Raw genomic sequence first — 281,023 nt, 5'->3', positions numbered from 1 at the left:
GTTTTTGGTTTGAGTTCTTTTAATCATGCATTTGTATTGTTTATTAAATGTAGTCAGGTCTCCTGTAAAAAAAATACCCCTACCTAAATATATAACGACCTGTTTTCATACACCTGTGTTTTTTCTACAATGTCGCTTCCTTCATACCATAAACAACCAAAGAAAGCAATCTAATGCTCAAATAATGAGATATAAATTGATGTATTAAATTTGTTATAATTTAATTCTGGTTGAAACGCGGCATTTGATTGCAATGGATAAAAAAAATTTAATAATTTGTATAACCTGGTTTGCACGTCAAGTAATCTACACAATACACTACAAGGCGCAGTTATATACTATACATGTATTTTTTTATTTTTATTACATAAATTAATCTGATTGACATTATTTTACATGACTATTGACTGAACACAGGTAGAAGAACAAATATGAAGTATGATGGGGAGGATTCAACACAGCAGAAAAACAGGACACAGGTAACAGTAAGTCATAAACAGAACACATGTAACAGTAAGTTATCAACAGAACACAGGTAACAGTAAGTTATCAACAGGACACAACTACAGGATCTATCAATCTAATAACAACATTAGCGAATTTCTTTTAAAAATATTCATAAATTTTACAGGGAGCATTTTATTAAAAATTTAAAGTAAGATATGTTAAATCTAGTACATCTTTACACTGGTCCTGGGGTTCAGTCGTTACAAAAAGATAGATGAAGTTTAAGAATGACAGAACAGTAATTCAGAAACCAAATACCAATGGTGGGTAAATTAACATATTAAAACAGACTCTCTCTCTCTCTCACTCTCTCTCTCTCTCTCTCTCATAATAATAATATACGCATACTTGCATTTGAGAGTAGGACAATAAATCTAGGATCACAAATTTACAATAATCACTGTAAAAAATTACATCTACCAGTACCTAATTATCATCTATTCAACATTCAACATTGCAATGATGTGATTTACATGACTGTGCAGCAATATATGAACCTTGTATGTAATTACACACTGTAACCATGGAAAGTACCGAATGATTTCAGTAACCAATACTTGAATAAATCCAACCTGTAAAATACATTAGCGTAATTTAAGGGTTTTTTTGTACATAGATAACTTATTTTGTAATATCTATAATGCAATGTCATTTTTATAGATAAAAATGGAATGGTATTAAATATAGATATATATATACATGTATATATATACAGCATATTCATCATATATACATAATTAGATATTTATACATAATAACTGATTCAGAATTTCCTTCAGTCACCACCAGAGGCATACTGAACCATCAAGTGTTTTGGTAAACAATCAAATCAATCAGACGAGACATAATTCTGACCTCACAGTTAAGAAGCCTGACAAAGGTGATGAGAGACAAAAGTTTTCATTGGACAATAGAATTAATTGTTTTAATTTGGCATTGCATGAGTAATTAATTTGGTCCATCAAAACATGACATGTTATATTTATCTGTGCACCAATGGAAATAAATGTAACATTTTTATAATTTCTATTATGTATGAAGTTGGCCAATAAGATGGTTGTAAGTAACAAATCATACAAATGTAATAACATGTAATAACATTGAATGCAACAAATGTATAACAAATAAAGGATTTCTTGTTTCTTATCCTACAAAGCCCATGTTTTCTTAAGCGAGTTGCACCTGTTTGCAGTTACTCCATTAGTTCATTTTCCAGCACTGTGACAATAAAAAATTCCTGCCCCTTTATTGCTTAACATATCTGCATGAGAGTCCTTTTTATGGCTTCGTTTTCATATACAGAAACTACTTTTAAAAAAGATTTTTTGATTTAAACAACAATTGAAATACATCCCAGAGCAAAAGGATGTTATTCCACAACTGGAAAATTGCAAAAAATTGAACTGCAGTGAAATTATGAGATAAATTTACATGAAGACAATAAATAAATTTTGGAAAATGTAATAAAATGCTTAATATTTCTTAATTATTATTTCCTATTCAAAGATAGGAAAATATTCAATATATAGTCTCACAGTCTTTTTACACAGCAAAAAGACTGTCTTAATATTCTACAATCACAAAATGACATGATATAATGCAATTAGACTCCTTGTGTGCTGTTCAAACAAATAACGGTAAGTGTAGCTCTGAAATACCAATGCTAGAATAAAAAGCTCCAAAGTAATCATGCAGTACTTTGAGACAATCAATATACAATCTTACAACTCCCTCTTCCCCTACTCAACCCCCCCCCCCCCAAGAAAAAATAAAAAAATAAATAAAAGACAATCAAACCCCCAAACAAAAACCCATAATGCTGATTCAAACACCATCTTACAATGTATCAAGATTTTAAGACAACCAGCCTCTGAAGCTTTAACTAATGCTCAATAGTCTCTCGTTTGCATTAATTAATTAATTAGTTGCATGTACTTACATAGGTCCAGAGATATACATGTAAATTGAATATATGAATTTTATATGTGACAAAATTCATCAGATTTACTGTTCAAACACATGCATGCCAATATCTCATGTTCATTTACCCCAGCGATTCATTCACTGTTAGATTATAACATAATTTTTTCAAAATAAAACTGTTTTCACAATAAATAATTAAACATCTATGCATAATATTTCGTTCTGAATTCCTATAATCATCGCTTCATTGCATAATTGTAAATTATGTTTAAAAACCATGCTGGACCAAATAATAATTATTTGCCGTTAAAAGTTGTTTTCGACTAAATCGGACTAGACTATTAAGGGAAAGGGGGTAAGGAGATATTCGCCCATTAAGTACTTACCCATATTTTTCTTGTCCATGTCTGTACGTTTCTGTTGCTATATTCAGATTAAAATTATAGTTCTATAATTAGAATCGAGTCATTCTAAATATCAAATTCATGTTTTTCCAGATTTAAACAAGTAGGAAACTAACATGCCGTATATCCGCTGAATCACGTGTTCAACAGAGCGAGCGATCGCTCGCCAAAATTTGTGTTGCGGGTATTGGGAATTTTGGCGAGCGCTTGCTCTGTTGAACTCGCCTCATGTAAATTTTAATTTTACAAATGTCGTTATCTGGTCATAACTCTAGAAATTATTGCATTCGACTTTATTAAACTAAGATTTAAAGAAATGTAATATAACTCTGTCTGAATCATCAGGAAATTTCATCTTAAGCCTTTAACCCATTATTGAAACTAAACTCCCCCCCCCCAACCATGCATGCAATTATTTTTGGAAGGGGGTGTTTATCCTAATTTTTTTTCTAAGTTCCTAAGTTTCTTTTAACTGTTTTATAATAATTTATTTTTGTTTTAATTCAAAATAAAATTATTACAACAAATTTATATAGATTCTATTCAACGGGGGCGAGAGAGTATGCACTCTATATAAGTGCATTATTATACAGTTCATGGTTTACGAAAGGATACAGTTGTTACCGTTTGGGAATAAGGTAGGAAAAAACCATCGTCGGATACCCACGGGTAAAAGACGCGATCACCCGTGGGTATCCGACGATGGAAAAAAACTGAACTTTATTTATTTTACAACGATTGATAAGCAAGTTCTACAACTTATATCAATATCTTTCGTTGGCACGGTTGTTAGCGAGAGGGGATTGAAAAATAAGTGCGTTATAACCAGTTTAACAAAAGCTTGGACTTTGGGTAGTTGTGTCAAACAGCAATAAAAAGTAGGCCTGTCTATTTCAATGTTGACAATGTTGGCCACTCAGCCTGACTCTTTGAAATCAAAAAGTTATGTCTGGCTTTTGAGCAAAGACCTCGCAATATGTGTATATTTCAATTGAAACCAGCGTCATTTTAACCTGTTTTGAAGCAAGAAATAGATAGTTACGTCCTATCGAAATTAAGTCAAAGGTATTGTTATTTTTTTGAAAGTGTAACCATAATAACAAGTGTTGATGTACCTACATAACACACTTTAAAAAAAAGAGAGAAATTCAAAGTGCGCTAAATTTGGATTCAATTCAAACAGTTCCTATGTTTATTTATGTGCGTTCAATATTTCTCAAAATTTTACACCTACGGGCTTTATTGGATTTGATCACGCCCCGACCGAAATTATCACCTCATAATACTAAACGAATGATTCCTTATTCCTTAAAGAAATTGTAATTTAAATCTATTTCTAAATTGACAAGCAAAAAATCTTGAGATCTGTTCGCGTATATATACTAGAGTATGGTGAACGGATTTTTAAAACTTCTAAAACTGCTGTTTATAAATCTAATTAACCGTCAGCTTTAATTCATATAGCTTTCAAAATAAATTAACATCGTTCATTGATGTCTTCTTTGTACTTGTGCTGTTGACTGTTGTGTGGATTATCCTTGATCGGTCAAAACTAAAGCTAAACACCACGGACTTGCACCAACTGATCAAATATTCCCACGTACATGTGGTTACCTTTGTATCCATCGTATTTTCTTTAGGAGTGTCCAGTATATATTGAATACCGTAAACAAATCTAAAAAAAAAACCCACCTCTAAGAGAAACCATCGATGTTCAAATTCTATTCCTATTCCTACAATTTTTCAATAATGAGAATATCACAGATGTGTTCAACCTTTATTAGAGTATAAAATTTGTATTTTGTTTATGAGTTTGGTTCATTTAATCATTTTCATTGTTTATGTATGTACTAGGGTCTCCAGTAAAAAAAACCCTCTACCTAAATACATAACTCCCACCCGTTCCACAAGCACCTGTGTTTTTTTTCTACAATGTCGCTACCTTCATTCCCGCATTAACAACCAAAGAAAACAATCTAGTGCGTGAATAATGATCTATCAATTTATGCCATTTGTTGAAATCAACACAATACACTCAAAAGTATACTATACATGTATTTTTTTATTTTATATAAATTAATCTGATTGACATTATTTTACATGACTTGACTGAACACAGGTAGAAGAACAAATATGAAGGATGATGGGGAGGAATCTACACAGCAAAAAACAGGACACGGGTAACAGTAAGTTATAAACAGGACACAGGTAACAGTAAGATAGAACCAGGACACAGGTAACAGTAAGTTAAAAACAGGACACAGGTAACAGTAAGTTCAAATGACAAAACTACAGGATCTATCAATCTAGGATCAAATAACAACATCAGAAAATTTCTTTTGAAAATATTCATAAATTTTTAAGGGTGCATTTTATTACAAATTTAAAGAAAGATATGATAAATATAATACATCTTTACACTGGTCCTGGGGTTCAGTCGTTAAAAAAGATAGATGAAGTTTAAGAATGACAGAACAGTAATTCAGAAACCAAATACCAATGGTGGGTAAATTAACAGATTAAAACAGACTCTCTCTCTCTCTCTTTTAATAATAATAATATATGCATACTTGCATTTGAGAGTAGAACAATAAATCTAGATTGATCACAAATTCACAATAATCACTGTAAAAAAATTATTTACTAGTAAAAAAATTACATCTACCAGTACCTAATTATCATCTAATCAACATTCAACACTGCAATGATGTGACTTATATGTGCAGCAATATATGAACCTTGTATGCAACTACACACTGTAACCATGGAAAGTACTGAATGATTTCAGTAACCAATACTTGAATAAATTCAATCTGTAAAATACATTAGCGTAATTTAAGGGTTGTTTTATACACAGATAACTTATTTTGTAATATCTATAATGCAATGTCATTTTTATAGATAAAAATGGAATGGTATTAAATATAGATATATATATATATATATACAGCATATTCATCATATATACATGTACATAATTAGATATTTATACATAACAATTGTTACAGATTTTCCTTCAGTCACCACCAGAGGTCAGCTAAATCTCAACACATGTACCGACATACTGAACCATCAAGTGTTTTGGTAAACAATCGAATCAATCAGACGAGACATAATTCTGACCTCACAGTTAAGAAGCCTGACAAAGGTGATGAGAGACAAAAATTTTCATTGGACGATAGAATTAATCGTTTTAATTTGGCATTGCATGAGTTATTAATTTGGTCCATCAAAACATGACATGTTACGTTTATCTGTGCACCAATGGAAATAAATGTAACATTTTTATAATTTCTATTATGGATGAAGTCGGCCAATAAGATGGTTGTAAGTAACAGATCTTACAAATGTAATAACATGTAATAACATTTAATGAAACAAATGTATAACAAATAAAGGATTTCTTGTTTCTCATCCTACAAAGCCCATATAAATATATGAAAATGACAAATAAATTTTGGAAAATGTACGGTACTAAAATGCTTAATATTTCTTAATTATTATTTTCTATTAAAAAGAGGAAAATATTCAATTTAAAGTCTCACAGTCTTTTTCACAGCAAAAAAACTGTCTTAGGATATTCTACAATCACAATATGACAAGATATAATGAAATTAGACTCCTGATGTACTGTTCAAACAAATAACGGTAAGTGTAGCTCTGAAATACCAAGGCTAGAATAAAAAGCTCCAAAGTCATCATGCAGTACTTTGAGACAATCAACATACAATGTTACACCTCCCTGCCCCCTAACTCCTCTCTGTCACCCCCCCCCCCCCCAAAAAAAAACCCACCAAAATAATAAAATTAAAAAAATAAACAGACAATCAAATCCCTAAAACAAAAACCAATAATGCTGATTCAAACACCGTCTTACAATGTATCAAGACTTTAAGACAATCAGCCTCTGCAGCTTTAACAAATGCTCAGTAGTCTTGTTTGCATTAATTAATTAATTAGTTGCATGTACTTACATAGGTCCAGAGATATACATGTAAATTGAATATATGAATTTTATATGTGACAAAACTCATCAGATTTACAGTTCAAACACATGCATGCCAGTATCTCATGTTCATTTACCCCAGCAATTCATTCACTGTTAGATTATAACATAATTTTTTTAAAATAAAACTGTTTTCACAATAAATAATTAAACATCTATGCATAATATATCGTTCTGAATTCCTATAATCATTGCTTCATTGTAAATCCAATATGTTGTGCTGATATCTCCAAATACAATGTACAAGCCATTTATATCATCCAAGCAGACTCATGAACAGATAAGTCCTTGAATACCATACACAGACATGTCCACACACAGACATGTCCATACACACTTGTGTCCTTAAACATGCACATGTCCACTTATGCCTCAGACATCATACACAGACATGTCCAAATCCACACACAGACATGTCCAAATCCACACACAGACATGTCCAAATCCATACACAAACATGTCCAAATCCACACACAGACATGTCCAAATCCATACACAAACATGTCCAAAGCCATACACAAACATGTCCAAACTCTAATCACAGACAGGCTTATTTCTCTTTTTTCTCGATGACTGTGTTGGCCCCTTGTATTGGTAAAGGATGGGCCTCAGTGTTAAAAACCCACTTATCTAGTGGAATAAGAGAGTCGTCGGAGAAAGTCAGGTACAGATACTTCAGGGCCTCGGCCAGGAAGAAGCTCTGCTGTACGTCGTCCTGGGAGGGACTGGATTGGTACACATCCCGAACACCAGTGTACCCCCCATCCACTCGACAGTGCTTCTCCAGAGCCTGCAATGTAAAAGTCACAAATGTTAGCTCTGGTGGAACCTCTGTCATCAAATCATTGGTTGTTTTGGAAAATCTTTGTCTTCAAGATCTAGAGCACTTTTTGTATTAAATCATTTTGACAAGATTTTGTTTCATTCAGTAAATACATAACTGACATAATATAGCACTATCATTATGTGTTGATGTACAGTAACTTAAGAGTCTGTAACATTAACTCCACAGTCTGTAACATTAACTCCACAGTCTGTAACATTATCTGTACACGGTTAATTACATGTACAGTAATTAAAGAGTCTGTAACATTAACTCCACAGTCTGTAACATTATCTGTACACGGTTAAATTACAGGTACAGTATGGTTGTTAATACTACCTTTACATTCTGTTTCATTATCCATGCATTCTTTGTATAGTCTGTGACATTATCTGTATAATCTATTATATTACCTATACCATATATGATATTACTAATATAGTGTGTAACATTACCTGAATAATATATTAAATTACCTGTGCACTATGTTACATTACTTTTACACTATATTACATCACATGTACAATATATTAATTACATATACACTACATTATATGTACACCATATTACATTACATGTACACACAACATTACATTACACATATAACATTACATGTACACCATATTACATTACATGTACACATATAACATTACATGTACACATATAACATTACATGTACACTACATATTACATTACCTGTACTGCCTCCCAGTTCCAGTCCCTGTACTTGTCTTCCTTGGTCAGTCTCCACATGTAGAAGTGGGTCTCCACCACCTCCGGACGCAGGATGTAGTACTTCTCATTCTGACGGATAGATTTGGCTTCTGTGTTGCCATCAAACCTAAATGCCTCCGGTCCTAACTTGGTTTCTGAAATTTGTTACAGTTATAAAAATGACACCTAATAGACTATTATTAACAAAGAAATTTACAAAATTTTCTCTTTGTAAAATCTTTAATATCAATAGGCATAGATGAGTGCAACCATTTAAATGCTTGAATGACTGATATTTCAGTTTTCATTGTGATATAATACAGAATGATAAAAATTATCACAGAAAAAAATGGTATGACCATATGAACTTTTTTACTTAAACCATTTAACCTTAGAAATTATTTTACCCTCAATCATCTTATATTTCAATAGTTTTGCAGAGAAATTAACAAAAAATATCTAGAAAACAGATTTTATTAGATACCTGATCTAACATATGACTCATGACATGTGTTGGAAATCCCAGCTCCTAGATTTAGATATTTCTCTTCATTATCAGAATATTTGGCTCCTAATGCAAACATTCCACCTTTAATATAAATAAATGGTATCCAGAAATTAAAACAGAAGGAAAATTCATGAAATCATATTGGCACAATAAGAAGTATGAAATGGTTAATAAACCCGTTTTTGATGTTGATTAATTAACATACCAGCAAAACAGCCTAGATGGTCCATCTTGTTTTCCAGACGGCCAGACTTGTACTCTGCGACGTACGTCAAGCCTCCCGGAGAAACTTTTACCAACTTATCCACTATGGCCTGGAAATTGACATATCAGTTGTTAAATATTGCAAACTTTATTTCTATCAAAGTGTCAGAGTTGACCATGACCCATTTTGTTGAATACTCTGTACTTTCCCTTATTTTATAATTATCCACGGGAGTTGACCACTGAGACATTTTGTTCATTTCCCCTAATTTATCTCAAAATGAGTTGACTATTTACACATTTTTTTCAACACCTCATACTTTATAAATATTAGAGAATGAGAAGATGATCTGTTATATTGTGTTCAAGAATATTCATGTTCAATATCCTGAACTTTATCAAAATGAGTTTGAAATGACAAATCCTGTCTAATACCATGTACTTTACCATTTTGAAAATGAACTGAAATAATTGTACATTATAAGATTCATAGAACAGCTTGGTCTCATATAACCATGGTTTTTAAATGTTTTGTCTTACCTGGACAGCCTCGTCGTACATTTTCTTGGCCAGGTCGTCTTTCTTGCCGGATTGCAGCCACGACTTGATCAAATATTCATAAAAACTGTCCCCCAAAGCTCCAATAGCCGTATGACCTATCAATAGGAAATTTCAATATTCAATAATCTAATTCTGGTTGTAACGCCCTTTCTGATTGGCTAATAAAATTCCGTAGTTTATATCGAAGATGTGATATATATATGAAGAATATTGCCTACGTCATAGTAAGACAAACATCAATCACGTTTCAATCTGCTTGACATTATGTTTGAAGTTTGGAAAATTTGATGTCATTTTAAAGGTCAACCGTCGTCAAATGATGGTTTTTATCAACAATTGATTGCAAAAAAAAATTGAATTATAAGCAATAAATTTATTCATTAGTTTTATACAACATAAAATGATTGGAACAATTAAAGCTTTTTTTTAAAACTGCAAAGCAGTTTATAAAGCGTAACCCACCCCAAACCAGTTTATATCATATAAAACAAATAAAGATAGAATTCATTCCTTTAACAAAAACCACTAATGAATTATTCAGATAAGCTTTCTTCTACGTGGAATTCCTAACATAAAGAGTTGTGTTGGTACTGTACATGGTTTATTAAAATTTGTGGATAACAATTTTCATGGATGTAGTGAAAAACAGTTTCAATGATTCATAAATATTTGGCCCATGAAATGTTATTAGAAATTGTACTTTAAAATAAATAATCAACTCCACAAAAAAAAAAAAAAAAAAATTGGTATTTAATGAATCCTGATATAACCACAGTATCTTGATCCAATGTGATGAATGTCAACACGTAATGATGAATGTCAACACGTAATGATGAATGTCAACACGTAATGATGAAGGGCACTGAAAGCCTCAACCACTGTTTCTCACTTGTTCTAATCTCTCCATCTTAAATTTTCATAAACCTTTAAAGTTTTTTTTCTCTCAGTCTAATCATTTTTAAACTATTTGAGACAATGAAAATTGACTTCTACTTATAAAACTAGGGATATATACATGGTTTTTATATTGTAGAGGGAACATAATTTGAGCTACATTACCACACTAGTAACTAAGTATCTGTTTCCTAACCAGGTAATATAGGATTTAGATAATATTTATGAACAATTAGCATATATAAATCACAAGTTGCAGGTTCATGTGACTCATGACCTACTCTGTTCCAAGCAGCCATTGCGGGAATGAGGGGTCGGGGGTCGTTAGATAACTAGAACAGATGACTCATCACTTACTTTGTCCCCAGCGGCCAGTGCGGGGATTCAGGTAATTAGGATATAAACCATTAGGTTTCTCTATGCTGTTCAACACTTCTCGAATTTTCATCACCTGAAAAATTAATGTTTCTAGTAATTTTTGTTATTAATTGATATAATCTCACAATGACCATTATGTTAACTTTCAAACACAATCATTAGACTTGATTCATCATGTTCATAGAAACATGATGAAAATTTCCTTCTCTTAATAATAGGTCTGGTGAAACTTTCATGTAAAAAAAACAAGATGAATGTTGCTAATAAATTATTCCTCTATTAAATTTTACAAAAAATTGAGAATTTACCAGCTAGTATTTATATCACCTTTATATTCAAGTAACCCATGGATTTGTCACACTGAGCATGCTGAGTTTCAATATATTGCATGTAATATTAATGATTTATAACAAATAAAATCAGTTTGCAATTCACAAAGTTAACATATATCAAATAAACATCATTATACATGTTAAGCATTTTTCATTCAACAGATGTTAAACTTTACTGACTTCTACCATTATTTATTATTTTCCCATCCACAGCACTAACTCTATCCTTAAACACACACTATTTGTATACATTCAACAGACTGATGTCAGATTTTACTGATTTCAAATATTGTTAATTATTTTTTAATTAGGATCACTAACCTTATCCTTATACACACTATTTCCACTGATCTCAGAGAGGTAAACAAACTCCAAATGGAACGATCCAAACTCAGCGAGAATGGAACATCCGCCCGAAGCCCAGCCCCAGTTCCTGGCACTGCCCCTGTGTCGCAAAATACAAAATAAAATCAATACAAATCACGTATACATATATCAAATAAAACAAAATTTTTTTAAAAAATGTGTTGTCATAAAAAAGAAATTTCTGCAGTACAGTTAAACTTTAATTTGGATATCAATCTTTTTAAAGTTATTATCTAAACTTCATAAAGGTTTTATTTGGTTTAAGTTTTAAAAAAATTAGAATTAGGGGCGAGTCAGCTAACCGAACACAATATTAACTATAAATTGATCATATACACAACTTATATTCAAACACTACCAACTGTTACAGTGCATTAAGAATTTAAAAATAGCAATTAATTAACTATTAAAACACAGCTGCTACATGTAGTAAAACTTAATGATTATTTTTAAATAAGGTATCTGAATATTGAGGTAATTTTTAATATATAGTATATAGACAGACTGAAGATTTCGTTGAACTTGCATTTTGTTCATGTAAAACATGAACTTACATTTTGGTGATGAACATAAACTTTCAATATGGTGTTGAATACAAACTTACATTTTGGAAATGAACATGAACTTACATTTTGGTGATGGACATGAACTTATGTTTTGGGTATGAACATGAAATTTTGATTTAGAGGTAATGAACATTACAAATTGGTGTAGAACAAGTACTTATGTTTTAGTGATGAACATGAATTTATGTTTTGGTGTTGGACCTGATCTTACATTTTGGTGATGCTCATAAACTTATACTTGGTGATGAACATGAACTTACGCTTTGATAATGAACATGAACTTATGTTATGGTGATGAACCTACACTTTGGTGATGAAATTAACTTATGTTTTGGTAATGAACAAAAACTTACATTTCAGTGATGAACATTAACTTATGCTTTGGTGATGAATATGAACTTATGTTTTGGTGATGAACATGAACCTATGTTTTTGTGATGAACTTACGCTTTGGTGATGAACATGAACTTCTATTTTGGTGATGAACATGAAATTATGTTTTGGTGATGAACCTATGCTTTGGGGATGAACATGAAATTATATTTTGGTGAGGAACATGAACTTACGCTTTGGTGATGAACTTATGCTTTGGTGATGAACATGAACTTCTGTTTTGGTGATGAACTTATGCTTTGGTGATGAACATGAACTTAAGCTTTGGTGATGAATATGAACTTATTTTTTGGTGATGAACATGAACTTATGTGTTGGTGAGGAACATGAACTTATGTTTTAGTAATGAACATGAACTTACGTTTTGGTGTTGACCATAGACTGAGGTATGCCTGAGGGAGTGTTAAAGGCAGGAAGTAACTTGTCAGCAACTGATATAGCTTTTCTTTTATACATCTACAAAGAAATACATAAATAATGCTAGAGGCAAGCAGCAATTTATCAATAGCCACTACAACTTTTTTTTTAAATCTAAAAAGAAATACATAATACAGTACTGTAAAAACAGAGATTTTCACTGAATTAAATTTGCTGCCGATTTGTGATTTGAAATAGTTTTTATCACGATTTTATTTCATTTCTCAAATACCACAATAAACATATTTAGAATTTATTTCCATTAATAAGTCATGTTATCACTGGGCCACACCAATTTGATTTTTTGGTCACCGGATCCGCGCACACGTCTATGGGCTTCCCCAAAAAATAATATTAAAAAATTAATCCTGCATCTAGAAATTTCCATTCTGTTTCCCGCTCCATTCTTGGATCTTTTGTTTTTTTATTCGTCATGATTGCACTTTTTTTTTTACATTGATCATACCAAAAATTTCCCCACAGATTGTCAGCAAGTTTACAATTAAATATTGCCTGTATGTGGGGATAGAATTAGCTATCAGGAGGGGTCTGAAACAATGGCAAATACAGTCACTAATTTTTAAGTTTTACTAGATGTATTTCAAAGTAAAAAACGACATTTTAAAATAAAATGAAATCACTCGCCTCTATTTTTTTTATGCCGCCCAAAATTTTCACATTTCAGATTTTAGTTCTAAAATTAATAAATCGCCTGCATCAATATTTTTTTTTTTTTACGTAGAATACGAAGACCAAGAAATCAATTTGGTGTAGCTCTGCAACAAAATTATACTGAAACATTTTTGCTTTATATTTACAATAGATAAGTTGAACTGAAGCATTTTTGTAGTCCAAAAAATTCATCTTTTCCAGGATTGTCTCTAAAAATTGAAATAGATGGAAGAAATTTAAAAGGAGAAGGGGGTCTGGGGGTTTAGCTTTTAGCTAGATTGTGTTTGAAATGCAAAAATAGCCGAATAATTATGTCACTTTAGGCGGAGGAATTCACCACCCCCCTGGTCTTAGAGACAACCCTGGTCAAACTTTCCTATATCTACTTACAGAATCTCCAGTGAGGGCATATAAAGACAGTAGACCGCCGACAAAGCGGATGTTGGTCTCAAAGGCCGACAGCTCATTCGCCTAAAATGAAAACATTTCTTATGATAACGTTTTTTATTATCTTTAATTGAAGCAGATATGATCACATTGATGAAATTCTATTTTACTTTCTTTCTAAAAAAGAAAAAATGGTGCCCTTAGACGCACAAAGGAAACCCCCCCCCCAAAAAAAAATAAAATTAAAAAAAAAATTGCATGATTATATCTCAAAATTTGAGAAAACATGTACAAATTCATAGTTTAGAAAACAATGGAATTTCATTTCTTTTTGTTCACAATCATTTTATTATCTAGATAATTATCAAATTTTTCTCCTAAAATACATATAAATTAAATTAGCTTTTCAGTGCAAAAACAAAATCCCAATGGAAGATTATGAGTCATGTATTCCCTTACTTCAAAAAAATCATTTCTCAGAAACAAACCTAGAATAAACAGTAGCATCCTTTACGATCAATTTTTCAAGCTATAGCATTCTCTGTATTTTCTGTTTAATTCATCACTTAACATATGCCAAGTGAAAACAAAATACTGGTAAAGTACACGGGTATATGATCAAATATCGTATATTGCCATGACTGCTTAAATACTGGCAAAAAAACTCAAGATATGACTTCAAAAATATCTCCGCATATCAACTTTGTATTTGAAAGCTTAATTTTCTAATCACTTAAATACAGTTAGTAACTGACAATTAAGGTATAAGGTGTACGTTAATGCGAATACACCTGTACCGTAATATATTCAGTGCACATTTTAACCAGCATTGTATTTTGAATATGCATGATCTTCATTAAGTCAACATTTAAGTACTGTATAACATGCATTGCAAAAGAAGTTATGATAAAAATATTAAATGCTTGCCTTATTTTTCATACTCAAACAAATGTTACACTTAAACTGCTATAAATTAAATTGTTATACTTCAAAATATTAGTACTAAATAATATCCTCTCTGCTTAACAATGCAGAATATTCAGGAGTCAACTTCAGTCAGACACTAGAAATGACTGATAAATATACCCCCCCCCCCCCCTTTAAACATAAGTAGGAAGACTTAAACAATGATGCAACTTCTGTTTACCCTAAACAAATGCCGATGAATGAAATCAATCTTAACAGGTGTTTGCCCTTGTTTTACTGCCTTTTTAACACTATACCAGACAATCCTATATATCAGAAACATGATGTACTTCTGGCTTTTACAAGATGGATAGGTGTTACATCAAATGTCAAAAAGGAGAGAAGCCTCCAACCAACATCAAATACAGCAGTTACAGTGCAAGAACTGTGTAAACTTGTGACAGATTATATCCATTTGGTCCTATGGGCTAGAAATTCAATACATTTTTGCATGAAGTTTCTAACTAAGCTGGTAATATTATCAATAAGCAAGATGCCAATATAAACCAATCTTCAAACAGGAAAAGCCCTCTTCTTTACGTAACTATATGAAACATGGGACACTCTGAATTGTTCATGTAAAATAAACCCTTAGACTCTTTGTACTTTAATTTGAGGAATCAACTGTATCAAATGAATGACTCCAACTTATCCACAATGATCAATGTGTGTAGAAAAATAAAATATTAATAATTAAGTACATGATATCTGAAATACCATTTTCCCTAGTCATTATCAATCAATATTTTACAGCAAAGCTAATTAAATCAAAGCAGAGATTGATATTTCAGCCAATCAGTGATTGTACAAAGTATATAGCAATCACCAGAAGTAAGAGATATTGATTTAGTAGAAACAAACTTTTGACGAATACACACAAATATTACTGCAAATGCTATGAATTAATTTATTATTAAGCAAGCATTGAAATCAACATGATAAAGCCAAAATCAAACTTCCCCATTCCCAACAAAAATCAAAATATGAACACACTGTGAACACAGATGTTAAATAACAAAGGCAACTATGATGAATCTGACTTCAAAGAAGCCCCACCCAAGTAAAAATAACCATGATGATCAAAATAAATGTAATTTACCTCTACTAGAAAATAATTTGATATAATTTCTAGAATAGATGAGATGTAGATGTTAAGCATATTCTATATAGAGTCTCCTGTAAAACATCTTCCACTATGTGAACTTACTTCAAGGCCTATTTTTTCTTTAATGACTGAGAAAATGCTATAGGGCTGAAATTAATACAACAAGAGGAAAGTTCTTAACACACTGAGTACAGTTATTAAAGCATATGAGGCAAATTTATGACTTAATAAAGAGAATTACATTTAGTTCAGAGCAAATGACAAAGGCTATTATTCATAACACTATACTACAGTGAAAGTTTTAACAGTACATGTACATTTCTATTCATTGAATGAATTCCATATACGGTAGATTCCTTATTTTACGCGAGTACCGGTACTTAATTCCGCAATTCAACTGTTTTGCAACAAATCACGAGAATATAAAATCGCGAACCCCAAATTTTTATCATTACCTTAATTAGTTTACATCTGTCCGAAAATAAAAGTAAGATTTTAAAATCCGCAAGATGTGCTTCTCGCCGTATTACACAGATATTAATTCCTTGCATTTAACAAGAGAGAGAGAGAGAGAGAGAGAGAGAGAAAGAGAGACAGAGAGAGAGACAGAGAGAGAGAGAGAGAGAGAGGGGTTTCAATGAAATAAAATCTGATGCAATTTGGTCGGCTTTTTTAAATCAAATCTCAGAGATATCGCTATTCAACACTTAGCAGGACATCATGTTACAAAGACTTGAACATGTTGAAGTTCAAGAAAAAAATGAAATGAGCAGGAAACCAATGAACTTAAAACTTTAGACTGAAGTGGTTGAGAGTATTTCCACTCATATTTCATCTTGAAGTTGTATTTTCTCTTCTTTTCTCATTTACAAAGTAAAAAGTCTTACATAATCATAAACACATTATGACAAAAAGGTATTTTTCTGATATATTCATGACAATAACATGACTAAAAAGTAAGGTTATCTCTGTACACCCCAATCCCACCCCTAATTTTTTTCTTCTGAATTTTGATTTTAATCAAGTGTAAATGTTTAAATTGATATGTCAGCAGTGCTCCAAGTCACAATTGCTATCAGGTCGCTAAATGGCGACCAACAATTTTTTAAGGTCGCCATTTCAGAATTTATGGTCGCCATCAAAAAATAATTCACTCACCATAATAACTGATAGTAATTTTATAAACAAGTTAAATATGAAACAAATAATAAAGACTCCTGTATATACAGTAACATATATCCTTTATTACACTTTAACAAATTGACAATTTAAAATATGCAGCCAGCAGGATTGGAGGCCTACTCTTGTAAGTTGGATGGCATTTGGCCATCCTGCATATTTAACAGTACGTTTCTGAGAAACCAAAATGACAGAAGCCCTGGCTTTTGTTTTTCCGCCATCGTGGCCACGTGATTGACAACATTAATCTACATTCCAGCGACGCCTGATTCAAGCTAACATTTATTCAAACATTACATTGGCCGAGAGTTAATTTTTTTGTTAATTTCGATCCTGATTACGATGAATTTCGATCCCGATCACAACAAATTTTGATCCCAAGACGATCGCATGTCCAAATTTCTCGGTCGCGAAAATGTCAGTTACTTTGAAATTTTGGTTGCAAAATTGAAATTTTAGTCGCAAATGCGACCCTTTTAGGCGCAACTTGGAGCACTGGTCAGTTGCATTTAGGTAGACAAAACTGTTCATATTTGCTCTGCATTGAGAATCTTTTAATTCACACCATTATACTGTGTTAATACTCATTATAAAACTTATGCAAAATTAAACATGTTAAATTGTGCCTAGTAATAAAAAAAATATGGCAAATAAAACAAACCAAAGGCACAGATAAAGCTGTCGTAAGGAAGGATAGCAAAGTATAACCAAAAAAAAATTTCATAACATTAAATTACATGTAAATAAAAATAATACAAATTGCAAAGCTCCTGTTGACACCTACCCCATCAAAGGTAAAACTGGTAGCGATCCAGTCGCGGGCCTTCTGGTACTCATCCATTAGTTCCATAATGTATAGGGTATCCGCCGCATCAATTATGGTGGCTCCAAGACTCAAACTGCCGAAAATGCTGGCACTGTGTCCTCGCTTGCTGATTGGCCTGAGCTCGTTAGCACCCCAGGCATACTTCTCATAATTGTCCCATGCATGTTTCATCATCTACATTATCAATAGATAAAAAAAAAATATTCAGCAGCTGAAATGTTAGATTCCTAAAAGTATGTTATACATGTACATATAATATATAAGAATGCTATGATAAAAGAAGCATGTAAGTGTTGATCATGTGTTGATATCTCTCAAAGAAAATTGTCAAATTAAACCAGAGGATTGTTCCGACTACAATTACAGGGAGTGATATTCTTTTGCAGGGTATATTGATCATGTTGATATAGTTTGGTGAAAGGTCATTAAATCATTTGCCAGCTTAAATATTTCCATTACATTATTTCGCCCACTATCCAAAATTAATGGTCAAGAATGTGTATTTCAGTTAATTTAAAACGGTTTATTCTAGTACTTTCTTTCGATGTTCCTTACCTCACGCACTTTATCCCGCTTTTTCTTCACCTCTGGGTCGCTAGGGGCCCCTCCCTGCCCCCCTTCGCCTCCTTCATGCTCTGTCTCCACCTTCCTGTCCTTCTCTTTCTCCTCCTCTGCTTTTCTTCTCGCCTCTTCTTTGCGAAGGTTCGCCATTTCCTCCTTCTCAGAATCAATAGATTTCTTTATATTTGCAGCATCGTGTTCAGAGATGTTCAATTTCTTGCCAATTTTGGCTATATCCACGTCCCTGTTCACTTGTTCTTTAAACTTTAATTTCTCGTCATTTAGATGAACATGTTCGTCATCGTGTTTTATCACCTGTCCCTTGTCTATACCCCGGCGGGGTATCATCATTTCATCTACACCCCTTATGTTATTGAGTCTTACCCGATCTCGTAGGTCTGGTAAAAAGAAAAACGCACCAAAACACACGAGCCCGAACGTTACAAACACCAGTAAAATTATGTATTTCTCTTTGAGTCGAAGAGTTTTGCGGCCTTGCGGGACAGGAACGCCGTTTATGAATTTTTGAGAAACGGGTAACACGTAGGCCGCCATGTTTGCTACGTTCTCAACCACCGGTGCAAATTAAGTTGTTCTGTGATTTGGTCGTATTTAACAAGTGCTGCTATCATACACCTTTCTTTTCCACCAAACTTTATAAAACTTTTATGTGTCGCAATATAAATAAAATAAAATTAAAATTAACACTTTGGGAGTGAGTTGATGTTAATCGGACGAATGGTGACGTGTTCGACTTGATGATCACCGGTGCAAGAGAACTGTCGACATGGCCGAAGAAAATGAAAGTAGAAAAAGTCATGATTACACTCTAAGGATTGAAGCGCAGGAAGCCCTGAAAGAAATTTCTTTTGCAGTTTCCCATGTTGAAATTTCCCCAGAGTTGCCTCAAGGGGCGGAAAAAGTTTATCTAAATGTGAAAACGCAAGAGGGCGATGCTTACTGTGTGGAACTTTCTGTGCAGGGGTTCAGAGTAAGTTAAAAGGAGTTTATAAGTTAAATCAGAGACACATGTTATTTATGTCTCTGATTAAATTTAAACGGTTTATTGACGAACCAGATTGTTGTCTTTTCGTTCAATGTTTGAAAAAAGGTTATCTTTAACTATATATATGTAAAAAACCAGATTAAACTTTTAAAAATTATTAAATGTTCTAATGATAAAAGTGTAGTTTACAATTGGACTAATAACATGAATGAAATATGTGATATTGTTTTATTAGATAGTTGGCAGAACATTTAATACAATAGATGACACACCACAGTCAAAATATTATGAAACCATCTATGCACTACTGGACCAAGTAAGCCCGAAATACAGGAACAGTTTCGGGGACACACTTTTGAGGAAACTTGAAAATTTACAGAAACAGTCGGAAGACAGTGCCCCTTCCTGACCCAGATTTGTCTTCAGTCCTCGTTGCTACCCTCCCAGTGGTAGTCAGCTGCTGTCTCTGTGCCTAACTGAGTCAAAATAACCTCAGTTTATTGATAGTTGCCAGTTTTTTAATCTGTAACCTGAGAAATTGGTGCCTAGCCGCCAGGATTTTTATTCAGATGTGCTTTATAGAACTTAAGAAAGAGCTTCCATTAACAACTAGATTTTGTTTATTTGTTGTGAATGCTAGTTTGATTTTAAGGTTTGCATTTGGTTATAGTTTTAGCTACGCCATTTAGACACACATTTTAGTTAGTGACACAAATAGGAAATGTGGTCTAGCATCTGTCGTTTTACATGAAGTTTCAATAGTACTTGAAGTTGCAAATAGATTTAATTTAGTAATGCATCAATTTGTTTATAAATTTCACTGATCCTATGCAAGTTTTGTATATTGCAGTGCAGGTACATTGTTTTTATTAACAACCTGAACCTTAAACTATTTCTGTCATTGGAGCGCATACTAGATTTTCTGCAGAGTTAAAAGCAAATAACTAAAATCCTACAATAGAGATTTATGCACGTTGATTTATGGTGTAAAAAAAGGACAAGCCCGTGATGTTGATTTCATTGAGTAGGAAACTTTGATATTTTAAAACCACACAAAAAAATTACTTCTATAATTGTTGTCAAATCTAATGCACCATTTACAAATAAAAAGATACAAAAGTTGTCATTAGATAAAATGGTCAATAATGAATCGTGAACATTTTAACAAGATTGATTTGATTTTGAGGTATATTTTTCAAATACCAGTATTGTACTGGTAGCATTTTTTCTGAAAAAAAAGCGATAAGTAAAAATTTTTTTAAAAATTAGATTAACCATGATGATGACATTTTGTATTTGGTGAACTTTAAGTTAAAATTATACATTTTAATATTTTACATAGTTATTTATTACCCCATCCTGGAATATGAAAGAGGAAAATTTTAGGGGGTAATTCTATTATACAGTATTAACAAAAATATAATGTGATTTTTGAAATCTGCATTGTAATATTCTTTTTTTTACCAAAGTGTAATTTTATTTTACATTGCTTTATTTGTCGTTATTGTTACCTTGTACAATGAAAAAAAAAATCAGAGCTTCCAGAAAACTATCGGTATGTTTGTTCTTTATATGAGGCAAGAGTTCATTTGATTTTATCATGAAACCTCAGTCAGTCAGCAACATATACCACCTTAAATCTACAGGTGAACGAATTGGACACCACAACAAAATTATATAAACCACAGCGATCACACAACCACAAATTTAATAACTACATTGTTATATAGACCAATATCAATATAAAAGTAAAGGCATCTACAAGTAAATGTACATTGTACAAACTGAGCAGGTCACAAACCACCATTGATGATCTGTTTCTGGGGCCAGCACACAACTACATGTACATACAATGAACAAAATGAAGGGTCCATGCATATACTCTGACAATTCAAATATTCAGCAGTTCTAGGATGTGATATTAACCTGATATGACAGATTTTGTAGTAGTGTACTAAGATCTTATGTGGTCTTTCAGACATTATGGTGAACTGTGGTGCCGTATTTTACATGTATAATTAGGGCTGGTTTGATGGACTAAATGGTGGATAATAGTTGTCAAATTTAGTGGGTGCATGTCACAAGAGAACTTGCTGCAACAAAGTTGTAAATACTTGCATTCCTAAGATGCTTCCCTCAGCATAAAATGCAATATACAAAACTGTTTAAGCACACCTCTTTTATGTCTTGTAATCATAGTTTACTTATATCAAGTTGAATCTATTCTTTTATGAAAATTGAGCAAAAATTATTACCAACGTGGTTGCAAGCTTTTAAGTTCTTTTGTAGAACAGACCCAAAACGTTAACAAGACTGAACAAACTTTAGATCTACTATCTTCCTCGTATGATTTGTCAAACTACTGCAAATGTCCACAAATATTTTTGTATTCCTAATACATGTACCAGTATTGAAAATAAAAGAGTTAAGCTTGTTGTAATTTTTTTTATGTTTGGCCATCAACTTCTAGAGTTACCTTCCAGGTCAAATATGTACATGTAAGTGTAACAGATGGTGAAAAGTACTGTCTCACTAGGGACTTGAACCCAGGGCCTTTGATATACTCTGCCCAGCATTTTCAGCCACTTAGCTATTAAGACCCTTATTCTCAAACAACATTCATTTGGTAGTACAAATGCAGTTACGGTCAACATTGTAAAAAAAAAAAACAACTTCTGTATACAGGGAAATATTCGCCCCCGGTTTATTTTTTGCCCTCATTGTGAGCAGGCAAATTTAAAACTGGGCGAATTTCAATGTCTTAAATTATCTCTCTTAAAACACAACTGTGTCTGGGCTAATACAAGACGAGGCGCAACTGTTTGCAAGTGTAAAAGGGCGAAAATTACGAGGGGCGAAAATAACCCTGCATACAGTATAATTTCTTTAGGGCAATCAAAGCCTTTCAGCAAGTGTCACGATTCAGTTCATACAATGTTTGTTTTTGATACTGAAATTGTTGACAACAGGTGAAAGACAGTACAACTTTAGTAAATTTTTAGAATAATTTTATTTCCATCGCGGGGTATGTGTAATTGCCTAAAATTTTTTCCTCAGGAAAATGAAAAATACCAGAAATTATTTTTTTTTTTTCAACATATAATGCACTGTCTGATTTTGATTAAAGAGTGTAAAATGTATGCAAAAACACAGACTTTGGCTTGGTATAAGTAGTTTAATGATCACAATTTTAAAAGTTTTAGGACAGACTGTTTATAGGCATTAAGAGTCTCTCTGCTGTCCCCCTCATCCTTCAAATTAGAGAAAGCAGATTTGTACGACTGAATATCATCTTCAGTATCCACCACTGAAACATTTGGATCACTCTTGCTCACTGAACTGGCCAGGTCTGTCTTTTCCCCACTATTGATCTGCAAATAATAAATTCATACAGCTTAGAAAAAGACAATTCTACAATTTTCCCTGTACCTGATTTTTCCCCATGAGTAACTCCCCTTTGATTTCTCAACAAATTCGATCACAAACTACAGTCGCCGTAGTTCAATTATAATGAGATCAAACTCTTTTATTTGGTTAAAACAGAACAGTGTTCAAACAGTGGAGAGACTCTAGTCACAGTAGGTGGCGGAGGCAAGCGTTTATATATCAGCATAACATGCTTTTTGTTAAATTTGGACTCATGCACATAGAATTTAATTTGTAACATCGTATTGTCTCTCCTTTTTAATGCACAATAAAACTATGAGTATCGATGAACATATTTCTTGTTATTTTAACCTGACATTGACCAATATGCGTTCGAGCACAGACATGCACACTGTAAGTTTTCATCTCTACAGATCAAACTTACCCACAATAGAGCAAACAAGGCAATAGTTTTATTTGAATTAAAGTGTGTGGGCATGAGATGTGATCTTCCTATTATTTTTCAGATTTTAAAACCCAATTTGTCCTAAACTAAAATCAAACCACAAAATACATGTATGACATTCGAAGCAAAATCTTAAAGTGGGATGAACATCGAATTGCATTCAATTCTTTATAAACTTTTGTATCAACTGCATGAAAATAAATCGCTCAATCCGTCCCTACCTGCAGAATTTTCTGCTTCAGCTTTAAGATCTTTTTCTTGGACTGTGTCTTGTCCCACTGATATTTCACCCAATCAGATTCCTCCATCTCATCCTCCCAATCTTCTTTTTCCTGAATTATCCAAGTATCGTAAAATATTGTAATATTTTATATAACATATACAAATATCCTATTAAATCCTTGTTCAAGTAAACAAAATGAAGGCATTTCATATTAATAGTGCAGCCTGAATCTATATTTATATTTGACTCACTGAATAAAATGAAGCTAAAATGATTATTCAATGTATATTTTAAGAGTACTTAGGCAATGCTCTCTGGGGAATCTCATACTCAAAGAAAACATAAGCTATATGTAACAAAACTAAAAAAATAAAAATAAACACCTCATGAACTTCCAATACATACATAATTCAGTGGTTGCAAAGCATTCCACTACCAGTACTATTTATACATCTGAAATATCAATCTTCATGGTATTCCCCCCCCCCCCCCCCCATTATAATAAAGTGGAGTGGGGTAAGGATTTTTATTTCAAAACTTAAATGCAAATCGATATAAATTATTAGAGTCTTGCAGAAACTTAATAACGTTTAATTATATAAACACTACAGGTATCATGACTTACCTGTCTACTTATACAGGTATCATGACTTACCTGTCTACTTATACAGGTATCATGACTTACCTGTCTACTTATACATGTATCATGACTTACCTGTCTACTTATACATGTATCATGACTTACCTGTCTACTTATACATGTATCATGACTTACCTGTCTACTTATACATTTACTCAAGACTTACCTGTGACTCATAGTATAAAGCTGTCAATGTGTAAACATTAAAATCAAAGTTCTGTTTCCGGACTGGGCACCTGCAAAAAGCATAATTAAACAGACATCATTTAAACAGACAATGTGCATCAACAGACATGCTAATTTGTTCAAAAATCAATATCCACCTAGTATCAAACACAACAAATATAATTCTTGACCAGTAGTCACTCCATTATCTGGGATCAAAGACAATGTATGCCATTCATATATTGATTTTTTATTTTGACCAATCAAGCACTTGCCTGTCTGATTTGAGTTGCAGAGTCATTGCTTTTTCGTCCATCTTGTCCCCCGCTAATTTCTTGATCTTTGTGACCGAATGCTCATCAAACTTCAGCACCGAGAGATCTACCTGTAACATTTATAACTAAATTTCTATCATTTCATACATTCTAGAAAGTGACCAAATGTAGTCAAATTACTGTAACACTTTGATATTCTTTCCACAAAGAGATAAAGCACACTTTATATACGATTGCTCCAAAAATATAGCACTTTTGCAAACATCAGACATTTTTAATATTATACAATATATAGTAAAAATATATTCAAAGAAAGACTAATTAAACAATTACCAGCGTCTGTTAATCATCTTACATGACATCACTAAAATATTCAGGTTTTGTTTGGGGTATATAGGAAAATGGTTACTATGCAATAAAAAGTTGGATATTTGACTATTTGAACCACTTTAAACCAAAGAAATCCGATTCAAATTATATTCTACAGGTATTGTAGTACATATGTAAATTGAATTAATGCTGGTTTGATGTGGTCTGTGTACTAAAAATGAGACAAATATTTCAATTAGTGACTTTTGTATGTATATAGCCATATATACTGAAAAGACATCCTATGAAATTGTTATATGCATGGCCTAGTGGTAACGCACGTACATAAATTGCAATGACAAACACAATGTTTACTTATTTATATATGGTAGGCCTGATTGTAAATCATATTTTAACCGTGTTATTTACAAATTTGCACTAGTTTTTCTAATTATTAATGCAATATTTTTAATAAGAAAAAGATGGTGTACAATATGTGTTTACCAAACAAACTTCACTATAAAGAATTCTTGAATATTTCAGGAGTAACATAGAAATCCCTTGGATTTATTTAAGAAATAAAGTACGAGTTTTCGTGAATGTTGCAGAATAACCTCCGAGGTCGAGAAATGTTGTTTTGAAATATAAAAGCCGAGGCGTTAGCCGAACCTTTTATATTTCAAACAACATTTCGAGACCGAGGAGGTTTTCCTGCAACATTCACGAAAACAAGAACTTTATTTCTATTCTACTAACAGCCCAGTATTTCTACAGATTGTTTCTCCTATAGAGAGAAGATCTAGGTCATTTTGACTGCTGTTCCGTGTAACCCCAACGGTTTTGTTAGTAATGTTTACATATGTATCGATTAAAGGAATCATATGCAGACGACAGACTTTTTCTTACGATTTTAATACTCTTCACTTATTTATAAAATATCTTTGAATCACATTCATAATATTTTAAGGGCAATTTAATACGATGATTACTACTACACGTTATATATTTTATGTAAAAACATGCTGTGAAAATGTGCTAGGGAGGTCCTAGGAACAGCCGCTTTGATCTCTTAAAAATAAAAATTTGAGGCATTACACATTGTTTTGACTGGGACTAACACATGAAATTGACACAGTTTTAAAACTTTTTTACGGTTTGAAGTTGTACTTCCATGATCAGTGCGAGACAAATAGGTATTTCTGATCTGATAATTTACTGAATCAGATAACGTTCGTGGTATATTGGAGAATAATGTCCGCTGCATCTCTTTGATCTCGGCAATAACTGTAGTAGAATCTTCACTAAAGAGCAGCTGAAGCTTACATTAACTGTGACCTCGCGTGACCTTGGATCTCTTAATGACGTCCCGCAGGTCACATAGTCTGAGGTTATAACCTCCAATGGGAAGTTCGCTTTTCTGATCTCTCGATTTTTTAATTCACTGGGGAACTCTGTACAGAATTCTGCAAATATAAATTTATAAATACAATGTAGTACCATAATAAATGAAAATGAAATAAACTACATGTAACATTAATTCAGTCGTTTTGTTTTTCATCATTTCACCTATTGGTTTAAGAAAGCATTTTTTATGAGAAAGCAATTTAAAGGGGGATAACTTCTCAATTATAATTGATAATTTTTTCATGAGTTTGAGAAATTGAGGGAAATGGCCCTATTGAGTGAAATCACATATACATTATGTACATGTAAAAATAAACTGATTAATTTAGTCAAATATCTTAATTGTTGCATTAATAAATATATTTATTTCTAAGACTTATGTATTATATAATATTAATAAATTTTTAGGGTAATTTTACATGCTTTAAATATTTATTAAAAGGGGACGATGTATATTTCGGTAGTCCTTTGGTGGTGTTCCTTAAACATATTATGAAGAATATAGTTACGTACTTTTAATTGCCTGACAGTGTGTCTTTATATGAGGAGGCGTGAGATGAAGGAAGTTTGGAATCTTCACCAATTCTGCGTTGCCATATTTCCCAGCACTTAGTTTGTATTCTTTCTGCAATGCCAACATGAATAAAACAGTATTCAAACTGCTCAGCTTTATAAATAAACTAATAGCAGAATTTAAACCGCTCAGCTATAATTATATACATATACCAATAACACTAGTTCAACTGCTCAGCTATATCATGTACATATATCTGACTTATACCAGCGGCCAGCCCCTACTCATTCAGTCTTATTTACTTCATTGTAGTGAAAAAGAAGCAGCTAACTTTAGTCAGACATCAGACGTACCAAATACAGAAATTGAAGTGCTCAGCTGTATACAACTGTATACATACATATATATATATATACCAATAACAGCTGTATACATATATACCAATAACAGATTGAGTTAAAACCATGCCCAGCTTACTGCTAAATATCATTATAGATACAAAACCAAAATAATCATTCCTGCCAATTCCAAGTTTTCATGGTTATAAAAACATAACTATTAAAGTAGGGCACAGATTTCCTCAAAATATATTGTCACAAATGTTTGTAAGAAGTGAAGAAATTATGGAGTAAATGACATGTGCATCCAAATCAAATAGCTTATTGTAGTTAAAAAAAAATTGCACAACATTTATTTAGCTGGCCTACTGGTAAGAGAGCATAAATGGTGTAATTCTACATAAGAATATTAATATGTACATGTACAAACATATTACACTTGGCTGTGTATTCTGTCTAGTATTATTTGGTGGAGAGCCACTTCTACTAAATCAAATACATTTCATGCATGTATGTTTATAAATAGTTATATTTAGATGTGTATGTTTGTTAAAAAAATTTTTTTTTTGTAGTATATCCTACCCATTAAGTAAGTTACATTAGCTTATAATTGACTGTTTTCCCTTGGGTTCCATAACTTAATAACGTTTACATTTACATTTATTTAGCACTACACTATAAAATTTAAAAATCTCTGATTATAATCGATAATTAGTTAGTTGCGGGAAACCGATCATCGATTATGAAAATCTCACCGATTCCCATCACTAGTATTGCTTCTCAGGCACCAGTCAGATTAATTTCTGTCATATTGAACAGGGGGAATAACTCTAATTTTAAGTAAAATATGAAAATTTAGTTATTCCTCTTTGAAATGTGGCAATAAAAAACACATATAATTACATTTTAAGAATTTTTCTTAAGATCTGTGATTATTAATCTTTCACTGACAAAGTCTTACTTTTCGGTACCCCTGCCTGATGGGGAGGGGCACTGACCCCCAGCGAAATGGCGCCTTGGTCGGCCAAACACTCGTCCAGTTCATATCTGTTTTCATGCAATCTGCTCTGGATAGAGTCCTAACATCAGGTGGTTTTTCCTAAAAATTTATTTTTAAAAAATATCTTGAATATTTTCCATTTTATCAATTTCAACTGTATTTGATTCACATGTATGTGTATTTTAATTAAAAATCATCAAAAGGTGATGGAAGCAATAACTTGGGACAGACAATAATATCATGTCCAATAAAGACATTTTTCATTCCTTAAACTTTGACTGCACTTGGTGCTGTAGACATTCTGCATTATGTATAATGTTTTAGAGGAAACGCTTGATTACTTGTTGATTAGAGATAGCTGCAGGTCTGTAGCTCCCAGTCTGAAAATATTCGAATCATATACCTGGGAGCTACAGTGCCTCCCATAGTAAAAAAACTGCAACTTACAGCACACAAAAAATTGTGTTAGTTTAGGAATGATTAACCTTATTTCCAAACACATTCTATACAGATATTTAATTCCCAAAAATTGCTCAGACATTTCACTACAGATATCAATACTTCACACTTGCCTCTGAAATTCTTTTAAACACCATAACCATGATCACCAGCCCCATAAAGTGAAGTGGTGCAGTTTGTTTAATGTATGTAAAAATGGCGACTCTTGATCTGGATGTGAATTTAACATGCCGGCACTTCAATATCCATTTTGTATTTAAGAGAAAGTTTGAGGCAAGTAAACTACAGATATCAATGGTAAATTGACGGAAGAATATTATGTTACTAATTTTTACTACTGAATTTGTGTGAAAATAAGGTTAATCAGTCAACAACTACTGCACTTTCTTTGCTCCGTAAATTGCATTTTTTTTTTTACTATGGGAGGAACTGTAACGTTAGCTCCCATGTCCATATTTTCTCAGTCCGAAAGCTTCAGATCTGCAGCTAGATTTAAGAATGCAATGCAAATAAATTACCCATTTGAATCTTTTTACATCTTTGTCTCGAAGAATGTTCAAAACCTTGAAGTTTTCATCTGAAATCAAAAAGTTTTTTTAAAAATGTATGAAAACAATATGAAGAAAGTATTGGCAAGTTTTTCAGATCAATAAAATGTTTTATCAAATTTTAATGTGATTAAATAACGTTCCGAGTTTCCTCGAAATTTCCATATCATCTGATAAAGTTTATTTGAATGTAAGATTTTAAATCGGTTGAAGGAATGCAAATAACCTTCCAAATCTTCTTTGATTCTACTGTGAACACAACATCGTTGCAAATGGTGAACTGTAGATCGCTTTATGTTCAAAACAATCCAATGTTCGTTTGAAAGTTGCACAAGCCTTCTGGAGGCCATTTTGGGCTGGACGTAAACTTTAGCGAGAAAACACGAGAGTTGTGTATTCAGTGGCGCAGCTGTCATGGCGGACGACTCGAAGCAGACAAGTGCCCTACTGAAAAGGCACGAACAATTAAAGCGATGGAATGAATCGGACACAAATAGGGCTGCAGATACACCAAGAGACAAACCAAGAAAAGTTAAATTTCAAGATGGATGTGTATTTTTAGCCGCATGTTCAAGTGGGGATACCGAGGAGGTAGCCAGGCTTCTAAGACGAGGCGCTGACATAAACACGGCGAATGTAGACGGTTTAACAGCCTTGCACCAGGTAGATACTGGCGTTCTATTGTAAACTAGTCTTATATGTATGTGTTCTTCTTAAATGATAAATATTAAAATGCTTAAACTTCCAGTGGTCGTGCATTTTTGTACAAGAGTTCTCTGCCCCTTGTTGACAAAATTGACATTTTGTGCAAACCTGATGTTCCTATACTTCATCACTTGGCCTTGTATTTCTACAGATGTCTGCAGTGTATGATTTGTAATATTCTTAGTGTAGAAGGAAATTTGCATATTTCGTGTATCTAACATTGTTGCTGCATTTTCACCAACCTGTTGTAGCACCTGGCCATGCTGTTTATATATGCTCATTGATTCAGTTGTGCTTTTCTTTTATTATTGTCCAGTCAATTACATTATACATTGTTAAAGTTTGTATTAAGCTGAATTCTGGTTTTGAGAGCTTAAATTATACAGCAACTTGATTAACTTTAAGTATATATTTCAAGTGCTGAATGAATAATTCTTGCAAGAGACATTTTGATGGATGTCATATTCACTGCTATTCTAGGTAAAGATACTCACATCTCTGTCAATGATAATTTAGTTCAACTGATTGTTGATCAAAAACTGGTTAATAAGATGCTGAAGAAGAAAAAGTTTAGAGAGAGAGAGAGGGAGAGAGAGAGAGAGAGAGAGAGAGAGAGAGAGAGAGAGAGAGAGAGAGAGAGAGATACCACAACCCAAATCCAAATACACACAAATGCATTTGTTACATAAACATTAAAAATGTGCCTTTTACATGTATTTCAGTAAGCATGCTAAGATATATCACTGCACTCTTACATCTGTTTGAGCTTTGTAGTGGTGTCAACCTGAACTAACCTGTGCACATGTATCTTAATACATGCATTAAAGTATACATTTGTCTGTGCACATGTGTATGAATGTGTACATGGGCATTTACCAGTCCGCATGTGTCATTTCACACATGTGAAATGAGGATGCATGGATTTATACAAGTCATATGAAATTTGTAAATGTGTATTGATCTTTGAACACACACCTGTGTACAATAAACACACACCTGTGTACAATAAACATGCACCTGTGCCTGTGTGCCATAACAGAACCCTGGGGGAAGGTTACCAACACTCTTCAATTTCTATTTAGTTTCTCAGGATTTTGATATCTTGCATTATAGCTCACATTGCAGAAATTTAAAATGGATAGAGATGATAGAACCCAGCAATCTTCAATTTTAATCAGCTGATCTTTGTTTGATGCATTATTTTTGTATATTCATAGTGATTAAGATCAAATCATGCAATTCTATGGTATTGATTTTTGTTATTACATTTATCTGTCCATTATACTTATATAAATATAGAAATCTACCTCATGTTCAATGTTTGATTTAAGGAACTTCATAAAGTGTTAAAGTCAACAATAGTTGGAGATGGACAATGTAAAAACTCTCATATTGTTTGTAAACTATACATAAAAATAGATTGCAAAATTTGATTAAACAATCTTATTAAAGTTAAAAGCATTTGGTTGAATGTCAGCCCTCAAGGATGTGACCTTTGAACCAGAAGGATACAAACAGTAAACTTTGTTTAGAATACACAAAGCTTAATTAAATAAGGAAAACTGGAAACTAGATGATACAACAACAGGTTTTATTTCTTTTGTACTTGAGTGTAGTGAGGAAATATACCTTAACTTACAGGTATTATAATATATTACAAGTTGCTGGCAAATCTTTTCTATCCAGTATTATGCCTATGTACATGTATGTAGCTTGCTGTATCCATTGTTTGATGTTAAGGAAATGTCTTTTTTCTTGGAGTGATTATTTAAGGTTGAAGATTACAGGGTTCCCACCTTTTCAAATCAATTAAGTCTAATGTCTTCATGAATTAAAGTCCACAAAAATCACTATTTTTGTACTGTACATGGTCCTTTATTGGGAACTGGGGAGGGGCTTAGTAATTTTTCTGTCCGTCCACATTTCCTCTGTTTAGTATAGCAATGCCGTGGACATGATTTGAGCTTGAGAGCCTTCTGTATAGTCTTTAGTCTTTTGCTAGTATTTTTGCAGATCAAAGCTACAATGTATGACCCTCTTTAAAAGAGCTATCGGCAGACTGGACACATTTTTTCATATTAAAATAAAGATGTGGTATCTCATGTACACTGTACATGTCTCAGAAAAAATAAATTCTATGCTGTTTAGTTTAGCCTCAGTTCATTGTAAACTATGATCTTTAATCCTGTCCATTAATGCTCTTATGCTATTTAGCTTTTTTTTTTCATTATAACCTCTGCCCTTTGACCCCATAGTTTTCTTTTACATTAGAGCTGCGTTAAAGATCGTTGCTGCTACCCTAGCTGCTAGGCTAAATATCTAGGTCTAATTGGACGTGCTGAATGTATTAATGCTTTTATTGCTAAACTAGCGTATCATTCAAGATTAATACAGCTACATAGAGTTACATAGCTGCTACGATCCAGAAAGCCACCCTGTGTATTATTACCTGTTAATAACCTTGCCCTTTAACTCTTTGTTATTCGTAACTTTTAAATCTTGCAATATAAACCCTTGTAACTAGTTCAACATCTGTTTCCAATTTTTTTGCTTTTCAATGCCTATGTTATTTATATCATCTCTGCATTTCAATTTCTGCACTATTTGACCTATGTTTATTTTTTTATTTTAAAGATATCTGGCTTTATTTTTAAGATATCTGGCTTTTTTGTATCCATATTTTGTTCTATAATATGCTGTACATTTCATCGCTCTAGTTCCAGTAACCTTTGCTTTTTCTGAACCTTTCTTCCTCAGATCTCTGAGATTTTAATATTTCAATTAAAACCTGTTACCTCCATATCTCATCTACACTGCCGAAACAATTAAAATGACTGCTTCTTAAATTGTTCTTTTTTCCCCTCTTAAATCTTCAAGATAATGTGAGTCTCTTGTATAAACTTAAGACCCTCTTCTTAATTCTCTTCTTAAAAGATTAAGCAACCCCTGTGAGTGAGTAGTTGGGGATGCAGGCACTGCTTATTGTTTATACATTCCTGTGTGATAACAGGCCAGTGTGGAACAGAATGGAATGCATGTGTGTACAGATGGGAGTCGGGCGAGCTCTGATTGTGATATAATGCTCCCCGAGGTGTGATACAAGAGGCCTGTTGTTGTTATCTGTGCAGTGTGATTAGCCCTCAATTGTCTGTACTCTTAATATATAAATTATACATCAGTAAGACATGCTTCACTGGGTAGAGTATAGGTCTCTTATTGGTGCAGTATGATAGGGTGGAGATCCAATGTTTAGTCTCTGATCGGGTGGGGATCTAAAGTCTAGTCTGATCGGGTGGGGATCTAATGTTTAATCTCTGATCAGGTGGGGATCTAATGTTTCATTTCTGATCGGGTGGGGATCCAATGTAGTGTCTCAGATGCAGAGGGGATATACCCTATTAAGAATTATGAATAAAACTTGCTTATATGAATTATTGATTTAACTTGCAAGTAAGCAATATTCATTTTTGAGGCTTGAAAAGTGCATTGTTGCTCATGAGTCTACCTGTAAACTTTAATTTGAGGCCTGTATTGTGCATTCATGATTGTATCACCTGAGTTTATTATAAGCCTGTAAACCTCTCTAGGCCTGTATTGTGCATTTATCTCCTGAGTTTAGTATAAGCCCATAAACTTTCTTTCTTTTCTAGGCCTGTATAGATGACAATCAGTCCATGGTGGAGTTTTTGGTGGAGAATGGAGCTGATGTGGATGTGTGTGACAATGAGGGCTGGACTCCACTCCACGCCACAGCCTCATGTGGATTCACGGAAATCGCCAGGTGATTACACATCAACAACTTTCATCTCATTGTGAAACCTCAGTGGAAACCCCCCCCAAAACCCACACTCCTTAACAACTTTTTTTACCCTGATGCGAACATAAGATGCATTTGTCAGAATTAAAGTATTCCTATAAATGTACTGTATATGAAACTCGGAAACCTCTTTTAATAGAAAATCTTAAAACTGGACATACGTATATCACACACATTATACATAAGGCAGTTTTAACAGAAGGTTCTGTGATACATGTACAGTGAAATTAGTCATATTAAGAGGAATGTAGCTGTTATAGGAGGGGTCGTGACAGGCAGCATTTGCTACTTTCAGACCTTTGGTAGAGTTTTGTGAAATCATACAGTAAAAGAAAAGTTCATAAGTAATTTAAGATAGGAGTCATTGCAGTGATACTTTAGTAAAATGATGCCCTGTCCTAATTGTTATAAAGCTGTGGGAGTATAAACTCAGTTCTTTAAATACACTATACTGTAATATTTGTAGATATTTACTGGAACAGAAAGCTAATGTGGCAGCTGTGAACAATGATGGGGACCTGGCCATTGATATCTGTGAGGACAAAGAAATGAGGAAAATCCTACAAGAGGAGATGGACAATCAGGGTAGGCATCCAGGAGGCAATGGTCAAAGCTTACAAATGGGGAGCAATCAGGGTAACAAAGTAACTAGAAAGCTAATGTCAAGACTGAAGGAGAATGTAATGCTTCATAGTAAACAATGTACCACAATTCAACATAACAAAATGGTTTACTAAGTGGAGAGACTGTAGCTTGGTGACTTGTGTTTTCATTGTCTCCATGTACCGGAAAAGTAAAACTCTGACTCTAGGTCTAGATCTAGACCTCGTATCAAGATGACCGACTTTTTTAGCTATCTGTGTTGACTTGTTGTGGTAAATCTCTCACTAGAGGGGGAATTTCCTGAGTTAGTACAAGGTAGTACATCCCGCGCTCTTCTTTATTCTTTTCCCGGGATCCTGCTCTTCCTATCACCCGATGCTACAAGTCATTAAAAAGGTCAGATTACAGTACTGTTAATTATTCATCATTTAGCTACAATGGAGGGTGGATATTTAACAATCCATTGCAGGCACAAAGTCCCAGGGTCCAAATTACACTGGAAACAATAGAACAGTATGGGGCATGGAAGATACTTAATCTGAAGTATACAATATATGCCATTAAAAACCAATACCTTAGGAGATGAGGGCTATAATGGGGGTTGGATTATTGGTGTCAGAAAAAAATGGGGAGAAAATTGGAATTCAAAATATTTTAGTTTTATGTGACTGTAATTCATTTTTTTGGGGGGGCATCATTAGATTTCAGTTTGAATAAGCTACAAAAATGTAGACATGATATTATTTGTAAGTGGCTGAAGTGGTATTAAACAAGTGAAGGATGGGTGATGTAGGGTTACAGAGAACAGATTAGTTGAGTTATACAAATGCATGTACATGGGCTGTATATTTTAGATTGATTGTGTGTAATTCATCAAACTATAGAATATGATCACACCATCACCTTTTTCCAAAATCAGTTTGACTTTAACAAAACAGCATTATGTATTATATTACAGTGTGAGGAAAGTAGGAATTACATGTAGGTTGAGGTCCAGATTCCTTTGAATAAAGAAAATTATCCAAGAAATTAGAAATACTCTAAGTATTATATATACACCCATTGAAAGTTTTATGTTAAACATTGTTTGAAGAATTGTTTTACATCTGTTGTAATTTAAGCTCACACTTTCATACATGTATATGACTGGTTTTAGTTTTGACAATCATTTGAAGCAAATAAATTCAAATTTATTGAAATAAAGAAATGACAGTGTAAAATGTGGCGTTATCTAAAACATTCCTTGTCTTTCAGGAGTGGACGCGGATGCTGCTCGCTCAGAGGAGGAGAATCAGATGTTACAGGACGCCAACAAATGGCTGAACAACAAGTCCGTCAAGGAGAAGAAACACCCCAAAACAGGGGCCACCGCACTCCATGTGGCTGCCGCAAAGGGATACACGAAGGTCATGAGGTGGGTGTGATCTTGATTTGTAATAGCTGAAGACTGATAAAAGTGGTGAGGTGGCATGGGTTGTTATATTACCTACTATTAGGCCGTTGCTCAATTTTCACAGATTTCTTGAGCACCCCTCACCCCCCTAATTATATTTCCAATGAATTTTGAAATACAGTCTTTATTCTATATATGTACAAGTAAACACCACAAAAAATCTTCACATATCTTAAAAGATTTTAATTCATGAAAACTGTCCTCTAAGAGGTTGAATGATTCAACAGAATGAGTTAAAGTGAGCAAATTAGTGAGAAATGAAATGAAATGATCAATATCTAGTAATTATCAATATCTAGTAATTATTTTTGAAATTCTTGATGATTGTTTAAAATGAACAGATATCTCAATATTTGCTCCTGTATACATGTGACTTATTGTAATGAATACGCATTAAATGCGACTCGTTGTTTCAGTATACTACTGAAAGCGGGGGCGGATGTGAACTCCCAGGACTATGACGGGTGGACCCCCCTCCACGCAGCTGCCCACTGGGGGCAGGAGGAGACCTGCAAACTACTGGTGGAGCACATGTGTGACATGCAGCTCAAGAATAATGCTGTACGTAAATATACACTCTCAGGAACTTGTGTACACTCCTTCTCTCACGCTCACTTTCTCCAGAACTTACATTGGTTCGGAAATCATTTCATTTGAAAAATGATTGTCAAGATTTTTTTTTTTTAAATTATATATATATATGTAAAATTATTGAATCACTTCATATTGAGGATTATTTACTTTTAAGCATTTCTTATGAGAAGTACTATTGACAGACACAAATTACTCCAAAATTATTCAGTTTTAATACTGATTTTGTACATAGATTTTGCATTTAATTTTACAATATTGATGTTTTATTTTTTTAAATCTATTAAATAAATTTTCTCCACTTTGGGATCTGTGCTTTGCAAATATTTAAATATTTAGGGAATCTGGAAACTGCATTTAACAAAAGAAGGAAGAAGTGGGATAATTAGTAAAATTTTATGTCTTGAATTCCCTTCACTCTGTCTTCTCTCAGGGTCAGACACCGTATGATGTGGCTGATTCAGAAGTCCTGAAGCTTTTAGAGGAATTGGAGAGGAAGCAAGCTTCGGTATGTAATTCTCAAAATAAATCACTTAATAAGCAAAAATTTATGTTAAATAATACTTACAACATAATGCTTCTCAGTGTTTCCTGGTGTGCCACATTTATTGGATTTGCCTACATGCAGTCAATCAGTTACATAAATTTACGTGTAATTATATGAAATAGCTTACACAAAGTTTTTATATTATAGAATTTTTTTTTCTTACAACAAACTTTTGGAGGAAGAGTGAACTTCAAAAGGAAGAATGGTGCAAATACAAGATCATTATTATTGGAAACTTGATAAACTTTTTGTTTAGGGCATTTAAGAAGTTCCCTAAATTCTATCTTGTGTTCTAGCCTTGCTCACCTGTAACTTCTCTTGTCCATGTTGTCAGAGGCAGTAAGATTAACTGCCATTATTTTTATTTTTCAGCAAAAAGATTTGAAAGATTCGCAGAATGAAATCATCCCAACCCGCGGTCAGCATCAAAAGAGAAGGTATGTACTGCATGTGTTTACCTGTCTGATATATTCAAAGGTGTATTCAGGTGTCTACAGGTGTATCTAGGTATTGGGTGGAAAATAGCTAGAACACCCTTGTATATTTCCCTCACTAGAATGAGTTAACAAAGTTTCCTGTGTAAATGTTGTACATTGTATTCAAAGAATAGATATTAAAATCTGGTTGAATAAAAGAGTTTTCTCCCCTTTGTTTTGGTACAGTTACTATTATGTTATTTTTTGTTTTCATGATTTGGTTTATTGATCGATATTAATTGATAAAGTCCTGTCATTTAGAATTTTTGCATGATTTTTCTCAAATTGCACGCCTTGATTAAGGAATTTTTCTACTAAAGCATTCACCACTAGGGAAGTCATTTTCAAACAAAGCACAGCATTTTGTAATATTTTTATATAAAATAAAACTAAATATACATTCCAATAAATATTTTTCATTGTTTTTATTTATTTTGAATTACTTTTTTTTAAAATTCAAATAGATATTAATTTTCATAACTTTTTTTCCCTGTAAATTCTTAGTATTGCAGTAGAAATAAATAATTATACTTCACAAATTCATTTACAATATGCTTGATTTTTATTTCTTTACAAGCCCTATAATATTTTACAGATATTTTTATTTATGGTACATAAATATATATCTAAGTATTTATTATAAATGCATTATATATTTGTTTCAATTATTACTAATTCATGGTATAAAAACTAAATTTTCTGATTATTTGAATTGCAGACAATTACATACCGTGTACGGATTCTATTATCAAAGATTTGATTTTACGAGTGTAAAAGTGTTGAGCACTAATATTTGTGACAGATTATGAGTTTTAATTGCAGCGACTTAACGATGTTGTTATTGATTGCGATCACTAAATCGCCGTGTATGTTATTTACAGCCGCAGTGACTCCACCAGGTGCATACTTTGTTTAGTGCTTTGTACAGTACAAGGGTGTTTTTATCGTAAGCCCAACTGAAAAAGTTACTTGATATTTATGTAAATTATTTTTAAAAATTTTACCTCCTGAAAAATAATATAATGTACCCAGTATTTGAGATCAAAACTCCCACCATTTTTAACACATTTAAAGAAACCACAAAGAAATGACCCAGTTTTTACAAACTTTAAGTAAAATCTATGTAATTAAAAAATTAGGTTAGTATCCATTCTTTGAAGGAGTATTTTTCAACCGTTATTTGAATGGGTGTAATTCAGTTTATGAAGGGCTTAGGATGAAAACACTGTACTATAAACAACCTGGCTTGGGAATTGGCTATTGTATTCATGTTAACGCTACTGCTGTGCTATTTATGGTAACGCTTCATACCGTATGGCTCTCATATTATACAAACATATAATCCAGATATATATACCTTTCAAGTCTGTCTTGATTTATTAATCATTTATTTTTAGAAATTTAGATGGAGAAAAAAAATATGTTAATTGATGATAAACGTGTATTTGCATTAATTTTGTGCTAGAAGGAAATCCCCCTATCCCCAATGGTATTGTGACCTCTTTCTCTTCTATGGAAATTAATATAGAAATGTTGCCAGGACATAATATATAATATATTATACTCATGTGTCAGATTCTAATTTATTATGAATTTGTAAAACAGTAGATAAGAATTGTTTTCATTGATATGGTACATGTACTAGGTAGCTTCTTTAGCTGACCTGAGTTAGCCGTACCTCTCTTTATTCAGATTGATAACTAACCTATATAGCATGATATAGGTATGCTGCATGGTCCTGCTTACCTGTCTTACCTGTTACATATAGGTAAACTATTTGAGCAAAATGAGGTGAGAAAAAAATCTCATCAATTTCTGAATCTTTTTGCTGAGTTACAGTTTTTAAAAAGTAATGTTACATGTAGATAGTAAAAATCACAGAGGTGAAATGTTGATGTCAAGATTTATTTGGAAAATATTAATTTTCAAGTATAGAATGATAAGTATTGTGTTATGCTAAGTGTTATAGCTCCTTACACTTGTTACAAAGTTGTAGATACGTTGCTGTCATGAAAATAAATATGATTCTTTCAATGCGAGGCAAATTAAGATAATAAACTTCTTTAAATGTTCAAAAGAGGGTGGGAAAAGCTTCTTCAGATCAATAATAGAGGTATGATGATTTGCAAAATTCCCCTCCTCAAGGATTAAATAACTGCATTCCTCAACCTAGAATTAAGGTCTTTTAAAAAATTAATTTCTCCTTTGCTCTCGGAGATAAAGACATCAGAAACGTGCAGTATTGTTGGAACAAATTATCCCTCGCATAATAAGTTTTTGTGTAAATAATGTCTAAAGGTATTGTGGAGCAAGGCCAGCCGAGGGAGTAACGTAATAGTGTGCATTTTTAAGAACCTTAATTTGAGAGAAATTTTTTTTTATCTGCACACTAAAGCTTTTCACCTGTGGATCCCAGCCCGAATAAGCCAGGTCTGGGTGATGTAATTTGGACGAGGAATTTAAGGTTACAAATGGCTCCACTAATGGCATGTTGACCTTATGGGTTCAAATTGACAGTGGAGTCACTCATGCATGGATGTGATGTTTCTGTGTATTAGGAATTTTGAATATTACATGATAGGGACGGGAGGATTTTAATGAATGTACTACTATGGGATGCGTAAGGTAAGGGAAAACAACTTGGGGGAGAGGGAGGGGCTAGAATGGTGTGAATAGAATTCTCTAGGGGGAATAAGGGGGATATTGTCAAGAATTTTTCAGATATTGAGTTTTTTTTACAGTTTTTATTTTTTATTTTTCATGAATTGTGTTGGGTTTTTTAAACTGAGTCATGCTTTTAAAACGTAAATACAGACAGAGAAGTCTTTTCTTTAAAAAATAAAACAGAAAACGATTTGAAAGTAGCATGTTTGGTTTGTTGTGCATGTGTGATTCACTTGAAAGGAATTTAAAACAATGTCCTCTCACATTCCTTATAAGGAGCATGACTTCACTCTGTCAGTGGTGTGGTAAAGTGTGGCCTATTGTGTTCACCCAGCAGCCAGCGCTGGGCTATAAGCTATGACTGGGACAGAACATGGGCAGGAAACCCCCCACCTCACTGCTGCTGCGTTAGACACAGAGCCTCTTTTTCACAATTCATTGGAATGGTTTTTGAGTTTCCAGAGAATCCCCTTATTGTTGCATGTATGGATTGGATGCACTATTGTAAAGTGACAATTAGGTCAGATGCAAACAAAAGAGAATTAGTTGTAGACTTCAGCTTATGGACGCAGTGTCAGCCTGGGAAATACAAGTTAATTCTATTATAATGAATAATTCCTCCATTGTGTCTTTCAAGATAAACTAATTTTTGTGAAATTGGTATTGATGTTAAGAGAGGATCTTTTTTTAGCCCGCCTATGATGTCATCTGATGATTATGCGCTGTTTTTCTTTGATATAGGGAACCCTTAGCAAACAATATTTCCGCTGATATAGAAAGGTACATATGAGATTACCCTCCATCATTGTCCCCTCCATGCTCTCATTAAAACTTGCATGGTGTGTCTATAACTGCCAAAAGGATAGGAGCACAACAGAAAGGACTTGTCTATAATGCCACTAAAATAAAGAGAAATGTAGGGGGATTCGACCCAAACATTCTTAAAATTTTTATAATTAATTCAATTACACATAGTCAGAACATACCTTTTAATGACAATTATGTATACAGCATTAGGATTATAATCAGTATTATAGCTGCCTTGTTGTTTGTCTGTCTTTGTGTGTCAGTGGTTTCTATTTCACAGTGTGTTAACCATATGTCTATCCCATCTCTTACACACAAAAAACATGGCTGATACATGGCCCTATGGGAAACATTTACCTAAGATTGACAAAAAAACATTCTCATAATCGGGTGAATTTTCCATCTCACCCACAGATTAACATTACTACTGAGGGGTAAGAGTGGGTGTGTCTTTTGATGCTGGGGGCGTGGACTAATGCTCTGTGATAACTGTCAATCATCTTGCTGACTCCCACTTGCTGCTCTTTGCAGTATTTCAAAATCATTTAATGTGTAAAGTTTATTTTTTACATAGATATAAATTGAAAAATTTTAAGATTGTGCTATGACCTTTTTAAGAAAAAAAATATTTATGCAAGCTTTTCTCTCTTCTGTGTTTTTTTTTTTAATAGTTTTTTATCGTTGTCGTTAGCAGTGTCTTGTGTTCTTGCATTGCTCTAAGAAAATAGAGAACAGAATTATATATATATTGATTGTAATTATTGTAACTGCTAAATGCTCTGAAAACACTGATTAAAAATGTGTCTTAATATATTAAGGATACATATATTGGATGTAATCTTTGATTTGAAGTAAACACTGACTATTTTAGGTAAATTACAACACATTTTTAAGTATGTGTAATAAGATCCACCTGACCTATTTCAGGAGTTCAGTGACGCGGATGAGCGTGGATCAGAAACACAACGTCAATGTGAAGACGGTGGAACAGGAGCGTGCAGCGCTAGAAGCAGCTCTTCAATCCCCGACAGAGGAGGAAGAAAAAGTACTCAAAAGCAGCTCCAGCTCGGCCAGTGAGGAGGAAAGCTCGGAGGATTCGGAGTCCAAGTCACAGCCAGAGGAAAACGCGGAGACAAGTCCCAAATCCACACCCACAACAAACATAGAGTCGGGCACAAAGTCCACAGAGAAAACGGAAACAGGTCGGTGCCTTACATCAATCTATTGGTTCAGAAAAATTGCTTAGTAAAGGGTTTGTGTAACTAAGTATGTCTGATTACTTGGTACATCCTAATTTCAACTTCATTTGCTGGAGATACTTTGAGATATTGGCAATGTGACCTGTATTTTCCTTTATGAAAACCTAAGGAGCAATATAGCTTTGTATAAAGTTATATAGATTAGTTACCTTGCAGTCATTTGATGAATTCAGATTGTCCATTGATTGGTGCTGAGTTTGACTGATTAGTCCATTGGAGTTATCTAACAAGACCAGGATTGATTGATTTCATGCAGAACTGTATTTTAATTTGGATGAATAAAAAAAGATACATTTTTATATCATATAAATCAAGAAAAGTGGCTATGTATTCTTCAGAGATAGGTCATGTACAAAGAGTAATTAACTGAAATATCAGAGGAAAAGAGCATGCGTAATAATTTGATCTTAGAATGCATGTATATATTAACAATGTAATCAATTTTCTTTTCTTTTTTTCAGAAAAACAAAATGAACTAAATAGACTTTCTTCTAATCAAGTGGTATGTATTTTCATTCTGTTCTTGACTTTATTAAAATAATCTGGTTTTTGATGCAGTATAAATACTATATCAGACAGTGTAATAGTAAAACTTGTATGAAAATGGATATAGCGAAATCTCAAATATAACAAAGTTTTATAGACTCCCCAGCAAAATCTTTCAATTAAACAAATCCTAGCACAGTTTTATGATTATAAAAAAATAATATATAACGCATTTACAGATAAAATAAAGTAGATCTATTTGTTCCTAGGACTTCTTCTTGATAACCTAGTTTTAACTGTAGTAAGCAAATGGTAAGCAGGCGCTTTACATAGTAATTAATGTGTGTTTTTCAGCCCAGAGAGAGGGATAAGCCGCCTATCACCGCTGTCGTAGAGACCAAAGATGTTCCGAAGGTCGACGAGAAAGGGGAGACAACTCACGTATCCATCAAGGATAAAATCAACGAGGACGCAGTCACTAAACCGAAGGAGGAAACGCCCACCATAGAGAAGATCGGCGACAGTTTGAGGGTACGTTGTTGTCATAAAAACCTGCATCACACACCTAGAATGGAAGTCGTCTCATATTTTAGTAAATGCTTTATTGGAGTGGGTCTATGAATTCAGGGAGTTACTTTTTTTTTCAATATTATGTGAAAAATAAAAGTTACACCCAGTATTCCACATATGATTAATGATTTAGTGAAAAATGATTCAGATTTATCAGTAGAGTAATATATTAGATCAAAAAAATCTCTGAAGAAAAGGCAATTATTATTACTATCAACATGTTACGTATGAATTTTGCAACAAGTTGGGAGGAGAAGAACTAGAAGGGAATGAATGGCGGTGAGTGTTGGCGTCCATTTTGTCAGACTGTTAGTTTCTGTGTCATGTTTTCAGGACACTCGCTCGAAGCTCAGACTGAGACTGAAGGTAACAACAAGGCATGCAATCAGTAAACGTCAGGGGCGGGCAACTCTGTCTGACACACAGAGGAACAGTTCAGTTTATGTCATGATGTTCCATTATACTTTGTACACACACAATACCACACCTACACTGCCTTTCTCTACTGCAAAAATAAAATATTATTTTGTATGTATGAAAATTGGCAGGGATTGATTTTTCAAATAGTTTGCACAGATTTTATTTAGCGCATCTCTGAATCTATTTTTTCATACATATGTATGTCATTTGGCTATGTAGTTGACCTAGCAGAAACTGAAAATGCAAAATAGAATATAGCTAATTTAAAGTTTACAGTACTATATGAATTATTAATAAGAAGAAAAAAATTCAAAATCTCTCTGGTCTATTGAAGTGTTAAGAAAAAGAAGAGGGGCATTTATTGTTTTCAGGGGAAGATAAGTTGAAGAAGGAGAGATCAAATCTCTGTAAAATAGACATAACCAGCTTTATGGCCTGCTCTCCTTCTGAAGTCCCTTAGAACTATGATACAGTAAAAGGCGTTTATAACAAAATGCCAGGGAAGGGCAATTTTGCTTCACTTTAAGCGTAATTCGTCATATCCTTCAAGTTTACAACATTGGAGAATGAAAATCACTTTGCTGTAAAAGCATCAATTCATAATAAGCGTGTTCGCTATATCTGTGTTAAACTGTAATATGTTTCAACTATTGTAAGACTACAGGCAGTGGAGGTGTGTTATTGGGACCGTTACATCCTGTACATCACCATCCTACACATATTCTATATATTGATATGAAGTCAGTAAGTTAGACAAACTTTGTTAATCAAAACTTGCCATCAACAATTATTTATATATCTTTTATTAGGTGGTCAACAGATTTAAGATGAATTTTGTTCGCTCAAATTTTACAAATGTTATTTGAAAAACAAGAGACAGATTTGTTTAACAGAGTTTGACAGCATTGTTGCAAATTGCATGTATCTAGACGACGACAAAGTGCATGAATCACACGACTTGTATAGAAATAAGGATTTTATTTACTGGTATACACAGGACGAGATCTGCATGGTTTAAGGGAAACAATCGAAGAAGCATCAAAATCATTTCTCATAGCTTTGGGAATCTTTATTTTGAAATGTTTAGCAAACATGGGGTATCTTTTGGATATTTTGGTAACAGTAAGATATTTTTTTCTGAGATTTGCTTGTTGTATGAGGTGGAATGACAAATGATGAAACTTGGTGGTTTTGTTCATAAGGAAATTGCAAAAGAAACGGAGGAGAAGGCGGTGTCAGACAGCAAGCCAGAAAAATCGGACTCGGCCGAGAAAGAGGAGAAGGCTCGAACAGGGGTGAGTGGACAGATGGGTCTGTCTCGCTCGCTCAGCATGCCTGCTCATTACCGCTCCGAGGTAACCGCACTCACCAGGGGGCTCGAACCGCCAGGGGGCAGCACTGGGTTCCTGTCAGTGTTACGTACTAATTTTTGTATTATTGCGAACATTTTGTCTCGCGTTTTTTAATAAGATGTGATCAATCCTTAGAAAACCTGTGTACAATTTCAATTTTGAATAAGGGAATAAATTATAATTTTTTTGGTATAAAGTAATTGAATTAAAAATTTTGTTGAAATGCATGTAAATTTTTTATATTTGTGGTACTGATTTCATTCTAAACACATTAATTTTTTAAATGAGTAATACACATTTATTCCATTGATGGTTGCATTATTATCATGAGGAAAATGTTATCCTTCAATACAGAATTCAGTATGCAGATGTGATATAATCTTTTATAAAGAAACTTCTTTACATAAACACTTACAAGAGCCTTACGAGCTGACTCTGCTGGTGGTTCCCTAGCCCCCTCCCTGTATGAAGTGGTGCGGGGTTTGCTTGGACGGTTGCCGCTGGGGCCCCATTCTAGCCCAGAGGGCTGATGGGTGATGCCCTTGTTTCTGCTTTGACTATTACATTAACAGTGCATTGTGGCTTGGGTTAGCTAACATCATTACTGACTGGTCGGTTCCGCATACTTCACTATTATGTACTGGACACTTCAATACATTGACTTACACTTGTTATGCTCAAAGCATCAGATTTCTCACTGTTGATAAAAAGATAGCCAATGGCATTATATTTACATTTAATTCTGATCATATGATAACAGAAGTATATTTTCTTTAGCTGTTGATTAGTTACTGAGATATATCAACCTTTTCAGGACAGCAAAACTAATTTCTCACTGTACTCTGCACAATTTCCCACATACATGTATTGTAAGGAAAAGTTAACATTGTCATAAATTATCTAATACAAAGTTCAAAATTAATTTATTATTTACTGAGTTTTATTAATATTCTTTCTAAATAAATGTTTTCTTAATGAACATCTGTAACTATAAATTTTTAATGAGAGAATTTATCATAGCCCAAGTGTCACGGTATAACAATCACAATACCATATGTCCAGGGATTTTTTTTTTAGGTCTTGTTTAATTAACTACCTGACTGTACTTTATTGATCATTTCAATTGAAAAAGTTATCTGTTTCACTTCATGGTGGAAAATTTTATTTGAAAATTGCAATAAATGGTTATTCAGATAAAAAAAAATATGAATAGAATTTTTTTTTTTTTTGGAAAATTGCTGAATGTGAAAAATCCCAGGATATATGGTATTATGCTGTTGTGGTTGTTTTTGCATTACTTTACTCCTCACTGTGTGCCATTTTTGCTGTTGTGTGTGAACTCTGGGTCTGTAATCCCCGCATGTCGTTTGTAGGTACCCATTATCTCCCTCCAGAAACCAGGAGAAGACAACCCCTCCACAGCCCCGCTACGGGAAACGCCCTCCTGGAGGGCGGGGCTACGCAAAACAGGAAGTACCAGCATGGTCAATGACAGCCTGAATGAGAACGACAAGAATAACCTGCCGCGCTCTGCCTCTAGTCCCCGCCTAGCCCTCAACAATAACAATCGGTTGGAGAATGTGAGTTATAGAAGCTACAAGCCTTCAGTCTCATGGTGACAAATGGAATACTGTTCAGATATCATTTTCAAAATACAATCATACTACTAGATCAGAAAGCCAATAGTGATAAGTTATTTCTAAATTACCGGTAGTTCATACTAGATTCATAATTAATTTCGAAATACATAGTTTATACACTTTAATTTTTGTCTATCGCGCCAGTGCTCCAAAATTCAACAAATAAGGATTTTATAAGTAAACTATACAGTCAAATGTTTAAATTTTCCTCTAATAAGAGTAGAGATGATAGAAATAATTTTGTTTCTGAAATAATATCTGATTGATGGGGTGATGTTGAATTACTGAGACAGGCTTGTGAAGATTAACTGGTTCTTGCACTGAGTTTGCTTGGTTCCCAGCTTCAGATGTTCAAACTTCCTGTTACATTCTTTCTAATTTTTGTTCTAGTTTTTGAAAATTGTTGAATTTGCTGCATGGCATGCATGAAGATTTACTAAGTGTTAGAATTTTTTTTTTTAATTTTCCCTCTCCTGATTAATATACTATATATACATATTCATTGTACTTCATTTAATGTACATTAAATTTCTCTCTATTTTAGAGAATTTGAATGATTCAAACTGTTTTTCTTATTTACAGGACAAGTCGAACCGACCATTCCTAAGCACTAGCACAATATCAGAAAACCAAGAGAACAAGGTCCCCGATAGGTAAGAGACATAATCCACCCCCACCCCCAGCTCTCAGGGGTCTCTTTGATAAGCGATGAATTTTGTTGACTTTTTCAATCATCGATCCATTGTTTTGTTATTTCATTACCTAGTAAAAAGAAGGAGTAAAGCAATTAAAATGCACTGTAAAAATAGACTTGAAATCATAAAATTTTTCAATGAAATGAAAACACAAGATATTATAGACTTAATCTAGATTAGAATACCTTTAAACTATGTCTACCTCTGAGATGTTTTTGGTTAGCTTTTGATGGACCTGTTGTGTGATCTTTTCAGATTGTCTAGCTTAGGACTTCAGTTTCTCTTTCTCACTGTCCTTTCTTTCTTCTGGTTTTCACTTCTATCAGAAATTATATGATATAGTGAATCGTGATTGTCATTATCTGTGTACATACTTGTTCATGTATTGCCATAGGTCTTCCTTTAAGTTTTCCTTTGTATATTTTGTTATAGTGGTTGTGATTGTTTAATCTTTTCATACATGCACAGTATAAATATATTCACTTGATAAAGCTGTTAATTTGAAGCCTGCCTTATCAAGAGTTGCCAAATCTAATCCTGAACTAAGCTATACCCTGTAAGATACACATTTGTGAAACTGAAATTAGGTAATCCGCATTGGGTAAAAAAATTCCTCTTTCATGTGAATTTTTCTTGATTCCTGTTCTGCATGAATTAGTCTGTCACTGAATGTTTGTTATATTACGTGTATGTGTAGTTTCCTCTGTTATACTGCTAACACTGAATAACAAATCTGTCTCAATTCTCCCCTCTCATGTGCCGGGCTTTCTGCTTCTAACCGTACTAAGTCTGCGTGCATGGTCAGTCACTAAGCTTGTCGGCGTTTTTTAGATTGGGCTCTTCCTCTGTCAGTACCACTTCCTCCACTTCCACGACCTTGACCTCCACAACGTCCTTGAGAGGGCCGAGTTCGTTCCGGGGCCTGTCTTCATACAAGCAGCGACTGGAGGAGTTCAAGGAGGACCACCGATCTTCCCTGCCTACCCGCCTCGCCTCCCAGCCAGCGACCACTGCCTCGTCAGCCTTGACTCCAAGTGCTACCGTCACGACGGTCGGCTTGACAACGGGAACCACGACTTCTATATCCTCGTCGATCATTTCCTCCCCTTATTCTAATTATCAATTCAAAAGGTTGGTGTTGCCCCTTTCATCACATTATTAACCCATTTTTTTCCTTTGTGTGAAACTTTGGACATCCGAATGCTGAATCATTTGAGTATGAATTTACAGACTAAAAATATTTTGTTCATGAGTTAATACTTTAGATAATTATCATTGGTATGTTGTTGACATTTGCACTGATGTTTGCCTTAAGAGATAGAGTACTGATTTTTAAAGTAACATTAATTTTAATGATAAAGGATAATAGCATGTTATTGTAATGTATGAGTTCATGTATAGACTGATCAGAATAGAGAACACACTAAGCCAGTTTTGATTTATATGTGTATTAGAATAATTCCTATGGTTATTATTAATAAGAAGTTATCATATTGCTACAAAGAATAGCATATTAATGAGTACTAAGATCTTATTGCATGTTGTTGACATTTAGAGGATATTTTAACTATTTCAGGCCTTATGGAATACCCAAACGTGATGAGGAGGCAGAAACTCAGAGGAAAGCTCGGGCCAAGAGAGCTCGGGAAACCAGGCGGTCAACACAGGTCAGTGGTTCAAGTCCAGTTACAATAACTAGGAACTCACTAGACATGGTCTGTGTAGACCTGTGGTTCTAATCTGGGACCAATTTCAATTTATTTTACAATCCGATTAAGGGCCCTTAAGGGGCAACAAAATGGCTGTACAATTATGTAAATAAACAATATACCATTACACATACACAGGAGTGGGAGAGTCACAGGACTAGTGATAGAATGTAAGCCATTGATTTACTTTCTGTCATGGAATTGACAGACAAGCTACTGTTAGTAATTTTGATTCTAGAACAAAATAATAAATAATCCTTTTTCCTTTTCCTTGCAGGGGGTTACCAGAGAAGATATTCAGAAAGCGGAAGAAGTCTTGAGTGGGACTGCTCGCACAGAGACGGACAAGAGATTAGCGGCGCCCGACAGTGGGGATAAACCATTGAACAAGGAGGCAGATACCAGCACCACCTCACTGAGTGAGAGAATTACCTCGGAGAACGACACCATCGCATTACGACGCAACAGGGAGGTAAGGCCAGGGTCCTTGTGTGTTGCTCCAACATATTAATTGTATGCTTGAAAGTTTAATTGGAGATGAGGGTTTCAATAATTTCAATTAGAAGGAGAAGTTTGAATATACACTTAAAATTGAAGACAAGATGGTTTGACCAATGGTTTAATGGAGAATTTAGTTTTTCTGACATAATATACTGGTTTTATGAGAAATTTTATCCTGACCAATGATTTTATGAATAATTTTTTTTAACTCTATGAAAGAGACAGGTTATTTGATTAATGGTACAAAGGAGTGTTTTGTTTACTTATTTGATCTGTTGCAGGATGAACCGCGGAGTAACAGCTTTCGGCGGTCTCGAGATTCCAAAGATAGTACAGACTCTTATACACGTAAGTCGTTTACTTTACATTTATATCAGCGATCTCCTGGAGTACTTGCTTTGCTCTGATGTGAGGCTCAATAGGTTGATATATTATGACAAGAGACATCTTTTATTTTGTTTGGATTTTATTTTTGATTTTATGCTGGCAACAAATAACAAGCAGCTTAGGAATAATATTAGTCAACAAAACATATTAAGCACAATCTGTACAGAGTCATTAGTCAACAAGACATAAGCATTAACTATACAGTGTTTAGTACAGCACAAAAGTAAGTCACATTTGAAGTTATCACAAAAGGAACAAAAGCACTTGTTTTATTTTCATTGAACTTGCCTTGGAATTTAGTCTCCCATTTAAATCTCCCACTTTATCACTTCAACCAGTTTCTCGGGTAAGAATTCATAGGCATTATTTAAACAGCTCAGAGAGACAAGTCACTGAAACAGTTGTGGGCAATCTGGCGTTTCTTCTTGGCGATCTCCGTCAGCGTGCGTGTGTTGTTGGAGCGATTCCTCTTGTTCCCGAACCACTTCTTGACCTGCTCCCCTGTGATCCCTCCCTGTATCGCAATCAGCTCCACGGTGATCGAGTCCGGATACGGATGACTGACGTTCTTCTCATACCAGTCCTCCATGATCAATATTGCTTTCTTGGGGAAGCTGGCTCGCTGTTTGCGGATTGGTCTGATGGGTCGGATCGACTGATTCCTGGCGTCCTCCAACAGGCGGATGCTCTGCTCCACTCGGTCCATCACCTGGTTTAGCTGTTGGTCGTAGTGCTGGTTCAGGGCAAGGGCGTGTTCTGGAAGGCATGGAGGCTTGGTCGTGTTGAGGCGCTCGGTTTCAATAGTGGCCATCTGGTACATGTAGAACTCGCTAAGTTGCTGTACATCTTGAGGATGGTCCATGCGGAGAGTCTGGAATCTTCTGCGAATATCCTGCTCCCGTTGGAAGAGGAGGGTGTTGATGTGTGGAGGGTTGGAATCTGTGACCGGGGAACACTGTGGGGATGGCTCGATGATGGGGCAGAAGGCAGCTGACACTGGGCAGGCTTCGTTGACAAGGTCACTCAAGGACACACTGAAGCGGCATGTAGACAAATCCTCTTCATAGTCCATAATGTTGACGGCACATGGAGGAAATGATAAACTGTCACTGTCTGCCTGGGCGAAACAACAATCACTGAAAACTCTTGGCTCCTCAGTCAAAGAATGGGACTCCTCAGTAGAAGGCTGTTGCTCCTCAAAGGATTGCTCCTCACTGTTTGCATCTAGGCAGGTGAGATCACTGAACTCCAGGGCACGAGATAACACATCTTTTGAATCAGGTGATGAAGAGATGTCACTAAAGTCCATGGCACAAGGCACGAGTTTCTGAGAGGAGTTGAAGACATCAGGGGAGCTGACTGTGGAGGATGTTTCCTGAGACTCGGGTGATGTGGTGAAGTTGCTGGAACACTGAGTTGTATCATCCAGAAGATCTGAGGGTCCATCACGCACAGGATTGAATACCTCGGTAAGGCTGTCCAGGTCATCCTCGATGTGTGGCAGGAGAATCTCCGAGAAGCTGTCGTCAAAACCAATGTCCAGGAAATCGCTCAATTTCAGGGAGTGGAGCTTGACGGAGGGAAGGTGGAGCACAGGTGGAGAAGTGGAACACTGGTGTCCATCCATGTGGATAAGCTGGGTGGTTGTCTCCATGTCTTTGTAATTGATGAGCTTGTTAATCAGATTAAGTTGTGATGTCTCATTAACTGTAATCCTGGGTATTTATACTGAGAGTGGGGCTTGAGTGTCCTCTGATTGGATTAATCTTTGAACTATTGATCAGCAATTATTATATCTGGCCTGTGATTGGCTGATTAATCAAAATGTTCACCATCCTGTGTTTTGATTGGCTGGGAGTTCTCTGATGGATGATGGTTTCTGGATTGAACTGTGATTGTCACTGATGATTTGATTTCACAGCTTGGGATAGTGGTCACCGAGATCATCAAATCTGTCAGGTCATGAACTCTTGGCTTGGGTTACAGGTCACTTACTCTGGGCTTGGGGTAGTGGTCACACAGAACTAACAGTATGACAGAAATGTCCTAATTGTTTAATTGTAATTAGTTTATCCATGGTCAGTACATTAACTTAGAAAGTTTACAACGTTCAGGTTTAAAAATAAATAAAAAAAAAATAAAAATATTATAATGCACATGTTTCCATCTTCTTTTTTTTATTTAATTTTTTTTTGTTTTCTGCTACACTTATGTTAATTCTATGAATTAATTTTAATCAATGTTTTTTGGTTTAAGTGATAGATAATATTCATTTGCTAAATGAAATTAAAATTAATTGATTTTGTTTATTCATAATACTGATGCAAATTAATTCATATTTGTTAAATATTAAAAAACATTTTAGCATTAGCAATATACATGTACATACAAAGTTAATTAATTAGTCAACACAGCTTGGGTTAATTATGTTCATAGCTACTGACAGCACTGATAATTATTAATTGCATAATTATAATAATTAGTGAAATTATATGCAGTGTTTTTGTAACTTGTTTAAAATTATCTAAAATATGTTCAGTATAATTTCTATGAAATTGAATCCCAAATATTACATCTTATATATTTAGTATTTGGAAAAGTAAAAAAAATCACCAATATTTGATGATACAATATATATTAAAATGTGTACTATATTGGTATAATAAAGAATTGCTTGATGTCTAGTGTTAGAAACTGATTAATTTTACTGTGATATCACTATCATGATGAAAAATGAAGAATTAATAGGAATGCTGTATTTATTAACAACTCTAGTTTTTGTTTTACAGCATATCTACGGAGGGACAGAATTGATAGGAATGCTATATCATTAAACGACCCCTCATCGTCTCTCGGATCAAGCTCGGGGATAACTCGGTCTCAGTCAATGCGGACTAGAATGCGGAATGGCGAGCTGGAAAGCAGGATAGAGGAGAAATCCAACGGTGCGTCACTAACTACTTTATTCAATTTCGTTTAGAGTTCTTTAATTTTGAGAGAGGGGTTGGGAGGGGGTGTTTTTAAAGTTGTTAGGCTCTTCTGTTCTATCTACAAAAATTCTAAGAGAATGGTGTGTCACTCACACTACTTCACATATTTTTGTGTACCCGGTACAGTTCTTCAGCTCGTGAGTCCCTTCTAAGAGTACTCTATCATAAAGAAATCTTAAAAAGGACCTACTTGGATTATGTGATCCCAACATATTTGAAAAGATCATTCTTGATTCTTGTATTAATGGGGATCCTTCTTTTGCGCATGAAGATTTTTGAAATTTTATCGAAGAATAAAAGAGAGGTATCAATTTTTATTTCCAGATTCTGATAGTAAAGGAGATAAAGATGGGAGGAGAGAGTCGTCTGCCCTTGCCAGGAGAAGGCAGAGAAAAGAGCGACGGTCGACAGGAATTGTCTCCTACGACAACAAAGATGTAAGTCTGACTCAGACGTCAGTTTTGAGATTTAGTTTTAGCTACAGAAAAATTTTGTAGATTGAACGCATTGACCAAGTTTGATGCTTTGTTTGATTTTTCAGGAAGAAGAAGAAAAAGATAAAGAAGAAGAACCTGCCGATGATAAGGTGAGTGATAGAAAGAGGTAGAGGATGAATAATGTGGAGATGAGTGATAGAAAGACAGTGGATATTGATTGAAATATGAAGGATAGAAAGACATAGTGGATATAGATTGAAATATGAAGGATAGAAAGACTTAGATTGTAAACATGAGTGATAGAAAGACTTAGTGGATATAGATTGAAAAATGAGGGATAGAAAGACTTAGTGGATATAGATTGAAAAATGAGGGATAGAAAGACTTAGTGGATATAGATTGTAAACATGAGTGATAGAAAGACTTAGTGGATATAGATTGTAAACATGAGTGATAGAAAGACTTAGTGGATATAGATTGTAAACATGAGTGATAGAAAGACTTAGTGGATATAGATTGAAAAATGAGGGATAGAAAGACATAGTGGATATAGATTGAAAAATGAGGGATAGAAAGACATAGTGGATATAGATTGAAAAATGAGGGATAGAAAGACTTAGTGGATATAGATTGTAAACATGAGTGATAGAAAGACTTAGTGGATATAGATTGTAAACATGAGTGATAGAAAGACTTAGTGGATATAGATTGTAAACATGAGTGATAGAAAGACTTAGTGGATATAGATTGAAAAATGAGGGATAGAAAGACTTAGTGGATATAGATTGAAAAATGAGGGATAGAAAGACTTAGTGGATATAGATTGTAAATATGAGGGGAAAAAAAAAAAACAAGGGGACTAGAAAGATGAATCTTGATTTTGTTTCCGAATTTTCACTCCATCGATATTGCTTTTGTTGTGATGTAACAATTTTAAAAACTGAATTCAGTGAATTTGATCTTGTGCAAATTCTAAATGATGGTATACAGGTGTAAACTACCACTCAGTCTGAGGTAATGACTTAATCAGACTGAGTATGCTGTATAATAAAGCATAGAATATCCTGGTTCCACAAAGTTGCCTTGCATCTCTTAGTGTATTTGTAAAAGACAGGACCCTGATATATGTAAAACATCCGATTATACAGTATAATTGGACTGATTTGGGACATTTCTAAGTGAAAGGCTATCACCATGACCAGCATCAAGGATTACTCCAAATGACTGGATGAAATAACCGTACTAACTTGTCCTATATTGTGTAGACAACTGACTACAGACTGCCTAATGCAGTTCATTCCCTTTACACATGTAATGACTTTTTTTTACATCAATTGTACAAATTTGAGTGAAATTCTTTTTCGGCTTACATTGAAATCTTTTACACTGTTAATTAAAAAGCATTTATTTCAGCAGGTTGTTTTTCCTTGACGTATTAAAAAATAAGGCTGACAGAGAGTTCGGTTTTGGTCCTGGATGAATTGTTGTAAATTTTTCAAGGTCACGACCAACTGTTTAAGTCATCATATTGTTTGGTACATACTACTTCCAGTCAATGTCAACCTATGATAAACTCTTAGCTGGAACTTTATCTCCTTGTTTTCTTGTAGAGAAAAAAGCCCCATTACTAAGATAAATCGTATCTTATCATCATGATTGGACTGAATATTACAACTAGCTGTGCTCTTGTATGTACCTTAATCTTGAGCTAAATTTTTTACCATGAAGAAATTGAGACATGTATCGCTTTCATATACGGACATATATACCTCCCTTTTTTTGGTAAAACAGAACAAGGCATGCGGTGAAGAACCCAGATATGTATAGGCTGGACTTTTTTCTGCTGAAAGTGAAACTAGGTTTTTCAAAGTTATAAAGGTTTGAAAGAAGTAAGACAGACAAGGGAGGGATTTGCATGGGATTTATGTGGGATATTTGTGTGTGTCATTGGGATTTATGTGGGATAATTGTGTGTGCCGACTGAATGCTCTATCAGAGTAGTCCGGGAATGGTAGGGTTTCCATATGTCAGTTGCAGAAATTAATCACTTGAACTATATATATACAGATATTGATTTTATTTCTCTTGAGGCGATTAGGGATACTACAAAATTATTGCTATACTGTTATCCCCCCTCTTCACCACCTCTCCCCCCCAACCACCTCTCTCCTTGCTCTATTGTTCATCTTAATTTCTCGCAACAAATTAAGCAAAATTCAGGGACTTATCAAGTTCATTAATGGAAGGGGGGGGGGGGGGCTATGATCTGAAAATTGAGACCGATTTTGTGATAGCAGACATAATAGTTGAATGACATAATGTTAAATCTTTCTCAGGATGTGTATGTAATCGGCCAGACGTGTGGTCAGATAAGTGATATTGTGTAACACGTGAAGTACTGCACATATTGTGTTTGTCCCAAAGGAATGAATTGATACAAGTTGAAGTACTGCATACACATGTATATGAATAAAACATGCAAGATCGTTGTATTCAGAGTAATTAATGAGGCTATGGTAATATAGAATTTTTTACCTCTTGATGAAAAAGAGTTTGGTGAATTCATGTATGATATGGAATTGAGTAAGTTATATCTTATTAGCATTTACAAGTGATTTTTACTGTAGCAAAGGTTTTCATTATTACAGTAAATTTAGCAAATAACAGAGAGAGAGAGAGAGAGAGAGAGAGAGAGAGAGAGAGAGAGAGAGAGAGAGAGAGAGAGAGTGAGTGAGTGAGAGAGAGAGAGAGAGAGAGGTGTTAACTAGACCCTTGTTGTTGATACAGCTATTGATCGTTGATTATGATAACCTGACTGACTTAAAGCTTAAGTCTTTGTGTGTTTATAACTTCCATTTTTAAATCCCGCCTCATTGTGACATGCGGTGAGGAATCAATTGATCGAGCTGTGTATTCGATGGTCCTCTTATTTGTGTGCAAAATTACCTCTCATTATTCTTTAGAGCCCACCGTGTTGACTTATCCCATTTTGTTTTTATAATGTTGTCTTCTTAATACCTGTACAAGTTTTAATGTTGTAAAATTGTTCACCTGTAGATAATGACTGTTTATTCTCCAAATAGAATGGTGGAGAGGTGCCACATTTATTTTTCTGATCTTGCTATATTTATCCCTGTGTGAACCACTGTTTGAAAAATATATTCTTTGGATTGTTAGGTTTTCTCAGTGTCATTTTAAAGGAGGACATAGTTATTGCATGTGAAAGGATATATATTTCTTCTCTCCTTATTCTGGGATGAAAGTGGATCATTTTCCTTAAAGTTTGTTTCATCCCTCAGCAGAATATCAACGAAGTGTGAAAGCATTCCAGCATATAAAACCTATCTGCATGTAACAGGAATAATCGTGCACTTTTCAGAACTCTCCAGATGTATTTGAAAGTTAAACTGGGTGGATTCTAGATCCCCCCCCTTGTTTCTGGCTAATTGAGTTGTGAGAAAGGAACAACAATCTGGATCCACCTCTTATTTTTTGCTTATTGAGAATACTTTGAGAATTGTCCACCTCTTGATTCCTGCTAATTGGGTTGATATTAGATCCACCTCTCAGTTCCTGCTAATCAAGTTAATAAATAGATCCACTCCACATTCTCTGCTGGATCTCTACAGATGTTTTGAGTGGTGAACTGATTGGCTTGGATTGGAATGTGCTGCTTCAGAAGCTGCTGTGTATAGTATATTCAGTACACACAGTGTACACCAGACAGCATTCTGCCTGTATGCAGCGAACTCTCATATCATTATGTTGATAGAATCTATATATATAAACAGGATACACTCAGGCTTCAGTTTGTACATGGGAACTTGAGTGAATGGCAGTTGTGCTGAAGAAGATTGAAATACTGAGGATTTAGCAGGATTATTTCTGCAAAGTTGTTCAACTTGTGTAACTCATCCCTTGTGTAAGGAAGTTTTCAGGGAGCCTGGTTCACGCCCATTGAATATTGTGTAAAACGACTAATAGTTTTCATTCAGTGAGATATCGTGAATGGATTAGCTCAGAAGGAATCCTAATTTCTGCTATTGAAGACTGACAATGTCCCACAATCATCGGTATGGAGTGGGATCAAGTTATCCCAACCTGAGTGGGTCCTACTCTGGATCCCTCTATGGCAGCCCCTCCTATGGGAGTTCCCTCGGGTCCAGCGCCTACAGCTCGGGGCTGGGATCAGGCTATAGCTCACGGGCTGGATCCACCAGTAGTCTGTCCAGCATAGGGAGTTCCTACGTCCCCTCTGTCCCCTCTTACAGGGTGGGCTATTAGTTAAGACGGCTCGATGGTCAATGCCTTTTTTATAAGATTGTTCTTCAGAAAAAGAAGAGCTCTGTAAAAAAATAAATATTGGAAAAAATATTAGAATTTGTTTGAGTTAAATAACGAACAGGTAAAGAAAAAATCATGTTTAAAGTTTGGGGTATAGGTATTGACCCCCGAGCCTCTTTGATAATTACTAAGATTGAAGTCTATGTGATCAGAGTATTGTACTGATATGACAATTGCTATATTGCTGATAGCCATGCAACACTCAATCAAAAATATGGAGTTTAATACAACTCTTCAAATAGTTCAAACCATTGCAAATATATCAGCATAGATAATGAAGGACCCTCTGCTCTGGAGTAGACATTAATTGTTCTTGTACTGAGTTTTCCTGTCACTTCACTGCACATCCAGCACATGTACTGGCTAGCTCTCTGGAGACTGATGGAGATTGAAGTGTGCACTCTTGGAGACTATAAAGATTTTTTATCCTGTTCAATACTTCAATGATTGGATTTAGCCACACAGACAGTATTAGCGAGATGTATTGGGTTCGAGGGGGGGGGGGGGGGTTGTTGAAGTAAAATATATCAGTTTTCGTTTATAGTTACCAGGAAAAATATTGAACTGATTTATTTATTCCTCCTGCTGTTGTTAAGCTAACTATGGAAAAGGAAAATGAATTGAAAATCTGTGTGTTACATTGAAAACTGATATAACTCCTCATTGTCTCTCATTTCCTTTGTGGTATAGACAGATGCACCTGTGGTGTAGAACCACCTCCATCATGAAGAAAAGAGTTTAAAGAATTTTAAGAAAGCCTTTGTACTTGCGTTGATTGAAGGTCACACAAATTGTTTTGAAGGGTGATAATAGTCCTCTGCAGGGAATCCTTAGTCTCAATTTTCCACATTTCATGTTGCGTTTGTTATGTGTAAGTAGACAGGTAAGGGATTCAGGTGTTGTACAATGGTAGCCCATGTTATGCTGTTAATGCACAGCACTCAGGTAATGCATTGTTTTCAGGTATTCTCTTTTTTCAATATAATTTCACCGTATGGAGGTACTCCATAGTAGAGTAGAAGTACAAGCTGGTTCAGTGGTGTGGAGTTTGTTGTATCGTGTTATAACAAGGAGTAATTGTTGGTCATTGTAACCATGTATGGATCTGTAGACAGAGTCTGTCAAAGAGGTGTGGCAAATCAATGACTGTGTGTGTGCTGTGATATGAAGGGTCTGATTTAAAAGTAGAAAAAATTACTTTCAATATGTATAGTGCAGGTAAAAAGAGTCTAATATGATATTTAAAGTGTTTTTGTCATACAGACTTGGGACTAGAGTATTCTTCATAAACTGTAGATAAGTTATCAAAAAATACTTCGACATGTTTGGAACAGTGGGATTGTGCTGGCACAGACTTCAATAGATACATGTACTATAAACATGTTAATTAGGTCCTCTTAGTATCTTGTGGACCCTAATTTTTCACCTTGAATTTTATTTTAATGAGACTTGTTGTTTTTGACAGACTTCTGGTCGGTATGGGAGATACCCCTCCACGTCGGACGTCTCCGATCGGTACCGCCCCAGCTCCTACACAGAGACCTCCAAGTCTACGTCAGCTATCGACACCTCTCTAGATTATAAAAAAGTAAGTATATCCACCAGTAACTGTCTGCCTGTCTGTCTGTCTTATTCTGTATTCTCTCTCTCTCTCTCTCTCTCTCTCTCTCTCTCTCTCTCTCTCTCTCTCACACACACACATACTTAAAGCTAATTTAGATTTGATAACTCTCTTAGCAAGCATGTTTTCAATTTTGTTGTCAAAGAGATATAAAATTATAATTCAATTCAGATTATTGGCATCACCATGTTGGCATACAGTCAAAATGAAATCAAATGACAAAGTATTATAAAGAGGTGTCTGTGATTGGGGGGAGGGGGGCTTTTTTGTCCTTGAAGAAGGTACTCATTTGTAAATCTTGAGATAATTGATAGCTAGGGTTAAGTTCTCCCTGCCTGTAGTCTGTAATGATGATATCCAATTTCACCTCAAGGTGAATTTGAATGCATTGCCTGTACATGTATACTGTTAATTTGGATATTGAGTTAATCACTGTATACCTTAATGGAATTATGGTGGATAAATTACATATCTACTTAGTATAATTATTGTTTTAATTTGAATTAATTATCTATATAAGATGCAAACATTGTTGATTAAACTGTATAGACATATTTTACAAAGAAATTAAGGTGGAATAACACATCATCACAAAATGGCTGATCGAAATGACATTTCGTTTTATTAAAAGGATTTTATCGACTGCAAAATGTAACGTACTCCATAGCCGAGTGGATAAAGTGTCGGACTTGTGATCTGTACATCACGAGTTCGAATCCCGCAAAGGCTTTTGTTGTTACTTACAGAAATAATTATTTTAGATATTCATTTTTTATCCCCAAACTGCAAATTTTTCGCTTATTTGACACATGTACAGTTTATTTATCATTATATCTTTCATTATCAAATAATGTTCTGTAAATTTGAGTGACTTTTTCCATGTGTGTTATTCCACCTTAATATATACCTTGCAGTAAATACATAGATTTGTACTCCTATAAAGCTTTGGAAAGTATGTAAACATTTTAGGGGTTTTAAATGGTACAGCCCTGTATATTTAATATAAGATAAGAATTATATTTCAACAAATTATTACATCTTCATAGTATTTATCTGTCAGTGAATGATTAATGGCATGGAATTAAATTATTATTTTTTAGTTATATGAAGATGAAAAATCTAATAGTGAGCGGTTAAAGCGTGAGTTATCGGACACAAAGAAGGAACTCCTAGAGGCCAAGGGAGAACTGGACAGACTGCTGAAACGCAGCGAACATTCGCGCCTCTCCGACACCAACGAAAAGAGGGTTAGTGTTGTGTCTCAATCCCCAACTTGTCTCCACGTAACCCAACTTCCCATCTCTACCCCCAACCTGGCCCCAACCAACTTCCCATCTCTACCCCCAACCTGGCCCCACCCAACCCAACTTTCTATCCCTATCCCCAACCTTGTCCCACCCAACCCAACTTTCTATCCCTATCCCCAACCTTGTCCCACCCAACCCAACTTTCTATCCCTATCCCCAACCTTGTCCCACCCAACCCAACTTTCTATCCCTATCCCCAACCTGGCGCCACCCAACCCAACTTTCTATCCCTATCCCCAACCTGGTCCCACCCAACCCAACTTTCTATCCCTATCCCCAACCTGGCCCCACCCAACCCAACTTTCTATCCCTACCCCCAACCTGGCCCCACCCAACCCAACTTTCTATCCCCATCCCCAACCTGGCCCCAACCAACTTCCCATCTCTATCCCCAACCTGGCGCCACCCAACCCAACTTTCTATCCCTATCCCCAACCTTGTCCCACCCAACCCAACTTTCTATCCCTACCCCCAACCTGGCCCCACCCAACCCAACTTTCTATCCCTACCCCCAACCTGGCCCCAACCAACTTCCCATCTCTATCCCCAACCTGGCGCCACCCAACCCAACTTTCTATCCCTATCCCCAACCTGGTCCCACCCAACCCAACTTTCTATCCCTATCCCCAACCTGGTCCCACCCAACCCAACTTTCTATCCCTATCCCCAACCTGGCCCCACCCAACCCAACTTTCTATCCCTATCCCCAACCTGGCGCCACCCAACCCAACTTTCTATCCCTATCCCCAACCTGGCGCCACCCAACCCAACTTTCTATCCCTATCCCCAACCTGGTCCCACCCAACCCAACTTTCTATCCCTATCCCCAACCTGGCCCCACCCAACCCAACTTCCCATCCCTACCTCCAACAACGAAACCCCTACTGTCGGTATCAGGTGCTACACCTCAGGCCCTGCACCCTGTTTCTGTAGCTAGTACCAGCTGTAGCGAGACATGGTTCCTTGATCCTTATGGGACATTTTGGAAAGTGTATAAAACACTAAGGATTCAGTATGTACAATTAGTAATTATGATAAAGAATCTTAAATCCAGAAAACCTGCTCGTTATCTGATAAAGCAGAGGCTTCACCTCAAACTTACCCATTCTGGGGTTGAAAGATTGCATTTGCAACCCTAATTCAGAGTATGCCAGTTTTAAATTAAAAGTTAGTAGACCTTCTGCAACCAAAAATATCTCCAAGCAGTCTGACAAAGAAAACATTTTTCTTAACAATCCAAGCATGATGAGAATGCTTTTATTTTGTAAAATCCAGTTGTTTTCTGATTTATTTTCTCCGTAATGTTCAGGCAACTTTGAAAGAAAAGAAATTGATTTCCCTACTTGCTAACCCAGAGTTTAAACATTGAGACGGGTAGACTTGTCAAACAAACAAATGTTTACAGGTGGCCTTAATAATCCTATGTACAATACTTAATGATATAACATATTAGAAAACAGATTCATCCATTATGGTATTTATTGCTTGTTCTTTTTTTTTTCAGGAAAAGAGGGCTTTAGAAAGGAAATTATCTGAATATGAAGAAGAATTAAAGGTAAGGGCAATGCAGTAGAGGATGTGTGGTCTGTGTCTCTCCCTGTGTGTTCATTATCCTTTTGTCTTCAACATGACACCATTTCCAATTTCAATTTGTAAATTCATAGAAGTCTTTTGACTGTCTCCTCTATTTTCTAACAATTTAAGCTTAAATTCACCTGTAGGTGCAAATTTTTCTTTACTTAGTTTCATAGGAGTTCACTCCCTTTAACCAAAGTCTTGAACAATTTGAATAAAATCATTAAATTTAATTGTCATATCAATAATTGCCTGCCATTTATTTAGCTAATGAATGAAAACTATATGATGTATTGTATAGGTCAAGCATTTACAAGTACTGGTCTAGTAGATTGATATTGGCTAGTTACTATCCAAGCTTCTGCAATACTCCCAGATACACTCAGTATTAACAGCTACGGCACGCTCCAAAAGTCAGCTCAGCTAAATGTTGTCTTGAATCTATTCTAAACAAAAATCAAATATATCAACTTACAAAAAAATTAAGGAATCGGTGTTTGTTTTATGATTGTACAATTTGTAATATTTTTGAAAAAAATTCGGAAATATGTTTTTAGTAGTTATGATTTACCTTTAAGTATAACAACAAAGTGTCAATGTTTCTTATGTATATCCATGACTTCTGGACCCAGACTGTAGAAATTTGCTTTGCTTGATCACAATATCACAATATATAAGCACACAGTGGTTGCCTTGGTTACTGGTGGCTTTGTACACTTTATTTCCAGCAAATGAACAAAATTAAGGCAGAAAACACAAAACTTAAGGAGGAGAACCGCGCCCTGACCAGGGTCATTTCCAAGCTCTCCCGATAGGTAAACGCTTCGTGTCTGCATTGTGGTCTCCATTCAGTTTAGTTTGTTTTCCTTTTTTTTTTTTTCAAAGAAACATATAATCAGTTAGGTTAGGTGGGGTACATGGTCCCTAGCACCCCCTCCCCCTTCCTTTCTTACCCCCCCCCCTTTCCTCTCTAGATAGGTGTACTGGGATTCCTTTCGAGATTTTAGTTGTATATGTCCTTAGTACAGACATGATATTATATTTTTGCTGGGGGTGTTAAATTATCAAAAATATTATGATTTCAATATTAAACATAAGCTAGAGGCCCTCTCCCCTTCAATCCTGGTAACCCACTAACCAGTAAACGTGGTAAAGATCTTGAGATCAGACCTCACAAATTCTCTATCTTTCTGGGAGAAAATTTAAAATGATTTCTGAAATGATTTTATTTTATAATCTGTTATCTGCACAAATTCATATCATTCCTATAGTTTGTTTTGAATGATATCTGAAATGATAATTTTATAATTATTATCTTTTAACTGCACATATTCATATGTTTTCTATGATATTATACACTTAGTTTATGTCATATCTTCCTACCCCCTCCCTCTGCCACTTAAGTATGTAGTAGTTTAGTGACATGAAAAAAAAAAACCCACCGTAGGTGTTATTTTATCATTGATTTATCATAGCAAAAGGAGCAAGGTAAAACTGACAAAGGGAGACTACTGCGTGGTATCTAGATATTCTGTGTAGGGTTAACACCAAGATGTTGTGTATACACAGCCTGTTCTAACATCACATTTGTCTAACTAATCTTAATTCAATTTTTGTGGTGGAAAATAGATTTCAATTGTTGGAACAGAAAAGGGGTCCTATATATACATTCAGGAGATGTAAGATTCTTAAACAAATTTACTTTGAATCAATAATGAAAAATGATTTCTTCCAATATGAAGGTCTGGTTACTCTATGATGGATGAGTGGTAAAGTCTCTGATTTCTGTGCTTGAAGCCCGAAGTTTGAATCTCATTTATGAAATAATATAATAGATTCCTTCCCACCTTTTGCTCAACAAGAGAGATGAATGCTTCGGGGCTTATAATTTGAGTCTCGGCTAAATCTAAGGATCCAATGTTGAGGTAGATGTAGGTGTATGATGTATAGCTCAAAGTTCAGTAGTCCACAATGTAGAACAAAGGTCAGTTGTTTGAACCCTTCACTTATGTCAATGACATCACAATGTGAGGTGAATAAGCTCATAGTTCAATCAATTCAGTGCATAATAAAATTTTCGGATGGGACGATAAATGTTGGCAAATGTAAACTAGACGCATAAAAAAAGTGCTTGATTTAGATATAAGCACATCTATTTTTATGGTTTCACGATATGCAACTATTGTACAGTGTATAGTCATATGAAATGGGAACATTTCAACTAATTGAAGTTTTTTGGGACGAATGACCCTACTAGAAATTGCCATTGGTTTTTGCTCAAGTATTATAATGTAGATTATTTTGGTATTTTGTTTCTCGTAGCTTATATGTATATGGCTGCATGAGATAAATATCTAATATATCAATATAATAATCCTATACAGGTACATATTATATACACGATTATTGCATTTTACAGTTAACAATATAGATCTTAGGACTTATCAACATAACAATATGATATTTTAAACTATACAGTGTATTTTTTAAATGTGTTAACTTTGGAACTTATAATGGACAAAATGCAAATGTATTACAGAGAGATTATCAACCTAGAGATACTGTATACAGGAAAATATTTGCCCCTGTTTTTATTTTCACCCCTGTTTTTATTTTCGCCCCTTTTGCCCTTGTCAGCTGGCGAATTTAAGACTTGGCAAATTCCAATGTCTGATATTATCTGTCTTTAAACACAACTTTGTCTGGGTGAATTCAAGATGGGGCGAAACCAAGTCCAGGACAAAAATAACATGGACAAAAATAACCCTCTATACAGTACGTAGTACGATAGATTTGAATTATACACTTCCCACGGTGTGTAAACATGGATGCCCATAAAACTATAGCTTTCTATGGATAGTTTATGTTTTTGCAAACATGAAGCCATCATAGAAACTATTACCTAATTATACAAATGTTTAATTCAGTAATGAAATATGCAATACCGCTGAAATTACTACAACAATGAAATCAACCAGCATATAAAGCAATTGCATTTTAATTAAACAGTAAATTAACATTGAGAATATATAGTAGAAAAAATTTATTAAACATAAATTTACTACCTGTCATGATATAAGTGAACTTAAGTTCCAGTGAGTAGACTTCCAAAATTCACAGGAAATGCAGTGCATGTATAAGCTTACATTTGTGTAGGAACCTGAAAACTCGAGCTGTTCATGGATGTCTGAACACTTGATGATTGATGTTCTGTTCTCTCACTGCCAATGTATCTGTTCATCATCAATGTGGCAGCAGTGTGCTATTGTGATCAAACAAATCACTGTTACAGAGATGTTTGAATCTAAAATTTTGACAGTCTCTTAACATGCATATTTGTAAATAATGGAAGAAATAAAGTCAATTTAATTAAGCATACAAATTTATCCAAAATTTCATTTAAGATTATTTATCTATCCACTCAGGCAGCTTTTTATTACAGAGTAATACCAGTTTTTCCTTAAATGCTGCATATTTTGACAGGTGTAATGCTATTAAGACAGACAATTAGATGCTTTGCTTTAGCTCAATGCTTTACAGTACAGTTCTGCATTAGTGTTATATCACAAATTATTGTAGCCATAGCAGCAGATCTCTGTCTTTTTCTGATTTTTCTGGAACTTTTTTTTCTTCAGAAAATGGAAGCTTTGAAAGAGGACAACAAAAGACTAAAAGAAGAAAATGGCGCTCTGATCCGGGTCATTAGCAAGCTGTCCAAATAAGACCAGTTTAAAGGAACCAGTCCATAACGCCTAGGCAATTCTCAGTGCAATGTCGATGACTAATTTTTGTTTTGTTTTTATCATATGTATATTTGCTATAAGTCTTCCATAGGGGTAATTCAGGAATCCTGTGCTGTGTTGTAGGCTATGTCTGAGCAAAGCTATTCCTTCCTTCCTTAGTCAATAACTAAGACAAAATTTGGAGTGACTGTATTGTCAACAATGCTGTCGTTTATACCTTGATCCACCCGATTCAGAGTGGATATTATATCATAAAATCCCTTCTTTAAATTTTGTTCATTGGAAAACCAGATGAAATGCAATTGAAAGCACATTTTTCATCATGATTTGAACATTCTGTTAAACATTTAAAGGAGCTACCTTCAAGAACATGCAATATAAAAAAACCATGGTCATTGCGTTGTGTAAAATGCTTTCTGCTTTTGTGGCCATTTGATCTCAAAAGTTTGGGTGATAAATCCACTGAGAGATGAATAATGATGAAAATAGAAACCAACCTCCAAGTCTTTCAGAGATGGGGAGAATGCCGCTGTTGCTACCAGCTAGATATTTCTGTACATAGCGAGGACTCTACCTGCTTCCGTGGTCCATAGAGTTAATATATTTATGAGTCTTTCTCATTATTTGTATTATGTCAGAGTTGGAGAGAGGAATTTATGTTTCTCTTTTTTATAATATAGTGCTTGATGCTGCCAGAATATTACGAGTAGGCTCTCTGGTTTCAATGGTTCAATGCAGTTTTTATCAAACTTAAAATGTCAAACGCCCCCTCCCTTTCCCCTAAAACACCTTCCTCCCCCTCCCAAACTTCCAGCATTTGACTACTACAGTGGAAACTGGAGAAGATCTTTCTGCATTTTACAAAAAAATTCTGAGTTATTAAGTGAGGACCATCTCATCCCACTTTAAAATATATATTATATATACCTACCGGTATATGTATCTTTTTTTAATGAAATAATGAATTTTGTTAAAGTTTCTCTGTAGTCTTTTCAACTGCATTTTCTGATTTCTATATTTATTTTGAGTTGGAACGAAAAGCCATAACAAGAATGTAATTTTTTAGCCTTTAGCATACCCTTGAGCAAATTATGTTTTTGATGTATCAAAATTTTCCTTTTTAAAATACTGATTTAATTTCAAATATTTTTGGTCTGCATACATTAGTGTGGATGGACGGAAGATCTGGTTTTGAGACATCTGTAGCCCTTGTATTTAAGGATAAACAAGTTTTTTTCATTGTGATAAATATATCCATATTATGTTGTCAAGATCTTTTTGATGCCTACAGTCTCTTTTTTTTTTTAAACATAATTTTGTCTTATTCCATTCTATTTTTTTTGATATGCATGTTAATTTGTATACTTTAAACTTGGTCTTTTTTTCAAATTTTTCTTTTCTTACCATGAATTCGGTCATTCGTGCTATGGATTAAAACTTTTCCCCTTTAGGATCTGGAATGTGATGAAGAATTTCCTTTTACCGGTATAAAAAAAGATGTGAGAATCAGTGAGATGAGTAAGACCTCGCTGTATTGTACACAGGCACACTGTGTACCCCACCCCCACCCCCCGCTGCCCCTGTAACTGGCATATGAACTAACATAGAGAGGTACCTAAACTCTGTATATTTATACAATGGCTGAAGTAGTACTAATTTATTCCGTGTATTAATCAGTGTTTATATCATGTGATGTACACTCCACAGACTTCAGGTCACCAAATGCGTCATTCTGGACTTCTTATCCTGGTATGAAGTAGATAGGATTCATTATATTTGGTGCTATATATACCACTGTTTCCATAGCAATGTGTCTTTTTTGTAAATAGTGTTTGTGTCTGCTTGTTATAAAGGTCCTGATGCAATTTGTCAAGTACTAGTTTTGTAGTATTTGAAATGGACCTAATTTTAGCAGTCTTGGGACTTTTGTGTTGATCTTTGTTTGTATCATTTTGGACTTTCACCATTGAGTTATTTAAGACAGTGCCTGTGCTGCACAACAAACCTTTTGCAGTTTTTTTTGTGTAATTAAAGTTTAACAGTTATATATTGTCTAGGAACAAAAATAGAAGGAAATTGATCAACTTTAATAAGAAATGTTAGCTCAGGAAAGGGAACTAGTCAACATACAGATAGCATTGTAGGAGACAGCCTCTAGAAAGAGGGTCAACCAATTAAAATAAGATTTATTCTGTGGCTTAATTTAAAATCATTACAAGAAGTTTTATTTTGTGGCATTTGTGGTTGGGTTGTATTGTTGTTTGTCCCATCTACCACATATTGAAGACTCTCTAGTGGAACAAACTGTTGTGTAGAAGTATCTCCTTAAGGTACATAGTCAATGAGATTATCCTTATTTTCCTTATACTTTAGTGTTTGTGAGTCATGCCATACATGAATATATGATCTTTGCAATAGTTATTGAAAAAAAAGTCAATCTGATTGATTGGATGATTATTCACTACCCTTACTTTTAGCCCATTTATTAAAGAGAGACCACTCAGAAAGACTATATTTAGTCATGGATTATCCCACAGACGGACAATATTTAGTCATGGATTATCCCACTGACGGACAATATTTAGTCATGGATTATCCCACTGACGGACAATATTTAGTCATGGATTATCCCACTGACGGGCTATATTTAGCCATGGATTATCCCACTGATTGGTTTTTCTTGTTAAGTGGTTGCTTGTCCGGGTGACATGTCGGACCCAGAACTAGTAGGGCAGTGACTACCATAAGCTTCTCTTGAACAGCGGAGATAACTTCCAATAAATATTTTGTATTCTGTTTTAAAGGCCTTATTTTCATCAAAGTTTAACTTGTTTGCTTAATATTTTCCTAAAACTTTGTAAGGAATCTAGTCAATATTTAACAGAAAGAATAAAATTATTTTCAGCAATCCAACAAGCACAAAAGCAAAAGGAGGAAATGCTTCAATGTATTTACATGATTTTTGTTTCGTGCATTTTGGGTTTTCTTTCAAACTATACTAATTTATTAAGAACTGATTTTTATGGGGATTTTTTTTTTCAGTCACACTTTAGAATTGTATTTAAACAAAACTAAAGATAGTCAAATCCAAATATTTAATCAAAACCAAGGTTTTTACTTAATATGCAAGTTAGTTGTTCAAAATGATTTTTTTCCCCGAAGAAACATACAAACTTGCCATTTCATTGTTATAATGGAAGAAAGCCAGATTAATAGTTGAATTTAAAAAAAAAAATTGAAATGATATCTCATTTTTCTACATTTGAGTGTTTTGGTTTTGATCACAGGGAGATAACTCAGACATTATTACCTGTGATGAAATTACATCTCTGATTTAGGTGACATGTTGGACCTAAAATCTGTAGAAAAATGATTATAGTGTAAATACCATTATGAATTTGAACTTTGAGATTAGAAACTTTTATATAAACTTCCAAATAATTATTCTAGAGTGTTATAGATACGAATACAAAGTAGATCTGATCATGTTTCATGTAGTTTTTCAAAGATTCATTCGAACTATAGTCTATAAGAACAACTTGAACCATAAAATTGTTGCCTATAGGAGTGCAGCTTTTTGTAGCTTATTCTTGCCTTCATTCAAGTTTAGAAAAACTTGGGTAGTACAGATTAAATTAAAAGATCATTCGTAAACATATGACAAGGTAACTACCTATCTCAAAGGTTAAGGTCAGACATTGGGTCAAGATTTGATATGAGAATGACCTCTGATCCTAATCTTACAGATTATATTACTTTTGTTGCTTGGGTGACATGTTGGACCCTAGCTATGTTTATGAATGACCTTGAATATCCTTGTACAGAGGTCAAATTAACATTGCCACGAGTAGGTGGTATGTTTATTTTTTGTTTGTTCCCCACACATAATATGTATAGTGTCATGTCTTTCAGAGGAATGTAGCTAGTTTTTTTTGTTTGATAATGCTCATATGTCAAGAATTGCTATGGAAACTTATTGTGCTTTTGTGTTTTCAATACAAGGATAAGAAGTAAACAAAATGGCGGCGTTGATTCTGTCGCTGTGGCAACGATCACGTGACTTATGGTTGATATTGTGTATGTATCACAATGGGTTTCTGATGTACGTCAGCATGTTGTGAGGAGTCTCTGTATTGTATGAACCTGACCGAGCGATTAGATACCATAGCTGTAAAACTACTTAATAAAACGATCTAAACCGAATGGGTGTTCATTTCTTTTTTACTTAGCCAATAAAGGATGGAAAGTTAGGCATTGCATAATTCTGTACTTACAGAGATGTATGCCGTACGATTTTTTTTTTATTTTTGACTGGATGTCTCTTCGTTTACAATCCTTGAATGTCAGATTACACTGTTTATTTTTCAATCAAATATTTCCAGATATTTTCCTCTCTTTCATATTGTTTGATGTTCAAAATACATTTACTACAACTCCACAAAATGTGTTAAAGTAAAGCACAAGTGTGCAAATAATTTTTGACTTATTTTTTCCACCAATGAGCATTTTCATCGGCTTTTTATCTTTTCGTTGCGCCGTGACGTCCGGAGATGTTCATGTTTGTAGTAAATTTTAAGGAGGACTGTATGTGTTTAGTAACTGATGTCTGTATAACAAATCTATATATCCCGTACTTATTCCGTACATATAATATCCTGACAATTATTTATTTCAGGTTTCATATTACTTGGTTTTCAGCCAAATTTTATGGAGATATTACTTTCATAATATGATTTATTGTTGATACAACACAAAGTTTGACCGTGCGCCATGACCCCATCTTTGCAGGATTAGATTCTAAATAATTCCAAAAATGGAGGAATTTATGAACTTTTTTGATCTCAAATTGTTTGAAACAATTGCTTAATTTTGTCTATGACATTTAGCAATTATATGACGTTAAATAATTTAGCAATGACAAAAGTCTTCGTATTTTTAGATTGTCTGGTAAAATTTGATCATTCCAGTTTATAGTCTGTCCCAAGATATTTATGCAGCATATTTGGACGATTTTTAATAAAAATACACATACCCATGAAAGAAGTGCATTTGAAATACATGTAGATGAAAGGGAAAATATCAGAAAAAGATAATTTTATTCGCACCTTTCATTTTTCACTTTAAAAAATCTACAAGAATGAAAACAGATTTCTTACGGAGGTTTATAATGGGAAATGTTTACATCTTTTCTCCATTCGGAAGTCATTCGAAATACCGCGCACAATTTTTCAACGTTATTATCTGGGTTTTATCACATTTTTTAGCTTGAATGAGTATAAGATATCGAGTAATTAAGTAAAAATGTGAATCGAGGTACCAAAGAGGAAGATTATATCATAATTACTGTATTTAAAAAGTTTAATAATTATGATAAAATGAAATACTATATAAATGTTATAAAATGTAGTAATATCTTGATGTAATATACATGTACGTAAGTTTTACAACACACGTTTTATTTCAACTTGGTGTTTTGTAGTGAATTAAGAAATTGTTATTATATTCATTTAACTTTAGACCTTGCTTTTTCTTTTGTTTCTCGCATGGCTCTGTTTCCACCACAAGTATATTGATGATCAAAATATACTTCATTCATTCACTAGAGGGAGAAAGGTGTTTTCTGTGTTTACTTATACTATTCAGGTTTCTTTATACAGCGAAACCAGAGTCAACGGAAATGTTGCATTGCAAACGACATGAAAAGTGTCGGGATAATAATGTTGGAAGTATTGTGCGAGGAGTCCCGATTAAAAGACGCCAGTTTTAACCATTTTAAACCCCCACAAGAGCGTTATTTCATTCTTTATTCACAAATCCTTAATCATTTGGATTTTGATAATTTTTTATTAATATGGTAAATATAATTAGATAGAAATGACTTAGGGTCGATCATTGTTTTCCTCGAACAATACAGTCGGAAAAACTGCTTGAAATTTTCTGGAATTCCTGAGCAACACAATGAAGATACTGACCAAGTCGTTCTAAACACTGTCAACAACTACATTTTGAAATCCACTAAAATTACCCTCGATCGATACTCGATTAGCAATTCACATCGTTTGGGACCTCCACAAGGTTCAAAGTCTCGACCTAGGGACATCATTGTGCGCTTCACAAGATATCGAGACCGTGACGCTGCTTTCAAGAATAAGAAGAACTTAAAGAGCTTCAACACAAACCCGACGAACAATTACAAAATATTCGTTAATGAGGCTCTAACAAGACGCAGGGCCCTGCTGTTTAAGAAGGCCCGTGCAGCTGTCAAAACAGGCCATGCATCTTCCTGCTGGACTAATGACGGGAAAATAATTGTTAAACTTAACAATGACAAGAAAATCACCATTCGTTCCGAAGAAGATGTAGATAAACTTTCGGCAACAGGTAAATCCCGCCATCCAAGCTATGCAGCCGCTGCAGCTTGCAACGCTGACTAGTGCGCGCTTTGTCTTCGGACAGTCTGTGTAAATATCAAACAATTATTATTATGTCTCCCTTGCTATGTCAACCAAACCAAGTTCAGAGCCAATCAGTTTGCTTGGTGTTTTTTTTTTTTATATATAAAAATTGTACAGCATTCAATCATGTTTTTCTTAGATGTTCCTACAATGCCAAACACGTGTGCTTTTGTATTTGTTGTGTATCACATGTGTGCTTACCTCTTTACTTTTTCATATAAGAGGTACATGTACGTGTTTATACAAAATACGTCTCTCTTGTACATACCTGTTTACTTGTATATGCTCAATATATTGCATGTGATCTCTATTATCTCTTGTTCATTTAATACTTTTTTCATTGCTTTTGGTACTGATGTCCTACTTTCACTTGTTTTGAGGACAAACAATACCTTTCACCCACTTTGCGACACTTGTAAAATATTTTTTTATCTGTTTTTGTGTTATTCCATACTCTCAATATTTTTCATTATTTTGCTCTTTTTTGCTTATTCTAGTTATATTCATAACGGCAACTGTCATCAGTTTTTGGTTTATTTGGAATTAGTTCAAGAATATTATGTACATGTTTTTCACAAATTTCCTTGTTGCGGCGATAAAGCCATTAATGAATCAAAGACACTAGATAATGGGTAACAGCATTGAGCAATATCGAGCCGCAATAGGTAATTTTTACTCTACGTGTAGGCAGCTTATTCGTTCAGAAATTTTCGTTATTTTCAAATTACAACATATTTTGTCGTTTATTAATATGTTGATGAAAATGTGTGATTTTAGTAGCTTTCATAGAGTTTATGGTATCGTTTCATACATTATTTTTTCCATGTACTTTTTTGCTTTAGTTCTAATACTATCAGGTGATATTGAAACCAATCCCGGCCCTTCTTATGAAAGTGTAGTTGAAATTATTCATTTAAACGTTCGAAGTATTAGAAACAAGATAGATTCCCTTAACGCCATAGTTAGTGATTTCGATATTGCGTGTTTTACTGAAACGCATCTGGACCACAAAATTTCAGATAATGACATACTACTAGACGGTTTTGATACCATTTTTCGTAAAGATCGAAATTCTTATGGGGGTGGGGTCATTATTTATACTAGTAACAATATTCGATCTCGAAGACGTATTGATCTCGAACCAGGTAATACTGAATGTATTTGGATAGAAATTGATAATCTCACCTCGCGACTACTCTTATGTTGTGTTTACCGTCCACCGCATGCCGATTCCGCTTTTTGGAGAAACTTCTCGTGGTCTTTAGACAAAGCCAGTGAAATTTCCGACAAACTCATAGTAGTTGGTGATATAAACGTCGACCTTCTTACTATTCCTAACACACATATTTTGTACGATGTAATATCCAACACTCACTTAGTCAACAAAATCCATGAACCTACAAGAATCACGAATTCCTCACGAACACTTATTGACCCAATTTTTACAAGTGAACACATTGACGTAACTGAATCCGGAACTTTAAACGTAGAGGCGCGGCTTAGCGATCACAAGGCAACCTATGTGTGCGTTACTATGAATTACAAAATTAATCGTTCATACAAACGTAATGTCTGGCGATACAAAGATGCGGATTTTGACAAACTTAACAAACTAATTAATGACTGCGACTGGCGCAACATAATAAGCAACGCAGAAAATGTCAATATTGCAACTGAACACTTTACTTCACAATATTTAAAGCTTGTACGTGAATGTATACCAGAAAAATCGGTCACTATCCGGCCCAAGGACAAACCATGGTTTGACTCAACGCTTAGAAAAACCATTAGAATACGCAACCGGCTTCGAAACAAAGCATTAAAAACAAAGAATGAATCTGATTGGATAAATTATCGTAAACACAGAAACAAAGTTAACAACATGAAAAAACATGCACTTTGTAATTATTATGATAGTATTGACTTACAATTGTCGGACGCGAGCTCGAATAATAATAACAAATTATACTGGAAGTTAATTAAAGACGCTTTTCATGCAAAACCAACGAAAGACATACCACCGATACAGTATACGTCTGATACGGGTGGATTTAATATTGCTTTTACCGATACAGAAAAAGTTGATGTATTAAACAAATATTTTTCATCTGGTTCAAACGTTGATGACTCTTTAAGCCAACTACCTCAATTGTATCACATATGTAATGACAAATTAAACAATGTAACTATTGAGGAGCAAGAAGTTATTGATATAATAAAAATACTCCCTGTTAACAAAGCCATTGGTCCCGATGCAATAAGTCACAAAATGTTAAAATCTACTTTACAATCTGTCGCCAAACCACTATGTTTGTTATTCAACAAATCTTTGACTGATAATGTGTATCCAAATGATTGGAAAATTGCTCATGTCTTACCATTGTTTAAAAAGGACGATCCTTCTGTAGCAACAAACTACAGACCTGTATCACTTTTGAGCTGTGTTAGCAAAATTATGGAAAGAATTATTCTCAAACATGTCTACAATTATTTTATTAAAAATAACCTATTTTATAAATATCAAGCTGGTTTTTTGCCTGGCCACTCAACTTTATATCAATTACTAGAAACATATCACAGTATTGTTAAAGCTATAGATGAAGGGAAATTTTGTTGCATGGTTTTTTTGGATTTGTCGAAAGCTTTTGACAGAGTGTGGCACAAAGGTCTACTTTTTAAATTACAAACATATGGTATATGTGGCAATATTCTTAATTGGTTTGAAAGCTACTTATGTAATCGTAAACAAAAAGTTATGTACAAGGACATATTATCCTCCTGTAGAGGTGTCATTGCTGGTGTACCACAGGGCTCAGTTCTTGGCCCTCTTCTATTTTTGATTTATGTTAACGATGTGTCAGAAAATATGCTTTCACTGTGTAGACTGTTCGCTGATGATAACTCTTTACAATCTTCTTCATACAATGTTGCCAATATTGAATATGTCCTGAATCATGATCTGAAAGTTCTAGAAAACTGGTCATCCACTTGGCTGTTAAAATTTAATCCATCCAAAACAAAAGCAATATTTTTTACACTCAAAACAAATATTTACTCTCCCAAACTCCAATTCCAAAATAGTCGATTAGAATATGTTTCATCACATAAACACTTAGGATTACTTTTTTGTCAGAACCTTTGCTGGTCAGAGTATATCGATAATATTGTTAAAAATGCATACCAAAGACTTGGCTTGTTGAAGAAGCTCAAATTTAGCATAGGAAGAAATACTTTATCAAAAATGTACATGACTTTTATTCGACCTTTAATTGAATACTGCTCTGTTGTTTGGGATGGTTGTTCGTTACAAGATGTCGAAAAATTAGAAAAAGTTCAACTCTGTGCAGCAAGAATCATCACTGGCTTACCCATATTATCTTCAAGAGAGTCCCTTTATTTAGAAACAGGTTGGACGCCTCTTTCCGAGAGACGAAAATTAACAAAATTGAGCACAATGTATAAAATTCATAATAATTTGGTACCGGATTATTTAAAAGAAATCTTCCCTTCTATCAGGACTTTAGAATCGAATTACAATACACGTAATAGAGAAGACTATACTATTCCAAAATGTAGACTAGAAATATTCAAGAAATCGTTTGTTCCTGACACGATCAATAAATGGAATAGTTTAAGTTTACTTATCAGAAACAATTCCTCCTTTACAAGTTTCAAAAGCAGTATTCAATTAAACCAAATTAAACCTCCGTCCTATTTTTGCTTCGGCAAGAGACGACTTAACATCATACACACAAAACTTAGACATAACTGTATCTTAAACTTCGACCTTTTCAGAAAAAATATTATTGAAAGCCCTAATTGCCAATGCGGATTATCAGAAGATTCTTATCATTTGTTTTTTGGTTGTAAAAATTATATCAATGCACGAAATGAATTGTTTTCAAACCTTTTGAACTTAAATCAAATTAATATTATTAATTGTCATTTACTTTTGTGGGGAGACGAATCTCTGAGTGTCAATTTAAACCAACATATTTTTTTAGCTGTTCAGAGATTTATAAGAGATTGTGGCAGATTCGTGTAACTTCAATTTTACTGCCTAAACCAAATTCAACAGAACTTTTTATACATGTACGTTTGTTCAATAACTTAACTATATTAGTAATATCCATTTATATGTACTTTCCATTGTAAACTACTATACAGTTGTAAATTGTTATACTTGGTAAGAACCTCGTAAGTTGTAAGAACTTGTGTTCGAACCATTTGTATATGTTTATACAATAAAATATGTTCAAACTATTGTTTTCCAGTGCCTCTTTAAGTGTCCCAATTTTGCTATTTTGTAGGATCCTGTATACAGGACAGTAATAGATTACCTTTAAAACTTGTGATTAAAAAAAAAAAATTTTGTATTAACTATTGAATAACACTTTAACACTGGTTTCGTTACGTTTATAAACGGGCCTTGAAATAAAATGAAAAAGTCGACATCGCAACGAATTTTTGAAAATTTCTATTCAAAGATAAGAAAATTTTGATTTGAAATTAAGATTTGATCTTATTATTCATAATACATTGAATCTCTTTTGTATTCAATTAGGACATCATGATAATAATCAGCTCAGAGCAATTGAAAAGATAACATAATACAAGTATAGCATAAACATTATAATTACACGAAAACACAGACATATTCAACTCTGCATGAAACATACACTATAACCTATCAATGGACATTTTTTCAGTGCCAGTACCAAATATTTCTCTCAATCAATTGCAATCCACGACACTCTCAATTTCCAAGTTCCTCGTATATGCCTCACCTAATCATGAATAAGGTATATCAAAACGTTAATTACATCTACATCTACAAAGAAGATGGGGGAATAAGATGGCGCAACTGCCCATTCTGTTTAGTAGTGAAATACAATTTTGAATTTATTTTCCCCCAATTAAATCTATGCAAATATATTATAATAAAACTTTGCAAAAGCAAAATTTCTAACTATAGTCAGTTTTTAATATATTTAACAAAAAATAAGAAAAAAAATATTGTCGGAAATTTTGGTGGTATCGAACCCGTAACACAAAAACCTTAGATATATATGGTTAGCTTATGCCAGGTGCTCTAACCACTGAGCCATTTCAGGCACAACAAAGTGGGCTTTTTAAATATTATGTGTGACTTTGGCCACGAACTACCGGACTTGTATTATTTTTTCAAAACGTTCAATTGTTGGGATACAAAATGATATTTGTAATGTATAGTGGGTCATCTCTCCATGTTTTTGTTGATTAAAATCGGTTTGTTTTCCAATAGACCTTAATTAGACTAAGAGAAAAATATGGAGCACGGACCCACTCTATAAAAGAAAATGCCCTGAAGTTCTAAAAAATGACAGTATTTGCAGGTTTTGATCGTACACGCCTGTTTGAGTCAACATATTCCAAGTATTGAACATGCCTATAGGTTAAAAATCAATGATTCGTTAAATATATATTGTTTTCAATGATTTAAAAAAAAAACCCATCAGATTTATTGATACTTTAATTTTTTAGTAGCCTGTCCGACCGCGTATGGGCATTTTACACGCCTTATCCACCCATCTTCTTTAAAACAACGATTTAAAAATTATGATGACCAAAACGGAAATATTTCATAAGATACAAATTTTATATTTTTATCTAATTTGGTTAAAAGGGGCATATGGTCACGATATTGGTCAAAAATTATTTATCCGATTTTAAAAGGGACATGGTCATGATTTTGGTCGAATTTTATTTTTCTGTTTTTATTATTTACAATGCTTTAGGAATGTATTTTTAATGATCAAATGAAATTTGGGTGCCTGTCGATGAGTTTTAAGCAAGATACAGGGCTCACAATTCTTCATCATGTAAACAAGGCTCGTGCCCTGTTTTTGTTTACATAGGTTCAATATACCAGTAAAATCTTTTTCAAGCTGATTTGTCTATCTTTTTGTTCATTTTAAGCATAAATAAACAGTTCCTAACTATAAACTATAAATTTGAAGTCTAAAACTGGAATTTTTACTTCAACTTTCAAAATATAAACAAAAGCTTTGTTTGCATAGCGAAGAAGTTCAAGCTCGCTTATAACTCAACAAATGACACTCGAACTTTGGTTGCCTGTTTAAAATGTCTTACTGAAGCATTGAAAACATTAAAATCGAAAAAATAATTTTTTACCAAAATTGTTAATGTTCACAATGTTTTAGTAAGGCATTTTTAACAGGCAACAAAAATTTGAGTGACATTTGTTGAGTTATTAGCGAGTTAGATAGTTTACAATTCTTTGCTATGTTAACAAAGCTTATGTTTATATTCTGAACGTTGAAGTGAAATTTCCAGACTGTTCAGCTCATCCGAACGTTGGTATGTTTTAGCATTTCACAATGATATAGGGGTGAAAGGTGTGCCATTATTTCTTTTATATTTGAAGTGTGCATCAAACGAATACTATATCATTGTGAAATGCTACAAAATGTCGTAGGTGCCCTCTAACGCTTATTATAAATACCTCTTGAAGTCCTCTACCTATTTCTAGTGTTTTGAAGTTCTTGTAAACTCACTCAAGTCATTCACTGTGTGACCAATCCGCTTGGCATCTAGAGCTGTGGCGGACTCCCTGATCTTTTGCACAGCGTCCATATCTCCCGATCTTATCGCTTTTGTAAACTGATATGCATGTTCAGAAGATTGGTGAACTTCTCCAAAGGCTTTGATTTCACAAGGGTAAAAGTTATATAAGGATTGTCTTTCCCCTGGAAAGCAACGACCGTTTCTGATGGCTATACAAGATGTTTGCAATCAGGTGACCCTGGTTCGCGGCCTTTTTTCTGACACACTCTAAACGTTTTTGCCCTTTTGCAGCTGGTTTTTCTATGACCCATTCCCCAACAGTTAAAGAACTGGACTTGGGATGAAGTGGTTTCTAGTCCATAATGGTATAAGCGGCACTTTATACCGGCGCAGTATACAATTCTCGGAAGCGAGTATTTATTCGGAAGCGGCTGGACATATAAAAATCTGTTCCCGTTAAGGACGCTTGTCGTACGGGACGGGGTGCATAATTTTCTAATATTTCATTTCACTTTTCAAAGAAACATTGAGTTTTTCAAAAGCGTCAATGACAGCATTATCATCCACCGACAGTGGTAGACCACAAATGGTAATCTTTAAGACGTCGTCATTTGGATCTTAACCAACGGTGGAATACGGGTTCGAATTGTACACCTGGACTGAAATGTTCTGTAATTCGAATCCGTTCAAGATAATCTCCGAACGGCTCTCCATACCTTTAAGGATCTCTGTCTAATTGTATACATAGGATGAAATCTCCTTTTTTCCCTTTGATAGCTTCATATAATTCAAAATCAGTAATGTAATTGTAAGAGTCGTTTTCCATTTCTCGGTTTTAATACAAACCGGCTTAATTATTCATGGAGAATTCACCTTGGCCCTGCATTGTTTACATTCGAGTAGTATTCACGATTCAGGTGCTAACAAAAGTAAATTCAATGGATAACCGTCGATAAATCCAACATATATACACAAAATACATCCTAATATTCACACAGGCAATGTCTCGCCTTTTCACAATATATACTGAAAATCTTTTTGATGATAACGATTAATAAATTCACCATTTTAAAGTCAGATCGACGGAGCAGACAAAAAGCGTCCATTTACCTGTCCATCACGTGACACTTCTTCCTGTGGAGAAGATGATGAGTGGAGGGAAACTGTCATGGAAGAGGTAATTATGCACAAAGACGACCAGGTGAAAGACTTTCGCGCGAAGTTGGAGTTAGCCGATCCAAAGTCTGTTTTCGCGGATGCAACGTTTGACACCTTTTGGGGAACGGGGCTAGATGTTACAAGCACTAAAGGCGCCACCTCGTCGAGGTGGTCTTGGTATAACAAGTTAGGACTGAAAGGAGGCGGCTGCTAAGTGTGGTAGAAGGCTTCAGAGTGTGTCAGTGCCAAGGAAAGGAAACCCGAACGAAGAAAACCAAACTAACCTGAATGAGTTTATCAGGGAAGCAAGGAAAGATGCGAGCAAGAAAGACGCTAAAACATAGCTTAGTAAGTGATCCAATCAACAACAACCAATATAGACGCTAATGAACACTAAACCTTTAACTTTATTTTCTTTAAATGCTAGAGGCTTGAACACTTATCAAAAGGGAATAACTTTATTTGATTGGTTAAAAGATGCACAGTTCGACATAATAATTTCACTGGAAATTCACTTTTTCAAGGAAAATTAACATATCTATAATTCACGGTGGTTCGGTGAAAAATATTTCGCTCTCTCTGATTCTGTCTTCAGAAGAGGTGTGTCAATTTTATTTAGAAAGAATTTGAATGTAGATCATATATCATTTACTATCATCAATCCGTAAATGGTAGAAAGCTTTTGATTAATGTTAAAATTAACGAAAAAGTGTTTAGTCTTGTAAATGTGTATGCACCTAATTCTGGAGAAAGGATAGAATTTGTTTTAAAGCTTACCAGCCTGGATTGACAAATATACTTTGAATACAGATGGATTAATATTAAGTGGTCACTTTAACTGTCAGGTAGAAAATTGTAATGATAAGAATGTTAATCTATTAAGAAAACTCTTGAATCATTTTGCTTTGAATGACGCATGACTAAAATATGGAAAAGCTAGTAATGATGGTTCAACCTAGTGTAATGGAGAAAATATACCAAAAACTATAATTGACTTTGTTTTTACAGCAGATAATCTATATTATCCGTTAAATAGTATTTATCTACGTGAATCACCCAAATAAGACAATATACGTTTTAGTGATCATTTATGAATTATCTTTGAACTAAATACATTTGAAAATACCAGAGTAATGGAAAGTTAATACTTTGTTACTGACCGTTGATAATTTTTGCACACTATTAAAGTCTTGCATAAAAGACGAACTTCAAAATATGAATGATATGCATGACCCAAAAATGGGAGTATCTTAAAATGTTGGTGAAAGATTTCATTTTATATTATTCAAAAAGGATTGCTATACTTAAAAAAAACTGTGTAAATTTTAATGAAGCACACATTAAGTTAATTGAGTTAAAACCCTCCAATGAAATAAATATGAATTATAAACGTCTTCCAGAGAGAGAAATTGATATGTACTATACAGAAAAATGCAAAGGGGCATATATTAGGTCAAGGGCTACATGAATAGAAAAAGGCGAAAAAAGCACATCGTACTTCTATAATCTAGAAAAGAATCATCAGTCTATTAATGATATTAATCAGATTCGTGATGAGAATGACACAGTTCATAGAGATAATGATAATATAAGGAAATGCCTAAATACTTTTTACAATTCGTTATATGCTAATAAACATAATCAGATAATGATATTGATACCTATCTGTCGGATATTCAATGTCAAACATTAACAATCGAAAAACAGGAAAATTGTGATAAGGAAAACTCCGTATATGGAAGAATGTCAAAAAGCTCTATATAAAAGAAAAGAAAATAAATCTCCTGGACAAGATGGTCTACCAGTAGAATTTTATAAATATTTTTGGGAAGAAATAAAACATACATACTATGCCTCTCTAATAAACATATTGAGGAAGGCACAAACAGGGTTATCCGCCGTGAACAAAGTGCATATCGAAACGGAAGATATATTGGCGAAAATGCGCGCTTTATATTAGACTTTTGAGTATTACAAAATCTTGTGATATGAAAAGAGGAATAAGACAATGTTGTCCTGTGTCTGCTCTATTGTTTATTTTCGTAGTGGAAATTCTAGCAATTCAAATAATGAAAAATCATGAGATACATGGACTTAAATTCAATGAAAATATTGATAGAGAATACAAAATAGTACAACATGCGGATGATTGCACAAATATGGTAAAAGAACCAAATTCTTTAAAAAATGCACTAGAGACTATACAACAATTCATTAAAGTAGCTGGTCGGAATTTAAATATTGAAAAAACTGAGTGTATATTAACCGGCAAATTTATTAAGACATATGAAAACGAAACTGATATTGATATTAAGAGTATCAAATCCCTTGGAATCTATCTTAGTCATGATCAGGAAGAATGTTATAACAAAAATTGGACGAGTAAACTAGAAAATTTGTCTAGAATCTTAAGTGCGTGGAAAAAACGAAATTTAACAATCTTCAGAAAATGTACAATTTTATAATTAATACATTAGCAATTTCAAAATTGGTAAATAATGCATTTATTCTTCAAAACACAAAGTCAGAATATTTCAAAAATGTTTCAAAGATGATATTTAACTTTATTTGGAAAAAAAGAGATAGAATAAAAAGAAATTCACTGATTGAAAAAGGAGGGATCAATATTGTGGATATCGAAAGTAAAATTTTAGCTGCTAAAGCAAATAAATGTAGTGTAACACATGATAGCTTGAATGACATGTTACACAAAATGAAAATATCCGTATTTGAAATTATCAAAATGATAGATACCAAAATTTGTAAAATACTACGTTTGCCTGTTTTTTTATTGTGAAGTCTTCTCTACTTTTTATTTATGTAAAAAAGAGATGAAATATTGTAATTTAATAAGAGATAAAATTCTGACAGAATGTATATGGTGTAATTCATTGTTTAAATATAAAGGACAGATTTTTTGTTTTATAAATTGGATAAAAGATGGTATTCTTTATGTTAAAAACATTTTTGATACAAAATTTCTGTATTCATCGCATGAATCAATATGTGAAAAGCTTTTTGATCTTGAAACAATAGATTTTAACTAGGAAAAAATTTATAATGCTAAAATTAAACAAATGTTTGAAAACAATATTGCAGAATTAAACTATAAGTTACTACATTGTATTGTAAACAATAATTTGGCAGTAAGCAAGTGGAATGAGAATGTATTTCCACTATGTGGTGTATGCAAATCAGTCGAAGATACACAGCATTTGTTATTTAGTTGTAAAATGGTAAACAAAATATGGAAACGAGTAGGGACTTTTTTGCGTCTCACAAATTTGCGTCTCCTAGGTTTTTATAAAGATAATAATATTCATAAAGTTATGTTAAACAATCTGATATCTTTTGTATGGTTTACAATTTACAAATATAAAATGAAATGTAGATTTGATAATGAAATTATGTCAGAAAGAAACCTTATACAAAAATTAAAATATAATCTTTGTTTACAAAATGATATTTTAAAATATGTGAAGAAATTTAGATCTAATAATAGTATGTTTACTAACTTAGGAAATTATTGTGAATGACTATATTTAATATATGATGTACATGTTTCTTTAATATAATATTTGTTTTTATAAAAGAGGGAAAAATACGACTCACTCAAGTCAAGCCCTAAAAATGAGCCCGAACCCCTAGGAGCTACTTGTTGTTACCCCTAGGGCCCAAATTTGAGACTGGAAAATAATAGCCCAATAGGTCCGTTACACTGCCCTGGCATTCGTCTATTATGAATACCTTTTGAAGTTTTCTACCTGTTTCCAAGTTCTCGTGATCACACTCAAAATCAGATGTAAAGTCCTTAAATGAGCCTGAACCCCTGGGAGCCGCTTGGTGTTACCCTTAGAGCCCAAATTTGAGACCGGGAAATAATAGCTCCATATAAGGTACTCTACACTGCAGTGATATTCGTTTGATGCACACTTCAAAGTTGAAAGAAATAATGGCCCACCTTTTGACTCTTGACCCTATATAATTATGAAATACAAAAAATATGACAAAGTTCGGGTGAGCTAAATGGACCCTTGTAGGGGTCATAGGAGGCTTCTAATGCTAAAAATGAATACCTCTTAAGGTTCTCTAGTTAATCTTCATACACTGCCCTGGTATTCGTTGGATGCACACTTCAAAGATAAAAGAAACAATGACCTACCTTTCATTCCTATATCATTGTGAAATGCTAAAAAATGAAGTTTCACGTCAAAACATGTCTGAGACAAAAAATCCCTATTTCACTTGAGGATTTTTGCCGATTTTGACTGCGATAAATGCTAATTTTTTATGAGAATAAAATTACAATGTTGGGTATGTTATTGTTTCATTTTTGTAATAATACAATGGTTTTTTTTAAATTCGCGATTGATGTTGTTTCCGGCAAGTAAAAAGACCCGTGGATATATATTTTTAAACATGCACATGTTCAACTTCGATGTAAACAAAGTATCTTGCCACACTGGATTAGCTTGGGTTTTTTGTATGTGTCTTCTGTTGTGTTTGTTAGATAATGTGTTTGTTTAATTTTAATGGGGATGGGGCTCATTAAATGTAAAGTAATTATTGAATTTTTATCAAAAGATTTCATTTCAAACGTTCGCTTTTAATTGACAAAGTTTATGTGTGTTTTGGTTAGAATATTGCTGCGTGCCTTTGAATTTACTTTTATTTATCATGTATTATATATCATAATACGCTTGCATATCAATTTATATGATGCCTTTAGTTTTTACATTCTTATATATGAGACCACACTTAGCATTACATTATTTTCATTATTTTATGACCCGTATAGACACATGCCAATATTGATTTCATTTCTATTTAGCAAAGACGCATTTATAGCTTTTATCCAAGCGGGTTTATTGCCTCCGAAGTCGTCAATGCTCGTACAAATTACTGAGCATTAATCATTTTGATATTGATTAAAATATGTCGATAATAAAGTAAACTATAATTTTCTCTTCAAGTACTCTCTGTACTTTGATAATTTTCCTTATTGGCTGCAAGCTTCCACAGGCTTAGTGGCTACTGTTACTGGCTGCTAGCCACTAGCAGCCTGATACAAAATTATATCAGAGTCAGTACTTTTGTCTTTCTCAAATGTGGTACAGGTTCAAATACCATCTATGTTCTTTCAAGTCATAGATCTCCATCACCGAAGTTACTTTCTCTGACTATTGTCGTATTCAATGAGACGATAAGAATTGTTTTCAAGTACATTAAGTACATTCAAATCATCGAAATCATAAAAAAGTAACACAATATTTGTATTTATTACTTATAACAGCAATTTTCAATAAAAAGGCAATCAAAAATTCATAAAACCCAATTAGTAATCAAACAGTAAAATAACACAAAGCCTGAACAACAAATATTAGAATATTTTTAAAGTAAGAAAGTGTAGAAAAATGAATGATTGTATATATATACTTTTTATATTCTCATTAAATCAACACATTGCTTTTTTCATTAAATATAATTACTTATAACCTAAAAAAACAGTAATATAAACTTAGCATGTAAAACAGAAATTCCACACTAAAAAGTGAGCCTTACTTGGTATATTAATATTACTCACAACAATTTTTACATTAACTTGAATTAATCAACATTTTTTTTATTTTTCTAAACATAATTTCATCAATATCGATTAAAGTGATTTATGATTTTATTATAATAAATATTATACATGTATACATATAATACATAAACTTATTATTTTCATTCAAGAGTTGTCTACCTTTCATTAAACCTTACTCAAGCGATCTGTGTTTATGTACGCTCTTTCCAGTTCAATGAAATCTTGGTTAGACCTTTCCAGGGTAGTGTACTCTTATTACATATAAATTCATTTTATTTTCTTAAAAAATAACCATTAATTTACAAATTTTATACTTGTATCACTTTCCAGATGCTAAATTTTACAATACACATCATCATTGAATAAATCATTATTTTGCATGCACAATTTATGCATGAATTTCTTATCTAATTCATCAACCTTTTCTCAAATTATATACATGAACATAAAAGGTACTTCTTGAAAATTTGATTTAAGTATTCATAATTATAACTTATCTTCCTATTTATTATGATTATGATTAATAAATAACATTAAATATTTATATAATTTTGCTTTGAATTCTCAAAAAGGAAGTTTACAGGTACTCTAGTAAAATGTTTGATTTTATTAAATTTAGGAAAAATCCACATCCTCCACTCGTATATTTAAAATTACTCCTAATCCTATTTCATCTATGTCATCTAAGCTTTGAGTGTTATCATTATTGTAATAATTTTCAGTATTTTCATTAATCAAATGATCTGATTCGGGATCATCTGGAATGATAGTCCGAGACAAATGAATGGGTCCTGCTCTTGTATTTTCGGTATTTATGAAGTTATTGGATTGATCATGAATACTATTTGTAGCAATATTTCGCCCATTAGTTTCAATAATTAATGTTGGTATTGTATTACTTAAAAAATGACCAAAATTTAAATGTGTATTAATAATTTGCCAAATGGCATCAGTTTGAACAGCTAATGTTCCTATTGTGATATTTATCATATGATCATTCATTTGATTATCACCTAAAAAATTATTAGATTGAATACTATTTATAACAATGCTTTGTCCATTATTTTGGCCTGCAAATGTTGCTATTGCTATATTCATAACTAGATAATTCGAATGATTGCGTCTTGAATTATTAGATTGAATCTGATATGCAGCAATGCTTTGCCCATTATTTTGACTTCCAAAATATAAATAATGATTGAAATAATAATCATAATAATGTAATAATATGACTATTAAAATAATATTATTATTAATGACGATAATATCATTAATAATAGTAATTGCAACTGTAATTTGAGTAAAAAGACAATTTGAATGATTATCACTTGTAAAATTATCAAATTGAATTCTAATTAAATAAATCCGTTCTCCATTATATTGACCAGCCAATGTTGATGTAGTAACTGTGCCAGGCCTTGATGAATCTGCAAAAAAGAGTTAAAGTTTCTTAACGCCACATAATGTTAGTCTGTCACTGCAATGTTGCTGGAGGATCCGGACCTGTTTGACACAGACAAATAGAATCAACACACATAAAGATGTTGAATGCTATCTGTAGTAATAACTTGCCAAATGGCATCATTTTGAACAGCTAATGTTGCTATTGTGATATTTATCACAAGATCATTTATTTGATTATCACTTATAATATTATAAGATTGAATACTACTTATTACAATACTTTGTCCATTATTTTGACCATCTCTGCCCAATATTATGACCAGCCAATGTAGCTGCAGTAATATTATTTACAACACAATCATTATGATTATAACTTGTACAATTACAGGTATAAGGTAAATTACTGTTTGTACCAGTGGTTTGGTCATCGTTTCTGAATGTAGTATTATGGTCAGGTTGGTTTCTTAGTGCAATTATGCCAGGCTCTGACGAATCTGCAAAAAAGAATCAAAGTTTATTTACGTCACAGGATGATAGTCTGTCACTGAAATGTGGCTTGAGGACCGGGGCCTGTTTGAGACAGACAAGTAGAATCAACACAAATTAAGATGTTGTATACTATCTGTATTAATGATTTGCCAAATGGTATCAAATTGAACAGCTAATGTTGCTATTGTGATATTTATCACAAGATCATTCATGTAATTATCACTTGTAAAATTATTAGATTGAATACTATTTATAACAATGCTTTGTCCATTATTTGAATGCTTGCTTCTTGAAGAATTATTAGAATGAATCCGATTTGTAGCAAAGTTTTGTGATTTTGACTTGCAAAATGATAAAAAGGGTTTTAATAATAATATAATAAAATGATTATAAAAATTATATTTTCATTCATGATGGTAATGTCATTAATAATAGTAACTGCAATCGTAAATTTAGTGAAATAATAATTTGAATGATTATCACTTGTAAAATTATCAAAATGAATACAATTTGTATCAATGCTTTGCCCATTATACAATACCGATCAGACCCAACCTAACAGAAAGTAAACCCCGACTAAATCCTAGGTTTACTCTGGGTTTACTTCGAGTTTACTAGAGTGGACCCAGAGTAAACCTAAAGTAAACCCAGAGTGGACACAGAGAGTCAACCCAGTCAGAAGTATACCCCTGAAAACAGACGCTATGTATTCGGATTATACAAAGGGTAGGAATTACCGGCAGTAGGATGGTAAGATAAAATACTAGTGTGCTTCACACTCCAGTGTGTAAAGTTGACCTCAAAAGCAATTTCAAAGTAAACCCAAAGTAAACCCCGAGTGGACCCAAATTTTAAAAAGTAAACCCAGAGTAAACCCAAAAATTAAACCGGTTGTTTAGCTAGCGTTTACTCTGGTGTTAGGTTGGGTCTGGTCGCTACTATATTGACCAGCCAATGCCGTTGTAGTAACATTTATAACAAAAGAGTATTATTGATTGCTTTCTGTAGAATTATAATATTGAATACTATTTGTAACCATATTTTGCTCATTATTTGATCGAGTAGCCAATATTGCTGAACATAAAATATAAATTGCAAGTTAATTGGTCTACTAAATACATGTAAAAGTATCAGATAAATTACTATTTGTTTCAATGCTCTGTGCATTGACCAGCCAATGTAGCTGTAGTCATATTTTTTACAACACAATCAGTATGATTATAACTCGTACAATTACAAGTATAAGATAACATACTATTTGTAGTATTGGTTTGGTCATCCTTTCTGGATGGAGTGTCATTGTCAGGTTGGTCTCTTGATGCAACTGTGCCAGACTCTGGTAAATCTGCAATAAAGAATTAATTTCTTAACGCCAAATAATGTTAGTCTGTCACTGCAATGTAGGTGGGGTTTTGTGACCTGTTTGAGACGGGAAAAAATAGAATCAACACAATTGAGGATGAATAAAGTAAACAATCTTACACACATCCTCTCAGAATTTATAAAGAGTGTACTAAATAACGTTTTTGTCGTTTGTTAAACCAAAGGAGCATTTCTTAACGTTACCAAGCTATCGAGAGATAGTACGGCAATACTTATCCAAAAAACAATTACATACTGACACGACTAACATTTACGTTGTAAGTATTGAAATTGGACTTGGTAGTTTGAAACAGAAACGCCTCGAATAGACTTAATGCTGTTTCGTGAGTGTTACACTTGATCCAAGCTACTATAAATAATATATAATAGAATCTACAAGTGTCCTCGTATTACAGAAGTCTTTATTTATTTCTAACTGCGCAGTAGTTTAAAAACTTAAATGTTTAACAACTTTATTTACATAAGGTGATAGTTTGAAAGTCTATATCACCTTGACTTATTACAAGTCATTTCAAATAAAGGTTGCTCTTTAATTACACATTTATATTTATTTTACTAATTTTAATGCAAATAAACTAAAACCAAACTAACATCCTTACCGTCCATTTGTTTTGTTATTAATGACGTTTTTGACGTCTGCACAAACTAATTTTTCATTGGCTTATTTTTTATTATGTCATTATCTAAATATAGTTAGTACACGTGAAAGTATCTCATTGAAAATCTGTTTTTGGCTGATTACCAAGAAAATAGAAAAAAAAAGTTTGAGAGATATAATATATTAAAGATGACTTGATCAAACAATTGTGGTGCATATTCAGTCAATAATTCATTAATTTTGACTAAATTTTTTTCACCGCGACAGGAAATTCTGATAATAAGAACTGAATAATCGATTAGTTGAAAATAAAGCTTTACGATAGTTAATATAAATTAGTTTGTACGATAAAAAGGTGCATATGATTGTACAGTATTTAGCAAACGTTTTAAACAACGAATGACCCCCCCCCCCCCCACCTTCTTCAATAAAAAATATCATAATCAACAACATAAACAAAACAAAAAAATACTAAATAGAAAACAATACTAGAATGGACTTTCATGGAAAACTGTTGACCTAATTTTTAAAAAGGAATTCACACGGTTTTCTAAAAATGGTAAAGAATACACGAGGTTAAAAAACCTCGCTTACGGTATTTAAACTGTGATTTCGGCTGTCTGTAAAAAATATCAGAAGAGATGGAGTTGAATGATCCGCCACAAAACTCCTTATAGAAATTAAACGTACCCTATCTTGCATGTATATATTCAAATATATATTGTTTTTAGAATATAAATATTTTATATCTTATTATTACAGACTTTTCAATCAGAATAATAAGCCCATATATCTACTCAGAAGCAGAGTGACGACCTTTAAAAGGCTCGGCTTATGATATGTTTTAGAATTTGTTCTAAAACACCATAGTAAGCATGCCTAAAGATGTCTTTATTATATCAAAACATGTAGTATGTGTATTTTCTGAGGCCCCGGTATTGGTTTTTTGGTTTATGGTTGGCTTTAACAATTTATGATTTACACTATTTGAGGATCCTTACATAGTAATCTCACAAACTGTAGCATTGTAGTTCTCGAGAATAAGAAGATTTTAAATCATTTTTCATGTATATATTTCCCTTAAACTTTGGACCCCTATTGGGGCCTCAGTATTAATCCGATACTTACAGCTTTATTGATTTAGAATCTACAATATTAAAGGATGCTTGCAAAGTAATCTCTCAAATTGAAGCATCGTAGTTCTCTAGAAGATTTTTAAACATTTCCCCTCTATATTTCTATGTAAAACTGTGAACTTCCTCTGGGGCCCCAGTATTAGATGAAGAGTTAAATTATGGCTTTTATAATTTAGAATTCACACTATTTGAGGATGCTTACGCAGTTGTCTGACAAATTCAAGCAGTGTAGTTCAAGAAGATTTTTAAACATTTGTCATAGATACTTATACGATAAAACTTTGAACTCGTCCACAGAATTTAGTCCAGGGGTCACTTTTTGCTGAGTAATCGCACAAAGGATCTATTGCAAGTAAAATTTGATTTTACCTATAAGGGAGATGGATTTCCCGAAAAATAAATCACTTTTGAAAATCAATTTTTGTTTTGTTATTCTCTATTGTACGTATTTTTAAGTTTTTCGAATTTGCATTTTGAAACTGTCATATTGATCTTGCAATTTCATTATTAATCTTCAAAGTTGGCGAACAAAGCTTATTCTCAGTAAAATGGTATGATTCTGCATGGTTTTTGGCCTAGATATCCTTTAGAACCGGCCTGCTTCTAACCGGGCTTCCCTAAAAAATCAAAGATATTTGATAGGTTATGTTCAAAGGAACACATTTAGATATATTTTTTGGGATACCCTGGCCCCTGGGTCGAATTTTGCAGGAAAGTTGAGCTAAAATGCTATATTTATCTTTGCATAAACTTAGAAGGCACACCTTTTAATATGTATTTTTATAAGTTTACATCAAGGCATTGGTAAAAATCATTGACCGTTATTGATATAATATTATTTTAATTAAATTAGGCGTAATGTATGGTATTGCTTTATAATTGGACTTCAACCGCTGTTGAAAAAACTCCGTGTGGAAAAAGCACCAATGCAATATCACACATTAAACTTAAATAATGAGACAAAGACGAAACCGATCGAAAAATCTATTTGAGACTCATTTTCACCATAATATTTATAGGTAGATGGATATGAAAAAAATGTGTATTCGTTTCATTAGTGGTCGAGGTCCAACCAATAATACGAAACGAAAGTTTATCAGTAATGGTCAATGTGGTACACATTTTATTTTCATAGAATCTATCTTATTCTCTTTTTCAACATACAAATAGTCAATGGTTCATGTAGAGACGCATCTGTTGAAACAATACAATCCATACATAATTTTGTTATTAACCAAAGTTCATTTACTCAATTGAAAGATATGTAGACATGTATTATTATTGATCAACAGTTTTTATTCTATATCTTTTGTGGATGTTAATTTTGACCATCACTGATAATTTTGAAGTTGTATCATAAGCGGAGAGGTAGGAAATTCAATTTTTTGATCAGGATTCTGACCACTTATGCAATTTAATAACGTAAGTAGGTCAATAACGTAAGAACTTGTTACACAGTATATTATATTGTACATGTTATATGGTTAGTATGGAGAAATTTTGATTTTAATTTAAAAACTGTACATTTTGGTAAATTTTAAATTGGTAGACCTATCATTTCCTTGCAGACTTATCATCAGATAGTTTATGTGCATGCATAGTTTGGGGTATATCATTGATAATTTGACCAACATACGACACTCCTTTAACGTTCAAGGCTGATTCATATATTAGTATTTTTAGAATGTTATACTCTAAATAATAGGCCTTAATTCTATGACTTTCGAAATTCAGTCAAGTGAGCTTGTACACAAAATTGTACAGTTTTTGATAAATGGGACTACCAGGCAACCACCCAACAATATGTTACCACAATGTTTTTTGCAAAATTCATTAAACACTTTCATATGCGACTTTCGAAATGTCATATCATATCGAAGTAAATTTTAGTTATACTAATGGGAGCTAAAATTAATCACAAATAGGCAATATTTCTTCAAGAAAGATCACAGAAAAGCAAAAACAAACCCTCGCCCCAACAACAAAAAGCTAGTATCACAAATTATATAATGACTCAATATCTGTATGGGATCCACGTATAAAAAAGATATTAAAAAGAATGTGTTGAATCAAAGTTTAATAAAAGAATCTAACCAAAAATTATCAGAACTTGATTTCTGGGATGATATTTTTCAGAATGTTCAATACTGTGGAATCATCATTGTTCGTGGGGGGCAATGTTCGTGGCTTTCGTGGTTAACCCTTGCACACGAATTTACATCCCCACGAACGTACACACAAGTATTTGTTAAAATTTTATGAAAATTATCTCGAACTTGCTACCAACGAAATAATGTCCCCACGAGCCAGGAACATTTTGGCAACCCGAAACATTGACCCCCGCATAAAAATGGTTCAAAAGTATTTTTTTTTTGTTAGGTACTATTTTTGTATTTTTAAAAATCATAGTGCCATTTACAAGATTTAGAATACCATAATATAAAATTTACCCCCGAAATAAGTTATATAGGTCCATATACTTGGAGAGTCAAAGATTAACTCGACAAGTACTTTAATATCAAGAGTAAACGCTCTTCTAAGTACCAGTGCCCTCAGCGTGATTATAATGCGTATATTTGAGGGCAGTTGATGAGATACGAAAACATAATTTATGAATAACTACATTATAGACAAACAAGTATAAATAACCATAAAAACCGAGAACTTATACTCTAAAAACATTGCTAGGTAAAACGATAACATTAACCATATCTTTTGATATTACAATTTTCCTATGCCTTCCTTTTATCTTATTTCGTGCCGAAATGAATGAATAGATAATGTACAGACCACATTAATGATCTGAACACCTTTGAAAACCAACTTGGTGAGGTTTGATTATAAATAATGTATGACAATCCTTATAAAAATTACTACGTTAAGGTATAAAGAAAAAAACCTGTCCATTCTGTGAAAGACAGATCTAATTAAGGGTTGTGAGGCCGCTAATATTATTTTTTTTTCTCCCACAGAATGGACAGTTTGAGGCTTACATCTAATTTTAAGCATAACAGTATTTGTTTTTAGAAATAGATGGTATCGAGTAAAGCTGTTGACAATATTAATACTGATCTAGTCTTGGATAGAACTGTTTCTTTTGAATTATACATATAATCCGAACATTTTGTAACCAATATCAGAAACGCCACATATCTTTGCATAGTCATAGCTTTCGTATGAATGACATTTAAGGCAAAACTTTAAATATGCCACATTCATTTACAGATTTACATAAAGGGCCATGAGATGAAATAAGAGAATTGACGCTTCTTTATTGGCATGGCTTAAGTATAAACTATCCGAGTCCTTAAATATTAATGCATTCGGCACACATTGTTTGAATTGATTTTCTCGTCTTACCCCTTATGTATCATGAAAAGCAAGGCGTCTTTGGGTTTGCTTTAATAAATATGTTTGAGTTCTATACTATTTTGACCTATATTCAACACAAGAATGTGTTTCCTGCTTGTTTTTGTTTTGATCGGTGCTCAGTGGCTTAAAGTGGAGTCAGCTAGGTAAGATTGTATAATTGATATCCTAAAGCCCTTTAAATAGGTTATCGTTTAATGCCTGTGAGAAACAGAGAGAGAGAGAGAGAGAGAGAGAGAGAGAGAGAGAGAGAGAGAGAGAGCTTTATGGTTATTTTTTTGGTTTGTTTACCAAAATTTGCGAGCTTTTCAAATGCCTTGCTGGTAGATAATTTATTGTAGGACCTGTCAGCAGAGAATGGCGACACCCAAACATTGCATCTGATCCTGCCTTTTATGTTTATATAAAGTGCATGTTTGATCTGTTCCTGTTTTGCATTTTCCTTTGGACATTTGATTTAGAACACGTTATTTCCAATGTTTGATGTTTATGTCTTTTTGTCTTTATTTTATACAATGTACAATTCTTTGGAATTTCACTCTATTTCAACTGCAAAGACGGATTCATTTCACTGATTTTGGATTTTCCTGTCTCAAATAATATAGATGGATATATAGGTCCGCCATAAGGCGGTCCGTTAATTGATATACATTTAGATATTGTAACTGCGTTTCTGCGGGATCGTTTGAGAGATATAAATATATCAAAGATTTCATAACCTGGAAACATCAATATATATTTTTTAACCGGCATGATAGGCGTAGATATTCTAATTAAATGGGAGCTTGGATGCCTTAAATCTCTTCGTGTATCGGTATCAATTTCACGGACTAGCCTGATCAATTTGTCTAGCAGATGTTACAAATTTATTATTCATTATACGTGTTGATCTTAATGTTATGTCACATATGCGAAATACTTACTCTTTTAAATCAGATCTAAACATGTTAATGCTTAAAGATGATTGTTTCTGAAGATAATATATTGTATCGAGTAAGAAGTGAGGATAGTAGTCACACGTTAGCGACGTCATTTCTAGATTTTTGCATTCTGTTCAAACTTCATAATTTAGCTTTTACATAAATATTGGCCATTACAAATGTGTATTAGAGTTTCAGAGCGTATGTCTTCTTATTTTTTAATTTATTAAGTTGTATGGCATAAGCTTTTATAAAACACTGAAACTACAAATAAGATACTCTGCAAAAATCAATGTGACATAAACAATTCATTTACAAGTGATGACCAATGCACGACTATAAATAGAATGCAATTTAACAGTGTCACTTTTCAATTCAAAACGATTCATGCACAACATGTTAGCATTCGTAAAAAGAAGTCACAAAATCTTAGAGTAAAATGAAGGTAAAAATTGCTGGGACAGAAATAATAAAAAGACAACTTTTGTTGAAGTTGATACCAGAAAGACTGTAAAAGTCATTCATTAGGAAATCTGAGAGAAGAAATCATCAATAAATACACCAGAGTTATGGTTAGAAGACAGCATTAGGAGGAAACGGTTTCAACTGCGTTAAAGAGCTATGGTGCATTTAACTAAATGTTTGAATTCATTTATGTATTTTTTCCATGTATCAAACAATTAAAAAAATGATATATTGCCGATCCAATCCATCTTGTCCGTTGTCCACTTTGGACAAGAAAGGTGTTATAAGAATATGTAGATGGGAGAGGATTAGGGACAAAAGGGAAGTTGTTGCCTCTCGATTGTGAAAACCCTCCAGTTTAAGATTACGGTCTACAGTATCGGAAAAAGAGAGGAATCACACAGGATACAATCTGTTGAAGTAAAAAAATACACTCTGAATTGGTTATCTGAGTCAACAGGTTGTATCCTATGTGAGATTCCGGTCTTTTTCCGATTGCTTTTAAAAGTTGGTTTTCTTTCACATAAAGATAAAGGATTGTTTTCGATTAAAGACTTTCGGTATCATATTTCATATTAAAAGGAAAATACTAGCAACATATAATTTGTTTAAAATGATTTTCAAAGTATAGTCATTAAATTAACAACGTCACACGGTACACGTGATTTTGCCCCTAATGCAGATTTGTCCGCTCATTAAACCAGGTATAATTAATAACGCAGATTTGCTTAAAATGGTTTGGCAATTGAAAAGTAAACCTGTGTAAATTTGTGTTCAAAGCGATCTGAAAATTGTTGGTTTACAATCGATGCATAATATGCAGGCTGAATAACTCCGAATATGGGGAACGAAACAAAATAGCTCCATTTTGTTAACACGCTCATGACATATGCGCTATTTACTTGTTGTAATAGCATACAAAAATTAATCTTGTCTACTTTGGACATTTCTATCTGAGACAAAAAAAAATCTATTATGCTTGTACAAACAGTCACAGTCTATACATTATAAATATGTAATGTATAAACATGATATAAACTAAATCATACACTTACCTCATTATCCCGCCGTGTTCCTTGCAAATGGATTATATTAATTCAATAAACATTCTGCATTCCATAACATTTTCATTGGCTTATTATAAAGATATCTAAATATCGTTTTTATATCATTATATCATTGGACAGTGGCTGAAATCCATTGAAAAGTAAATTAAAGGTTGCTAGTGTCGGTAAGTAAATGATCTAGAAAGACTTGACTAAAAGTGAAAGATTTTGGTTGGAAGCAACCACATCAAATGTTCGATATTACTGTACATAGTTCACTGCAGTAAGAAGGTTTTTAAAACACACGTGACAAAAAAAAACTAATGAGAAAACGAAACCAGAGAGAAATTCTATTGAAAACAGTTGACCCCGTTTTGTTAAAGGTTTTTTTCCTGCGGCTTTCTGAAAATGGGTGGAAAAAACCACAGAGTTATAAATAAACTTGCAAAGGGTATTTTAACTGTGTAAAATGAATAGGTTTTTTAAATATTTATCATGATCAGTTAATTACTTTTGAAATATACAGACATATGTTTTTAATTGGAGACAACACAATATTCATATTCTTCTCGACAAGATTCTGTTATAAATTTAAAATTCTCACTGAGTTCCTCATTATTGATTTTTTTCTGCAGACTATTTTGTTTAAAATATGCATACCCCTTTAGACGAAGGAAGGGCAATTTGTGTTGCTGTTTGTCTGTCGATCGGTCGGTCAGTCTCTCTGTCGATCGGTCGGACAGCCCTTCAACATATTCGGTTCATTTTCTTTGCATATGTTGCACATACAGAATAGAAATTATGTATACTTAATTATCATCAGAATATCTTTGACAAAATATGTGTTGGATATGATCTTGCAATGTTTGACAGAGTTATGCTCCTTGGAATTGCATAAATTCAAATTATTTGCTTTCCGTTCATAATCTTTGCAAGGGTTTAACAAATTAATTAATAATATATGAACAACATGTTTTTGTCAAACATGTGATATAGAAGACTGTTGCTTGAATGCTCTTTAATTAAGGTTCCTGGGATACAAGTCCATTATACGTTTACTAAGACACGTCCTACTTGATAGATTGATGCATCTCAGATACAGTATTACTGGCATAAGTATGTCAATAACCTGAAGTTTGCAGAATGGTAAACATTGTCATTTGTATATGTGCCACCTTCGTATTCACGTTTTAAATTAAGGACAGCGTTAATATCCTTCCATTTTTTAAATAGTACTAATGTAACGTTTAAAATATTTTAATTCTTCTCCTTTTTGAAAATTTCTAATCCAACTCAAGAGAAACAAATGCAATTCAAAATTTAAAACTTTTACTTTCAAATTGTTTATTCAACCGCCGATTAAATAACGTATAATAATCATAGAACTGATATAGTGGTATCATGTCATATCAAGTGGGAAACCATATAAATTAACAGAAAAGAAATATTTATCAAATAGTCAACAATTACAGAGTAACGGTGTGATAAAAAAATCTCTCTCTCTCTCTCTCTCTCTCTCTCTCTCTCTCTCTCTCTCTCTCTCTCTCTCTATATATATATATATATTGACATTATTCTGAATAGCATAAGTAAAATCAAAACGATAATGATGGCATGAATTAATACGTCTATGAATGTCCGATCAAAACAAATACATTTAAACAATGGTAAGATAAAAAAGATATATTTTGATCTTCTTTTTTCAATTTTTGAATACATACATTATCGTCAGTTAAAATGATAATGGGTTGCTTTTTATTATTCAAGTTATTAAGCAATAAGAAGAAATATATAAAATGACATCATAATAGAAAACCAGGTATAAATAACCATAAAAACCGAAAATTAAAATTAGATTATATTCTAAACAAAGATTTTTAGTACATCGATTATATAAGCCATTAAGCCATTTCTTTTAATGTTACTATTTTAATTTACTATGCTTTCCTTTTATACTATTTTTGATGGTTATGAATAAACGTTTATACTTTAAACACCACAATTTAATATTTTAGTTATTATTTTTATTTTATCAACCTTTGAAAACCAACAAAAGCTAGCTCTGATGGATATTATCCTTGAAATTTCAAGATATTTACTGACCAGTATATTTGTATTCGATGTAAATATTGCTGCAAAATAATGCGTAATTGGAATTGACGATTGCCGATCTGCCCCGGCTTTTATTTTGCCCCGGCCCGGGTTTGCTTACCCATTTCACCAAGACTCGTATTCCATAATTCTAAAACTAGGTTCTTTGTTTTAAGCAGCCATGATACTATATGATAAACGGGTCGATCTGACAATGATGAATTTGGTTGTTGTGCAACAGTTCGTGTACGAAGGGAATCTTTGAAACATGCAAAATACATTGGTGCCGATTTTGTGAAGTAAATTGAGGCTTAATATTTCAATGCGTTGAGAGTTTTCACATATGACGGTGTGTTAGCTTGTTGTGATGTTCGTTTCGTTTTCATTTATGCTTTGCGTTAACCTGGGAACTGTCGCTTGTATTTCCTGATTTTTACGTATCAAATCAAACAGAAACTTCGGTAAATCAAACAGTTTACTGTTTACCTACGCTAATTAAGCAACATCTGATGTATTAAGAAAGAACTAAAATGCAATTCATTCAGGCTATCGGTAATTCGGTATCATCTTTTGCGTAATGGTAGAATAATGCAATATGTTTTGTTGAGATGTTCGGCATTTTCTCGAGTTTATTCAGCTTAAATAGAGTTTAATATCGCTGACGGAAATATGTAGGTATATACATGTATATGATTCATTTTGTAAAATAAATTGTGTTCTTTATTTGTTATAGTGCATGTTTCTTGTGTTTAATTGTTTACAATTTCTAGTTTCTTACCATATTTGAGTGTTAAGCTTCGAATTATAAGCAAGATACAGAGATTTGCTCACAATTCTACATGTATGTTTGTACACAGATCTGAGGCCATTCATTTTTTTCCATTTTAAATGCCGAATAGGAAATACCAAGTTAAAAATCTTAAGCTGAATGTAATAAACTCATGTGAACAAAATATGACTCAAATCTAACAAAATTTTGAGCTCATCTTGCTTATAATTCTACGATTGACGCTGAAATTTTGGTTGATCATTAGAAATTCTATATGAATTAGAGTATGTTAAAAACTTGTACACAAAAAATTAAAGAATGATATGCTGTATATAACTACTCTCTGGGGCTCCCTCTTTATACAATGAATAATGTGAAATGTGAGTAAATAAAAATGACATTGTTAAAACAGTTTCCATAGTTCTGACACATTTCTGTTGAGGGGATAAAAGAATTATCGCTATTCCTAAGAAAATATAACAGCGGGTAAATTATCCTGGTTTGTAGCCATTTGTTATTTTTGAATAAAAATGAAAATAATGGGTGCATAGGCCATAGTAAATTAGAGTGATGTGCCTGTCAATACGGTTACATTGATTTTTATAGCTCTTTAACATGTCACGTGACAACATTTTTCATTCCAGTGCATTCATCAATCACGTGTGAGTAAAGTTATAAAAGTCACAAGTTTACGCGAGGTAAACAACAGTCATTTAATTATAAGGAGAAGACAAATTAAATTGTTGAATATTTTTAATTTGAGAAATTGAGAGCATTGATGTGCAATTTTCTTCTTCACATATATACATGTACATGTAGGAGTTTTTTGATAAAATACAATAACTATCATATTTTTAAAAAAATACAATAACTAGTAAGTAGTTGAGGAAGAAAATGTACCTATATGCTCTCATACATTTTGATCGCTTTATTAAGTGGGGGAGGGGGGCAGAATGAAAATACAGGGAATTACAAGTTATATAACAGTGTACCCCTACCAAATATTTAGTGCTATATCTTGCGTAGGATTTTCTTATTCTGTGTAAAAACAGTATTTCATGTAGGTACAATGTCAAAGATTACGTGTATGTAAACAAAAGTGTAAAATTCGAATACTTTACAATATTTTTTTTGGTTATTCTACCGAGGGCCATATGGCACAATATCTTTTGAACGCCCATTGTTGCTCAGGTGAGGGATGTGGCCCCATGGGCCTCTTGTTTCTCTCTTAAAATTGTGATGATCTGAGGCTTATATCCGACCTGCTTCTTAGGGATGGAAGTGTTGACGAAATTGTTTGCATCTCTGTCAAAGTGACAGTGTTTAATCACGAACGTAAACAACCTATCGATATATAAAACCAGAACGATATATATTTGGAATTCACCGTTTGTTATACTTGCAAATAATGATTAAAACCTATGCATGTAGGTTTTGTGTAATTTTCAATACAAAAAAAACAAAAAACAAAACAAACAAAACCGCAAATTTTATTGAAGACATCTTGATTCAAACATGTGAATTCATCTTCTGAGTCGTTGTGATTGAAATGCATTCATGGCACATGGACTGCATTGCTTTCCTCGTCTTACCTCGGTTGTAGTATTGAAAGCAGGCCGTCTTTGTGTTTTTATTTAACAAAAATAGCTCAGAGACCTACCCTGATTTGACCTACATTCATCAAAAGAATGTGTATTCTACATGTTTTTGTTTCGATTGGAGTTTAGTTGGTCTATAAGTGAAACCAACTGTTTTAGTATAATTTATTTTTAATGCGATCGTCTTGCGGCTTGGATTTAAAACATGAAAAGATAGTTTGGGATACTGATACATGCACCTCTAACTTGTGATGTCTTCTAATAGCTTTATTTATTTTTACCTTCCATCCCAAAAATTTTGTCAAACATATCCTTTAGTCAAGTTTTGTTAAATTTGAAAATTATAAAATGATAATAATGTAGGAGAGTGTCACATTCTCAGAATTATTCAAATAAGCAATATGAACTGCATTTTTCATGTTGAATTTTCTTTTTATTAAAATGTTCTTTTCTAATAAAATGACAAAAATATCTTGATTTTTAAATTTCTGTGATATTTTTGTGGAAAAGGTCGTTGAGATACCTTATTTGGAGCAGAATTTAATTATTTCCGTCCCGTACAAAAATTGATTTGCTATATATTCCTTAGAGGGAAATATTTCCTTAAACAAGAATAAATGATTTTTTCAAATCTTATTTATCATAAATGTTTTAGTTATATGCATAGTTATCATTCTAGCAGGTTTTCCAGCAAAATAAAATTCTAAAAAGTACAGCTCATACTGCTCTAACAAGCATGGCTTGGTTATCTCCCTGTAAACTAAAATGTTAAAAGTCAAGGTGGCATATACAAGGTTCTGCTTTGCATATATACATAGAATAGCAATTCAATATATAATGTCAACATAAAATGACATGTCAAAAGAGTAATAAAATCCATATTATGTGGATAGGGGATGGTTGATTGAACAAGTAATCAAAAAAGCCAGATTACACAAATATGTTTATTTAAATACTAGGTGAAGAGCAAAAGTGGTCTCATCTTGACAATAATATAAATGAGTTTCAATTGATGACTCTGGGTACAAGCCGTCATTATATGAATAACTTTACATTAGACAATCAAGTACTAATAACAATTAAAACCGAAAACTGATTTTAATTTATATTTTTGAGAAAAAAAATTGATATAAAATGACATTAAACTGAACTATTATATTTCATGACCTTAATTTATCTTGCAAATAATGAATATTGTCAGATATTGGATCTATTACTATAAATATTTTTATTTTCGTCAACTTTGCATATCATTATGATGAATAATATCACGGATATTAAACAAACCTAATCATAATATTTACACAATTAACAACAAATAACCTACTACATCACTAATTTGAATTTTGAAATACACAATAATATTTCGAACTGCATATATATTAAAAATAACATAAAACATATAATTTGTTAATATCTTCGATCCTCAGTCTCAAAGAATTTTTTTTATGATAAGAATGTTATTTGTCCTTTAAACCTATCAAACAGAATAATATTAAAAGAAATTCAAATTTATTGATGGTATATTTTACAAAGTTTTTGCATTTTTAAACACAATAGATATAAAGGAACAATTTAGGAAGTGGAGATTAATTTATTGTTTAAAAGGATGTACCGGTGTATTGGTAGCTCGAACCCGTTAACACTGTACCAGTTTGTAGTTTATATCCGTTGAACCACCTATAAAACATTGATCATAAAGTTAACACTAGATGACTAAAAAAATTATAAATTTGTCTACATAAAAGGCTAATTTATAGTAAGAACTAAAGAGAATTCTGATAAATTAGAATTATTGAACAATACTGAGGATTAAAGGTCAACAAACCCGAATCAGAAGATCGGGGATCACCATTTTATATAGTTCCAAATTAACTAAAAACAAACAACAATAACAACAAAAGCAGAGGGATCTTGTAACTTGACATAAAAATGGATACGTAGGCAAAGTTCTGTGATAAATCCAAAGACATACTTGAAAAAAATATCCTAATACATGTAACACTTCCAAGTATACAGTTGTAAACTTTAAATTAATATTAATCTTCAATAGAAATTATAATGTTTCATAACGTCGAAGCAATAATTGTAAGATGTGAGTAATATTAAGCATGCGTAATGGAAATAAGATGACATGTTTGCACTGATCTTTATCTATGACGTAGTCCTTTAAAAAGTCATTAAAATAAATTGAGCATCACATTTTGTCCAAATTTTTGTCTGTAGTTGCTAGTTGTAAAGTTCAAAATATTTTGAAAACATATTGAAGAAACTGCAGCTGGACATCTTGGGAGGAAACTTTGGAATTTAACTGTCACTTGCTCATGGTTAACAATCAAGAGAGATCCTGATATAGAATCACATTCAAGGCATTATACCAAGGAAGTTTCATCACGCTATCAATAAAATGTATATCACATTTAGGGAGGTTTAGATTATGGCATACTGTTTTATCACTGGTGCTACATGTAGCTCTGCCTAACTGTCCATCAGATGGCAGAGCAAACATTCAATGATACTCACTGAAGAATAGGCTGTTTGAGGAATTTCGACATTTTGACATAACATTTTGGCCGAAAAATGGTCTTAAAGAAATTAATTGTAAATCGATTGTTACATACTTCATTTGAAAATGTATAAATGTAAATTAATGTATTACACCGTTCCCCAGCAGTTTAAGAAACCAAACCAGAGTTTAGTTTCTGCTGATTCATTACTCACAGGTGTTCTAATACATCAAATACATACTAGCATTACAAATAAGCTTAAAAAAAATAAAGTAAAAAAAAACATTTTTATAGATATTGTATATAAAATAAATTGTTTAATATTTGATGTGGCTGTTTATATCATCAATCACTATTTATACATTACATCCGTGTTGTTGGATTGCCCATTGATTCCAATTCAACCAAGTCATTGTCGATATGATCAACTAGAACAACAGATCTGGACAACTGAATAGAAATATGTGCCTCATCAAAAATACGATAAACATCCAATTGATCTAAATAATAAGAATAGTTGTGTACATCTTCATATATGGTTATGTTTCTATTTCTATGAATATCATTGAATTCATTTTCATTTGAAATGACAGGAAAACTAGAGACTAGTCTACCTACATCTCTGGTTGTGTTTCTATCTATATTTCTATCATTGGTCTCAGTAAAATTCGTGTATGAACCTCGGTCTAATTCACATATACCATTAGTTATATTTGTATTATTTCTACTACAAAATGTGACTGATAAACTGGAATTCAACTGATTTACTCCTATTGATGTATCGGTATTTTTGTTATCATTAGAGTCGTCATAAAAAGGGTTTTTGACCACATTTGAAACATTTTCTGAGTTATATACAATGAAGCCTGATCTATCAGGGAGTGATTGAATCAATTTCCCATCGTAGGTGAACAGGTAGGTTTGGGTTGTATCTATCAAAGGTGTAATTCCATATGTCTCCATTCTTGAAATTTTAACATATCTGAAATGTAAAAAAAATTTGAGTTAGTCACCGTGCATCCAAGATAGTGAGTACGAAGTTTTGATTTCTTTTTTTTTGTCTGAGGGGTAGGGGGTTGGTGGGTTAAATTCTACTTGCAAAAATCTTAAATAGACAAATATATATCACACCAAACAGAACCTGATAAGACTGACTTAAAATGTTACATGTACTTATAAATATAAACATATCCAAGAATAGATATCTTGATCATGATGTATATGCATGCTAAACACAAGATTGTCTTTGGTAACTTATTGTCTGACATAAACATTATAATTTGACCAGTCATGCTTACATTTAGTTAGGTTATGTCCGAAAAGATGAAAACACCTCCTAAATATGATGTCCACAAAAATGTCGTGCAAAAAATTGCAATGGCTTCGTTTAAATTGCGCAGTTGTTTACAGTTATGATTGGCTATCGATAAGTACGTAATGATCTAAAAATACATTTTTTTAACTTAACAAATATGCACATTTTCTTATATGGCTTTATTCGAGATCATAGGGACATAGTAAAGCTGCGACCAGAGTTCGATCCCCAGGATCGACAGTGGTTGTATGTGGTAGGATAAAGGCAGGCGCTCGCTTGGACAAGTGGGTTCTCTCCGGGTAGTCCGGCTTTCCAAACATCAATGTTCCCCCTCGCGCTAGCATCCATGCCAACGATATATTGTAGAACTTGTTAATCAAGGGTTATAAGATAAACAAATTTCAGTTTTTAACGCATTTTGATATTTGTCACAAACAGATGAGAACTTACAGCCAATTATTTTAGAATATTTTTGTCTTAAAGAGATAAGCATGAAAGGCATTTTGAATACGATACTTAATACAAACAATTTATATTACGATTTCTCTACTTTGCAGCTAGGTTTATTCGTCAAACCTTTATTTTACAAATGAAAACAATCACAACAACCTTAACGCTGCCCAATGCAGATTTCTTAAAACTGCAACTGCACTTCTATCAATTTATCTTGGACAATAAAAAAATTGTCATCGCTTTTTGTGTTGTTAAATGCGTACGTTTTAATGACTTAAAATGGAAAAAGGAGAAGCATTCGATGTACAAATTAAAGTATTAAAATCTGTCATGCAGTCAAGAGATGACTGCAAAATGAGTAAAAAGCATAGCTATACAGTCATTTGACTAATTGGCAAAGCTTCATCATGCGATTTTTTTGTTTAGATAGATGAATTTAGTTTTTGTGACCAGGTGTGAAAGCATTGCTAGATTTGTGTTCAATGTAGGCGATAAAATGACATTTCTGATTTTTTTTAAAATTACAAAAAAGTATTTTTGAAAAACAAAGGAAAGACGTCGTACATCTCTTGTTTTTAGCAAAACATTACCCCCCCCCCCCCTCCCCCTAAAAAAATCAGCTGCATCTTACAAATACTCTTTCATACGCTGGAGCGTTTCAAGAATTGCTGGAGCATTAATGTTGAACACTCTATTCATGACCCAAAAACTAAACAAATGTGACCTAAACAGAACACCTTTTATCGGCAATTCTGTTTTCAATAAATTGTAGTATTCTAGTGTTCAATGAATAAAAGCTGTATTCATTGTCTGCAAGTAAACATTTTACCACCGATGTTGTCATTTTTTTATATACAAAAATAAAGCAATCGAATTTATTAATTTAAATGCAAGTAACACATGGTAATTACTCTGACAACCCGTTTTAAAAGATAATATTATATTTAGTTGAATTATAAAAACAAATATGGTATATAGTGTGATAATGTCAATGCCGTTTAGTCTAGTATAATCTAGTGTTGATACATTTAAATTTAAAGAAAAGGGAAAACAAATTACAGAAACATGTGATAAGATTCTCGTGGTTAATGACAGAACAAGCAGAAACACTAAAAAGAATTTCAAAACACGGAATTCCGATTTTTTTCTTCAAATAATTTTGCATTAAAAACGATAGCATTAGATAAAATCATATCATATATAAGAAGTGTACGATTAAAATATGAAAAAGGACATGAAAATGTGTATTTCCTTTCTTTTTTGTAAGTGTTACCCGGACGATTTGATTTTGTCCATGTTGTCCCGACCTTTGACCGTTGACCTCTTAAGAACAGATTTGCTAATATCCGTATTTGGCCCCCATGCACATACTTTTTCTAGCAAGTATAGAATCATTTTATGACCTTTTTACAATAAAGTTCATTATTACTCTGGATGAACATTTTGAAACGGTTAACCAGTTAGTCAGTCGGAACGATTCTAACCGGTCACAGAATCAATAACTGGTAAGTCTAATATTGAAGAAAGGTTATTCGTTTCAATGTAATTTTTCATTACAATTTTTAAAACGTTCGAATCATGTATATTTGATCAAGTTATATCGGAGACAGGTAATGCTCCAAAGCTGCGATCGTTGAGATATATCAGTATATATGATGACCTATTAAATCTGTTTTATCGGTGAGAACGCCTTGAGGTTAACCGATTAGTAATTTTGAAATGGATCGATATCCCTCATTGTTACTCCGTTATAAGAATGAAACGTCCTGAAAGATATTACAACTCTTATATATATATATCAGGCTTGGGGCGAATTACATTGTAAAGTAATGCGTTACATTACCATTACTTCATGAATTTGGGCATTAAATTACCATTACCATTACTTGATTTTCTTGAAGTAATGCATTACATTACCATTGCATGAGTAAAGTAATGCATTACCATTACCATTACTTTTTTTTTTAAAAAGTAAAGCTAATAAAGAGTTTTTGCAAATGTTTCAAATATACAACACTCTTTAACATATCTACAGCTTCATGCTCAGTATTAGGTTCAAATTCAATGAATAAACAAGAGTCATTCTTTATTTGCTCAATATATAATCATATTGTGGCAATATGAACACCATATTACATAATTAAAATGATATTTATAGACATTTGGCATGATACAATATCAGATATGAAATAGAGACACAGGATAACATGCGTAACAAAAAACAATTTATGAAATTATGTTGCGGTTTTAAAAGCTAAATATAGATATATCCCCAGATTACACAAATCTTTATAATTTTGGACACTTAATTTTATTAATTTATAAACATGATTTTTCCCAGTTATATTTCTTAATATATTTTAATCGTATTTCTTTTTACGGAGGACACTTTAAGACAAAAGATTGCTGTTGCACTTATGATCGAAGTTTCAAAGGGTTCATCTTTTAAATGCATCCATCTTCCGGGCTATACTAAATAAATGTTTGTAGGAGCAGTCAAAGCTTGGGCTGGAAAATACTGTTTGACGATCTTTATCTTAGGATATATTAAGTGCAATAATAGATTAAATACATAAATCTTGTCTTTTCTATCAGTCCAAACTAATGTACAGTGTAATTAATATACAAGAAAGAGAGAGAGAGAGAAAGAGAGAGAAAATAAGTAAGATTATTTCCAAATGGGTTATAATATTGGAAGTGATATTGATTTTCATCATGGATGGACAGTGCATTCATTTTGCTTTTAAAGGTGCATGTCTGTCTCCTATTTTATTGTGACATAGTGAAGGGAAGGGAATTGGGGTGTTAAGCACTTCTTATAACAATAGATTGTTTTGATACTTATATTATCCTGGGGGCATAGTGTGTTGTTGACACATTTCTTACTGAAGTGCACAAACTAATTGGAGTAAATTGTTTAAATGATTAAAAACTCTTAATAACAACACTCTAAAAATTTGTTATGAAATTGTGCTGTTATCTTTAGTAATATAAACAATTCAAAAATGAATTAAAAAAAACCTTTTTTAATAAAACATTCACAATTAAAACATTTTTTTCTTAATAAGAATCATTTCTTTCTTCTTTAAAAAAAAATAAAATCAAATTCAATTTCAACTATTCATTTATTCATCACATTTTTTAATGTGAACATGCATCAATATGCATAGTAATGCAAAGTAATGCCATGTAATGCCAGCATTACACTAGATTTTGGAAAGTAATGCATTACATTAGCATTTTTTTATTTTTAGATTTACGAAATATTTTTCAAATTATTTGGGTAGGAGGAGGGAAAAAAAATAAAAATAAAATTGAAAAATTTGTCCGTCGAGAAAAAAAATAAAAATAAAACAATTTTTCAACAATATTTTTTTTATTTTTAAAATAAGAACACATGTCCAGGAGCTGCCATTTTTTAAATATATAAGTAATTTTGGTTGTTGATGATGTTCTTATCATAACATATTTTATCCATGGGCACTGAAAATTTGTGTTAATATATTGTATATGCATGTATAAAAACGAAGGTTTTTTTTATATATATATACAAGTACATATGGTACATATACATTAAAACCAAAAAAAATAAGGGAGTTTTCACTTCTTCCTTGCAGAAAAATAGGAAGAAGTTTGAGAAATCATTTATTTGATTAAGTTAACAATGCTATTCACAAATATTGTTACTGAAAATAAATTGGATTAGAAGCATGTCCATAAATGTCAGTAAAAAATCAAACAAGTTTTTTTATTTAAAAAAGACGAACTAATTTTTAAAATTTTATTTATTTATGTAATCATACCTTTAATAAAGGAAATGTTTCGTTATTTTGTTAGCTTAATGACAAATAAAATCATTCTCTTTCCTTCAGTCATAAGACTCCTGTGTTCAGTGTGTTTAGGGTAATTAGTCCAACCCTATGACCCACTTACAACCGTTATGTAGAGGATCTATTTCCAAACGGTTAAATTATGATTATTTTAGAATGTATTTTGCAAAAATGTTTTTTAAATAAGTATCTTATCATTTTCTTGCCAAGGAGATTTTTTATTTTTAATTTACGGAATTGTGATAGAAAAAGACTTAAACTTCTCTATCTTGAGGAAATTCTGGCTAAGTTGCCGATCACAAAACTTAAAAGGGTCGTAAATTGTAGGGTTGGACGAAAGCAAACAGGAGTAGGCCCAATGGTGTTTTTTTTGTGTGACTTCTAGTGCCTGTGACTTGATCGGAAAGAACTTGGTCTTTTTAATCAATGCATGAACAACAATAATTCAGACTACACATAGGCTACGTGATTGCATCAACATTATTTTTATTTTTACCAGAAAGGAAATTTCGGGTCGGAGGAAAAAATAAAATTAATAGCTAGTTTAGGTCCTTTTATTTTTATTTGAACTTTTAAAAAAATAGGGTCGGCGGGTTTGTAAATCGAAATTTCAAAAAATGCTGGCCTAATTTTGAGGCATTACACATTACTAGCATTACTTTGAAAACATGTAATGCATTGCAATGCATTACCATTACATTTAGCATTACCCCAAGCCTGATATATATATATATATATATATATATATATATATATATATATATATATATATATATATATATATATATATATATATATATATACTTAAATAAATAAAACAGAATGCGACAGTCCAAATTAAATAAATTGTTTACTGTTAGCGCTAACAGTAAAACATTTATTTAATTTGGACTGTCGCATTCTGTTTTATTTATTTAAGTATTTTTTGCTGTACCAAGGCTTTATTTATATATATATATATATATATATATATATATATATATATATATATATATATATATATATATATATATATATATATATATATATATATATATATATATATATATATATATAACGTTATTATATGTTTACCTAGCTAATTACTTCAAACCACATTTCGACTACACCTAAAATATCCAATTCAAGCTAAAACCTTGGCAAAACTTTCGCGAGAATAGTCCTGCCACCTGATTGTTAATACCTGCCTATTATTGAAAAGAAAGCACAAAAAAAATCATTGAGTCCGGGGGAAAAATACCATTTTGGAAAGAAGAAAATGTTGTTGCTTAATTGATCGTGCATTTATAAAAGTAGATGCTTTTATGTTCAAAAACAACCTGTGACAATAGTTAATCGGTATACATTTTCCAACAAACATGAATTTGTTTTGTTCTTGAACTTAAATCAGTATTGATAACGTTTTCAAATTGCAATATATATTCATTAGGATGTTATGTAAAATTTTATCATTAGAAAAAAACATAAATTTTTAGATGAAAAGCAATTTCTGGTATCCAGGTGGTATATTGTATGTACGGTATTTCATTAACAACTGCAATACAAAAACTCTACCGTCATAGAACATTCAAAGATAACTTCATGAACAAAACATTTTAAACAAACTCGCTTTACCAATTTACAAACTAAAAGTATTTTCAATGATTTTATTTTCAAAAAATGTGAAATTTTATATCTGCATATGTAATTCTACTGCATCATTAACACTACCATAAAAGAAATAAGTTAATGTGACCAATTACGATTAAAAGCAAGACAACCTCAAATACAATAAAAATATTTACAATACAACGGAGTGAAGATTTTGTATGCAATATTTAAAGAGTGGTTTGTTATTATTATTTTTTAATAAAACAGATCTCATCTATCACAATGACTTTTCCTCGTTTTTTTAAGTCCTATAATTTTATGCAAATTTTTTTAATTAGGTTATAGAGCACGACCTTTTCAGCACATCAACGATGTGTGATTTTAAGTAGTTTTTTTGTCATAAGAGAATTTCATAACTATACATTTTTGTTGTAAAACTCATTAGGATATAGTAGGAGAAGAAGAAAACGCTTAATCAGAGACACAATAGAACAAAGAAATTTTGGTATCAGTCGACCATAACTTATTTTATGATATAAAAATTGAATATGTAAAAAGAGAGATAACAAGGCTACAATATATGTAAGTATTACATATCTGCATATGAAAAAAAACTAATTGAATGAAATATTAATTTTAAGATAGGCGAAATTAAGTCATCACAATAATTTTATCGTGTTACAACAAATGACTGCATATATATCTGCAACAAAAATTATAAACATGTAATGCAATTTAGGAGGATAAACAAATCCGGGTATGCATTATCAAAACATTGAATGTTCTTATAAACTCTTTTGATCTTCTGTATAGTTACATGCCTTTATTTTCCCAACACTCGTCGGAGTGTTTTATTAAGTCACTGATCGTAACACAAGCATTTCTTAAGATTCTGTTTAATGTTTCAACGTCGTCCACTGCATTGTGAGCATTGTATGACCCTGCACCAAAATGGTCTGCCAGATATGCTTGAGTGTGTTTTTTAAGCTGAGGGTATTTATATCGAAAAATATCGAGCGAATCACAGAATCCCGTGAGCGAAGAGTTAAATATATCTGATAGCCTACAATTATGAACAGCTGTAGACAAGACTTGGAAATCAAAGCGCCGGCCATTGTGTGCAACTATCGTGACATCATGAAATTTCTGCAACCAGGTCGTAAAATCGTTGAGTGCGGTCTTTATCCCCACACATTCAACAGGTTTACCTCTGTATAGGAGTGTTTCGCCATTCCAACTTATACCTGTCAGCATCTCTGCATGAGGTGAAATCGAAAGTTCTGGACAAATATATTTTGAAAACCGTTTCTTCGAACTGTATTCCATGGCCGCAATTTGTGTTATATGAGGAATTATTCCTCCACAAACTGAAAAATACATGTCAATTATGTAAAATAGTAATTGTTTTCAAATTCTAGTTATTTCTCTTCTGATGTCAATAACTTACTCAAGCCTGTAGTCTCCAGATCCAAAATAACGATGCTAGGTTCTGTACTTCTCTTCACATGATACCCTCTCTCTGAAACAGTTATCATCATACAATTATAGAAACATTAATATTTTGGTGGCTCGTGTATTGTAGAACACTGTTTACAAACTCCACGAATTATAAGTGATGTAAAGTTATCATACGTGAATCTGCAAAATAACTTTCCAATGAACCTGTAGAAAAAGGATATTTCACAAATTTTGATAATTTCTCAGTACACAACACAATTTTCCGAGGTGGCATGAATATTTATTAAAATATATAACTCTCTACATGTCTATTCACTTAGGATTAGATGTCAGTTGGAATTCTTTCTGTGTAAAATATTGCAGCTTATAAATTATTTTGCATTACTTAATTTTCATAACCCGTTTTAATCTCCAGTATAATGCTATTAATGAAACGGTGCCATGACATTTTTAAAAGCGCAAAACTGTTATGTTTTCGTACCACCTGATTCACTAAATGAACGCCGAACCTTTTATGTGTGATATAAGGGTCGCCTATAATGTGTGATATTAGGGTCGCCTTTTATGTGGGATATTAGGATCGCCTTTTATGTGGGATATTAGGATTGCCTTTTATGTGGGATATTAGGATCGCCTTTTATGTGTGAAATTAGGAATAATCGAGCACATAAGGGACAAGATGCTTTGAGAGGAAATTATACCATATTCAGAATGGCTATTTAACAGTTTTAGACGTTTAAACATTGGTGGACATATGATAAAAAGTTAAAACAGAACAAGAAAATTGCTGCATTATTTTATAGAAACGATTAACTTAATTTATATTTATACTCTATACACAGAGTTGTTCAATCAAAAACTACAAATTTACCCAGTTGATGGGAACAGCCTGGTTTTTCTTCATCAGTTACTTCAAATGATGTCTTTTTTTCTTTCTTTTGTCTTTTCTTTTCTGGTAATTTGACATCTTCAGTGTCTTCATTTATTATTTCGTAAGAAATTTCTTTAACTTTTGATTTTCTTTTAACATGTCTCTTTTCTTTTTTCTCCATTGAAGACAGTTTTTCTCTTTTTGTCAAGTAGTTTTTGACCTTTCAAACTTTTATCATTTCTTTCCAATGATGTTCTTTCGTCTTCTTTTTTTTTCTTTTTTGGTCTTTAACTTTTGTATCCTTAATTCTCTTTTTTAATATTTGCACCAACTCTTTAACACTAAAAAATATTCAATATACGTTTACAACTGCTTTACAGATAAATGCAAGAAAAATGTTTTATATTTTAATTCAAACGAATAAAAATCTGTCTATAAAAAATCAGGGGGGTTTAATTTTACATGCAATTATAGTATTTTTATTTTTTTTTTTTGGGGGGGGGGGTGTATACATTGTTAACAATGCGTAACATGTAAAAGCAAACTATTTTTCAGTTAGTTTAAAATTGGTAATTTCTAGGTAATTTATAGGACATTTTATGTTTAATGCCTGTAAGTTAGCACGTTAGTGTATTCATCTATTACCTCTAAGTAAAATTAAGACTCACCCTGCAAAAAAAAAAAACAAAAACAAAACTCATGTCAATTCAAGTGTACCTTTATTGGTGGAAAATTTGTTTTCATTCAAATGTACATACGTTGTATTAATTGTTGAAGGTTCGTGTTTAGAAGAGCAAGTATTTTCACTTTTTCCAAATTATCTCTTCTTTTAAGAGGACATTGACCATTGTTTGAACAAACTTTAAAGCCATTTCCTAAAGAATGCTTTGTGCCAAATTAATTTGAAATCGACACAATCGATAAAATCGATGAAATCGTATTGAATTTTGTTTAAAATAACACTTAATTGTATGGAAGTTCTGTGTACAGTTTCTATAAACGTTATGAAAAATGCAAAATATTTATTTTAAAATACCAATGAAATTAATAAAATAAATCAAGTCCATCAAAAAAGCGGATCATGCAAGGACAAAATCATTCAAATAAAAGGATTAATAAAATCTTTGTAATTGTTTTAATTAAACATTTTATCTGTGAAACTGTATTTAAAGTTGGTATTTTTTGCTTTGGGGTATTTTTTGCTATTACTGATTAATCACATTTTGTGAACAAATTGTTGCAAAGTAAGAGAATATTCTAAAATTTAGAAATGAATAAATAAATGTTAGTTTTATACCTACATGTTAAATGAATATGAAAATTAATCATGCTTCAGTGCTTATAATGATATAAGATAATTGGGATCATTCTGTTAAATTTAGAATTATTGTATAAACTCACCTTTACGTACTCCTTACTAAGTTGTGGAACATTTGTCTTTTTTTTTTTTTTTTTTTCAATTTTTGGAAATATTTATGATAGTTTAATACTTTTTGTATTCTCTCGATCGTTGCATTAAGTAACTAATAATGTAAAATATGAGTAGGAATAAAATTCTCCCCAAAAATAACTATAAGGGTATGGTATTCTGATAAAAAGACTAAAAATTTCACCAATCACCTGATCAATTCAAGTATATTAAATTGTGATTATTCTGAAATACCAACATTCATGTGTAATGAATTCTCCGCTGATACTTTGGACGTGTTGTGTTTTTTTTTAGTGCTAAGCTAGGAAAGGTGGAAAACTCATTTACACAGTTTTGATAACTAGACACGATCTCTATGCGAGCTCCGATTTTCATAGGATGAGATAAGACCTTAAGACAACAAAACATGATTTAGAATCTGGACAGAATCTTCATTTAAAGGCTTAGATGTTTTATTAAGGGAAAGAGCTATCGAATAAAGCCTTCAGATCCCCTTCTTGTCCCATACTTTGTAGGGCAAAGACTTTTTCTTAATGTCAAATTGTAGATTTTGTAATTTCAAACCTAAACAAGTATTTCATAACCGTTCTTGAGATATCTAGAACGTTTTTAAAAAAATATTTTCTTATCTAAACATATTTTGTTTAATATGTTATAATAAATACCTCAATGAAAAGGATATTATTACGGGCCGCCAGGAGGCGGTCCTTTATTTGATACACATATAAATATTGTAACTGCGTTTCTGCGGGATAGTTTTTTTTTTTATTGAATTAATATTATGCTAATTTTTATGAATTAAAAGTAAATTTGCATGTAGAAACATATGTTTTATGCCTTTTAAAACATTACATATTTTTTGTTTTTCTCGTAAATGAAAATTTGCTCATAGACTGTCGTTTTAGACGCGTTTTTATCGAGACGTTAATATATTCGGAAAGTTTCGGAGTTTTTCAATCTTTTCAAAACATGTATCGGGATCAATCACAACTTTTCGGCCTTTCCGACAGGCTTGGAAAAACACCTCGAATGCATTAACACTACCGGATGTTAGAATTTTATACAAAATAGAGTCGCTTCACATTAAAATAAGGTTCGGCTAAAAAGCCTTATAAGTCGCTTCTGTTTTATATTTTAGGGTATATCATTTACTTTAATGAAGTCTAGCGTACATCTCAACAGATCATAAAATGTGTTATATTTATATCAAGTTTCATAAAAAGGGGGGGGGTGTCATGGTGTGTATATTTATTATATTTCCAATTTTGAGCTAACATGATTTATTTTTAATTATTTCCATGTGGTATGCGGTAGAAAAAATGAAATCATTAAATGACATCCATATCAATTATTTACGCAAAAATATGAAAGACCTGAAATTTGAATTAAACCGAAAATTTGAGCTAACCTGATTTATTTTTAATTCTTTTGAAATAACTATGATTATCTTTACAAACTGAAGTGTGGATAAGATTTATAATTCCATTTAGGAAAAAAATTATCCGGCTTAATTTTTACCCTTTAAATTGTGCAGATTCTACCGGATAAGTATGATCTTACATGTACCTTTAATATAATCCATTTCAATTTTATTATATGGTCCCATGAAATCATATCAACTAATGCATTAAGTTTTAATGCAATATATAATGCAACAAAAAATCGAAACGGTTTGAAATACATAATCTCCAAAAGAATAATGATGAATTGAACTTTGTATTCGAATAATTTACAAATCAATGTGTTCTCCATTACTTCGTACGAAAGCAATGATCATACTATTACCGTTAGAAATGCTTATAGTAACGAACTCTATTCTTAATGATAACAGTAAAATGTTAAAACTCGAACCGTGTTGCTGAAAATATAGTAATTAGAATTTAACATTAAAATTATGACAACGTTAACCAACTCGTATTTTCTTCTTTGTGGTGTGTTTTTTTTATGTTAACAACCAATGATGATTCATACAACGTACAATATTTTTTGCGGACCATTTGACGCTTGCGTCAATCTGATTTTTTGTTTAAAATAAGTTAAAAGATTTCTGATGTTTTCGTTATCAACTTTCGTGTCCCAGCGAGTTCCAGTAGTTTTTTAGTGTTTTTTTAATTTAATTTTTTTAATTAATTTTTATATGATATATTTTTCGCACTCTGTATTACATGGACAAACAAATTCAGAAAACTGTCAATAAATCAGAACTGGAAGTGACGTTATCAATTGTTCTAAAACCGTAAAGACTCAATATTTTTTATTATTTGTTTAAAAAAGATAAAAAAAATATTTGAGGAGTCAACAGGACAAATTTATATGGAAATATAAGAGAAAAAACCAGTATCAAAACAATAAGGTTCTCTGATGAAAGGAGAAAATCTTCGTCAAAAACCTGTTGCATATAGAACTTACTCAATTTGAACGGTTGTCTTTACTTCACTGATAAAAGACCTTTAAAGGAAACAGAATGTTAAGAATCATATCTTTCCTTAATTCAATAAAATTTGATGTTCAATTATTCTTTAGTTTGATTCTACGGATGAAACACTTAATCACCACAATGTGAAAACAACTTCTTTGTTCTTTGTGATTGTGCTTAAAATCAAATAGCTAATTCAAGCAAAACATACAGAATGCATGCATGCGTACCCCTACTGTCAAACAACAATTCTATCATATTTGATAGAATTTTTGTTTTCTATGTTTTCGATCAAAAACGCAGTTCAATGTTAAAGAGAACAAGGATAAATTCATTCTAGTCCTTACCTTTTTCTGTGCCCATTAACACGTTTTCTTGCCAGCAAAGCTTTAAATAGAGGTGTTAGAGATAACGTTCAATACCATTGGCTTATTTGCATTATTTAAATGTAGTATATGCGCATTAGTATTCCACAGTTTTTGAAAACGGAATAAAATTCGTTATTTCCAAGAATCTTGAAAACCAAGCAAATAGAAAAAGAAATTATTCTACTTATAATATAATTTTCAGTGAATCGGTACTTGAATATTAATCACAACTGAGCATTCTGAATGCGTTTATAAAAATTTAAAATAGTATAAAGACTTTATCTTAATCTTTATCTTTGTGCGCGGTCATTAGTTCATACTTAAAAAGTAACCAGCTGTCAAAATAAGCACTCTTCATTTCAGTTATCAATTACATGTACAATCAGTTTCAACCTTAAAAACATTTTCAAACTATTCTATAGAAGTAGTCTGGTTGATAAAAAAATCAATTCCCCCTTCTTCTGAATAATAAATATTCTCTCTTACTGGTCTGAACAAATGCAAGGTTTACAAATAAAAACCCACCATCCTCATTTCTCTAGATAATAAATATCCTCTATTATTGACCTGAACTAATGCAAGGTTGACAAAAAACACTTCCTCTTTCTTAAGATAACATATATTCTCTATCAATTGTTTCTATAAATGTATGATTAATTAAAAAAGCACCTTTCATCTTTCTATATAATAAAGAGTTTGATATTGGTAAAACAAGTAATGGATCTATGTCGATTCGTTTTCCTTAACGAAGAAATGAATAACTAACAAATATCATGATGGGTTATACTGACAGGATAAAATAGCTTATGATAATCTGAACTGAGAGTTGATCAAAATGGTATGAACTACTGACACATTTGACAATTATGTATCGGATGTCTGTCTAACTTTATTTTCATTTTGGTGAAAAAATGGGGTTTTAATTACTTTTTCAAAAATCATTTTAAAAAACCACCTCTTGGGAAAACACACCGCCGATAGATATCCCTTTAAAACGAAACCGAAAATTGATAATTTATAATCACCATGGTTTTCTGAATATTTTCAGAAAATTGGAACAGTTTAGTTGAAAAAGTGTATAAAAAAAAAAAAAAAAAAAAAAAAAAAATTCTAAAACATATATTTTAATCTATTGACTACGTTTATTTCGGTTTTTATAAATCTCAATCAATAAATTGTTGGTTTTGGGAATTTATTTTGTAATGGATATGTAAAGACATGCCTTGGCCAATGACTCTGACATATCGGCTTCAAATACCTTTACAAACACATTCTTTACATACCTTGTCATAAAAAAACAAGACAAATTGAACTAAATGGACCATCCAAAAGTAAAACTATTATATTTGTATTATAACAAAAAACCCTCGTCATGACAGTTTCTCATCGTTTGTTCACTTTTTTCTTTCTTTTAAATGTTAAAAGTTATGAATCATAGTGGTTTGGAAATATAATTATTTACCTTTTAAAAAGATATGATATCTTTAAATCTATTATACATTTTAATGTGTTTACATTAAATCCCTAGACATGAGCTTTATTCAATTTTCAAATTGTGGATTAACTGGCATTGAGATTGACTGATCTGAAACAACATTACTTAGATTAAGACAATCATCTCATCGTAATAATCAATAAGGATAAGTTATTATCCAATACTGGACATTTATAATAATGTAATAACTGTTAAGAAACGCAGAGCTTGAGATTACCATATTTCTGTTAAATCTTTTGGGAACAGATATATATTCTGTGTTCTAAATAGTGAATATTTTAAAATATAACATTTCCAAAAAAAATTAAGAGAGATCCGTAGCCTGATTTTCTAAAAATCCTGACGAAAAAAAAATTATGATAGTTTTACACCCCTATGGCAAATACAGTAGCCTATTTACTTTTGCTTTAAAATGCATTGTAAATATTTTTGGGGACAAATAGTTACTGTTTGCATTCTAAATATAAGGAAATTTTAAAAATCTTGTTACCTTTTAACTAAAGAGCTCGAGAGACCTCATAGCATGATTTTCTGAAAATCCTGACATAAACGGGTTATATGATCTAAACAGTTTTACTACCTTACGACAATTGGCCCATATGCCACAAGGGACAGGGCTGACTCAGAATCAGATTACATTTATTTTCATCAGCATGCGCTTGTATCCTAAATGTCCGCTTGAAGCATAAAAAACTGATAAGATTTTCTTCTGTACGTGTTTGTTTACACCCTACAATTTTTGAAAAGAAAGAAAAAGATAATTGAATTGTTGAATTCTAAAACCACGGCGCTACCATATGGAGCTCATGATATATTCATTGTATTATTGAAAATTTTCACGTAGAATGTATTCTTCGCGAAAACAATGCACTGGATATTTCTTGTCGAATAAACAATTAAGGAGTCACTTTCGGTAAAGCTGTCTACAATCCGTCTGGGTGCTTTGTCCTTTTGGTAACTTAGTTGAAGATTAATTACATTCAGAGTGGTTATTTTGAACTGCCTGAGTATGTTCAATACGATATTTTATTCAAACTTTTTATTGTCAAATGCCTACAAATAAGTCCTACAGGCTGAATTCTATCATATCGAGGTTCAGACCGTCTTCTGTCTTTCAAGTACACTTGTCTATTTTTCTGATGCTGGGAATTGCTTTGATTACTAGTAACTGGGCCTCGTACATCTTTATTAAATATGTTAGTAGACACGTTTCTTGCGTGTATAAAGGACATCGGTGGATACTCATTGATCATCGATATCGTTATAATTTCTTTCAGAAATATTTTATGTCATCTTGTTTGGCTACTTCTTCACACTTGATGACTATGTGTCTTTTTGCAACTACACTGCAATCTTTTGCGTTCTTACGTAACCCATGGCGGACATCCATAATTGTAGTGGTTTTATCCTCGTGACAGCCTTCACAGAGTCTGGTCGATACTTTCCTTGTTTTCCCCTTTTCTTTAATGTAATTACACTGCATACATTTATCTATATTCCATTGTTGTATAAGGTCAATTTTGACTCCTTTCACAAATCTGGTGTATTGAACAGGTAACATGCCACTGCAAGCAAATCCACGAATCATCGTCCGGGTCACCAGATTAAGAAGGTAAGGTGAAGAGGACCACAGCAAAATGTCAGTTTTGTTGGAACTGCAGTTGAATGTCATTGCCGCAACGTCCTTTTTCGCTTACTATTGGACAGGAAATACTCTCATCACAAACTTTGGCGTGATTTTGAACAATCTTTACCAAACGATTACGAGATGTAAAGGCTGTCACAAATATATTTTGTTTAGTCTCCTTTTCTTGAAGTTGAATGTAGGTTTCTTGCGTACCATTTTTCAGACTTCTTCTTTAAAGAGTTTCAAGGTTTTTTTTAAAATTATATCCTCATTATTTATAGGAAAAGCTAACTGTCTGACTTATACCTCTCGATCATCACTAAGACGTCCTATTATCTGAGCTTTCTTCATATCATGGAATGGATATTTTAAATACAGGAAATCTTTTTTGTAGTAGTTCCATGTATAGCGCTTTACCGTAATACATGCAACTTAATTCACATTTTATATATATATATATATATATATATATATATATATATATATATATATATATATATATATATATATATATATATATATATATATATAAACTAAGTTTGTTGTTAGATATTAGCGGAATAATTGTTTTGATTTTAAAGACCAAAAATAAATTCTTAAATATAAATTGCACGTCTCTCTTCAAAAAGATATTGAATTGGAAATATACTACGGTGTTTTATTGAAGAGTGGTTTTTAAATGAATTTAATATTTCCATATTGTTTGATAGGAAATCAGTTTTATTTGGTAAATTTCTAAATCCAAGCATTTGTTCAGTCTGTAATTTAGTATCAATAATTGTTTAATATTATATTTTTGCAACAAAATATAACAACAACTCATACTGGAGTTTTGATCTAATAAAACAAATAATTAAAAACAGGTTTCTGCTTGAAAAATATCTGTTATTGAAAAACTGTTGATACTTACATTTTAGATTATGAAAACCACTGGCAAACAATTCGTGGGAAGTTCTAACAAATTTTATGACATCCACGATGGTTTAAACATTTATTTCTGATGTAAATAAGTGACTTTATAAATTATTATATGTATCTTTTTTCTTTTTCTCTCACTTCCTTTCGACCTTTTTTCTCTCTGTTGTTATCATTTTGCAAGAATATCACTTATTCTAAGCCATGTAGATAATTTATATTATTTAATAATTGATATATTTTCTATAAATTGTTGATTATTTAAATAACTAATTATTAACATAATTTCTATACAATACATGTACAATATCTATTAGAACCATTGTAACAAGAGCTTGGACATTGGGTAGTTGTGTCAAACAGCAATTGACGTAGGCTTGTCTATTTTATTGCTGACCACTCAGTCATGGCTCTTTGAAATCAACAAGATTTGTCTGGCTTTTGAGCTAATAGTATGCAATCGGTGCAAATTTCGCTTGAAACGCGTCATTTTAAACTTGTTTTGACGCAAGAAATAGACAGCTACCGTCCAATTAAAAGTCCAAGGTCTTGTTAAAATGGTTCTACATCGTCTTCTCATTGTCAAAATGTGAAGTAATGGGGGTCATAAAAGGACTTATTTCCGTAATGAGTAATTTTTGGACAGAAAGCAATGCTATCTTTACAGCCATACACCCTATTTATATATATTTATCAATTTCATATTTGTTTTTATGAACAAAGTAAAATGAAATTGAAATTCGGTGACCTTGAATACCATTTGTTCCACATGATCACATACTTTTCAATAGAAATCCCATATTTTTTTTTGGCTATACAAAGAGGAAAATCCCCACAAAATGATTAGGTTCATCTTGTTATATTTACATCCACTAAGTATGATTCCCTCTTACGGAATTTGATTGTAATTCACAGCTCTATAAAACTGACAGGACTGACATCTACAAGATCCAGTTTTAACCAGTTTATCGATCCGGAATCTTTAAAAAAAAACGGCTGCACATTGTGATGATGTCAGACTATTACCTTATAAGACGACTTGGCAATTTCTTTTATCTAACATACTGATGTAAATTAACAAAAATTAAGTTACTATTTACGATTAATTTGTTAAATATAAAGAAGTGAATAAAAACATTAAAAGGCTTCCTTTGATGATTCATGCGGGCTATGATGGTAGCGATCTTTGCAGAAGAAAAATAGCATAACACGCTAAGTTAAACGCGAGTTTTGTATTTTTTTCTGTATTATATCGCTACCTTAACATTCGGCATGAATCACCAAAGAAAGCATTGATTGTTTAAATAATAAATAAGAAGAAAAATTATTTAGATGTATTGGAAATCTGCTAGCATTATTCCTTAATACTTGCAATTTTTTCAATACCACAGATATTTTTAGAGTAAATGAATACAATAGAATGCATCATAGAGAAAATAAATTGAAACTTATGTACTATTTTAAAAAAAACTGAAGTTTAAATCAGTACTATTTTTATATATGATATAGACCATGTTATATCAAATCAACTTGGATACAAAATAGTTTAAAATAATTGAATTATAATGATTATATATTTTTAATGTTTATTAAGCAGACAATTAAAATTTACAAAATGTACGAAACACAGTGTTAAAATAAAAAACAAAAGATCCACACATTAACAAATCATCACATGGCGTGTCTCTTCTGTTTTGTCTTAACTGCATGCTTTGCAACCTAAAATGAAAAAGTTATAAAAAGTTAGATTTTTTGCTTCCAGACTACCTTTCTTGAAATTTGGGAAATAAAAATACCCCGGAAGAATGCGAAGGAATCGCACAGAGAAAATAACCGAAATTTGTAAGAAATAGAAGATTTCTAGGAATTTTAGCTAATTTTTAAAAGATGGACTTCTTTATTAATTTCCTTTTTCCCTCTATATATAATACTGGGAAATGAACAAATTAACATCTGTATTCCTAGTGTTTGTCTAAGATAGGAAATACTTGGATCAATATAGACAGATGATTCACTTACCTTACCTCTCCTAGCATCCTTAGTTCTATTAGTTATCTTTCTACCAACAAATGCTAGCAAAGTGGGTAGAACAACCATTCTTTCAGTCCTTCATTGTAAGTTATTCTCGAAAATCAGGAGGAATCGGAAAGACAAGTCTGGAATCATTAGCAATGCAAAGTTATAATGGCACTATTTAGAAAATGACTGCTTGTTGAAAAAGACCATCAATCTCATGATTAAAACAAGAGGCCCAGGGGCCACATCGCTCACCTGAGCAACAATTGCCTTAATTCTGATCAAATTAGCATTACAGTTTCAAAATATCTTGACAACTAAGTACAGTAGATCTTGCTAAAAAAATTGAAAATCTGCCAATTTTTATCCACCTCTTTCTTTTGGTAAATACCAAGCACCTTTTGTTGTTGTACCTCTAAGAAGATTTTTCTCTATTCCTATATACCCCCCCCCCCCCATTTTGTGGCCCCACTTTTCTCTAGGGTATCATGGTTTCATCAAACTTATATCTGCATAACCTGTGCTTTCACACTAAGTACTGAGTTTTGGACCAAAAAACTTTCCCAGAATATTTTTAAAGATTTTCTCTATATATTCCTATGTAAAAATTCAAACTGCCATCACGGACCCGCCCTACCACTAGGGACTGTGATTTTAAATTTACAATACCAGAGGATGCCTCTACACAAGTTAAAGCTTTTCTGGCCAAATGGTCTTTAAAAAAAGATTTTTAAAGATTTTCTCTATATATTCCTATGTAAAAATTAATCCCCCACTGTGGCCTCACCATACCACTGGACTATTATTTTAAAAAACTGGAATCTATACAATTTTGAAATGCTTCCACTCAGATTTGGGCTTTCCTGGCCTAATAGTTTTGAGAAGAAGATTGATTAGAGATTTTCTCTATGTATAAAAATGTATCCCCCATTGTGGCCCCGCCCTACCCCCAGGGACCATAATTTGAACAAACTTGAATCTACATTATCTGAGGATGGTTTCCCGCCAATTTGAGCTTTCTTGGTCAAATAGTTTTTGAGAAGATTTTTAAAGATTTTCTCTATATATTCCTATGTAAAACTTGATCCCCCAATTGTGGCCCCACCCTATCCCCGGGGACCATGATTTGAACAAAATTGAATCTACACTATCTGAGGGTGCTTCCTGGCCTAATTGAGCTTTTCTGGCCTAATAGTTTTTGAGAAGAAAATTTTTAAAGATTTTCTCTCTATATAAAAATGTATCCCCCATTGTGGCCCTGTCCTACCAACAGGGACCATGATTTGAACAAACTTGAATCTACATTATCTGAGGATGGTTACCTGCCAATTTGAGCTTTCTTGGTCAAATAGTTTTTGAGAAGAAAATTTTTAAAGATTTTCTCTATATATTCCTATGTAAAACTTGATCCCCCAATTGTCGCCCCACCCTACCCCCAGGGACCATGATTTGAACAAACTTGAATCTACACTACCTGAAGATGCTTCCATTCAAATTTGAGCTTTCCTGGCCTAATAGTTTTTGATAAGAAGATTTTCTCTATATATATATTCCTATGTAAAACTTGATCCCCCAATTGTTGCCCCACCCTACCCCGGGGACCATGATTTGAACGAACTTGAATCTACACTACCTGAAGATGATTCCATTATAATTTGAGCTTGACCTTTTTGAGAAGAAGATTTTTTAAGATTTTCCCTATATATTCTTATGTAAATATTCATCCCCCTATTGTGGCCCCACCCTACCTCTGGGGACCATGATTTGATCAAACTTGAATCTATACTATCTGAGGATGCTTCCACTCAAATTTGAGATCTCCTGGTCTAATAGTTTTTTAAGAAGAAGATTTTTAAAGATTTTCTCTATATATTCCTATGTAAAACTTGATCCCCCTATTGTGGCCCCATCCTACCCCCGGGGACCATGATTTAAACAAACTTAAATCTACACTACCTGTGGATACTCCCATTTTAATTTGAGCTTTTCTGGCCCAATAGTTTTTGAGAAGAAGATTTTTAAAGATTTTCTCTATATATTCCTATGTAAAACTTGATCCCCTTCTTGTGGCCCCTCCCTTCCCCCGGGACCATGATTTGAACAATTTTAAATCTACACTACCTGAGGATGCCTCCACACAAGTTTTAGCTTTTCAGGCAGAATAGTTTTTGAGAAGATTTTTGAAAAATACCAACAAATTTTTAATAATTCTCAATTATCTCCCCTTTAAAGAGGGCCTGGCCCTTCATTTGAACAAACTTGAATCCCCTTCACCTAGTGGTGCTTTGTGCCAAATTTGGATGAAATCTGCCCAGTGGTTCTTGAGAAGAAGATGAAAATGTGAAAAGTTAACAACGACGACAATGACAGACAACGGACAAATTGTGATCAGAAAAGCTCACTTGAGCCTTTGGCTCAGGTGAGCTAAAAATAATGTATAAAATACATTTTTCATTTTCTTTGCTGATAATGAATATAAACAGTCTGCATATTGAGAAATACAATGAAGTCCTCCACTAATATTGTTAATTTCATGCACCCTGATGTGTTCTGAGTAGAAGATTTTTACAGATTAACTCTATATATATTCCTTTGTAAAACTTCAATCCCCCATTGTGGCCTCACATATCTGAGGATATATTTAACATGTTTCAGCATTTCTGGCCAAATGGTTTTTAAGAAGAAGATTTGAAAAGATTAACTCTATATATTCCTGTATAAAAATTCAATCCCATCTCACCACAGAGGACCATGATTTAAACAAACTTGATTCTACACTATCTGAGGATGTATCTACACGTTTCAGCTTTTTTGGCCAAAAAGATTTTGAGAAGATTTTTGAAAAATATCAATTTTTTTTTCAATAAATCCCTATTATCCCCCTTAAAAAAGATTTGGCCCTTCATTTTAACAAACTTGAAACTCCTTCACCCAATGATGCCTTGTGCCCTTTGGTTGAGATTGGCCCATTGGTTCTGGAGAAGAAGTCAAAAATGTAAAAAAGTTCACAGACAGACAGACAGGAAGGCAGATGGACAGACAGATGGATAGACAAACAGACACCGAACAAAACGTGATTAGGTAAGCTCTCTTGAGCTTTCAGCTCATGTGAGCTAACAACCATACATTACAAAATTTTGTGAATAATTAAAATGTTTTCCTTTGAAAAATTGGATTCCCCATGTGGCCACACCCAAATTTCAATATTTTGATTTTAACAAATTTGAATCTATATTATCTGAGGTTGCTATCACTTGAACAACAGCTTTTCTGGGCAAATGGTTTTTTAAGAAGATTTTTAAAGATTTCTCTCTATATATTCCTATGTAAACATTCAAACCCTCATTAGGCCACATAAAATTAATTCTCTGGTTCTCAGGCCAAATTTTCCAAAATTAGATGAGGGAGGGAGGCTTTTTTTTTTCTTTTTTATTGGTAAAAAAACAGATGAGGGAGGCTTTTTTTTATTTGGGAAAGAAATTAACTACCTAAAATTTAAAAAACAAGATTTTCTTTATTCAATCTGCTGTTTTATTATTTAATAAGGATATCTATTCTAATATATCTAATATTTTAACAGACAAAAACACCCCAATGTATGTTTGAAAATACAGTCCAACTTTCAAAGAACAACAATGATATCTAATATTGAAGTCAAACAAAAAAACATCTATTCTTTTATAAGTGAACTGTTTGATTTCATTTTTTTCTGCTTCTTTGCCTTGGAGGTTTGAACATTCTTCCGTTTAAACGGGGGGCTGTCATTGTGAAACAACACAATCATGACACATCGGGTACTGTCCTTCTTCTGTATTTGTGTCGTGTGTCCAACAGTGATAGCATACTGGGGGAAATACACCACAGCTGTACGTGTAGTAGGGGGTCTCATTTGGAGATGCACAAGTCAAATTTTATCTCATATAAACTTTCTACAAGAGAGCGCATATTGAGGGTCTTTCTCAGGATTATCAGGTTTTAAATTCCCAAATTCAGATCCACATGAAAACTGATAAGGTCCAATGATTTTGGTAAGCAAGGCACTTAATTTCTTGGGCACCAAGTTTAGTAGCACTATATAACTTTTAAGACTCTGGGTTTCAGGCAGTCTATGCAGGTTCCCATTTGTTTCACTGTTTTGGCAGTCTGAGCAGATAGACTAAATGGAATTCCATGTCTGCTTGCAATTGATTAAACTCGTTTAGATGATAAAGAAGGACAGTGTTCCTCTTGAGTATTGGTTCAAAAAACCTCACTGAATTCTTTGTAGTGTCCTTCTTCTCCTTTAATAAATGACAGGCATTTAAAAATAAAGAAAAATACCAATCCACTTTACAAAACGTAAAATGACATAAATGGTGTTTATTCTAAAATACCTTGCACTGGATCAGGAAAGTTGTGTAACTGGCTATCTCAAGATATATCGTTATGCAATCTTGGGTGTCAACTGCAAACTGACAAAGAAACGGAGGCACCAAGTAATATTTCTGGGGAGGTCCAACTTTCCCCATCGAATTTCATCGATTTCACTCCCTCGTACAGGTGTAACAAAAAACATCCATCGGAAAAAATCTCAATTATAGTCCACGGTAGAATTAAAAGGGTTCCATGGCGGATATAAATCGAAACAGCACACATTTTGATTCGTTTTAAGTCCAAAATTTCCATCGACCCCATTTTCACTAGTATTGTCTATATCATCGGGAGGTTTTGATCATAAAGTTTTTACTTACGAAAATAAGCGACTTAATGATTAAGACTATACCGGAAGCTGCGTATTAGAAACGAAAGTAAAACTATATACAAACCGAAAGCGGAAACTTTTTTTTCCCGGATAGGTCTCCGCATTATCAACTTTTTATTTTATTGAAAATGCGATAAAATTTGCAATGCCGCACCCTCAAAACGGATGCGCGCGGGCCTGAGAACCGTAATTTCAATTTTATTTAGCCTTATGGCCCCATCTTACCCCTAGGGAAAATGATTTGAACAAACTTTGGTTTCTTTGAAGAAAATTTTATTATATTCCTATGTAAAAATTTGATCCCCCATTGTGGCCCCACCCTTCATCCTGGGGGGTCATGATTTTCATAACTTTGAATCTACTATATCTGAGGATGCTTCCACACAAGGTTCAGTTTGGTTTTTTTGCCATATGGTTCTTGAGAAGAAGATTTTTGAAAATTTCTCAAAATTTTTCAATCATTCATAATTATCTCTCCTTTAAAGAAGCGTGATCCTTTATTTTCACAACTTTCATTCCCCTTTGATGAAGGATGCTTTGTGTCACGCTTGTTTGAATTGGCCCAGTGGTTCTAGAGAAGAAGTCAAAAATGTCAAAAGTTTACAGATGGATAGAAAGACGGACGCCAGACAAAAAGTGATCAGAAAAGCTCACTTTAGCTTTCAGCTCAGGTGAGCTAATAAAAAAAGCTTAGTGATGAAAAGGTTACATTAATTTGCTACTTTTTTTCTTTAAAGATGATGCGTCTTGCTAAAAAAATGACACAGATGTAGTAAACAATACTTACTTCTTTCTTTAATTATGCTTCTGATCGTGTAATCTACATTAAGTCACGGTTTTGGATGCAACCAAGCCAATACAGAAATTCACAAATCTCTCCTCTATCCTCTGCTTTAAGCATGTCAAAAGATCTGGTATAGTGGATAATTCCTTGACTTTTGAGTGGCAAAGTCAGGAGTTCAAAATCTTCCTTTGTTACTTTCAGATAAACAAATATTATCTAAAAAAAAAAATGTAGAATTATATAAACAAGAGGATATTGGGCCACATTTCTCACCCAAGCCATAATAGCGAAAATAAAATCAGCTCTAATGAGTCATATATACATAACATCTGGTCAAAGTACATGTAGAAGAATAGTTCCTAATTGAAAGGTTTTCAAATATTTCTGCAGATATCTTATTTTAGGCATTAAGCACCCTTTATAACAGGATGATTTCAAAGCAATATCACATATATATATTTTTTCCTAATTGTTAAATTTGACCTCTCCATTGTAGCTCCATCCTATCCCTGAGGAAAATGATTAAAACAAGAGGCCCATGGGCCACATCGCTCACCTGAGGAGTTTGATAAAATTAGCTAAAGATACTTCACTACACCGCGACTTATACTTTTTAAGACACTACGTCACAAGATGGCGATTTAAATGTTTTGTTAAACTGTTTGTATCAATCGATTCAGATGTATATCATAATAGCTCAGTGGTTAAAGTATCAGGCTTGTGAACCGCAGGTCATGAGTTCGAAACCGCCTAGGGCTTTTGTTCATGTTTACGGAATGAAATTTGTGAAAATTTCATTTTTTATCTAAAATTGCACATTTTTCGCCTATTTGACACATATGTTTCTTATCCATCATGCTATCTATCATAATCAGGTATTTTTCTGCGGATTTGAGAAACTATTTCAAGTTGTAGTGAGGCACCTTAATGGAGTCATAATACAAACTATCAGGACAATGTAGTATGATACATGTACATCCTGTATAAACAACCCCCCCCCCCAGACATTCATTAGTTTCTGAGAAGAAATTTTACTCAATATATTCCTTTGTAAAAAAAAAAAATTGCCCCCCCCCCTTTGTAGAGGCCCCACCCTGACCCCTGGGGGTCATGAGTTTCACCTTTCCTGACTAATTAGTTTCTTCGAAGAAGATTTTTAAACATTTATTGCATATATTCTAATGTGAAAATTGCCCCCCCCCCCCCTCTGGCCCCATCCATGATTTTCACAACTGTAAATAAACATTATCTGAGGATGCTTCCAAACAAGTTTCAGTTTTCCTGGATGATTTAAGTTTTTAAGAAAAAGATTTTTAAAGATTTACTCTATATATTCCTATGTAAAAATATCAACCCCACTGTGGCCCCATCCTAGGTCCAAGGGTCATGATTTTCACAACTTTGAATTTACCCTACCTGAGGATGCTTTCACATACATATTGTAAGTTTCAGCTTTCCTAGCCAAATGGTTCTTGAGAAGAAGATTTTTGAAATTTTTTAAATTTTTTTTTACAAATAATTTCTAATTATGGGAGACTTTATAAATATAGTTCACATGATATTGTGATGAAAAAAAAAGAATGGCTATTATTGTTTTTCATAATTTAACAAGGAATGACTATCAATATTTCTTCCACATATTGCAATCGTAATTCAAATGTGATTCATTCATGTTTGACCATATCACGCAAATGAATTCCGAACTTCTGCGCGAATTAAAAAATGACGATCGAATCCAAAGTGCATGGTATTACAATGGAAAAATCTTCGGACTGGACCAGAAAGGAGATCGTCATAAGTTTGACATATTAGACACTGTCGGAAGGAAGTTTTAAAAATCCTAATGTGAAATTCTGCGGGGTGTCCTAAATCGATCGGGATCGAGATTCGAAAAATCTTGACTTTGTTGTGATTGGTGGTGATCGGAGTCGAAATACTCTAAAAACAATGAATGAGTGTGTGAATGTAAGATCAGGTGCGTGTGTATTTGGGTTTAACCAGGGGCTGGTAAGTGGTTGCTTGCTTATAGGAAACTATCCATTTGTTTATTACTTTGTTTTATTTTTATGCTGTTTTTGTGTTCGTGTTCACAAGTTTATGCCATCGACTGATAATATTTTAATACAGGTAGCTATGGTGAACTGCACAAAACCTTCGAAAATATTCTCTACTCTGTCATTCTATATTGCTTTTTACATTATTTTTTCCAATGCCACAACCAGATAACATAACAATAGCTACTGTGAACTGTCAAGGGCTTGCAACTCTCAGTAAACGTAAAGATGTTATTAATTATTACAAACAAAAACAATATTCAATAATTTGTTTTCAAGATACACATTTTATTCCGGATAATGAACCATTCATTGAATCTCAGTGGGGATATAAATGTTATTTTAATTCTTACATGTCAAATTCAAGGGGTGTTTGTATTTTTTTTAACAACAATTTTGAGTTTAAAATCCATGGTGAAAAGAGGGACAGTGGGGGTAATTTACTTGCTTTAGATTTGTCCATTGAAGATAACAGGGTAACCCTCATAAACATATATGGCCCAAATTCAGATAACCCTCAATTTTATGAAAATATTAGAGATATATTTTTAGAATTCGACAACGAATACTATATATTATGTGGTGATTTTAATTTAGTGTTAAATCCTTTACAGGATTCCCATAATTATTGTAATATAAATAACCCTAAGGCTCGTTGTAAAGTTTTAGAAGTCATGGAGGATTTACAACTCCTTGATTACTATAGAGTTTTGCATCCAGATAAAAAAGCTTATACTTGGCGTAAAAAAAATCCATTAAAGCAAGGCCGTCTTGATTATTTTTTGATTTCTAATAGCTTGTCCAATTTAGTTGAGAACTGCGTAATAAAGCCAGGGTACAGGTCAGACCATTCTATTGTTTTACTTGAAATTAAATTTAATCCCTTTAAGAGAGGACGTGGTCTTTGGAAATTTAATAATAGTCTTTTGACTGATAAAGAGTATGTGTCAAAGGTCAAAGAAACTATTCATTCTGTAAGTAGTCAATATTTAGAAAACATAGGAAGTTGCGATTTTCAGTGTAAAAATGGTATTAATGAAAGTTTATATTTGGAAGTATTAATGATGGAAATAAGGGGGGTTACTATATCTTATTCGGCATATAAGAAAAAGGAAAAAGACAATAGAGAAAAATTATTGCTACAGGAAATTGAGGCTCTGGAGTTAAATAATTCTATTGACATTGAATTGTTGGATGAAAAAAAAAATGCTTTAGAAAATCTTCGCAAAGAAAAATTACAAGGTCATATGATAAGATCACATGCTCTTTGGTTAGAAGAAGGTGAAAAACCTTCGAAATATTTTTGTAATTTAGAATCCCGTAATTTTTTAAACAAAACTATAAAAAAAATTGAAGTGGATGGTACAGGAATGGTATATGACCAATCAGAAATATTAGACAATGTAAAAAATTATTATGAAAATCTATATTCATGCAATGATGCAAATTTAGTCAATGTAGATTTGGAGAATATTATCTATAACTACAACTCACCTAAGTTAGAAAAGCAGGTGGCCAAAAGTTTAGATAAAGACATTGTGGAAGCAGAGGTACTTACTGTAATAAAACATATGAAAAACAACAAATCTCCTGGAAGCGATGGATATACTGCTGAATTTTTTAAATTTTTTTGGAAAGATTTAAAACATTTTGTTGTAAGAGCAATTAATTGTATTTTCTTCAAAAAGGAGCTCCCCATCTCACAAAGACTTGGTGTTATTTCATGCTTACCAAAAGGTGATAAGCCTAGACAATTTTTAAAAAATTGGCGACCAATTACTCTTTTAAATGTATTGTATAAAATTATTTCAGGATGTATAAGCTTGAGAATAAAGAAAGTCCTAGACTCGCTGATATCAGATACACAGTCTGGCTTTCTAAAGGGTAGATACATAGGGGAAAACACTAGATTTATCTATGATATAATGTCTTATACTGAATTTAAAAATATTCCAGGTCTTTTAGTTCTTATAGATTTTGAAAAAGCCTTTGACTCAATGTCTTGGTCTTTTATATATAAAGTTCTAGAGTTTTTTGGTTTTGGAGACAATATTATACAGTGGATAAAGATTTTAAACACCAATTTTACGGCCACTATATTACAGAGTGGCTTTTTATCAAAACAATTTGATATACAGAGGGGTTGTAGACAAGGAGACCCTGTTGCTCCATATTTATTTATCCTATGTGCTGAGATCCTTGCAATGCTGATTAAGCAAAACAAGGACATAAAGGGTATTTGTATAAATAACAAAGAACACAAAATATCACAATATGCAGATGACACTTCACTAGTCCTTGATGGTTCACCTAAATCTCTTTTTGCAGCTTTAGATACAATTGATTTTTATTCCAGTTTTTCTGGCTTGAAGATAAATACTTGTAAGACAAAAATAATTTGGATTGGTTCCAAAAAATTTTCTGATCAAGTCTATCATCATACAAGATGGAAATTGGATTGGGGATCTACAACCTTTAATCTTTTAGGTATTCAGTTTTCAGTTGATCTTAAAGAAATTATAGATATTAATTTTGGGCTTCAAATCCCAAAAATTTCTGCACTCATTGAACAGTGGAAAAGAAGAATTCTTACTCCTATTGGCAGAGTTACTGTTATTAAAAGTTTGCTTATCCCAAAATTAAACCATTTATTTATTTCACTGCCTACTCCAAAAAGGGAGACAATTTTATACCTTTGAATTTTTGTGGAAATCTAAGGTAGATAAAGTTAAGAGATCAATTATAACACAGGACTATTTTTCAGGGGGTATTAAAATGGTGGATATAAACAACTTTATTACAGCCCTTAAATGTTCATGGATAAAAAGGTTAACAAAATCATATAAACCTTGGATGGATATTTTTTACACCATCAATGGACATGATTTTTTACAGAAATTATATGATTTTGGAGACACTTTTGTATTGGAATGTCTACATAAAGAAAACAATGCTTTTTGGAAAGATGTTCTCTATTCTTGGTCATGTTATATAAAAACTATTAATAACCACCCAACCATTAAAGACAACATTTTAAATGTTCCAGTATGGTATAATTCCAATATAAAAGTAGCCAACAAAACAATCTTTTATAAATCCTGGTATAAAAGTGGGGTAAAGGTAGTGCAAGATTTTCTTGATGAGGATTGTAATGTTTTAGCTTTTGATGTATTTAAACGCATATATAACCTCAATGACATATGTATTATGCAATATAATAGCATTACAACATCGATTTTTAAATATTTGAAACTATTATCTATTGACAGGAGTTCTGTAAAAAGAATTCCTAATCCATGTATGCCAGTTTTTTTGCAACCTGTTTTAATATCAGAAAAATGTACCAAAATTATTTACAACTATTTGAATGAGAAAGATGATGTACCAACTGCTATAAATAAATGGAGGACAGAACTAACTCCATATGGTGTTGATGATATTTCAGTAAATGATGTTTTTAAGATTTGTTTTAAAACAACTCATGATTCTTCTGTTCAGTGGTTACAGTTTAGAATTTTACACAGAATTCTTCCAGTTGGGTATTACCTTAAAAAAAATTAATATCAAGTCTTTAGACAGCTGTGGATTTTGTAAGAAAAATGTAGAAACCATAGTCCATGTTTTTTTTTCTTGTGATATTATACATACTCTGTGGAGTGAACTGAGTCTTCATATTTACAGAAAGACTTCTGAAAGGATTGGGTTTAATGTATTAAATATCATGTTCGGTGAAGCTCCATTAACATGTCATAACAAAGTTATTAAGGTCTTCCGTTTTCCAACGGAAGACCTTATTGTTTTCGTTCGGTTTCTTTTTCCCTATTATTATTTTTTTTCTTCTTACAAAATTTGTGCACGCGATTTCTCCGAAATGGCTCGGCCGATTTTCATGAAACTTTAAGATCTAATAGATATTGATTTGAACTTAATATATATTTTTTTATTTTGATGACGTCATATCCGTTTTAGAGATATTGACGTTTTAGCAATTTTTAGGGGGTCATCTTGTCCATCGAACTCCTCATAAACAAAAAAAGATATCAAATTCAAATTTTCACTAAATTGTAGAGGAATGATTGTAGTTTTGCATAAAGTGAATCATTAATGTCTGGCACAAAAGACGCCGAAGCTCGCCTGGACCCGAAAATTGAGATATAAAAAATGTAGTGATTTTTCTTGGTTTTCCTTATGTATCTCTTTTCCCGAAAATATTTTGTTAAGACATGTAGAACAATTAAAATTTATATTTAAAAGAGCTTTCATTTGACACCAAAAAAAAGGGGCTGGCCCCTCAAATTAGGGGTTAAAACGTCTCTAAAGTCTTTCTTACATAGCAATTTACTTAGAAATATTTTTTAATATGTTTAAGAAGCAAAAATGTTTATCTTATAGATATTTAACAAATCATTTTATAAAATATTTCATGCGTTACGTAATTAGGGATTTTAAGGGGCCAGAAGTCCAAAATATCGGTCACATGTATCACAAAAAGGAGAAATATTTTGAAATGCAATATAGAATAAAAGATGCTTAGAATGCTTATCTAAACAATATTCAACCATCAAAAAATCGTTCAGTTGCCCCAATAAGGAGATAAGGGGTCAGCCCCTAAAACGGTCTTTTCCAAATAGCTCAAGAACGGTAACGAATTTCTAAACACTTGTTGAACAAAATATGTTTGATTTTAATAGTTCTTTCGTTTGTCATCAAGAAAAAGGGGATGGCCCCTCAAATTAGGGGCCAAAATGGCTCTGAAGTCTTTTATCCATAGCATTTTACTGAGAAATATTTTGTAATATGTTTAAGAAGCAAAAATGTTCATCTTATAGATATTTAACAAATCATTATAAAAAAAATTCATGCGTTACGTAATTTAGAGTTTTAAGGGGCCAGAAGTCCAAAATGTCGATCACTTCTATCACAAAAAGGAGAAATATTTGAAAAGCAACATAGCATAAAAATGCTTAGAATGCTTATCTAAACAATATTCAACCATCAAAAAATCGTTCCGTGGCCCCAATAAGGAGATAAGGGGTCAGCCCCTAAAACGGTCTTTTCCAAATAGCTCAAGAACGGTAAGGAATTTCTAAACAATTGTGGAACAAAATATGTTTAATTTTAACAGACCTTTCATTTGACATCAAGAAAAAGGGGCTAGCCCCTCAAATTAGGGGCTTAAAGGTCTCTTAAACATTTCATCCATAGCACTGTACTGAGAAATATTTTGTAATATGATAAGAAGCAAAAATGGATTTTAAGGGGCTAGAAATCTTTTGATAATAACTTTTAATTGTGAAGTACTTTGTTATACATAAAACAATTATGTTAATTGAAACATTATTAACCTATAAATGACAACTGTTTACTCTTTTGTTACGTAATTAGGGATTTTAAGGGACCAGAAGTCAGAAATTTCGATCTTCAAAACAAAACATTCTTAAAAATAATTAATGTGCTTAAGAATATGAAACAATCAGTTTATTTGTTAACCGGTCCCTAAAAGAAGTAATAGGGTCGGTCGCTAAAATGATCTTTTCCAGATATCTCGAGAACGGTTTATATATAATATAACACTTGTTGAACAAAATGTGTTTGACATGATATGAGCTTTCTTTTGACATCAAGAAAAAGGGGCTGCCCCTTCAAATTCAAGATCCAAAGGGGTATATAATCCTTCATCCATTGCACTTTAGCCCCCCCCCCCCCCCCCCCCCTCCGCATTTCCTGATATGTTTCGTTAATGAAGATAAAAGGTAATTTCATTTTCTCTTCTGAAAATCGGACGGAAGACCTCCTCGTTGCTCGCAACGAGATCGTGTCTAGTTAATTATATTATTCTATCTATGAAACAATACTTATTTTCTTGTCTGATGTTGAACAAGGTGCCAACAATAATTGGTTTTCTTGGTCATTTAAAGATAAAATATAATGTTGAAAGATATGCTGCAATTCAAAGTTCTAAAGTGCATAAATTTGAAAAACAGTGGGATAGTTGGAAAGAAATATTTGACTAATAATTTTTCTCTTTGTCTCTTATTTGTTTTATGTTTTGTTTTTTCTTTCTTGTGTATTATGAACTTTACAACAATTTTTTTCTTTTCCTGACTTTTTTGTTTTTTGTTGTTATTTGTTATTACTTTTTTTTTTCAAGCAAGTAACCACTGCTTAGCGCAATTAAAAAACATTTATTATTTAAAATATGATGGCGAGTGTGTGAGTTGGTGTGTTTGTGTGTGGTTTTTGAGGGTGTAATTGTGTGTATGCTTGTATTTCAAAAAATAAATAAATTATAAAAAAAAAAAAAAATGTGATTCATTCTCCTAGTAATATTCATACCCAGTGTATACTGAGCGCCATATGTCAATTGCATAAGGGAATGTCTTAGTATTTATCGCTGGATTGTTGAAAAGCCCTGAGAAATTACTATAACAAGAGGCTCACAGGCCACATCGCTCAAATGAGCAACACAATACATAAGAAAACCAGCTTTATGAAGTCATATCCAAAATGTTGGGACAATGAATGAGTAAAATTGGTCCTGTTTTAAAAGATTTTCAAAATTTTCTATAGATATTCATATGTAACTAGATGATTTCATAGTTATATCACATATTGAGCATTACCATTCTCAAAAAGATCTTCAACAACTGTACATATAAATATAAACCTACATCAAACTTTGAACCCCTTGTGTGGCCCACATCCAGGTTCACAGTCAAAACAACTGAGAATCAACAAATGTCAGTATGATAAATTTATTTCCTATGTAAAAATTTGACCATCCCTTTCAGTATAGTCTCATCGGATTTTAATTGATTTTTAAAGATTTATCTCTTATGTATTACACTACCTGAGGATGCTTCCATTCAAGTGACAGCTTTTCTTCTTGATTGATTTTCAAAACGTAGATATTTCTCTTTACATTCCTATGTATTCGCCCCCCCCCCCCCCCACCATGGTGGCCTTATCTTACCGAAAGGGATTATCGCTTGAACGAAATAGAATCTACTACCTGAGAGTGCTTCCTCACAAGTCACAGCTCTCTGGCCAATTGGTTTTGAATGAAGATTTTTAAAGAATTTTCTCTATACAGTCAACCTTCGTTATCTGGAACTAGATGGGACCGTTTAAAAACTTTGAGATATCCGAGTATTCGAGATATCAAGGTAAAATAAGTGGTTGTGACTTACAAGTTCAACTGTATATTCCTATGTAACAAGAGATGTTTGTGAAACACTTATGCCCCCTTCGAAGGGGGGCATAAAAATTTGAATGACGCATGACGACAGATTAAGACCAATAGTTCAGGTGACCTAATGAGTAGAGGTATAACAATCAACAATGAGGGTAACTAAAAGACCTAAACAGTGATTGACACTTACTTTGGTTTCCATACATATTATTCCCAGGGTATTTGGAAACATTACTGAGAAGGGAATTTTTGCAATGAGCTCATATCCAACCCGCCTAAGAACACCATCATCAAGTTGATCTTCCAAACATTCAGACGAAACATTGTTGATAGGTTTCCCTTTCGCCTATAAATATGCAATATATCAAGAATTTCATACAACTCAAGCTGAACAAAAATAGATTCTAATGAATCTAATTACCTTATTTTGTCAAAAATATCTTAAAATATTTTATATGCATTATAATATTTATCCACTGTTCCTTGCATCAAAACTTTAACCAGCTCAAAAAACCTTGACCTCATTCAGCGTCCGAAACCTATGGCTCAGATTCAGTATTCAAGCCTGTCAGGTGCATCAGTATAAAAGGCGCACCATCCATGCAAATTTGGTTAGGACCAGTAATAACTAAGATATAATCATCAGAGGGCACAGGCACCAAAAACTTTAACCTCCTCCAAAACTTTTACCTCCTCCAGCATCTGAAATTCATTGCCAAAATTCAGCATCCAAATCTTTTAAGTCCATATTAAGTAGGTCCAGATGCATGATCCAAGCAAGTTTGGTGAAGACAGACATTATAGAACATAGAATTGTGAGCAAAGCTCTATATCCTGCTTATAACTCGAAGCTTGAGAATGCGAGACTGTTTGCCTGAAAGACCATTCGCTGTGAGACGTTTCGCCCCAAGATGTTTCTCACTGTTTAATTACAGGAAACTCTCGATAGCTCGAAGTCCATGGGACCTAGGAAAAACTTAGAGGTTTCAAGAGTTCAGAATTTTCCGGGTTGACCAACGGGTTTCAAAATTAGTCTTACTGGATGTTACGATTAAGCCATTTATTTAGTGCTAACCTTACGCACGTGTTTAAACAACGTTTTCTTTTCAGTTACAAGTTTCAGAACTTGATGTTTAAAAACAAAATACAGACGAATATTGAATAAATTCATGATGATTATTTATTTAATGCATCATATTAAGACCAGATTGCTTAGTACTACTGGAATGCAAGACAATCGACATGTCATAAATGAGATGACTGAGTATCACCCATTGTTCCTTCACCAGCTGTTTGAGCTTGTTCAGCAATAATCATTATAATGACAATGATTCTGATAAGCATAATTTTTACAGTTTTATAATTCTACAAAATTTCTCCAAAATATCGTTAAACGGTTTGTGTTAATTATAGATTAGGTATCAGTATGGTCAATCATCAAAGTTTTAACAATTATCACCTTGCAAGACAAGTGTCGCCTGAATAACTAATCCGTGACACGGTTCCGGTCTAATGCCTGGAGCCATTTAAATGACCAAGTAGGTGTTAATTAGGAAAAGCACTTGGAGATACACAGCGACTTGGAGAATTCAAGAGTAAATTTGCTTAGTCATATAAAGGAAAAAAATCGGGACCCTAGACTCACTTCGAGCGAACAAAGTTCGAGCCATCGAGAGTTACCTGTATGTGGTAACAATAAATTAATATTAATTTAATATTAATATAAATTATCAATATTTGTTTTTGTACTGTTTGTATTATTATTCCAATATGTACCTACTAGATTCCATAATTAATTAACACCCATAAAACCATCTTAGGTGAGCTAAAAACTTTAACCTGCTCCAAAAACCTTAACCTTCTACAGCATCTGAAATTCATGGCTCAGATTCAGCATGATAGTCTTGCAAGTTCATAAGTAGGTCCAGATACACAATCACTGCAAGTAATTTTAGCAGAAGTCTGTTAATTATTACTACATTCTTAAATTATGTGTTGAATGGCCATTAAATACCTCAACTACAAACAACAGTGTGTTTTCCTTTTTGGTTGGCATAGTTGATGGTGTTGGAGCAAATCCGTACTCTAAATCTGGAGTGCTACTCACTATTTTCTCACCAAAAACAAAAGACCTTTTGACCACAGCTCTGAAATATAGCACAAAAAATCATTGCTAGCTTCAACAAGGCATCACCTTCAAGAGACCATCACCATTATTCCAATTACATTATAACAAAAAATCAATTCTACTACGAATTAAAAATTTATACAGGGGTCTTGATGTATCATATTATATAAACAAGAGGCCCATGGGGCCACATCGCTCACCTGAGCAACAATGGCTTAATATCCATGGGCATTCAAAGAATATTGTGCCATTATGGCCCCTCGGTAGAATAACAAAAAAATAAAAGATACCGTAAAGTATCTAAATTTTACACTTATTTTTGCATACACTTAATCTTTAACATTACACCTTAATGAAAATAAGATCCTATGCAAGAAATTTAACTAAATTTTTGGTAGAGGTTTACGATTAACTTCCAGTTCCCTTTATCTAAGCCCCCCCCCCCCCCCCACCACTTTATAAGGCGATCAAAATACATGAGAGCATAAAGGTAACATATTTTTCAGACAAATCATTTATGCTGAAATTTAGTCAAAAAAAAAATCCTATGATACTTTGATTCAAACGACACGTCGAACTAATTGCTTTAAAATGGCATATCAAACTGCAAGTAACATTATCAGTGTATGATGCACATTATGTCCTTGATATTGCTACCAATTATTATTAATGATGCACATTTAAACAATTACGCTTTATATTTATGCATTGTATTTTCAAATACCGGTAACATCTATTTAAAGTTGCTTGCATTGTATACAATTCCGGATATCGCATGTTATGCAAGTTTTATGAGAGTAAACTAACCTGACTTTGTCACAAATATTTTATTCCCATGTATTAAAATAAATATCCACTCTGACCATCGCCAGTGTATTCACCCTTATGTAATCAGCCACCTGTTGACTTGGGGCGTGGTTAATGTTTAACAATTTCTGGTGTCAGAAGCATGCATCGGTCTCGTGTCGGACTTCAAAGGGGGATCTCAAGTGCAGAAAGCTTAGCAATTACTATGATTTAATGATATTGTTTACTTTGTATCCAGTAATGCAGTTACACGCTATTGTTCAACATAGACACTGTTAGAAATAGATTGATCATTTGTACAACTTGATGATGACGATATACAACATACATACGTTTCCAAATTTTTTTATTCAAAAACTGTTAAAATAAAAGAATTGGACAATAATTAATTAATTAATGAAATATAATCACTCTTATAACAGTACATACATGTACACAGGAAATGAACATGCCGTATGGATCTCAGCTTTAGGGAATGATTACTATAGTATTAGAACAACCGATGTCAGCCTATTGTACATGTTGTATAAACAATAGTATTGATAATTGCTGATTACATATTTTAAGATTGCATTTGACAACAAAATATTTCTTAATTATACTTTCTACTAACTCTAACAACTCTTCACTATTAAACTAATCAAAATTAAAAACATTACCCAAACATACTGCAATAATTTTTTCCATTCAAATTTGGTTTTAATTTTACTGCGCAATGTTATGTTCCCACTAGTGATTCTAACCAATGTATTGACAGGCATATCGCTCTATTGTACTAAGGCCCACCCATTATTTTCATCTTTATTCAAAAACAACAAATGGCTACAAAGATGATTTTCTGCTGCAATAATTTTTAAAGAACAACGATGTTTTTATCCTCAAAATAAAACAAAAATCAAAACAAGCTAAAACCACCGCCACAAGTGAAAATTTCAACGCATTGAAATACGAGGGTCAATAAAAAAATACGAAGACTTCTGTCATAGCTATGTTACTTAACGTCATATCATTACTAAATTTGGTAGACATAATTAGCAATACTTTCAAACAATTTGCAAGAAAAAAAGTAAAGATTAATTCCTTTATTTCTAAGAATTATTTAGAATCTAATCCTGCAAAAATGAGGTCACGGCGCACGGTCAAAATTTGTGGTATGTCAACAATTAACCATATAATGTTGAAAGTAATATCTCTATAAATTGGGCTTAAAACTAAATAATATTGAAACCTCAAAAGAAGTTTTGTCTTGGTATTCTATGTTCCAAATAATGGCGGGATATATTGTTTTGTAGAACAGATATTAGTTACTAAAGACAGATAGTCCTCTTTAGAATTAACTAAAAACATCGACGTCGCCGGACATCACGGCGCAACGAGAGGTACAAACAAAATGGAATTAACCCAGGAAAAAGCAGACAAACGCTGTGAAAATGCTTAATGGTGCAAAAAAAAGTCAACAATTATTTGCAAGATTGTGTTTAAGAGTAATAAATTTTGTGGGGGTGGTGGTAAGTGTATTTTGAATATAAAACAGTCCGAAAGAGAGTAGAATATCCGTAAGTATTGGGTCAAAAAATAAAGTAACGACGTTCAGGGTTATCCTTACTGTAAACTAAGAGAAACACGGTTAGAAAATAAAAACTTAAAAGAACTAACTTATGATTCTGGAACAAATGTGTGCAAATAAGCTATTAAGTGGTCCAGTGCCATTCTAAATTGTAAGGAGAAAGTCACAAGAGACTAAGCGTGATATAAAGACGGGGCATATCTATAAACTGTGCGTGTTTAATCTTGACGTCATGTTTTGAACATTACCGTGCACCGTGGGGACAAAACATGTTGTTTTTAAAAAGGGGTAACAAAATTACCGTGTCATCAAATGAACTAAAATTCGCAAATCAATAACATAAGCGTTGGTGCACAGATTAATCTGTTAAGTATGACTTTCATGAAAAATATATGATAGACAGCCACATTGTCTTCGTATTTTTTGATTGACCCTTGTATTTAACCTCAATTTACTTCACAAAATCGGCACAAATATATTTTGCATGTTTCTAATATTCCCTTCGCAAGGAAACTGTTACACAACAAGCGAATTCTTCTTTGTAACATTGACCCACTTATCATGCGTTCAAAATGGCTGTTTCCAATAAAGAACTAGACTGGTCCTCTGTCTTTAACCTGGTTTTCAATATATGAAATACCTAACCCGAAGTTATAAACTGGTTGACTTCCCTCTTTGTTATTTTCGTAAATTACTCAAATTTGAAACAGAATTAGCCCATAATTTTGGCAATTTATATTTTTCTTTCTTTAAGGAATATTTATGCTAAATTATGTTGAATTTGACTCAATTGTTCTTGAGAAGAATATTTTCAAAAATCAACCCCCTTTTTTTTTAATATTTTCAAGGTTTTCTCCGCTTTAAATAAAGATCGGTCTTTCATTTCTGCAATTCATATTCACTATATCATAAGGATGCTTTGTGCCAAATTTGGTTGCAATTGGCCAAGTTGGTTTTAGAGAAGAAGTTCAAAATGGGAAAAGTTTACAGACTGACAGAAGGACAATGGACAAACTGTGATCAGAAAAGCTAACTTGAGCTTTCAGTTAAGGTGAGCTAAAAACAAGAGGCCTATGGGCACAGTGCTCACCTGAAAAACAATAGTTATAATAAAATCAGCTAAATGGAGTCATAATACAAACTATCTGGACAACATTTCATAAAACATGTAGATCCTGTATATAAAGAAAATCCATTCTCTTTTCTAACAGGATAATTTTATAGTCATATCACATGTTGAGCATTGCAGTTCTCAAAAAGATCCTAAACAATTGTTTATATATGGGATATAAACCTACATCAAACTTTGTCCCCCGTGAGAGGCCAAAGAATCATCCAGGGGCCAAAATCTAACCATTATATAAATAGTGCCTGTTTGGGAGGGTAACAGTTGAAATTGACACCCCGAGAAAACCATTGTCAACCGACGCGAAGCGGAGGTTGACAATGGTTTTCGAGGGGTGTCAATTTCAACTGTTATCCTCCCAAACAGACACTATTTATTTTGTTATACTGAATGTCTTTTTTAAAATTTTTAAGAAAATTTTATTGCTTTTATATAGGAATAACGTGAATTCTACAGCGAACCGTACGCGCATAATTTTCGCGCATGTAACATTTTTTAATGTTACCCGTTGCCAAGTGCGTTGCTAACGCTGAGGGTAATAGTAAATATTATTAACTGCGTCTTAACCAATCAGATTTCAGTATTTAACATGAAAGTATAACAATATAAAGTATCACCTGGCTGATAGGTTTCTCAGTTGGCCTTAAAGGAAAAGAAAAACATGTCAGGACTATATAGTCAACATTCATATATACGTACGTGTTTTCCAAAAAGAAAAGCTCCGCAAACTTTATAAAATAATGCAGGTAAACACTTTCAACAGGTCGTTCTCTCTCAGCACTTCCTCCTGCATGCCTTTTCCCTTTACTTTTCTTTTTCTTGCTTTTCATTAGCTCCTTTTGTTTTAGAACTGCCACTGTCTCTTTAGGTGGATTTATTACCCTGCCTATTAATGACACGGTGGAGTACAAAAACCTCCTGGCAGCTACGTACCATACTTTTAACCTGTACAGAAAAAAAATATTAAATGATTATTCATATGGATCAACTGCTTCTATAACAATTATGAAAAGACAACCTTTTATTTTGAAATACATTATGTAGACTATATGAAAAATGTTCATCGAAAATGTGCCTCCTTTTGATCATGTTTGATTTTTTAAAGATGTATATTATGTCTCCCCTTTTGAAAGAGACTTATTATTTTTGTCAGTTTTCTTATTAAAGTATTCTGTTTCAGACAAAGGATTGAGATACATATTAAGGCATTTATAATTTCATACACAAAAAGCGCTGAAGCTGAGTAGGGCTCGATAGATAAATAGATAAGAAAGTGTTGTGATTTTGCATGTTTTCTAAGTGTAACCTTTTCTCCAAAATGTTTTGTTAAGACATGTAAAACAAGAGGCCAATGGGCCACATTGCTCACCTGAGCAACTATAGACATAACTAGAGCAGAGGTCATAGCAAAGCCACGAGTAGGTCTTCCGTTGTTGCTGCGAGTTTAAAATACATATTATTACATGTAAAACCATTGTAATGACTAAACTTAGTTCTGCTTTTGTTATAAATACATGTTGTGATTGAAAACCTGTATAAAAACCGTGTTTTGAAAAAGACAGGAAGAAAATGTTTCAGGAAAACTATTTGTTGAACACAGTTTGTGAAATTGTTTAAAAAAACTCTTTAAACAATGAGATAGCGAGTTAAATTTTTTAAAGGGTAGCAAGCATTGTTATATACGTTTACTCATGATTCATGTCAGGAATTGCATTTTTAAAAAACGAACCCGCCTAAAATACACGTAACTGTTTCTTTAGGATAACTTCTGTATTTTTCTCAAGACTATGAGCAAGTTTGAAATTGTTGCGTACTGGCAAAATTTGGTAAATAGTCAAAATTGATGGCATATCTACAACCCCTGACACACCAAAGCTGCGTCCTCGCGTCCTTAAATAATGTAAAACACCAAGGTAAACGCAGTAGAGTCTCCTACAATGCCGTAACAACGCAACGGCATCTTCGTTCGTTGCGGTGGGATCGCTTTGAACATTTAAGAACGCCATGCGACGGCGCGCACTTTGAACATGCACAAAGTACACAGCGTGGCTCTGTATTCTGATAAACACGCCATAGAAGAGTAGTGAGGTTGCCATGACAGCGCAACGTAAGATCTCCAACAGCGCAACGAGAGCTCCGTCGGCATGCTCAAGGAACGCAGCTTATCGCAGTGTATATGCAGTGATAAGTCAATTGCGCTTGCACAGAGACCTCACGTAGTCCTTTGGGATCTCACTGCATCTGTATTGCGATCTCACTGCGCATCCACAGCATTTGAATAAGTTGTTTTTTATTTGGCTGTGTTCACACAGCTACCCCAAAGAACTGTTGCTGCATTCATCGCGCTCTCGTGATGTTTCTTCTGCGTTTATACAGCGCTCCCATGGTGTTTCTAGTGCGTTGTCATCAAGAACATGAAAAATCGAAAAATTGCTTTTGTGCAATAGTAAGCGATGTAATAATAATCAAACTGGATGTGGATGACTATGTAAAAAGAAGCATTTGCTAATATTTCAAGATCTATCAATGGACGTAGATGGAATTCATGCCATTTGGTTCTGATGTTTTCACATCTTTTCTATGTTTTCTAGTACAGAGGGTTCCGCTTAATCTGATTGTCCGTTTGTCAGGCAAAAATTATCATAATAACCGAATATCACATAAACCAGTTTTAGCATTTCATAAAGGAAATCATGAAATATAAACAACCTATACATATATGTATATGCATTATTTTCAACCACACTTCTATTTTAACGATTTAATGTAATAAATATCACAATAAAATAATTATAAAGTATTTTTATTGGATTTTTAATCGCTATTTACTGGTTTTACAGATTAAATCATTATTTACTTGCATGGGATTGCTCATATCACAGGGGCTCGTCACGAAGTTTTTTCAACCTTTTATATATACCACCTCTATACTATAAAATACACTTGTGTATTTTATAGTATAGAGGTGGTATATATAAAAGGTAGAAAAAACTTCGTGACGAGCCCCTGTGCTCATATACATAATCATACGATGTATTGGACGCCATCATAAACCGGAAGTGCGTTTATAGATAGAATGATCCTGTATAATCTAAATCTTTCCGGAAAGAAAAACAACTTTATTTTTTATGAATTTATTATTCAGCACTAAAACTACAAACATTTTCTATGTGCACTACAAAATAAAATCATTTTCTATGGGCACTACAAAATAAAATCATTACATGATTGTCAGTCACATATCAGTACACGAGCGATTTTTACGGAATCCAGTCGATGAACTCTGTGATCCTGGACTGCCTTTTCTTCTTTAGGGCGATCATTTCAAATTGCTCTAGAAGTGCATAGTAGTCACTGAAGTTGTCACAGCCGTTTTCCTCCATGAATCTTCGCACGTACTCCATGCACTTGTTGACACCATATACATTTGTGGGAAGTTCATCGTCAATGTCCCCAGTCTCTGTCTCGTCTGCCTCATCCTCGCTTCTCTCTTCTTGGTCCCTGGACTCGTCTTCCATGAATTTTGCACAGTTATAGAAACGGCATAATTACGCACAAGCTAAAGTATCGTTTATATGACATGTTGTAACTAGTGTTCAAAGCTCATTGTACCTTAGTTTATAAACTTAAATTGTTACAATTTCAGCGACATCAGTTCAAAGCCGAATTCCATAAGTGCGCGTACACATACACACGAACTAATTGCCATAATTGCTCATCAAATGGTTTGTATGCGTGAATACATGTATATAATCAGAAACAAGCAACACTCTTTACTCTCAATTTCTTTCCATCAAAATTGCCCCCAGGCAAGTGTCGTCTGGAATGTGATCGTCCTGAACTATCGATGTCGGTATCTTTCATCTATCGACCAGCTGACCATCTGTGTGCGTTGAGCTGTGACTAATCCCCTGAAGCACTTTTATTTGCAAGTTTTAGGCACGTGCCAAGCTGTTTACACAGTGAGAGGTATATACGAGGTGTGGACATGGTGGAAGAGGTGTGAAAACGTTATTTGATTCTTTGATCAGCCGACAGAAATTGTATCAGATTAACCGAAAATGACATTTTTTCCCAATCAGATTATCAGTAGAAATTACAAAGGCTTATATAGCAAATGGATCGGTGTTTTGATTTTATATCACATTAACCGAATAATTACTTTAACCGCGATCAGATTAAGTGGAACCCTCTGTAACAACTAATAACGGATCTTTTTTGTAGACCTGACTACTAAGAGTTTTGTCCTAGTCCTTCACAAATTGTTTAGAAGTAACTATGTTTCAATTTCAATGTACCTTTTCATAAAATCAAAACAATTTTTTAATAATTTATTTACTAGTTGTAAATTCTTGTTTGTTTCCCATACTATTGTACAAATCAATATTAACCTACCAATAAGTAAAGAATGTCTTGTGCACGAGTTCAGCGCGCAAAGCACGCCGTGGACGCGTGGTAAAACCTCCTAGCACATCATGAGTGCTCGGCGGAGACTCAGCAAGAGCGCAGTTACTCGCCAAGTAGAGCTCCGTGGAAACGCAGTTACACGCCATGGGAGCTCCGTAAGAACGCCTCGTCGCCGTCAGGACGTCATGACTCCACTTGTTCAATTTTTAAATAAAACTTTACATTTTTTCTGAATTTTCCTTGCGATCCTACGCAATTCCATGAATTTTACAACATCGTGAACACCCCGTGGGGACGCAGCTTGGTGTGACAGGGCCTTTACATTTCTATAGGGCTGATATTATATTTAATGATACGAGTAAACTTGGACATTCAAAATAATAATCAGCTTTCAAATATCAGCGGGGGAAGTTGTGCGAAAGTGAGCATCTAAATTTTTCACCTGATGGTGCTATTTCATAGAGACACCACTATGTAACTTGAAATTAAATAACCTTATTTACAGAAATGAATTTACTTCTCTCGACGATGCAATAATATGCAAAATCCCTATTTTTATGTCAGTTGTTTCTCCTTTATCAGATCAAAAGTATTTCTCTCTGTGAAAGTTTACGTATATATTTTGAAAAAAACAAAACGGGAGACTTCTATAGAAATAGGCAAAAAATTACCAGTATGGTGTTACGGTTTTTATATTCAGTTAATTTAATTGAATGTGACAAAGGGCATATTCAGACAGATTTTGGGAATAACATGCACATGAAGTAAATTCAATGCACATTCCATGTTTTTGTTTTTTTTGTTTTTTTTTTGTTTTTTCTCTGTTTTATCATAAAGATATATCAAGAAATTACGTACATGTCACAAGTAATCTTGTCTCTTCTCAATGACATGTGTCAATTTGAATCTACATGATTTCTAAGTGGTAAGGTTTTCAAAGCTTTTGAAAAGTTTTGATACTGATATCCAACAGATATTTTATAAATAATTCAAAATATTTTCCTTTGTAAAATTGGACCTCCCCAATGTGGCCCCACCTTACTCCTGAAAAATATGATTTTGAGAAATTTAAATCTGCACTATCTGGGCTGCTTTTACTAAAGTTATAAATGGTTTTTTAATAGAAGATTTTTAAAGATATTTTCCCATATATTCCTAATATATAAAATTTGTCCCCCCCCCCAAATGTGACCCCAGCCTACACAAGGGGATCATGATCTCAACAAACTTGAATATACACTACATAAGGATGCTTCCACAAAAGTTGGAGCTTTTCTGGCAGATCGGATTTTTAAAGATTTTTTCTATATATACCTAATGGAAATTTAACCACCCCCCCCACCAACCCAATGTGGCCCCACCCTAAACCCAGGGATCATGATTTGAACAAACTTGAATCTACACTACCTGAAGATGCTTTTACATAAGTAACAGCTTTTCTGGCCAATTGGTTTCTGACATGATTTTTTGTGATTTACTCTATAAATTCTTATGTAAAAATTTAATCCCCCTATTGTGGCCTCACCCTACCCCTTAGGATTATGATTTAAACAAACTGAAATCTAACCTATCTGAAAATGCTGCCAAACAAGTAACAGCTTTTCTGGCTAAATAGTAATTGAGAAGATTTTTTAAAATACAATGATCGTACCATCAAATTTTCAATAATTTCTCCCCCCTTGAAAGTGGGCACAGCCATTCATTTTACCAAACTTGAATCCCTTTCAACATATGATGTTTTGTGTCCAGTTTGGTTGAAATTGGCCCTGTGGTTCTGGAATAGAATCAAAACTGTAAAAAGTTTGCAGAACAGACGGACACCACACAAAGAATGATCAGAAAAGCTCACTTGAGCTTTCAGCTAAGGTGAGCAAAAAATAAAATTCACCCCCCCCCCCCATATTTATTGCAATTTAGGATGATATTGTAAGTATCAATTTTATGTAGCCTTACAATCACTTTAAGGTCTTCCATTGGAAATGGAAGACCTTAAAAATTAACCTTACAATCACTATAAGGTTTTCTGTTGAAGTCTCAAAATTTTGTTAGGGAGACTAAATTACTAATTGAGCACTTACAGATCCCTGTAATCCAAATCTTCGTCTACTGTGTTTATCCTTCCCAAATCATTTTGTATTTTTTTCATCAATTCAATTTCTAGATAGTTCTTGTGCTCGTCTCCTGCTGTGTTCAGATCATAAGAAGTAAATAATTTCTCGCAAGAAATCAACACATTCTCTTTGGTAAGACTGCTCAACCTTTTCACATTTTTTTCAAAATCTGGAATGTTTGGATAATTTTCCAATACGTCAGCTTTAACATTCTGCGTAAATTCCTTGATGGGGTCAGGTTTTTTATTGTAGTGAACGTTCATGTTTTTTAAATCAACATATTTCCATTTACTGGCTGGGAAATTTCCTTCTTCTCCATCTGTTAATCTTCCTTCTGTATAACTTTGGTCAGTTTTATCATCTTCTTCCACTAATGAGCCTGTAGTCCCACTTTCTTGAACCTATAAACAATAACACAAATGTTAGATAAACTAGTGGGTATTGTTTTGGTTTTTTTTACCAAAAACCCACATGTCTCCCCTTTAACAAGAAGCCCTTTCATAACTTCTTAAATATACACCCCCCCCCAAAAAAAATTGACCGAACTAGCAAAAATTGTTTCTGCAAATACATCGTACTGACTATTTATTACACGTCAAACAACAAATTCAATACTACGGATGGAATCAAAATTAATTTTTATACAACTTTGCTTCAATTATGCATTAGAAATTTCTATTCCTTTACAAGTTTAATATCCACAAAACAAAATTTTGAAGCCTCTAGCTCCCTAATTATAAGGGCCAGCCCCTTTTTCTGTAAACTGAATGAAAGGTCTCGGTAAGAACCACAACTTTTGAAATACATCTTATAACAAATTATTATCAGGTAGAAAACTAGAAAGGAAAATACGTGAAACTTTTTGCATTTTTTCTAACCTTTGTTTCAACCCCTATACCACTCCTTTTATTTTCATTTAAATAACAAATGAAATATGTCTTGCACCAATTCAATGTATCAGCTTCCAAACCAACCCATCTTTGAGACTCTGCCAGTCATAGTTAAAGATAAACCCATCCGGCAAAAGAAGTTGGTAATTTTACTAAGGGGGAAATTTCCGAAACTTTATTGCGCATCTATAGGACATCCTAATACATATTCCAAGTGATGATTTGTCTATTGTTGAAAATGTAGGAGGAGTTCGAGGAGGAAGGATTTTTATGAAAAAAACATCATTTTTTTTTACCAATTATTTGATCCCCAAGACTACCAGAGAATTTTTAAAACCTTTTTACAAAACAACATGACACCCCAAATCAAACTCCAAGAGTTCAGTTTGCTGGTTTATAAGATGTAAGAGCAGTTTGAGAAAGTAAAACGTGACAGACGAATGGACAGACGGATGGACGGACGGAACAGGGTAACAACAATATACCTGAACTTTCTTTAGAAAGTGCGGGTATAATCAAATCATCTACTTACTGAACAATCAAAAGGATTGTCTCCATGTAATCTGTTTTAACCAATTAGGATTATGCTGACCAATCAAAATGTTTATTTCATTGACAAGTGACCAATCAAAAGTTAAGGTTCTTTGACTAACCAATCAGAGTGCAGGTATAAATATATTACCTTAAACGAACATTCTGCTGCAGAGGAAGGTTTACTTTGTTCTTCATATTCAGGTTTTGTTTCCTTTTCATGTTCACTTTCTTCTTCTTCAAGCTTTCCTTCCTTTTCACATTCACTCTGTTCTTCATTTTCAAGTTTTCTTTTATTTCTCAAGCCTGATGCCATAACTCTAAATCAAATATAAGTTGGGATAGAAAATTAATAACACCTAAAGCAAAGCTCATAGCAAGTACTTATCATAATAAATAAAACGACTATAAGCCCAGAGGCCTTGACGGTCACCTGAATGCCATAGTGCTTAGATTGACACTTCAGAGAGCCTAATGTTTACATTTTAAGGTGGAACTCTACACCAAATAAGTATAGATTTTTGTTGCATGCATTTGTTACTAAAAATAGGCAGTGCATTCAACAATAATAGACCTCAAACTTGAAGTACAATACAATATTTACTAGAGAATTTTTAAAATATCAATCTGGTTCCAGATAATCCCTTAAGTGTCAAATTTTTAAACATTTCCGTTTTAAAATTCTTATGAAAGTGAAATGTTAAACTTTAGAAATGAAAAATAAAATAATCATGAATAAAGTTTGAATGATTTTTATTGGATTCCACATAAATGTGAAACTAAAGTTTAGAAAAAATTCTTTAAATCCAATGCACTGATAATGCTATCAACTGAAATTCATGCAAACTTAAAACTTCGTCCCGAAGCTTGATCGCCATCTGCTGACGTCATGAAATTTTCACTCCGCATTGAATGCTCTAATACATAAACTTTTTAAAACAATAATTATAAATTTATTTCATACCTAAAATGAGATCAGAAAAAATAAAGAAAGTCCAAAACTATCTTGTTTGTTATCCCTCATTTCACTTATTATAACATGTTTTAACAAGGGCACCACAAAGCGGAGCATCCCCTCGCGAAATGAAAATATTGTGCGGGAAAATGCATTATATAGGAATAAACATGTAATTGAAGAGACCAAATATATAACTTGTTAAAATCACTTTGAATTAAAATGTTTTGTTTATGTCTATCGCCATGCACGCTCTGGAGTGTATCCATGGGGGATTGGTGCATTTATGTGGTTGTACAATTCCTCCCATTATTAGCAAAAACACACCACAAACGTGTTAAACTTTAGTAATATAGTTTTATAAATTCTCTTTATCCAGTACCGTTACATAATTTACTCATTTAGACAATTAGTGTGGGCAAATTTTAGTTTTATATTGAAAATGAAACATAGCTAAAATCTGGCGATTTATAGTCTGCTCTAAGAGAAAATTCAAGTTAACATGTCGTAATTTCAACTCCAATATTTTAAAAAGAGTAACGTATATTTAGCAATTTACAGGAGGATATTCGTTAAAGTCTCTTCTGAATTATGAACCTGTTCTTCTCTAAGAAATTTGTTAAATATAGTAAAAATATAACGAATAAATATATTCGTAAAATATCTTTTCGCTGAAAATAAATAGGGTTTGTCCTTTAAACTAGTTATAAAGTGTACGAAGTTTGATAAACATGCATGCGAGGGGTTTTTTTTAATCTTGCTAAAAAGGCTAAAATGAACACACATACATACATACACACACATGCACAGCAGCGATGCTATATCCCCTTCGCAACAAGTTGCGGGAGGGGATAAAAAGTTTATGTCAAAATGGCGTTGAACACCTTGTGTATTTAAATATAGAGGAGGTAGAATTTTTTTCATTTGGCTAATTGAGCGACTGATTGATAAAAATTCAGGTGCCTGTCCCTGTACATCGCTAAACGAAGAATTATTTCACTCCCAAGGATAAAATACAAAGTACCATAAATGTCTGCCAAGTCTTTTTGACTTTGTTGTTAGAAATAGTTGTTCCAACAAATTCCAGTGATGGTTCCAAAAGATTCCGGTGATGACGAGGCCTGAGTAAACTTTGCATGGCCATTTTGCGAACTCATCAGACCTGTCCAGCTCAATCTCTTGATTTAGATATATAGCTTGAAAAAACTTTTAAATAGCTTTATTAAGCTACTCAGAGTAGCTTGATTTAGCTATTTTGTCATACATACTTCTTAAATGTGTAATTTTTTCAGCATAAAAAAAATCACACTTTAGTGCAGTGATAGTTTTCAACTTTGAACTGTTCTGTAAACAATGCATTTAAAGATTACTCATCAAATTGTGTCTTCTAAAGCGACTTTGAGCTTTACATTTTGGTTTAATTGATTCATGACCACCAAGTTGCTTCAGGAGGTCAGTCATGGTAAACAAGATAATTGATTGGTAATAATTCAGCACAATGAGAAGTATTCATTCTTATGATCCACGCCTTAATGCACAAAGTGATGGAGAGTTACCCATACAATGGAAATATATGTTATGCTTATTAATAAATGTGTTCAAAAGCTTCAATGTTAAAACTCTCTCTACTTAGGGTTACTTTTTCAATGGTCAATGGTGCAAATATGAGTAGTTAGTTAATTGCGATTTTTTGTCTATTTCTTATAATTAACATTTCCATGAAGAATAGCATATAAATAGCTTTATCAAGCTAGTCTGAATAGCTTAATAAAGCTTTGTAGCTTTTTTAAACTATATAGCTAAATCAAGAGATTGTGCTGGACCTGCTCATTTATGGCCAACTACTATAAAAAGCTAAATCAGAAAATTGTGCTGGACCTGATCAATTTACCTGTCTCATATTTAAGAGTAAGACATAACATAAGGATTTCAGAAGACACTGTACAACTGAAATATGAAACGGACAATTAATGATCTTAGTAAAAAGTTTTTCCTTTGTCTTATAACAGTTATAACAGTAAGATTAGTGAAACATAGAAAGAATAATCTTACCAAGACCAGGCTACGCTCAGCGCAACTTTTTGTGCGCCGTAAATTGTAGTTTTTTACTATGGGAGGCACTGTAGCTCACTGGTAGTTCATCCGAATATTTTCAGACCGGGAGCTACAGAATTGCAGCTAAACATTCTATCTAAGTGAAACAGGCCCATGTTCTTTTGTTTGCGACAACTGATATTAAATAAGCATCGCTTAGGATTTTCCCTGGTCAAAAATTCATTAATCAGTTCACTGTCATACATTCGACACAACGGTCACACCGGTTATGGGGAGCACAGGCGTGTGTGAATAGAAAATTTGGACTAGTTGCACATTCATTCAGTGGATTTTTTTGGCATCATGCAGTAAATCGGACCAGTACTGAATTGTTTTAATTGTCCCAATAGTTCCCAGCTGTAATCATGGTAATTTTTATCACTTCACACTCATGAGAATCAGCAAGACAATGATGTATACAACATAGAGTCAGTGTTACCTCTAAAGTTCACCTCAGTACACTTTCAATCAAAAATAATCGAGTAACGTCACAAAGGTTTACACATTGATCCGATAAGATTTTTTCGGCGTCAGTAAATTTTGACCAACAATTCATAGCACCATGCAATGGTTTCAAACCTCACGTTCTAGGGAGAATCAAAGTAAAATTTTTGAGAAGCACATAAGATGTGTAATTTTAAGAACATGCACATGCTTTTTAAGTAAATAAAACAGTATACTTCGCGTACTTTTATTTCTATGGGGAGTTTTAAAGAGTCAGACGACACTTAACCAACGTGAACTTAATAATTGATGTCACAATAAGGCGAAATAACTCTTACTGAAGTCATTGTAAAACTGCTGAAATTACCAAAATCCTGTCAAAATCTTGCAAAGAATGAGGACATTTCTTCAGATACAGGACACGGTTGTAACTTGCACTCATTTGGATGAATGCTCACATTTATTTTATTAACTATAATTACTGTGATTTCTAGTGGAACGTACATGTAGCATCGCCTTTTTTTAAAAGGGGGTGGGTGGGTGGATGGCAGCCTCATCCAAAAAAATCTTTACAAGCAAAAAAAAAAAAAAAAATGAAAATTCTAATCCTTCAGCTCTTTAGCAGTTCAATGGTTTCTTTATTATAACTTCCATTCATTACATGCTCCAAATCCCAAGGGGGGGGGGGGGGGAGAGGGGCAACTCCATGTTCTTTTAGTATGATGAGCAAATATTTTTAAGCGTAAATTAAAAATAAAAATAAAAATTTTTTTTTATTAAAGTGAAGGGGGCAAATCCATGATAAGTCTATTTTCTATTTGTAAATTGAAAAAAAAAATTAAATATTATTTTTTTAACATGGGGTGGGGGGGGGAGCTCTATGATGAGTCAATTTTTATATGAAAGTTTAAGAAAAAATGTCTACTGCAAAAAAAAAAGGAGATGAACTGACCGACGTTACAATCACTTTAAAAGAGGAGATACAATGCAATGAACATTTATATCAAAATCTTTATTATTCAACAACATTGTATCTGAGATTAAACTATTGTTCTACTTAAAAATAAATAAATTATAACAAATCTTATAAACTATGAATAATGAAAATTTACTGAAAAATATGTAAATTTTATTTTATTTTGCAATCAAATTCATTTACATTGTAAATTTTATTTCTTTTGATTTATCATACTTCTTTGTTTGATCACACGCTGTGCTCGCCCCAACGATCGCACCGTAAAACATATTATCGTTTACATACTAAATGATACTTACTGTAAACTTCTAAAATTTGCGCCGCTTTTACCCACGGTGGCGGTGGAATGTTTCGTAAATACGACAAATATTTTGAATAACAGAAGAATTTGATGATTGAATTGCTATTCCAGTAATAAAAAAATACATTTTAGAGATATAAGTATTTTAGCTTACAAAAGAATCCATATCATAATAAAATACGAAACTTCGGTCGTTGTTTTTTGTGGGAGTGTATAATGACCTGAAAACACATATCATATTGGAAAAATGTGTAATGACCTGGTTTGTATAACGCCCCAAATGACTTGATGACATATATATTTTGTTAAATGAATTATTTTATTGACATGGTGTGTTGTTATCATATTAAATATAATATTTTCTAATATAAAAACTCATTATTTTGTCAATATTACTATTCAAAAGCATTTTATGAGGCGCAAATTTAACGATTCTGCAGTTGACTTAACTTGATAATTAATGTGTAAGAGGAACTGAACACGGTGCTAAATTAATCAAGATGCTCAATTTGACTTTAAAGTTATACTATTAATATGTAAACGGTTTGACCGTTGGACCGAGCGCTGATTTATTTGAGCAATTTGATTTTTGTGTATTCTTACCGCGCTTGCCACAAAGGTAGCACCGTAAAAATATTAAAATTGAATACTTTATTCAGTTTCTAAAAGATCAGTTCCTATACATCGTTTACCGTAGGCTGAAGTTCTCATGTTCCCTACTAGTGGTGGACAGCTACCATTGTAAAATTTATGGTTATGGAAAAAGACAATTAAATCATCGGGCTCCGCAACGTTGATACTACCTACTCTGAAATTGATAGGGTCACCCGCAAAAAGTCTAACACTGTCATAATAATGTGTTGGTACAACTTCTACTTTAAAAGATATAGGCCCTCCTGTAATACATCTATTTAACATAAATAAAATTATAAGCTTCGAAACATTGACTGTCTTTTCTATGGGGATTGAAATTTTCAGTGTTACTAACCAATAGTCTAGCACAACCTCTGTTAAGTTAAGCTGAAAGTACATGTACCCTATCTAGTTTAACATAATCAGATCTTACTGTACACCAAGGGAATTAAAAATGAAATAAACCGATCTATATATCTTTGTGTCGACATTGTAAAAATTATAGTAAGGGAGAAAGACAATTAAAACATCACACTTCGAAAAATCGAAACACCCTACCCTTGAGCGGAAATTGTCAGGGTCACCCGCAAGAGGTCTGACATTGTCAACATATTGTGTTGATGCAACTTCTACCTTAAAAGATATAGGCCCTTCTGAATTACATCTATTTAACAAAAATACTGTAATGAAAATTTGGCATCATTACTCAATCTTGCATATCTTTTTACAAATGAAAAGCCATAAAGTATGATTTAAAAGCTGTTGCCTCTAAATCACGTTCTAAAAATTTAAGAATGATCGTAAACAGAAATAATATTTACATTTTGGCAAACACCAAGTTTTTAACCATTTCTCAAATACGTCCAAACACTGGGGCATCGTATCCGCTCTACACTCTATGACATATATAAATAATACATATTACAATAATGTATTATTTATATATGTCATAGAGTGTAGAGCGGATACGATGCCCCTGTGGTCCAAATATCACGAATTATTTTTCATGAAACAACCGTATTTTCTCTCAAAAAAAGAGAAAAAATGCATGTCATTGCCATCGACTTTAAAATGCAATGCAAATCTAAAAAAGACGAATGAAATACATTTACAAAAATCATACAAACGCATTAATTTTTGAACAAACTTTAACCAGAAAGGACATCAAATCTACTATTTCCGCAGTGTTACCTTGATTAGACTAAAAACCCCTTTTTCATTTTTAATAAATTGCGTTCAAAGTTACAGAAATATTCCCAAATTTTGGGATTTTCTAAAAACAAAAAACCCACACAATCTATTGGGACAATTACAAAAAAATGTAACACAGGAAAGGATTAACCGTGAAATATCCCAATACTCGGAATTACCAGTGGTAATTTACTAAAATGGAATTGATCAAAAATACTAGAAAATACAAATTCAAATTCTTTATTTGATTTATACGGAGGCATAGTTCTGCCACCATTTGTCGGATGATACTGTCAACTTGGCAGATCTTTGTCGACTTAGCACTTATTCACGTGTTTAAAGATTTTCCACGCCCAATTAATGCCATCCAGTTGACTTCATATTTTTTTGTGTTTTGCGTTCCACTGTCTACATCCCAACAGATATGACTTATATGATTTCCCGGAAAATACCAGTAACTTACAAGTTTTCTATGGAAATTACCATTGTTTCCCACTGTCCTGATAAAGGTCAGTATTTCCCGCTTTTTTTTTGGCCAACCCTGGTTCGCCGGTGCATAACAATCACTATACGATTTACCTGATATGCAATGTACAGAGCTATTCCTTAAAACTGACATGAATTCATAAAAACACTAGGTCGCCATAACGGTATTAGTTCTGATCGCTTCTCAACTCCCATTGGGGTATAAACTCAACAAAACTTCTAAGTGTTCACCCTGATGAATGGAATAGTTTGAAGATTACGAAATAAAATAATGTGAAATTTTCAACATTTCGTAACTGATGTGTCTTTTCATCAATAGCACAGATAAAATAAGACAACAGCGATTGAAATCAATTAACTCTGAGGAAATGTCAAAACATTAAATTGGTATTTTTCTGCGCGTGCTTGATATCATTGACAATTCTTTGTACTTTGACATTAGTCTTGGGTAATAGTTTAAAAATGAGTACTATACATGGCCAAAATTATCATGGAAAAAATAAAAACAGCCAGAGCCGATGGAATATTGGTGTCTGCATTGTTTCTTCGACACATTGTACTCACTTTAAATTTGCTGGGTTTTTTTTTTGTACTCGACATTGTTTTAACTATTAAGCTATCCGAAGGAAACGTTATTTTGGTTTATTTTCTTCCTTCTTTTATAAGTTCAACGTAATTTCCATCGGCAACTTAAAACAACCCAAAAACTCTGAGCAAAATTCAACCAAACTGGACGTGTTAGTGATATTAAATTAGCAATGGTCAAGGTTTAGGGTCACAACCAGAGGTCAAGGTCTATGCATCGTTCTACACTATTTGAAAGTTAAATGGAAAACAGTCACCCCATCGACAAGACAAATAAATGTGCTTATTTCATATAGTAAATACATTATACTGGGTGAACACTAAGAAGTTGTGTTGAATGTATATATATACCGGCCGAAAAAGTTTCGGTCAGCTGCTTTCCGATCAAGGCATTCAGGTTGTGCACTTCTAAATGACACTACACAATTTAGTAATATGATTGTAAAGTTGAATAAAGAATACTGTGATCAATACAAAAAACGACGATTGATTCTTGGATAGAGTTTTGAATGTATCCGCAATATCCTGCACTTACAGAGTCCATGCTGTTACTGCACGATCTGCTACAGTGTGTGGTTTGCGCATGTGCGGTATTATAACAGTACGACACAGGAGAACGTTCTGCAATGTTTGAGGGTTTTTGAAATATTCGTACCTGGATTTCTGTCTGTTTTTTTCGTCTTTCATTGGATATCCCTTACCAGCGCAGTGGCAGTCATATTTTTTTCAAGGCGTTTTTTTTTTATCAAATCTTTCCGTCCAGTGTAACGTGTTGGGGTGAATGGAAAACCTGAATGCGATGAGTAGAACAATAAAAATCGACAACTAATAAGGCAACAGTCGGAGATAAAATGGAAATAATACGTATTAATGAATTCATGTCAGCTTTTGCGAAACATTTTTCGTTGAAATTGCAATTGTAGACAGTGTATTATCCATCTGTATGTATTAAGTTCAATTCTGCACCTCATGTCTCCGATAACAAAGCCTCTGAATGGTGACATATATACGTTGGAATACTTGTTTGTACCGTCACTCCCTTCCCCAATACATGTATACGAATGATCTATAAACATATTAAAATTAAACACACATTAATATTTTCACAATAATTAAGCTTAATTGCAATAAATTGAATAATCATATTATGTCATAGGTTCAAAAGAAAAGTAAACAATGCCATTATCAACAAACCGAATATTTAGGAGCAAGGTAAGGTTGTAAAATTATGAAAATATACACAAGCCAATAATTTAATGAATCGTATTGAATTTATAACTATACATCACTATAGTAAGCATAGCTCTAGGATATCAGGATATGAATATATATTTACATTCGTTTTCTTTCCCCCTATTAAATTGCATTGATTGATTTCAGAGATATTTACGTATAACACAAGACCCAATCCCCAAATCTGGTGCATTTATGTATTTTCCTTCAGAATTTCTTGAATAACCTGACTAACTCTCCTCGGGACTCCAAACCATATCACAGTTTGATTTACGCTTTAAAAACTTTTCATTGATTGAAAATATTTTTTAACAATTAAATGAATTTAAATACATAATTAAGATATTAGTATACCAAAAGTAATAGTCATCTAGTAACAGAATAAAAAATAAAATTGTGTAATTAGAATTTAGAGTGTCGTGCACAAATTCATCTGTTCCAATGGCTCTTCCGTTATTTGTCAATTGCTCGTAGAATAAAACAGAGGTTTCGAAAAAAACATAATTACGGAAAGGGAATAATTTTTTCAAAAAAGTAAATATAGGCATTAACTCCCTATTTTTGATATGTGGTTTCATAACTGCAACGGTGTGTACAAATGTAATTTCAATCGGCATTTGTCTCGTACATGAAAAGGGCAAGTCATATCACAACACTAATTTAAAAACATTTTGAAATAAACCTCAAACTAAGACTAAGAATAGTTCAGAGTAACAAAATTATTTTTTTTCACACATGAATATAACTCTATCATAGCCTTAAAGCAAACTACAGTGTGCAGTTGTTATGCATGTTGCGTACTGTCCAATGTTCTATTTGGACGATCTTGATGACATGTCGTTTATTTGGATGTAAATACCCTTGTTCCATGGTTCTGCTCTCAGATAGTCTGTTTCTTTTTGCAAATATCTTGGTCAAATCCCCAGTTGAAACTTGCGATTTGGGAGTGTTTATTCGATTGTTCCATTGAGATGCTGTTGAATAAGTGTTTTGATTTTGGGAGTTGCTTCCCTTTCTTCATGGCGCGGTAAATTTAGACAAAGGAATCAGCTTCAGGGTCTTCCAGATCCAGAATATCTGAATAAAAGAATTGTGTTGGGGCCCGTTGCTCTAAAACAGATACCTGATTTTGTGGAATTAATACCGGTATTTTCGGAAACTGACCTTTAGAATCTTCAGATTTTGTGATGTTTTGTTGGCTGCCCTGTGTCTCAAACAAAAAAGTTTGAACATTTTCATTGTCAATTTTTTCAAAGTGCTTACCCTCTAGGACAAGTGTAAATTTTTTGTTTTTTTTTAAGATACGTGTTATCAGGTTTTGGTTCTATGCCTCTTTTTATCATGTTATTTCTTATCTCTTCATGTCTGGAGTAACACTTTACGTGTTTTGATAGTTCGCCCTTTTGCTCAGTTCTGAAATCGCACAGTGAGCAGTAAAATCTAACTGAATCTAAAGGGATGTGATACTTGTATATATGCGCCATAACATGTGTCTTCTGTCCTTCATACTTGCCACAGATGATACATCTATATGATACGTCTTTTCTCATTTTTTCCTCCGTAAGTGTACATGTAGGATTTGTAATCTAGAAATAAAAAGAATAAACACAGGTATGTGGCATCAAAAATGTTTGCTGCGAAAAAGAATAGAGGGGGGGTGGGGGGGTGGTGGTGGTACTCTGCCCCCCCCCCCCCCAACTTTTTATCGCAGCAAACTTTTTCTTTTTTAAATTGACCAAATAAAAAAGTGAACTTACATGATGGAATTGCCACCCCCCCCTACTTTTTGGTGAGCAAACACTGATGAAATATACAATGTCAGTTAATTTGGTAATAGAAGTTATATAATTTTTATACAGGTACACCCCCCCCCCCCCCCCCCCACGGATTAAGGTATGTTGGTCAAGAATTTTTGGATGAGTTTGCCCCCCCCCCCCCCCACACTTTTTAAAAAACTATGCTACGTGTCTGAAACATATCTTGTTTGATTCATTTGTCTCAAATATAAGTTGTAGAATTTCATTGATATGGACAACTACCGAATTAAAAAAATCCAGCAGCCATGCTATGTTGAAATTCAAATTCATCGAGATGGAAAAATTCATCAGCATTGCAGCAGGAGCATTCACTTAACCGTGACAGCGTACATTTTATATTAAATTAATATAATATTAACATTTCCATGTATATCCTTCTTTGTTTGAATTATGTACAGGTACGTTAACTTAGCATTTTTCAGAACGTTTAACTTTCATAGTTGTCAAAAGAGTAAAATATCCCTTTCAAATAACTAAACTCATTAGTTAAAAGCTTTAAAATCTTTCGAGGAAGGCGCACATTGTTTTCCTTGTGTACATCTAAACGGATTTTTATAAAAAGGTTCAAAAGGAAAAATTGCTACTCCGTTATAATATCTTACGCAATACGTCTGTTTAAAAATGTGTATTGCGTGGAAAAATTGCGATGAAATGGTGAATCTATCCATTTATAAATATAAATTCATAAGAAATAAATATAACATTCAGTAATGTTACAATACTTTCATAGTAACTATCTGCACAAGCAAAGCTAATTCAGGTGAGAACGATTAATTTGACACGGTTGAGAGACGCACGCGCTAAATATGTAAATTCTTATGTTCAAGTTTAGTACACGTTTTGATTTGTATCGTTCGACTCTCCGCAAAGTATGTTGTACACAAATATTATTATTATATTTTCATGTTAAATACTGAAATCTGATTGGTTTAGACGCAGTTGGTAATCCGTTCTATTACCCTCTGCGTTAGCAACACACTTGGCAACAGGTAAACACAACGGATTTTTACATGCGCGTAAATTATGTGCGTACGGTTCGCCGTAGAATTCACTTTATTTCTACAAAAAAGCAGTAAAATTTTCTTTAAAAATACGACATTCAGTATAATAAAATAAATAGTGCCTGTTAGGGAGGGTAACTGTTAAAATTGACACCCCTCGAAAACCATTGTCAACCTCCGCTTCGCATCGGTTGACAATGGTTTTTTCGGGGTGTCAATTTCAACAGTTACCCTCCCAAACAGGCATTATTTATATAAAGGTATCTGTAAAATCTAATACTGGTAATTAATGATAACAATTTTTTAAACTTACTTTTAGTGAACACAGGTCAACACTTGGTATATTGCACCCAGGATAATTGTAATGGTTTTTTTCTTTTGTTAAATAGTTGTAAATATAATAATATTATAAACTTTCCATTATTACAAACCCATTGAATACTTTCACCAAAAGATTATGAAAGATTTATGCTTTAAAATAGTTTCAAATGATCATGCTATTAAACAAAAGTTATCAAACCTTACCTCCATTGTCTCACTATTCACACACAGGTTTTACTTCCGCGCAATGCCTTAAATACAAGTTGAGTTTGGCGCCCAGTTTGAGGCTGAAGCTTATTGGTTCTTATAAACATTTGGGGCGGTGCTAAAAACATGGAACGGCAAACAGAACGGAAAGCGGAGCAAAACGAACATTATATCAGATATTTAAAACTTTTGTTAAAAATAGTATAAATTCAACGAGAAACATTTTAGGAACCGTCATCACATCCTTGGGTCACCAATATTGTAGACGTCACTAAGTATTGATGATCGTTGTCTCAATTCTGTGCTCGTTTTAAAACAATTATCGTACCATATTTAGTATGGTTCAGCAGTATACCTAAACGAGTTTATCTTCAAAATACAGGATAAGTGAAATTTAGTATTTAATTGTAGAGAATATGGCATTGCATAATCTTAGATACGTAAATATTGTCAGTGATCTACACATTTCACTATGGCGTATAGAGTTAATTCCGAGTAAACCATACAGAACCTAGATAAATAAACTGATAATGACAATTTAAAAAAATATAAGATGTAATTAATTAATACAAAGAAGATAAATTACGACTCTTTTTTCATCTTCGCCAAGCAAGTAACAAATTTTCCATGCTCCACCCCACTTTTCCTTCTTTGTTTTAAGCATTACCAACAAAGGGAGGATTTCATCATGTCCAAAAATATTCATTTATAAATACTGAGTAGCACAGGGAAAACCGAGTTTGAAAAAAAGCGAAGAATTTCATCATGTTTAAAAATATTCGTCTATAAATAGCCCAGGGAAAACCGAGTTTGAAAAAAGTGAAAAATTTTATCATGTTTAAAAATATTCGTTTATAAATAGCACAGGGAAAACCGAGTTTGAAAAAAAGCGAAGAATTTCATCATGTATAAAGATATTCGTTTATAAATAGCACAGGGAAAACCGAGTTTGAAAAAAGCGAAGAATTTTATCATGTCTAAAAATATTCGTTTATAAATAGCACAGGGAAAACCGAGTTTGAAAAAAATAACAAATAACTACCTTCTTTATTAAATCAATATCAACAAATGGAAGAATTTCATCATGTTTAAAATTACTCATTTATAAATAGCACGGGGAAAACTGAGCTTAAAAATATAACAAATAACTTTCTTCTTTGTTAAACCATTATCAACAAATGGAAGAATTGCATAATGTCTACAAATATTCATTTATGAATAGCACAGGCAGGGAAAACCTAGTTAAAAAAAATGACAAATTAACTTCCTTCTTTGTTAAACCATTATCAACAAATAGAAGAATTTCATCATGTCTACAAATATTCATTTATGAATAGCACACTGCAGAGGCGGATCCAGCAATTTGGAAAAGGGGGGGGGGGGGGGTTCCAATTGATGAAAATCAATACGTGCAAAATTCATTACTTGTCAATAAAAATGACTTTTTGAAAGTTTTCCGTGCGTAAATTTAATAAACATTTATCTAGTCACTATCTATATCACATCTATATCAACAGCAGAGTGCACTGCATTATTGAGCGTTTTGCTGTTTTGGTTTAGGTAAGGAAGATTTGCATAATTTCTAGCCTTAAAAAAAAACCAAGTATCCAGCAATAAAAACGTGCGTTTATGCTTAATAGAAAAGAAACACTAAAAACAAACAATAATTCGGAGTAATTACGACAAGTTATTATAAAAATGGATTTTGTTGGTAATTTTTTATGTCTTTGATGTTTAAATTCTGAACTTTTTATCGATTTTGATTTCTATCGATTGCCTTCTTAAATAAAGGTCTAAATGATCCGATATGACAAAAGAATGGGGATAATTTATCTGCTGAATATATGGTACATGTGTAATACAATGGTACAAGCAATTGTTGTCCCAGGGTACTTCTGTAATGGGTGCGCTACATGATCCGGTAGTAGTACAGATGCGATCATACATGTATTTAGGAAAGTTTTGTAAAGTTCTGCATTTTCATAATAGTTTACATATAACCCTTTTACACGGTAGTTTTGTAACAGAATTTCCAATTGTTGGAAACAAAAACAAAACAAAAAAAGGCTTTTTTGTGTCTCATGTGGGTATGAGGGTAGCTAGCATTCCAGAAAAATAGCATAACCCACGTGTTTATTCGGTGTAGTAAACACCGGATGCTGAAGGATAGTAAAAAAAATCGATAGGGTTTTTTTCATATAGGAACAAAATTACGGTACGTTGTACGAAATTCTTTAAATAAGCAATTTTATAAGCATTTATTTGAGATTTTTAGAGTATTTATATTATAAATGGGGAAATTGTCTTTAAATAGGCATTAAAAGTTTTAAAAAAATTCATTTGTCCCAGAGAAAGGGGGGGGGGGGGTTCCGACCCCCGGAACCCCCCCTCTGGATCCGCCACTGCACAGGCAGGGAAAACCGAGTTTAAAAATATAACAAACGACTTCCTCAAATGACTCTCATGCCATCTAAAGTTGTTTTGATTCAGTTCACGGTTCGGATTGCTATTTTCTGCTGTCTTCGTGTTGTCCTTATGAGCGATTTCAACCCCGGTTAAACATTAACTAGAATAAAAACATGCACTGCAATTCGACGCAACTTACCCAGTTTTAATAAATTTTCGTTTATTCACGGCCATTAATACTAGCGTATCCCTTTCGCTGTTGAGGCAAAGGGTACAACTTATCACTTTTTTTCAATGTTAGCTAACTAAATAGTCTGTATGAAACACCAACAAATGCATTTTATTGTTTATGTTTACTGATAAAAAATTCATTAGAATGAATTAACCATAAAATTTTTAAGATAGAACCATTTTAACAAGACCTTGAACTTTCGGTTGGATGTAGCTATCTATTTCTTGCGTCAAAATAATTTAAAAATGACGCGGTTTCAAGCGAATTATATACCGGTTGCGTAGTCTTAGCTCAAAAGCCAAACAATTCTTGTTGTTTTCACAGAGCAATGACTGAGTGGCCAGCAATGAAATAGAGATGCCTACGTCACATTGCTGTTTGACACAACTTTTCAAAGTCCAAGCTCTTGTTAAAATGGTGCTATATCTATAAAAAATACTAAATCGTCTGTAATGTGGATATCAAAACGTTACATAGAAGTAACAACTGATTCTCCTTCTATGTAAAGATCCACGATAACCACAACTGACTTTATTACATGGTCAGTGATGAGACGAACTGTCATCAAAAGTAAAAGTCATGGAAAGTGGAATTTTTAAATTTTTAATTCAAATTCCCTTGAACACAACTTACATGTAGATTTCAGCCGGGGGGGGGGGGGGTCTCATTCATTTAGATTTATAATATATCACTGGACTTTGACCCGTGCGTGCACGGGTTGGCATATAACATATGATATCGGACATTTACGAAATAGATACATCCACATATCGTTTATTGTCGACATTTGCATAACCAAGCTTTCAGCCTACAATAATGCTATTAATTTCACTACACTCTGCTGAGTTGGAATAATGTAACTGTGTCTAGGGAAAGACCTCCCATATGCCCGTAATGTAGCAGAAAATTGCAGAATCGCTCCAAAAAGATAGATAGATAGATAGATAGATAGATAGATAGATAGATAGATAGATAGATAGATAGATAGATAGATAGATAGATAGATAGATAGATAGATAGATAGATAGATAGATAGAAAACATACGCGATAAGAGGCGTTAAATTAGAGGAGACATAAAGATCAAACTTGTACCACCAAGGGTTCATTATGCATGAAATTCATTGAGAAACAGTTCTTAAACAAAATTTAAAAGAACAAAAATTATTTATTTCTAAGAATTGTTCTATTATGTACTCATTTACATTTGTGGAGGGGGGGGGGTTAAAGATTTTATAGACTTTTTTTTAATTTTTTATTTTATTTTATTTTATATTTTTTTTATGACAAGATTTGAGCTGGGCGCTAGGTGCCTACAGGTGATATAACTGGGACCTGTGTGATTTATCAATTTAATTTTATTCTGTGTTAAATGTGACATTAAATCGTTTCATACTATGTCGTGATAGAGAGAAGCATGGTTTTTTTCCACTGTATCTAGGTATAAAGCTGGGAACGCAAACTATGATAAGCACGTCGTTTTTATTTTACAGTAAAGGGTCGATCACTCCTACATTCTACGTACATTTAAAGTACCATGAAATTTGAACTATCAAGTGTACAAAAGAGTGGGTCTTAAAACACAATAGAAGATAATGATGTCCACGTACAACTTCTTTATTTAAACATTTTAAAATACAAAATGATTATTATGAAATGCAACGTATCAAGATCTAGGAATACTTGCATAATAATCCAGCGTTTAAATGTAAAAATTAAAGTAGTATCTTTGGCAAGTTGCATAATTTGTTGCATGACTCTTGTGTCTGGATATACTTTCAATATATACACTATAGATACACAAGTTTGTTTCTATATTCAAGTTATTTATCTATATTTTGTCGACAAGTCAAATAAGGTCCTCTATATATGCAAGTATTTATTATGTCGACATGTCTTAAAACCATGCAACTTTGTTATGCCAACATGCAGTTTAACTAAACAATGAAGCAGAGATGTGATAAAAAAGTAATGAATTCATAAAAAACGTTGAACTTTATGGTTATTTATCAATATTATCGACCACACGTAACTTGCTAGATGAATTAAATCTTGGTCATTTATGTAAATTATCTAGGTTGTTTGAAGACATGGAACATATGTCAATATAGAAATTGCTTGTATGCCAGCATATATAATTCACAAGTCTACATATGTTACGTTTTACATGTCAGGTTTTGCAAATGAACGATAAAATCGATTTCTCGAGCGTTTTCATTTTGGTATGATAATAAAACTTAAGGTATACCTCGAACCATCATTATGATGTTTTTTGCCATGTTTACATTATATTATTATAGTTCACCTGAGTTGAAAGCTCACCTGAGCTGAAAGCTCAAGTACGCTTTTTTTATAACATTTTGTCTGTTGTTCGTCTGTCCGTCCGTCCGTCTGTCCGTTTGTTCGTAAACTTTTCACATTTCCAACATCTTCTCCAGATCTACTGGGCCAATTTCAATCAAGCTTGGTACAAAGTACCTTTATGCGAAGGGGATTCGAAGTTGTGAAAATCATGACCCTCAAGGGTAGGGTAGGGCCACAATGGGGGCATCGAGCAAATCTTTAAATGTTTAAAAATCTTCTCAGAAACTAATTAGCCAGGAAAGCTGACTCTTGTGTTCTAGCATTCTCAAGTAGTGTTGATTCAAAGTTATGAAAGTCATGATTCCCGGGGGTAGGGTGGGGCCGCAATGGGGGATGAAAGTCAAATCATGATCCCAGTGGGTAGGATTGTGTCTCAACGTGTGGCGGGGGGGGGGGATTTACATGGGATTTTAGGCTCACCTAGTGTATCAGAAAGCATGCTTTTGTCCATGTTAAAAATTCCCACATTGGAAGTAACCTCCAGTTTCAAAGACACAATGCTTCAGTGTTGTGGCAGGGAAAATGGGGGAATGAGGTCACATCAGTTAATCCGCAAGGTAAATACCCTCTTGAAATATGAGGAAGCACCTTCCATGCTGGTCATCCAGTGCGGAGGGAATCATTTGGTCAAATTCTTAAATCTGTTGAACCAAGAGCCTCTATTAAGAGAATTTTGGATAAGCTTGTTGTGCTCTTGCCAAACACCATATTGGTCTGGTCACAGATCCTACCACGGCTTCACTGGCGGGGGGAGATTGACCATCAAGCCCTAGAAAAGGTTAGAGTGCTGTTCACCTGAACTATTTAGGCAATGACCTATTTTTATAGGTTACAACAGGGCTTGCAATCTTTTTTAGATGATAAAGGGCTTAAATGTATCGCCGAAATGATATGAACACGGGCCATGGCTGATGATGTTGTAATTGAGCATTTATAAGTGTTATGTGCGTGGCTTCACCTTGCACAACTTTAATCAACCACACCGATTCATCTAACTTGATAGTAAATTTAATGATTTTTCTTCAGCTTAGTGAGCTTTATAGATCGGACGAAAGAGAACTAATTTTTTTTGTGACAATGCATTTTTCCTTGTAGTAATAAGTTGAAGGTAAATTTAATTGTATGACCCCTCTTACTTATTGGTTAAGTGTGGCCTAATTTCGACCCATCATTTTTAGTTGTTCGTTAATTTTCAAGCTTCAAACCCCCTCGAATTTACATCAAGTTTAAGGGATGCCAAATGTTCAAGACATATGTGCCCTCATATACCCATCTGATGATATGATTTAGGGCACTATTTAGGCTCCCTCATTTTACCTTGAATTCGTATTTTGGGGGTGTTTGATTCCCTCTTCAAACATTTTTTTTTAAAATAATGGAGCAGCTGAGGCAATTGTAAATCTATAAACCAATTAAAAAAGTATTACATTCTTTCCCTTTTTTTCAGAAACAATTAAAGCTGCAGTGAGTAAGAACCATTCACAGGAGAATTAAAACCTGTCTATATGATATTTGCAAGAATAAAAATTACATGTATTTTTATCTCGTTTTTTATCATTAGATGGCTGGAGCTGCAAAATTATTGCAATTTTCAAAAGATTCAGTGTTGTGAAAACAGGATATAAATCAGTTGAAGATGGTAATTTAGAAAGAGAATGTGTATCAACAATGAACTAAAAAATGAAAAATATTTAAGGCATATTTTTAAATATGCATAAGGCATATGTGATACATGTTGTGTAAATAATACTAAATAATACTAAAGGATAAAGAAAATAAGTAAACAAAAAAATGAAATTAACATATGTTCAACATACTTCTAACATATATTTATAAACATATGGTAATCATATGGTTATCAAAAACATATGTTTAATATATATTAAACGTATGATGAACATATGATTATGAACATATGTTTAACATATGGTGCTCGTTTTTATGGGGAATATATGTTTCAGAACATATGTTCAACATATGTTCAACATTTTTACCTGTGTAGTGACAATTATTTTCATACCTATATATATACTTTTTTATAACTTAAGCTGCCATGGCAATTATCGCCAATAAACTCATCTCCAGTAATGAAGTCTTGGTTGTTACTCTGAATTTCAATATTTAATTTCATCTACAATAAATGTAACTGTAAACATCAAAATAATATAGCGAACGGTTGACAATTGGATTGGCGTTAGCGTTTTAACTTGCCAGACATTATGGCACAATGCACTCATAAGAAATCTTTCACTCCGAGCTTATCATACTTTTTTTGTACTTTTATTTGGTGTATAACTTTATTCATTTGATTTAATAAAGGCAGTAATAATATACACAGTACATGCGTATGTTTATTCGCAAATCAAAAATCAATACACATACATATAAACTGGTTAACTAAAAATATTGCATTTAATCTATTTTTGTTCCCTTTATAACGAATGTTTGCATGAATTGTATGAAAGCGTTTGAATGCAAGATTTATCATTGAAATATACAGTTTCTGTCCCTCCACTTCCTTCGTCTCTTGGCTGTTTAATCTGCCTGTTTGAATATTTATTCTCTTACACCGTATGAGTGGTGCATGATGAACAAAACAAAAAAAGATCTACATCTACACAAGTGCAATGCTTGCCACACACAAAACTGATTAAAGAAATCGTCAAATGAACGCGTCAAAAACTATAAAAGGATTACGAATTAACTACATGTACAGATAAACTGTGATAAAAATTTATCCCATTTATGTAGAAAACTATACACAATAAATGATATGGGTATATTGATACGCGTTATTCAACACTTGTTTGGTATGGATGTGTAATCAACAGAATGTCTTCTAAAGTCGCTGGTAGAAATGCCTGCGTTTTTCAGGATTTTTTTAAGCATCGCCACATCATCTGTAGCATTGTGGGTGTCGTATGTCTCGCCACAAAAATGCCATGCAAGAGATTTCTGTGCATACGATCCAAGGCCAGGATGTTTATCTTTTATTATATTGATCGAATCGCAAAATGTCGCCCCTATAGATTTAAATCTATCTTTCAGATCACAGGAACACAAAGCCCTGTCCATCACTAAAAAATCAAAACCGAACCCAAATTGAGCTACTATTATGACATCATCAAATTTCTTCAACCAGTCAAGGAAGTCATTGAGCGCGGTCTTTATTCCGACAAAATCAACGGGGTTGCCTTGGTAGGTAAGAATCCCATTGCTCCAATCTATCCCAGAGACCGTTTTAGCATCATCTGAAATTATTTGCTCAGGGCTTACATATCTGTAAAACGTTTTCCGAGAACCGATTTTACTTGCAGCAATCTGTGTTATGTCCGGTATATTGTTGCCTTTAACTGGAAAACATAATATATAATTTGTATATTAACCTTTTTTCATTTTCATTTTTATCAAGTGTCATTTCATTACAAATTCGTATAAAACTAACTTAGTCCTGTTGTGTCCAAATCCAAAATAACAATGCTAGGTTCAGTTCTTTTCTTTTCAATGACTGAAAAAATATAAAGATGTGTTAAGTACATGTGTACTTTAAACATGTATGAATAGCTTTTTCAATTGACAGATCAAAGAATAAGTACAGGTGAGAACAATGATATAGTTCATTTGTTAAGTTATCAATACTGCGAACTTTTCTTTTTCTCTTCTCCTTTTTTGACACCTTCCTTGCCTCTGCCCGCTTGTTTTTCTTCCGTGACTTTAATTTTCTTTATTGGTATTTCGCAGCGTCTAGCTTCATTTGCTTCAGGCAAATAATCATCCTTATCCTTCTTTCTTTTTTTGCATTCTTGTTGTTTTAGTTTACTTTTCTCTTTCTTGTCCGAATCCATCTTCCAACAGTCAACGAATGAAATTTCGTCAACAATAATTCTCAATGATAAGACATTAAGATATCTAAATACCTTACAAAGAAAAGAATATTTCAAAAAGAAAAATATTAGTTTTTACTTTAGAACTCACAATAAGGACTATGCATATTATATTGATAGAGATTTAGATCGTAAAGTCGAAGTCTTGTTCCTTTTTCAACACTCATGTGTTTTAAACCAATCGATTCTTAAAAAAGCCAATTAAGTTTATAAATTTGTAATTTTGTTTGATATTTAGAGTATTAATAAAACCTCTTTGAATTCTGAAAAAGGCCAAAAATGAGAAAATAATTTTTATGTACCATTCCGTTGTCGTTTTACAGCGCTAAAAATTGAAATAAATAATTTTTTTTAATACCGGTTATTGTAAGAATGTAACATTTGCTTGATTTGTTTTTTGGTAGACTTCATTTGAATTTTAAGCAATACGCATTCATTGTTATTTTAAGATAAATATTTTTGTTTTTTTACATTCATTGAATTTTTATGCAAAACTTTCAAACGAATATCTGCTATTTTAAACACAAACAATTTACAATAAATGTATTGTATGTAAATTTTCATATAAATAAATTTTGCATCAATCTGTTTGGTGCATGTAAAAGAAAGTACATTTAATATGTCATAAATGACCTGGTGATTTCGAACAGTGTTCAAAATCAAAGATCCAAAGACAAAAATACCCAACAGGAGCATGGCAAACACGGACCTAAAATAGAGGTATGGTCAGGTAACACAGAGGAGTGTGCATCCTCTACCGACCCTTAACACTCGCTGTGTACTCTCTGTCGAGATCGGGTAAATTAGTATGAAAAAAAAACCTCAATCACCATGCGATCCAGTGGAAGATTGTATTGATATTCATATTTTATCAACTTGTTTGCCAGTAGCTTGGAACGCTTTAGAAACTGTCCTAATGTAATAAATTAACTGAGAGACAAAAACTCCATATCCAAACGATGAAGTATATTGCTAAATATGTAAGGAAACAACGTTTCAAAACGTTTTGTTGTTATATTACCATCAATGTCCATTTCCAGTGAAATATTTAAATATGAGACAGATGACTCATACTCTGTGGTATTTTTTTCTATTTCAACTTCACTGGGATATATCGAGTTGACATAGGCATTAAATACAATTATTAATCGATAATACATCGTCGATATAACTGAATGTTGAGTTGGATGCCACAGCGAGTGATTTATTTTTTTCACGTTTGAATACATTTTGCTTTATATAAAGACAAAAAGAGGTTTGCTAACAATGGGGCATAATTGGTACCCGTATTTCTCCTTTTTGATATAAGAGGATTAAAGATTTCGTATTTTGGTACCCCAAAATCCCTAATTATGTTACATAAGAGAAAATTAATTTACTTTTAAAGTAAAAACTGTAAGATAAACAGGTGTTTATCTGTAATAATTAATAAGGAACTATATATAGCTTTAGATGCTAGGTGGCAATAATTTGAAAAACAACTCCATATTTTTTTGATATTATATGAAAAATATTTAAAATCATAACGTGTCTATATTTTCAACCAAAATACATCAATAAAAAAAGATACTATATCAAAGTTTGTGAAAATATATCTGTTGTTTTTAATGTCAACTTTCAAACCCCAATGATAATTTTCGTCTTTTAGGTAGAAATAAATAACTTCACTTCGATCAATTGTTTAGCTACCCTGAAAACCTATCATTCATATCATAAAACATATATATATATATATATATATATATATATATATATATATATATATATATATATATATATATATATATATATATATATATATATATATATATATATATATATATATATTATTTTTTATTTTGGGCTTAAATATTAAAATTATATCCGAATGTCTTTTGGGAAAAAAGTTATAACTCGGTAAAAAAAAAAAGATTAAAAATCCCCAATATGATATTTTATTAAAAGAAGAGACAGTAAGAAAACGGAAAGGTCCTGCGTTGGAAACGGAAGTCCTTTAACATACGAAAAAAGTATGATATTTCTTAGAAAAAAGAGGACCCTAATTAAATCTATTTTTCTAGACCTAATTTAGTCATGATTGTTTTCTATGGTGAATTGACAAACACACTTTTAAATAATACAAAGCGTTACGAATCCTTTCTCTTCTAAGTTTGATAAAATTTTGTTGTTAAATGGTTCTTTACTTTGTTTATAAAGATGAACACCTTATCACCACCATACGAAACCTACCACTTCGCACCTTGTGATTGTGCGAAAAATTAAATAACATATTCAAGCAAACATATGTATTCGCGTATAGATCGCTGATGTATTCTGATGTAAAGAAGAACAAGGGTAAAAATGCATACTAGTCCTTACCTTCTTTTGTGCCTATTAAAACGTTTCCTTGCAAGTACAACCCTTAATACCGAAGCTATAAATATCTTTCAATCTCACTCACTTATTTGTACTATTCAAATATAGTGCATGCGCATTAGAATTTAACATTTTCGGAAAACGAACCAAAATTCATTATTCCAAGAAATTGAAAGTAAAACTGAAATAAGATAAAAAAGGTCATTCGACTAAAAAAGATAATTTTCAGCGTAATAGAATCATATTTGAAATAATAAAATTATAATTTTTAACTGATCTTTTTTATTGCATTATGAAAGACTTAAATTCGTACTTTGAAAAAATATATTTTTAAATGCACTGTCACTGGTTCCTACACAAAAGGTTATCAACAATCAAATCAAGCATTTTTTGTTTCATTTACCAATAACTATCAGTTCGTTTTAACCCAAAATAAATATTTAAACTTTCCTCTATTAGTCGCTTGCACAAATGAAAGGTCGATAAAAAAGTAATTTCCCTCTTCCTCTAAATAATGTAAAATTTGATATTAATATCACAAGCAATTAATCTTATATTGATTCGTTATCCTACACAAAGAAAGAAATGATTAACAAGAACCTTGATGTGTTATACTGACTTGATAAAAATATATTATCCCACACATACCTTATGATAATTTGAATTAAGAAATGTTCATACAAGAAAGATAAACATACTATCAACCTTTATTTTCAATTCGGTACAAAATATTGTTTTCAGGTATTCCCTTTTTTTTCAAAAATCAGAAAAAAAATTATTTTTGGAAAACACACTGTTTTTATTTACTTTTTTCAATTAAAACGAAAATGAAAGTTGAACGTTCTAACCATCATAATTATCTAAATATCTTAATAAAGGCTATACGAAACAGTTAAGTTATAAATGATTTTTAAAAAGCTGAAATATAAATGATTCCATGGACTACTTAAATTTTTTTTAATATCTATTAGTAATTTCTCTAAATTGCATATATATATATATATATATATATATATAGATATATATATATATATATATATATATATATATATATATATATATATATATATATATATATATATATTATTTCTCATGTCCTAGCATCTATGAATTTATGAACATCAGTAAATTTTATAAAACTTTGCTATCGAGAAATCCATGCTTACAATAGAATTGTTTGCTACATATATATATATATATATATATATATATATATATATATATATATATATATATATATATATATATATATATATATATATATATATATATATATATATATATACATGTAAGTCAGATATGCTTTTTGTAAGGATGTTTACGTGTGTAGGTCTAGTTCTGCTGTAGTTTTAAAAGTTGTATTAAGTATTCATGTATAAAATAAATGAACTGAACAACGATTTATATTTCAATAATTGGAGATGTCTGAACTCTGTCCATATACCTCTATTATCTATTTACAAAAATGAATAATAAGCATATCTTTCTTTTCGTATGTAAACTACGAAACTTTATCTTGATTAAGGTACAGGTCGGTATGATATTCAATTATTAGATATTTTTTCATGATGAATTTGGTTTCTATGAAATTATTGAAAAAGTTTTGACACAAATAAGAACAGATTTAGAGAATTGCCGTGATATCTAATAATTTGTTGACGAAGTCAATAAAATGTATATATTTCTTTGATATATTTGCGCAGAACAAAACCACCAAAAGCGTTTCTTGAAATAAAAAATAAGGTGATTAATACAAGTAAAGAGAAATTTTTTATCAATGTTATAATATTTTAAAACTTTTTAATGATATCAATTCAGGGTATTCATTTTTATATGATGGAGCATAACAAAAATTTTCATATTAAACGATGTATTTTTCTAAAACAAGCAAAAAAATTAATTAACATATTTATGTGGATTTAATAATCACATTGTAAATTATTTGTTGTTTTGTTTGTTTCCGAACCAGGATTTTGTGCTATGTATGCTGAGATTGCTCTTCATTAATCATTAATTATTTCTAAAGGAAAAAATTTAAATATTGCTTTGATAATTATAAATGTCTATCGACTGTGTCAAAAGTTACAAGAAGTGTTTTATATACGGAAAAAAATCAGTGATTATTATATATGACATCTCTGAATGATTTTGAACGTGAGTTTTTAATAAACAGAGACATATCTACCACAACGATATTTGATAATGTTTCCTTGATATGTGCAGGATATGCTATTTTGAGATATAAGACTACGGAGGAAATAAAATTAGTATTTAGTGATGACAGGTGTGTAGTAGTTATAATTACCTTGATTTTGAGATTGATGTTTGGTATACTTTTCACTAGCAAAGATAATTTTAAATATTGGCCAAAAGTTATACGATCTTGATATGTATGTTGCTTATGTACCCAATCATTTGGAAGGTTGGAGTATGGGGTTGTCATTAAATAAAACATATTGAACGGGTTTGTGCTTTTTTGTTAGAAAAAAAAACAGAAAAAAAAACAAAAAACAAAAAACAAAAAAACAAAAAAAAAACAATATTGATCAATTTCAGCGAGATGAAATAAAAAAATTACTTAATAAATAACTGCAACGTTCAGAGGGAGACGTCGTTTATCGTAAAACTTAAATTAAAGATCAAAATACTTAATAATTGTTTGAAGCTGTTTTTAAACTTGAAAGAACTGGGTGGTAAAATCCATTTCTAAAGGACCCAATTCGTGATTGTACGGATTTTTAAAAAGTAGTCAGGCTTAATTAAATAAAACACGCGTTTTTTTACCTGGAATTACCAGGGTCCGCAGAAGAGCTAATTACTATACAAAATCAAATCAACATAACGTAAACAAAAATATTTTCATAATACTAATTTCGTATAAATCCATCGCTTTAAAACTAGATTACAAAACAATTAATTCAGGTTATTTTAATACTTTTCTTTAGTTGACATATTATTCATTTGAGGAAAATTACGATTATATGTGCTAAATACGAGGGTTGTTAGAAAAGTTCGCGGACAAGTTCGATTGTGAGTGGATTATTTGCATGATACCAGCCAATCGTTTCAGATTTACACGACATGTTTTAAAATAGATATGTAAATATGTAAAGATTTGTTTGTTTTCTTTATATGCACCATAAAAATAGAAAGTTTACTATTTTTTTAATTATTTTAAGATATGCTTCAAAAAGTCACTTTTCATAATTTATTTATATTTTGTACACATTTGTCCTTATAAAGTTAATGTACTGTTTAAGCGCATGAAAGTGCAAAATGCTTCCCATAACCTCACAATAACTTATAAACTTATGAATTAAATGTACATTTTCTGGCCGTTTTATTACCGATAGTAAAGTCAAAAGCGTTAATGTTAATGGACATCTTAGAGCACCAACCCGTCAATAAACTTTGTGTGCAAGCAGGAAAATCACCGATGGAGACCAAATGGTTCTCAGTTGCTGCTGGATCTAACCCAAATTTGCCTCAGACACTGGTTAAAGAATGGCATCAGATGTTTAAAAGTAGAAGGACTGCCATTTTTGATGACGAATGAGCCCCCATACAGCCCGGATCTTGCATCTTTGTTTTTCTAAAGCAGAAACAGACAGAGATTTTGGACCTACTACATGTCACTGAAGACATTATACGTAATCTTGAAAAATCATGCTATAAAGATTGTTTTATAAAAATAGAAAAAAAAAGACATGAAAAGTGTGGAACTTAAAGGTGTTTACTTTAAAAAAAGAGTGACAGGTTCAAGTTGTTTGACGTCACCTGACGTTGTAGAAATATGAAATAGTGCTCTGTAAATTTAATTCATGCACAGCAAAAATCGCTGTCTACTTTGACAGAAATCATCCGATTTTTCGATACTTATTTTCAATTTAATAAATCATGCGTCATCCTTCAAAGTACACAGAAGTTATTCCGCAAATCACTTTGTCCGTGATCTTTTCTAACAAACCTCTTAGTTGTCACTTTTATATAGAACTTTTTTAAAAAATTAATTTTCTTATTTTAATGTTTTATATTTTCCAATTTCGACTAAGAGCACATGGTGTGACCGGCCGGCAGGGGATGTTCACTCCTTCAGAGCACCTGATCACGCCTCTAAGGTTTTTCGAGAGGTCCGTGATAGCTCTGGTTTGGACTATTGATTTAATGATGACATTTTTAGCGGTCCATGTTTGCTCTGCTCCTGTTTTGTGATTTTCATTTGGACTTTTTAAGTTTAACACTGCTCGTTATCACCACAAGTAACTTTTTCTCTAAAGTTTTATAATTTGCTGATGTAATTTGTTTGGGGAAATGTTATTTGTCGAAAGCTGGCCAAATCGTCTTACATCATCATTATCATCAATGGACGAATTTTTAAATGACTACATTTTTTTACCTTTAGAAACTTTAACATTTCAAATATTTTGAAGAACTTACTTTTTACCGATATTATAGAGCGATTGTTCACTTATAATCCAGCTAATGAAAATGTCTACTGGTTTAACAAAATATCAACGGCACGTATGGTCGACATTTTCCGGAAAATTTAGGACATTTTTTGTTGTGGAGAAATAATAAGCTTTCACTACTTTCACGGAAACGTTTCTTTTTTTCTTAAACTCTTTCTATGATGATAAGCATTAAACTTCCGCTTAATTATTTCCGTAATTTTTTTAGTGTAAAATGTTTAACTTTGGATATATTTCTCTTCGTGATGCAATGTTACAGTACCGGTTTATTTCAAATGTTCAAACATTCAATCGCTAAAAAAAACTACGAAATAATATTAGCAGTGATAACAACAGATTCAACACACGCGACCTCGGTGTCCAGCTGACACGCTTAGCCAAATCCGTCAATCAGGGCTAAGGTTATTGCTTCTTGTTTGATTGACAAACGGTATGCTATATTGCTCTCAATACAGGTAATTTTTAGGGGAGGTTCCTCAAAATTAGGTCTTGAAAGTATTTTTCCGGAGACAGGAGAAATAAGTATGATATAGTAGGAAAACCTTTCAAAAACAATATGCAAAGGGGAAAAAGTTAAATACAAGTTATATGGCTGTGATAATACTTCCTTTAAAGTGGATATGACAGATATTGTGTTGACACCAAAACAAACATTAAAATAAGTAATCACAAACATTTCAAACGTACAGAATATTCAATAATAACACAGCCCTTAAATATTACATACCGTTATATGCTTTAAATTATTAAAGTATAATGTTCAATGTATAAACTGTTATTATAAGCATATATAGAACTTTAATTGTTAAGGTGAAAAACGAAAACAATTTTTAAGACAAATTTCAGAAGATGCAAACGATTAACGAACCCTATAATAAGGAAATAAACATATATGATTGTTCAAAACGTAAAATCAACACATAGAGAGCAAATTTGTTTCATGATCTGTCTTTCTTGATGACACTTTCTAGATCTAGTTCCAACTCTTAAGGAATCTAAAATATAAAAATAGTTCAAGCCATAAAATCATTTTGAATAGCTCACATATGAAAACAAAACGATATACCTGAACAAGAAATACTGGACAGGTGGTGTGATTGTCTATGCTCTATATCGATATTTTGTCCATAATATTTAAATTCATTTCTAAAAGTAAGCGCTTTCTGCTTACAACTCAATATATATACGCCTTAACAATTGATATTTGTTCAGATTAACTGGGTTTTCAAAACAATTATTTATTAATTAGTTTATTTATTCATTCATTTATTTTCTAGGTTGGGTTGCAAAAACCATTTTAAGAAACGTTTAACATTTTTTAATGTTGCAAAATTACAGTGGTAAACAATAAAACCTGTTGGTGGTGTGCTAAAACCCATGTGTATACTAACTACAAATGTTAATTTTTTTTATAAAAGTGCATACAATAAAATCAGCTTCTCTTTACATTAAATAATATTACAAGTACATGTAATTATCATGTAGTTATCCGTTATTTCCGAGTAACTAGTAGTAACTGTTGCATTTGTCAGATTTCTCTCTTAAATAAAGGTGTGTTTGGTTTTAAGAACACTAAAATGCCCTTCAATGCAACATGTATACATATGTAACTCTAAGTAATTTTCTATATAAAAAGGGTTAGCATATTGTTTTGCATTTGTATAAATTGCATTTGATATTTTAGTTTAAATAAAATGTTAGTTTTGTATCAAATCTTATCTAGTGGTTTTCCATCTGTACATTATTAATCTTCAATCAGCCAAAATTCCATTGTGTCTGCGCATATTTTCTTTACTTGTATGCACATGTGTTTGACTCATAAAGCTTGCAGAGAATGGGTTAATCATGTGAGTTTTTAGTCTTTTCTCTTTTAAAAATGTGTTTGGCTTTTGGGCTTATCAATAGAACTGTAGACAATATCGTTTGATTTCAGATTGATGAAAATTTTACACTTAAATTTGAAAAAAAAACTTCGTGTTTTGGAGTAGAGACGTTAAAGTTCGACGAGTTAAGGGTCTATCGATAAATAAAAAGACATAATATTTACCTGACTGTAACTTTGGACTTGAACATTATATTTGATATCATTTTTCTTGTTTTTCAATGAAATTTTATATTTTATTGTGTTTGACTAGGCCTTCTACCAGATATTGTCAAGTCAAAGAAAGTTGACGATGCCTTCTTTTCATAATGAAGCCTCACATGGTAGGTATCTTGACACTAAATCATGAATACCCATTTATTGCCTTTTTTATCAATACGATGAATTTTATGAGACTTGGCCAAGTATTCATCAAGACTTTTTGTCACAAGGCGTAGCTCAAATGTGTATATTGAATGTCCTTTCATATATTGGCATACATATTACTCGTATAATCTGTAATTGGTCCCAATTTCCTGCATTTATATACTGCTTAGGATAAAATTGTTGATTTATCAAGATTTAAGAATGATTGTAATTAATGTTCTATTGGGGAAATTAATAATCAAAATACGTACACAAAAAAACTTAAGAATATGTATGTAAAATGTCCGTAAATATATTATGATTCAGCTGATTAGAAAGATCTTAAGCTCTATAATTACGTGCAATTTCACAATACAAACCTCTGAATCTATTGATCTTTTGTTCTGGCGTATGAAAGCGAAAATGGTTATTGTTAACGGTTTTATCTGTTTCATTTTCTCACAAAACTGGTTTTTTCGAAATTGAGAAAATAGAAAAGAAACCGCAATTGTGTATCTGAAACAAACAAAAAATGTATGAGATTCAGTAAATAAAGTTCTACTTTCAAAAAAAATAAATAGATTATATATCTGTTTAGTTCTATAAATAGGTTAATTGTCTTTGATAGATGATTTGATTACAATTAAATGATTAGATAGATTAACATGTTGCATATGCAACACTAGTTAGAATTAGAAAGGGAATATTCGAAATATGATCTAGAGTACTGCTTTTACTTGTGTAAACAAATGTGGCATATCGGAGATGTTTCACTTTCTCAGGGGACTGCCTCATTCGAAATTGAGAAAATGAAGACAAATCTAGAACGGTGAGCTAAATACAGAGAAAGAAAATAGTGTGTGAGTAAATTGAGGTCTCTAAATATAATAATCTACATCTACATTTGTATTTTCCAAAATTATATTAAGTTTACTCTCATATTAAATGCTCAAATTTTATTAAAATATCTACCTATATTTCACTTACTTTCAAATTTCCTCCAACAAAACCTGGCAGGGTAAAGTTCGTTATTATTGCTTTCTCAGATGACTGTCTTTCTCGAAACTACGAAAATGAAGACTGGCAAACACCTTCCTTATTTTTTCACATGAACATCACCCTCCACCACTAAACAACTTCATATGATAACATTTATTGACATTTACAAAAATTAAATTGATAATTCTATGTTGACAATGTTTAACTACAGCTTATCTAGAAAAAAAAACTATAAAAAATATATGAGTTGTGCAAAAATATAGAAATAAAACATCATGACATTCCCCCTTTGAAATGAAAAAAAATATAAACAGAAGCCTACCTGAGGCTGGAAAGACTCATTCGCTTGTAAATATATTTAGGGTCATTATGATAGTCAATCAGTTATTTCTTCAATGTAAACTAAGCAAAGTAATCATATTAAATCATATTAAGTGAACTTTTTGCGATTAAGAAGAGGTTTTATATGATCTTACTAAGAATATAACCCATGATCAAAAGTTTTGCGCCAATCAAATACTATCTGCATTTATCTTTTGTTTACAGCTCTCTAAGCTGTCAATCGGAAATTCGCAGTAAACTTGAAAAAAGGAAATAAGAGCATCTTTTAATTCAATATTTAGCTTCTTTTGTCTGGATGAAAAAGTGGGTTTTGCTCTAAAGTAATATAAAATTTATATTAAACGCGCAAAATGTCAACGAAGGCTGTGTTTTACGAAAAGACAAAGTCAAAACTGTTATAGTCTTATAGAATAATCCTCAACGGTAAAATTCATACCGTTTTTATCAAACAAATTAAAGCATCTGAGCTTATGACTAGTAATCATTATTGGTTAGTTTGTAAAACGCGGCCTAGAATATTATATTATCAAATAGAAGTAAAGCAGTTAATTCATATTACTCAAGCCAAAAAATGATGATTTTAAAAATCATGTAGTGTATATTACATTTAATTTAGATGTTTGACTATTTTACATTTTATTTAAAATTATACTAACGGCATGTAAGAGTTGTCTACCTTTCATTAAACCTTACTCAAGCGATCTGTGTTCATGTACGCTCTTTCAAGTTCAATGAAATCTTGAAGTTAGATCTTTCCAGGGTAGTGTACTCTCTCTATATACACGAAATAGTTTGTTGATTAATTTATTAATTATACATTATAAACATGAAATATATTTTCTCTAACATTTTGTTTTCTACCGAAGTAACCCTTTAATTTCAATTTCATTGAGATAAGAAAAATTCGGTATCTTCATATATCACTAAATTTCCTCTCAGCCCCAAGTCTTCTATACCTCGAGATGTATCAATATTGTTATCAATCAAATCATATGGAACAACAGATCTAGAAAGTCGAATAAAATCATTAGGGTTCAAAACTTCATAATTCCTGACTGTATCAGCATAAGGCTCATTGAGAGGAACAACACACCTAGATAACTGAATTGAAATATCGAATTCTAGATTACTAGAAAAACTAAGGATATCACGAGAACCAACATAAAAAAATACGTCATTATCTTCAGAGCTAATAGAATTAATTGAATTTCTAATGTAGCTGTCTGCACTAACATCAAAAAATACGGCATTATCTTCAGAGCCAATAGAATTAATTGAATTTCTAATGTAGCTGTCTGCACTAACATCAAAAAATACGTCATTATCTTCAGAACCAATAGAATTAATTGAATTTCTAATGTAGCTGTCTGCACTAACATCAAAAAATACGTCATTATCTTAAGAGCCAATAGAATTAATTGAATTTCTAATGTCGCTGTCAGCATTAACATCAACAAATACGTCATTATCTTCAGAGACAATGGAATTAATTGAATTTCTATTGTCACCGTATGCACTAACATCAACTAATACGTCATTATCTTCAAAGCCAATAGAATTACTCGAATTACGTAGGGCGTCCTCTTGACAAACATCAACTAAGATGTCACTATACTCAGAGCCATTAACATTACTCAGATTACGTAGGGCTTCTTCTTGACAAACATCAAATAAGATGTCACTATACTCAGAACCATTAACATCACACGAATTACGTAGGGCGTCTTCTTGAAAAAATCAACTAAGATGTCGCTATACTCAGAATCAATAACATTACTCGGATTACGTAGGGCGTCTTCTTGACAAACATCACCTAAGATGGTACTATACTTAGAATCAATAACATTACTCGGATTACGTAGGGCGTCTTTTTGACAAACATCAACTGAGATGTCACTATACTCAGAATCAATAACATTACTCGGATTACGTAGGGCGTCTTCTTGACAAACATCAGCTAAGATGTCACTATACTCAGAATCAATAATATTACTCGGATTACGTAGGGCGTCTTCTTGACAAAGATCAACTAAGATGTCACTATACTCAGAATCAATAACATTACTCGGATTACGTAGGGCGTCTTCTTGACAAACATCAACTAAGATGTCACTATACTTAGAATCAATAACATTATTCGGATTACGTAGGGCGTCTTCTTGACAAACATCAACTAAAATGTCACTATACTCAGAATCAATAACATTACTCGGATTACGTAGGGCGTCTTCTTGACAAACATCAACTAAGATGTCACTATACTTAGAATCAATAACATTACTCGGATTACGTAGGGCGTCCTCTTGACAAACATCAACTAAGATGTCACTATACTCAGAATCAATAACATTACTCGGATTACGTAGGGCGTCTTCTTGACAAACATCAGCTAAGTTGCACTATACTCAGAATCAATAACATTACTCGGATTACGTAGGGCGTCTTCTTGACAAACATCAACTGATAAGTAACTATCCTTAGAACCATTATCATTACTCGGATTATGTAGGGCGTCTTCTTGACAAACATCAACTAAGATGTCACTATACTCAGAACCATTAACATTACTTGGATTGCGTTGGGCGTCTTCTCGACAAAGATCAACTTAGATGTCACTATACTCAGAACTAGTAATATCATTTGAATTACATAAGAAATTATCTCGACAAACATCAACTGATAAGTCACTATCCTTAGAACCATTCACATTACTCGGATTACGTAGAGCCTTCTCTTGAAAAACATCAACTAAGATGGCACTATACTCAGAACCAATTGCATCACTCGGATTACGAGGGGCGTCATCGTGACAAAAATCAACTAACACATCACTATTATTAGAGCCAAGAAAATTACTTGAGTTTCTAATTGGAATATCAGAACAAACATCTGTAACTTTTTTATCATCAACAAAACAATCGCTAGACTGGTCATAAAAGGAGAAGTCGGATTCACCATAATCTAACGATGAGAATGTATCAACATCTCTACCAGATGCACCAATTTCATCATTTTTCACACAACAGATGGATTTATCATGGCTTACGGAGGTTCTTTGGTCATTTTGACCGTGAACTGAATTTGCCTCATGACTCAAGGGATCTGAAACATAAAAGTTTTTTTATAGGAGTAAGTTTAATCGAATTGCACATTTCGAAAGTAATTAGAAAGGTAATTTCAAACACATTTTAAATGAACAAAACACTTTAAAAGTTCTTCTATCACAATTATGACCTTCATGGTCCCTGCATCAGGCGATCAGGCCTTAGGATGTGGCCAATATACAACAAACCCCTTTTTATTGTTGTTAATCAGATAAATGCCATTTTAACAAGACTTACCTATTTTGAAAGTTCTTTTATGTAAATGGCAGTATAAATGATCTGGAAAAAAGAAATTCAATATACACTAATTATAAAACATAAAATTTGCTTTCAATCTAATTTTTTCGTAATTCAGTATACAATATTGTATATACCTACTAAAGATAAGCAAGTTTCATTGTCCCACAAGTCAGCAACTATTTTCCGGGGCGAAATGTATATTTCATTATACCGAAGAACTATATTTTTCGGGGATGCAGATTTTTTTTCTAATGGTTAAGAAATAAGAGTTTTTCGACTTTAAAAAAAAACGTAGCAACTCGGATTACACCAGAGGTGTTATTTTCGAGTTTTATAAATAAACGAGTCATGTCAAAAGTCGCCTGTAAAAAGTTTCGATGACTATTCATCATATACAGAAAGTAGGAACTAGTTCAAGGTTAGATAGAATGGCAAGTGAATTCGTCTTTATTTTATATAGAAAGTTTCTCTATACACATAAGTATTATAAAAAAATATGCTGAATTCGAGTGTATCAGTGATGAAGCATAATAGTTAGGATCCTATTATTGTTAAATAACTCTAAAAAGCTGCAAAGTGAATGCCTCATCTGTTTTTTTTTATATGAATGATAAATAATTGGCTTTAAATGATGTATTTCTTTGGAAGATAGAATATTGCATTCAGTATTAAATTACTTTATGAGTAAACTAATTCTAAGGTTATTGACTTTCGTCACTCACCAAGTCTTTTTATTTTGAACTTCAGTTTTTTTAAATACACATTTTAATCAATCATTCGAGTTAAAATAATAATAAATTAAAGGTTACCAACCCTTTTGCATGTAATTGAAACACTCAGAAAACAGAGCAGGAAAAAAGAATAGATTGTTATTGATTGGTAAGTCTAACAAATCTTGGTCGCACTAGAGTTATTAATAATAAATTCGAATCAGGTTTTGAAAATGCAAGATAAATTTTCAATGTTGGTGCTCTACGATGTGAGTACTACTCAAAATTGACAAAAAGGCAATGAAAATTAAGGTGTCTAGTTTTCAAAATCATTTTGCAGTATGTATTGTACCTGTCTTCAAATTGACTTGAATTAATACCAAACAATTACGACAGTATGAAACATCTTATGAGTAAACAACACACATGCTGTAAGTGTTCTTTCTTGCTAATGCTTTATGCGAGATCAATAAAAGGGTTGAAATCGTTAAAATGTTTTTAGAATGACATATTACAGTGGAGATAAATTTCATAGCTTGTACTGTACGTTTTATGTTTCAGTATTTTCACAGAATATTATTTTTTTTCATTTCAAGAACAAAAGACTTTTGCTTGTTTTGTGTTTTTCTCTCATAAAAATAATAACGAATTAAAGTTGAACTGATTATTCAAAAATACTAATTAGGTCATGAAGTCACCCGCGTCGCGTCTAATCGTTAAAGACTATTGATCCGTGTAACCAGGTTTGTCTTTCAGATATAAATTGATATAACTCACTTTTTTACAATTCATATGTTTGCATTGACAAATATTTTCCTTTATGCCCATCCATTGATCTTAACAGTTACTAATGAAGCCTATTTAATTGATAATCTCAAATTGTTGGTTCATCTATGAACTACGGTTTTTTGCTTTTTTACCTTAAAAACAACTAAATTGTCATTGATGAAATAATGTAATTTATTAATGACGAATCAAATACTTACACAAATAAACTACATCACAAACAGGGAGATCCCTGACAAAGTCAATACTTAAACTTTTTAAATGACTTATTGAACGTGTACTGTGGTATCTTCCTTATTAGTCAAAAACACCTGAACAAATTTTTGAGATCACAAGGAAATAAACAAAATCAAAGTACTGAAAGTACTGAAAAGCGCTAAGTCGGGAAGAAAGTGTTAAAAATATATCGATTAATATGAAAATACATGTAAAGAATCATATTGTTCGTTATTGAGAAAAATGCACTTACTCAGAATTCAGAAATGATGTAGAATTTGGATATGTCTCAGTGATAGAATGCATGATTCTTTTTAATGATTAATGAATGCTGTCGTGTTACATGAAAACAAAATGCTGATGCCTTTTTAAAAAATCATAATTAAAACATTTCGCAATAAATTTAAGTTTATCTTTATTTTTGAAGCATAGAATGATTTATCCATTTGACTGTAAAGTCAAAATTTAAAATTTACAGTATAACAATCTGCCTTAAGCCATGTTGAAAAAATGTTTGATTTTAAAATTTTACTTAATGCATATAACATCCATTTTTTTCTCGAAATAAATCATCATGATATGGCTTTTGAGGCATCCGTATACGATATATAATTTTATTAATAATGACATTTAAATGAAACTTATTGTTAATTTAATACTGCATCTGCATGCAGGATAACTTGAAGATAATTAAGTTCTCCCTATACTGCATAGTTATGATTTTTCCAGAGTACGACTTCTCCATGATACGACTTCTCCAGCATCCGCCAGTAGGTGGCAGTATATCGGAAACGCGTAAACGAAAGTAGAAGTAGGTTTAGAAATCTGGCGACAAAAAAGCGCTGCAGCTATGCTTAGCGCTTTAAAAATACTAAACAACAATGGCAGGGTTATCTCCCTTAATATAAACTTGTAATAGTCAAGGTGGCATATACCAAGTTCTGCCAACCTAATTAATCTTTACAAAGCGATCAATATCTCAGGTTTTATAAACATGTCCTTCTCGCACTTTGGTAAAAACAAAAGTGATATCCATGTGATCAGAATACTTGAATTTCATTGGATAATGATAAGGTAGATGCACAGACAATTTATAAATAGGTACAAGACGGACGACTAAAATAACCATAAAAACCGGAAACTAAAATTTAATTTCTAAAAATAGAATTTGCAATTCAATGAAAGCATAAAACATTTGATTTGGAAATAATATTTCATTCTGATACAATTGCAACATCAAGTTGTATACTTATAACCTGTACGTTTGGTATAAGTGTTTGTTAACAACCCGATGTGTTTTTTTTTTAAAAGATAGGATTGCGATGGGTAATAGACAACCCTTTCAATTGTATCGTCTCAATAAATGTTTTAAAACCACGATTTTTATCATTATCATTTTTATCATTCCTGTGCAAAAGTTATATAAAACCTCGTACGAATTTAATCAATCAAAGACAGAAACACAAGTTCGAGAGAACTTCAACAGAAACTTGAGTTCTCAGGAGATATACCTAGAGTGAAGAATTAAGCTTTAGATCAAAAATAAATTTAATATGTACAACCCACCTGAAAATATTTTGTTAAATCAGGCATGACAAAAATAATATTTTACCAAACTCTTCAGAATTTTAAAAACAGATAATTTTGAATAATTTGTTCAACACAAATTAAAGCCATCTACATGTTTTATGATTGTTTCTTGTATCAAATATTAATACATACACCTCCTCAATTGTTATCAGCCATTTAACGCCGATGTATTAAAAGCCGGTCTGTTATACGTAATGGTTAAATATCTCAAGTTATCATGTTTGATCTTAATTCTTTTTAAAAAAATTGTCAAAATGATACAAATTACAATAACTTAATTCATATTTAAATAGTGATTTTCTGATGCCTGTTGTTGGTAGAGTGGAGACCTTGAAAAACCCTACACAAAACAAAACCGAAACTACTTTACATATTCTATTGATTAAAATATAATTATCCAAGACCATCTGAATACATGAACAAATTGTTTTTTAAGTACCAAAATATCGACGTTAAAATGAATTTAATCTACAATAAAACTCAGTGTACGTTAATACTTGAGAAATAGATAGTAAAAACAATTAATTTCTGAACAAAGCAAGTATAATTTGCTTTAAACTTGTGGTTTTGTTTCCTTAAGAAGTCTTAAGAGGGCTGGATGGACGTGACCATTTTTAGACAATACAAATCCCCTTAGAAAGAAGAGCTTTTAATAACAATATACAAACACATTCAAATTATATAATGAAAATAAATGATTTTTTAATAGTTAAATATTTATTTAGAGCTAAAAACTTCATTTTTAAAAATATGAGGTGGGTCTGTTGGTTAGTTTGTTGACCAGCCAGCCTCCTCAAACCATAGTAAGGATATATTTCCTTGAGGGTGGTAGGATATATTTCCTTGAGCGCGGTAGGATATATTTCCTTGAGGGTGGTAGGATATATTTCCTTTAGGGTGGTAGGATATATTTCCATGAGCGTTGTGGAATATATTTCCTTGAGGGTGGTAGGATGTATTTCCTTGAAAGTGGTAGGAAATCTTTCCTTGGGCGTTGAGGAATATATTTCCTTGAGGATGGTAGGATATATTTCCTTGAGCGTGGTAGGTTATATTTCCTTGAGCGTGGTAGGATATCTTTCCTTGGGCGTGGTAGGATATATATCCTTGGGCGTGGTAGGATTATTTCCTTGTATTTCCTTGAGCGTGGTAATGTGATTCAAGGGTACTTTAAAACACAAAAACTGAGCTAGCTTGTTCTGCGTCAAGTTATCTTCGACCGATTAAATTCTAAGTAAATGAAGTTGAAGTGAAGTTTAATTTAATTTAAACATATTTTATTGAGTACGTTGATTGGGTAACAGACAAAGCCTATGTAAACCCTCTCCAAAAAGTCAAGTAGTTATGTTATAAAATAATTTATGGAATAAAGTGTCACCAGTTTACAGAGTGATATATTATTGATATTTTTGTATACAAGACAAACACATTAATACCTACATTTATAAACCCACCACCTCATTCATTCATACCGGCAGACAATCTTAAGAATAGAGTTGGTTAGTTCGTTGATCAGCCAGCCTCCTCAAACCATAGTAAGGATATATTTCCTTGAGCGTGGTAGGATATATTTCCTTAATTGACAAGACAAGGGATAATTGAATATTATATAATAATCTTGACTTTTGTCATATATAAATTGTACGTTCATTTGTTGTTTAACATATACATATACACATTCATACTCACATCTATAAACCCACCACCTCATTCATTCATACCGGCAGACAAACTTAAGAATAGAGTTTCCATGATCTATCTATTTAAAAGGAAAAGTATTTTTTAAAAAATATTAATAAATAAATTAGTAAAAATGCGTTCTAGAAGCTATGATATAACTGTGACCATAAGAAAAACTTTTACAAATTAGTTGTTTGAAAAGTCAAAACTACGCTAAAGAATATAGTTAATATGTAAAGGTACACTAGTGTGTCATTAAATTGATTAAAAAGTTCAACTTTTTGTTGAGTTTATCTTGGACATTTCAGAAAAATGTATATTTCCTTCAGATTCAGACAAACAGTATGAACATCGACTGTCATCAACTAAAATCCCTCAAAATAATGCTGTAAAATTTGTTATCATTTTAAGTGAAAACATATATACATGTATTCAATTAAAAAAAATTTGAGAACCCACATTTTCATATTTTCATCTTTTTTACTTCGTTGACATGTTCTTTAGAATTCTTGATCGAAAAACCAATCGTTGAATCCATCCGATTTTCTTCTTTGAGAGGAAGAAGTACATCTTAGTGTTGATCATATCATTTTCTCTTTGCTGCCACTTTATCTTCTTCCATGATATTCAACCTATCATATGGAGAACCAGAGAGGCATGGTAAACAGCCACCTGGGTCCTTAAAATATTTATTTTCCTGGTCTATAATTTCTAATATTGCCAGTTTATGAGATTTAATATGAATCTTTGCTGTTTTGTCATTTGTAAATCTTTTTTCACAATCTGTACATCTAAATAACTTTATAAATCTGTCGTGAATAGTCCTCCAATGATTTATATACTGCTGGAACGTTGTAAAAATTCCAAAATGTTAACATCCTTCAACTTCGCATTTGTTGTAGTTTTTCCAAAGCTTTCTTCCGAACAGTTTTTCATTCTGTTCGAACTCGCTTATTTCTTCATTGGAAACTTCAATGTCTAATATATCCATCTGAAAATATGTCTAGAAAATGAATATCCTTCAATACGTTTATCTACTATATATATCTATAATCAGGCATGTAGCATCAGGGGGAGGGTAAAGGGGGAGGTAGCAGGGTTGGGGATGTTTTAGTAAAGTTAAAGGTATATCACTAAGGAAATTCATGGGGTTTTTTAATATTCCCTGTTTGCATGTCCGTCAAAATACTTTCCTTGAGGACAAGTGTAAACTTTTTATTTCTATTGAAGAGGGTTTGGTCATTTTTTCATTGTTTACAATGATTAAGTATTGCATTTCTAAGAATCAACATAAATTTTTATCAGTCGTACAGCTATTTTACAAGATACTAAGATCACAATTCATTATCATAAACAAAGTTTATGTGATGGTTTTGTTACAATTGTTTAATACTATTATATCGGTAAAAGTTAATTTTAAACTGCTAATTCGTTTTTAACATGATTACACAGTTTCTAGCGTTTGTTACATTCATTTTAAGTCTACACCTGGATCGACGACTGACTCTCAAATTGTGGTTCACCATTGGAAATGCCTTAGTGAAGCATTGTAAACATTGAAAACGGAAAATAGGTTTGAATAAAACCGTGACTGTGTCCATTTAAAGGGGCATGGTCACGATTTGGTCAAATTTTATTTATATTTTTTTTCATTATTTACAATGTTTTAGGAATGCATTTCTAATGCTCAAATGAAACTTGGGGTGCCAGTCGATGAGTTTTAAGCAAGATACAGGGCTCACAATTCTTCGTCATGTAAACAGGACCCCGTGCCCTGTTTTTGTTTAAATATGTTCAATATACCAAAAATAAAAATCTGTCTAAATATAGTTACAATGGGATTGACACACTGGAAAAAAAATTAAATTGAATTGGAAGCTACTCGATGTATGTGGTAAGAAATATGCATTTATAGAGAATGAATCTTAATAAATATATAGTTCTTGAAGACATCATGTTTCAAAGAGAGGTTTCTGGCTCATGATGTATGCCACGCCGCAGTATTTACATTCCCATGCGCTTGCGTGGCTATGAAGCGGAAGGAAAACTCAATAATTTTGTGTTGAACCAACGCGTAATTCTATTTTTCTCTTTTTAATTTTATTTATTTATTTTGGAACACCGTAAAATTTCAATAGTTCATCTTTTTATATGATATATAAAATATGTTGAAATCGTGTAAAAATTCGATATATGCTGAATCATGGGTTTGTGCGTCACCATGTCTCTTTAAAGTGCCAATTAACAGAGTATAGTAAGAGGCTATATTTTGTGGCGGAAGGTTTTCAAGAAGAAAATGAACAATTTAAATAATTCAATAGTTTTAGAGAACTGTTATTTTAGTTTTCTAATTTTTCAGTGCAGACCAGACTTCCGGATACTAGTAGTTTGTGTATTACGATATATTCATGTTGATATCATCAGGCACGTAGCATCGTTTTTGAAAGTGGGGGGGGGGGGGGGGCAGACTCATCCAAAAAATCTTGAAAAGCAAAAAAAAATAATAATAAAAAAAAAAAAATCTTCAAAATCCTAATCCGGGGGGGGGGGGGGGTGGAATTTTTTACATCCTCCAAAAAAGTGGGGGGGGGGGCAACTCCATGATAGTTCATTTTTTTTATAAGTAAATTTTTAAAATTGAGTTGCTGTGAGAAAAAGTGGGGGGGGGGGGCAGCCCCCCCCCCCCCCCCGATGCTACGTGCCTGATCATGGTTTGATTCGATGCCTCTTTTGCATCCACAAGACTTTCTTTACTTTTTGGTAGGTTAATGTTAATCTGTACAATTGTATGGGAAACAACCAAGAATTTACAACTACTAAATAAATGATAAAAAATTGTACATGTTTTGTTTTGCTGAATAGGTACATTGTAATTGAAACGTAACTACTTCTAAATAATTTGTGAAGGACGAGGACAAAACTCTTAGTAGTTAGGTCTACAAATAAGATCCGTTATTAGTTGTCAGAAAACATAGAACAAAATGACATGAATTTCATCTATGTCCTTTGATAGGTCCTAGAATATTAGCAAATGCTACTATTTACATAGTCATTCACATCCAGTTTGATAATAACTACATCGCTTGCTACTGTACAACAGCCATTGTTCGACTTTTTGTGGTCTGGATGACAACGCACTAGAGACGCCGTCGGAGCGCGGTGCCAATAAACGCAGAAGAAACGTGAAGAGAGCGCGATGAACGCAACAACAGCTGTGTGAACCAAATGAAAAACAACTTGTTCAAACGCTGTGAATGCGCAGTGAGAGCGCGATAGAAACGCAGTGAGATCCCAAAGGACTCCGAGAGGTTTCCGTGCAAGCGCAGTTGACTTATCACTGCGTCTACGCTGCGATTAGCTGCGTTCCTTGGACGCGCGAACGGAACTCTCGTGGTGCTGTTGGGGACCTTACGGTGTTGTCAATGCGACCTCATTCCGCTTCTACGGCGTGTTTATCAGAACGCAGAGCCACGGTGCGTACTTTGTGCATGTTCAAAGTGCGCGCCGTCGCATGGCGTTCTAAAATGTTCTATATGAGACCCTACTGCGTTTACCTTGGCGTTTTACATTATTTAAAGACGCAGCGGCATCGCCGTGAGGACGCAGCTCTGGTGTGACAGGGGTTTAACATATAGTGTTTTATTAATATGGCCTTTTGCTCAGTTCTGAAATCGCACAATAAGATCTTATTGATTCTAAAGCAATGTGATATTTATAAATGTGCACCATAACATGGGTCTTTCGTCCTCCATGCTTGGCACAAATAATACATCTGTATGATACGTATCTTCCCATATTTTCCTCTTCAAGTGTAGGATTTGTAATGTAAAATAATTAGATACGCATCCAGGATAGAGGTTTCAAGTACTAGTACACATGCTGTTAAAATCATTGTTTAAATATAAATTGTAAAGATTCATAAATATGTGCAACTACCGACATAAAAAGCACGCAACAACAACCAAGCTATGTTGAATTTAATGAAATTGAGATCCAAAGGACCGTGGCAAAATTCAGCCATTGTCCTCTTTAAACAGTTAAAAAAAAAAACCTTGTATGTACATTCACTAAACCGTGACGACTTACAATATCCCTTTCAGATATCCAAATTCATTCATCAAAAGCGTGTGAAATTATCAAGGAAGACGCACATTATTGCCATTACGTTTAGATGTTTTTGTTACAAGGCTCAAAAGGAAATATTTCTACTCCTTTTGAACAATCTTACGCAATACTATGTACTTGTGTGAAAAATGTATAGCTGCATACATATTACTTGGAAAAATCGCGTTGAAACTGTGATGCTAGCCATTATTATCAATTGAATATAAAATCGTAAGAAATAAATTATAACAGATTCAGTAAATGTAAAGATATTTTCATGGTTAGTAAACAGAAAAGGAGCTGATTTAGGTTGGAAATATTGTTTTCATATAACACGGTTGAGGGACGCGCAAGCTCAACATGCAGACTGTAATGATCAGATTGAGTTTAAACCCCTTATAAATAGGTTCAAGTAGCGCGAGTGTTCGCCTCTCTCACTATTAGCTGTGCCTCACATTAGGCTGGACGCGGTGTACAGCAGGTTGTTTGAACCGTAAAATTGTATATCTTTGTTAGGTTTTTTTTCATTTCGCAAAGTATGTTGTACAAAATGATTAACGGTATATGCAAGACTTAATACTGGTAATTAATGAAAAAAATTTTAAAACTATTAGTATTTTCTTAAAATTTACTTTTAGGTGAATACAACGCATTGTATATTGCACCGAAAATATCAATATATTTATTTTCTCTTTAGTTAAATACTATTTGAAAATGAAAACACCATAAACTGTTTATTGTCAACCACCTCATTGAATACTTTCACCAAAAGGTTTTGAAAGTTTTATGCTTTAAAATAATTTCACATGATCATGTTGAATATTATTAAAGAAAAGTTATCAAATCTTACCTCCATTGTCTCAGTATTCACACACACAGGTTTTATTTGCGCGCAATTCCTTAAATACAAGTGGAGTTTGGCGCCAAGTTTGAGGCTGGAGCTTATTGGTTCTTAAACATTTGGGGCGTTACAAAACATTTCTAGAACGGAAAAAGGAAGCGGGACGAAACGGAAAACATTAGATATTACATCATTTTTTTTTTTATAAATAGTATAAATCGACGAGAAACATTTTAGGAACCGTCATCACATCCTTGGATCACCAATATTGTATTGCAGATGAAATAATGCCGGAAGTTTTTTTTTAAAATATAAAATGTAGTTTATTGATATAAAGATATAGATTCTGGCTTTTGCAATGCAAATAACTTCTTATCAGATGTTCCTGTTTTGAACAACACCTCAATATTGCATGTGATGTATACAAACAATACATGTGTATATTCGTCTGCAGAAAAGCAAAAGGTTTATTATCTGTTGAGAAGGGTAAGGAACGACCCGACTGTATTATTTGGGAATAATTATCATGTGTAAATGATACCGCATGAATAAGCATGCAAGTTAAAAAAGTCATAAATAACATAATCATTATTATAGAAGTATCATTTATACTGAGTAACGCCATTAACATCATTTGTTTGTGTCATAGTGACGTTTCGTGTGCGTTTGTTCAGTTGACGACTTGGGCTGTTATTTCTTCCGTCTCAGTTTGAAACAGTGGTAACAGTTTCTTGATCACTTTCTGTTTAGTAATTACTATTTTTATCATCAAACATGAAAATTAATCGTGTGCAAAATGTATGAACACATTATTTACAAGTGATAATGTAATTCGCTGCGCCTGAGTTAATATGCCACTGTGAAAAAAATAGCAAATTTCGGGAAAAACATAATTTTCAAAGTAGTTATAAATTACAAGTCAACAAAATTCCTTGCTGAATTTGAACATAGGATTTTTGGGGGTTTTGTGAAAGTCGCACAAAGAAATGTAACGTTATAAAAATGTTTCCAATTTCATTGAATGTCTGTGTTGAGATGTACCGTCCACTCAAGCTCAATAACTGAGTGCAAATAAAAATGGGTATTGGAAGAAAAATGAAACAGTACTAGTGTCTACATTGGTGGAATTATGGTTTTTTTTTCAAAAGATTAATGTATAAGATTTATTTTCCTAATAAAATTTTAACAGCAAAGAAAGCGTTATTTTTGTGATCTCATTTCAAACATTCAAACTGTGACTAATGTACCAGGAAATATCCGTTACTAATCCATTTGTGGCTTATAAATGGTTCAAAGACACATAAAAAGGAGAGGATCCTAATTAATTTTATTTTTTATATTAAGTACATGAAATAGCTGCAAACCAGTATCAATTAGACTTTTGCAGATACATGTACTTCCGATTAATTTCTATCTACTGTCAGCTAAAAGGAATAACCCGAATATGTTTTTACAAAATCAAATGTCATGTCATAAAATCTAATACAAACTATTTCATATTTGATAGAGACTAAAACTACAGGTTTGCTCAAATTTTATTCATTTAACTAACATTAAAACATCTAACAGTTTAAACAAAATCCATTGATCTTTTTATGTGTTTTGGATACACTTATGGACTAACTTTGTATTACAATTCTGCTTATTTTAATATTTTTTTGTAATTTCATGGCGACATTGATTGCACCCATTTATTGAGTTTGAGTATGTCGTATGTAATAGAACCATTTTAACAAGAGCTTGGACTTTTCTTCTTTTTATTTAATAATTTATTTATTTTTTGAAATACAAGCATACACACAATTACACCCTCAAAAACCACACACAAACACACCAACTCACACACTCGCCATCATGTTCTAAATAATAAACTTTTTTTAATTGCGATAAGCAGTGGTTACTTGCTTGAAAAAAAAAAGTAAAAACAAATAACAACAAAAAACAAAAAAAGTAAGGAAAAGGAAAAAAATTGTTGTAAAGTTCATAATACACAAGAAAGAAAAAACAAAACATAAAACAAATAAGAGACAAATAGAAAAGTTAGTAGTCAAATATTTCTTTCCAACTATCCCACTGTTTTTCAAATTTATGCACTTTAGAACTTTGAATTGCAGCATATCTTTCAACATTATATTTTATCTTTAAATGACCAAGAAAACCAATTAGTGTTGGCACCTTGTTCAACATCAGACAAGAAAATAAGTATTGTTTCATAGATAGTATAATATAATTAATAACTTTGTTATGACATGTTAATGGAGCTTCACCGAACATGATATTTAATACATTAAACCCAATCCTTTCAGAAGTCTTTCTGTAAATATGAAGACTCAGTTCACTCCACAGAGTATGTATAAAATCACAAGAAAAAAAAACATGGACTATGGTTTCTACATTTTTCTTACAAAATCCACAGCTGTGTAAAATTCTAAACTGTAACCACTGAACAGAAGAATCATGAGTTGTTTTAAAACAAATCTTATATAAAAACATCATTTACTGAAATATCATCAACACCATATGGAGTTAGTTCTGTCCTCCATTTATTTATAGCAGTTGGTACATCATCTTTCTCATTCAAATAGTTGTAAATAATTTTGGTACATTTTTCTGATATTAAAACAGGCTGCAAAAAAACTGGCATACATGGATTAGGAATTCTTTTTACAGAACTCCTGTCAATAGATAATAGTTTCAAATATTTAAAAATTGATGTTGTAATGCTATTATATTGCATAATACATATGTCATTGAGGTTATATATGCGTTTAAATACATCAAAAGCTAAACCATTACAATCCTCATCAAGAAAATCTTGCACTACCTTTACTCCACTTTTATACCAGGATTTATAAAAGATTGTTTTGTTGGCTACTTTTATATTGGAATTATACCATACTGGAACATTTAAAATGTTGTCTTTAATGGTTGGGTGGTTATTAATAGTTTTTATATAACATGACCAAGAATAGAGAACATCTTTCCAAAAAGCATTGTTTTCTTTATGTAGACATTCCAATACAAAAGTGACACCAAAATCATATAATTTCTGTAAAAAATCATGTCCATTGATGGTGTAAAAAATATCCATCCAAGGTTTATATGATTTTGTTAACCTTTTTATCCATGAACATTTAAGGGCTGTAATAAAGTTGTTTATATCCACCATTTTTATACCCCCTGAAAAATAGTCTTGTGTTATAATTGATCTCTTAACTTTATCTACCTTAGATTTCCACAAAAATTCAAAGATACATTTATATAGGTATAAAATTGTCTCCCTTTTTGGAGTAGGCAGTGAAATAAATAAATGGTTTAATTTTGGGATAAGCAAACTTTTAATAACAGTAACTCTGCCAATAGGAGTAAGAATTCTTCTTTTCCACTGTTCAATGAGTGCAGAAATTTTTGGGATTTGAAGCCCAAAATTAATATCTATAATTTCTTTAAGATCAACTGAAAACTGAATACCTAAAAGATTAAAGGTTGTAGATCCCCAATCCAATTTCCATCTTGTATGATGATAGACTTGATCAGAAAAATTTTTGGAACCAATCCAAATTATTTTTGTCTTACAAGTATTTATCTTCAAGCCAGAAAAACTGGAATAAAAATCAATTGTATCTAAAGCTGCAAAAAGAGATTTAGGTGAACCATCAAGGACTAGAGAAGTGTCATCTGCATATTGTGATATTTTGTGTTCTTTGTTATTTATACAAATACCCTTTATGTCCTTGTTTTGCTTAATCAGCATTGCAAGGATCTCAGCACATAGAATAAATAAATATGGAGCAACAGGGTCTCCTTGTCTACAACCCCTCTGTATATCAAATTGTTTTGATAAAAAGCCACTCTGTAATATAGTGGCCGTAAAATTGGTGTTTAAAATCTTTATCCACTGTATAATGTTGTCTCCAAAACCAAAAAACTCTAGAACTTTATATATAAAGACCAAGACATTGAGTCAAAGGCTTTTTCAAAATCTATAAGAACTAAAAGACCTGGAATATTTTTAAATTCAGTATAAGACATTATATCATAGATAAATCTAGTGTTTTCCCCTATGTATCTACCCTTTAGAAAGCCAGACTGTGTATCTGATATCAGCGAGTCTAGGACTTTTTTTATTCTCAAGCTTATACATCCTGAAATAATTTTATACAATACATTTAAAAGAGTAATTGGTCGCCAATTTTTTAAAAATTGTCTAGGCTTATCACCTTTTGGTAAGCATGAAATAACACCAAGAGCTTGGAATTTGGGTATTTGTGTCAATCGGCGATGTGACGTAGACCTATCTATTTCATTGATGGCCACTCAGTCATTGCTCTTTGAAATCAACGAGATTTGGCTGGCGTTTGAGCGAAGACTACACAATCGGTGCAAAATATAGATAGTTACATCCTACTGAAAGTCCAAGGGCTTGTTAAAATGCCTCTAAAGAAAACTCATGGGGTTCCGAAGACCCTTAAACACAGCTTAGCTTTCAGCCAGGTAGGGAAGCTTCGTTTCCATCTAGACCCAATACATATACATTATATATGATGCACAGCGTACAATTCATATGACAAAAGTAAGTAGATCGATGGATGGATGGATGGATGGATGGGTGAGTGGACGGGTGGACGGACGGACGAACGAACAGACGTACAGAGAGATAGATAGATCTAGATATTCGAGGGTTGTACAAAATGTGCTTAGACAAGTGGCGTAATTCAGTTGATAGAGAACACAGAAAGCTGAAACTTGTACTAAGCAGTTTGGAAGTATTTTGTACTGTAATTATGCCTTGATATCAAATATTGTTTGGAATTGTATTATTAAAAAATTTAAAAATACCAGATAATTAATTCGACATGCGGCGCAAAAAACTTCGAATCAACATACATTGTACAAAAGGAAATTTGTGAAAAAAAACCCAATTTTCTAAAAAAAAAAATTCAAGTACAAAATAATGTTTATAAATCTATGTTCATATGTATTCTTCTATTATGTACTCAATAATTTTTTTGGAAAATAAAACAAAGTTTTTAAAGATGTATATAGCGCAGGGTGGCTTTTTGCTAGGTCAAGGCTCCTCACTTCAAAAACGTTGTTACGAGCCTGCATGCAAGTGATATAATTGGGACCAATGTGATATGTCAATGCATGTATATAATTCTACTCGGCTAAATGTGAAACAAAATCGTTTCATGCTATGTCTTCATAAAGGGGAAGCATGGCCATTTTTCATTTTTTACTGTATCTTGGTCTTCGAATGCAGTTCATTGAAGGGTCGATCACTCTTATACGCTTACTGCATAATTTTAAATTGTTACTATCAAGTGTACAGACTAATAATAATGATAACTTTTACGATAATTATTTCCACGTGCAACTTCTTTATTTAGACCTGCATTATTTTATTAACATTAATCTATAATCGTTGATAAGGCACGGGACAATGGCATAACATGGAACTACAGGTGCTTGTTGACTGGAACACCCCCCCCCCCCCGCCCCACCCACAACCCTACCCACTCCGATCGAGTTTTACAGAAAAACCCATAGGATTTACTCCCACATTACTAAAATAATCTTAAGTTTAAAGATTGCTACAAAATATATACCCAAGTTAATAAAAAAAAAACCTACCAAAAACGGTTTATTAAAACACCCCTCCCCCCGCTGCACATCTCTTTTTTATGTTCAGAGGGCCGGGGGAGGGGGTATTTTAAAAAATGTTTTTGGTAGGTTATTTTTCTCTATTCACTTTGATATATTATGTAACGATTTCTAAAGATTATTTAAGTAATGTGGGAGTAAATCCCATGGGCTATTCTGTAAAACTCGGTCGGAAGATGGGGGTCCAGTCAACAAGCACCTGTGCATGGAACAGGTCACATTTGATTTGCCTAAGATGATATGGAGCTCAATTATGGGTTAGCGAAAAGTTAAAAAGTTGAAAAGTTAAGACATTTGCTTCTATGGATATTTGGATAAAACACTTTTCAATTCATTTTAATGAAGTCAAATATATTTAGTACATACTATTATTAAGTAGGCCTATTTAGTTTTTAAATGTTTTTGATTTTAAGATTAGGTGTTAAGATTAGGTGTATGTGACAGAAGCAATATTTGATTTTAAAAGGACGCACAATTTCAAATAAATCAAGGAGTACTCGACTGTCGCTCGACTAAACCCCCGATTAATCGACTAAACCAACTGTGAAATTGACATTCCTAGTTCAAAATACAAGATGATTATAATATGAAACGTGCATAAAAACTCTAGCTTTTAGCAATTTGCACAATTTTTTGCATGTCTCTTGTACCTTGATACTGTATCTTTACATAGATACAAACGTCTATCTCTATATACAAGTTATTTGTCTATATCTAATATGTCCACAAGTCAAATAACCATGCAACTTTGGTATGCCAACATGCAATATAAATATGCAGAGATGCAATAAAAAAGGATTTGATATAAAAGAATTTAAACAAGTGATTTGGTAAAAATTAAAATAAATCAACTTTATGAAATATCAATTATATATATAGGTATAGATGAATTAAATCTTGGTTGCTTATGTCGACATGCATATCATTTATAGTCTGTCCCAAGTTACTGCTTCCATCACTTTTTCATGATTTTTAATAAAAATACATGTGGAAAAAATGCTGTTGAAATCGATAAAAGGGGAAATATCCAAAATATCTTCATTGTCAAATTATAATTTTTCACTCATAAAAGTTCACAAGAACGTACAAAAATTCTTACGGAGATTTATAATGGGAAATGTTTACATCTTTTCTCAATTTGGAAGTACTCGGGACACCTCGCGCAATTTTTCAACGTTATCATCCGAGCTTAATCATGGCTGATTCAATGCAAAATCACCGTAGACTTTCTATTTTGGGATGTGTAATGAAACCTGAAGCGGTAAAGGGGGCGTTTCAAAACAGAAAATCTGGACATTTTTCATATTAGTGTATGAACGTAGTTTGAGCACAAAGGTATTTATGATTATCGAAATATCAAGCAAAAAGTGGTGGAAGCAAAAACCCGGGACAGAGTAGAGCTATGTTGTTTATATAGAATTGGACATGGAATATTTGTCAATATAGAAATAGCTTATACGACTTACAGTTCTACATATTTTGCATTTTACAGGTCTGATTTCGCACACGGAGGATACAATCGGTCATTCGAACGTTTTATTCATTTTGATATTATAAAAAAGGCCCACCTTGCATATCATCATCATAACATTTTTTGCAATATCTTGCTTGTTGACATATCTTGTTTTTTTATGATTATGTAGATTTTAAAAAAGAACCCATATGTATTAGAAATGAAAACAAACTCATTGACATCTCTCTTTTTAATTTAACAGCTTTGTTAGTCTGTATATCATCTATTTGAAAATGAATGGTATACAGTTCATTAAACTATATTTTCATCTACCGAGTATTATTTCCTCTATTTCTTACGGAAACTTGTAGTTAATTCATAGCTCTATAGAAACATTCAGACTGAAATCTACACGCCCCGTTTATCGATTGGTCGAAATCTACAGCGGCTGAAACTGATAAGAAACTGACAGGAGTGAAATTGACACGCCCTGTTTATCGATTGGTCGAAACCTACAGCGACCTAAGAAAAATCACGGACTGCACGAAATAATCATGATGCTGTCAGACTCAAAGTCTCACAGGAGACGATTTGGCTGTTTTTTTAGCTAACGTACTTACGTTCATTAACAGTAATTTAGTGAATTTTACTTACTTTTGATAATCAATGCACAGTATTAATTAGACAAAAGAAAGATGTAAATATAAATAATAAAATACTTTCTTTGATGATTCATGCGGGTTATGAAGATAGCGATCATTGCAGAAAAATTTTACATAACCTGCTAACGCGGGTTATGTTAATGTATTTTTTCTGCAATGTCGCCACCTTCATATCCCGAAGGAATCACAAAAGAAAGCATTTTATTGTTTAATTAAACCAGTGCTAATTCGAACTGTATGACGTATCCAGAACAATAACACACACAAGCTTTGGTAAGTCAGTGGACTACATGCCTTTATCTCATTAATTTGTTACTGAAAATTTAAAGTAAAATCTTATAATCCAATATCAAGATGGCGACTAAATCCGCTTATATAGTGTACAGGGGGGATGACGCGTGTCGTTATGTTTTACCTTAACGCTTGAGATTCGACTTTGGGCATGTTTTGTTTCTAGAACCGACGACTTTCAATTATAAGGTGACACATTTGAGTTGGAATCGGAATCACACAGATGATTTTAGTCACAATTTCTTGTTCTGCCCCTCGCTATAACTCTTTATAAAAATTGTCATTCCTTTCTTGAAACATTTTAATGATATACGGAAATTCAAAACACAATTCATACAATTCATGTATTTACGTTCACGATAGAGTTTTCCTGAAATCGTTGTAATTCATATATAGCTCTATGTTGACGAGACTTACGCGATTCAATGAAACGATATTATTATATGCGCATTGCTTACCTTAAAAATACCTAAGAATACATCGATTAGCTAATTTCATGTCAACTTTAATTAGAAGATTGATAAGTGAGTCCATGGACTTGCACGGACTGACCTCAGACTTTATAGTGGTAGTTGTGGTTACCTGCTAACCTTCACATATATGGTAAATTGGCTGTTCCTTTTGTGTAACGTTCTGAACGACACAGATAATTTTTACTCACTTTTTACGGATAATTGATAAAGAATTCAAAGAAAGGTGCAAATATAACAGAAAATGTTTTGCTTTTTATGATTTATATAAAATATCAATCACAAAAATCAAAACATTTTCTGTTACACATGTATTTACATCTATCTCTGAATTTCATATTGATATATTTACATCTACCAAGTATGATACACTCTATTTCTTATGGACACTTATAGTTAATTCATAGCTCTATAGAAACAGCCAGACTGATCACGAAATCTACACGCCCCGTTTATCGATTGGTCAAAATCTACAGCGGCTGAAACTGACAGGACTGATATCGACACGCCCTGTTTATCGATTGGTTGAAACATACAGCAACCTAGTAAGAAAAATCACTGACTGCACGAAATTATCATGATGATTTCAGACTCAAAGTCTCTTTTGGCTGTTTCTTTTAGCTAACATACTTATATACATTAACAGTAATTTAGTAAATTTTACCTACTTTTTATAATAATTTCGTTAATTGGTTAAAAGAAAAATGTAAATATATTAAACAATAAAATGCTTTCTTTGATGATTCATGCGGGTTATGAAGGGAGCGATCATTGCAGAAAAAAATTACGAACGCGGGTTATGATTTTTTTTCCTGCAATGTCGCTACCTTCATATCCCGCATGAATCACTAAAGAAACCATTTTATTGCTAAAATATTGTATGATACATACACCGTATACACCCTTTGTATAAACAATAAGCAATATCAGTCATGGGAGATTTTGATATCAGCAGTGATGGTATAGAATAAGTACCAAGAGAGGATTGTATCAAATCTAGACTTTTAAACTGAGTTCTGTTAATAAATATTATAATATCTCTTCTATTTTTACCCCAAGAGCAGTATTAATTTCGTAAAGGGGGGAGGGGGACTCTGATTTCAGTGATTTGCAATGTTACCAGTAATGGGGATGATACGCACATTTTAATTGAAATTAGTCCTCAAGGAAATATCATGAAGAAGTACATTTACGAGTCTTTCTTTAAGGAGGCTCGGAAGTCAACAAATTAACCCTCAGATTCATCATTCACCTCGTATTTTCCAGACTGATTTTGTTTATCTATAAACTACATGTATTTTGTAGTGAAGAAAAATTTCATTTAGTTTAACTAAAATTTGAATGTTTTCATTTATCTTTAATTTATTTAGATTTCTTCTTTTTGAAAAGTTCTAGATGATATCTCACCAGATTATCTCATTACCTGAACAGATTATCTCACTACCTGTATAGATTATCTCGATACATGTATAGATTATCTCGATACCTGTATAGATTATCTCAATACCTGTATAAATAATGTATAATCTATCTTGCTATCTGTATAAAATGCATAATATTCCTAATCTAATATAGATTATCTAACTTCCTGTATGGATTATCTTGCTACCTGTTTATATTATCTATTACCTGCAAATAATATTTTGCTACATGCTTGGATTATTTATCTACCTGTAAATATCATCTATAGATTAATTTGCAACCTGTAAAGATTATCTCACTACCTGTGTATGCTTAGTATTATTAATTCACAAGTACCTGTAAAACACAATCTCACTACCTGTACAGTATCTGTAGAGAATTTTTACTACCTGAACATATAATTTAATAGCTGCAGATCTGTAGCTCTCTGGTTGAAAAAAATTCGGATAGACAAACCAGAGAGCTACAGTTCCAAGCGTTGTAAAAACCTCCGATTTACGCCGCCGTTTTTGTGTCGCTCGCTTCGGGAATTATATCCGACTTTAAAAGCATTCAACCGCCTAAAAAATTGGATTTATTAATTAAACATAAAGTTTACCCTAACTCTGCTAACTTTGTTTTCCTTTCAATGGTTCACAACGGTCATCCTTCGCCTTGGAATGTCATCGTTTTAAAAAACTCGCCTTATGACAACCATGTTTACCTAGTAGCGAGATCTCGGGTGCGTAGATTTACCCAAATGGACCCAAATGAACCCAAATGGCGATTCAAGCGGAAAACAATTATAATAAAATCCTCATAATTTAGGGAAATTTGGAAAAATAAAAGCCGAAGGTCCATAACAATAATTAAAATTATTTTTAAAAGTTGTTTTATTTTCATATAATATATATATTTATATTATTTTAATATAATTACATACATTATATACTTTTACAAATCGAGATAAAATGCTCATCTTTATTTTTCAAAAACAATCTTTAAAAATATACTGAAATAATTTTAATTATTGTTTTGGACCTTCGGCTTTTATTTTTCCAAATTTCCCTAAATTATGAGGATTTTATTATAATTGTTTTCCGCTTGAAACGCCATTTGGGTCGCCATTTGGGTCTTTATTTTTCTCAATAACGGCTAACAACCCCATGAAATGACTAAAACAAGTGATAATATTAGTAATAAGGATTTTATTATAATTGTTTTCCACTTTAATCGCCATTTGGGTCCATTTGGGTAAATCGACGCACTCGAGATCTCGCTACTAGGTAAACATGGTTGTCATAAGGCGAGTTTTTTAAAACGATGACATTCCAAGGCGAAGGATGACCGTTGTGAACCATTGAAAGGAAAACAAAGTTAGCAGAGTTAGGGTAAACTATATGTTTAATTAATAAATCCAATTTTTTAGGCGGTTGAATGCTTTTAAAGTCGGATATAATTCCAGAAACGAGCGACACAAAAACGGCGGCGTAAATCGGAGGTTTTTACAACGCTTGGAACTGTAGCTCTCTGGTTTGTCTATCCGAATTTTTTCAACCAGAGAGCTACAGATCTGCAGCTAATAATTTAATACCTGGGTAGATTATCTGACTGTCATTTTACCACCTGTCTTATTTTGACATGTCTAAAGCGACACCCGATTTAACTTGTTTACCTTCGTTTACAATAACTTACAAATGTTGAACCAACCTAAGATTTAGTATAATCAGACTTTCTGTGTAATCAAAAACACCACAGGCTTTACTAAGTTCATGCAGTTTACAAATGCCATATAATCTTTTTAAGAATCAATCCCCATCACAAAGCTTATTTTCTAATGTGGGTGCTAGTTGTTTAAATGTAGATTCAAGGAGTTGGCAGCCGATTAGACTGCATTCCAACCTGAGCTTTATTTGCTTCCAAACTTGTCAATCCTTTATCCTATATTGCAGTGTAATCAAAATATTCATTGACAAGCTTATCCCTCCCCCTTTACACTCTTATTTTAAAGTTAATAGGGGAACGGATGAAAAGGAGAGTGTGGGGAAATATCAAAGTAAAAAAATCCAGTATCTAGCTATCACTACTTATCAACAAATATTTTGCTTAATAATCTACATAATACTTAACTATCATGTACAAAAAGTGTGGACACTTGCAGCACTATCTTGGCTAGCCAAGGGTTTTCGGTCCAATTTGTTCCTCATAAAAGGGGAGCAAAGTTTATGGGGAGCAAAGTGGACCGAAAACCCTTGGCTAGCAAAGATGTTGCAGCACTAGTTTGTTTGGGATTTTGTACTCAGGTTTGTATGGCATTTGCTTGCATTAATTTACTAGCTTAGCCATTAGACCTGGCAGACAGGATTATAAATCAATAAACATACAAGTGCTGTTTTATTATGCAAAATTAATCTTTATTGCTTTGAACAATCTTAAGAACGTAAAATATTTACCAACATAGGTAACAGAACAGGATTGTGGACTACTGAAGCCGACTATTGAAGCCGTAGAGGTGGAATTCCGTCAAAGCATTGATATATACAATTATCACAGAAAAGGGGGGAACCTATATAAAATTGGAATTGGTGTATATAATACTGTGCAATACATGTAAACAGTGGCTAATACAGCATAATAAAATTATACATATGAAAAAGGGGGGTAAAAAACAATGGCAAAAGGGTGTATATATATAAAAGCACGCTTTGTGTGTAATACTGATATTAGAAATCATGCAACAAGGTTAATATACAGATAAAATTTGTAAATTCAAAAATCAACAAGTTAAACTTTCGAGCAAATACTTAATACTGTTAGAATCCTTGCCAACAACAATCTGCAACAATCATTTTTTCACACATATTAAACTGGTTGTTTTCTTTCCTTTCAGAAAATATCCCAAGCTGTAGTACAAAGCACCAGCAAAATAAGTTCAGAATTTCTCTTGAGCAATTCGGATTGGTGCACACTTGTTTCAAGTGGTAAAAATAAAATAAATATTAAAACTCCACACAACAAAAATAAATCAACAAAAATGAATTATATAAAATCACAGATATGCAGTTCTAAGAAAAGTGGCTTTGTCCTAAATTTCCATGAAAATTCCCAATTAGAAAAGCGAGTTTATTTTCAAGCTTTTTGTTTAACTATTTTCCCGGGGAGCGGATCCATTCACTGAACGAATGACCTCCACTTCACGAGGTCGCTGGGAGGAATTCCAAACTTCTTCTTCTTATTGTCTGTTTGGCGACTAAAGAAATATCCACAGGTGGGCTTTTCCTCCGTGTAGAATGGCGCAATCGAGTTCATTTTCACTTTCTCTCCTCCGATAATAACATACGAGGTGCCTCCCTCCTTCACAATAGTAGCTGGGAGCGGATCAGACATATTGGTGGATTCTCGCTGAAATCGTTGAAAATGGCGAGAGTACCGCTTGGACCCCAGTCCTAGTTTACTCAGTCTCTTGTTTTCCAGTCGCTCCCAAGTCAGGGTTTTTGGATTGGGATTGAAGGACTGGAGATGTGTGAACCCTATTTCTTCCGGCCTTTGATCCAAGGCTGTCGGCATTTCCCGTTTCTCTAACTTGTTTCGTCTTCAACGACGAGAGGGATTTTCTTCTTGTTTCTGGGTTGCTAACCAACTCCCCGTGTCCTGAATGCAGTAAGCCTGATTATCAAACGGTGGCAATCAATAAATCGATGAATAAAAGAGATTTAAACCCCGTGTGCAGTTTGGCGTGGAAAAACGCAAATCTTCTTCCAAGTTATTAGCGTCACAATCACTCTATAGCGACGGGAAAATCTAATTCGTGAATAGAAAACGCTTGAAATCCGGATTAAATTTTTACTTGCACTTAAAAAAAAATGATAATAACCAAACAAAACAAGCAACAATAATGAATGTACAAGCCCTACGATAACATTTGCAAATAAGATCCCCAAAATATTTATAGATTTTTAAAAAAAAGGGGGGGGGTTATATGTCGTGCGGTAAATAGGGAGAGGACGTTTCAATCTCATTCATGGAATTCTGCAAATATGCTTATATTTTAACAAGATTTGTTGTCTTTTTAACATCCCAAATGAATCAACATTGCACATATGCATTCCCTACCTGAGTTCCCGGTCAAACTCACCCCCCCCCCCCCCCCAAGAAAAAAAAGCCACCAAAAAAAAAAATCATTTCAACCATTTGAGGTAAAGGTGGTGCATGTCTTTCTTTGACAGATATATTTTCGAGATATAAAATCGGATACATAACTAAATAAAAAATATCAAAATACATGTATTTAACTTCTTTTAATTATTAGTTCATAGATTTTTCGGCAGATGCAAACGATTGTCACTCATCATGTGATAATGTTTCAAAAGATATTTCCATTTAATTTATTCGTATACTCCGGCATTAGGACATTGCTAACCATAAACATTTCATTTACAGTGATTATTTCTGATTTTAATGATTATAACTTAATTAAAAGTAAATGGCTATTTTTTTTGTAATCCAGTATCACCAATGATTTCCAACCCACCTCTGTCATTTCTAAGACACGGGGAAAATTAAGCGTGCATGCAAGAACTTGCGGTACAAAATCGTACTTGGTTATCACAAAAATGTACCTGTATACAAAACTAAGAATGGTGTGTGTTAAATGGTCGAAAACTGGTCAATGTCTTTATATAATCCCATTTTAAATTGCTTAATAATATTGAATGAACACATGTGATTAAAAATCTAAAAGAAAGGCAAAAGATCGGACCCATGCATGGAGATGTCAATGTCTTCTCTCAACAGCTAACTCAAATATATTTATATCTCATTTAATTTTTCTAAGTTAAATTAACCTCCTAAATATCGAACAAAAGTTTTCTTAATGAACTAATTTTCTTGACCTAATTGCATGACTAAGTTTATGTGTGTCGGAAAGATTAAGAGGCCCATAGACTACGGTGCTAATCTGAATTAAAGTGAAAAAAGTCTTTTTTACCGATAACATCAAACTCTGAGCTCTTCTTCCAACCATGGTTTTTTGGGCATGTTCTTATTTACCTTCATCTAAGAAAGAATTCCAAAGTCCTGTAAATTTTTCAGGATTTAAAGAAAAAGCACATCTTTTATGGCCTCTTTTTAAGTCCAGGGTAAATGGTTACATTAAATCGGGATATTTGAATGGCAGTGCCACAAACTGTGATAGCATTGTGAAATTCTTCCATTATAATTCCATTTTATCCCTTCTTTGAACTTTGCAACCCTCCTGGTGCCCTAATCTCAGCGAGATTCGCCGAGACTGAAAAATTTTTGACGGACGTCTCTTCAAAATTTTTTCAGTCTCGACGAATCTCGCTGAGATTACTGGTGCCCCATAATTTATCAAGAGTGACAGTTTGACAATCATTGCGAATTGAAAACTGCAAAAATGGTTTTATTGAATGTTGGATACACCGACATTTAATTTAATTTTTTTTTGCAAGTTTCATCTCAGAAATATGTCACCATAATCCAGTTTATCTTTCGTATATTGTAAATTCCGCAAGACTGGTTTATGGTATACATGAATTCTGCTATAGAACTTTGCATTTCTGCTGTCAAGGGCTTAGCATTGATGATTATTTCACACACATTTTTTAAATCTTGCTGCAAAACACAAATAACCTACCTGGTTGCCGACAGTCTCTGTGGAATTAGGGTTGAACAATAAAGGACTCTTTTTTTTTTTATCAAGAAAACAATTTAAATTAAACAAATTTCAATGCAATTACAGTCAAACTTCGTTATCTCAAACTAGATGGAACTATTTAAAAACTTTGAGATATGAGAGTATTTAAGATATCGAGGGTAAAATACTTAAAAAATAAACACTTTGACATATCTATTACATACGGGATATTTCAGTGTTCGAGATATCGAAGTTCAACTGTACTTGATATTGCTTGATATAATACAGCCCAATAAAAGCACTGAGCTTAAATTAAATCAGCAGTGTTTCGAATGCTGCCATTTTGGTGAGTACAATAAAACAATGATATATTGTTCTAGGGTTGCACACATTTATTGGCCAAATTTATTTGTACATAAAAATAGACAACACATATAAATCCAATACACCTCATCACAGGAACTTTGATGAATGCAGCACCGAGTGTGCTCCTCTCACAACCATGCAACACTCCCACTGTAGCCATTATCGGGGGTGATATTACAGCACTGAATAATAGTACAGTACAGGTGTATAAGTGCACGTATAACAACCATGCAATACTTTCACATTAACAGTTATCTGGAGTGATGATTCCAGCTGTAACAAAACTACACAACACTACCACATATGTCATTAGTCAGGGTGAATTTAACAATCAAATTAGTGGAAATAATCCTTAACATAGATCTATAAATCTTTCTTAACACCTACCAGTACCTCTCAAAGTATAGAGTCAATTAATGCACAAAAAAAATTATTTTGATCATCAAATCAAAGTGTTGACATGATAGAGTTAAGTTAACTGTATTTACTGCTCAGCCTCATAAAATCTTTACCTTACAAAATTAAGAAAACATGAGGAAATATTTCATGCTTAAAATTTTCACAAGAAACATTACAGAATTAATATTAACAAAAACTGTTGTTATGAATGTATTATTGTTCAGAAACATAATTCTAGCAGTAAATGCCATAATTAGCACAAAAATGAAATAAGGCATTTCAAATGTGTGATGGATTTCCTTTAAAAAAATAATAACCTGTGTATAAACTGTAAAATACAAAATTTCCAAAAAAAAAAATTCCGACAAAATCTTCTCCCCAGTCCAGCTGTATATAAAAATACATCTTCATTTGCCAATGTACACTTTTAAACATTAATACTACATGTATATCTATTTTCTTTGATAATAATAACATCTTGGTTAGTAGAAGAAGAAATTAAAAAAAAAGTGTTTCACAACTCCAGAATATGACACCTTAAAAAATCTAAGGCATTTTGATTCTAATTTGGATAGGGAAAAAAATGGACCTAAGAGTTTGTTTGTAAAATTTACAAAGTTATAAATTGTGACTATCATGATGAATGCTAAACTAACATCAAAATGCAAATAAAATACTGAAATCTGATTGGTTCCTACAAAGTATTGTGAGCTCTTCTTGTGTATGGCCATTTGTAGATCTAAGACATAACAATGGATACGCTCTTCCATGCAGAGAGACCAGTAAGGATCAATAAATGTCTTGTGTTCCTACTGTTCACTACATGCATTTTGGGGCATGATTTTCCTGTTTTATTACTTCAATTAATTTCAATGAATGAATTTCAGATTCAAGAAAGTTACATGTATCAATTTTGATCATCCATTACCATAATATAACTATGAACTCTTAATAAAGACAGTAATCTTATAAACTTAAATATTTAAGCACATTTTGCAATTTTCCTGCAATTAGTACAACCATTAACAATGGCCTACACTTGGCCTTTAACAAACATAAAGCTTACACCACTGCACTTTGAAACAATACTAAATGCACACAAAAGATTTAATCTGCACACATAACATGAATAGTAAAGCCATCTCATTGTACACCAAGCTAAAGGGAGATAAATCTACAATGTACACAAAGTCAAAGGGAGATAATCCCTCTACACAAAGTCAAAAGATGATAACTCTCACAGATTTGGTCTCAACAAGACATGAAAAAAAATTATATTCTCCTAAAAATATATTTTCATTAAGAAATATTTTTCAAGCTTCCATTCAATAAATAAAGAAGACTACCCACTAATGGTCCCCACAGAATTATAAGTATAAAGCCTATATGCTACGTAATATTGTCATCACTTCCTCACAACTCCAAGACGTTTTTGGAGGAAAGTCGAGGACATGCGGTTTCCACAGCTTTTCAGGAGTTCTCGCCCGCCGTATTTGTTCCACTCGGCCTCAAAATCTTTGCCCAGGATTTCAGCTCCCTTCTTACGAGTGAGTCCTGTCTCATCCAAACTCAACTCACACATTTGTAGATCATGGACACCTGGAAAGGACACAATGTAAAATCAATCATTCTTTCCTATGCATATCATTAAGGAACAAAAGACTTCATCTATATCAAACTTTATGACCAACATACTTGTCTTGATTTTTTGCAGAAAATATCAAAATGGTCATAATTATATGAAACTGTTTACTTCTTTTTTAACAGGTGCAATTTTTTGCCTTTTATTTCTAAAATAAGTACTTGTAGTGATTTTTGTTTTTATTGACAATAAGAATATTATTAATTATAAAAACATCCTAATATGCAAAATTCAGCAATAAACAGCACCCCAAAAAAAATACAGTTATACGAAGGTTCCTGATACCCTGGCCTTCTCACCTGCGACTAACAGCAGTGGATTCTTGTCTGGGTACAGCTCCATCTGACGGGCGATGTACTGACCGTCAAAGTGGGCATACCACTGACCATGCTTCTTGTGGGTTGGATCATCACGGAACTCGTCTGAGGGGCGGGCAAACGGAATTCGGAAAAACCTCTGCTGGTTGTCTGTGGTGGGAGCACCTTGTTTGGGGGCCAGACGCGACTCAGATGCTGTAAAAATACATCAGGATTATTTACAATTTTAAGGCACTCAGTGAAGCAATTGCTCTCATATCATTACAATGTCTATCATCCTTTTTATGTTTCTATGCATCTTTTCTTCTCAAAATAAGAAAACATATTCTTTGGATGTTCTCTTTTCTTTCCACTCACCATAAGATACTAGTTTCTCAGGACTCTTTTAAACTCTTTTCAAATCTCTCTCTCACTCTCTTGGTCACTCACCATTAGTTAGAACACTCTCTGGGGCCCTTTCTTCTCCTCTCTCATCAGACTTCTTCTTGTTCTTTTGTTTCCAGGAATGGTACACCTTTAGTCTTCGATGGAATTCCTCTCTACATGCATCCAACAGCTCAATGTCTGAAACATTAACAGTAACAAAATAATGTCTCAATCTTATTTGAAACAAAACATAGTAATATCATTGACACCTCTTTGTTTTCGGAATCTACCACAAGATGTGATATTGGCATTGTTAAGCTCATGGAACCTACCACAAGATGTGATATTGGCATTTGTTAAGCTCATGGAATCTACCACAAGATGTGATATTGGCATTTGTTAAGCTCATGGAATCTACCACAAGATGTGATATTGGCATTTGTTAAGCTCATGGAACCTACCACAAGGTGTGATTTTGGCATTTGTTAAGCTCATGGAATCTACCACAAGATGTGATATTGGCATTTGTTAAGCTCATGGAATCTACCACAAGATGTGATATTGGCATTGTTAAGCTCATGGAATCTACCACAAGATGTGATATTGGCATTGTTAAGCTCATGGAACCTACCACAAGACGTGTTTATAGCATCTCTCAGCTCAGCATACTTCCACTTGGAGAGATCATATTTCTTCTGTAGAGCAGCGGCCCGTGTGGCTCGAACCTCCTCAGATCTAAAACAAATAAATTATATTAAAAATCAATTAGTCTTATATATAACAAAGCTTGTTTTGTTAAAAGGTCTTCCAAGATTAGAAATAGCCCAAGCTTATCTTTCAAACAATGGCACAGTGATACATTGCTGGAGTAGAGTGCAGAGGGATAGGAAAAACTTAATGGCTGTATGTATGTAAAGCATGTCTATTGTATATTTAAGCACCTTACAGTCATTTGTATCAATCAGATATCTATTATTCATTAAGTTACACTGACTGACATTTATTAAGTTTGAATTTTTTTGTTTGATGTTTGAAAGCATGTTTTAAAATACTGTTTTTCAATGGCCAGTCTAATGAGTTTTTCCACATGATTTTATTTTTTTAGCAAAAAATAAATTAGAACTTAACCACATCGCAATATTCTAGCGCTGAGCAGATTTGCAAAGGGAAAGAAGTGAATGTCAAATTATATGTACACGCTTTTACAATTGGAATATTCATTTAAACAAGTTCATTGAACACTTAGATATAATGATGCATGTTGGGAAATGTGATGCATTTTGGGAAATATCTTACTTTTTACTGTCCCCAGTGCTGTTAGTAAAAATAATATATGGTAAAGTAAAAAGAATAATTAACAAAAAGTAAATAAAGACTTTTAATTAATTACATGTACCTTATTAAACCATAACAACCAAAAGATGGTCTTTATAAAGATATCAATTACATTACCATAACTTAATGAAGATTAAAATTTCTAATTTTGATTTGACATCAATGCATAATATTTGGTAAGCTGACAATTTGTATCTAGGAGGTTTTACGAGTCAAAGGTTTCCAGTGTTGATTTGCCATTCAAATAACATTTTATATACAGTAATGACTCCTATCTCTGTACGTAGTACTGACTAAATTAAAGCAATAAAATTAATATATATTTGGGTTTTAATTTGCCGTTTATTGTGAGAAGTCATACCACTGTAATACTATCTATATTTACCAGTAAACAACAGTTTCTAGTGTTGATTTATGTTTATTGTGAGATTTTTTAAGCAGTAACAACTCATACCTCTGTAGCGGTGGGACAACCACATCCTCAACCTCGTTCTGATCTTCTGACGCAAGACGCAGCGCCAACTCACGATCACGTCGCTCTTGCTCCAAGATCTCCTGTCTGATATTAAAAAAAACAATGCATATCAATTCAATGACCAAACATTTCTTCTTGCAAATCAATTAAGTTTGTAAATTATCACAGGATGTTGGCTGCAACTAATGATTAAAAAATTTTTTGGTTTAAATGGTGTTGGTAGGATCAAAGTACAGTGGAATCATTAGATTTTGTGGTGGCTCAATGTTCGTGGAATTCGTGGGTACCTTTCATCCACGAATTAACATCCTCCACGAATTGATAAATTAGGGTAATACAATCATGTTTCATTTTGTATGTATAGGAATATACCCGTACACGAAATTACCTCCCCACGAACCTGTAACATTTAAGCAATCCACAAAAATTGGCCCCCACAAATTTTAATGATTCCACAGTATATTCATTACACTAATTTAACAAATCAAATTTAATCATACTTCCATTAAAACATACAAATTTTGGAAGTTTTAAAAATAAAATACTGAATTGAATAAAAGAAATTATTATTTTTTCATTATTTTTTCTGTAAAATTTGTCTGACCCATTAAATGATTTTATCATTGAAAAATTCTATGGCATAAGTGTTTACAGTAAAAACAAAGTGCCAGGGACAAGTGATTTTACTTCATTATATTTACATTTACCAGTGTCTTTGCCTGTGATAACACTACATATCGATTTTGTAATATATAACCCACAACTTCAATGACGCCAAATTGAGGCCCCAGCCGGGTTTGCTTATTTGTATTTAAATATTTAATCATGCGATGGCTTAAAATTATATAAATATAAGTAACCGGGAATCATTATCTGAAAATAATGAGGTGATAATTTCGGTCAGGGCGTGATCAAATCTATCATAAAGCTCTTCAGGATTTACTGAATTTGATCACACCCCAACTGAAATTCTCACCTCATAATACTCAAAAGAATGATTCCTTATTCCTTAAATAAGCATAATACATTATATCCGTCAAGTTTACAACATGTAGTATAATCACCGGGAATGAAAATCACTTTGCTGTAAGTGTCAATTCATTATTAAGCGTGTTCACTATAAGGGTTTTTTACAGTACATCATACAAATCTACCTCCGCCTGTTATCCTCTAACCGTGTTTTACAGTACATTATATATATATATATATATATAACAATCTACCTCCGCCTGTTATCCTCCTTCTCTTTCTCCAGCTGTGCTGATATAAGTGCCTACAAAACAAATCGAGTTATTGACTTATGATTGAAAAACATACATTATATATGTATTATATACATGTAAAATACTCTACAAATTTTTTATGCAGCAAAAATGAAACAGAAAAAAAATACTAATACTGTTGCTGTGGTACCCACTGCTTTATTTGATTGTATATACCTTCTGTTTCTTTTCTTCTTCTTCCCTTTTCTTTCTTTCCTCCTCTTCCTTCTTTCGTTTTGCTTCCATCTCTGCTTTCCTGTAATCGTAAGAAGATATCAAGTGAAGTCACCAGAAATTAGATTATTTGAACTCTTGACCAGTATTTAATAATATACTGTAACAAATTACGCTATGAGAATGGGGACTGTTGTGAATAACAATGATTTCAAAAGTTACTGTTGCTACATGTATGAGATAATAAGGCTAAAAAAATTCAATGTTTTGACTCTCTGGCCAAATGCTGCTACATTGACCAATTTTACTGTCATAAGTAAAAGGGGAATAACTAATTTTCAATTTTAAGTTAAATTATGATAATTGAGTTATTCCCCTTTGCAAATATTGCAATAAAATTTTTTTACCTGCCTGCCACATTATATTTTGATATTATTGGCCTGAGAATCAAAAGAATAAATATTTTTGGCCTATGGGTTAAATAAGTGCTTGAGATATGTTTAACCAAAAGAATAAACATTTTTGGCTTAAGGCTTAAACAAGTGATTGTTTAACATACAGTTTCCTGTCTTCCTCTTCCTGTTTCTTCCTTCTCTCCTCTTCTTCCTTGCGCTTCTTTTCTCTCTCCATCTCTTCCTACAGAAGTCAAATATCAATTTTAATAAATAATCTAAAACACTATAACCATACTTTTTGCATTATGTATCTTTAAAAGTTCTTAAAACAATATCCCTTGCTGAACCCTTATCTCAGAACACAATGATTGCTATATATACCTATCTTGAGAATTATATGTTTACGTAAACGACTCAATCTTTTTGGTCATAAACTAAACTGTTTTCCAATCCTAGAGTAGTTTTCCATTCTTTGATTTGTTTTCACCATGAAATCCTTGTTCTAAGCCCTATCTCCTATCTAAGCCTAGTCCCCCTCCCTACAAACCTCACTATTAAACCAACCTCTTCAGCTTTTAACATTCCTCATACCCTCCCTATTTATCCAAACCATGCATTCCCAAGGTTCATTTCCTAAGTTAGTGTAACCTGTATTTCACTTTATAACCACCCTCCCTAACATGGTTACTTCAGGATGCCAACCTTTATCTTCCATACAGGACCTTTTTACTGCTATTGCAAACTACAGTATCCTGCTGAGGTACCTTTCTACTGTTATTGTAAACTACAGTATCCTGCTGAGGTACCTTTCTACTGTTATTGTAAACTACAGTATCCTGCTGAGGTACCTTTCTACTGTTATTGTAAACTACAGTATCCTGCTGAGGTACCTTCCTACTGTTATTGCAAACTACAGTATCCTGCTGGGGTACCTTAATACTGTTATTTTGTGGAGTACAGTATCCTGCTGAGGTACCTTTCTACTGTTATTGCAAACTACAGTATCCTGCTGAGGTACCTTTCTACTGTTATTGCAAACTACAGTATCCTGCTGAGGTACCTTCCTACTGTTATTTTGCGGAGTACAGTATCCTGCTGAGGTACCTTTCTACTGTTATTGTAAACTACAGTATCCTGCTGAGGTACCTTCCTACTGTTATTTTGCGGAGTACAGTATCCTGCTGAGGTACCTTTCTACTGTTATTGTAAACTACAGTATCCTGCTGAGGTACCTTCCTACTGTTATTTTGCGGAGTACAGTATCCTGCTGAGGTACCTTTCTACTGTTATTGTAAACTACAGTAACCTGCTGAGGTACCTTTCTACTGTTATTTTGTGGAGTACAGACCTGTATCTTCCTGAGGCGCTCCTGCTCTGCCTTGGTCTTCTCCTGCTCCAGTTTCTTCCTCAGATCTTGGAACGTCTGGTCCATCTGACTCAGCAGGTGGTTCATAGTCCTCTGCATCTCGTCCGCCGACATGTTCGTTGTCTGTGTGAAAAGGGAGAGAAAGGGATTAAGATAGGATACAGCAGAGAGAGAGAGACACACACACACACAAAGACACAGAGAGACAGAGGGACAGACAGACAGACATACATTGAAACAGAAAGAAACAGAGCAAGAAACCATTCATCTGTTTGAACAGGGAGAAAAACAATTATTAGTAGAAAAAGAGAGAGGGAATATGGGCAAAATAGAGGAAGGAGAACATATTAAAGAGGAGAAAGAAAGACAGATGTGGAAGCAAGAGAGGAGATCAGATGTCAAGTAAAATAGACAGGTTAAGAAAAAGCAAATGAGAAAGAAACATGAGAAGGAGGTAACAATGGAGCTAATCTTACTCTGATCTTGTGAATGAAGTCTTGTAGAGCTTTCTCGATCAGCTTGGCCTGTTTTGTGGCAGTTTCTTTTTCCTTCTTCAGCTGACTGATGATCTCTTCCATGCGAGATAGCTGTCCCTGGGACTGTTTCACCTGGACTATCATCTCATACCTGCAAAACAACATCATTTTCATTATATGCCTCTTAACGAACTTCAAAACATTGTCCTGTTACTATTGAGAATATGTTAAATATAGACCGAGGTCAACAATGAAACCATGGCAACCGCTATACTGTAAAGATCTAATTGAACAAATCAAATTAAACCAATTTAGAGAGATACAGTAATATCTAATTGTTTACGACCCCTACCTGCTTTTTTTTGGTTGGGTCAAGAGAATATCTAACATATTGTGATGGCCCTCACACATTTAGAGCTTAATAGGTTCAAGATGATATTTTGAGAGTTACAGATTTACATTGTACTTACTTGGGTCTTTACCTTTTCCCTACCCCCACCATTGTACCTACTTGGGTCTTTACCCTTTCCCTACCCCCACCATTGTACCTACTTTACCACACCTCCTATAGTTGTACTTACTTGGGTCTTAACCCCTCCCCTTATAGTTGAACTTACTTTACCCCTTCCCTCCCCTAAAGTTGTACTTACATGTACTTTACCCCTCCCCCTTTAATTTTACTTACTTGGGTCTGTTCCTCTCCCCTTTACCTATAGTTGAACTTACTTTACCCCTCCCCCCTATAGTTGTACTTACTTGGATCTTTACCCCTCCCATACCCCTATAGTTGTACTTACTTTACCCCTCCCCTACCCCTATAGTTGTACTTACTTGGATCTTTACCCTCCCCTACCCCTATAGTTGTACTTACTTTACCCCTCCCCTACCCCTATAGTTGTACTTACTTTTTTAGTTGTACTTACTTTACCTTTTCCCCTATAGTTGTACTTACTTTACCTTTTCCCCTATAGTTGTACTTACTTTACCCCTCCCCTACCCCTATAGTTGTACTTACTTTACCTTTTCCCCTATAGTTGTACTTACTTTACCCCTCCTCTACCCCTATAGTTGTACTTACTTTACCTTTTCCCCTATAGTTGTACTTACTTTACCCCTCCCCTACCCCTATAGTTGTACTTACTTTGTAGTTGTACTCACTTTACCCCTCCCCTACCCCTATAGTTGTACTTACTTTACCTTTTCCCCTATAGTTGTACTTACTTTACCCCTCCCCTACCCCTATAGTTGTACTTACTTTACCCCTCCTCTACCCCTATAGTTGTACTTACTTTGTAGTTGTACTTACTTTACCTTTTCCCCTATAGTTGTACTTACTTTACCTTTTCCCCTATAGTTATACTTACTTTACCCTCCCTGTACTTACTTAGGTTTGAACCTCCTGACATCCCTCCACATGCGGACCGTCTTCTGAAGCGTGATGATCTGGCCTCTCCTCCACAGGATCTTGTTCTTTACTAAAGGAAACAACAAACAGCATTTTATCATTAACTATCAATTGTAATGAATAAGGGCATGACATTTTCAGGCAGCATTCACCCCAACCCACCCATTTTAATGTACCTCAGACTGGTACTGTGGTTTCATTAATATTCAAGAATATCCATTTACGTGGATAAAGTGAAAATCACTGTTTCAAGGATACATAATCTTGTGACCAATGACTCTTAATCAATACAAATTGCCAGTAGAACTAATTGAACTTCAATGAACATTTAATTTCATGGATAAACTTAACAACGAAATCCATGAAAAGTGATATTCAATGAATATTGAGGAAACCACAGTAATTGAAATGCATTAATTTTTAATTTAAACTATCTCTACAAACAAAAAATAATTATACATGTACATGGTCAGTCACACCTCGTTATCTCAAACTAGAAGGGACTGGTTAAAAACTTCAAGATATCAGAATATTCGAGATATCAAGGGTAAAATAGTTAAAGTATACTATAGATGATTGTGACTTAAAAATCACTTCAACAAATCAATTATATTCAATATTAGATTGTGAAAGATACCTTAGTTCAACTCTATATTAAATTAATGTGATTTTTAGTCACATTATAAGCTTTAAAAAATCAAATAATCTTAGGTTGAACATTATATCCTATATCTATATCACAGTACATCAAAACAGACCAAGTAAAAATGTCAACTATTGTCAAGCCCTCTTAATTTTATATCCATTTACCTAAAGATAGCTATTTTTCCATACACACATGACTGACAGTCTTACATTTGATAACCGACAGGGCTCCCCACTGCGCTTTTTTCCAGCGAGAACACAGCAGCCATCGCTTCACTTTCTTAACCAGCATCGCCAGATTCTCAGGGTCGCTTTTCATAATTTGGTCAAACTCGGCAAACTTTCCGGGACGGAAAAAGACCTTGGTCAGACCGAACTTGAACTCATTTTCATTTAATCCCAAAGCTTTAAAAAGAGCCTGAAAAGAAGAAGTATAGATATTAGATTTCTTAACATGTAAAAATTGCTCGTCTATTAATGATTGTTCATTGTTTATAATTGTTCCTGTATTAAAGACACACTATCAATGAAATTCACTATAATATATAGTATCAAAAGCCCCTCACTGAAAAGACTTACTTAATTATAAGTTTACAGAATAGGGTCCACACAATTAAGCTACTGTATACAGGGAAATATTTTCCAACATTTAATTTTTGCCCCTTTTGCCATCCTCTTTATGAAAGAATTTAAAACTTGGCAAACTCCGTCTTAAATTATCTCTCTTTAAACACAACTGTGTCTCGGGGCGAATTCAAGACGGGACAAAACTGTTTGCAAGTGTGGAAGCTGGGGTAAAAACTGCATGGGGCGAAAATTACTTTGCATACAGTATTTTGTTCAAATCAATTTTTATAATGTCTTATAGTCTTAAGTTCACTGTGGTACAAACTGACCGCCACTGAATAGACTTACTTTACAGAAGAGCCTGGGGTCCAGACGAGCTATATCGGCCGGCATATACTTCTTGTACATGTTGTAGAGGTCCGAGAACTGGGTACGGGACGGGAACCCCTGCTGCATCAGCTCCAGCACGGAGCCCATACCTGACCAATCAAAATGCAGTGTTAGTACAGGGTGACTAATGTCAGGAAAATTCATCAAAGTGATTCAGGCTAATCTAAGTGTTTATTCAATATGAGAAATGCAACTTGAACATACATGTGTGTGTATCTAATGGTTTGTTCAACTTATAGTTTTCATAAATCGAAATATTTTTATAATCATTGTGATAATTTAAATCCATTTAAAATGAATTTTAATACTAAATTATAATTATCTTAAAAATCATTTGCAGTTTTTCTAAGCCTCTCTGTTGGTTTTTTTTTATTAACTAAGAGGCTTACAGAAACATTATTCATTTAAACAACAAATTTGACAGTCAATTTGATATGCTTCCTAAAAAGAATGTAGGATGGCCGACTTTGTGCTTCAATAACTTTCTGTATAAATGGTACCTTACCTGAACACTCGAGCTGACTAAGAATCTGTCCCCCCTCAAACAGGTGATCCACCATCTTCAAGTTGGGCTTGATACACCTGATGAAATTTGTTCCCTAAAGAAAAATTACATTCAGTAAATAACTTGCATCAAAAACTATCAAATATTTAATCTAAAAAAATATTGTACAACTTTGATTCTGACAGTTGTGTCCCTTTAACTGCATTAACCTTGAATTTAGTTGATACCTAAATTCTTGGACCATTCCTAAGCATGCATTAAATTTGTTATTGATTTTCTCACTTTGATGAACATTTGATTCCTTGCATTGACCCAACAACGAAATTTTTCGAAAAATTGGTTTTCAACAAACATTGATAAAACCACAGGACTGACCGTGCTCTTGAGTTTCTCCATCAGGGTTTGCAGCTGGGAGCGGAACTTGCTGCCGACGCTGATGAAGTTGAGTTTTCCGGAGGAGACCTGGATCCCTTCAAACATGGTCTTCAGCATCTTGTTGGAGCTGTCCTGTATCAGGAACTCCAGCGATGCGTGGAGAGCATCGTTATTCTTCTCTATGAACAAAGTCTGTTGGGAGAGATAAAAAACTTGAACGTAGCAGTATCATCCAACAACTCGTGCACATCCGGTTCATAAAGCATAATTTAAAAGTCTTATTAACCTCAGTAGGGTGGAATTTGTTTTCGTATTAAAATGAAGTCTGTGTATTATTGACAATCCCCATTATCAACTCTTCAATAGTTTGTGAGGGTGATAAAAAAAACTTTGAGCAGAATAATTAATTTACAAGTAGTATTTTAACTAAAAAAAAATGTTCTTTGATTTAGTGTAAGAATAGAATTATGATTTAAGGAAATTGAATATCAAATAAGTTCAAAACAATTGATAGTTTTGCACACATCTAGTTCATTGCATTTGCCAAGCTTTTTGTAAACATGCATACTGTCAATGTACAGTCAGTAATCAATGTGAATTTTCAGGACAGCTATAGTTCTGTGGTAAGTTTACATTCTGGTACTTACGGTGTGGTAACAGACTGCCCCCGCAAAGTGACGAATCAGGAAGCCCTCGTCATCGCGCACGTCACGGTGCATTTTTAACTTCGATTTTCTGGGCAACTACAAAAAATCCAAACCAAAATATATTCATCAAAGTAATTAACGTAGAGAAAAAACACGGTGGTCTTTTAATTAGAGAATTATAGTAAATAAATGCTACTTCAATAAATACTACGTGCAGCATTATACTTTGTTTACCATTGATTTTGGTGAATGTATATCAAGATGATTTTTTTTTTAATTTTGGGCTGAGAAGGCATAAAAGGCTTCAAAACATGAAGAAAATAAGAATACATACACTGAGTCTGAAGTGAGATTTGTTGCGGTTGTGAACCTCCATGGTGAAGTGCTCGGGTTTGGGGGTGGGCAGTTTACTCTCCTCATCCAGGAGGTCAAAGATTCCATTGGCCTTCATCTCAATCAGTTCTGTGTAAAACAACACCAGCAAATATGTACAACAGTCTAAGATGACATTTCTTAACCTTATTAGTAATAAAACTAAGCACACAACAGATACTTGTGATTTGATGTGTAGGGATATTTGTACTCATCTGAAGTTTAATTCTAAAGAGTAAGAAATACAGACACATGTACATGAAATGATGGTGATCCCCAAAACACTTCATCATATACTCCTGTACACAATATACCAAACATACATTTGTGTAGATCTTGTACATTCTGTACACATCTATTAGTTAGATTTACACCTGTACATACCTGTTATAGATTTACACCTGTACAAATCTGTTATAGATTTACACCTGTACGTACCTTTTATAGATTAACACCTGTACAAATCTGTTATAGATTTACACCTGTAAAAACCTGTTATAGACCTGGATATGCCTGTTATAAATTAACACCTGTTCATACCTATCAGAGATAAATTTACACCTTTTCATACCTATGGGAGATAGATTTACATTCGTACATACTTATCAGAGATAAATTTACTCCTGTACATACCTATACAATCCTGGTTATCAGTCCAAGTGATTTTCTTTACATTTAGTCCTTCTCTCTCGTACAGAACTTGTTCCTAAAACATACACTAAACTGTTCATACAAATACATCATACATGTAATGAGTCTGACTGAGGTCCATGCAATATTCATTGATCTCTGAGATGTTTAAATATTGCCATCTTACCTCTTTGAGAATCCTCTCATTGAAAAACTGCTGTAGTTTTTCATTACAGTAGTTGATACAAAACTGCTCAAAACTGTTCACTTGGAAATATTCTGAAAAATTCATCATGTATAATTTTCCTTTATCAATTATAATTATAATGTAGAAGCATAGAATACAGTCATTATATAAATTTTAAAGCTTTTGGCAAATTCAGCCTAGCTCATGTCATTTACATTATGATATGAGCATACATTTTTTGGCAGTAATTTAGAATACAAAACAATTTTTTAAAGCCCTCCCCCCCCCCCCCCATTCAAGATGACTTTCTCAGGTACTTCTGCAATGAGTCAAATACTGCCAAATTGATAATTTTTATTGCAATTTGTAAAAGGGGAACAGATCATTTTTTTTTTATTTGAAGATTAATTAAAGAAAATTGAGTTATTTCCCCTTTTCAAATCTTGAAATGAATCCTTGCCCACAGCATTATATTTTGTAAACTTTGACTTCAAAAAACAATTAAAAGATTTCATATACATATAGCGTAATACTGAAAGTCTTCTCTGTTTCCTCCTCGCACTCAGAAGTCTTGCAGTAAGTCCAATCTAGCTACATAATATTTACAAATGTTTGGGCTGAGGAACTAAGGACTGATTTATAACCATGCAAAGCCCATTATATATAGACATATAAAATGTTTGCTCACCAAATCCAGCAATGTCCAGTAGACCTATATAGCTGACAGTGGAGGAGAAAGGAATGGCTTTGTTGACACAGGCCACGATGTAATCAAACAGCCGACTGTAAATAGACTTGGACAGGGCGTCTCTAGCGCTGGACGCTTCACCCGCCTTCAGAGGTACCCTGTAAAGTTTCATATAGAACAATTAGTACATGTAAATGATGGGGATAGTTGCTCTTCATTGTTAGCACTGAATGACTTGAATACGGTCTTAGAACCATTTTAACAAGATTTTGGACTTTCTGAAGACTGCGACAATCTTATCAAAACAAGTAAAAAATGACGCTGGTTTCAAGTGAAATATATAAGATTGCGTAGTCTTAGCTCAAAAGCCTGACAAATCATGTTGATTTCAAAGAGCCGACTCACTTGATGGCCGTTCCTTTGGATCCACCCCGTGCAGTCTGCATGATCCTCGAGACCAGACTCTCTCTGAGTTCCTCCTTCGGCAGACCCAGCAGCGAGGAGGCAGTGTCCAGGGAGGTCTCTGTGGAGGGGGACACCTTACAACCACCTGTCAGGTAAAATATTGTACACATTTACCTTAATTTACAACAGCCTGTCAGGTAAAGAAAGATTTGCCTTTCAACATTTGAAAATCATATTTCACACCTTTTTTAGATACTAAAAAGCATGTGCTTTTCGAACTTTAAACACAATTTAGTCCTTTAGGCAATTTACATATCAAAAGGCTTTTTGGCACTACAAGTCCTAAACAAAATCATCTGGCATGGCAATTAGTTTCTAGTTTGTATTTGAATTACGCACTTTTTTTTAATATGAATTTTTAGACTTTTCCGACAAGAATTTCGAGAAACCCAACATGAATCATGTTGTGTAATATTTAAAGATAGATTTCAACTACTGGTATGTATCAGTTATCGAAACAATTCTAAAAATTGTATGGATCCAAGCACTATTGATATCGAATTCTAGTCTCATTTAACTAGACGCTCGGCTATCTCCGTTAATATCTGACAAGCAAGAGAGCCCCCTCTCTGCTTGTCGCAGATTTACAGAGACAGCCGAGTGTCTGGTTGAACGAGACTGTATTAACTCTGGCGTAGGAATATATGAGACTACAAAAACATCTAAATTGTTTGTAGTATATAAAATTTTACTATTTTTAAAGTGTTTATAGATAAGTTTCCTTATAAACAATGCTTCAGCATACATTACATCGAATTTTTTTCTATTATTTTCAAGAACTTAGTCTTGTCAGCGGTGATGATTTGTGCTTAGGTCGAAACACTGTTTCACTTTCGGTTTGCCAGATTAACTGCATAGGAGAGTTGATTAAAATCAACTCCCAAAAATTGTAGAAGTATAAAAGCCCAAGCGAAAACACATTCAATATGAATGAATCTTTTTCAGGAAAATGTCAAAATTAAGGGCTTATAATTTACCTTTTGTGTCATCTGTGTTTTCCTCGAAGGTGATGTTGCCCAGGTGTAGGACGGAGGCCACCAGGGTGTAGATGGAGTGCCTGTCCTCGTTAGAGATGCCCAGGTGAGCCATGGCACTGTCACACACCTGGAAGTCTCGGACATCGTCTAGCACTGGGTCGTGGAGGCTACCCTGCTTCAGGTACTGCAAGTGTGACAGATAAAATATATAGCTACCAGATAGGTTATATGGATAGAGAGACAGAGACAGAGAAAAACAGACAGATGGATGGATACACAGAGAAGAGGGAGAAAGTTTAATATCAGCAATATCAGTTTTCAGATTAAAAAAATTAGTTGAGAGAGAGAGAGAGAGAGAGAGAGAGAGAGAGAGAGAGAGAGAGAGAGAGAATTTTAAGTCTAAGAGAACTTATTAATAAAAGTATGAGAGAGACACACAAAAACAAAATTAACAGACACTCAGACTAATGAACAATGACAGAAACAAATACTTGTGACAACAAGAAGATTGAATCTCATTGGAGACTCATAGTAAGGATGACAGGTGAGAGTAAAATCATGCAAAACATAAAACATTACTAGCTGAATGTCTTATACAAAAAACCTAGATGACAGAATTCACTGAATCCATTAATTATTTTTTAGTCTTTTCTTAAAATAAATTAATTGGATAGTGATCCTTCAGTAAATGAGTGAAATATTAAATAATTAAAAGGAAGTAACTTTGAACAGGTTAGCTGGTTTCACCTACCATCTGACTTTTTCTGTCTTGTCCAAGTTTCTTGTCGTTTTCTCGAGTACAGAAGTACTGTGTACATCCTCTGTTTAAATACTACAGCAAAAACACGGCAACAGTAGAACATACACATCACGACAGCAACGGGAAATACAAATGTACTCCAATAAGAAAATGGCAGTGACCAAATAATAGTTCAACATGCCAATCAAAGTAAAATTGAATGATGATAATGAAGGTACATGGTCCATTGCCAATGGTGAACTAAAACAAAACTAATTTATCAATGAAGTAAGTCATAATTATACTGAATTAATTACCATTTTCAGCATTTAAATTCTAATCAAAAACATACTGGTACTTACAATGATAAAAAAGAAATACCATGATCCCATTCTAACATATGACAGAGTTGCCCCTGCATTGATAAATCAATACCCATATCCGTTCTACTTTATATTCTTTAATAAATAAAACTATTTACCTACAATTCAATATGGGAATTACATTCATTTAGTAAAATTACAATTTTACATTGGTTAGTTTCCTATGGAGAATTGGAGAAAGTTCAGGAATGAGTAAAATTCAAAATTTTAACGAAAAAACAGGTTTTCTTTCATTTATTCATGAAAATCTATGGTGGACCAGGACAAAGAGTGTAGAATCTTTGACATCAATTATGGTTTCTGGAGACACTGTTCATTTAAAATTAACATGCATATTCCAGAAGAAGGTTTTTCATTCATTCAAGGGGAGACAACTTCAATAACTATATTGACAACACTTACATGGAATTGATCGGGTGAGGCTAATTTCAGTTGTTTGCGTAGTTCCTCGGGCGCCCCGGCACACAGCCGGTAGAATATGTGATAGTTACGCTCGTCTCGACTTTGAACGATGACTCGCGACTTCTCCAGCAGGTAATGGGAGATAAATCCTCCAGCCACGGAATTCTGAAATCAGGGAAAACAAAACTAGAACCCATTTAAAAACAAAGCTACATGTAGATATGTACTTTTAATTTATTCCCCCCGCCCCCCAAAAAAAGTAAAAATACACACTATAAATGCACACTGAAATTTTAAAGGAATCTTGCAATTAAAATTAAATAACCTTTAAAGGACTTTTAAAAAGCTTGTCTGGATAGACTTCGCTTCCATAAAGACGTAATAATTAAATACATTATAATAAAAATCATAACAAGTAGTTTTTCGTTTAAAAATGCACAATTATTGTACCCCAAAATCTTGAAAAAATACACTGCACATGCTGTGTTATAGAAATTTGTTCTGAGTATACTGTATGCATGCTAACATTGTATATCTTATATATTATAATATAATTATGATATATGCATGTACAATAGATGTGTCGTATTAATGGTAATTTTATCATGCATTCCTCTTTTCAGTCTCAAAGAGAAATGGAATTAATTCAGGGTCAATTCTCAACCATGCTCAAACTCGACAAACTGTATACAAGACAATACTGGTCATTATAGAGAAAATGTATACAAGGCCCTACTGGTCATCATACAGAAACTGTACATACAAGGCAATACTGGTCATCATACAGAAACTGTATACAAGGCCCTACTGGTCATCATACAGAAACTGTACATACAAGGCAATACTGGTCATCATACAGAAACTGTATACAAGGCCCTACCGGTCATCTTACAGAAACTGTATACAAGGCCCTACTGGTCATCTTACAGAAACTGTATACAAGGCCCTACTGGTCATCTTACAGAAACTGTATACGAGGCCCTACCGGTCATCATACAGAAACTGTATACGAGGCCCTACCGGTCATCATACAGAAACTGTATACGAGGCCCTACTGGTCATCATACAGAAACTGTATATGAGGCCCTACTGGTCATCATACAGAAAGGGTATACGAGGCCCTACCGGTCATCATACAGAAACTGTATACGAGGCCCTACCGGTCATCATACAGAAATTGTATACAAGGCCCTACTGGTCATCATACAGAAACTGTATACAAGACCCTACCGGTCATCATACAGAAACTGTATGTATACAAGTCATCATAGAGAAACTGTATACAAGGCAATACTGGTGATCATAGAGAAACTCTTAGTAGTCCCTCTATTCATTGTGATAGTGTCAAATTGAATCAATACATGTATCGTTTAGTATTTTTTTTCTGTAAGAAACAGAGAGTAAGAAATCGCTACTATTGAAAGGAATCTACAAATTCTGCATGTGCTCACTGAAATAACATGCAAGTTATAGAGATTTAAATTGTATCAACCCAAGCCAAAACTTTTAATTGCTGCCAAATTTTAAGAATTCAAACTTCATATAAATTTTCTGAGTCATATAAAAGGTATGTATGTTCCAAAGTTTGAGTTTCAATCACATAACAAACAGCATTCATTAAAAAAAAAAAGAAACCAACCTAGCTTACATATAAACCACATGACTGAATTGATTTCTCATTAGTCCACACAGATTTTAAGAGGTTCTAGCTACTAAAAAAATGGAAAAAAATAAGGATAAAAATGTAAATATAAATCTGAAAATTGCAGAAAAAAATCTACACAAAACTAACGTGTATTAAACATAGAGAATATTAAAAGACGAGTGTATAAATACTGCATAATGTATAGGATCCACAACACACCATAACTCTATAACTTAGTGTATAAATACTGCATAATGTATAGGATCCACAACACACCATAACTCTATAACTTTTTTATTGAAAAGTTTTCAAAGATCGGTTTTGAAATAGAGTGAAAAAAATATGGTTGAATAGAATTTGAATGTGGTGGATCCTACCTAGACTTTCAATACTAATAATGTCTTAATATTTATCTTAATATGGTTCAAAGGTCACTGGCTACAGAGAGACAATCAGTTGGAAATTAAATTGAAGGCATTCTTGTCAAATAAAAAAAAAAAATTCGATTGAACTAAACACCCTGCAGACGAGTGATTTTTTTTCTCTCACAGACTTCAAATTAAAAGCATCTTTAATCTATCTGGTCATTACACAAAATTACTATAGTTATTATGAACCATGATTGTAACTAAGACATGTTTTCAACACAGACTTTATAGTTACTTGTACAAAATTTGTGTTTTTAGCAATTGACCTTAGAAGTCAAAGTTCATGAACCTGATTAAAATCCCTGTCCAAAGCAGTAACACGAGAACAGAAATGTCAGTGCATTGTACAAAGTCATATAAGTAAGTAATATATAAGTATTAATATACATATATAAATAAGTAAGTATATAAGTATCAATATACAGATATATATGTCAGCAGTAAATCTACCACACTCCACACCCATACATACTTGCTGATTCGCAGCCTGCAAAATAATGGCTAATAAATACCATGGCAATTTTTTCAAAATTGATTTATCAAATAAAATAAATTTTAGTCTCAAGTTAATTGATTTTTGTATGAAACAAGATTTAATTCTGAAATTTTGTATGATGATTTGATTTTCAAGTTTTTAACATGATTTGTATGAAAAAATTTAATTCAGTCTAAAGTTTATCATGTTTTCGTATATACATGTATTTTTTTTACACTAACATAAAAACAACACATTATTAACAGCCCAGTTTGGAATAAATTCTTTGTGATCGTGGAATTAGTCTGTGATCTTGATAATTTTAGTGTGTACGTGTAAGACACCTGGCATTTGTCTTAGATATCTTATAGCATTGTTGATGTACACTGTACCTTGTTATCAAAATGAATTTCAATGAATTTTCCGAATCGACTACTGTTGTTGTTCCTGACAGTTTTGGCATTCCCAAAGGCCTCCAACAGTGGATTTGCTGTTTAAAGACAAAGCGTGCATAGACTGATATCTAGTTCTTGACACCAACAATTGATACATTATTATTCAGAGAATTTCATGGTAAGAACTCTCATTCTGAATTGTAGTACATGTACTGGGATAATAAAAATCTTGTAAAAAACTCACACTCGAGTATCCTCTGCTCGAGCTGGTTGATGTGAGCGCCCCAGGACTCGGTCAGATACTTCAGGATATACTTGGTGGACTCGGTTTTTCCGGCCCCGGATTCTCCAGACACGATGATGGACTGACTCATCTTGTTGACCTTCATGTCACGGAATGCCTTGTCAGCTGAAATGTCCAGAGCAACTCATCTACGTTACCACAGTGACACGTATTTCAGTATCTCAACATGCTAAACTAGCTTAATACAATAATAGATTCTCAATTAATATTACAGATCTTATCAAATCTCAATTACCTTTAGTTAGATCTTACTGAATCTTCGTTTTCCTTAATTCTAATTTACCTACTGGTAGTATTATTCTCTTACTTCTGAACTTAACTTTCATGCATCTCAGATTTTATAAAACCTAGTGTGTATACAATACTGGACTCATTACCAATTATATCTCGTCTGAGCTTCTTTAAATAATGTCATTTAAAAATCCACAGTTAACCCGATCACTTACCACATACAAGCTCATAATAGAATTGTCTTTGATCTGCAGATCCATACAATTTATAACAATCTCAATAGTTTTGCAACTATTTGAAATTATTGTTTTGAGGAATCTTTTAAGTACATGTACTAAAATATCTTGCATAATGCTACTTCACATTTGTAAAACTGTAGGATTGTATTCTTGTATGATTCCAACACTAGCAAAGATAACAAGTTGCAATCTTGTATGCTTACAAAGCTATATTTTAAGTTTCAATCTATTTACCTATAGCGTAGACGTGAGGGGGGAGCGTGCCCAGTGACTTTCCCTTGTATTTCTTGATGGTGTTGGACGTATAGAGGTCGGGGATCTCATAGTAAGGGTTAATAGCAATCAGAATGTTGGCAGTGTACGTCTACAAGAAGAAATGAATAAATAAATACCACGATTGAACAGGGGCAATTAAGATTGCTGTAAATTCCTTATTTAACACGAAGAATTGATATATGCGTAAAATTGTGAGCAGATTTTAAAATCTCGCTTTTATTTTTCAGACAGTTTTGAGCTACTGTATATTAAATTATAACAAAAAATTGGTGTTCGCAATTTTAATGTTCTTGTGATTTGATGCAAAACAGACGAATCGTGGAATTAAGAACTCGCGTAAAATAAGGAATTTACAGTTTAATATATAAATAACAATAATTAAAAGGACTGAAAGAAACGGAACCCACATTGACATGATAAAACATGGGACAATTAATATTTAGATTCACGGCCCAAAACTTGGACATTTTTGTTGTAGTATATTATCCAGAATAAACTAGGTACTTTTTAAAAGATCACTGCTTAAATGACAATAGTTCATCATTTTGAAAACAATTGAGGAATAATATTTACATGTTGTATAATTGACCCGTATGAGAAAGAAGGATGGACATATTCCAAGCTAAGGACTCTATACATAGTAACCTCTGAGCAGAATATTTCTATCACCCTGAAATTGACCAGTTCTTATGATTCTATCTGCATGCGCATGGATCAAGTAAATATTACTTACATAGATTTGGTTTTTCATGTACCGTATTCTCAGGTTATTCAGTAATGTGGCCTCATTCAGAAACATAAGAGCACCTGTAACGCACACAGATTCATTTTCAGACAACATCAAAGACAGAACATGAACATACATTCACTTAGCTTCAGATTAACTACTAAAAAAATAAATTATACATTGTTTTTGTCAAATGTTTAGTAAGCATTTAATTGGATTTACGATTTATGAATAAAAACGAGCAAGCTGGTATGGATGTTATGAACATTAACTTCTCATATTGTGTAAAGAAGAGATTTTTAGCAAGAGAGACCTCTATCTTTGATTTCTGTGCCAAATATTTAATCAATGTTACCAGATTGCTTGTCATGTAATCACTGAAATCATTGTTTCTGTTTATAACTCAGATATCTACAATAGTCCAGTAAACCCCTGCTATATACTTACAGTTGTCCTCGACATCTTTGTTGTCATATTCCTCTGCAGGAAATGTCCTATCATAGATAGCATTAATGGTCTGTAGGAAAAAATCAGAAAATAACAAAAATATTAAACCTAACAAAACTCCCACACAAAACAAGCAGAGTCCTTTACATTACTACATGTAACACATTAAAGAAACAGAGAGAGAATTCCAGACTTCCTGTAAATTAAAATATAATTACTATCTTTATTTTTATTTCTGTGCCTTGGGGCGGGTTTAATGAGGGTGATATATAGACTTACAGTCCCCGGGGCGTCGAACGGTTCTATAGCAATGCTGTCACTCCCGATGTCCACAATGCGTCCCAGCTTGAAGCCATCGGTGGCGTGCGGGACCCAAACCTTCTTACCCCCATCCATGGCAGGTCAGTTAGATCTGTGAACAAAGGTAAAGGTATGTAAATTAAGATGTTTCCATTCAAACAATAAAGGTATGTAAATTAAGATGTTTCCATTCAAACAATAAAGGTATGTAAATTAAGATGTTTCCATTCAAACAATAAAGGTATGTAAATTAAGATGTTTCCATTCAAACAATAAAGGTATGTAAATTAAGATGCTTCCATTCAAACAATAAAGGTATGTAAATTAAGATGCTTCCATTCAAACAATAAAGGTATGTAAATTAAGATGCTTCCATTCAAACAATAAAGGTATGTAAATTAAGATGCTTCCATTCAAACAATAAAGGTATGTAAATTAAGATGCTTCCATTCAAACAATAAAGGTGTGTAAATTAAACTAGCTAAATAATAAAGGTGTATATTCACTAATTAAACTATATATTAATAATAATTTAAAAGATATGTATGCATCGATCGTATATAAAAGGTATTCATAAACTGTGTAGTATCTTGGAATTATAAAATACTACCGGTATATATATTTTATACTCTTTCGTAAAGGTAGGTATACCTTGTTTATAATTTGAATAGGTGTACCTTACTGGCATATATAGATCAAGTACCGTAACACATGTATATAGTTTCATCATTGTCTGTTAAATAATGCTAATTATAAATGATTTCAAATTGAGTTGACTTATGATTCAAATAATTTAATAATATAGAGCAGTTACCATAGACATATCACAACTTCATGTCTTAGTCATGAAATAGTTCTTTTTTAAAACCATTTATTTGAGCAATCTCCCTTTCCATGCTGACCTCAGGTTATCTAAGGCAATCTATCATGCACATTTAGTTTTATGAGGCAAAATGATAGCTTCTTAAATTAATACTTTGCCCACAAGCTTTTGATGTACAGATGCACGTCCAAAGTTATATATAGACACTGTGACTTAGACCTGTCCACAATTATATATATACAAGGAGAGATGCTAAACCTCTAGCTGCCGGCCTGTGTAACTCAGACTCGGTTTGAAAATATTCAGATGGATGACTTATACAACCTACACTTCCTTACTAGCTTTCAAATACTTCATTTGAAGTCTGAGACCAATTTCTAAAAAATACTGAAATGAAGATGACTTAATAGTCATCAGTGAAAATTTCTGGCAAGGGTTAATTGCTAATGTACACAATTTTATTCCTTCATGAGAGAAGAATCAAGCAAACGAACCTTACTCACTGTAGGAAAAACATGTATCCTATACTGGATCCGCATTACGTAAATTAATAAAATGAATCACGGAATCAAACTGCTATGATGTTTTCTGAGGGGATGCCAAAGCTCTGTGCCTTAATTAACTCAATTTAATTACCTTGACTATCTCTTTAATCTATATGATGAAGAAACTGTAGCTGCTATTATGTGCAATATCCTTAAAAAATTTTTTAGACATAAATGTACACTGTTTTGTATTGAAATTAATAATTCGTCCATTCTCCTCTTCGATTCAACATCATCAAAGCCAATTTTATTATAGAAATTAATAGAATTTGGTAACAGTCAGGGTTTGCATTTAATTTTTACTATTAAAAGGAAAAGGTTATGGTGGGCGAAGGAGTAATATTAAGGATAGAGAACTGGGGGATCCCTTTAGATTTTACATTAAAGTCTAAGCTAGACTGGCTGCTTGATAATCCTACAGTCAGAAGATTAGCAATATAACAAACACAGAGAGCATTAGCAAGCTCAGCCACTGCACTGACTGATGGCCATTAAAACAGTTATAGCATGATTTATGTTCTATCTGTTACATTGTATATATAAATACAGAAAACAAAAGATTGTTGTCAATGCTACAATCAATAGCGAAAGCCACACATACATTAGTTAACATATGTCAGCGACCTTAATTATTTCATACTTTAATCTCTCTCTCTCTCTCTCTCTCTCTCTCTCCAACATTTGTACATTTTCTTGAGGACAAATTACTGATCAATTAATACACACACCTAGGTATTGTAATGACTATATATAAATAAGCAGTCATATGTTTTCATCAGACACAACAAAAACCTCCAATATTCTGAAGAAAAAAATTGCAAATTTTACACTCCACACAGCCTGCTACACCCAATAATTATGACAGTGAATTTCACTCCAGTGAGCCGCGCTTTTATTGACTGATTTCTAGACTGTCTAGGTAAGTTAACACGCAGTCATCTTCAACAGTCAGCAAAAATATACACCTGTTCTCTCGTTTCCATGGCAATCTACTCATGTAGTAGATCTATACCTGGGTATTTCTCTCTTCTTCCATATTTAATATATTACTAACACAGAAATCTATAGCTAGCTATACTCTGTGCTCACAATATTGATTTTGGTTCTTTCTCATTAATAAGAATGTAGCATCATTCATACAGGTATTAAATTCACTTTTTGCACAAATTGATATAATTAAAAAAAAAAAACAGATTCTGTTTAGCAACACATATGTGTAGATGATGAGTATACGTATGAAATAAAGTTCCATCAAGTTCTAAATTAACATACATGAAAGTAATTTCAAATTCACTGCAATACATGTATCAGCTTATAAATATTTACATATAAAAACTGTATAATTTGATCTTTACAAGATAATTTCATTTGGTACAAAAAACTATTCAAAACTTAAAGCATTTCTTGGAAAGATAAATAGGTTTTTAATCAGTACCCTTAAATTAAAGGTAAAATTTTCAACGAGTATCAAACCTTTGCTAACCAACTCAGGCTACATCAAGAGATGTAGACAATTATCATTATACACAGTTAAAATTTTAGGTCATTCATCATTAGAGAGGTTAAGCATTTGAACGTGTACGTGTACGAGTACGCGTAATTAGGGGAATCCCCTAGTTATATGTGTATTACGTCATAATTTCTGTATACCGCGTAAATCTACAAGTTGTACAAAACGTGCAGAATCAAAATTACACGTAGGTGAAAATTTGTAGCATTTTTAAATAAAAATATGGACTTTGTGTTTATCAAGCATTGTTTTAATTAAAGCAGACGATAAATTGAGGACGACTGTGGTTTTGGTTTCATCAAATTCATAGAATTATTTGATAAACAGTGAGAGTAAACTGAACATGTTGAAAATATTAAATCTAATGATTTTACACGTTCGCTTACACGTACAGATTATTAAACATACCATAAAGTTTGGTACGTGTACGTGTAAACATACTTGTAGCTCCACACGTACCCGTAGACGTACATGTTCAAATGCTTAACCTCTCTATTATTTCAAAATATACCTGTTTGTTTGTTTTGTAAGGGAAAATATAGTGTTGATTCTGACATGTATTGAATGTTTTAATCTCAAGAAAACTATCAAATCATGGATTAAAAATAAGGCGTCAATCGGTATGCCTGCATTCAATGATTACCTGGTAGCTAATGGTCCCTAAATAATTAACCCCGAGCTCTGTAAACTTTCTGATAAGAGGGACCGATCCGCCCCGCTACATACGTCTGTCGATGATGCGTCAGACGGAATGCCTTAGTTATTGTCTACTGACCCTCCCGCTGTTACATAATGTTAAAAGCTCAAGTCTTTGTTAATCTGTAATCATTACGAGTCGAAACATAAACCCCGTGGCCTTAGACTGCTTATCGCGATATGCACGTTAAAAAAACAGTACTATAAAAAAAAAAGGTGGATCTCGAATTTGTGTACACAGTACCACACGATAACCACAAGACATCTGTTTCTATAAAATTCAGTGAATGACATTAAGTATACCTTTAAAGATTTAATAAAATCATTAAAAAATACGGTAAATATTATTGCCTACCTCCCTCGGGACAGCAAAACAATCGTCTCAAAGGTCTACGGCGAGATCAGGTGTGACTTCCGGTTACAGGTACCGGTGAATTGACATGCTATAAATAGACCTGCGTAGCCACTTTGCGCACTATTTTGTTCAGACAGGTAGTCGGGGAAGGCTAAAAACGCGAAAAATCCAACAGGCGCTCTTCGTCTTTCAGGAGAATATTAAAAATGTTTTACATGACAACAAACCAAGAATATTTTTGCACAGATGCATGTTAACATTGTCGTTTTTTTAAAAAAAATATTCTTAAACTTAATGCATATGTTGTGGTTATAAACAACACAGGTGCTCGGTTAAGTCGGATACTGCATGGTTGTCCCAGACAAAGACAAAAATGATTAAAATTAGTTATTTTGTGTGTATTTCAGTGTATTAATTGATTAAAACATTCACTGAAAACCCCTGTTTCAATCAGGTTAAAAAGTGTATTCAATGTACGAACTGTAACATTTAAAAAATGCCATCATTTTGTGAAAAGCAGTTTATATCAGTGAAGATGGAAGAACATTAATTCTTACAAAAAAATTATCAAAAGTCAGATGAAACATTTTCGAACCTTCCAAACGAGTAAAATGACCGGGAAGGCAAGTGTAAACTACTGGTAGCCGCAGTAATTTACATATAATTTACAGCAAGTTACATATAGTTTACAGTTATTTACATATAATTTACAGTTATTTACATATAATTTACAGTAATTTACATATAGATCTCGTAATTACGAGAAAAAATCTCGTTTTTACGAGATAGTTATCTAGCTTGTTATTACGAGAAAAGAGCTCGTAATTACGGGAAAAGATATTGTTAATTATAATGAGTTAATTATTTTATAATTAAGAGGAAATATCTTGTTATAATAAAATACATAGTACATATAGTTATTTTTTGTTGTTTTTTTTGTACTTCTAAAAGTCTTGAACATACATAATGAGTGTTTATTCATCAGATCTAGATCTGCAAGTTGATTTTGGTTCACTCTTTCAGTCTATCATTTACTTTCCAGAAACGTTAATTCAATTTTGATTATCTTTAAATTACAACATCATTATTTATATATTGATTCCTACATGAAATGATCGGATATGGTATCTTATCTGATATGAATAAGTGGAAAGAACTTCAAGTAATTTTATTTTTTAATGTTTATTTATACAGTCCCACTCTAAAGTAAAAACTAAGTATAGTCCAAGTCATAAGAACACAATTCTATTAGTAACAGATAACTGCATAGTTTCAATCAATGATATACGGGATTTACGTCGAATTATGATTTATATACAAAAATGTATTCATACACAACCTGCATGTATATTGAAAATAATTCTTTTTGTATATTAACATTTTCGAGTCTAAAAACAAATTTAATTTATCCTTCAGATTAATAGATTGGTCAATTATTTTACTAATCAACCAGGACCTAGTCTAGTTCAACCAGACGCTCGGCTGTCTCCGTAAATCTCTGCTCGTCGGAGATTTACGGAGACAGCCGAGCGTCTGGTTGAACGAGACTAACCAGGACCGGGTTGAAATCCCTTATCCAGTGGTTAATTTTGACCAGTGGTTAAACTCTGATTCTCAAAAGTTAACCTTTGGGTAAATTGCTTAACCAGTGGTTAACTTTAGGCTAAAGTCAACCATGCATTCTACAGAACTGGGTTAAGACTTTTGACCGGTGGTTAGACATAATTGCTCCTTGTTGTTGTTGTCAGTTTTGGTAGACAAGTTACACAAGAATAAGTAAATAGATATTTTTAGTCAAAATTTCGACACAACAAATAAAATTATTAAATGAGACATATTTTGAATTTTCATTCTAATATAGAATTATATTACTTTTTGCATGCGTATCTATAAATACAGTGGGGCTTCAAATATCCGGACGCCCAGATATCCGGACGCCTCAGTTTACAGACTATTTTATTTTATCAGAATTTTTGTCTGTTGTTTTGTCTCAATTCACCTCACAGATCAGTGCTGTCTGTTTTTACTAATAAAATCTGTTTCACTATAAATTTTGCTTCATTTAACTGGACGGCAAAATCTAACGATACTCCGCTTAAATTCATACAATAGGAAGTTTATGCCTATTGAGTTAGTTGAGTCTCACACCTTTTTCGAATGCTTGATCCTCATTAGACATTTGTTAGAGGTCGTATAAACACTCTTGACTTCTCCTTCACACCCCTGCGAATGTGTTCGGAATTTTTTCTTCATCGTTATGTAGTAAATCCAGAGGTACTCGAATGAAAGTTCACGAGACTTTCCCGGGATGTGTTCAGTTTCTGTGAAATTTCGAGCGGAAGTATAAGTGTTCGGATAATATTCTCAAATTACGTAAGTACTGGTCGTTTTTCATATCACATCCTACTTTGATTTAATATGTTATATATTTGACACCAAGTGCTTAGATTCTAGGAAATAGACTATAAACTCGAGGCAGGATTTTTAAACAACGTGGTCTAAATTTAAATGACAATTAACTTTCAAATATTTTCGACAGTACTAGTTAGACTGGATAAGTCACGCCTCACTGTACTTGGTTTGGATATATCTTTACACATGTCAAGTGCAATCACTTTAAAATATCCCTCTACTTCATGCCAACTGATTGGATGTGCATTGGTTGAATATTGTCGTGTCAAGATATAGATTGTTAAAACATAACGGAAATAGGCTCATTTCGCACTTAGACATATAAATTTGATAAAATGATATATATCGGAAAGGACAAAACGTATAATATTTTGGTTAATATTTCCTGACTAAATAAAAATGTAAAGTAAGGATTCGTGTACTAGTATTAATCAAAGTACTGAAGTACTGACGGGAGTTGATTTTATCGATTATCATTTATTTTAAAATCAACGATATGTGATTTTGCATGGCAAGTAGTATCAGTAATCGAAATATTTCTTAGAAATTGTATGGATCCAGGCAAGATTGAACTCTTGTCTTGTTCAACCAAACGCTCGACTGTCTCCGTTGATCTCCGACAAGCAACCGAGACTCTGTTTTGTCGGGTATTAACGGAGACAGCCAAGCGTCTGGTTGAACGAGACTACAATTGAACTCTAGCGTATGAATACATACGACTTTAAAAAAATCTAAACTGCTTGTACAATTTAAAATCTTATTATTTCATGGTATTAATAAATAAGTTTTCCTGAAAAACAATGCTTCAGAATACATAGCATCGAATTTACCGATTATTTCCAAGAATTGAGTGTTGTCAGCGGTATTGATTTGTGCTTTGGTCCAAACACTGTTTCACTTTCGTTTTGCTCGAGTAAGTGCATAGGAGAGTTGATTAAAATCAACTCCCAAAAACAGGTCAATTTTAAAGGACAACTCTATTTTCTTGCTGTTTAGTATGAACGGCAAAGAAAACAGCATCAACACCCATTATTTAAACAATAAAATGCTTTCTTTGGTGATTCATTCGGGTTATGTAAATTTTTTCTGCAATGATCGCTATACCTTCATATCCCGAATGAATCACCAAAGAAAGCATTTTATTGTTTATATTAACATCTTTCTTTTAGCCAATTGATAAATTGATTATGAAAAGTCAGTAAAATTCACTAAATTACTGATATAATGTACGTAAGTGCGTTAACTAAAAGAAACAGCCAAATCGTCTCCTGTGAGACTTTGAGTCTGACCTCGTCATGATTATTTCTTGCAGATCGTGATTTTTCCTATGTAGTTGTAGGTCTCGACCAATCGATAAACTGGGCGTGTCAAGTTTGGTCCTGTCACTTTTTTGTCAGTTTCAGCCGCTGTAGATTTCGACCAATCAATAAACGGGGCGTGTAGATTTCAATCTGGCTGTTTCTATAGAGCTATGAATTAACTATATTATTCCGTAAGAAATAGAGGGAATAACACTTGGTAGATGTAAATATAAACAAATAAATTATCATTTATGACTATACAGTACTTTGGAACAAAAGCGTCCGGATAACTGAGGCTCCACTGTATATTGCATCTGAAAAATAATGGAATGTGAAATACACATTATCTCTGAACTCTATCATGTAGATACATGAAGATTATTTACTAGCTTGAACGTGCAAGTTGAATATTTTTATTAGTGTCTATCATATCAATGCAAAAACATGTATACTATATAGATGATACTAGTAATTTATGAAACAGTGCATTTTTATACTATTTTTTAAGGGGATGATAGATTCTCCCAAAAAAATAAAAATAAACAATTTGAAGAAAAGGGGAAAGAGGGATAAAAATATTTTAATGTTATATACTATAACTTCCAAAATCTAAATTATTTTAAAGTAAATTTGGTGGGGTTTTAAGTTAAGAATTAATGCTAACAGAAAATTGTTCAGCGACAGCAGTAAAGGTTGTGGAAAATTATTGTAACTCCTTTTATATGTGAGTTTTACATCTATTTCCTTTTCTATTGCTTTAAATCGCAATCCAATTATCCCCCCTCACACACATACATAATTAAGGGTATGCAAGTTCCATATTAACACAATGTGCAGAGTGCAGCAATGATTGCTTTTCTAATGATAATGACCCATGTGATCCCTAAATTGCTACATGGATAATGAATCCTTATACATATACTATAAAATAAGCTTTAATAAAATTAAATTTTCTTTATTTACCGAAAAAGGGGGAAGGGGGTTAATCATTTTTGCGAGGGCTCAAGCTAGAGGTAAATTCATGTGTATACATAGTGTAAGTTTCCTTATTTGTTGGTGAATAAGATTTTATTAAAACAGCGTGGGCTTTTAGAGAGTCCAATAACAATTTTAGAGACTGATTTACCCCCCCCCCCCCTCCCCCAAATCTTCACATGATGACTTGTGGCCAATGTTAGCTATCCACAGGTTGTTATGTACACTTCATGAAATTCTCCTGATTTCTTTAACATTGAATCGATAACTAGCAATGTCCCAATGCAAACTGAAAAAGCGGATCCGCTCCCCTTTAGCAATGGCCTAATGGAAACTGAAAAATCGGATCCGCTCCCTTTTACTAACAAAAGCTAACAGTTACATGTATTGGAGCACACAAAACATTGAGTCCATTACATGTATTTTTATTTACTTGTATAGATAGATAGATTTATAAAGTCTTGAACTTGTTTAATGATAAATTAAGTGCTGTCGGTCCAAAGAGTTATCAATTTTTTTCAGCCATAATTGACAGACGAACAAAGTAAGGCCACCTAGGCATAAACATATATGTATACATACAAATAAAATTTCAATCACGATTAAAATTATTATATAAGTATTGGAACTCTTTATTACGAGGAGATACAAGATACAAACAGATACTTGAGGAACGTGTCGTGTTACCTTAAAAAAAAAGAAAAGAAAAACATATATACAGGCGTGTTCAAAACTATGCAAATCTATGTATGCGGATTCATTAGTAAAAATTATTACTTTTCTACGGCGGCGTGGAAGGGCCAACTGAAAAAAAAATTAATCTTATTCGTTCGGACGAATTAAGATTTGTTCGGATGAATAAGTTATTTGTTCGGACGAATTAGGATTTATTCGGACGAATTAGCTATTTGTTCGGACAAATAAGTTATTTGTTCGGACGAATAAGTTATTTGTTCGGACGAATTAGCTCTTTGTCCGAACAAATAGCTAATTCGTCCGAACAAATCCTAATTCGTCCGAACAATTTCTAATTCGTCCGAACAAATAGCTAATTCGTCCGAACAAATAACTTATTCGTCCGAACAAATAACTTATTCGTATTCGTCCGAACAAATAAATTATTCATCCGAACAAATCTTAATTCGTCTAAACAAATCCTAATTCGTCCGAACAAATAACTTATTCGTCCTAACAAATAACTTATTCATCCGAACAAATCCTAATTCGTCCGAACAAATCCTAATTCGTCCGGACAAATAATTTATTCGTCCGAACAAATCTTAATTCGTCCGAACAAATAACTTATTCATCCGAACAAATCCTAATTCGTCCGAACAAATCCTAATTCGTCCGGACAAATAATTTATTCGTCCGAACAAATCTTAATTCGTCCGAACAAATAACTTATTCGTCCGAACAAATCCTAATTCGTCCGAACAAATACGTAATTCGTCCGAACAAATCGTAATTCGTCCGAACAAATCGTAATTCGTTCGAACAAATAACTTAATCGTACGAACAAATCGTAATTCGTCCGAACAAATAACTTATTCGTCCGAACAAATAAGAATTATTTATTTTTTCATATGACCCTTCCACGCTGCCGTACTTTTCAGATCAGTTATAAGTTAAAATTATTGCTGCACCTGAGTAAGACTGTAAAGGTAAATATGCCGTTTGAAATAAAAAATTTTAAAAGAAAAAAATGTTTGCGTTTTTCAATTTATGTACAAAAGTTTTAGACTCTGTGCAAATGATACAGTTTAAACACAGGGGCTCGTCACGAAGTTTTTTCAACCTTCTATATCTACCAACTCTATATACAATAAAATACACAAGGGAGGAATCAAAACTCGAAAAAATCGCTACCTCCCGATTTCGGTCGCCTCGTATTAATTCTTCTCGGACGATAAACCCTGGACTCTAGGTATCATTAGATCGGGAAAAGACCATATAGTTTTTAGGAATACCTGCAAAATTTAAACATCGGCAACAATTTTAGACGTTTTCACGCATTTTCTTCCAGTTTACTCTCCGGTGACACTTTCTTCGATCAGATGTCGCGCTCTCATTGGTCAATTCAATGTTGCTCAAGATAACTCGTACGCGGACTTGTATTTTAGAGGGATTTTCAAACGATATTCAAACTTGCTTTGATGCAAGAAATACATAGTCACGTCCTACCGAATGTCCGAGGTATGGTTAAAATATTTCTACATAAATATGAAAATTAATACATATACTCACCACGTAATAAGAACTTTTTCACTCATCATTTGAATATCCCTCTAAAATACGAGTCAACGTACGATTTATCTTGATCAACAAAATTAACCAATGAGAGCGCATGAATAAATTTGGTGCGCGACATCTGATTCCTCCCTTGTGTATTTTATTGTATAGAGGTGGTAGATATAGAAGGTTGAAAAAACTTCGTGACGAGCCCCTGTGGTTTAAACCAAACACATTTAAAATTATTGAATATGAATAATTTATATGCTGACCGGGTCGGTCAGTAAACGCCCAACTTTGAAATATTCATGGACACGTGATGTGACAAGCTAATTTTAGAAGGTAGACAAGATGTCGACGCGATAACGTAGTCGGTCCGTAGGCAGTGGAATAACGTGTTCGGAAAAAATTTTTTGACAGAGAACGTTGTAAAATGAAAGTCTACGTGTTAGAAACACCATGTTAAACTATATTAAACTATATTAAACATATTATATTATATGTTAAACATGTATGAGCCTGCAGGTGGGTGTTTAATCAAAAAGATATTTACTCTTAAAGGAAAAGAAGCCCAGGTCTATTGTACGCTATTCATTTCTGAATATGATAAAACTTGACAATGTATCACCTAGCGGTAAAATTTGAGATATTCATTTATAGGATTCATATTTCATTATTATTATTCAATAAATAATTCATTTACAATTACAAATATGCAAAAGAGAGAACTATACTACCCAGTATATATATTTACATCTACCAAGTATGATTCCCTCTATTTCTTCCCGAAACTTATCATTAATTCATAGTTCTATTGAAACAACCATACTGAAATCTACACCCCCCGTTTATCGATTGGTCGAAACCTACAGTGACCTAAGAAAAATCATGGACTGCACGAAATAATCATGATGTCAGACTCAAATTCCCATAGAAGACGATTAGGCTGTTTCTTTTAGCTAAGGTACTGATGTTCATTTACATTTTATTTAGTGAACTTTACTTACTTTTTACAATCAATTTATTATTTTGTTAAATGAAAGATGTAAATATAAACAATATAATGCTTTACTTGATGATTCATTCGCGATATGAAGGTAGCGATTATTGCAGAAAAAATTTACATTACCCACGAAAGAAGGTTATGCATTTTTTCTGCAATGTCGCCACCTTCTTGTCCCGCATGAATCCCCAAAGAAAGCATTTAACTGCTTAAATATTTCGAGGAGAAATGAAAAGTTTTAGTGTGATCGCTTCGAAAGTAAAGGATCGACGGCGAATTATTTATTTTCGTGATGTTCCTCGTTTTTTTCAATTCAGCAAACGCCAATGTAGAATGTAGAATGTATGCTTCAACCATATTGCGCAAACAAATGAATATACCGTTGTTGATTAACGAGGAGTATTGCACTTAATTTACTTACATTTCCTTTAAATGAAAAAAATGCAATCGCAAACTTGATTTTATTTGTACTAGTTTTGATTAATTATACCGCTAAAAGACGCGAGAAGAAGGTATTCGACGCGTAACTTTTCTTTGGCACACCTCAACCCGTGTGTGACGTTGCATGTACGCACAGCGTCATAATAACAACAACGTCACAAACAATATCGGCGTCACTCTGTGTTATAACAACGGAATTGTTGGCATTATAACCATGGGCTGCATCAACACAAAAGTGGCGCCAATCCCTGAAAACATCAGGATTCGCACAAAGAAGGAAAGAAAAATGCTAAAGAAAGCTTTGAAGAAGCAGGGCATCACTGCCAAAGTGACCAAAAGCGGGGTTGCTTTTGAGATCCCAATCTCCGGCGACTTTCGGAGGACCAAACTACCTCCGATTGGCAAACCAATGGAGAAAAAGGAGCATTTAACACACAGCTCCGCTACTGATATGATTGCGGCAGAAATCAAACGTAATTTCCATCAGTTTAAGTTTTCTTTAAATTTTTCATCAAGCCGCCTACTCTGTGATGTAAACTCTTCATATTCAGATTCTTAATTTTATTTACCAACAATTTTTTTTAATAGTTTGTTATCGTCGTATTGTAGGAGAAAAAGCAGCTTTGCAGTTGGAGAGAGTGAGATCCGCCAGATCACGGCGTGAGAACGCAGAGCAGCTAAGAAAAGGTAGGTTTACGGAATACGTTTATGTACAATATTTTGTGTGTGGCTTACATATAAGTGCGTTTAAGTACATAATTATCTATAATTTTGGCCTATTACAACTGTCTTCATCTATATAAGTATTAAAAATGCACACGTATATCATATTACACTTTTTTATTACCCATCATATCAAATAAATTCAATCTTTAATTAGCTGCCGTGGAACGCAGTACTAGTATTCAGAGTAAGCAAGAGGAGGCCGCACTGAGGCGAGCGGATAGAGAGAAAGATTTAATGGACAAATTACATCGTCGCTCCCTGAAACGACAGACCAACAAGAAGCTGGCCCACCTATTGGAGCTGTTTGATATGCTGCAATAATTCTCACTGTTAAGCTTCTATTTCAAACTGCGATATCGTCAAAATAAACTGGTCTCTATCTCTATTCAAGTTTTTGTGTTTTTCTTTGAGCTTATTTCAGTTTTAGAAAAGAACAAAGATGTGCATGGAAATTTTGGTTTATACGTCAAATTTACAATAAGTATAAATATGTATGAGTTTACTGAATATTGTGTTGTTTAAGGTTCAAAAGCAACGTTTTTTCGTTGAAAAACTAGCTAGACACTCAAGGCTGACAGCTAGTATAATTTGTCAGCCCTGCAAGAATTCAACCAGCCCGGAGAAAATAGTTGACATTTTAATTTTTTTTTTTAATTTGCACGTAAAACATTCAAAAATCTGTTTTTCTATTTTGTTTCGTCATTAAGTTGTTTTTGGTTGAAAGGTTGAATGCAAGAGAAGACACCGCCCACGAAGATGACAAAAGCAATAGCAAAAATCAAGCTCAATTGTGGCCTGAAACACAGAGGCATAAACATCTGCAATTTATCTTACGATCTTTAAAAATCGTGCATCGCTCTTTCGTGTACACAAATCGTTGCAAACAAATTTGTTTCTCTTCTAATATCAGCATTAAATGAGTGAAACAAAACAAACACAAATTTATATGCATATATAGTAGTCTATTTTTTTTCAGTTTCTAAATTCGTTTTCCAGTTTTATTCAAACAAAACATCATTTAAAAATTGCAAAAATGATACAAAAATAAGTAAAAGGAGTATTAAAATAAAACAGAATAACAGTAGCTTCAATATCACACAAAAACGTTAACAAAAAAAAAAAAACACACACAAAAAACTTATCAATGCAAAAAGGAAAGACGATCAGCGTCACATGTACATCAGACATTCTCTCTCAATCATTATTAAAGGTGCATGGGTATGGATTTCTTATTGCAAAAGAGTGTTGTAAGTAATTTTAATATGAGAATTTAATGAATTTGAGTTTTCCAGGGGGTGGTGGTCCGGACCCCCTTAACCCCTCTAGCGCTAGAGTTCGTTTACCAAAACTTTGTTGAACAACTCTTCTGCTAAAATATTTTAAAAGTGTGATTTCAGATAAACTGTTGTTTTTCTGTCCAAAATATTATGAATAAGTCGACCCCCCATCAAAAGTCTGCCACAGTAAATCACCCAATCACACGTGACCTCCACTTCAGCCTGGGGTTGACTTTCGATATGTTTGTTCTCTTGAAACATACAATGTCATATTTGGCTCGGATATAAAGGCGATTCCATAGATTTATAGAGGCTCAGCAAATCGTCATTGCTTGTCACCGATGAATCACGTCCTACGCTGATTAATATCTTGGATGGCCGTCACAAACCTCGATCGAATCTCTTTGGAGCTGTCCAAAAATGAAAATGCACAAACAGGCTTATCTATCTATCTATCTATCTATCTATCTATCTATCTATCTATCTATCTATCTATCTATCTATCTATCTATCTATCTATCTTTCTTTCTTTCTTTCTTTCTTTCTTTCTTTCTTTCTTTCTTTCTTTCTTTCTTTCTTTGAGACCTTGTAATTAACTAAGCAAAAGTATTGTTATATTTGAAAGTATTTCAGTTTGAATTAAACATTAATAATGAGGCCCGCGTACGAGATCTTTTCTTTCCTTAATGTCTTTGTCTACAGATTATTTAAACTGCATGGAAGATTTAAATCAAACTGGTATATGTACCTGGTACAGAAATTGTAGGCTCTGGGGGGTAGGTCGTCCAGGTAAGACTGAGTGACGCTCCACGTATACCTGTCCTGCATATCGTCGGTCTCCTCAGTGACTAGGATATCGTCAGCAGGAATGATGGACCGGAACAGGTCCGCCACCTGAGGCCCGGAACTTCCGGTCGATCCTGTGGCCCCGTCCCGGTCTTCTTTTGTATTCTAAAAATAGAAAATCTGAATGTTAGTTTTTTTTACAAAGAAAGGGTTTTAAAAATCGTGTGTTACTTAATCCTTATTGTTTCTATCAATAAAAAAATGTAGAGTAAAAAAAATACATGTGTGGATTAATCATGGCCCTCATTTTGATAGATTAAATGCTCGATGTTTCTCTCTCTCCACTCACCTGTTTGTATCTGCTTATGATAACAAGAGCTGACCGAAACACAAAAACTGAGGTAGCAATTTCACACGCATGCGCTTTTTTGCCGACAATGTCCCGGATGTTGCACCAATGCACTGCACTATAGGTACATAGTTCACCAACGTTCAATTGAATTTTCTACAAAGAATACGTGGAGGTGTTTATGATCTGTAACATCGATTCGATCAAAATGCTTTGAACAGGACGTTATTTATTTGAGCGAAAAACTATATTCATATACAAATTATCTTTCAACTGTATGGATTTAATTCTACAATAGACTTACAGAATGTCATAACTGCACTCCGTTCTTGATATTATCGACATAAAATGAATGGCATAAAAACTCATTGCTAGCAACCTAGCATAGATTTCATGTATCCTTTCCTTACTATGTGTAATAATTATCATTTCATAAAATAACAGATGGTACTGAAAACATGTAAGTTGGTAGACTCACGGGATGAGGCAGTAATCGTCTGATGGCGGACACCCACTCACACAGGTCGTCGTGATTCTCACACTGTCGGAATCAGAACAGGAAGCAGGATTAAAAAGGTACGTGTACGTAATCATCGACACACAAAATGAGGAGTATAAGTAAGGACAATTAGAAATTCTAAGATTTGCACACTCATTTTTGTTGGTCGTTGGCGAAATAAAAGACAATCCACATGTTTGTGATGCTATATTTCAAAAGATAATGTACTCAGTCCTCCAATAGTAGCAGTAAGCTAGGCCGACGAGCAGATTGGCCCCGAAACTGACCAGTTTCATAACTTGTACAAATAAATTTTTTAACTTAAATACCAAGAAACTTTGTATCGCATTGTAAATATGCATACGTAAATATGTCGAAACACTGACTAATAAAAAAAAGGGGTGGCGAGCGATTGCAGAACAGCTAACTGGTTAATCGCAATTCGTTCCGACCGATTAACCGGTTACTCGTAAATAATATTAAAATTTCTAATTATCATATGATAAAAATCATATTTAAGAAAATTATAAGTCACAGAATGTTCATTAGCCCTCTTTACATGCATTATTTGTGATGATAATTTTAAACAAAAAATTGTATTTAGATCAACGAATGTGCTGGTGGAATTATTGATACACATGTACATGTACATCAGAGTATACCATTTTAACAAGACCTTTGACTTTCGATAGGACGTAACTATCTAATTCTTGCATCAAAACAAGTTAACTGTCGCTGGTTTTTCAATGAAATATATATAAATTGCGTAATACAGAAAAAAAATTGTTGATTTCGTAGACCAGTGGCAGAGTGTCCAACAATGAAAAGGACAGTTAAGCTTACGTCACATTGCTGCTTGACACAACAACCCAAAGTCCAAGGTCTTGTTAAAATGGAGTTACTTTTCTTGTCAGAGGACCAATGCTCCTTAAAGCTGAATGATTCCGTACCTGGAGGTAGTATGTTCTACAGCACGTGTGGATCTCAAACACATTGTCACGGTCAAACTGGGACCTAGGTACAGCAAAACAACAAACGACTTCTATTAGAAGTAACTAGATTTTCTAAAGGCATCTAATGGGTAATAATATTGAATTTTCAAAGAGAAAATACGGTATAAGGAGATCGTTTTCTTGTCAGCATATTAAATAAGATTGCCAACAAATCGTATGAAAGTAAATTAATTTAATTCTTTGACGTTTTTCAGGTCTTTTAAGCCTTACGATGATATCTCTTGTACTCCGTTAACACTATTCTTTGGAATCACACCCAGCGCCTCTATGGACTATATATAAATGAAATGAAAAAAAAGTTGTAAAAATGTTATACTGAATACAGGGTTATTGTCGCCCTTTAACACTTGCAAACAGTTTCGCCCTATATTGAATTCGCCTAGACACAGTTGTGTATAAAGAAAGATAGTTTGGGACATTGGAATTCGCCCAAACTTAAATTCGCCCACTGACAACAATGGCGAAAGAGACGAAAATAAAACGGGGGCGAATATTTCCCTGTATACAGTAATTACTAAGTACTGTAAACAATTTATTCGGAACGACTTTATTTCGCGAACAACCGGAGATTAACTGGTTCACGGCGACTAATTATAGCGTGAAAAACATAGATTGGTAAATTGCTTTATCAGACATGCTCGCGAAGACGCGGTTCTCGCACACCTCGCAAAATTTAATCTCAAACTCGATGTTTACAGTATTAAAATTTCGCTTTCTCTTTTATAGGTGTAAAAATATATACTTGTTATACACCCGAAAAATGGAGCATGTTGTTTTGATCTTGTATGTTCTTTTTGTATATCCACTGTCTGTTAGACCATTAAAGTATTGTTCCGCAATTTAACCTTACTTGCATTTATGATTTTTAATATCTCTAGATCTCTTTGAAGAATATATCCTCGCCTGTACATTTAACAAATATTTTCGTCTTGTTCGATGCGTGAAAGTATGAATAAAAGAGGTCGGTTTCAAAAAGCATACCAAGTCTACTTTATTAGTTTTAACTGTTCAACTTGAATGTAAATATAATTAGTTTTGGTTAACATGCGAAGACATTGAATTACGAATCCTATAGCTACGGTATAACTTAAGATTTTGATAAAATACGACTTGATACGTGAAGCGGATAAGTAAATAAACAGACTTCGGAAAAAAAGTTATATCAAGATATAACAAAGACTAGGCACACTTTAGAAAACCTACCCCTGGTTAACAAGAACGAAAGACTTTTGTAGGTGTATCTAATGAACATAACAAATTTAATTAAATATATTTTATTCAATAAAATATATTGCATTGGAATATAACGGATTTGGTTTTCACGGGACATTTCCAACATCATATGCATAACAGGTTTGCCAATTACAGATCCCTACCTGTTCTGATGTGAAGTACATTATTCCGTCCTGATTCACAACAAAATATCGGGACAACCAATTCTTCCACTGACAAATACAAGGACAACACCAAGTTCATTATGCAATTATCACTTATTTCCTCCTTTTTTATTTCAAATAAAGTTGTTCCTTTTTAAAAGAAGGAAAATGCCCGATAATATTTAATTATTCATTTGAAACAGCTATTTTTTTTTATAATTATAGCTAGATTTTTACAGGCTTTGCAAAATCTAAACACGATATTTATTTACGGTTCTCGTGGTGTAGAACTATGAAGACACAGACGTGAGGTATAGTTTATGCAGAGTTGCGTACCTTTCCGCCTTGTTTGATACAATATCCAGACTTATAATGGTCCATAGATCCGGCGGACGTATAGAATATACTCTCACGTGCGTTTCTAAAGGTTGTTTTTCTTCGCTAAAAGAAATCAAAAGTAAAATAAACACAGGTCATAGCATACAATAATTTTTTTTTCATCAATATTCGTCTATGCAGCAACTGAAGGACAAATCCGTTGCATGTATCAGGAAAAAGGGATAGATTGTAACGATTTTATTTCTTCTTTAAAATGCATTGATACGAGCAGTTTCAAATTCATCATCTTCTATGGCTTTAAAACAAATCATACTTCAGTGTACTGTCTATAGTCCCTAATACTAGTAAGTGTTTTGATAAGTTGATTACCGATAGATCTTGGTACAGGTATGTAAGTATTAATTTTGTCATGTTGTGAATTTTGAATTTATCGCGTGGCAATAAATACAAAATTCACAACAATTGTCATTTTGTATTTACTACCACTCGGTAAATGCAAAATTCACAACATGACATATTGATAAGACAGAAAAGTTATGAAAAGTTCATAATAATATGGACGGTTGCTGACGCAGTGTGAAAAACAAATCATTGAAAAAAATTCTTTAAGTTCCAGATAATTCTGTGAGCGAAGTGACAGAGTATCAAATGACTTTGAATTGTTCCTACTGTTCTAGGTAAAAGACTCCTGATTCGTCTGACCCAGTCTTGTACTTCCGCTGAAAACTCGCACTGTAAAAAAAGAAAAAAACAACCTAGAGAGAGAGAGAGAGAGAGAGAGAGAGAGAGAGAGAGAGAGAGAGAATCTTTTTCTTTTTTAAAATAATATTTCTTTGAGAGAAAGAGGAGAGAGAGAGAGAGAGAGAGAGAGAGAGCGAGAGAGAGAGAGAGAGAGAGAGAATCTTTTACTTTTTTTTAATATTTCTTAGAGAGAAAGAGAATATATATATATATATATATATATATATATATATATGTATATATATATATATATATATATATATATATATATATATATATATATATATATATATATATATATGAGAGAGAGAGAGAGGGAGAGAGAGAGAGAAATGACTTGTATTTTCACCAAATAAACTATCGTGCAGAAATAGGAAAGTGAGAAATAGACTGAAATAGACTTAAGTTGGTTACGTCAATGTAATAGGTTCTATCCTCGGTGTAGAGCTCGAACATTCCGTAGACTCCGCCCGTGTGTTTATTTCTAGATGTACGAATACATTACATTACAAGGAGTATTTAATAGCTATAAATATTCTGGTTATATACTACATAATGTTAGGATTAAATACAGGAATTGAATGATGCATATAGTGACATGCATATCAACAGTCAAAATATAATACAAACACTTCTGTGCTCGCGTGAAAATAGCCTAAAACTAAACAATTAAGAAATACCCCCCCCCCCCCCCACACACTAAAAAAAAGAGAAAAAAATTCCCATGCACAGTGGCCTAAAGAAATAAAATGAATATCAGCTATTTTATAAATACTTTCCTTATCACATATTATCCGGCATACAAGACAACACTTACGTAACAAGTGTTATGTCTACAATAGATGTAGTAATTCAGTCTATAAATCTCAAAATATACAAATATCTTATAATTTCCTTACGCAAGCAAGGAAATATTCAACATTTTTACAGCTTTTATCAGGACTCAATAACTTAAGGTGAAAATAAAAAGGTTATTTCTATTCCCGTCAAGATTATGTATTTCCCTCTTGTTATTTTTAACAATGTAAAAACATCAACATGTGAAATCTACTTCCTTGTTTCATTTTCCTTACTTATGTAGTCCTGTTTTCCTATACAACAATGCGTCTCAATTGCTTATATGATTATTATGTAATTACATTTTTTATATTAAATGACAGACAAGTGTACATCTGTTTATTTTTAAAAATAAAATGCTTTCTTTAGTGATTTATACGGGTATGACCGTAGCCACATTCATGATTATTTCATGCAGTCCGTGATTTTTCGGTAACCTGGTTGAAACTGGATCGTGTAGATTTCAACCCTGTCATGCAGTTTCTATAAAGCTATGAATCACAATCGGTTTCTTAATTAAGTAATATAGGAGTAAATACTAGGTGTATGTAGATACATGTATTTGTTAATAGCAAGGACCTAGCAAGTTGTTCAAACTTGAATTCGCACCAATATCATAGGATATATGTTCAACCAATATTAATTAAATGAAGCACATTATGGATGATGAATGTTAAGTAGAAAATACATATTGCTATACTAAACGCATAGCACAGAAACTTCTGATAATAGTACCCAATGCTGTATAATCTAATCCTATACTTAGTATCACACTTGTTTAACATAATACAATTTTGTAGTAAGTATTATATTTATTTCTATATTAATATTTATGAGACCCACTTTTGCTATATATGCTTATTTTGTTATTCGAACCGATTAAGCCAACAAACGCGTATTAATTTCGACCCCGACTACTGTCTAAAATTCCATTTTAAAAAACGATGATACATTGAATAATATAGTTTCAATCTTAGGAAATATCTATGATATTTTCTCCGACCCTGACTCCCGAGTATAGTGTAAAATTCGATTTTGAAAAACAGTGATATATTAAATAATACTATTTTAATCAAAGGAAGTATCTATAATTTTTTTATACATGATACATAGTAACTTCAGATTCAGTGTACTTACACATGGCTTGATTTAACGTGTTGCATCTCGTTTCTTGGAATAAAACGCAGAGGTTCCGTTGCCTGTGTCAAAGTAACAGTCACATGTATAATGTATTGGTTTCTGATAAACGATTGCTTTTGTTACACATGTAATCAAAATTTTCGTTACAAATGTTCTTTATACTAAAAAAGAACCCACACACGCACACAAAAAGATTAAATAAAAATTCAAAGATCGGTTTATTGTAAAAACCGAAAGGTTTATTTACGATATTTGATGTCTGCTTATACATTTCTTTATCAATAATAATTTGGAAAAATAATGTGGCTTTTATTTAAACAACAAAATGCTTTCTTTGGTGGTTCATTCGGGATATGAAGGTAGCGACATTGTAGAAAAAATACATAACCCGCTACCGCGGGTTATGTAAATTTTTTCTGCAATGATTGCTACCTTCACAACCCGCATGAATTATCAAAGAAAGCATTTTATTGTATATATTAACATCTTTATTTTAACTAATTAATAAATTGATTATGAAAAGTCAAATTCAAAGTAAAAGTAAAATTCACTAAATTAATGTTAACGTAAAAAGTACGTTAGCTAAAAGAAACAGCCAAAGTGTCCCCTGTGAGACATTGGGTCTGACATCTTAAGTATGATGTCAGTATCTTAAGTATCTTCAGCACTTACCTCCTCCGACGTAAAATAGAACAGTCCGTATTCATTCAAAACAAAATATCTTCTTTTCCAGCTTTTCATCTGAAACAAAATATGATAAATACCACTGCATTTTTATTGCTCTTAAATGAAAAGCTATAAATCTAAAATTATAGCTATAATTTTAAAATTATATAAAAGTTATTTGTTTGAATAATATACCTGTAGCCTTTTCAGCTACCGATATATAAAACTTTAAAAACTTGATTCTTTTATACAATACAACCTTTTCCAATTACTTGTACTTAAAAACTGTATTACAATTTACAGGAATAGCGCTTTCTTAAAATACCCACCCCCCTTCCGTTCACGCAGTATGGATACTGCGATAGTATATACCGATCCTAGGAGGATCTTCCTATAGGATCGGTATGTACTATCGACACATTGTGTAGGAGGATCTTCCTATAGGATCGGTATGTACTATCGACACATTGTGTAGGAGGATCTTCCTATAGGATATCGGTATGTACTATCGACACATTGTGTAGGAGAATCTTCCTATAGGATCGGTATGTACTATCGACACATTGTGTAGGAGGATCTTCCTATAGGATCGGTATGTACTATCGACACATTGTGTAGGAGAATCTTCCTATAGGATCGGTATGTACTATTGACACATTATGTAGGAGAATCTTCCTATAGGATCGGTATGTACTATCGACACATTGTGTAGACAGTAAACTTATACTGTCATATATATATATATTTGTCATATCTGCATTTTCTATACAACCTTTCTTCCACTCTTACACAGTATCTGGCTATAATGACAGGCACATCATCGACAAAGTTTATAAACAGTAACACAACGCTATCTTTGATACAACCTTTCTCCCTCTTTCATACAGTTTCACGCTTTAATGGCAGGTCTATCGTCGTTCTATCGTCGATGGAGTTTGTATACAATGAACATGTTTATGATTGTTTATGATTGTACTTTCTTTACAATCTATCCCTTCCAACATATTTTAATTTTTACAATAAATAGGCCTATAAGCATTTTAGATAGGACGTTCTCAGTAGTCATAAATACACATTTTATTGTTTACAATTGAAATGTTACAGGGACAGCAATATCTCGCTCTGATGAACGATGCAATGTATATTATCTCACTGTGAAGTGTTTTCTTTACATTAACAGATTATTCCGCTTTGACTACCGTCAAATTATATCGGTAGAGTTTGTAAATGGTGAACTTATTGGTGAAGTTATATCCTGTAGTATGTATACAACCTCCCCTACCCCCCCCCCCCCCCTTCTTTCACACAGTATCCCGCTTTGATGACCGGTATATTACATGTATATCGGTAGGTTTAATACACAATAAACAAAGTTATATCTGTAGTATACAACCTTTCCCCTTTCTTTCACACAGTATCCCGCTTTGATGACCGGTATATTATATTGGTATGAACAAAGTTTTATCTGTAGTATGCATACAACCTTTCCCCCTTCTTTCACACAGTATCCCGCTTTGATGACCGGTATATTGTCAGCAGAGTGTTGACGGTCAGGCCTCTCCGTCCACAGATCCCGAACTTCTAGATCCTGAAATAGAAAACAACCCCGAACATATTGTTAAAAAGAGCAAGTTCATTTAGGATAATTTCCTTTTAAAAAAAGGCGAAAAGAAAGTTTTGATTGCATGTTACATTAAAACTGTAAAGGTTTACCACTGTAAAGGTTTACCACTGTAAAGGTTTACCACTGGTAATTTCTGTTTTATTAAAATAATCAATTATGGCGCACTGTTTCGTCCGTTATATCTCTATAGGAACCTAACACCATTATTAAAATTGTCTCTCTCAACTATTAGAATATTGATAATGAGCTTTAATTATGGATTTTGACTAATGACCTGTGCAGACAGCGATCTGAAGGACTCGCCAAACTCGGCACTCAGTTTCTGCATTTCATTGATGTGGTTGGCCACGCATTGCATTACGTCACAGGCTTCTATAAATAGCAACAAAAAAGTCAGTTGTAACCGTGAAGTTGCGCGTGGGAAAGTTTATGTTTTACATTCTATTTGTCAAAAAATTCCTTTTGTTAATTGATTCATACTTTATAAACAAGAAAGTCTTCCTTATTTGAATTACCGACAACTAATAGAAGAGGGAACTTGGAACTAAAATTAACATATCATAATTCTATTTGATCTAAGAGACAGCATGATTTCTGTTGAGATACATTCATCTGTAACAGTCGTAACAGGAATATGTTCACAGCGTTGTACATCCCACTGAGCCGCACATCTGTACACCTATTTCTATTGGTAACAGAGAGTGACGTTTACGACTTTTACATGATACATTTTCTCACTACAAATATGGCGGTGCTCTTCCGAGTTCTCTAGAGTCAAACCCGCCATTTGACGAAGGAACAGCGGGTATTTCAGTATCCGCTGTATCGGTTGGATGATGAACGACTCCAGGCTGTTACAGTGTTCCTTCGTCTCGTTCTTACTCTCCAGGAAGTGACGTAACGGTTCATTCTCGCCTATTGGAGATAGAAAACCGCAAAAACGAGTTTTATAAGTCAAACATTCGCCCCTACAATATTAATTTACTTTATTTCATAAAATGATATTTCGAAAGCAGTTAAAGAGAATATAAAGATTTAAATGAAACTCTAAATTGCTCATGCATTGCAGAACCGATAGACAAAAGAGATTGTAGTTTTTAAAGTGTCAATCATCTGCTTCCGGAGCCTTAAGAGTTAGACAAGTTTTCGAGGAACTTCAAAATATCTCCTTATCTAAAGGGAAAATGTGGCTGGCCGGGATCAATATGTAGTGCGCATAAGAGGTATAGGGCCCGAAGGCTGGCGTGCCGTAAATACATGCTATTCGGTATGGAACAGCTCTGTATATATTGAAGTGAACGTTTCGATAAAATCTTTGCGGAAGTAAGAAATATGAAAAAAATGCAACCGATTTTAGAAACTAAATATTATGATTGTTTTCTATCAAACATTTCCACCACACTTTTCTTTCATTTGATTTAACTCCAGTGTTGTTTTTAAACCTGAATCTACCAGCAATATAGATACAGACATACATGTATAAAATTTGCAATTAAAAACACATCCTTTTTAGAGGGCCAAATGGTCGTGGCTATATTAATTTCTTAAGAGGAAGGGTTCTTTACATAAATATAGGTAACATAGGTAACATTTCAATTTTAAATTTATAAAATATGAAATGTTTCTATACTGAATGAAAATTTATGGCCGAAAAAAACATTTTTTTTTAAAAATCAAAACAAATTTGTTGGCCGCCCACCCTCCTTAAGGTATAAGTTTACTCGGAATGAAAAAAAATCCACTGATGATAATGAAAAACCATCTATTGGGTGTTAAAGACCTATCATGGTAGCGCTATTTTTCACGTTCAAAAAAGTAGGTCAATGACCTACTTTTTGAGTTAATGGCCATTGAATATTTTTTTAAAAATTTAGAAAGATCCCGAAACATTTTACACTATGATTGAAATTTTCTTGATTGTAAAAAAACAACCAAAAAACTGAATGATGATAATCCTAAATTTTTTATAGCATTTAACTAGGTATATTGACATTACTCTGCAGGCATAAACGTTATATGAGGTCAATGATCAAAATTTTGCGATATATGGTGTCTTTTATCGTTTTTAAGCATTTTTCAATATTTTTGTAGTGTGTGCCATTCGAATATCTAAACGAAAAAGTGAGATAAAACCAACAGAAAATAAGCAAAATTCTGTTGACAAAGAAATAAAATCTAAACTTCGAATATTACAGTACGACCAAAAATATTTCAGTGAAAAAGAAAATATGAAAATTTTAGTCCGAATTTCCACTGTTTTGCTAAAAGTCCAACTTTTTGGGACTAATTCCATGCTTTAGTAAAAATATCGAATGGGTTGTCAATGATGATTCATTTCAAAAATAATTTTAGTGTTTAGAACAAATTTTACTTATGACATTGATCTTTATAACAATTCAAATTTGAGAATTAACTCAAACTCTGAGTAAACACCGTCCTTGAAGATCCATAGTTTGTACCGGTTACGTGTCGGAAAAACCCAAAACATCCAGGAAATTTTACTATCGACAGAGATCTTGATGAAAAGCCAGATATAAAAGGGAGAAAACAAGGAAGAGATGAGTGATAAAATATTTGTGTGTACCAGAGTTAAGGATATCCTGCACTCTACTGTATAGTGCGCAGAAGGAACTGTAGATTTTGAACTGGTCCGCAGAAAACAGAAAAACGTCTCCGACGGCTAATACTGTGTTCTGGATTAAGAAAAGAAAGAAGAACGTTACAGAATGTTTTTAGTAATAATCAATGAAACTAACACTGTAAAATATTTCAGTGTTTTTCAATTAAGAAATAAAGTACGAGTGTTCGTGAATTTTGCAGAATAACCTCCGAGGTCGAGAAATGTTATTTTGAAATATAAAAGCCGAGGCGATAGCCGAGGCTTTAATATTTCAAACAACATTTCGAGACCGTCTATGGGCAATGGTACTCAGGTGACCGTTAAGGCCTATTTGCCTCTTGTGTTTCATCTAATAGGAAAAAAGAAGCTTCTTTTTTTTAAAGATACATGTACATACTTAATAGACACGCATCTGTCAAACACGTGTTGGTGTAAGCAATGTAAAGGCGGGAAACAGATACATGGTGTATATATACAACATGTAAAGATAGATAACGTTTAACTTTTTGATAAGTCTTATTTAGAGTTCGGGTTTCAGTGAAGTCCGGGACTAGGCCCTCCGCCGCATGATATATTTCATGTCTTATAAAAGGTCATTACAAAGACGCTAAAATATGTTGACGTCACTTGTGAGACTATGACGTCATGTCCCCAAGATTCCACCCAAGAGAATATCAGTTTAGAATAGACTAAAAAAACAATTGACTAATACTAATCGTAAATGTAGCCCAACTTATCGCATTGTTTGCTACAATCAATATCACCTTATAGCTTTGTTTGCTACAATCAGTATTAACTTAAAGCATTGTTTGCTACAATCAGTTTCAACTTATAGCATTGTATCTACAATCAGTATCAACTTATAGCATTGTTTTACTACAATCGAAAGCAACTTATAGCATTGTTTTACTACAATCGGAACGAACTTAGAGCATTGTTTACTACAATTGGTATCAACTTATAGCATTGTTTACTACAATCAGTATCATCTTATAGCATTGTTTGCTAAAATCGGTATCAACTTATAGCATTGTTTGCTACAATCAGTATCATCTTATAGCATTGTTTGCTAAAATCGGTATCAACTTATAGCATTGTTTGCTAAAATCAGTATCATCTTATAGCATTGTTTGCTAAAATCGGTATCAACTTATAGCATTGTTTGCTACAATTGGTATCAACTTATAGCATTGTTTTGCTACAATCGGTATCAACTTATAGTATTATTTGCTTCAATTAGTATCAACTTATAGTATTGTTTTGCTACAATCGGTATCAACTTATAGCATTGTTTGCTACAATCGGTAAAATCTTATAGCATTGTTTGCTAAAATCGGTATCATCTTATGGCATTGTTTGCTACAATCAGTTTCAACTTATAGCATTGTATCTACAATTGGTATCAATTTATAGCATTGTTTACTACAATTGATATCAACTTATAGCATTGTTTACTACAATCAGTATCAACTTTTTGTTTTGCTACAATCGGTATCAACTTATAGCATTGTTTTGATACAATCGGTATCAACAAATAGCATTGTTTGCTACAATCGGTATCAACTAATAGCATTGTTTTACTACAATCGGTATCAACTTTTAGCATTGTTTTGCTACAATCGTATCAACTTATAGCATTGTTTTGCTACAATCGGTATCAACTTATAGCATTGTTTGCTACAATCAGTATTTACTTAAAGCATTGTTTGCTACAATCAGTTTCAACTTATAGCATTGTTTGCTACAATCAGTATCAACTTATTGCATTGTTTTACTACAATTGAAAGCAACTTAAAGCATTGTTTTACTACAACTGGTATGAACTTAGAGCACTGTTTACTACAATTGGTATCAACTTATAGCATTGCTTACTACAATCAGTATCAACTTATAGCATTGTTTAGCTTCAATCGGTATCAACTTATTTCATTGTTTGCTACAATCGGTATCATCTTAAAGCATTGTTTGCTACAATCGGTATCAACTTATAGCATTGTTTGCTACAATCGTTATGAACTTTGAGCATTGTTTACTACAATTGATATCAATTTATAGCATTGTTTACTACAATCAGTATCAACTTATTGTTTTGCTACAATCGGTATCAACTTATAGCATTGCTTACTACAATTGGTATCAACTTATAGCATTGTTTTGCTTCAATCGGTATCAACTTATAGCATTGTTTTGCTTCAATCGGTATCAACTTATAGCATTGTTTGCTACAATCGGTATCAACTTATAGCATTGTTTGCTACAATCGGTATCAACTTAAAGCATTGTTTGCTACAATCGGTATCAACTAATAGAATTGTTTTACTACAATCGGTATCAACTTATAGCATTGTTTGCTACAATCGGTATTAATTTATAGCATTGTTTGCTACAATCGGTATCAACTTATAGCATTGTATTACTACAATCGGTATCAACTTATAGCATTGTTTTATTACAATCGGTACCGGTGAGTTATTCAGTTTTTTGTAATGTGACCTTAAAACAAAGGGCATCCATTTTAGGAGAATGATTGCAATTTTGTTGTTTAGATCAATCGAATTTTGAAACTCGACATCAGTAGTGTTTATTTTCAAAACAAGTCAGTATCTATAAATGGCTTGTAGTTTACTAGTATATGAACAACAGCACAAATCAGGAACGGTCAAGGTTTGGACTCACCCTGACGAGATCCTCCCTTTCTGATGAAAACACTTTACTGTGCTCCTCAATCACTCTCTCCAGTCTTTTTAAGAACGACCTTTGAACTTTGAGGATCTCCCGAAGACTCTCTGAGAGCTGTGTGATCTCCAAGGTCGTTAAGAAGGTCACGGTGGACAACGGGTCAAGGTAACGACTAGATAGGACCTCAAGGTTCTTGGAATATATAACAAACAAACACGTTTTTTTCTTAATCTCTTAATCTATTTTATCATTTTTTTTTTCAAGATTATAAATGATGTCTTATCTTCAAATTCATAAATGATTTCTGTTTTATTTCTTTTGCTCAAATTCATAAATTATCTCTCGTATTCAAAGCCAAAGATTATGTACATTGTCTTCAACATCTTAATATATATGTTGTTGTCAAATTATGATTTTTTTTGCATGCATCGAACATATTCATGACAGAATTCCATTAATGAGAATTGGTATGAATAACAAGACAAACATCAATTATTTCTTGCCTTGAAAATTATATAATTTTAAAAAAGTTACATAATGTATACATACAAAATGCTTTTAACACTGTGCCGGATAATTATGCCAGTGCCAAGGTGGCATTTTTGCACCGCTTAAGCTGCATATATCGAAAAATTCAAATATGCCATATAATAGACCATTGCTTAAAGAGTTAACAACCACCTTTGTTATCAGTGTATCTCACCTGTCAGGTAAGATATTTACCTTTCAAAAATAAATTCCTATAGGAAAATAATTTTTTCCATAGGAAAATCGATATTCCTATAGGTAATTTGAAATTTCCTATCGGAATAGAAGAACTTCCTATAGGAATTTCAATTCCAATAGGATTTGATAAAATCCGATAGGAAAACTTAATATCCTATAGGAAAACTACATGTCTGAATCAAATTCCTACAGTAATTACCATTCTCCTATAGGAAATATAATTCCTACAGGACTTTTGAAAAATCCTATAGGATTGTCAATATTTCCTGTAGGAGAGTCAATTCTCCTATTGGAATTATCATTTTCCGATGGGATATTAATCTTTAAAGGTAAATATCTCACCTGTCAGATAAAACACACTAAAAAACAAAAGTGGTTATATACTCTCTAGACAATGGTCTATCATTTGGTATACATGGATTTTTCCGAAACTGCATCTTAAGTGGTCGCAAAAATGCCACCTTGGCACTGGCATAATTATCCGGCACAGTGTTTTTTGCTCTTTACATGGGATTCAATTACTGCAGTTTTAAGATCTTGATCCGCACTACACCAAATTTGTTTTATGGATCGTTAGAGTATCATTTCGGAAGCATTTATTCACATCAATTTTTATACTCTACAGTGCGTTACTTGCAACCAAAATAGATTTTCTACTTTTTCGTTACAACCACAAAAAAATAGTATAAAAAATTTAGTGCATACATCCTTCTTTAAACAATGCAATCTTGCTACAGAAATGATACTATAACGATCCATAGAATAACATTTTGGTGTAGCATTCCACCTTAATCGTTCAATTAAAATGATTATCCTGCATATTAAACTCTGCAAAGATTAAAAGATAATCTTACCTTGACATAAGTCTTTTCTGTGTCTATAATTTCCGAGAGTAATTTTCTGAAATTTCGGGTGTTTGAATTGTCCGCCATCTTGAGTTTGAATATAATTTTATATCTGCTTTTAAAATCAAAACTGATTAGTATTTCATTAATTCGGGTTTTATAATCAACAGAAGTATTAAGCAAAGATTAAAAAAAAAATTTCCGCAGAGATAAACATTTCCATGGCAAACGCAATTGCTAACATTTAACAACATTGTACATTAGACTGGCTATGATATAAACTAATGTCTGTTTAAGAGGGTTGGATGGCCGTGGCAATATTTAGACCATATTAATCTCCTAAGAAGAAGATCTCTATTTAAAGATATGAAAATTACTTTAATTATTTTTTAGTTTAGATATTTAGTTTTTTTCTTTACCAAATAATAGTATATGGCTATATGGTATATACATAATTTTCAGCAATAATACGAATATATGTATTAGAATATTGCCATATTTATGTGATTTTCATTTCCTTTCATTAATATGCAAACCCTGTTTGCACCCCAACAATATGGCATTTGAAATATTGAACTGTAAATGCAAAATAGATTCAAAAACACTGATAAATGTAAATATTCACACATCAAAACAAACAAGTGTTATTTAAAGGACCGCCCATTTAACCGAGATCTGCCGAGCCATGAACTAGCGGCTACATTAGCTTCTTTGATATAGGCTGACTGTAACTAAGATAAAACACCTTAAAATGCTTTCACGGGATTACAATCTGCATTTAACAATTAACATTAGCATGTAAATTTTAAAAGAAACTTTGTAAGAAAATAATGCCGTCATATTTTAAGCAATAACGATAAACTCTCACTTCTGTGCTTTTGACACTGATGAGGAAGTTTAAAAGTTGAAGTATTATAAAGAACTGACAAAAATAAATAAAACACACAAACACACTCACACACAAGGGCTGCAAAAAATTATGGTGTCGAGAACATCGTGTTTAATCAAATCAAAACTTAATGACATTCCCCTAGAAAACGGAAGTTCAAAAATGAAACCCCCACAGACTCATCAAAATTGATATACAAAACTAGAGTAGGTCGGTGGCTCATTGGACTTCACCTGTATTGTTTTCCAGATAAAGGATCCCCAGATTATGTCATATTTATCGATCAAAGTTAGTACACATTAGTGATTATCGATCAAAGTTAGTACACATTAGTGATTATCGATCAAAGTTAGTACACATTAGTGATAGGCTTACTGGTACGTCAAATGTTTCAAAGTATATGTCAAAATATCGATATAAAAACTTGGACTAAATATATCATTGTAAATATATATTATATATGTATTGAGTCTGTTGACCTATTAGACGGTATATTTTCATTAGAATTAAATATCAGTTGTAACTTTGATCCTTGGGGAGAGGACTATAATAGGCACAGCCTGATGTCCAATCCTATTATTATCAAATTGAATGTACCTGAACCCGACGATAATGGTATGTTTGTTTTGATGAGAGAGAGAGAGAGAGAGAGAGAGAGAGAGAGAGAGAGAGAGAGAGTTTTAAAAATCCACTTTAAAGTATTTTGTATAATTACTATAATATGACAAATACAGTTTAGTATACGAGACCGACTTACCGTGTACGGTGGGGTGTAGCCTTTGCACCCGCTAGGGTCGATATCACTTGTACATATACTATCACTTTTTATTTCGACTGGTCGTGAAAACCACAGCGATAAAACAAGACCGAGTGTGTTCTTTCTAAGGCAGGATATTTCCTCATCTAGATTTTCCTGTCGCGATTAAATGTATATATCATTTACATATATAGACACAGGTGCTGAGGAAGATTTAGTAAGTGGGAACGAGGAAGAAGAACAAATTGTTTATTCGTTTTCGTCACCCGATCTAGAGCGGTTTATTTTATGAATGTAAAAAGAAACTTGATAGTTGGTATCTTACATACCACTTTAATGATGACATTGTTTATTATTTACATACCTTATATTCTTACGCCCAATTTTTTTGTTACACTGTCTGATTTTTTTTCAGGTCAACAGCAGTATTGTGACTGTCAGATTGCCATGTGAAAAAAGTTACAAAGTTTTCATGAATTACAAAGAACATACAATCAGTTTCAAATAGATGAAAATAATTATCTTTCAAAATACTGACTTAACTTCCTTGATAGACCGCTCAAAAGGGAAACTAATCATGCAAAGTTAGTAATTTGTATGTTAGTTCCGTAAGTTAAAGGAAACAGAGTGTGGGTAAATGGCAGTATTGAATGATGAGCTTAATTGTATTGTGGTGACACACACACACACACACACACACACACACACACACACACACACACACACACCTTACAACATTTTGTAAGTTGTGATTATTAGTTATCCAGGCTCCAGGATCATAAAGCAATTATAGACTTAGTCAAAAGTTGTATAGTCTTATTGTCTCTTGATGGGAGACAGTGACTAAATTCAAATGCTATTAAAAGTGTCTTGATATAAAGTTGTTAATTGCAAATTTTATTCGTCATATTATGATTAACAATAATTTTATAAATGACGGAAATTTTGACTTAAGTCTGAAATTGCTCCATGATCCTGATGCCAGGTCCAAGCAAAGGTGTACGTGGACTCCCCCCCCCCCCCCCCCCCCCCCCCGCATTCCATATAGCCTGGGGCCGCATGCCTCAGTGCGTATGGAATACAACCCAGGGTAAATCACCGTACACCCTTGATTGGACCTGGATAACGAATATTTCTTATGTTGTACAAATTTTGAAACGATATTGTTTTACCAATGTTTTTAAACCTGAAAATCAAATTGATATTAATTGAAATTGTGAAGAAAATCATTTATTCATGAATGTTAAGATATAAGAAATTTGATAAATTATTTATTCATTTACTTCATTGAAGGTTACGATATAGGTGCACTTATTGAAACCAAAAATTGCATTGTGACGTCACATTTTATCTACACCCGGCTTCAGCAGGTAGTAAGGAAATATATTTACATTTGCAAATATGTTTCTTAAGGTAGCTCGCGGGTTTACCTGCTTGTGAGAAAACCTACCTTGAAAATTTGTCCACGCGATCCTGGTTTTATAGTTTTATTTCTAAAATTTATTTAAGATTTGTCTGCGCGGTAATAGTGTTATCGTGTTTCAAATACAGTGTCATTGATAAAATCAAGCAACGCCATTTCAATGAAATATATAGTAAAATGCACATTTTAACCGAGAAACGCATTACAAAACTATGCTCCAAACTTTTAAACGATTCAGACGAAATTAATCATACTCAACACAAAAACAGAGGAGATAATTATGAATCAATTCATAAAAAAATATCAGTATGTGTTCTCGGCCAATTTTTGGCAAAAAAAACTTTAAAGATTTAAAAGATTTCTCAAAACCTTATATTTTCATTACGACGTTAGCCTGACGTCATCATTTCCTTACTTCTTAGAACACCAAAAATGAAATGCATTTATTGACAAGACTAGATGTTTAACACATTTTAGAACATGATAATGCTTATTAGACATTATTGTGAATGTTATTTAAAAATGCAATTAATGTAAGGCTGTAAAGATACAGAAAATTGCTATTTTTGTTTTTATGAAACTCTGAGTCAATCAATGCAGAAATAAAATGCCAGGCAACTACTGACATTATAAGTAAGTAATCGAATAAAACAGTTATCTAAAAGCCAAAAGAAATTTAAGAATTTAATCGGTAGTACAGATTACGGAAGTTATAATTGTAAAAAAAAAAGCGAAGTTAATGCATCATTCTATTTTAAAACATGACTTTAAATGGTTTAACGCACACTCATTCTTTATCTTTATAGAACAAAATGTGACAATGTATTTGACATCTTTAAATTTTCAGCGCTTGATATTATAAATCTTTATATAAACAGTCATAAACCGCATATAAGCTTTTTAAAATGTTTTCTTTTATGCTTCTAAATATCTCATTTGTCATTTTAAAATAAAATTATGAGTTTACTATGACGGTCAACTCTTAACGTCGATTCCTATTGTGACGTCAGCAAACCCGCGAGCTACGTTAATAGCGAGCGCAGCGAGGCGGCGCGAAGCGCCGCTCGCGTAGCGAGCTCCATAGACAACGTGTATGAACGGAGAAAATTCGAGTTGAAATCTGCACATTGTTCAAAGAAAATTTTGTGGACCCGCGTGAAAACGTTCTACTATCCCAGTGATCCTTTGCGGTGCATAGCAACATGGCGGAACAGGAAGCGTTTCTAAGGAAAATCTTACCTGTAAATCGCATATATCTTTCTGCATTTACCAATAAAAAGTCCTTTTTTTTAAAACATTAAAGTAAACAGCACATATGCTTACGTAAAATACTGAACGTTTGCTGACATATGACGTCATTTCCTTCCCCGACAACTTACGAAAACTGTCGAGCGCAAAAGAAAGTTAAGTATGACGTCACAGTGATCTCGCGGTTTAATTTCCCGCGATACATTTAGAGGTGGATCAAGCATCTGTACTGGATGAAACGTGTAGGAAGTACTCAGTATCAGTGTTAACGGTGACTCTTTGGCTGATAAGTTTTGTTTTGATAATTTTTTTTCCTTAGTAAATACACATGCAAGTTCCATGCTAAATTTACAGTCATATTGATCCAATCATATATGCATACGTTAGGTAGGTGACAAAAAATTATTCAAAAAGAAAAGTCCAATCATTATTAGATCTACGTGCAGCCACGTCATTTTGTAATAAATAAAAGAAAAAAATTAAACTTTTAAAATATCTACTTGTATTTGTTATAGTTGCATATGTGGTCAAACCTTTCAATTATATTGGATATCACACACTAAAAAAGGTTGAGGGCACATGTCTACAACGCTTATATAGCGTACAAAAATGAAAAAGATTAAAAACAAAATTGATGTCACAGAGGAAAATAATTAAAACACAGGTAACAACAAGGAACAAAATGAAAAATAACACAGACACACAATTTGTTTACTGATTTTAATGATCATTATTAAAAGGTAAAGGAATGATAAAACATAATATTATTGTATTTAATAAGTCTGTTTATAATAACATTTTATTAATGCTCAGTGGTAGTTTGTTTTAAAAAATGTTGATAACTTCGGGTTCCTTGCGGTGGTAAACGTTTTCGAGACAAAGCCAAAGTTTTTTTGGTTAGGGCAAGTCCACGGGTTGCATTTAACAATGATGACAGATGTGTGGTTCCTTCTGCGCTCGCCCCAACGGTCACACCGTAAAACATATGAGCGAGCGCGGCGCGCAGCGCCGGCGCGAAGCGAGCTCTACCGGCAAGGCGTGTGTGAATAGAAAATTCGGACCAGTTGCACATTCATTCAACGGATTTTTTTGGCGTCAGTAAATCGGACCAGTAATGCCTTGTTTTAATCGTCCCAGTAATTCCCTGTAAATATGATTTCCCATTTCACACTCTCACGAGAACAAGATAAAAGACTATGTACATCATGCATTGTAAATAAAATAATTCTATTACATAAGACTAACAGAGTTGTCGTTCCTTCCAGTGACGTCACAATTGATTTCTTGCACATTGATCCCACAGAATTTTTCGGAGTCAGTAAATTTCGACCCACAATGCAATTTATCAATGTCGGACGATCTCACTAGACTTGATTCCTTCTCGCGAGAATCAAAGTAAAACTTTTGAGAAACAGATTAATTGTGTAATTTTAAGAATATCATGCTTTTTAAGTAAACAAAACAGTATATTTCACTTAGTTTTTTTTCAGGGTTTTTTCAAAGAGACAGACGACACTTGACCGACGTGAACCTTTGACGTCACAATAAGGGGAGATTACTCTAAGTAGTTATTGTAAATCTGCTGAAATATAAATACCAAAATCTTCTCAAAATCTTGCAAAGCTTACTAAACGAATGGGGACATCTCTTTATTTTAATAGGAAACAGTTGTAACTTGCTCACATTTATTTTATTCACTATATATTTACAGTAATTTCCAGGAACGTTTTTTAAAAGGGGGTGCAGCAGCATCATTAAAAAAATATTTACAAGCAAAAATGAAAAAGAAATTCACAAAATCAGGGAAATTCTAATCCGGTTGAGGAATGGTGAGTGCGTAGTATGCATTTAGCTCTTTAACTGCTCAATGGTATATTTATTTTCACATTTATTACATCCTCCCGGGGGGGGGGGGGGGGGGGTCCAAAACCGTTTTTCTTATATGATCAACAATTTTTTTTATACGTAAATTATATATTTTTTTTAAACGGGGGGGGGGGGTACTCTATGATAAGTCAATTTTTTATATGTAAGTTTAAGAAAAATGTCTGCTGCAAGAAGAGGAAATAAACTGCAATAAACATTATGTTAAAATCTTTATTATTCAACAACATTGTATCTGAGATAAATTCTATTTTAAATAAATAAACAATCTTATAAATTATGAATAATGAAAATTTACTAGAAAAAATAGGCATGTTTATATTTTATTTTGCATTCAAATTCATTTACGTTACGTTGATACTTTTATTTTTATTGATTTATCATAATTCATTATTTGATCACATGCTGCGCTCGCCCCAACGGTCGCACCGTAAAACATATTATAAACCTATAGAATATAGAAAACGTTCAATTCTGTATGAACTTTTTCATGACGTCACAATGATCATAGCACACGCTTATCGCTTGTCGCTTGGATTATTGTAAACTTAAAATCTCGGTAATTTTAAAAGTTGTGAACTATTTTTCTTTTTCAAGCGTAAATATAAGTAATAAAGAGCAATGTTAGAGAGTTCATCAGGATATGAAGTTGGTTGGTACGTGATCTACTGGGATGCCCTCGGATTCACGGGATTTGAACTTTTTAACTTTGCTGTTTATTTCCTAATTACGCCCGGCTTGTTAAAATTTATGCGACATAGGAAATAAAGCTTTTATTAATTGATGACTTCTGACTACTCGCTTACTTTCCGATCGAGTACTCGGATGAATTTTCTATGTTCTATTTCATGTTTTATATTCAGTTGATTAACATAAGTAATTGATCATTTAAAATTCTTTTCGCTGTTCTTTTAATATATTTTTACATATTTGATATCTGTGTCGGCAACTTGCATAGGTAATTATAACACTTATATAGAGCAGGTATTCAAGTCTGTCATTTCTATCAAAGGTTACCGTGAAAGATAGACTTTAATTATAAAGATATCGGTTCTATTTTTGAACTATGTGACCAAGTCTTTTTATTTTCAACCTAACAACTTTCATTTTTTGTTTATAGACTTATAGTAACTACCAAAACAAGTACTAAAAATAAAAACAAACAAACTAATCAAATACATCTATTTAAGACTTAATATAAAGTATGTTCTTGTTCAAAGCGTCGCTCTTAATTTAGCTATATTTACATCATCCAGTGTCTTTGTCTGTGATAACACTACGTATCGATTTTGTACTATATAACCCATAATACAAATGACGCCAAATTGAGGCGCCGGCGGGGTTTGCTTATTTATAGTTAAAGATTTAATTGTACGATGGCTTAAAATTATATAAATATAAGTAATAAGGAATCATTCTTTGAATATTATGAGGTGATAATTTCGGTCGGGGCGTGATCAAATTTATCGTAAAGCCCTGCGGGCTTTATTGGATTTGATCACGCCCCGACCAAAATTATCACCTCATAATACTCAAAGAATGATTCCTTATTCCTTATATATCTTATGTAACTGTATTAATGTTTTACTCTCAAGGCAAACGCATAAAAATTACGGTTCTAGTCATCTACACGTAATCAAAGATTTACAAAAGACTGCCATTGCATAGTAAATAAATTAATGCAAGGCAGAATGCTTGCGCAACCAGTAAAATTTGCCAGATGTCTCATATGGACACAACATTGATCGGCCGAAGCCAATCACAAAAAGGAGTCAAAATATATCAAATGAATAGGGGAGAAATTAATTTTAACATATCTCAATGAGAAATCAAATGGATTAGGTAACAGGCAAAACCTACGTAAAGCCTCTCCAAAATACAAAGTCAAGTAGTGGTGTTATAGAATAATCTATATAATATAGTATTGCCTGTTTACAGAGAAATTTATTATTGTTTTTTTTTTGGTATACAGGACAAGGGATAATTGGATATCAAATAATAAGCTATACCTTTATCATATATAAATTGTTCATTAATTTGTTGTTTAACAAATGCATGACATTGTATACATTCATAACTACATTTATAAACTGTTGTATGAAAATTCGCAACAACCATAAAGAATATAGTTGATATGAAAAGGTACACTAATGTCATTGAATTGATTAAAAAGTGTATTTCTTTGTAAAGTGTATCTTGGACATTCGAGTAAAAAAATGTATATGTCATTCAGATTTATACCCACAGTATGAACATTGACTCACATCGACTAGAAAATACTTAAATAAACAAGCATTAAAATTACCAGCTTCATTCCGTAATTGAGATAAAATAATATTTTCTTTCATAAACTGTAGTGTTTTTAAGCTTTGAGTAGTTTTTGTTTTATGAGTTTTGACATAAAAATGGCTTCTGACTTCTCGCTTACTTTCCGATCGAGTACTCGGATGAATTTTCTATGTTCTATTTCATGTTTTATATTCAGTTGATTAACATAATTAATTGATCATTTAAAATTCTTTTCGCTGTTCTTTTAATATATTTTTACATATTTGATATCTGTGTCGGCAACTTGCATAGGTAATTATAACACTTATACTTAAATAAACGAGCATTAAAATTACGAGCTTCATTCCGTAATTGAGATAAAATAATATTTTCTTTCATAAACAGTAGTGTTTTTAAGCTTTGAGTAGTTTTTGTTTTATGAGTTTTGACATAAAAATGGATAAAGTTAATGAATTTCTTATTTTTACATCAAGATTATTCCATAATTTAACTTTAAACGAAATAAAAAGTAGTCCGAAATAGTGACACACATTAAATAGTAAAAATTGCCATTAGACCTAAGATTATATGCATGTTCAGTTAGAAAGAATGGTTTAATTAAATCTAACAATTATTGTGGTGCTAAACCATAAATCTTTATGTAGATTAGGATAAGTTTATGTTTATCCCTTTCCATTCCTTGGGTTTTCCCAAGTTCACTTTATAATATAGTCTAGGAAGAGTTAACTCTCAACCCTGTTATCATTCTGGCTGCTTCAACTTTTACTTTTTCAAGCAATTCAGCGTTATCATTGGTAGAGTTGCTCCATACAACATCACCATATTCTAATATAGGTCTGATAAAAGTCAAATCTATTTTAACAAGACTAGTGTTTCTCCATCAAATGTATGCTTGATCAATCTTTAATAATATATACAATCTTTTGCATGCCTTCTTTTATAAATGCCACTAATATGGTTGGACCAACCACCATCAGACTGTAGATGCAAACTTCAGTGTACCTGACGTTTTGTTATTATTTATCATTTCATAATTACATGAAAACTGAATTGCTGGAAAGTTTACATTTTTTTCTAGTAAAGTAAATATCTACAGTTTTATTTGCATTAAAATCTACAGCCCATGCGTTGGACCAATTTTGTATTCTGTCAAGGTCATTAGCAAATAGATAAGTATCATCTGCAAATAATCTAATATTGTTTACAATATCATTAGTAATTTCATTCATATGTTACAGGAATAAAACAGGACCAAGTACTGAACCATGGGGAGCCCCCGCATCTAATTTCTGAAACAAGGAGTAAATCCTTGTAATGTTACTCTCTGTTGTCTATGAGTCAAATTATTCTCAATCCAGCCTAATATGTTACCCCTTCAAGTATATGAATAAAACATAGATGTCAAACTCTATCGAATGGTTTAGAAATATCACAGAAAATAAAACGTATATCTTTTTCTCTATCTAAACTTTATATAACTTTATCATAAATTTTCTAAAGTTTTATCTCCTGGCTGGAACCCTGAGATTTTAAAAGGAGCTCATTATCTTCAATGTAATTAAAAATTATTTGAACAATACCATTACCTTAAACAATAAGCTTGTTAATGAAGTTGTTCTACAATTATTCAGATTATCAACATCATCCTTGTTCTCATCTTTGCTAGCCAAGGGTTTTCGGTCCACTTTGCTCCCCGTAAACCCTTGGCGGATTTCATTACGAAAACTTGGTGATGTGGTGGCGCTATCTAGCGAGCAACATGAGTTGCGCCCCTTGCATATTTACATTTTAATCGAATTAAACAACGGGTTTTATATACACTACGGCATTAATACAACTTGAAAACATGTTGACTACCGAATATCGGAACATAATTAACGATGCTATTAAATACGAATTAAGTTATAACCATGGGAAAGCACGGGATGTTTTATTTATAGTGTTTTGTAAGGATCTGTACCGGGAGTGAAAAAGTCGCCGATTTATATGAAAGCTTTCATGCCATAAAACCAGGTATCGTTGTCGTGAATAATGCGAACCAAACAAATAAAATAAAACAGAGCTCATTGAACCTTTAAAAGCAATAACCATAAGCAGGAACGAATATAATAATATATAATAAGGATAGGCAACTTCTACATTCGCCATGTTTACTTCCCATGCATTCACGCGAGCCTTGACAAGTTTGCAGAACTATGTATAATCCCAGTAAAATATATAGGTTTTTAAAGCGATCTGGTTAGACCATCGTTGGGGAGGCACTGTACTCGAGAACTTGTGCCTCAACTTGTTAAAAGCAACGAATGTTTTACCAAAGATCACACATGTGTTTTCTTTTAAAGTTTTTATTTACAAGCACTGCGATTGGATCAGCTACTCCCAGCTGCAGCCAATCATAAAACGGAGCTTGTCACCGAGTTTTCGTAATGAAATCCGCCAAGGGTTTATGGGGGGCAAAGTGGACCGAAAACCCTTGGCTCGCGAAGATGCCTTGTTATAAAAACATGATGACATGATATATCTGGTCCTGACAAGGACACTATAGTGTTTACTATGGTGTGGAATCAATGGTCCTGACGAATACTTTACATAGTGTTTATAAATGCGTGTAATCTATAGTCCTGACAAATACTTAACATAGTGTTTACTGTGGCGTAGAATCTGTGGTTCTAACAAAGACTTTTCATAGTGTTTACTATGGCATGTACTCTTAATGTTAGTTCTTCAAAAGGAAGTCTTCTTAGGGAAGGACCTACCCTAGCTTGTAACCAGTACTGCCTGTATCAGGAACAATAACCTTAACTCCCTAAGCGGCTGCAGATTTAACGAATTGAGAAAACAGGATGACGAAGCTAAAAGAAAATCAGCCACACACTGCAGATAAACTGTTGAGAAACATTAGAAAATGTAAGAACCCTAGCATTTACGCCAAAACTAGTCTCCCCTTGGGTACTTATTGCAGCCTTAAAGGTCAAGGTAGACAATGCCGCTGCAGGAGGCCATCCTGTTAAAGATTTCTTTTAAAAAAGCTTTGATAGTAAGTCCGCAACATGAGAGGCATCCTAATTTGTGTAGCTTGCTTTTAAACTGTTAGAGTCAAATGCAGACAGAAAGATGGATTGCTTCAGATGTAGCAGATTAAATAAAAGTATTTAGCAAGAAAGAAAGTATGAAATACAAAGGAAGTAAGGATTAGAAAGAGAAGCCAGTGAATTTTATGTCCTATTCACCATTTGTTATCCTCTTAAACTTTCACTTTTTTCCATCTGGTAATCCAGGAGTCCCTTCTATGGGACCAGATAATTTTGATAAAAATGAAATAAGATATTTGGAGTTTTAAGACACATGGGAAGGATATGTCAATTGGATACAAAAGAACATCTTAAAATAAAGTTAGATACCAATGCCTCATGGTTTTCTTGGGGGGAAATCATAGAAAATGAATTAAGATTGGGTTTCTTTTATTCAGTGATAATGATACTCAGCCTATTGACTTGAAAAAGGCAGAAGCTCTCTATCAAACACTCATTACCATAAGACAAGATTTAGAAAACCACAGGGTTAATGCATACGATGTATGTTGACAACCATGCAGTGGTTGCTGCATGGGAGGAGGAAGGCTTTAGATGCTCGAAAAAAAACCCAACCTAAATATGTAATGATTTCTGAAATAACTAGATGGGAAAATATTAATTAAAAAGTGCATTACATTTTGACCATTAGAAACCCTGCTTATACTGAGTTTCGGAAGCTATCGCTACAGGATTGCAAGCTATCCCCGAATAGCTGAGAATTTTAGCATACCGAATTTGGGCTGCATTCTAGATCTGTAGATCTAATGGCTTTGGACTCCAATGTCATGCTAGATATACACTTTTCCACTTAATACTATAAAAAACGCCATTTTCCCCTCACCCCATAGTTCAGTCAGATGGTGCAAATGTGTTTGCTCAGAATATTATCATACAATTGTCACCGTTTTTTTATTCGTATTGTTCAATAGCACCAGTTTTAAAATGCCTGCAAGAGCAAAACGCCCACCCTTACCTGACACCTTTACCTTGTAGGTGGCCCATTATTCAGTATCTTGTTAAAAAAGCCTTACTGCTTGATAGGGTTGGTAAAAATATTTCAGGGCCAACAAAACATCGATTTTCTCTTTTGTCCCATTCACATGATTTGTATGCAGCTGAGCTCCGTTTTAATTAATTTTAGAATGCAGGTGTCTTTTTCATACATGTTCTAACTTTTCCATACCTTATGTTCTTATGCCATCATGATGTAGGTTCAAGATTTTGCAAGATTTGTGGCTCAACTCAAAGTCATCAGGTTTCTGTTCCTGGGAACATTGAGGACTCTGGAGGTTCTTAACAAAGGATTACTGCATTATTTTTGGCTCTGGGTGCTCACCAACACATCACTCTTTTTATTCTCTTGCAGAACTGAGGGATGAACCATCCCTCTGATTTTAACCTGTCATGTGCTGTGTTTTTATTTTTAGCTTCGAGCAAACTTTCTGGACTTGAGTGAAGAATATCAAAATACTTCCCACAAAATAGTTAATTATTCTTGTCTTTACAAGTACTTTGTTTTCGGTTGCTTACTAGAATACTGAACCCACTCTTTAATGCTAGCGTCAGTCAATTTTTTCATGCTCATTCTCTTTATATTGTTGCTATTGGGCTTCGAAATTTCCCAACATGAAAGGCGAACATTTCTTACTTGAGGACGACGGGACCCTGTGCCAAGTCGCCGCCAATTTGACTCGTTTCTGGTTGAGAAGGATTTTCTGATGCAGCTACGTTTTCCCAAGAGGAAATTTGACTATCAGAACGATTCAGATTGCCATTATTCCCCACAAAGGAAACTTTCAGATTTTGCATTGTAGTCTATTTCCTCCCCGCTTCTGTTTTCTTCTGCACAATCATCTTTTTGATTAATGTCCGTTTTCGTCCTACTGCAAAGTTCGTATGAAAACGCTTCGTTGCAAACTCTGTGTCTATAGCACTCTGAGTGGTAATCTAAAACGGCCATTTTTCTATTACGTTTTACACAAATTTGAAATGAATCTGACATTTTTAGACCGCAGGTTTAAAATATTAATCAAAGAAAAAGCACGTGGCCTTCTTCTCAAATACCCAAACAAAACTGAAAGGAAGTATGCTTGTGCATTATAGGTAAACACTAGGTGGTGGCACAGGGGTGGTCTCAAAAGTGCAGGCATATCCAAAGAAAATTTGTACATTATATTATCGGTAAAGATTCTAATGGGAGAACTCAGAATAAAATGTATTTTTTTTAAGGGAAAACAGGCTAATTTGATTGTGATTGTACAAAAGGATTAGTTGCAGGCACTGAACAGTCCTTAGTCGGACAAATCAGGGAATTATTCGATTCGAAGGGAAAGAGAAAAACGTAGTAAAGATATCAAACATTTTTCAAAGTTTAGTTTTATGGGGAAGTAGAGCGGGAGAAAACGTAGGCGTGTTCCGCAAGAGATAAAAAGAACTCAAAATGATGAAGGGCTTTTTTAACTTATACTGTAGGAAAAACAGTTAATGATGGAATTTTAGATGAATTTTCGTTGATGAGAATGAATGATAGGATGGCGTGTCCTGTGACTGGATAAGAAAAATATGTTAAAAAGCTCAGTCAGTGGGTATCGATCTTTTCACAGGCTATCTTGTTAGACCTCTTGATAACTCTAGGAGGTACGTTGTGGATGCACATGTCACTACCCATGTTATACACAGTCGTCTTAAATACTATTTGAAATTATTCGGAATAGATGAAGAGGAGACAGTCTATAGACTACAAAGGGGTATGCAGTGACCATGTCAGTTTTGGGTTGTGGGACACAAAGGATGTCATGGACCATGTGAGCTGGTTTTCAGAGAAAAGTCTTGATAGGTATTCAAGGATGGGTAAAATGGCAAAATTAGATGTCTTTGGAATTATGATGAGACCCATTTTCACTTACCCTGATAAAGAAACTAACATTTCTAAATGTTATGGGGGTCGAAAGTCCCTACTTAATGCTTTCTAAATGATATTATAAAGCTGATTGGTCCAGTGTTCTATTAATGCACATTTCAGATTTCAAAACAATGGTTGTGTTTATTAGGTGTACAATGATGGACATTTATATACAGTAGGTCTGAAATTCTTAGTCATTTAAGCAAAAGCATGGCTATGGAAAATAATACCCATTGTTTGTTTAGAGATATTAAAATTTGTTCCCGAGGACAAAGCTAATAGGATTGTATTAATGATAAAAATTATAACCAAACTATCGGACCAAGCAACTTTGAAACTGGAACTGTATAGCTGTGTTAAAATCAGTTTTCTCCAAGAAACATTGGTTGCGCAAAAAGTCAAGGTTTTTTCCACAAGAATTCACATGTAGGTACGAGATCTTTGTTTAA

General features: G+C 33.0%; 12 protein-coding genes and 3 long non-coding RNA genes across 34 annotated transcripts; 3 read left to right on the top strand and 12 right to left on the bottom strand.

Moving 5' to 3' along the window:
• Nucleotides 1-4,876: 4,876 nt before the first annotated feature.
• On the bottom strand, nucleotides 4,877-19,265 carry LOC128184216 (mannosyl-oligosaccharide 1,2-alpha-mannosidase IA-like). Its single transcript, XM_052853590.1, has 11 exons — nucleotides 18,687-19,265; nucleotides 18,090-18,305; nucleotides 14,059-14,139; nucleotides 12,941-13,035; nucleotides 11,576-11,699; nucleotides 10,902-10,995; nucleotides 9,630-9,745; nucleotides 9,091-9,199; nucleotides 8,862-8,966; nucleotides 8,360-8,532; nucleotides 4,877-7,630 (listed from the first exon to the last, which is right to left on the bottom strand). Exons 1-11 carry the CDS (start codon nucleotides 19,245-19,247, stop codon nucleotides 7,391-7,393), a joined length of 1,914 nt encoding a protein of 637 aa, XP_052709550.1. The 5' UTR covers nucleotides 19,248-19,265; the 3' UTR covers nucleotides 4,877-7,390.
• A 196-nt stretch (nucleotides 19,266-19,461) lies between these two features.
• Nucleotides 19,462-22,138, top strand: LOC128185566 (GSK3-beta interaction protein-like). Its single transcript, XM_052855149.1, has 2 exons — nucleotides 19,462-19,683; nucleotides 19,934-22,138. The coding sequence occupies exons 1-2, from the start codon at nucleotides 19,480-19,482 to the stop codon at nucleotides 20,105-20,107; spliced, it is 378 nt and encodes a 125-aa protein (XP_052711109.1). The 5' UTR covers nucleotides 19,462-19,479; the 3' UTR covers nucleotides 20,108-22,138.
• Nucleotides 22,139-22,859: 721 nt separating this feature from the next.
• On the bottom strand, nucleotides 22,860-29,821 carry LOC128185565 (28S ribosomal protein S35, mitochondrial-like). Its single transcript, XM_052855147.1, has 9 exons — nucleotides 29,632-29,821; nucleotides 29,376-29,434; nucleotides 28,360-28,497; nucleotides 27,060-27,171; nucleotides 26,466-26,605; nucleotides 24,834-24,943; nucleotides 24,560-24,629; nucleotides 23,752-23,862; nucleotides 22,860-23,069 (listed from the first exon to the last, which is right to left on the bottom strand). The coding sequence occupies exons 1-9, from the start codon at nucleotides 29,819-29,821 to the stop codon at nucleotides 22,881-22,883; spliced, it is 1,119 nt and encodes a 372-aa protein (XP_052711107.1). The 3' UTR covers nucleotides 22,860-22,880.
• Nucleotides 29,820-70,307, top strand: LOC128185563 (protein phosphatase 1 regulatory subunit 12A-like). Of its 14 annotated transcripts, XM_052855134.1 has the most exons (28): nucleotides 29,820-30,068; nucleotides 33,761-33,891; nucleotides 34,394-34,512; nucleotides 35,785-35,944; nucleotides 36,400-36,544; nucleotides 37,008-37,082; nucleotides 37,494-37,558; nucleotides 38,479-38,496; nucleotides 41,003-41,041; nucleotides 41,996-42,270; nucleotides 42,789-42,829; nucleotides 43,168-43,344; nucleotides 43,717-43,749; nucleotides 45,006-45,158; nucleotides 46,529-46,735; nucleotides 47,378-47,448; nucleotides 48,322-48,621; nucleotides 49,067-49,157; nucleotides 49,477-49,671; nucleotides 49,982-50,048; nucleotides 52,877-53,032; nucleotides 53,402-53,514; nucleotides 53,619-53,663; nucleotides 59,324-59,446; nucleotides 60,580-60,726; nucleotides 62,291-62,341; nucleotides 63,090-63,176; nucleotides 65,997-70,307. In XM_052855134.1, exons 1-27 carry the CDS (start codon nucleotides 29,820-29,822, stop codon nucleotides 63,174-63,176), a joined length of 3,333 nt encoding a protein of 1,110 aa, XP_052711094.1. In that variant the 3' UTR covers nucleotides 65,997-70,307. The 14 variants fall into 14 exon arrangements, with proteins under 14 accessions (XP_052711094.1, XP_052711099.1, XP_052711092.1 ...); XM_052855139.1 differs by lacking the exon at nucleotides 63,090-63,176 and having other exon boundaries at nucleotides 45,006-45,098; XM_052855132.1 differs by lacking the exon at nucleotides 63,090-63,176.
• Nucleotides 70,308-85,639: 15,332 nt separating this feature from the next.
• On the bottom strand, nucleotides 85,640-89,753 carry LOC128183718 (uncharacterized). The gene is made up of 4 exons (XM_052852836.1): nucleotides 89,747-89,753; nucleotides 89,020-89,109; nucleotides 87,689-87,769; nucleotides 85,640-87,298 (listed from the first exon to the last, which is right to left on the bottom strand). The coding sequence occupies exons 1-4, from the start codon at nucleotides 89,751-89,753 to the stop codon at nucleotides 86,487-86,489; spliced, it is 990 nt and encodes a 329-aa protein (XP_052708796.1). The 3' UTR covers nucleotides 85,640-86,486.
• A 13,286-nt stretch (nucleotides 89,754-103,039) lies between these two features.
• On the bottom strand, nucleotides 103,040-105,049 carry LOC128183023 (uncharacterized). The gene is made up of 2 exons (XR_008243516.1): nucleotides 104,945-105,049; nucleotides 103,040-104,628 (listed from the first exon to the last, which is right to left on the bottom strand). It is a non-coding gene; the product is annotated as an uncharacterized LOC128183023 (long non-coding RNA).
• A 5,277-nt stretch (nucleotides 105,050-110,326) lies between these two features.
• LOC128184629 (DNA polymerase III PolC-type-like) lies at nucleotides 110,327-115,163 on the bottom strand. Its single transcript, XM_052854185.1, has 4 exons — nucleotides 113,809-115,163; nucleotides 113,164-113,504; nucleotides 112,282-112,353; nucleotides 110,327-112,201 (listed from the first exon to the last, which is right to left on the bottom strand). Exons 2-4 carry the CDS (start codon nucleotides 113,342-113,344, stop codon nucleotides 111,648-111,650), a joined length of 807 nt encoding a protein of 268 aa, XP_052710145.1. The 5' UTR covers nucleotides 113,345-113,504; nucleotides 113,809-115,163; the 3' UTR covers nucleotides 110,327-111,647.
• Nucleotides 115,164-122,914: 7,751 nt separating this feature from the next.
• Nucleotides 122,915-156,762, bottom strand: LOC128184209 (uncharacterized). Of its 3 annotated transcripts, none has more exons than XR_008243705.1 (9): nucleotides 156,536-156,761; nucleotides 151,919-152,087; nucleotides 150,314-150,747; nucleotides 144,528-144,773; nucleotides 140,215-140,347; nucleotides 138,391-138,546; nucleotides 128,958-129,170; nucleotides 123,433-123,569; nucleotides 122,915-123,132 (listed from the first exon to the last, which is right to left on the bottom strand). XR_008243705.1 is itself a non-coding variant. In XM_052853580.1 (8 exons), the coding sequence occupies exons 2-7, from the start codon at nucleotides 152,081-152,083 to the stop codon at nucleotides 128,991-128,993; spliced, it is 1,314 nt and encodes a 437-aa protein (XP_052709540.1). In that variant the 5' UTR covers nucleotides 152,084-152,087; nucleotides 156,536-156,762; the 3' UTR covers nucleotides 128,443-128,741; nucleotides 128,958-128,990. The 3 variants fall into 3 exon arrangements, 1 of the variants encoding a protein (XP_052709540.1); XR_008243706.1 differs by having other exon boundaries at nucleotides 123,438-123,569; XM_052853580.1 differs by lacking the exons at nucleotides 122,915-123,132; nucleotides 123,433-123,569 and adding an exon at nucleotides 128,443-128,741 and having other exon boundaries at nucleotides 156,536-156,762.
• Nucleotides 156,763-171,342: 14,580 nt separating this feature from the next.
• LOC128184530 (uncharacterized) lies at nucleotides 171,343-175,486 on the bottom strand. Of its 2 annotated transcripts, XM_052854060.1 has the most exons (4): nucleotides 175,254-175,486; nucleotides 172,658-172,928; nucleotides 172,457-172,519; nucleotides 171,343-172,364 (listed from the first exon to the last, which is right to left on the bottom strand). In XM_052854060.1, the coding sequence occupies exons 2-4, from the start codon at nucleotides 172,854-172,856 to the stop codon at nucleotides 171,808-171,810; spliced, it is 819 nt and encodes a 272-aa protein (XP_052710020.1). In that variant the 5' UTR covers nucleotides 172,857-172,928; nucleotides 175,254-175,486; the 3' UTR covers nucleotides 171,343-171,807. The 2 variants fall into 2 exon arrangements, with proteins under 2 accessions (XP_052710020.1, XP_052710019.1); XM_052854059.1 differs by lacking the exon at nucleotides 175,254-175,486 and having other exon boundaries at nucleotides 172,658-173,504.
• Nucleotides 175,487-180,202: 4,716 nt separating this feature from the next.
• On the bottom strand, nucleotides 180,203-185,250 carry LOC128185070 (uncharacterized). Its single transcript, XR_008243816.1, has 3 exons — nucleotides 182,684-185,250; nucleotides 182,327-182,462; nucleotides 180,203-180,714 (listed from the first exon to the last, which is right to left on the bottom strand). It is a non-coding gene; the product is annotated as an uncharacterized LOC128185070 (long non-coding RNA).
• A 493-nt stretch (nucleotides 185,251-185,743) lies between these two features.
• LOC128186089 (uncharacterized) lies at nucleotides 185,744-190,136 on the bottom strand. The gene is made up of 3 exons (XR_008243888.1): nucleotides 190,068-190,136; nucleotides 186,629-186,670; nucleotides 185,744-186,389 (listed from the first exon to the last, which is right to left on the bottom strand). It is a non-coding gene; the product is annotated as an uncharacterized LOC128186089 (long non-coding RNA).
• An 18,755-nt stretch (nucleotides 190,137-208,891) lies between these two features.
• Nucleotides 208,892-210,252, bottom strand: LOC128183944 (uncharacterized). The gene has a single exon (XM_052853186.1). The coding sequence runs from the start codon at nucleotides 210,064-210,066 to the stop codon at nucleotides 209,671-209,673; it is 396 nt and encodes a 131-aa protein (XP_052709146.1). The 5' UTR covers nucleotides 210,067-210,252; the 3' UTR covers nucleotides 208,892-209,670.
• A 2,274-nt stretch (nucleotides 210,253-212,526) lies between these two features.
• On the bottom strand, nucleotides 212,527-239,595 carry LOC128183927 (unconventional myosin-VI-like). 2 transcript variants are annotated; one of them, XM_052853159.1, is made up of 32 exons: nucleotides 239,502-239,595; nucleotides 235,552-235,684; nucleotides 235,273-235,342; nucleotides 234,832-234,905; nucleotides 234,057-234,186; nucleotides 233,293-233,457; nucleotides 233,046-233,143; nucleotides 232,651-232,665; nucleotides 230,106-230,270; nucleotides 229,333-229,413; nucleotides 228,582-228,765; nucleotides 227,545-227,689; nucleotides 227,140-227,297; nucleotides 226,452-226,543; nucleotides 226,268-226,340; nucleotides 225,597-225,724; nucleotides 225,263-225,358; nucleotides 224,616-224,807; nucleotides 224,241-224,334; nucleotides 223,694-223,824; nucleotides 222,989-223,196; nucleotides 222,113-222,203; nucleotides 220,729-220,879; nucleotides 220,235-220,375; nucleotides 219,051-219,127; nucleotides 218,495-218,573; nucleotides 218,279-218,328; nucleotides 217,035-217,139; nucleotides 215,877-215,980; nucleotides 215,309-215,443; nucleotides 214,862-215,074; nucleotides 212,527-214,519 (listed from the first exon to the last, which is right to left on the bottom strand). In XM_052853159.1, exons 2-32 carry the CDS (start codon nucleotides 235,666-235,668, stop codon nucleotides 214,326-214,328), a joined length of 3,756 nt encoding a protein of 1,251 aa, XP_052709119.1. In that variant the 5' UTR covers nucleotides 235,669-235,684; nucleotides 239,502-239,595; the 3' UTR covers nucleotides 212,527-214,325. The 2 variants fall into 2 exon arrangements, with proteins under 2 accessions (XP_052709119.1, XP_052709120.1); XM_052853160.1 differs by lacking the exon at nucleotides 232,651-232,665.
• Nucleotides 239,596-247,736: 8,141 nt separating this feature from the next.
• On the top strand, nucleotides 247,737-248,960 carry LOC128182988 (uncharacterized). Its single transcript, XM_052851770.1, has 3 exons — nucleotides 247,737-248,338; nucleotides 248,475-248,552; nucleotides 248,746-248,960. The coding sequence occupies exons 1-3, from the start codon at nucleotides 247,990-247,992 to the stop codon at nucleotides 248,910-248,912; spliced, it is 594 nt and encodes a 197-aa protein (XP_052707730.1). The 5' UTR covers nucleotides 247,737-247,989; the 3' UTR covers nucleotides 248,913-248,960.
• A 560-nt stretch (nucleotides 248,961-249,520) lies between these two features.
• LOC128185737 (protein still life, isoforms C/SIF type 2-like) lies at nucleotides 249,521-268,213 on the bottom strand. Of its 3 annotated transcripts, none has more exons than XM_052855380.1 (20): nucleotides 268,119-268,213; nucleotides 267,755-267,910; nucleotides 266,118-266,223; nucleotides 264,535-264,729; nucleotides 261,823-261,931; nucleotides 259,977-260,153; nucleotides 259,513-259,610; nucleotides 259,098-259,202; nucleotides 257,621-257,689; nucleotides 256,946-257,007; nucleotides 255,386-255,455; nucleotides 254,900-254,962; nucleotides 254,228-254,332; nucleotides 253,892-253,960; nucleotides 252,726-252,787; nucleotides 252,453-252,516; nucleotides 251,482-251,544; nucleotides 251,004-251,159; nucleotides 250,617-250,819; nucleotides 249,521-250,278 (listed from the first exon to the last, which is right to left on the bottom strand). In XM_052855380.1, exons 3-20 carry the CDS (start codon nucleotides 266,193-266,195, stop codon nucleotides 250,215-250,217), a joined length of 1,812 nt encoding a protein of 603 aa, XP_052711340.1. In that variant the 5' UTR covers nucleotides 266,196-266,223; nucleotides 267,755-267,910; nucleotides 268,119-268,213; the 3' UTR covers nucleotides 249,521-250,214. The 3 variants fall into 3 exon arrangements, with proteins under 3 accessions (XP_052711340.1, XP_052711338.1, XP_052711339.1); XM_052855378.1 differs by having other exon boundaries at nucleotides 249,522-250,278; nucleotides 266,118-266,220; nucleotides 268,119-268,136; XM_052855379.1 differs by lacking the exon at nucleotides 268,119-268,213 and having other exon boundaries at nucleotides 249,522-250,278; nucleotides 266,118-266,220; nucleotides 267,755-267,912.
• Between the last annotated feature and the right edge of the window lie 12,810 nt (nucleotides 268,214-281,023).

Source organism: Crassostrea angulata, chromosome 5 (assembly GCF_025612915.1).
Source record: "Crassostrea angulata isolate pt1a10 chromosome 5, ASM2561291v2, whole genome shotgun sequence".
NCBI classification, from domain to species: Eukaryota; Metazoa; Mollusca; class Bivalvia; order Ostreida; family Ostreidae; genus Magallana; species Magallana angulata.
The sequence above is the reverse complement of the archived record's forward strand: the minus strand, read 5'-3'. Positions and strand labels throughout refer to the sequence as shown.

What these genes read in the sequence shown, in the direction of transcription:
- LOC128184216 (XM_052853590.1), bottom strand. Translation starts at nt 19,247, where the DNA reads ATGGCGGCCTACGTGTTACCCGTTTCTCAAAAATTCATAAACGGCGTT. An exon ending in ATGCCCTCACTGGAGATTCT is followed by an intron (nt 13,036 to 14,058) that starts GTAAGTAGATAT and finishes ATTTCTTTGTAG; the next exon opens with ATGTATAAAAGAAAAGCTAT. An exon ending in CACTGGCCGCTGGGGACAAA is followed by an intron (nt 9,746 to 10,901) that starts GTAAGTGATGAG and finishes TCCTATTGATAG; the next exon opens with GTCATACGGCTATTGGAGCT.
- LOC128185566 (XM_052855149.1), top strand. Translation starts at nt 19,480, where the DNA reads ATGGCCGAAGAAAATGAAAGTAGAAAAAGTCATGATTACACTCTAAGG. An exon ending in TTTCTGTGCAGGGGTTCAGA is followed by an intron (nt 19,684 to 19,933) that starts GTAAGTTAAAAG and finishes TTGTTTTATTAG; the next exon opens with ATAGTTGGCAGAACATTTAA.
- LOC128185563 (XM_052855132.1), top strand. Translation starts at nt 29,820, where the DNA reads ATGGCGGACGACTCGAAGCAGACAAGTGCCCTACTGAAAAGGCACGAA. An exon ending in CATTACGACGCAACAGGGAG is followed by an intron (nt 49,672 to 49,981) that starts GTAAGGCCAGGG and finishes GATCTGTTGCAG; the next exon opens with GATGAACCGCGGAGTAACAG. An exon ending in CCTCTCTAGATTATAAAAAA is followed by an intron (nt 59,447 to 60,579) that starts GTAAGTATATCC and finishes ATTATTTTTTAG; the next exon opens with TTATATGAAGATGAAAAATC.
- LOC128185565 (XM_052855147.1), bottom strand. Translation starts at nt 29,821, where the DNA reads ATGACAGCTGCGCCACTGAATACACAACTCTCGTGTTTTCTCGCTAAA. An exon ending in ACACTGTCAGGCAATTAAAA is followed by an intron (nt 26,606 to 27,059) that starts GTACGTAACTAT and finishes TTATATTTGCAG; the next exon opens with AATTCTGTACAGAGTTCCCC. An exon ending in CTTTATACTATGAGTCACAG is followed by an intron (nt 23,863 to 24,559) that starts GTAAGTCTTGAG and finishes TGGATAATTCAG; the next exon opens with GAAAAAGAAGATTGGGAGGA.
- LOC128183718 (XM_052852836.1), bottom strand. An exon ending in CCAAACCAATACTACAAATA is followed by an intron (nt 87,770 to 89,019) that starts GTATGTTATCTT and finishes TCTTTTTTGCAG; the next exon opens with ATTCGTCAGAGCCTGGCATA. An exon ending in AAACGATGACCAAACCACTG is followed by an intron (nt 87,299 to 87,688) that starts GTACAAACAGTA and finishes TCTTTTTTGCAG; the next exon opens with ATTCATCAAGGCCTGGCACA.
- LOC128184629 (XM_052854185.1), bottom strand. Translation starts at nt 113,344, where the DNA reads ATGGAGAAAAAAGAAAAGAGACATGTTAAAAGAAAATCAAAAGTTAAA. An exon ending in AGGCTGTTCCCATCAACTGG is followed by an intron (nt 112,354 to 113,163) that starts GTAAATTTGTAG and finishes TAACTGTTTCAG; the next exon opens with AGAGAGGGTATCATGTGAAG. An exon ending in TCTGGAGACTACAGGCTTGA is followed by an intron (nt 112,202 to 112,281) that starts GTAAGTTATTGA and finishes TGTATTTTTCAG; the next exon opens with TTTGTGGAGGAATAATTCCT.
- LOC128184209 (XM_052853580.1), bottom strand. Translation starts at nt 152,083, where the DNA reads ATGGCATCAGGCTTGAGAAATAAAAGAAAACTTGAAAATGAAGAACAG. An exon ending in CTTTTCTTTTTGGAAAACAC is followed by an intron (nt 140,348 to 144,527) that starts GTACGTATATAT and finishes GCTATATTTCAG; the next exon opens with AGCTGTGGTCAAAAGGTCTT. An exon ending in CACTGTTGTTTGTAGTTGAG is followed by an intron (nt 138,547 to 140,214) that starts GTATTTAATGGC and finishes GCATATTTATAG; the next exon opens with GCGAAAGGGAAACCTATCAA.
- LOC128184530 (XM_052854060.1), bottom strand. Translation starts at nt 172,856, where the DNA reads ATGGATTCGGACAAGAAAGAGAAAAGTAAACTAAAACAACAAGAATGC. An exon ending in AGGAGAAGAGAAAAAGAAAA is followed by an intron (nt 172,520 to 172,657) that starts GTTCGCAGTATT and finishes ATATTTTTTCAG; the next exon opens with TCATTGAAAAGAAAAGAACT. An exon ending in TTTGGACACAACAGGACTAA is followed by an intron (nt 172,365 to 172,456) that starts GTTAGTTTTATA and finishes TATGTTTTCCAG; the next exon opens with TTAAAGGCAACAATATACCG.
- LOC128183944 (XM_052853186.1), bottom strand. Translation starts at nt 210,066, where the DNA reads ATGCCGACAGCCTTGGATCAAAGGCCGGAAGAAATAGGGTTCACACAT.
- LOC128183927 (XM_052853159.1), bottom strand. Translation starts at nt 235,668, where the DNA reads ATGGATGGGGGTAAGAAGGTTTGGGTCCCGCACGCCACCGATGGCTTC. An exon ending in AAGACAGAAAAAGTCAGATG is followed by an intron (nt 228,766 to 229,332) that starts GTAGGTGAAACC and finishes TCACACTTGCAG; the next exon opens with TACCTGAAGCAGGGTAGCCT. An exon ending in TGATAACCAGGATTGTATAG is followed by an intron (nt 225,725 to 226,267) that starts GTATGTACAGGA and finishes TGTTTTACACAG; the next exon opens with AACTGATTGAGATGAAGGCC.
- LOC128182988 (XM_052851770.1), top strand. Translation starts at nt 247,990, where the DNA reads ATGTACGCACAGCGTCATAATAACAACAACGTCACAAACAATATCGGC. An exon ending in GATTGCGGCAGAAATCAAAC is followed by an intron (nt 248,339 to 248,474) that starts GTAATTTCCATC and finishes GTCGTATTGTAG; the next exon opens with GAGAAAAAGCAGCTTTGCAG. An exon ending in CGCAGAGCAGCTAAGAAAAG is followed by an intron (nt 248,553 to 248,745) that starts GTAGGTTTACGG and finishes ATCTTTAATTAG; the next exon opens with CTGCCGTGGAACGCAGTACT.
- LOC128185737 (XM_052855380.1), bottom strand. Translation starts at nt 266,195, where the DNA reads ATGGCGGACAATTCAAACACCCGAAATTTCAGAAAATTACTCTCGGAA. An exon ending in CAGAAAAGACTTATGTCAAG is followed by an intron (nt 264,730 to 266,117) that starts GTAAGATTATCT and finishes ATATATTCCAAG; the next exon opens with AACCTTGAGGTCCTATCTAG. An exon ending in TCATAAGCAGATACAAACAG is followed by an intron (nt 250,820 to 251,003) that starts GTGAGTGGAGAG and finishes TTCTATTTTTAG; the next exon opens with AATACAAAAGAAGACCGGGA.